The 250,065-nt window shown below is 35.8% G+C and overlaps 8 protein-coding genes across 23 annotated transcripts; 4 read left to right on the forward strand and 4 right to left on the reverse strand.

Annotated features, from left to right (window-relative positions):
- The first annotated feature begins 27,788 nt into the window (after window positions 1-27,788).
- On the forward strand, window positions 27,789-38,281 carry LOC128220478 (centrosomal protein of 19 kDa-like). Its single transcript, XM_052928887.1, has 2 exons — window positions 27,789-27,840; window positions 29,238-38,281. Exon 2 carries the CDS (start codon window positions 29,239-29,241, stop codon window positions 29,743-29,745), a length of 507 nt encoding a protein of 168 aa, XP_052784847.1. The 5' UTR covers window positions 27,789-27,840; window position 29,238; the 3' UTR covers window positions 29,746-38,281.
- Window positions 38,282-41,817: 3,536 nt separating this feature from the next.
- Window positions 41,818-53,536, reverse strand: LOC128220040 (homocysteine S-methyltransferase YbgG-like). Its single transcript, XM_052928285.1, has 8 exons — window positions 53,402-53,536; window positions 48,239-48,350; window positions 45,155-45,222; window positions 44,768-44,931; window positions 44,226-44,329; window positions 43,631-43,795; window positions 42,954-43,156; window positions 41,818-42,405 (listed from the first exon to the last, which is right to left on the reverse strand). Exons 2-8 carry the CDS (start codon window positions 48,305-48,307, stop codon window positions 42,255-42,257), a joined length of 924 nt encoding a protein of 307 aa, XP_052784245.1. The 5' UTR covers window positions 48,308-48,350; window positions 53,402-53,536; the 3' UTR covers window positions 41,818-42,254.
- On the forward strand, window positions 53,485-63,719 carry LOC128220041 (programmed cell death protein 10-like). Of its 2 annotated transcripts, none has more exons than XM_052928288.1 (8): window positions 53,485-53,595; window positions 55,298-55,416; window positions 55,849-55,902; window positions 57,347-57,473; window positions 57,916-58,042; window positions 58,719-58,806; window positions 60,455-60,540; window positions 60,936-63,719. In XM_052928288.1, exons 2-8 carry the CDS (start codon window positions 55,339-55,341, stop codon window positions 61,018-61,020), a joined length of 645 nt encoding a protein of 214 aa, XP_052784248.1. In that variant the 5' UTR covers window positions 53,485-53,595; window positions 55,298-55,338; the 3' UTR covers window positions 61,021-63,719. The 2 variants fall into 2 exon arrangements, with proteins under 2 accessions (XP_052784248.1, XP_052784247.1); XM_052928287.1 differs by having other exon boundaries at window positions 53,549-53,689.
- Window positions 63,720-64,819: 1,100 nt separating this feature from the next.
- LOC128220048 (arf-GAP domain and FG repeat-containing protein 1-like) lies at window positions 64,820-89,345 on the reverse strand. 4 transcript variants are annotated; one of them, XM_052928294.1, is made up of 11 exons: window positions 89,173-89,345; window positions 88,226-88,319; window positions 86,200-86,454; window positions 80,932-81,124; window positions 80,187-80,258; window positions 79,137-79,325; window positions 77,835-78,014; window positions 77,197-77,256; window positions 75,067-75,105; window positions 69,448-70,091; window positions 64,820-67,897 (listed from the first exon to the last, which is right to left on the reverse strand). In XM_052928294.1, the coding sequence occupies exons 1-11, from the start codon at window positions 89,334-89,336 to the stop codon at window positions 67,841-67,843; spliced, it is 1,947 nt and encodes a 648-aa protein (XP_052784254.1). In that variant the 5' UTR covers window positions 89,337-89,345; the 3' UTR covers window positions 64,820-67,840. The 4 variants fall into 4 exon arrangements, with proteins under 4 accessions (XP_052784254.1, XP_052784255.1, XP_052784258.1 ...); XM_052928296.1 differs by lacking the exon at window positions 64,820-67,897 and adding an exon at window positions 69,038-69,079; XM_052928295.1 differs by lacking the exon at window positions 75,067-75,105.
- A 2,797-nt stretch (window positions 89,346-92,142) lies between these two features.
- Window positions 92,143-106,065, reverse strand: LOC128219430 (homeobox protein ARX-like). The gene is made up of 5 exons (XM_052927239.1): window positions 106,002-106,065; window positions 95,854-96,145; window positions 93,635-93,799; window positions 92,885-92,930; window positions 92,143-92,613 (listed from the first exon to the last, which is right to left on the reverse strand). The coding sequence occupies exons 1-5, from the start codon at window positions 106,063-106,065 to the stop codon at window positions 92,143-92,145; spliced, it is 1,038 nt and encodes a 345-aa protein (XP_052783199.1).
- A 10,560-nt stretch (window positions 106,066-116,625) lies between these two features.
- LOC128218885 (dedicator of cytokinesis protein 9-like) lies at window positions 116,626-208,349 on the reverse strand. 10 transcript variants are annotated; one of them, XM_052926637.1, is made up of 55 exons: window positions 197,875-198,372; window positions 191,006-191,128; window positions 190,301-190,473; window positions 188,632-188,698; window positions 187,970-188,086; window positions 187,464-187,595; window positions 187,094-187,259; window positions 186,014-186,084; window positions 185,766-185,849; window positions 185,263-185,424; window positions 184,278-184,496; window positions 183,350-183,552; window positions 182,807-182,914; window positions 181,821-181,906; window positions 181,346-181,533; window positions 178,943-179,008; window positions 178,567-178,659; window positions 177,748-177,908; window positions 176,790-176,874; window positions 176,259-176,432; window positions 175,168-175,233; window positions 172,821-172,936; window positions 172,387-172,456; window positions 172,047-172,250; window positions 171,555-171,701; window positions 170,746-170,829; window positions 170,281-170,389; window positions 168,980-168,994; window positions 167,194-167,268; window positions 164,355-164,533; window positions 163,599-163,926; window positions 162,113-162,127; window positions 159,145-159,265; window positions 157,039-157,178; window positions 154,250-154,316; window positions 153,573-153,778; window positions 151,731-151,846; window positions 150,220-150,357; window positions 149,994-150,050; window positions 148,949-149,074; window positions 148,276-148,389; window positions 143,839-143,874; window positions 142,195-142,410; window positions 141,541-141,598; window positions 141,114-141,128; window positions 138,459-138,568; window positions 137,510-137,632; window positions 136,867-136,980; window positions 135,602-135,748; window positions 133,858-134,068; window positions 132,389-132,579; window positions 131,624-131,724; window positions 126,860-126,998; window positions 122,974-122,988; window positions 116,626-121,627 (listed from the first exon to the last, which is right to left on the reverse strand). In XM_052926637.1, the coding sequence occupies exons 1-55, from the start codon at window positions 198,166-198,168 to the stop codon at window positions 121,541-121,543; spliced, it is 6,828 nt and encodes a 2,275-aa protein (XP_052782597.1). In that variant the 5' UTR covers window positions 198,169-198,372; the 3' UTR covers window positions 116,626-121,540. The 10 variants fall into 10 exon arrangements, with proteins under 10 accessions (XP_052782597.1, XP_052782598.1, XP_052782600.1 ...); XM_052926638.1 differs by lacking the exon at window positions 168,980-168,994 and having other exon boundaries at window positions 162,098-162,127; XM_052926640.1 differs by lacking the exon at window positions 167,194-167,268.
- A 50-nt stretch (window positions 208,350-208,399) lies between these two features.
- Window positions 208,400-233,602, forward strand: LOC128220694 (integrator complex subunit 4-like). 2 transcript variants are annotated; one of them, XM_052929191.1, is made up of 21 exons: window positions 208,400-208,458; window positions 209,193-209,297; window positions 209,689-209,893; window positions 210,236-210,342; window positions 211,239-211,409; window positions 211,788-211,927; window positions 212,400-212,520; window positions 214,225-214,296; window positions 215,749-215,923; window positions 216,484-216,689; window positions 219,162-219,304; window positions 219,621-219,736; window positions 220,437-220,570; window positions 220,886-221,037; window positions 222,674-222,767; window positions 223,099-223,271; window positions 227,157-227,246; window positions 227,972-228,092; window positions 229,172-229,348; window positions 230,651-230,771; window positions 231,371-233,602. In XM_052929191.1, exons 1-21 carry the CDS (start codon window positions 208,405-208,407, stop codon window positions 231,529-231,531), a joined length of 2,838 nt encoding a protein of 945 aa, XP_052785151.1. In that variant the 5' UTR covers window positions 208,400-208,404; the 3' UTR covers window positions 231,532-233,602. The 2 variants fall into 2 exon arrangements, with proteins under 2 accessions (XP_052785151.1, XP_052785152.1); XM_052929192.1 differs by lacking the exon at window positions 227,157-227,246.
- A 2,189-nt stretch (window positions 233,603-235,791) lies between these two features.
- LOC128218799 (uncharacterized) lies at window positions 235,792-243,727 on the forward strand. 2 transcript variants are annotated; one of them, XM_052926495.1, is made up of 3 exons: window positions 235,792-235,963; window positions 236,496-236,553; window positions 241,844-243,727. In XM_052926495.1, the coding sequence occupies exons 1-3, from the start codon at window positions 235,940-235,942 to the stop codon at window positions 242,896-242,898; spliced, it is 1,137 nt and encodes a 378-aa protein (XP_052782455.1). In that variant the 5' UTR covers window positions 235,792-235,939; the 3' UTR covers window positions 242,899-243,727. The 2 variants fall into 2 exon arrangements, with proteins under 2 accessions (XP_052782455.1, XP_052782454.1); XM_052926494.1 differs by having other exon boundaries at window positions 235,793-235,963; window positions 241,841-243,727.
- The last annotated feature ends 6,338 nt before the right edge of the window (window positions 243,728-250,065 follow it).

Below are 250,065 nucleotides of genomic sequence, written 5' to 3' on the forward strand. Positions count from 1 at the left end.
TTTCAATACAAAAAGGGAATAAATAGTATTAGGTGATTTGATCAAGAGAAATTTTGCATGAGGATCCTGTCAATGAAGCAAAAAAACTTAAACATAAACTCAATAAATGGTCAATGCATTTTGTTGGATGCATTTGGTTTAGCGGTCAGACCCTGGTAGTAAATTAAATACGATTAATATAAGTCATGTTTGAAGTGTAGAGTAAATTTTACTAAAATTGCCTAAATGCTTAATCTGTGGCAATACAATTATCATGAAACCAAAGTTCTAGATAAGGTTTCATATTCAAGTAATTATTTGATCATTCCACATATTAAATGAATAAATCAACTGACTGATACCCCCATATGGTTTTGATTTAATTGATAATCAGCATAAAATTCTAAACATATTTGCAAAGAGATTTAGGAGCATGCTTATAATATTATGTTTTACAATTACATATCTATACCCACAAAACGAAGCAGGCCGAAAGCTTTTCAACGCTTTAAAGCTGCACTCTCACAGAGTTACCGTTTTTACAACTTTTTTTATTTTTTGTCTTGGAAAGAGGTTTTTTTTTCGTAAATATCGGCAAACCAATGATTAAAGATTGCTGACAAAAGATCAGATCGCAGATTTGCATATTTCCGTTCTAAAATCAATGTTTTATGACTTAAACCGTTGCTAACGGTTTAAGAAAAATGCATAAAACATTAAGTTTTGAACTTAGATATAAAAATCTGCGATCTAATTTTGTCAGCAGTCTTGTATCACTGGTTTCCATGGATTGTTTCGCAAAAATTGGCTTGTTCAAAGACAAAAAATAAAAAAGTTGTCAAAACGTTCAATCTGTGAGAGTGCAGCTTTAAGCCCATCGATTAAAATTTGTTTTAGCATGGGTATATTGCTCTTACCTGTATGACGATGGATAAATGTCTAAGTTGAAAGATAACTCTTCTACTCTCTTATAACTCTTACTAGAGTGGCAATGTACTTTTATGTATTGCATGTTGAATGTACTTTTATCCATAAATGAACAGTACATTGCTGAGACTGAAATAAATTATCAAATCTTAATATCGGCTATATTTCATCTTTGTTTGTATATACCATTCACTTATTCTGTATTTAATTAGCGATTTATTTTTCTGTCGTTAACTTAAATGCTAAAAATCTTTCATAATAGGCTCTCTGAGCGAATAAGTTGAGATTGGTTTTATTAAGTCGTAATAATACGTGTAAATGTTTTTCTTTATTCATTTTTGAAAAAGTGTTATGGAAATATGAGCTATAGGTAGTGCAGCGCCGTGGAGAGTTTATTAATCCAGCATGTAATCGGTGGTGGGAGGGGAAAAATCTGCTTAGAGCAGGTATTGTCTTTGAGGCTACCAAATCATATATTGTTGGGTTTATTTATCCGACGTATTTTTTTTTGCTTAAAATAAGACGTTTAACAGCAATTCAGTTGTTTTAACTAAGCTCGGAGTGACAAAATACTCGTTATTAAAAACAACGAATGCTTTATCAGTTCAAGTTGTTTTAATGGATATACATTAATATACTATGGTTGGATAAAGGAGACTTTGTATTATAGTTTTGTTTTATTTAACACAACTTCATTCACTATATTAGGTTATGGACATCGTAATTGGTTGAAAAAAAGAATTGAATTGAATTGAATCCTGAAGCGGTTACAATATAATATGGAATGGATAGTTATTGGAACCAAGTCGAAGATAAATGATAATTCGTATTTACTTCGAAAACCTTACCCGGGCCACTATGAAAACGTTCATTCGAACAAGTTTGTCACTGCAACAAGAAGCAGCACCAAAGACAGCAAATGAGACTCCCAACAGGGGAAGTTTAGATATACTCGCCTGGAGGTAGAAGCAGCAACACAGAGCAGCAACTGACAGGTAAAACTCTCGCAGGGAGGATTGAAGATAGAAGTATTTGCCTGGAAGAAGAAACAGCAACAGACAGGCTGCAAGTAAGACTGTGAGACGGTAATTGAGGGTGTAATTTACGTTATCGAAAACTATAATGTACACACAAACAAAATGGAACTGATAACAATGCACAATTTTCACAAATGCGTTCGTTTATTGAAATTTCAAGTTATCTTATGTTTACTTTTGAATTGTAATTGAAAAGATAAATAAAAAACAGGAATTAATTGAATAATTTCAGATAAAATCTGAATAAAATGTGTTAAGATTTTTAAACGAAAATGTATTTTTCAATTTTGTTTTTAGATATTTTTTTTCTTTTTGATAAGTTTATAGTATAAATAATGCAATTATAAATACAGGGACAAGCCCAGTAGTCGAAAATTCAAAAAATAATCCCAGTTAAGGGGCACAAGGCAATGGTCCAGACGACAATGAACTATAGACACAAGCATATAAACATCACATTCACAAATACACACACCAAAAACAAACTCATCACACAAGCAAATGCAAGCACCACAAACAAGCCATACCCTCAACACACAAAAAAATGGGATTACCGCCTTGGAAAGTCAGTAAAACAATGGAAGAATGAATGAGTAGCAGCAATAGCTAAGTAAGTTCAAAGATTGCTATATTAAGTCTAAATGGGTATCCAGTTAACCCCATATATATCGATGTGCACTAAGTTTCCAACATATCTAAGCATGTAATTAGTGTAATAGTCTTCGGATAGGATCCACTTAGCCTTCCAAGCCCAGACAGCGCCAAATGTACCACTGAATAGCTATACCCAGACCAATCAACATAGTGTGGTTACATTTTATGCCATCCAACGCTCATTTAACACTGTAGGGGTTCTATCAAGATTAACTAGTGCTAAACAACAACAACAAGAAGAACCACAAACAAAATTGACGTTGTTACAACGCAACATCATGACAAAGCACGCAGAAAAATAATTAAAATTATAAGAATATTAAATCTATCAAATATTTAATTATGGAAAATCTTGGCTTGGACAATGAAAATAAATTTATCATAATAGATTAACTTAGGATATTTAGAATACAACCTACATTTTCAGTTAATAAGATTGCAGACAGGCAACCATTAGGTAGTAGACTTAATCATTAAGAATTTCAACTTTCGCGCGTGTTTAAAGATCCGCCTTCTGCCAATCATCCGATACACACTCCCTGCGTCAGATTTTGCGTCGACAATGTATCAGCCAATGAGGTTGTATTCTAAGTCAGTAAAAAGACATAAAGTGAATTCTTACGCTCACTCCGCCCATTCTTAATCATTAAGAATTCACTTCATGTCATCTAACTTTTACATAGTGCAAATATTCAATAAATATATAGCAATATGCAACTTGGTTGTACTTGGATTCTAATTATGAAAGACAGTGCTAGCTGATGTACTAGTGAAAATATTTCGCATTTTCTATTCAACATACCATAGGCGTGCATGTATAACACTTGACATCTGTCATGAGACTGTTTTCACGATCACGCCCCAATTTATCGAAACTTTTTAAGCTTAAAAGGTTTTAGTCGCTTATTTCAATTAGCCAAAATACATACTAATAATGAATTTTGATAAATGAAAAATGGTTTCTTCTAATAAGCTTTCAGAATGTTCTTACATAATTCATAAAAACTCTAAAAGAAGTTAATATAACGCATTTTATAAAACAACAAAAATAGTGAGTTTAGCTTAATCCTGTTATAAAGGACTTAAGAAGTTTCGAGAAATTGGGGCCAGGGTCACAAGTATTGATCAACGATGCGTTGGAAAATGTGAATGGACGTGCTAAAATATATTGTATTGTGGCATTAAAAAGATCCATATTGCTGCAGACATGTCTGAGAATAGCTATTGAAAACCCCATTAAGTATGGAGATTTACTCATTAACAAGTAAGCCATTTCTGTGTCCAATATGTTCTCTAAAGAATCTCATTATGTCAAGGAGGTCTGTAACCATGGTTTGCTTCACTGTCATGATTTGATTAAAAGTAAAAGGGTATGTCACAATGAGTAGGCACTTCACAATTGCTTTTATTTATGGAAGGGATTATCCGCCAGTTAATGCATACTGCATTATGACATTACTCTTTTTAAATTGCTAGTGCATTTGTTTAAATCGTAAGTGCCTTCATGCAATTGCTTCGTTCGTGTTTGTAATGGACTACCGCATTTGTATATGTGTACAACTTTTAGTTTCCTTCATGTTATAGCTTAGTGTCTACGTCTAAACGATAAATGATATATGTCAAGTTTTTACTTTTAATTGACTATTGTGTACTAATTAAAATACAAGAGTACAATTAAACTTCTAATAGTATTATTAATACTATTTATATAATGTAATAAGACCATTAAAAGCTAACTAAATTATACATCAATCAAACATAGCAGTATGCAGGGGCGTAGCTTCCTTTAGGCACTGTAGGCACGTGCCTACACGTTTTTCTCAAAAATGAAAAAAATAAAAATTTCAAAAATGCAATAAAAATTGAAGGCTGAAGGGGGGGGGGGGTATAGTGTTAATCTGCAGCGTACCCATCGAATATGAAAATAAGTCCGTATTTAATTACACTATTTAAAAAAAATCGAAAATTGAAGGTTTTCATAACTGGTTCGAAGTAGTGTGGTAACGAAATTTCCAAGCGACCAAGAAAGTCAGATCAAAGTTTTTTGAGCGCTTGATTTGAAATTGTAACAACTTGACATGACCGACCAGGACCCTCCATATCCGGATATTGGCGGTTCTAGCTTCTGTGCCACTGATGAGGAAACGAAGCGACGTCTTCTGACTGAAACCTTCTTCTCTTGTTTGTCCTACCCATTCCCATTTCGGTATGCCTACTGCATTTCTGTATCATAGTTTTAAATTTAATGCGTCTGGCCTTGCAACGTGTGAACAGCGTATGACATAAAATAATTCAACAAATACTCAAAAATAAATATGTATCATCTGCTTTTATTTATGTGAATTTTAAATTAAATTTGCATTTGATCTAATTTATTTTTGAAAAATAAAATGTTTATTGTGTTACTTAATACGAAACAAATGTGTTAAATAAATGTGTACTAGTTTAACAACTCAAAAAATGGCTAATCGACTGTGGTGTAGTGGTATAATGTTTGACTGCCACACGAGCGACCTGGTTCGATTCCTCGATCAAGCATATATATATATATATATATATATATATATATATATATATATATATATATATATATATATATATATTAAAAGTATCCATCAGTGCGTCCGAAACCATTATTCTAAAATTATCTCTACAATGTTTAACATTTAAATATTTTGCTTTACAGGACATTTGGGGGCAAACAACGAAAACTGCAATATATTGCATCCTTTGACGTAGAATACCGCAACCATTTGTTCTTCAATAGCATTAATGGCCTCAGAAATTTCAAAACATGCCTGATATCCATCGAAAATTGGTCAAGATCTCACCGCCTAGCAGACAACACATTTCAATTTCAGGCCGAAACGCAGATTAGAATTTGGATATGTGTCGAGCTCAGTACCGAATAAAAACATCCAGGAAAAAAAATAATCAGCAGAAAATAGCATCAAGCATTATTGAATTTTTGGGGTCAGATAATGTTATACATTACATCTTCTGGAATAAGATATATTTTTGACAGCTCCTGCACGAAAATTGCGACTGCCAACGTAGCAAAAGTAGCGAGAGTGCTCTCCCGTGGATAAGAAGGGTACCACCATTTGGTTTCCATTCCCCATATTTTCTGCTCGCACTTATAAGCTAAAATATCTTGATATTTTGTGAACGGAATATTACAATATTTATATGGACGTGTTGCATTTGAAGTGCAGAATTGAACTGTGTGTTTTTCGTATGGATATAATTGTGATTTGGAAAGTTACGAGGTAACATTTGATAATTGCATTGTTCTTTGGTAATCAACGAAATCACCGACCCGTTGAACCCGGCGCTCGGTTAAAACTGTTCACGTTCAATCCAATTAACGGTAATAACTAAACATAGTATTGTGCGTTGGGCATCACTTATGTGATTGAGCTATGCCTAGCCAAAACGTCCATAAAGCAGTGATGGAAAGACAGATTATTAACTGCTTAAACTCAAGTCCGAGAGTCAACTGTCTGACAACGACGACGATGATGAACTTCAGCTGTCACAGATACCGCCTGGGCAGCAGTTCTTTCAAGAAACTAATGACGAATTTTATGCTTTACCGCGAGAGGACTATGTAAAAACGCTAGAGGCGCGCTGCAAAAGGGACCCTCAGCAGCTCAGCCAATACCGCCAATACCTATGGAACCGCGTTAGGTGATTTTTCTGGGTGCCCGTTCGGTCGCCTGAAGTCCAGAAAATCGACAAATAAGAGCTCGAAGTTCGCAAAGCTGGCATCTGACTGTTACGTGTTACAACACTTTATCGACGGCGAACGCACCTCAGAGATTCACGACATTGTATCGTCAAACGTATTACTAAATGACTCATTCTCAATCACACGAGATGTCAACACCGATGACGGTCACACCGCTTCCGGCTGCCTTAAAGAACCGGATGTCCTAGCCACACTGCTCAAGCTCCAGGCTGACGTTGATGACTTGAAGTTTCAGCAAAAGAAGTCTACAGACTTATTCTCCGGTGTGAAAGAGAGACTTACGAAAGTGTTTTCCTTTCAGGACATTCTAATAAGCTCAATTAATGGAATACGCGCACGCCTGCCTACGCAGGATGTAAGCCAACAAATGGTTGAATTACAGAAAACTTCTGTCGGTATTCAGGAATCATGTTGAGTTATTTATGCAAATGTTATTGATGTTAAATCACAATTGATTAGCCAAAAAGCCATTGTATCAGATACGCTAAGTAACAGCCCAATCGTACGTTCGGATAACACTTATGTTGCTGAAAAGCAAAACACTATTGACTTAGCCAATGATGTTCATACAAATATGTCTTATGGCGAAAGTCATAACGACCAGTCTGTTGTAAGCGCATACTTGCATGAACAAAACATCCCGTTAACGACAAATGGTGCTAGCACGGTTCACGTTTTACACGAGAAATCAATCTCTAGCGTAGATCGAGACGAAACGCAGTTATTAAAACCGCAAGCGAAAAGCCTCTCTGGTATAAACCAATCGAGGCATGATACTTCCAACACTGCAACGTATGCCGAGAAAACTAAATCTAGTTGTAATGCGACTTCGAACATTGATCACGACACTGCCGATACTAATGTTCACAAAGCGCAGCGATCACTTTCTGTGATAAACAACGTCGAAAAAGACAGTTCAGGATTCATAGCCCAGCGTAAGCGCCGTAAAATAGCCTACTATTTGGGCAATATCGACTCCTCAGTTACATACGGGGATGTTGTTGATTTCATGAAATTAAAAAAGCTTCAAGCGACAAACATTAGAATGTTTTATGGCAGCGAATTAGTATCTATAAGGTTTAATTTGCCTTCGGATAGTTCCGAAGACGTTTTTGGCCGGCTGACATGGTGTTTAGACGTTGGAAGACCAGATCAGATTGGGAGACAGACAGGCAATCTAGGATTAAGAATAATGCAAAACTTAGAACTAATAGGCGTGTTAAGCAACGCTCATACAATTTTGAAGCATCCCAGTCAAAAGGCATGACTCGATGCAATTACAATCACGACAGTCGTGACGAGAGGTACGATGACTATGGTGAGAATGAATACTCCGACGATTACTACAATCGTTACGATAGACAAAATGATGCCGATATATATCACCACGAACACGACAGGCATGACGATCGTTACTAATCAAACATGGATTATAAGTTATAATGTTGTCAGCTTTCTCGCTCTCATGCATGCTTGACGAGCACAATGTTGACATCGCTATAATATCTGAGCACAAGCTAAAGCCTGGTAACAAGCTGTTCTTTGACAGTATTCATGCTGATTTTAGTTATCTGTCTATGGAACATAATGATACATCTTGCGAAACTAATGCAGTATCCTGCGGGAGAGCTGGCGTCGCTTTCATGTTTCGTAAGAGATTGCTTGTTAATATATCGCAAGTACATGCGTGCCTCAATAACAGAGTAAATGGTATCGAGGTATGCAATGTTCTAGATATACCAACGTACATTTTTGGTGTATATTTACCGGCTGAAAACGACAAAACATTTTACTGTGAAGTTATTGGCGAATTAGAAGCGCTTATTTCACTTTACTGTACCCAGGGCCATGTAATAATTACTGGTGATTTTAATGCTAAATTATACGACTATAGCCCAAAATCTGTGGCATTGACAAGAATCGTAAAAAGCTATAACCTTATACCTGTTAACCATCGCCCATATAGCAACTCACACGACTATAGCTAAGTAACTAACCGAACAATGATAGATCATATGTTGGTATCCTCCGATTTATATATACGTGTTACATCGTTTGAAGTCATTGACGAAAGTAAAATACTTACGTCTGATCACTTGCCATTTGTCATGAACCTTACGGCAGATACTCAAAGTCGAAATGCCGTTAACGATACAAATGTAAGGCGAACTCATGTCGCTTGGGATAAACTTACACCTGACAACATTTGCATGTATCAAACAATGTTAGATAAAGCGTTTATAAACGAGGAGTTATCCATACTCCCAGACGTTAATACATTAAATGAGACCATTGTATCAGTACTAGTATCAACGTGTGACAAATATCTACCAACACACAACCCGGTACACAAACCAAAGACTTACTGGAATGATGAAATAAAACAATTATATCTAACTGCTAAACACGAACGATTACAATGGATGCGAAATGGTCGTCCGCGCAATCCAAGCGATGATTCATTTAAATGATTTAAGCGAGCAAAATCCCTTTTTAGAGCTACACAGCGGAGGCCCGCCGAAACATATGTGCATAATGTTTTCGATAAAATCGATAACGCGGCATGAACAGATGACAAGTTATTCTGGCGCCTTCTTAGAAAGTTAAAAAATAAAAACCCTAACAATGTTTCAAAACTTGAGGTTGATGGCGTAAAGTACGAGGGTGAGATGATAAAGGATGGTTTTGCTAGTTTTTACCGTTCCGTATTTGATGTTAGCTATAATGTGCCGCTTTCAGAATTTGAGCGCGAAGTTAAAGACAGAATTAATGAAAAGATTCGCGAATCTTTACCAGATAACACTACATTTAAAGAAATCTCAGAACATGAAATTAGGATCGCGTTAAAAGATTAAAACGTAAAAAGGCGCCCGATCAAGACTCGGTTTTAAATGAACACGTTTTATACGGTGGGCAACCAGTTATTATGGCCCTTAAGGTTCTGTTCAATGATATAGTACGCTACGAAGAGTATCCAGCGTCATGGAAACGTAGTTACATCATCCCTATTTACAAAGGAAATGGCAAGCCACGGTCAAGTCCTAGTAGCTACAGGCCGATTTCACTTATTTCTACGTTTTGCAAAATATTCGAGCGTGTCATCGTAAATAGATTTGATAAAATGTCATTTTCCAAATTTCCGAATAAACAACAACAAGGATTCCAAAAAGGACTGAGTTGTATAACTGCAGCCTTTAATCTACAGGAAGTAATTACGCATAATCTCGATAGTGGAAGTAATGTATATGTAGCTCAGTTAGATATGAAAGGCGCCTTGATGTTGTCTGGCACGACTCCCTATTTTTGAAATTGCACGATCTTGGCATTCAAGGGAAGCTATGGAAAACTCTAGGCTACTTAATGGTTACCAAAACCTTACAACATACGTGAGGTGGTCTGGTTCAACGTCTGACTCTATAAATGTACGTAGATCTGTCCGCCAAGGCGGCGTATTATCAGGTTTTATTATTTAGTGCACATTAACGACCTGCTGAATCGATTAGAAACATCCGGATATGGCGCCAAAGTTGGTACAATTGCTGCAGGGAATCCTACTCTCGCAGATGACATTACACTCGTTGCTTTAACGCTCTCCGGTCTTCAGCATATGCTTGATATCGTACAACACTATGCAGTTCTTCACAAATTTGAAATCAATACTACAAAATCTTGTTGCTTGTCGTTCTCCACAAAACGCTTGTCAGTTCCACTATTAGTAACATTTGCCGGACAACCGCTTAGTTACGTCGAATCGTCCACTCATTTAGGGATACTAGTTAACTCTAAGAATGGGATGTGGTCTACAACACGTATTGAAGAACGGTGCCAAAAGGGCAAAAACTCATTCCATGCTATGAAAGGTTATGGACTACATGGCGAAGGTCTTAGTCCATTAACTGCCACTAGCATATATAAAAAAAGTCATTATTCCAACTATTTTGTATGGAAGCGAATTGTGGAATAACCTCAAGTCATCGGATCTCGGTATCATCAATAGGACTCAACATTATGTTGTTAAAATGATTCAAGGCTTTAATAAATACACTCGTTCCGACATGTGTGAGTCAATGGTGGGACTTTATCGTCTTATAAGCTTAGTCGAGATCCGCAAATTATCTTTTCTGCAAAAGATAATGACGTTGCCTTCCGATAGTTTAACGCGACAACTTTTTATAAGGAAATATATAACATTTCTTAATCGCCGAACAAGTAATCCAATGCTTGGCTTTATACCTGACATATGCGCTTTGGTAAGCAAATACCGCTTACAAGATAGCCTTAACGATTTCATATTGCATAATGTCGCGCGTTCGAAGTCGAGCTGGAAAAGCTCTATTCATAAAACCGTGAAACAGACAGAACTTACTTTATGGCGCGAAAGACTAATTAGCGACAGGGATTTTTTACTATTCAAAATTCTCCATAAACAAATTGAGCCATGTGTTGTGTGGCAGTCCGCAAATAATCGCTCGGACTTAAAACTTGCGCATTTTATTGCTAACTTGTGGCTAGACAAGCCCTCTTTACTGCACTCCGTCTGCTTAATTTGCAAACGCGTGTTCTTTAACAAAACCGAGCATATCGTGTTTGCTTGTCCGTGTACAGCAGCTGTACGCGATAGTTTTTATTGTAATATAAACATGGTATTTGGTCAACATGTCGGATCCGACTTAGCTAAAAAAGATTCGACAATTTTCAGAGATTTTGTTTTAGGGAGCAAGTACATACAAAATGAAGACTATAATCAATTGCTGTTATGCAAGCTCAGTTTTCGTTATGTACAAGATGCGTTCAATGTATACAATACTTTCGACAGTGTTTAAATAGTACTAAAACAGTGGCATTTGTGCATATATTGCGTACTAAGATGAATATGTCTATATTGTATGATCATACAATTGCTGTTAGTTTGTCATAAATATTGTGTTTGACTTGAACCCATTGTATACATGTATGTATCTCATGCTACTTCTTGCATGAATTAACTTTTTCTACTGACATATTTAAGCATGCTTATATATATTACATTGTGTTCTAATCTCCCACGCGGAGGATATATTGAAATAAAATGAATGAACTGGTTCCCTTCTAATTCCATTCGTTTAGTTGCGTTCGTCTTTATGCATTCGTCTATCGTCTATACGCTTATTGACAAATGCATACTGCTATTGATGAATATTAATTTAGCTTTCAATGGTCTTATTACAGTATATAAATACTATTAGTTATTTAGTATTTATAGTTAAGTTGTAGTTTTGTACACAATTTAGTTATTTAGTTATTTAAATGTAAGAACTTGACACATGTCATATGTCGTTTAAACGTTAACACTAAGCAATTAAGTGAAGGCAAGTTAAAGTTGTATACAAAGACAAATGCGTTTGTCAATAACAAAAAGGTACGAAGCAATTGCACGAAGGCACCTGCCATTTAGACAAATGCAATTGCAATTTAAAATGAGAAATGTCATAAAGCAGCATGTATTAATTGGCGGATAATCCCTTCCATATTTATTATCCCTGAAACTTAGCAAATGACAGGCACATACTTGACGATTACAGCATAATTCTTGATCACGCGCGCATAGTCATTATACATCTGGAATTCAAATGTTTGATGAAACTAATCACCTTATCAAACTCCAGTAATAAAACGAAGGCTGGGCTCTTTAAACGGCATAGACTGTCCTTTGTTTCATTTAAAATGGTGTAGTAAAAGAAAAGTTATCTTTGATTTAAGTCTTCATTTTAAGCAAAATATTGCCTTCTGACGTAGCATATATGACGTAATTTATCAAGTGGTATAAACACACTGAAATATGTTGAATGTGCCTTACCTTACTTAATACAAATAAATACTTTGTACATTTTATTTTCAATCGTACTTAATTACATAACCAAATCGTATATTATTATTACATGAATATATAAAACATTCGATCGATGGCATTAAGAATCGCAGAGGTCAGTATCATATCGCAAATGAATTTCTATAAACGGGAAACACTATATTGACAGATTTGTTAGAAAGGCCAAACGTGTGAGAAACATTACTATGGCGCTCAAGATAGCAACTATTATTTGTATTTGCTACTGTACTATATTTATGCTGTTACATCATCATCTGTCTCGTCAACGATTGGTCAAAATTATATATTGGGTTTCGCATCTCACTCAGATAAAACAGGGTATTATAAGTGTTCTCCTCAGTCACAGATAAACAGGACAAAAATAATAATAATTATATTTGTTTATATTTATATGCTACAAAATGTGAATGCTATATATAACGCGGTAAGATATTTTAAGACGCATTCTGAAGTAAATGATTATTTTTATTGCGGATATAAAAAAAAACATCAAATAAATATCTGGCGCATTTACATTTTTTCTTAATGAATTTATAAAATGTTTGACTGTGTTAGACGGTGCCATAATAAAATGTCAGAATAAGCCATCATAAAATGTCAGAACGCGTCATGAGTTGTTTAACGTTTGTTTAATGAACTGGTGACTATTTACTTTACTTTTAACCATTTTCTTTGTCTTTTTATTGTTTGAAAGATGTACTCTTACTCCCACATAAGATTTACCACAATTTATAATATTGTTTTAATATTCCAAAAAGGATGAATAAATGTCGAAAACAAAAGTTCTAATGAAGGATACCGAGTTAAATTTGAAGGAAATGAGCATAAAACACAGTATTTCTACCTCATGATATTATAGTAGATCGCAGTAAATCTTTATAAGCATTCACCAATCATTAAATATTTGATACATAAATATTTGTGCATTATTTAGTAAGTCGTTAAAGGTTTATCAGTCAAACATTGATGTTTGTTATACATGTGTATGTACTGATTATGAATAAGAGTGTCACTTTGAAGGCTAATATTTTTGCCAAACAAATCTGATACTTTAGATAAATCACTTTTCTACTTTGCAGATGCATATTGTTGTTATGGGTATAAAGTCGTGCAAGTTTATTAAACAGTTATTGGCTGGTGTTGAGGTGTGTACCCCGATGTATGACTCATAGATTGTGATTATCACCAAGACGAAGTTTAATAAGTGTTTTTTCATGAATGGCAAAGCGTTGCTTCAATTGCAAGCTTTTCGGATGAACTTTGAATGCAGTCTTCTTTTTATGGCGAGTTTTACCATTTTACCCTGCGGGCATATTTCTCCCAGATTACGTGCATATAAATGCAGGTACTCACGGGATTATATTAACCTTCGGGGCCAGTTTGCTCCAAGTCTGGAGGTCGGGTAAATTTGCTCCGGTGGGTAGTTTAGTTTATATCATATAAACGCAAAAACTGCCCCCAGTATTTCTATTTGGCCAGATTTTTACTGTAAATAATAGACAAATAAAACAATACGAAGAAAAATGTTTTAATACAAACTATACACAAATTATATCAACCTTTCTTTTAAATTTCTTGTAAGTCAGGTTTGGTTATTAAGCCTGCCTTTGAAACACATGTCATAATTGTGTGCTTAACATTCTAAGTTCACTGAGTTAAATGTCAAAGAACTTTAAAATGATAAACAATACGCATATATTTGATTTTTTTAATTTAAAAATGAAATCGTGAAACTTGAACTCGTAAAGTTTAAATGTTTTCTGACACTCTTGCAATATTAGTTTTGTAAGATTCTTTATTATTTCCTTGAATGAATTGCAATATATTATTGCGTAAGTTTGTGAACAGTTAAACAAATATAAGCCTTTATAGAAAAATCAATTAAAATAAACTTTGCCAGTAAATTCTCAATTAAAAAGCGCCAATATTGTTATTACCTTTTAATCACATCATATACCCTTGCTTCCGGGTTTCCATAGCCATAACGAATTTATTTGTATTACACATGGGTTATAAAACATTGCTGTTTTCCTATTGGTCAAAAACATATTTCTCCGCATGCTTGTAAAAAATAATAATTGGCAAAGCAAATGCTTAATCGGCAATATTCTAGCAAGTCATACGTTTATTTCTCATTTTCTATTTATATTATAGTTTTACTTTAATAAGTAGTACACTTTCCATTTGGTAATTGATTCGTCTTGATTTCTTTCGATAACAATAATGTATTCAACATGTACTTTTGAGAGGAGCTAAAACAACTTGTTTAGAATTCATGAAAATGTCCATAATTTATGGTGAGATCGCATGATTTGTTTCCATTCAAAATAAGACGATACGAGATTGTGTTATGTACACAATGTCTGTGTATTGGTCTTAATCTAAATTTGGAGATTTTTATTATAGAAAGGACCCTAAAGGCCCCTAGCCAATAAGAAAATAAATAGGAAATTGGCCACTACTGTGACGTCAGTGCAATTAGCAGGAGATGCACAGCAGGGGAATATCATGCCAAACATTCCTTAAACTAGGCCTTTAAACTTTCCATCATTTGTACTTATGTATTTGTCTTCCGATTAACTTTTTGCTCATCCTTTGGGGTCGTTGGATACGTCTAATTTATTTTTTGAAGAACTCTTCAGTCTATGTTAGAGGGGCTTGACAGTCTTCTACTTATAATTGCTCCCAACGAAAAAAATTCAATCAAAAAACGGCAGGGGCCATATTCACTAACGCACATACATAAAAGGAAACCAGAAGTTTCGTAATTGCGCGTTGTCTTGCCCGGTTTGTGTCAGATGGAGTTTCTAGTACGGCTAAATTCACCGGTTTTCTTTCCAGATGACGTTTCCAATGTCAATCTTTGTGTTGAATATAACCACGGACACGCATGGAGTTCCATCAAATGATACCTTACCTCAGAAGTTTCAGTCTAAACTCTCCACATGGGAAGACAGTTTGGTCGCAGTGTATCTACTGCTTGTATGTAAGTACTTATGTGTAGTTGTGTTGTTTTTTTTGCTGGTGGTTGTCTGTATATATGCTGGTGGTTGCCTGTTTTTATTCTGGTGTTTGTCTGTATTAATTTATGCGAGTGCCTGTATTTATTCTGGTGGTTGTCGTTTGTTATCTACGTCATCCATGTAAGTGTGCGTTGTAGTTTGTATAAGTTTGCCAGTCGATGTCCAGGGCACATTAAAAGTGTGTGATATACGTCATCCATGTAAGTGTACGTTGTAGTTTGTATAAGTTTGCCAGTCGATGTCCAGGGCACATTAAAAGTGTGTGATATACGTCATTTAAGCAAGTGTACGTTGTAGTTTGTATAAGTTTGCCAGTCGATGTCCAGAGCACATTTAAAGTGTGTGATATACGTCATTTAAGTAAGTGTACGTTGTAGTTTGTATAAGTTTGCCAGTCGGTGTCCAGGGCACATTAAAAGTGTGTGATATACGTCATTTAAGCAAGTGTACGTTGTAGTTTGTATAAGTTTGCCAGTCGATGTCCAGGCACATTTAAACTGTGTGATATACGTCATTTAAGGAAGTGTACGTTGTAGTTTGTATAAGTTTGCCAGTCGATATCCAGGGCACATTTAAAGTGTGTGATATACGTCATTCAAGTAAATGTACGTTGTGGTTTGTATAAGTTTGCCAGTCGATGTCCAGGGCACATTTAAAGTGAGTGATATACGTCATTCAAGTAAGTGTACGTTGTAGTTTGTATAAGTTTGCCAGTCGATGTCCAGAGCACATTTAAAGTGTGTGATATACGTCATTCAAGTAAGTGTACGTTGTAGTTTGTATAAGTTTGCCAGTCGATGTCCAGGGCACATTAAAAGTGTGTGATATACGTCATTCATGTAAGTGTACGTTGTAGTTTGTATAAGTTTGCCAGTCGATTTCCAGGGCACATTAAAAGTGTGTGATATATGTCATCCATGTAAGTGTACGTTGTAGTTTGTATAAGTTTGCCAGTCGATTTCCAGGGCACATTAAAAGTGTGTGATATACGTCATTCATGTATGTGAACGTTGTAGAAGTTTGTATAAGACATTCGGTGTCCAGGACACATTTAAAGTGTGTGATATACGTCACTCATGTAAGTGAACGTTGTAGAAGTTTGTATAAGACATTCGATGTCCAGGACACATTTAAAGTATGTGATATACGTCACTCATGTAAGTGAAGGTTGTAGAAGTTTGTATAAGACAGTCGGTGTCCAGGACACATTTAAAGTATGTGATATACGTCACTCATGTATGTGAACGTTGTAGAAGTTTGTAAAAGACATTCGGTGTCCAGGACACATTTAAAGTGTGTGATATACGTCATCCATGTATACGGGCACGGTGGTTGACAATGGCATATACAGAATCACAATAAAAGCACGTTGTGCAACAGTCTTTTAGCCTACCCGAATTCAAAGTTTGGTAGCTTTACGTACACGTTCTACCTGTGGTTAGAAATGGATGTGTGTAATTATACCGTTTGAATATCTTTTGTGACGATGTATCTGCCTGTCAAAATGTTTCCAAAACAAATGCAACATGTTTTATTTGTTTATTTTTTATTACAGCAATACTAGCCGTCGTTCTAAACACGATGGTGCTATATACGTGTATATTGAACTGGTCTCGCCTTGCACTACACGACCTATACATAGTGAACCTGGCACTCTGCGATGTATTAGTTCCCGTCTTTGCCTTCCCTCTGACGACCATCTCCTCGTTCTGTCATCGATGGGTTTTCCTTGAAACAGGCAAGTCATTGTTTGCCACTTTTATTTTTGTGTTTGAGTGTTGGTTCGTTTTGGATTTTCTACGTTTTGGAAATGGGTATAATTTCCCAAATGCGCAAGTGTTTGAGACTAAGTATCTTTCGGTCAAGCCTCGAAAAATGATAGTGATAGTGATATTTAATTGAAAAAGAAACTTGTTCATGTTTCAAGTTACAAGTTCACCGTTTTCTTATTAATATGACAACAGTTTGTTCATAGCAAGTAGCAAAACAATTTTAAATCACAAATTATACTTCCGGGGACATTTTTCAGACCATAAAATCAAATTCAATATTTAGAAACTTTAATATTTATGCAACATGCTTACGTTGCTATGGAAACATAACTATAAGTGTGCACGCAATGTTTTTAAATATCTCTGTAAATGAATTGCGTATATTGAGGACGAAATTTAGGGATAAAGGACAGTTCATGCTTGGTTCAAAGATTTTCAAAGCACATTTCGCCTCGATTGAAAACTTGTGACAAGCATTCCAAGGAAACTACAGAACTGTATGACAACATGAAGGTACCAAATTACAGGGGGAAATTGGGCGCTGAAACATGGTCGATGTTTAATTATTTAATAAGGGAGATAAAAAACAGCAGAAATACATACCGTCTCACTAGGCGCTGACATTTTTAGTGCTTGGTATCAAAACAATGAACCACGTCATTACCGCCTCTGTATACTTTCCATGCTGAAATAAACACTTTTTAAACAGCAAGCGCATATATATTTTTTGTTCGAATACTTATTTTGGTTCGTATTCATATTTAGTTCAAATACATATTTTATTAGAATATATTTAGTTTCGAAAATATATTTTGGTTTCAATGCATATTTACGGTCTACATATTTTTAGCCTCGTTTTCACAGTATTGCATGTCCTTAATTGACTTTACTTTTATTTCTACACTATTTCATACAAAGGCACACATTTTCCTATTGATTCATAAAACGTTGAACTAAGGTTCAAGTAACCAAATGTGATGCGATTTGTTGTTATTCGAAACACGTATACTACGTGTGACAGCGTTACATATCCAGTTCGAAACACTTTATGTGTGACAGTGTTAAATCTATTCGAATTTAAATAGATCTCAGGGGGACAAGGTCGGTATAAAACAGACGTACATACGTGTAGTCTAAATAAAGGCTTTCCACTATTGTAAGGGTGACAGGGTGGTGTTATGCTAGGCTATTTGCGTTTTGATCAACGGCAATTTTGTTTCAGGGTGTGAAATATACGGGTTCCTGTGCTTCTTTTTCGGGGTAGTGAGCATCGTTACCCTAACTGAAATGGCACTTGTCAGATACACGATCATTTGCAGACCTGCTTTTGGTAATATTTAGTATATTACTAATGTATTAAATATCGACTTAGAACGCGACTGCAGCAAACAAACTGGTGCAGCTCTATCCCGCGTCTCCGTTTATGAGAGGCGGGCTTCTACTAGTATATGATAGGATTTAGCTTGAAATGCAAATCGCAGTACGGACCAATATATTTTTAGAACGAATGAATTAATATGAGTACTTTTTCTCAAAGGTTGCTATATATCTTATTGGATCGCACATTTAGATTAAATTCTGAAATATATTGTTTTTCTCCATAGCAATATAAGTGGAAACTAAAGTTGGAAGCACGAGCAAATTGTAGTTATAACCATTCTATATGATCGGCGAACATTTTATTCCTGAAATATTCTGCATGACACGTTTCCTTTTACAGATATGACTTGCAAAAGGAAAAGCCGCGCCCTGCTCATTCTTCCTTATATCTACGGCGCATTGTGGTCAGCGATTCCTTTCGTTGGGTATGGCTCTTACGAAGTTGAATCCTACGGAATATCTTGCTCGTTACACTGGGCTGATAATCGAGTGTTCACAACCTTGGTAGTGGTGTTTTTATACATACTTTTTTTATCGAGTTTTCACATCCTTGGTAGGTGGAGTCAGCTTGCGGTGAGTGAGATATAGTTGTCACAATGGCGGCTCGGCGTATGTTCGTGCGTCCGTGCGTCCGGACTAAACCTTGTCCGGGCTTTATCTTGACACTGCATTGTAGTATTTTCAAAGAACTTGCAATGAAGGTTCACCATGATGAGGTGCCATGTCGTGCACAAGACCCCCGTCTGTAACTCAGAGGTCAAGGCCACGCTTAGAGGTCAAAGGTTAATATGATCCTTGTCCGGGTTGAATCCATTATATGATTTTCAAATAACTTGCCATGCAGGTTTATGGTGATAAGGTGGCGTGTCGCCTCAAAGGTCAAGGTCACTCGTAGAGGTCAAGTTGAAATGATCATGAAATAGCTGTATCTTGACCATGAATTATAGGATTTTTAAACACTTGCCATGAAGGTTCACCATGATAAGGTGGCGTGTCGCGCAGAAGATACAGGTCTGTCCCTCAAAGGTCAAGGTCACTCGTAGAGGTCAAGTTGAAATGATCATGAAATAGCTGTATCTTGACCATGAATTATAGGATTTTTAAATACTTGCCATGACGATTCACCATGATGAGGTGGCGTGTCGCGCAGAAGATACAGGTCTTTACCTCAAAGGTCAAGGTCACTCGTAGAGGTCAAGTTGAAATGATCATGAAATAGCTGTATCTTGACCATGAATTATAGGATTTTTAAATACTTGCCATGACGATTCACCATGATGAGGTGGCGTGTCGCGCAGAAGATACAGGTCTTTACCTCAAAGGTCAAGGTCACTCGTAGAGGTCAAGTTGAAATGATCATGAAATAGCTGTATCTTGACCATGAATAATAGGATTTTTAAACACTTGCTATGACGGTTCAACATGATGAGCTAGCGTTTCGCATACAAGTCTCATGTCTGTACCTCAAATGTCAAGGTCACACTTAGTGGTTAAATGTTAAAATGAGTAATGTTGATAGAACTGGTTTTGACTGAACCTTGTCCGGGCTGGATCTTGATCATGCATTTTAGAGTTTTAAAAAAGCGGCGAAGTGTCATGTGTCAAAGGCTGATTCTACGCGCTCGACATGTCGCCATTTGACTTCTAGTTGATATCTATAATTCTTAACAGAGTTTTCAGAACCTGTATATATGTGTTGTCTCGTAAATAGTTTTGATAACTGAATTACCGCAAGTTTGGTAAGTGGTGTTTTGTATATAATCCATCGTCGGCAACCACAGTACATTTTCCGTTACACTTCATAATGATACACACATAATAAAGGGTAAAATGTACCGTGGTTGCCGACGATGTATATAATCAGAATATCCGATGGACAATGTTAGTTCAAAGTTTATTGGCAAAAGCGGCACGTAAATGCCTATGTCCATTTTAAATATAGTCCTAGAGACCTACATAATATTAACATATACAAATAACACACAGAGAAAAGTGTCATATTTTAAGAGTGAAAAACATATAAAGTAGGTATTTAAGAAACAGTTAATTTTTTATTAATTTCATTTCAGCTTTGATATGTCTAGCTTCATTTAGCATTTTTGTTGGAGGTGGATAATAAGTAAGGCCGTAATATGTTTGTAAGATCTTAAGTGTTCAATGCAAAATAAACAGCATTTAAACTTTCTATCAATACAAGTGTTTTCTGTACATCTGCCGGTTTCATTTTCTAATTAATATGCAGGTAATACTTAAAATGCCATATATTTTCTTGAACTATCGTCTTTGATCTGCACTTAATAATTTTTAAAAGAAAGTTTATCCTAAAGTATAGTGGCAATTATAGCATATCATTAAAAGGAGCATTCCACTTGTAACGATATAGGAAGATCAATCATATTCAAATCAAAGGTTCATCTGCTCACAAAGCAGAGAAAGCGGTTTGTTGTTTTACTCCTAAACTATTTTTCAAGAACCTTAGACGTAACACATCAACTTCTTTGAAATTATAGACACCCTAAACCCCAGAGTCATTACATAAACTAGGTACAGCCATATAATAGAGGCAGACAAAGATGATTTTGTTTAATTGTTATAAGGATACACAGCTATGGTAAACTTTTAGGTGCTGGTCATTTAACATTTTTCGCAGCATTTCCAGTGAAGTGAAAGTTAAGGTCAAGTTAATTGAAAATATTGACTAATTCGTTGTTAATATGAAAGGAATGTTGCTAGCTTCCTTATTTTTTTCAAACACATACACTTTGGATTTATTTATTGTATTGATTTTTCTTTATTAGTAATTATCAAGCACCATTCTTTCAAATGATGCCAATGTTATAGGAGTCATCAGGCAACAAATGAAATATGTATTTGTAAATCGGGTACATGTACATGTACTTAAAGTGACACTCGTATTCAAAATCAATATATACACATTTATAACAAACATAACTTGTGAGTGATAAACCTATTACTACATAGATAGATAGATACTTTTTATTCCTCCATAAGTGAAGAGATTATGTGCGTTATCCACATTTAAACTAAACTTCAGTCTAAAGTAGCATTATCAATCTTAAATATAGAGAGTGCATTCTGGACCACATAAGGGTACCTGGCATTTAGTTATATTGTACATTAATTATGCTTTGCAGCGCATTCGTGAAATACAATTTAAGATACAAGATTCTTTATCTAAATTCGGGTTTATGATAACAAGAACCATTAGCTCAATGGGCTATTTTCCCGCATGAATAACAAACATACTTTAAACGTCGGAATATAACAATGAACTGTCGTGTTAATCACGCTCAATCGTACTTACAAGTGTTGTAAGCGCGACGAAATAATCAAGTCGCCATGTTCGTATTTATTATATTTTATATCAATTTCATTATATGGTAATTGTTTCAGGTATCTGTATGCTGCATCGGTCTACCTGCAGGATGTATCGTTATGGCGTACGGCAGTATTCTGTCTGCATCAAAGCGGAGTCGTAGCAAAGTGAAAGAACATCAAAAGATACTTACAAACACACAAAGAAAACGAGAAGCATATCTTACAAAGGTATCATAATGTAGACCCATATGGTAAAAAATATTTGATTGTCGACCCAGGGACGAATGTTCGATCCTTCGCCTTATTGTTTAAACTACTAAGGCTTTTGAGATGACTTTGTGCCAGTCCCCTGCTACCTCTAACGATGCACGTCCCCTCTCTTACCTGGGTTACATCCTGTATGTGCCCTCCCACGTTTCCTGGGCTATACCCTGTCTGCGCACCCTGCCCCTCCACCATCTTGTCTGCTTACTTTACCCCAACCGGACTCTGCCCCCCCCCCTCCTCTCACACTGCCATTCGGTCTGTATAGTCTATCGCCACCCATCCTGTCTGCATCCTGTCTGCGCATTCTTCCCCCACCAACCCTGTCTGCACTCTCTGCCCACAACCATCCTGTCTGCACACATTGTCACTTACCGTCCTATCTGCCCACTCTGCCCCCATCTATCCTTCCTGCACACATTGCCCCCACCCATCATGTCTGCGCATTCTGCCCCCACCAATCCGGTCTGCGCATTCTGCCCAATCCAATCCTGTCTGTACACTTTGCCGACAACCATCCTGTCTGCATACTTTGCCCCCAACCGTTCTGTCTGTACGCTTTGCCCCCACAAATCCTGTCTGCACAGTCTGCCCCATTCCATCCTGTATGCACACTCTGTCCCCACCGACCCTGTCTGCGCAATCTTCTCCCCACCAACCCTGTCTGCGCACTCTGCTCCTCACCAACACTGTCTGCAAAGTCTGCCCCCCCACTAATCCTGTCTGGGCATTCTGCTCCTTACCAACCCTGTCTGCGTACCCCCCCCCCCCCCACACACACTAATTCTGTCTGTGCTTTCAGCTCCCCACCAACCCTGTCTGCGCACTCTGTCTCTCCACCAACCCTGTCTGCGCACTCTGTCTCCCCACCAACCCTGTCGACGCATTCTGCTCCCCACCAACCCTGTCTGCGCACTCTGTCTCCCCACCAACCCTGTCTGCGCACTCTGTCTCCCCACCAACCCTGTCTGCGCATTCTGCTCCCCACCAACCCTGTCTGCGCACTCTGTCTCCCCACCAGCCCTATCTGCGCACTCCGTCTCCCCACCAATCCTGTCTGCGCATTCTGCTCTCCACCAGCCCTGTCTGCGCATTCTGTCTCCCCAACAACCCTGTCTACACATTCTGCTCCCGTCCCACTCACAATCCTGGTCGTACTTTTTTACATCTGTACTCAAAAAACTGCACGTCATTTATTTGGGACATTTTAAAGTGAAAAGCATATTCTTTTGGTATTGCAGATCACGTTCGCGATGTGTCTGGCATTCCTTGGATGTTGGATGCCATACGCGGTGGTGTCTATGTGGGCCGCGTATGGAAACCCAGACCTCATTCCCCTCAAGTTTACCCTTGTTGCTGTTCTTATCGCCAAGTCATCAATCGTTATAAACCCTGTCATCTACTTCCTTCTCAGCAGGAAATTCCGTCCAATGCTTCGAGAAACTTTCCACACAGAACTGGTGAAATTAACTTCGTCCCTGGCTCGGTCAAAGTTAAGTTTCAGCTCTAACAATGCGGGGAAAGTGAATAATGTGATCAATTCGGAAGCAGAGGCAAGTGTTAAGAAGCATCTCAATGTTTCCGCATGTGACACGGATGGATCGTCAGTATCCTTATTGTAGTCATATGTTCATAATGTATTTAACTATATCAAAAGAATGTATTTACATGTTTGTTACATTTCAAATAAAAAATATGTTTGTACCCTAGAAGTTTAATTTGTTTGAAACGCTTGCTAGACGCTCACCTCATGGGGGCGTGCGTCTTCCAAGGGTTGTACCGATACATGGAGGTGCAGAGGCGGATCCAGGAATGAACGTTAGAGGGGGTGTAACTTAGGGGCGCAACCTTTTGACATGCACCCCTCCCTCTGAACCGAAAGTGTATGGCATAAACTGTTTGCATATGGATTGGGGGTTAAGCAATCAAGAAAAATTAACAATTTGTAGTTGGAAATGATGCATTATAGGCGTATTTTATTACAAAGGCAATAGCAAACCGTATAAAAAATGTGTTGCCTTCTATTATACATAAATCTCAAACTGGCTTTGTTAAAAGCAGATACATAGGTGAAAACATTAGGCTTCTCTATGAGACGATCGATAATTTAAACGAAAATAACAATCCAGGACTGCTATTCTTCGCAGACTTTGAAAAAGCTTTTGACAGTTTAAATCACACTTTTTTAATGAAGACACTTGATTCCTTCAATTTTGGCAGCTTTTGGATTTTTACGTTTTATAATGGAATTAAAAGTTGTGTTTCGAATTATGGTCACCTATCCGATTTCTTCGACATTGAAAGAGGTGTACGACAAGGCTGTCCACTATCCCCTTACTTGTTCATTATATCTATAGAAATGTTATCCATTGCCATACGATCAAACAACTCAATTAAAGGTATAACTGTAGCAAATGAAGATTTAAAAAATACTATGTTTGCCGATGATGCAACGTTTATCACTGACGGCACAAAACAGTCATTTGAAAAACTTGTAGAAACTATTGACAAATTTAGTAGTATATCTGGTCTAAAACTAAACATAATGAAATCTATTATTCTTAGAATTGGTTCTTTAAAAGACACAAATGTTGTTTATTGCAAACGCAACAATTTTACATGGACATTTGATAAAGCATGTACTCTCGGAATGATATTCACAAATAAAAAACACAAAACGTTTGATCTTAACTTTTCCCCCAAACTACGTGAATTATACTCCTGCTTAGATATATGGAGGAAACACAACCTTTCATTACTTGGCAAAGTGACTGTTATTAAGACATACGCGTTGCCAAAGATAATCTATCCATTGACTGTTCTTCAAAACCCACCAGATAATATCCTTAAAGTACTTAATCAAAAACTGTTTAATTTCATTTGGGATGGGAAACCTGATAAAATATCTAGACACACATTAATCAATAATTATGAAGAGGGGGGAATTAAAATGACTGATATTTTGCATATATACATTCGCTAAAAGCAGGGTGGTTAACACGTCTATTAGATGAAAACAATGAAGGCGACTGGAAAAAGTTTTATTTACAAGAATTTCAGGATCACGGAAGTAAAATATTGCTCGAATCAAATTTAAAAGAAAACGATGTCCCATGCATAATAAAGAATACTTTTCTGAGAGATATACTTTTAGGTTGGACATCGATAAATTTCGACCAAAATCCGAAATCTATTCCGAAACAAATACTTTGGAATAACTCGTTTATTAAACTAAATAGCAAGTCGACTTTTTTAAGACCTGGTTTATGCGAGGAATTAAGTATATTGAACACCTCTATGATTTTAGAAGACACAGATTTTATGATTTTGAGCAATTTAGAAATTTATATGATCTACACCCTTCAGAATTTTTAAACTACCATGCTTTAATTTCTTGCATTCCAACTAGCTGGAAAGACGAATTTAAAAATATTGATATGCATACCATTACACAACCGCTTACAAATAATCTACTGCTTGACAGAATTCTAAGAATAAAGAAACCGAACAGACTTTTATATGAAAACTACATAAACAAGCATAAAGGCCAAATAGTCAACAAACCAGAAGTAAAATGGGAAAATGAATTCATGCTTTTAGAATGGAAAAGTATATATCTGAACTGTTTTTTATTGCGCTATCGAAAACAGATTAAGGAGCTTTCAGTATAAATATATTAAGAGGATTTTGCCAGTAAACAAAATGTTGTTTAAATATAAACTCGCAAATTCAAACCTCTGCGGTTTCTGCAATATGCATATTGAGGATATCAATCAACTTTACTGGGAGTATTCCAAAGTACAACATTTCTGGTCAAAATTAAAAGTATTCCTTGACAGGAACAATATTCAAACTGAAATAACATTCAAAAATATCTCTTTTGGAGTTATAGAGAAACAGACTCCGAGAGTGATGCATATCAATTTTATTTTCCTATCATCAAAATTTTATATTCATAAATGTAAACTTATAAACGATATTCAAGCTTTTGAAAGCTTTGTCATATATCTCAAACAAAGAAAACAAATAGAGAGATGTTTGGCAGAATCTAAGGGCAAAATACAGTTACATGACCTAAAATGGAACCAAATCAATATAAATTAAAATTAATTTTAAAGGCAACCTTACATGTTTTATTACATGTTCTATTATTCTTCTTACTTCATTGGATTTTTATTTTCTTATTTGACTAAAAAAAAATGTTCGCCTTTTTTTACAAAACTTTATTTTTCCTTAGTTAACTAAACGAAAAACAAACATTTCCATCTCATGTGCAACATATACCAATATCAATATTGGAGTAATACAGACACCTCTAAACTTATTTTGTATTGATATCAAATATATGATATTGTAAAATGTATGTTATGCATGATACCGGAATAAAAGTTTATCACAAAAAAGGGAGGTAATTACAATGTGATGACCATTAAAAAGGAGTTATATACGAGCATTTTATCTTCGCCCGTGGGCAAGATAAGAATTTCTAGCATGGTTAAATTATTGGATCTACTTATCTTAGATGGGAGAATATAAGTATCTTCCATGGCCGAGAGTGTAGGATAGGTTCATCCCGACCCGAGCGTAGCATCATAGAAACCTTGTCTTGGTGCAATATTTAGAAAGCTTATTAATTATTTCTCGCTTCAAATGTCACCATAAAAAAGTTTTTCACACACCTTTCGAGAAATAATGCTTCACTCTCCTCAGAACTTTTTAAATATATATTTATATATTTATATAATCTGAATCACTGCGCGCATATCCATGACAACCACGAATTATCGCATATCCATACACATTTATTTTCACTACGCACAAAAGAGTTCTAACAAAAACAATACTGGTAAACCTCGTTTCCGCAAAACACCCTACGCTCGGGTCGGGATGAACCTATCTTACACTCTCGGCCATGGAAGATACTTATAATCTCATTCAACCCTTTTGACAAATTTAACGAAACAAGTGTTCGACATACAGACCGGTTTCCAAAATATACGCATGAGAGCAAACAGTACGTACTAAACACATTTGATGAGAATTACAAATCCGTGAGGAGAGGGTGGTGGACGTATATGTGGTGGCGGTGGGGAGGGGAGATGGGAGAGGGTGGTGGACGTATATGTGGTGGCGGTGGGGAGGGGAGATGGGAGAGGGTGGTGGACGTATATGTGGTGACGGTGGGGAGGGGAGATGAATCTAAATTATGACACTTATAATCATAGGTAGTTTTTATGCTTATAAAAATCGGGAAAAAAATAGACAGATAAACAAAACTCCACACACACATTAATAAGACATTCATGTTGCATAAGAAGGGCAGAGACTTATGATAATTGTCGAACCCGCAGATATTAACACCATTGTCAAACCCATATAGAGCAGAGAGTTAATACTTTCAGTTTAAGTGTAGATTAGTTCAGACTTGGAGGATACCTTATCAGAAATATACCGTTTGATGTTTGCATATAAATCAGTTGAGGATTCATTTTCTGATATAGCTATTTGACGTGACTGTCCATTTCATGTGAACTTTTTATCCCCATACAGTACGCTGACCTTTGTGTCTATCCATACTCGGAGATAGACTTTTTGATGTGTGTGTCTATCAATGTTCTGCGAAAACAGCATCTTATGTGTGTGTCTTACCATATTCTGCGATACGTTCTCGATAATGAAATGGTAATGGCAGGTAACCCAGGCTAATAAAAACGAATGTAAGTGGTGCGATACATGTACGAACGGGAATTATCAAGTTTGTATAGTACGGTAGCGTTTCGACAATACCGGAAGTTTACATTGACCAAAAATGGTTGACAAGTTGGAGCAAACTTTTCAGAATTAGGTATTTTACACGTAACTTTACTTTTCATCAATTATAATGGTTAATCAAATTTGCATTGGAACACTGCAAACTTTTAACAGCTATACGCTAGGCTTGTTTTGCTTCCATTTTCTCATCAATGGAAATAGTTTGCCCAGATTGATTGCAGTTATCTTCATTTATAATTTTGGAAATTAAATGTTATTATTGACGATATATGTGTTGTGACCATGCTCATATACATTGTTCATCATTTCATCCACAAACTTATCATAAATTATGCAATATAAATACTAGTAAATTTAAATTACTTTCTTAACTAGTCATTGAATTTTGAAAGCCCTGACCAGTAGAAAGGATTTTGTTTGAACACTGATTTCAGCCCAAAATAATCATATACAAACAACATACCGGTATCTACCAATCAAAAAATATTATTCCTCAAGGTAGCACAACAATTATTAATTTTAAAATGAAAAAATAGTATACCCTTAGGCTGCTGATGGCGATTTTAAAGGCGTTCCAAGCTGTTTGCCACTCAGTCAATATATCCCCAAAGTTTTAAGTAAATTGAAAGAAATTTAGAATAAACCAGACGATATTTTTGAGCAGACGACAATTTACCCAAAGGGTTAATTGGGGTTTGAACATAGCACCTCTCAAACTGCAGTCAACTATTCAACTGTGTCGACATAAAAACTTGCTCAACAGCGAGGCTGTTGGAAGTGCCACATACCACTGATACTACACTCCCCCACTGTTACCCTTTTGGGCCCCATAACATTCAGGCGATACCAAATTACTTCTAGCACCTTTAAAGTAAACCTGGGAGGAAAAGTGGGGCTCGAATCTATGACTGCTCGTACACTAGCAAGGCACTCTAACAAACTGAGCTAACCAGGTGGCTGGTTCTTATCCACACTTACCTCCTTGACTCATTAACCCTTAAGGCTGACAGAGGCACTCCTGCCGGAACAGCTTCCACCATCAAAGTGAAAGAAAGAGTATATGCTTTGAACCCAATACCTTTGGACCTGCAGTTGACACCACTGCCGCATCGCCATTTAAGCTAGCTCAATAGTGAGGCTATAGTACCCTATACAACCAATATTACAATTTCCATTAGTGTTTTAAATCCATTAATATGCGAATAAATGTCTTCACAATGCCTGCTAAAATAGCCCCACAGAAATGACTTTCACAACTCCTTTCCACTATTAACATTTTGTGCATGACCTGATGACAGGCTGATGTGACCGTGCATTTGCTATTTATTTAAGCACACACCCAGAACCAATTATTCAAAATGAATTGTCTGTGTGTAACTAAAGTACACAACCAGCTACTATCCTGTTTGCAGTGAGTTTTAAGAACAAGTTTTCTACTAGTTTGTCAGTATGTTGTCTCTATTTTTTCAGGATGGTCAGAATGGCTGAGATTGAGATAAAGAAATGTGGTGTCAAGTTTGATCCTCCAGCAATAGTTGTCATTTATGGTGACAAGGGGGCGTCTAAAACTAGAAGAAGGACAATGCCTCTTCATGACTTCGATAAAAAATCTAATATTGATAAGGCAGTTGAAAATTTACATTCAAATCCAAAGCATGGCAAGTATGTGTCACAAATCTCCAAAGCTCAACTGACAAGACTTGTTACAATAATCAGAGACAAGCTGAACGGCATGAGCTTGGAAGCAAGTCTAGCGCGCAACGATGATTTGGATAAAATCGATCCCGAACAGAATCTGAATGCTGTGGATGAGGAAACTTTACAACGCAAAAAGGTTGTGATGGATCAAACATTTGTGAAACATCAATTGAAACCTGGAGACCCTGGATTCGAGTATGATGTTCAGGTGGAGTTTGATGAAGAACAGGTTATAGAATCTGGCTGGGACTCAGGCGACGGCTCAGATTTTGAATTCTAGATGTGAATCAATATTGTGTTACTGGCTGTTGGGAGTTATAGATATATTAAGAGTTGAAGTGGATTTTTAATTATAGTTACGACCATGACATTGTTAGTGTTACTGACTTTGTCCGAAATGATGTTTCCCATTTTTTTATTGCAGTGATGAAATTTGTACAAGCCCTGCAAAATGTTAGTGGCAATGGGGTTTGTTAAAATACATAGTCAGCTTAGTTACAATTGCACCAAGCAGTAGCATTAAGAACTTTTGGCCGGTATTCATACAAAATCTTGAGTCATTTCCTAAGTTAAGTATCTCACTGGTCATTTACTATACTAATTAGAAATTTATAATATCTAGATACAGTTTTTATCAATTTATAAAGTATACATACTTTAGGAAATCACCTTTTAATTTTCAAAATGACTCAAGATGTTTATGATTACCCTGGCCCCAATTTCTCGAAACTTCTTAAGTCCCTTATTTATAACAGGATTAAGCTAAGCTCACTATTTTTGTTTTTCATTAATTTGCCTAACATTAATTTTTTAAAAAGTTTTTATACTTTTGATAGGAATTATCTTTATGATACGGTAATCACAGTTAACCATTTTTCATTCATCCAAATTTGATTTAAGTACGTATTTCCGCTTATAATTGAAATAAGCTACTTAAGCCTGTTAAGCTTAAGATGTTTCGAGATTTGGGGCCAGGTTTGTAAGTTGTTGATCCAAATGTCTAAGTTGGATAGATAGACATACAGAATCATGAATGTCTTTGATACATGTAGGTAAATGGTAGCATTGTATGCCGTGTTGCAATATCCCTGAGTGCTGATTCAATAAAGCTCTGAGTCGTAAACTGAAATAATCTTACTCTTAGGGGTGGGTCCAGGAATTGATGTTCGAGGGGGCATAACTTAGGGGGACAACCTAGTGACATTCACCCTCACTCAGAACCAAAAAAAATAAATGGCTTAAAATGCTGACAGGGAGGTCTTGGGGTATTCCTGAAGAAAATGTTAAAAATTTCTAGTCTGAAATGGTGCATAATTGAGGGTGGGCACCCCCCAGTCGCCCCCCCCCATTAATATCGCTTGTGGTCATAGTTACATTCTTTTTCTACATATTCGAGTGAAATCCACTAATAAAACTGAACACAAAGCTGTTGAAATAAAAAATCAATGTGTGGGCGTTTGTGACGTTTATACAGATTTAAGATAATTGTAATAGCAACTGAAACTCTTTATTGAAACAGGCCCCTGATTAGTGAGTAAAAGTTGTCCAGCCTCGGATGTCTATGTTGAAACACATTCTATTTATTTTTTTGTGAAATGAAATACATGTTGATAATGATATGCATGTTCATGTATGAGTTTCACACAAATCCAGGTATTCATAAACATAGCTGTACAAAATTTTATGTATCATATTATACATTTCATGAAGTTTAATTTATAAAAAATATTGCAATTCATGTTTTTATACCTGGTACGTTTGAAATTGTACCAAAAAAAGTGGTTGTGATTGAAGTGATTTTGTTTGGACTGTGAACATTTTGTTAATCAAACTATTTACAACTTTATTATAATAATTTACATAAAATAAGTTGTTATTCAGCATTTAAATGTCATGGGGTTTTATTGTCATTGTTTAATCAGATTCTGAGCCTGTGTGCCTAGCACCAACAAACAACTCTATAAATAGATTCTGCTCTTTCACCTTATAAAACATATATGATTGAGATAAATCCTTATATTAATTTTTAATACATCTAAATTTAAAGGTAGTATTTTGAAAATGATGTACATGTAGTATCTGATATCACACCCAACATGTTTTTCAAAAAATACTTAATATTTGATGGCTCACAATTAAGCGTAATATATACATGTATAATAATTGTTCAAAAATACACATGTATAATAATTGTTCAAAAATACACATGTATGATAATTTTTCAAATATACACATGTATAATAATTGTTCAAATATACACATGTATAATAATTTTTCAAATATACACATGTATAATAATTTTTCAATAAGTGTACAGCAGGGCACATACTTAATACATGTAGAGGGAAAAACATATGGAATAATCACATTTAAAATAAATTCTATAGAATACCCCTCCCCCACACACCTATGCTGTGATTATAAGCCTGTGAACAGCAGCTATTTTTTCTCACTTATTATGTGGGCCCGCTGGAGGTCTTACTTATTGGGATATATGTGGGATTTTGACTACAAATGAATAAGAACGCTTACATAAACTGAAAAAATAAAAGAATGTGATAAAGATGTTTTTAGCTCACCTGTCACATAGTGACAAGGTGAGCTTTTGTGATCACAATTTGTCCGGCGTCCGTCCGTCGTCTGTCCATAAACTTTTACTTTAAACGACATCTCCTCATAAACCGCTTAGCCAATTTCATCCAAACTTCACAGGAATGTTCCTTGGGTGGTCCCCTTTGAAAATTGTTCAAAGAATTGAATTCCATGCAGAACTCTGGTTGCCATGGCAATGGAAAGGAAAAAACTTTAAAAATCTTCTTCTCCCAAACCACAAGGCTTAGGCCGTTGATATATGGTAGGTAGGATCACCAAATGGTCCTCTACCAAGATTGTTCAAATTATGGCCCTTGGGTCAAAATTGGCCCCGCCCCGGGGGGTCATGGGTTTTCTCTATATGTTTATAGTGAAAACTTAAAAAATCTTCTCCTCTGAACTTACTTGGCCTAGAGCTTAGATATTTGTCATGATTCATCGTCTAGTGGACCTCTACAAAGTTTGTTCAAATTATGGCCCTGGGGTCAAAATTGGCCCCGCCCCGGGGTGTCATGGGTATGCTCTATATGTTTATAGTTAAAACTTCAAAAATCTTCTCCTCTGAACTTACTTGGACTAGAGCTTAGATATTTTGCATGATTCATCGTCTAGTGGACCTTTACAAAGATTGTTCAAATAATGGCCTTGGGGTCAAAATTGGCTCCGCCCCGGGGGGTCATGGGTTTTCTCTATATGTTTGTAGTGAAAACTTCAAAAATCTTCTCCTTTGAACTTACTTGGACTCGAGCTTAGATATTTGGCATGATTCATCGTCTAGTGGACCTCTACAAAGATTGTTCAAATTATGGCCTTGGGGTCAAAATTGGCCCCGCCCCGGGGGATCATGGGTATTCTCTATATGTTTATAGTGAAAACTTCAAAAATCTTCTCCTCTTAACTTACTTGGACTAGAGCTTAGATATTTGGCATGATTCATCGTCTAGTGGACCTCTACAAAGATTGTTCAAATTATGGCCCTGTGGTCAAAATTGGCCCCGCCCCTGGGTGGTCATGGGTTTTCTCTATATGTTTATATTAAAAAAAATCAAAAATCTCCTCTGAACTTACGTTGCTTAGAGCTTAGATATTTGGCTTGATTCATCGTCTAGTGGACCTCTACAAAGATTGTTCAAATTATGGCCTTGGGGTCAAAATTGGCCCCGCCCAGGGGGGTTAGGGTATTCTCTATATGTTTATAGTTAAAACTTCAAAAATCTTCTCCTCTGAACTTACTTGGACTAGAGCTTAGATATTTAGCATGATTCAACGTCAAGTGAACCTCTACAAAGATTGTTCAAATTATGGCCTTGGGGTCAAAATTGGCCCCACCCCCTTCGGGGGTCATGGGTTTTCTCTGTATGTTTTTAGTGAAAACTTCAAAAATCATCTCCTCTGAACTTACGTGGCTTAGAGCTTAGATATTTGGCATGATTCATCGTCAAGTGGACCTCTACAAAGTTTGTTCAAATTATGGCCCTGGGGTCAAAATTGGCCACACCCCGGGGCTGATGGGTTTTCTCTATATGTGTTATAGGGAAAACTTAAAAAATCTTCTCCGAACTCACAAAGACAAGTAACGTCTTAATTTAAACTGGATAACATATTTAGTACACATACCAATTTTCAATATGGGCCACATACAACAATTAATAACAAATATACATATATAGATACACACGTAAAATCAAGTAGTGACAAGAGCTTAGATATTTGGCATGATATATCATCTAGTTGACTTGTACCAATATTGTTCAATCTTTGGCCCTGGGGTCAAAAAATGGCCCCACCCGGGCGGTCATGGGTTTCCTTATATATGTATATGATGAAAACTTATAAAATCTTCTCCGAAACCAAAAGGCGAAGGCCTTAGATATTTGGTATGAAGCATTGTTTATCGGACCACTATTAAGATTGTTCAAACTTTAGCCCTGGGGTCAAAATTGGCCACGCCCCGTGTTCATAGGCTTAGGTTTTCAATATATTTATATAGTCTTATATAATAAAACTTTAAAAATCCTCTTCTCCAAAATATTAGACCTAGAGCTTTCATATTTGGTATATAGTGTTACCTAGTGGACCTACACCAAAGGTATTCAAATTATTGTCCCGGGGTCAAATTGGCCTTGCTCAGGGGTCATTTGTTTTTACATTGTCTTGTCACTTAAACATCTTTTCCTCTGAAAGTAAAGGTCAGAATGACTCCATACTTGATATGTAGCATCCTTACTTGGTCCTCTCTCAACTTTGTTCAAATGGTTTTGTTTGGCCCCTTTTAGGGGTCACCAGAGCAAAAAATAGAAAAACCTTTAAACAACTTGATCTTATTAACTGCTTGATGGATCTTCAAGTCTGAAGCATCCTAGCATGGGCCTCTGTCAGGTCTTTTCAAATAATTTTGTTTGGCCCCTTTTAAGGGCCACCAGAGCTAAAATTAGTAAAAAAAACTTAGCATTTTCTTCGCATGAACCCCTTGATAGATCTTCAGCAAATTTGGTTTGAAGTGTCCTTGCATGGACCTCTCTTAAATTTGTTCACATAATTTTGTTTGGCCCGGTTGCCATGGCAACCTAAAGGAAAATGTCAACAATTGGTTATAATCATCTTCTTCTCCTAAACCGCTTTGACAATTTTGATGAAACTTCATAGGAATGATCCTTGGTTGGTGCTTTTTCAAAATTGTTCAAAGAAATTAATTCCATGTAGAACTCTTGTTGACATGGCAACCTAAAGGAAAAGTGTCAACAATTGGTTACAATCATCTTCTTCTCCTAAACCGCTTGGACAATTTTGATGAAACTTCATAGGAATGATCCTTGGTTGGTGCTTTTTCAAAATTGTTCAAAAAAATTAATTCCATGCAGAACTCTGGTTGCCATGGCAACCTGAAGGAAAATATAGGCTGTCGTGTCCGTGCTGTGACTTACTCTTATATGGACAGATTTTAAAATGACTTGCCATATGTTTTCGACATACCAAGACAACGTGTCGTGTGCAAGACCCATGTCCCTACCTCTAAGGTGAAAGATACACTAAGTGTTTATTCACAATGGAATGCTGAATATGAGGACATAAAAAGTGTTGGCTGTCATTTAGTATGATTGGTTTTTTTCTATGCTCAGAGGCAATTTAATATAACTTCCAATATGTATTTGACACATAAAGGCAAGATCAACTTTTTATTTACTTGTTCATAGATCAATGTCACATTGGGGGGCATTTGTCACATACTTTGACAGCTCTTGTTCAATATTCTTTGAGAAACAAGCTATATTAATAACAAAGGTTAAACTCTTTTACTCAGGTGAGCGATTTAGGGCCATCATGGCCCTCTTGTTTTTAAAAAGATTCCTACTCTTTCATAAAAAACATTTGGGGTTCCATATTTTTATTATTTCATAATTCTTTTTTTATATTATATAAAATTGGGATTTTTTTTCACCTTTGGCAAAAATTAGTATATGTTTCAGCATAAGGAATACCGCTGAAAACATCAGGCAGAATTTCAACCCCTAATATGTCAGGAAAACAAACTGTGAACATGAATATCATAAGTCATCCTACAAATAATTGATATATAGGAATGCCATACCTACGTGTGATTGTGTTTCCATCCCATGCAGAGGTTCAAGGCTGTATTTTACAGTTTGCCTATCGAAACCACGTGGGAATTATACAACTATGAACATAGCAAAAAATTGTTTGTGATATCTGTTAAATGTTTGTACATATGTTTAATAACTATCTTCCCAATAGGAACCAGCAGGAAGCAACATTGACCTTCCTGTGTAAAAATAAATGGACTGGTTGAACCATTTTGATCTTATATAATTTTGTAATTTTTCTAACATTTAAAGTGAAATTTTCAGTTTACGCCTTCTTATTTTATCAAATCTGGTTAAGGTCTTCAAGCAATTTATAATGAGAACGTTAAAACTATGTACATCGACTCAGATGTTTAAGATAATTAACAAGATTTAAGATGTTCAGATGAATTACACAAGGCCATGCCAAGTACATTGTATTTCTATGTTTAGGATTATAAGGCTTGTTGGTATATGTATATGGTCGGTATATTATGTGCAGACATACAACAATAACTTTAATCCTATAATAAATTGTTTGGAAATTAAATAATAATGGGGTTTCATAGTCTTCCTGTTGGCGGTGAAGGCAAAGTGGATTTTGAAGAGAAAAAAGAATGCCCTTGTTCAAAATGGTCAAATGGAACTTAGTCCACAAGTTGCCAAAGGCAATACACATTTGTATAGCAAGACTGAGAACTCTGGCTGTAATGACTGCTGAGTTTTGCCCCTTTGTGGACAGTTGAATTATAAGAGAAAAAATGCATTTACAAAGCTAATATAATCAAGAACCATTAGAAGCATTTCACTAACCATAACACTATTAAGCATTATAACATTTAGAAACTGCAGGGATATCATAGCTTCTTATTTTAAACATTTACATTGCTGGACTGTTTTTTGAGCCTCTGTTGTATATATCCCAAAGCAGATCACTTTTCGAGCATTGACTTGTTTTTCCATTTACATTTTTTGCTTACTAGCGGCTAGTTCTTGTACTCATTAATAAACTACGGGCAAGGTGCTTAAAAAGTGTGAAGTCAGAGAGTGTTTATTAGACCATATGACAATTTTTATGAAGTAGATAATCTTTCTCAATCACTTTGAGGTCACCGTATCAATAAATATAGCATATGTGTTTGTTCTTTAAGCCAATTGAAAGAGCAAACTAACAGAAAATCACATAATAAAATTTTTGTTTGAGCCAAATTTTCTTTTTATTATTTTTATCAGGGTATACAGACAAAACAGGTCTTGGACGTCCCCCACACATTCCTGGCAAATACACTTTACACTAACACAAATCATCTCTTGTTTGGCTTTAGCAAAATATGTACAAAAATCACGTTATTTTATAAAAGCAATAGTCCACCTGAACTATTCTCTCAGAACCAGATGAGAATCGAAACATGATTTTTCTTCAGCCTTAATTTTCTAGCCGTTTGTTGCTAAAAACCTACATGTATTGTAGAAGATACCTTATCACTTTAAATTTTTAATAAACATGTTTATATGAATGTCCGCTATAAAGCACATTGGGGGCCAACTTTTATCACCGTGGACACCACAAAATGTGATAACATTAGGAAATTCAGTTGCGAGTGTCAGAAATTGAATTAAGGTTTTAATAACAATTCAAATAAACCCAGTCCACTTGTAGACTATGTGTTACATGTATATAACACACTGTATTTGTTCATGTATTATGTTGCTAGGTCATGTGTTCAGAATGTTCAAATCCGTCCATAGTTTGTTCTGTTTTTATGCTTTTGTTTATGGCAATATGTTTATAAAAAATTGTAGTTGATTAAAATAGGGTACATGTAACTGCCAGAGAACCTGGTCATTTACAGGACACAGAGCATGTAATGTATTAAATAAAAAGAACCACTTTTTTACATTACCCTTGTTTGTTAAGCAGTATAGTTGTACACATGTTTAGAAAATGAAACAAGTTTATAGAATACATACAAAAGTATATCTAGACACCAGACAATAAATATAAGATATACCATTTGCTGTATTCACAATCATTCTTATCCTTGTCCATAGAAACACATCAGTAGTTTGATTCAGTCAGCCAGTCCATTGGCCAGTTATTTTTACAGTTTTATCAAAACGCTTGGATTCTAATCTTAAAATAAAGTGAACTATAAGTTGGTTATGAATACAGCCCCACATTGTGATCATCATAGTGTACAGTGTAGATCCAACTGGCGTCTATGTGCATGGCCATCCTGTCAACGAATGTACAAAAATATTGTAAGGTCAAGAATTTCAGTTTCAGATTATGGTATTATCACAAATGATATTGATTTTTTTGGTCTTACTACTTCATTATTATAATTTGTTTTGAAATTTGTATAATTTCTACTCGGTTATAATTATCGTACATTATGATTATTGATAAAAGGGTCCTTACATGTATATACAAATCGAGGGCTCGACACTTAAATGTAATTACTACCCTAATTCATGTGAGAGGTTATGACACTGTTTCACTGTTTAAGCATAATAGTTAGAATTAGTTTATTTAATTGTATTTAGCTGTTTGTCATTTGCATTTTTTGCTCAGTGTTATTTTTATGCAACATTTGTGGATTGTATTTGATAGATAGAACCTCTAAAGAATTACATGTATTATCCGAAATGTATGTAATTAAATTATAAAAAAACAACATTAAACTTGTTATTGACTTATTCTGAAATAACGCACGAATTTATTATTTATATCTCTGTCTTTCCAAGAAAAACGTTTTCTTTCAATTGTTTTAGCCGCGGTGTGTTCGGCATGTTATTGTGCAAACACATTTGATGCAGAAAGCACTCTTGGATCAAATATGCTTCGAGATATTGCCTCAAATGGACAAAAACTCTCGACTCAAATTGGTTTTGAGAGATACCCAAAGTTCGACAAAAGCTCTTGGCTCAAATAGGTTTTCAGAGGTCTCCTTAGATTGATAAAAGTGACTCAATTATATTTTGAGAGATGCTTTTATGTGGACAAAAACTCTTGACGCAAACACAGAGACTTGAATGTATGATGCAGATCCCAACAGCTGCCCCTGGCTTACTTTTAATAGTTGCCTGTGGCCTCAGTTGGGTAAAATCAGTCTTGACCCTGAAAATAAAGAAAATACAACATTTTATAGACTGCTTAACACGTCATGGAACACAATTCAACTATTAAACATGATTTGTCGACGATATTTCAACTTTCTATAAAATCAAAAAAATCCACTGGGGTTATATTAACTCGATAAACTTTGGGATGCGTTCAAGTTCCTTGTTGATTGTTAACATTTTACAATGGCTATACATTGTTCATACATGTCTATACTTAGCTGCATCATACAGAAGGCCAATCAGACCTCATGTGGGCTAAAAAAATCATTACAAAGCTCACCAACCTATTTCGTGTATATTTATATAATCAATATATTAATATCATCAGTATTTAGGGAAATACTTTCATGTCAAAATGTAGAAACTTGAGTTTTGAATGTCTTGAACAAAATGTATAAACACTACTGGTACTATAATGTATCGGGCCTTCAAAAACTTACACAAATGGTGTCATGGTGGGACTTTTAAAAGTAAAAAAAGAGTCAAGTTTGTGCAAATAAAGCTGACATTTCACAAAAATGGTCAAAAGCACTCAACAATGTGTAGAAAGCAGAAGTGTTTTCACTATTTGCACCTCGGTAACCTTCGACTCTTGAATGAAACATGGCGAGCAATGATATCTTATTCAAAGATGGTAAAAAAGGCTATGTATGAGGGATCTTCGAGACGTCAGCGAAATTTTGACAAATCATGTTCAAAAAGTAAATGATTTTATATTAATAGGAAATTGGATGAAATTAGATTTTTAATTTGTGCAATCAGCGACTTGTGTCACACGGACCCGGAATGCAATCTGGATGTATGACGTTGCTATATATCAAGTTCCATCACTGTCTATCTATGCTTAATAAACTATTGATTTTCTGAGTGACCTTGACATTACTGACCCAAAAAGCAATTCTAGGGTTTGTCTTCACATAAGCTTCCTCCACAACAAGTTTCACCAATCAATGTAAAATATTTTTAACTCAAGTCATTGAGCAGATGTATCATTTTAATCTCGACTATTCAAAGAATAATGTGCTTTATTAAATACTCATCATAAATCGAAACACAATACATTTCGCAAAATACGGTAGTCGGTGTTCCACTCCCTGACAAAAACGGTCGTATTTCACGCTGCTGACGTCACTGCGTGTTTTAAAATGACGTCACCAAGCGAAATAGTGCGTCATTAAAATGACATTTATTATGAAAAATGTGTCTTTAACCTGATTTATCCAGTAATATATACACTAAAAGGTTTATTAGAACTGCGTTTTGTACCAGAATGTCGTATAAAACTCTCTGTGGAAATTGGCAGATTTGATTTAGAATCTGCTAACATACCCTTGAGTCGAATATAACCGCCCCCATCAAAACGCAGTAGTAATAACCCGATTATAATACTCACTTGGCGTTTTCGTCTGTGTCGGCGACACACCTTGGTTAAGGTTTTGGATGTAAGCACCTTTAAGTCATTATCTTAGCAAACTAGTCATGTATTGCATTGAAACTTTTACATGTTTGTTCCCTACTATCCAACCTACTTAATTAACCAAGTAAGATTACTCGATCTATTCCTACTTTATGAAGTTATTAACAATATTTTGAATAGAATGCAAATGTTAAGGTTTTGCACGTAAGCACACACAGGTAAATATCTCATCTACAACTTGATGTATTGCATTGAGGCTTTATACAATTAACTTCTTCATCCAAGCTACTTAAATCACCAATTTAGATAACTCTGTTTTGCGTATAACGCAAATTTTGGCCCTTTATTTTTTTATTAAAAAATTCTGGTTTTGGTTTTGCATGTAACCACATTTAAATCAATATTTCAACTTTAACATCATTCAGTTCATTAAACCTTTAGACATGTGTTCCAAACTACTCAACTTCCTTAACAATCCAAGTAAGATGGAAGTATCGTCTATGGCCGAGAGTGTAAGATAGGTTCATCCCGACCCGAGCGTAGTGTGTTTTGCGGAAACGAGGTTTACCACAAACCGCAAAACAATCCTAAGCTACGTCTTTACAGTAGCTACTACACTCGAATTTTCATCACTGACCATCAATGTTTAGTGTTTATTTTTATTTATAATGACTGAAGATGAAATGGCCAATATTACGACCAACGCACAATGTACATGACCGATACATGTATACACGAACTTGTCTTTACCGAAAACCAATTCAAGTTATCCGAGTAATCGAGTACCCGAGTACTCGATCGGAAGATTGGCCGAGTACTCGAGTATCAATTTTACTACTCGTTGCCATCCCTAATGTTTACTAATTTATTGAACGGAAAACACCTGTTTGGTGCACTTTCACTGGCATGGCCAATGACACACTCCCTTCTTAAAAAACAGGCCCCAATTTCTCGAAACTTCTTAAGCTTAACAGGCTTAAGTCGCGTATTTCAATTAGCTAAAATACATACTGAAAATGGATTTTGATAAATGAAAAATGGTTTATTCTGATAATCGTACAGATTTTTCCTACATAATTTCAAAAAAAAATTGAAGAAGTAAATATAACACATTTTATAGTACAACGAAAATAGTGAGATTAGCTTAATCCTGGTATAAGGGACTTAAGAAGTTTCGAGAAATTAGGGCCAGGGTTAAATTTTCACTCCATACCAATACTGCTACCTTTGTTAAATACTATAATACAACGGGTTATTGCGGATACTGCATTACTGCATTATAAAGCCTGATATTTTTACTAATGTCATTTTGAAGCAGGATGCATTTTTATAGGAAAAAGTAGCAGCTGCTGACCCATATTCGCACTGCTCAATTTAACTGCAACATGCAGAAATAGGTCGCATTATGAATTGTTAAAAATGTAAATATGTTTTTTTGCACCATGGGATTTTATTTTTTTATTTACTGATTGCAAAGAATTAATAACTTAATAATAGCTGTGAAAGTATCTGTGACCAAAAGGTGACTTTGTCGCAAATGACGACAATGGCGATTGCCAGCGTGAAGCCTGCAAAACATTTCACATCAATTGGCGCCACCATTGTTGTTTTTTTGCGGTCACATGAGACTATGACGCCATATTTATCATTTATGTCATATAAACTGTATTACCTATAAGTACTTTTTATTTCTCGTAATTCAAAAATTAACTTTAGCATCATTACAGTGTTTTCTAGGAAATGCATTACGTATTTCACAAATGTCTCCTGATACATTCACAAATTGGACAAGTAACTCGTTAGTAATCTAAACTATCATCAGCATCGACATTCCTTGAACACCAAAGGCAAAGCACTTTAACATTCAAGTGTTTTAAAGCTACGTCATTATGCATGTTATTTCACAAATGTCTCCCAAGTTATATAACACGACAATGACCGCACAAGTAAATAGTTCATGCTAAAATGATAAAACTGTCATCAGTTACAACTTCAACACCAAAACCTTAAACAATCGGATAATTTGCCGTGATTTCAGTATACATGACATATTGATTGTGTCCTCCCTAGCATTCAAATAGTTTGTAGTGATTTCAGGATGCATGCTATTTTTCTTATGTCCTCGGGATACACCCGACAACACCCTCCAATCCAGGTTGCCCCATGCTCCACCCACTCTGATACAAGACTGGAAAACTCTTGGACGGAGTCCCGTCCTGCCCACCTGAAATAATCAAATGCAGCCATTGAAAGTACATTTATGCCTTTTCACACAAAAACAGCAAAACATCACACATACCCAATTGACTGTATTCATTATATGGAGTGACCTTAACCAGCACAAATATATGTTGTATTACACACATCGCTATGGTTCTCTGCAGTCGTATACTAGTTTTAATTAAAATAACATAAATATAGTACATACCTAACAATATTATTTGATTGAGCCACTTAGCATTACTATATTTCCATATTGGACTGCATTTACCTTCAGGAGTGTCCGTGACCATTAAGTGCTTACGTAACGCATGTATTTTTCCATGGTGCTCTATTTTGTTTAACACTGAAGTAACAGTAACGGAAGCTATGACCGGAGCACACAGGATTGCTACGAAATACTTTTTGGACTGCACTGCCTTTTAAATGTGACTTAAGAAACCAATGAGTTGACACCTTCTGTTAAATATGACTGAACTTCCCAGTCATACATTTCTCAACAATCCCTTTGAGAGCATCGAAATGAATGTAACCATTAAATTACGACCTTACCCAGCATGATGCGTCCAACTCTCGCCACTGTTTGGTTTCACAATGATAGGCTTCTGCAGTTTCAGCCCCTGAATACTCTTCAGCAGTGGAGTCACATATTGTGGGGCAGTACAGTTTAAACCAACTGCTTCAACATTGGTTGATGATGAGACAGAGGCCACAGCATCACGGAACTGTTCACCATGGCAAACTTCAGTCTCATTCTGAAAAAAATAATCAGATAGAACTGTTTTATTTCTACACAATTCAATGAATAACCAATATGTATAAACATATCTTACTTATGTTTAAAAGTGTTCATAATATGTAGGGATAAATGTCTTAATTTTCGTTTTGAGAATAGTTTTATCATACACCCATCTGACGCACAATAATTATAATAATGACAAATACAGTAGGTCTCCCTTTCAGTCACTTAACTTTTATATTATATATATATTTTTCCCAACTCTAGTTAATAAATTGTGAATATTGAACAGCAATTGATCAAAGAATGACGAATAATTATATCGTTAAATCAAAGCATGAAGCAGCAAGCCAATTGTACTAATAAAATATTAACCAGTCTTGCTCATATATTGAAGTAAGTAATTATTAAGTCAATGCAAGGACACTGTTTAAACAAAAGTTTAACTTTGATCACTGATTCGATTTTATATTGATCAATGATGAGGTACCTTGCATGAGAAAGTAACATAGGCTTTGCTGTCAGGGAACTCTTGCTCTATCAGTCTGACCAAAAGTTCAGCTTCGCGTTGGGATGGGATGGTTTCTATGGCAACCAGGTCAACACCTGCCGACACCAGCGCTTGGAGACGCGGTTTATGCCATTCCAATATTTCCTGAAAAAAACGGTAAATATAATCCTGACTTATTTTGCATCACACTGACGAAAACCAAATATGTTCTGATGATCAAACAGCTTAAAATCACTTTGTGTTATTCCAGGTTTGTATGATGACACATTTTTGTCAGTAGTGGCCCATGGATATCTATAGGCCTGTTCTATTTTTGTCAGTAGTGGCCCATGGATATCTATAGGCCTGTTCTAACATTGAGTCTACATGTGAGGTGCCATTTGCAGTTGCCATTAACGTGATTCACACGAAATAAAGAGAATACAATTGTCACAAATAATAATGTATATTTCATATGTATATGGCTTCGAAATCTTGCCCATAATGGCCCCCCAACAGCTCAACAATCATCCATTGGGCTCTATCATTGAAACTATTGATATCGGGTGAGGTTGTTATACCCGCAAGACATTACCTCATCTGACAACGCGTCCATGTATGCACCAGTATATTCAGACCCATCAAGAAGACAGGCGCCATACGGACCTACCGATCCAGCTACCAACCCTGGAGCTGTACCTGTAACATGTATTGACCTACTCTGTAATATGCCACATATTTGTTTCACTCAACCACTAAAATACTGATATATTTTCCGGGAGGGAGGTTTAAAGGGGTTCCAGGGATGACATAGATTTAGACCGGCATATATTAAAAACAAGGATAGCTGTTATTACGGAATTATGTCTTCACAAGACTGATACATTTTACTGGGGTCAACGCCCATGACAAGACCAGTGACGTTGTTAAATACACGTACAAAAACGGCCGCACCCCAACTCAAAGAATGAACAAGATCTTCGTAGAAGCTCACTTCATGTTTATTGGCATGGTGCAAAGACTGTCACGTTTTAATTACCTCAATACGTTTTCATCTCCATTTCATTTGTACTGAAATACACGGAGCCAAACATATGTGGTCAAAATCTGGTCATTGAACATGGAATTCAGATATACCTTGAGACTGGGCAACTTCGTCGCAAGCGTTTCTTGCCAAATGAACACTGCGTTGAATTAACTCAATAGCCTCAGAGTTAGTAATATGAAGGTGCTCCATAAATCCACCGACAGATGCTTGATAACTGGTTGTCACAGCAAGGTTGCTTCCCGCCTCAAGAAAGCTTATGAAATTGAAATTGGAATTTCACTATAACTGAGTATTTGTAGCTACCAGTATCAGGTACGTATTTTTCTATTCCATAATTGATATTTTTTTGTAGCTGCACTTCTAAACAATGACTTCGAGCATGGTCACAACACATTTATTATCAATAATATTATTTAATTTCCAAAAATCAAGCCACTGTGGCAAAATTCACCAGCGAGGACAGAAATGTTACATACTTTTTGTGGACCTGCTTTACGACATCTGGGTGGGAATAGAGTAGTCTAGCAGACCATAAGGCGTCACCCTGTAAAGAAATACAAATTCAATTCAAATTAATTTTGAAATGGTGGTGAAATTGAACGAGTTGTAAAGCATAGGTTCATTTGACGGTGTACAAATTCTGATTCTATTTAAAGTTGTCGCAAAGGGTCTGTTTAAACAATATGGCTGATCTGAAATTGTAACACTAAAAACCAAGACGTTAATTTCTTCTAATCTTGAATAGCTGACACTTCCTCGCGTTAAAAGTCAACCCTCGTTCAATATAAAACTCAGTGAGCATTAATGGTCATTAATGTGTCAATAGAACACCCTTCATTTATCTGTGAAGAATTTTAACATTTTGAATGTTACAGAAAATGTAAGGAACATTGTATAATGTTTATTGAAGTACTATTAGGTTTCAAGTGCCAAATATGTAAAGCCTGTGTGTATTTATAATCATGTTAATATAAAGTTGTTATCAAAACAAAATCAATATTTGACTGTCAAGTATATAAGACAAAATTATTGGAAAAAATAAGAAAAAATTGTTTGTTAAAAGGTATAATGCATGTATGTAGACAAAAACAAAATGAATAATTACTTTGTGTTTGAATAAACTGTATAATAATTGTTTTCACTTCTTACACATGATATATACTCCAAAATGGCAATTTAGGATTTGACTCCAAAAGTTTTGCACACAGTATATATATATATATATATATATATATATATATATATCACAGGTTATTCACATCTACTGATCTCCAATAGTTCACATTTATTGTTCGCATATTGTTAACATGTACTGTTCGCAAATTGTTTACATTTAATATTCGCAAGTTGTTACCATTTAATATTCGCGAATTGTTAACATTTAATATTCGCAAGTTGTTACCATTTAATATTCGCAAATTGTTAACATTTGATATTCGCAAGTTGTTAACATTTAATGATCTCCATTTGTACAATTTGTTCACAATTTGTTCGCAATTTGAGTTCGCAGATAATCTAATTTGCATGTGAAAAGTGAACATTCTGTGAACATTGTGCGAATGAATTCTTAGAAGAAGATACATGTTCGCAGATAGTTCGCAAAATATTTACATATTATTCACAATAACTGTTCACATTTAATGCATTTTTTCTGTAAGGGTTCTTTCATGTCTTTATTCATTGTATATGTTGGTACTTGATATCATGCAATCAGACTCTTTAATCCAATTAGCACCGCTTCTGTACTATATATATACTGTATTTTCCGCAATATGGACTGCGGTTTATATACATATAGTTCCAAATTCAAATGAAGTTTAAAATATGCCAAAAACTATTCACAAATATAATTATATTCGGTTTTCAACATCCGAATACCACCATGTTTATATCGAGGCACAAGCTAAATTCAGAGCTAAAATTATCCCCGTTGATAATAATTTTGTACCACAAAATTTAACTAACCATGTTTTTAATGAAAACAAACAGTTATTCTGTGCTTTTATTGATTTTATGAAAGCATTTGACAATAAAGAACTAGAAAATCTGTGGTATGAACTTTATACAGGAGGACTCAGGGGCAACCTTTATCATTTATGAACTATATGTAAGAGTATGTGTATTCAAGAGTTAAAAAACAAAATGAGCTAGGTACAGTGTTTGAACGTAATTTAGGTGTATGTCAAGGCAGACTGTATATCGTCGTTATTATTCATGACGGTAAAGTTGGAAGGTAGTTGGTAGTTGGTAGTTGGGGATTCGAATATTCAACTACTTACCAGTTGCCAGTTGGGGATTCGAATATTCAACTACCTGCTAGTTGCCAGTTGGGGATTCGAAAAATCAGAGTTAGATTTTGATGATGATATTAAGCTTCTCGACTATTTCAAGTCGCCAGTCGGATATTCGACCATTTTCAGTCGATTATTCGCGAATGTTCAACTGCAAACCAGTCAGTAGTTGGGGATTCAGATTATGTCTATATATATAGTTTTAAAGGTCACATATGGGAAAATTTATCGCCAAATGTTTCTTTAAGCATGTACATATATGTATCTTTGCGACAAACACTGTTTTAATTCACTTTTATTCGTATATATTCGCCAGTCGGATATTCGTCCATTTCCAGTCTTATATGTGTACCATATATGTGATGGGTACTGAAACACTTTATGGTGATCATTTCACGAGGTGTGACAAGTTTACAGGACAACCCGTCCAAAAGTTTGGAAGCAGTTTGCTCCACGACATTTTGCAACCGACCAACCGACCAACTGCAACAGACGTGACTTCAAACTACTCCCTTCCAACATCGTTTGTGGGGTATAAACAGGCTTCTAAAATATCTGACATACATGTATATATAAATGACAATATCGATGGTATGTATTCTTAAAAGCAAGCAGATACGAAACAGAACTTATAGTATAACCTTTATGTGCAGCCAATGAGATCGCCCACCCATCGGCCTCCAGTAAGTGCCATGCTTATTCGTTAAAAATTACATTCCTACCATATAATAGACATATCCATATAATTTAGTATCCCTTTTGTGGAAAACACGTTTTAATTCAAGAAGGTGATGCTCAAGTCATAGTTTTACCTGTATTGCTAAATTGAAGAAAAAACTTGGTCGAAATTGAAAGTAGACTTTTGTATTATATTCGGTACACTACTCAAACACTCTATACCAAATATTTAATAAGAAAAAAATATTTGAAAGGGCCCCGTTCATGTTTTATAGGCTCAGACAGCGTAAAGAAAGTGATTCAGTCTGAAATCTGACATCTGACATTATCTGCCAACCAACGATACCAGCCGGAGCATCATTGACAAATCCTCACAGCTACGATACAGTCATACAAACAAAGCTAACCGACGAAGCAAATAACATACTGGCCCATTCCTACAAACTAATTAGTTAGAAACTGTTTAATATCAGAAAGGTCGTTGAATTTTTTTAATGATTTAAAAATCAGGTTTGCAGATTTTTTCAACTAACATAAGTAACAATAAAGAAAATCGAGCTAGTACTTGAAAATCTTAATTAACTGTTTTACATCAATACTGCTATGCCCCAGGCGGACGAGCTCCGTGGCCGTCCCTCCATCCAGTACTGTGAAAGGCATTGGTCTTCAGCAGAAAATTGTAGCCTCCTTTGAAGGTTTCAGTCTGCAGAAAAAAATATTGCGATTATAATCAGGATGTTTCCAAGCAATACGAGAATGGGTCCGGGGGCCTTCCAAATTAAAATTCGGCAGCTGAAAAGGAATTCTAAACAAACACAAATATACTTTGGGTTAAATAACGGCCCGATTCTCCGTCAGAAAAAAGAAAACATTTCCCCAAAAACGGTACAAAATATAATCTTCTTGAAATAATCTACTCCTCTTTTAGTTTCAGTTTGTTTTGCGGAAACGACACCCTGCGCGAGGGTTGGGATGAACCTATCTTACACGAGTGGCTATGGAAGATGCCTTTCCTCCCACTTCAGTTAAACAAAATTATGTAAAAACGTATTTTTTACTGGAACTCTTTTGTGCGTAGTGAAAATTAATGCGTATGGATATGTGATCGTTCGTGGTTGTTATGGATATGCACGCATTGATTCAGATTATGTTAACAGTCAAATCGGTCTTTAAGTAGGTCTGAGGAGATTGAACCATTATTTCTTGAAAGGTGCGTGAAAAAAATATTATGGTGGCATTTGAAGCGAGAAATTTAATTGGAATTCTAAATATTGCCATAAAACAAGTTTTCTATGATGCTACAGACGACATATTTCAACAAGGTAGATAATTACAATGTGATGACCATTAAAGAGGAGTTCCATACGGGTACTTGTTTTATCTTTGCCCGTGGGTAAGATTATAAGTATCTTCCATGGCCGAGAGTGTAAGATAGGTTCATTCCGACCCGAGCGTAGGGTTTTTTTTGCAGAAACGAGGTTTACCGAGTTTCCGCAAAACACCCTCCGCGAGGGTCGTGATGAACCTATCTTACACGAGCGGCTATGGTAGATGCTTTTTCTCCCACCTCGGTTAAACAAAATTAAGTAAAAATGTATTTTTTGCTGGAACTCTTATGTGCTTAGTGAAAATAATTGCGTATGGATATGCGATAATTCGTGGTTGCCTTGGGTATGCGCGCAGTGATTCAGATTATGTAAATAGTCAAATCGGTCTTTAAATAGTTCTAATGAGTGTGAAGCATTATTTCTTGAAGGTGCGTGAAAACTGTTTTATGGTGACATTTGAAGCGAGAAATAATTAATAAGCGTTCTAAATATTGCCACAAGACGAGGTTTCCATGATGCTACAGACGACAGTCTTCAACAAGGGAGGTAATTACAATGTAGCGACCATTAAAAAGGAGTTCCATACGGGCATTTTATCTTCGCCCGTGGGCAAGATAAGAATTTCTAGCATGGTTAAACTATTGGATCTACTTATCTGAGGTGGGAGAAAATAATTTCTAGCATGGTTAATTTTTTGGATTTACTTGTCTGACGTGGGAGAAAAACGCATCTACCTAGTCTGGAGATATAAATTATCATTTCAACTACAATCCATAAGTAAATTCTAATTACATTGGCCTCATGTTTGCAGTCTCTGGTGTTTCAGTCTGAATATATACAGTATCATTTCAACTACAACCCATTGGTAAATACATTGGCCTCTTGTTTGAAGTTTCTGGTGTTTATGTCTTGATATATAAATTGTCATTTCAACTACAACCCATTGGTAAATACATTGGCCTCTTGTTGGCAGTCTCTGGTGTTTTAGTCTGGATGTATCAATTGTCATTTCAACTACAGCCCGTTGGTAAATACATTGGCCACTTGTTGGCAGTCTCTGCATGGTGTTTTAGTCTGGATATATCAATTGTCATTTCAACTACAGCCCATTGGTAAATACATTGGCCTCTTGTTGGCAGTCTCTGCATGGTGTTTTAGTCTGGATATATCAATTGTCATTTCAACTACAGCCCATTGGTAAATACATTGGCCTCTTGTTGGCAGTCTCTGGTGTTTTAGTCTGGATGTATCAATTGTCATTTCAACTACAGCCCATTGGTAAATACATTGGCCTCTTGTTGGCAGTCTCTGCATGGTGTTTTAGTCTGGAGATATCAATTGTCATTTCAACTACAGCCCATTGGTAAATACATTGGCCTCTTGTTAGCAGTCTCTGCATGGTGTTTTTGTCTGGATATATCAATTGTCATTTCAACTACAGCCCATTGGTAAATACATTGGCCTCTTGTTGGCAGTCTCTGGTGTTTTAGTCTGGATATATCAATTGTCATTTCAACTACAGCCCATTGGTAAATTCATTGGCCTCCTGTTGGCTGTCTATGGTGTTTTGGGCTGGATATATCAAGTATCATTTTAAATATAACCCATTGGTAAATACATTGGCCACTTTGTTTGCAGTCTCTGGTGTTTTAGTCAGGATAAATAAATTGTCATTTCAACTACAGCCCATTGGTAAATACATTCGGGTTGGCCTCTTGTTGGCAGTCTCTGCATGGTGTTTTAGTCTGGAGATATAAATTATCATTTCAACTACAGCCCATTGGTAAATACATTAGCCTCTTGTTTGCAGTTTCTGGTGTTTCAGTCTGGATATATCAATTGTCATTTCAACTACAACCCATTGGTGAATACATTGGCCTCTTGTTGGCAGTCTCTGGTGTTTTAGTCTGGATATATCAATTGTCATTTCAACTACAGCACATTGGTAAATACATTAGCCTCTTGTTGGCAGTCTCTGCATGGTGTTTTAGTCTGGATATATCAATTGTCATTTCAACTACAACCCATTGGTGAATACATTGGCCTCTTGTTGGCAGTCTCTGGTGTTTTAGCTTAGATATATCAATTGTCATTTCAACTACAGCACATTGGTAAATACATTGGCCTCTTGTTGGTAGTCTCTGCATGGTGTTTTAGTCTGGAGATATCAATTGTCATTTCAACTACAGCACATTGGTAAATACATTAGCCTCTTGTTGGCAGTCTCTGCATGGTGTTTTAGTCTGGATATATCAATTGTCATTTCAACTACAGCACATTGGTAAATACATTAGCCTCTTGTTGGCAGTCTCTGCATGGTGTTTTAGTCTGGATATATCAATTGTCATTTCAACTACAGCACATTGGTAAATACATTAGCCTCTTGTTGGCAGTCTCTGCATGGTGTTTTAGTCTGGAGATATCAATTGTCATTTCAACTACAGCCCATTGGTAAATACATCGGCCTCGTGTTGGCAGTCTCTGCATGGTGTTTAAGTCTGGATATATCAATTGTTATTTCAACTTCAGCCCATTGGTTAATACATTGGCCACTTTGTTTGCAGTCTCTGGTGTTTTAGTCTGGATATATCAATTGTCATTTCAACTACAGCCCATTGGTAAATACATTGGCCTCTTGTTGGTAGTCTCTGCATGGTGTTTTAGTCTGGAGATATCAATTGTCATTTCAACTACTACCCATTGGTAAATACATTGGCCACTTTGTTTGCAGTCTCTGGTGTTTTAGTCTGGATATATCAATTGTCATTTCAACTACAGCCCATTGGTAAATACATTGGCCTCTTGTTGGCAGTCTCTGCATGGTGTTTTAGTCTGGATATATCAATTGTCATTTCAACTACTACCCATTGGTAAATACATTGGCCACTTTGTTTGCAGTCTCTGCATGGTGTTTTAGTCTGGATATATCAATTGTCATTTCAACTACAGCCCACTGGTAAATACATGAGCCTCTTGTTGGCAGTCTCTGGTGTTTTAGTCTGGATATATCAATTGTCATTTCAACTACAGTCCATTGGTAAATACATTGGCCTCTTGTTGGCAGTCTCTGGTGTTTTAGTCTGGATATATCAATTGTCATTTCAACTACAGCCCATTGGTAAATTCATTGGCCTCCTGTTGGCTGTCTATGGTGTTTTGGGCTGGATATATCAAGTATCATTTTAAATATAACCCATTGAGAAATACATTTGCATCCTGTGTGCAGTCCAGTTTATTAGTTCAGGTACAATCCATGAGGGAAACACATAAATTGGACTCCTGTTTACAGTCTCTGGTTTTTAACTCTGCATAACAAAGTTAACTGCAACTTATTGGGAAGATATTCAGAATTTAAAATTAAAATCTTTCAACAAAAAATAGAGCCAATTAAAATAATTAAAAAAATTGAAATATGATTCATAAAATAGTACATGCTTAAATAAATGCATACTCATTCTGATGCATGCAATTGAAATTGCCGTGTAATTTTGTTATCAGTTATCAAGTTCCGTACTTCAGCTGATTATTCATACCTTTCTCAAATGCAGTATGCAGTGTCAGTAGCAGTAATTGACCTAGGCTAGAACTATATCAGTTTGTAAATAATTCATGTGTTTGAATTAATAAGATAAAACATTTTTACCCTTTGGCCAAAATTGCCTCAGTATAGATAAATTCTTAACCATTTTTTTTAAAAACAGGTTATACCTAAGGAGCAGGCAGTTTACATTTTTTTTAAAGAACCAGAAAAACATTTTTTTTATCCCCTGGCTGTTACTTTTCCAGAAACAGGCCAAACTGTATTTGTGTGTTACTTCAAAGAAGGAAATATACTATTAAATATGTATCTATCAGAATAGTGCATAGACATTTTTTCAGCAATGTTTTGTCCCCATCAGTATCAGAAAAAAATACAACATTGTTGTGTGTGAGTGTAAGAACCAGCCGCCCGGCTCAGTTTTTTAGCGCACCGTGCAAGTGTTCCATTGTTTGTGGGTGCAAGCACCACACCAGGTGCCATGTTTGTGGGTGCAAGCACCACACCAGGTGCACTTTTCCAACAAGGTTTACTTTAATATTTATTTCAAATAATAAATTAAAAAATACAACGACAATCCCAGTAGTAAAAAATAATCCTGTTGAGGCGCACCAGGCAAGGTACCAACCTATAGACATAAACATATTAACATCACATACAAAAAAAAAAAAACACCAACAAAAATTACACCATATACACAAATACAACTTTTTATAAGCACCACAAAAAAATGTACCATCATCAAAAATTTGTTATCATTAAATGATTTTATTAAAGCATTTTTAAAATTTTGCTTATTTTTTAACCGATAAAAGTTCTTTTAAAGAAATAAGATCAAAGTAAATAAAAACTGATCGATATTATTGCAAAAATCAGCAAACCACTTACTTATTTAAGGAAACGTTTACCAACTTTTTAGTAGAGCGAAGCGAATTGTGGCAAATTTCGAATGATATTGAGTACGAATCGTTCAGAACTCTTCAACTTGGAGGTGATTAATCAGGAAGAAAACAAAGTACAAAAGTTGTTAATTTTCCGCAATAAAATGTCATAACGTGCAAAAGTCGACACGAGTTCAATTGGTAATATCTTCTTTATTGTGTTTAATTTTATGTTTGAACTATACGCGTGGAGAAAACGTCAAGACTGGGTTGTATTCGATAGAAAGAAATTCAGGTGTGGTCATTTTAGTTTTTTTATTTACAAATTTATTAATCACCTGATGAAAAGATACGGATTTGTATGGATATAACTTTAATGAAATCTAACATATATGAATAATAGATAATACAGCACATGGATCCCCGTAGTCGATAATAGATCTGGCTTACATAACACAGTTTTTATTTTTTGACAATTACTTTTTTTTTTACTTGACATAAAATAGGTCATAATCAACACTGTAAAATTTGTTTGGTGAAGTTCTTAAGTTAAAAACAAAACAGCCCTGATTAAAAGACACTCCCAGATACAGTGGTGGCACAAATTGGTTGACAGTATAGCCCTGAATGAAAGAGAATATGGCCTACACTCGCTGACCATACCAAACAGATCTACAGACCGTACCTCTTTTAAAATCTGTCAATGTTTACCATATCAAATGCCATTATGTTTGGTTAGTTTATTTTAATAAAAAAAGGTATACACTAAGTAGGAAATATAATATATCTTCTCTAAGTACAATAAAACCTGTTTTTCTGACCACCTTTTACAAGCGACTACCTGCCCTGTACCACAGTAACAAAGCCTCCGAAGCATTTTAAAAGTTGATTTAACTTAATTATGGCACTACCCATCAAATGTGACTAACAATCTATAATGTAAATTTAAGATGCTAAGTTGTTCAGTGAAAGCTAGTAGCTAGCAAGTTATAAATTCAGCCAACCGGAACGCTGAAATCTGTATGTTAATGTTTAAAGCACCTTTTGTGAAGCGGTGTACAGTGGATAATAACAATTTCTGCCAAATATAAAGTTTTCACTTAAGAAGAGAGAATGATATTAATAATTAATTTGGACAAAGGTGTTCCATATATATATCTAAAACAAAACGATTGTTTTTAACTTTTACTGTAGTATATTGATTTGTCAGTATGGATCATACCAGATTTCAATCACTCACATTGACATAACATAGCGGAACAGTCTGTGGAATCAAACTTTTATGAGTCTTAGCATTTGTATATTTTAACCAGTGAGTAAAGGTTTGTCTACCCAGTAAGTTTAAAAATAACATTGGTATATTTATCACCACTCATCACATCACTAAGTCTTCCACATGCTAAATATACATGCAACTGCTGCGAATCAATGAAGACAGTACTAGACACAGAACCTGACAGATTAACGTCGGTGATGAAAACTTTTGTAAGAGATTACCACTGTTTAAAGCGAAGGCCCTTTGGCTAAAGCTTATTGACATGTTTGTGTGTGAAACGATCATGTGATTAAGCAAGGAGCTTTGAAAAAACAATTTGTGCTATTTTTAACGGGTAAACTCAGGTGAAACAGCGTGTGAGAAGAAACGATTGTTTTGTTTATTTTTTCATCATTTAAATTGTGCATTATCGGCCACATACTAGCTCGTATTGACAATTCTAGTCTTGTTTAAAGGAAATACTGTATTATGCCGATTTTAGGACCATCTGGTGCAAGTCCCTTTAACCCTGCATTAGACCTGAATCCTTCATACTCAAACTCAGGATCGGGATTCATCATGTTATGGAGTTATCATTTTGCTATTACTAATAGTATTTGTTAATACCATGGAATGTTTTTTTTTCAGTATCCGACTGTGATAAAAGTTGGGAGGTGTAACAACTAAGGATGGCACACTCTGACAGCCACAAGGCTCTGTACGCCAAGATGATTGTTGATGTAGTTTTGTCTCCACTCTTTGAAAGGGTATGTCTTAACCTGCTGTCATTGTGTTACTAGGCTAAACTGAAAAAAATGTTTTTAAAGTTTTAAATGAATATTGTTTCCAATGTTGACAACTGTGAGTTATGAATTGAAATGGTTTCTTGCTTTTAATTGATGTCTAGTGCTTTTCTTGTGTGTTTGTTTGTTTGTTTAGTTCATAACTAAAACAAAATCAGCTTGATTGTATTACATGTATGTCAGGACAAATAACATTGTTTACAATAAAAAATGTCAATCTATCACTGTTTTCTTTGAAAGAAGGTTAGATGGGATATTATGGCATTGGTGTTAGTACGCTAGAATTTAAATGTCAGTCATTATTTCTAGAAATAGAGTTTATTAGGTTTAGTTTTATTATATGGACACAAACAGTTTTTCCACTTGCTGTATAATGTGTATGTTTGAAACTGACAGTTGGAGAAAAAGGATCTTGCAGCCTCACAGACTCTTCGGGCAGCTTTCACAAAGGTAACATTCATCATCATGAATAGCTAGGATAATGGATAAAAGAATTGAATACTGTATTATACTGTGTATTAAGGACGCTAGCATAGATAGGACTCCGGCAAAAAAATATGTGAAAAAATCAGGTAAAAAACAAATACATAGATACAATGTGATGAAAAATGTCAAAATCAGCAGCCAACATTAATTTTTATTTGATTTTTCAAGTTTTATTGAATCGTGAGAATGGCAGAGGTTGTTAAATAGTATAGCATATGTACATAAATGATAAAATAACAATAATAATAATCCCAACGTCGCTCTCTGTTGTTGCAAAATTGTAAAACAACAGCTGTATATTGTATGAAAATCATACCAATTGTTATCAACACATCAACACCTTCAGTTAAGTATTACAAACACGTGGTATAATGAGACGAACAAGACTGCCATTACAACAGTTTGTACTTTGTATCCGGGATGTTACTATAGCAAGGAAGAGGAAGTTTTTCATACCTTCACACATTTACAATGCACAATGATTCCACTTCACAATGTCCATGGTCATTAATATTTGAATACTGCAAAAAGTTCCATATGACAAAAATGAAAACAAACACATTTTCTTCCATTTATTTTTCTATTAAAGAAAATTCGGCCAGAACTGCACTAGGAAAAAATATTAAAAAAATGTATAATGTAATAGATTAGGCATTTTTTTAAATCAAATTTCAGGTAAAAAGTTTGTCCTATACACAGTAAAATAAAGTACTCCCCTAGCAAATGATGCAGATCTGATACAAATTTGCAAAATTTACTATTACACTATATAGTCCAAAATCTGAAACTATGGGAAATTAAATTTTAGTTAGGTATAGTTTTTGTTTATACTGACCTTATATTTCTATACGAATCATGTGTACCAAGCTATTCAAAACTAAGCATACCAAATTATTACAAATTTTATATAAAAACACTGTTACAGAAAGTTTGGAAGTATATTACTCCCTAGAAATGGGTTAATACTTCCAAATTTGATTCCTTGGAAGCACAAAAACTTCTATAATTTTAGAGAAAACTTTCAAAGTAGAAAGCTTAGAAGTTCAAAATATCAAAACCGGGTGTCAATATTACTTTTATTGTCGCAGTTTTGATCAGTCTTAAGTAAAATGAGTAATTATTATATAAATCTGTGAATTTGGCAAGTTATAGTTGCATTTCATTATTTTTAACACACTAGTTGAAAAATGGTGGGGAAAAAATTGAGGGACTTAAACTTCCAAATTTCAGTGAAAAACCTTCCAATATTCAGATGAACAGAAAGTTTAAACTTCCAGTTTCAAATTCTCTTAATGGAAGCCCTGACTGTAGATTTCTCGCATTTTCCTTAACCATGTAATTCACCAGCATGATAGACATTACTGATAATAGTTTTTCAATACATACTTAAACATGCCATGTTTTTAAGGTGGATTCTCAACTACCAGGCTTCACATATGACTTTGCCTTGGGCCTGCTGAGGAAGGCCGAGATACAGGACAAACTTGATATGAGTGAGACCCTACTCAGACTTGGCGGAACTCCTGAGTCTGAAGGTATGTAGATAAAAAGCTATTTTCTACCGCTTGTAACAAAACTACCAATGGTTGTTTTCAAGTTTTGAAAACATGGAATGATTGTGGCTTTAACTTCACCCCAATCCTCTTAGTGTATAATTTTATGAAGCTGTGTATTAACTTGATACCCTGTCTACCGATGGTATACCGGAAGTCAAAACAAACTAATTGCAGCTATCCGGAATTGGTGTATTCCCATCATGTGACATTAAGTATTGTAGAAGCCAATTATGTGGTCCTAATAGTTTGTATTGGTGTAGCATCAAATGTGTAGATATGTATTAGTCACATGTTAACCATGGACAAACAACTGCGTGTGGTGTTTGATTAAATACATTCTTTTGTTAAGCAAGTAAGATAATTATAAAGGGCAGTTGTAATCCGGTATATGCATCATATCGATCATCTGTTTACATTGAAGACCTGAGAATCACAAGGCCAGAAAATACATTCCAAGAACTCAATAGATGTGCTGTGGCGCTGAAAAAAATCCTCAGCAGAATTCCTGAACAGATTTACGACAGAAAACAGTTTCTAGAAACAATCAAGTAAGAAACACACATTACCCATGGTTGATCTTATTATAAATTACATGTATATTTCAAGTTCTACAAATTACTAAAAAATATCATGTATAAGAAATATTGTTGTTTATGGTGGTTGAAGTAGACATATATTTTATCATTTAGTGCAATAAAGTATTAAAAATTACCTGTTTATTAATGTATATTATGAAGACATATAATTCATTGTGAATAAAATATGGACTAAGCAATAAATAATCACAAGTGCCAGCTGGTAAATATGTCATATACAGTAACAATATTTTTTTGGCTTGTCAGAGGAAAAAAAGATTATTATGATAGCCTTTGTTTTGCAAAAAAATTGATATATATATATATATATATATATATATATGTGTACTCTACCTATAATTTAAAAATGTGAACGAAATTCACATGAAACTTACAATAGTACTTATGTTGCCTGAGACATTGCACACATGTTTAGCAGGGCTCATAAGTACATAATAACTGTCAAGAGATAGGTCTATGTTCATTATCTCCTGATAAACAACAGACAGGCACATACAGACATGCATTGGCTTTTGTATTGCTCTTGTTTCAAGGTGTGTTACAGATTTTTTTGAGATCAGAGCAAAGAATTTGCTTGCTTATTAGTGATTCACTTTTCCGAAGATCAAAGCAAAGATTTCTTTTCCAGAGAAATAGCGAGCGCAATCAAGTTGCTGTTGGACGCTGTTAACCGCGTTATTGGCGAGGTGCCGTCTTCCGAGAACGGAAGCAAACAGGTAGGTTACATTCCACTTATTTAAATGTGGATTCTTTTTTCTTTAGAGAGGTCTAGTATAGGTGTCCAACTCTGAGCCGCAAAGATGTTAAGGGTTTGATCCCCACCAGCGGGTACTTGATCCCCACCTGCGGGTACTTTGCCTCTAAAATTAGAGGGCAGTTCTCCGGCTTGTTTCCATTTGTAAGCTAGTAACTTTCATCTTAATCAAGCCAAGAGAAATATATATATACTAAACTTTAACTGAAAATGCAAGGTTTTTTTTAATTGGGGTGTTCAATATAGAACAGAGTCAGTATTCTGGTCTGGAATGTGTGATCATTGTAGAAATTAATATAAGGAAAGACGTAGGTTTAGATTTCATTTTTATGTTGTGAAAGTTGTGGCACATAAAAACAACAGATACAGAATGTTTTGAAGGGTAATAAATACTATTATACTGTATAAAATGATCATCACTCTCTAAAACCGCTAATAAATGAAGTAATGGAAGCTCCCAGCCATAAACAGCAAACATTTATGATGCACAGAAGTTATAAAATAGTTTGTGAAGACTTTTACTAAGTTTTGCTTGGCAAAACACCACAGTTACTAGCAACTCACAGAATTATTATAACTACTTGTAACTCTCATTATTTCTGTCTCTATTTAGATGTTTTAACTTCTTCGTTCGAATATAATAATAATACCGGGGTAAATGTTCCAGTTTTGCATAAATATTAGTCCATATAAACAGCCGCTTCAGAGTCTTTGAATTTTGGTTTGGCGACTCTGCGCATCTTTATCCCACTTGTTGTTTTCCTAACCAAGAATGACAGATCCCAGCGCTTAAGTATATTTAGTGTTAAGCTAACGGGCACCTGCTAGATAGTGCTAAAATGGCGATGCCTTATTTACAAAAGTTGATCTGAATTAGTGTTTCATGAAACACTTAAGTGTAATAAGAGAAAGGTAATGGCTTAATCAATTAATATATAACTTTTTTCTCTTTTTTTTGTTTATTATGAAGTGTTAAGTTTTGTGGAGTTACAGTTGAAGAATATATTTTACAATGAAATGAATCAGTCGACCTGTGACGTTTAGGAAACACAATGAATATCCAAATGTTAAACAAAGTTCCCTAAATGCGCATTATTGTGGCTACATACATATTATCTGTAATGTATGTATAATTCTGGCCATTCCCATCATTGGTGTTGTCAATAATTTTAACAAACTGTTTCCTGGAAAGTAATAAAGAATGTAAACACAAACCCATTTCTCTGGAAATATGCTGACATTTGACTCTTTTTGCAGTTTTCCAACTAAATGTCATTCATACTAAGACAAAAAATGTTTGTCTCTTGTAATAGCCTTGGCGTAGACGTTGTTATTGTGCACATGTGTAGAAAGGCACGTACTTACTCTGGTGTTAATCATTATTGTGATAAAGTATGTAAAGAATAGTGTCACACAATCCTAAGCCCAAAGTTGGAAGCCTCATTTTAAAAAACATCAGATGCAAGATTGCTTAGGCTCAAAAAAACTATTGAGCTATTCCTGAACCATTAGGCTCAATTGAACTAGAATCTTATGTTTATAACTCATTCTTACTAAACAAAATCAGTTTTGGGCCAAAAAATCCATTTAACAAAATTTATATGTTTCAGATCTTGGAAGACCGGAAGCGAGAGTTTGTCCGTTACTCGAAGAAGTTCAGCAACACATTGAAGGAATTCTTCAGGGAACCCAACCAGTATGTAACACATACAATTAAGAACTGAAACAATATGACCTTTTGCTCTGCAGTGGTCTTGTTCAGTTCTAGCCAGACATAATAGGCTTAACCACCTCGGTGTAAGGCACTTTGTGAGATTTTGAATACATATTAAGAATACTGCATCGCTAGTTTTCTTGAAATATATATTTGTGCTTAATCCCAGCCCAATAATATCTCAATGCCATAAATATCCAATCCTGTACTGTTATTCCATAAATATTAAGCGCTTATCTGCACCCTGTTTTGTTATTCCATAAATATTGAGTTCCACCTGCTGTACTTTTATTTTATGAATAGTGAGTGCTATACTGCACCCTATAATGTTATTTCAAAATTATTGTTTGCTAAAACCTGTGATGTTTTTACTTTAGGAACCACAATGTTTTCCTGAGTGCCAACTACCTGACATATCAAACCAACCTGATCCTGAGAACTGTGAAACAGGAGTGTGGATAATCGCCTCACAGCGCACCTACACAAGCAACGCTGGGGCCGAAACATGAGAGTTGTCATCCGGTTACAGTGATTCTTGACTCTTGATGTTTTTCAGTGACAAAATGTTTTTCTCCTTGAAAATTAATTTACTTCTGTAGCATAGAACTTAAGTTGTATTTAGTCATGCCAAACTGATTCCATGTGTAGCGTTTAGGGGCAATTGGTTTTTCAACATTTAAAATGAAAAACAAAAACGTTTTCAAAAATCAAATTTAGCAAAAGAATTAACCTTCTAACCCCAATTTCTCGAAACTTCTTAAGCTTAACAGACTTATTGCTTAATACAATTAGCCAAAATACATACTTAATTTTGATAAATGAAAAATGGTTTATTCTGATAATCGTTACAATAATTCCTATCTAAAGTATTAAAACTTTTAAAGGAGTATATAAAATGCAAAATATTGAAAAACTAAAATAGTGGGTTTAGCTTAATCCTGTTATAAGGGACTTTTGAGAAAAGTTTTGAGAAATTGGGGCCTGGCAATTAATGATGAAAATAATAATTATATGAGTCAAGAAATATATTTTTATGCCCCCTGAAGGTGGGCATATTAAAATCGCACCGTCCGTCCGACTCAATAACTCAGAATATTAAATTTAAATTTTAAAATAACTTGCCACATGTGTTCGGCATACCAAGACGACGTGTCGCATTCAAGAACCGTTTCCCTACCTCTAAGGTCAAGGTCACACTTAGGTGTTTATTCACAATAGAATGCTGCATATAAGGACATAGAGTATAGGTTGTCATGTCCGGGCTGTAACTTTCCCTTGTATGGACAGATTTTAAAATAACTTGCCACATGTGTTCGGCATACCAAGGCGACGTGTCGCGTGCAAGAACCGTGTCCCTACCTCTAAGGTCAAGGTCACACTTAGGTGTTTATTCACGATGGAATGCTGCATATAAGGACATAGAGTATAGGTTGTCGTGTCCGGGCTGTAACTTTCCCTTGTATGGACAGATTTTAAACTAACTTGCCACATGTGTTCGGCATACCAAGACGACGTGTCGCGTGCAAGAACCGTGTCCCTACCTCTAAGGTCAAGGTCACACTTAGGTGTTTATTCACAACGGAATGCTGCATATAAGGACATAGAGTATAGGTTGTCGTGTCTGGGCTGTAACTTTCCCTTGTATGGCCAGATTTTAAAATAACTTGCCACATGTGTTCGGCATACCAAGACCACGTGTCGCATGACAGACCCGTGTCCCTATCTCTAAGGTCAAGGTCACGCTTGGGTGTTTATTCACAATGGAATGCTGCATATATAAGGACATAACAGTGTCGGTTGTCAAGTATGGGTGGTATTTTTTTATGTTTAGAGGCAATTTAAAATAACTTGCCATATGTATTTGACATGTAAAGGCAAGATCAACTTTTCATGTACTGACCTTGTTCATAGGTCAATGTCACAATCGGGGGCATTCGTCTTGTTTAACATCTGTTTTTATTTTTAAGGTCCTGTATATTTGTATATGAGGTTTTCTTTTTGATTTTCATTAGAAAATCTGCCATAATTGGTATTTGTATGTACACATTTGTTGCAAAAAGAATAAGATCCATTTTTTCGGTGGCATTAGTAAAATATTGGCTGATAATCACATAAGAACCCTATTTCCATAAGGTACACCTGAATCAAATAACGACTGTCTAGTTGAAAAAAATTAAGGTAACCAATAGAAACAGGATGGGAAATGCTAAGCCCCGTTTTCACATGTTTTTTTACAGTTACTTTAAGATAAGCAATAACCTGTATCATAATTGTGCTATCTGTTGACAATTTTTAAGCCAAGTTGACCTAGATGGCACTCCATGCTAACGTACCTTTCGCTAGGATCAAGCCAAGGTGACCTAGATGGCACTCCATGCTAACGTACCTTTCGCTAGGATCAAGCCAAGGTGACCTAGATGGCACTCCATGCTAACGTACCTTTCGCTAGGATCAAGCCAAGGTGACCTAGATGGCACTCCATGCTAACGTACCTTTCGCTAGGATCAAGCCAAGGTGACCTAGATGGCACTCCATGCTAACATACATTTCGCTAGGATCAAGCCAAGGTGACCTAGATGGCACTCCATGCTAACATACCTTTCGCTAGGATCAAGCCAAGGTGACCTAGATGGCACTCCATGCTAACATACCTTTCGATAGGATTTTGGTTGTAATGCGCTAATAGATAGTTTCCCTGATCGCACCCCTGACGCTAAACATTGAATCAACATTGCTTGGCCTTGTTGTGATTTTGTATGTTATGAAACATAGAGTACATAACATAAGATTTATAAATTACTTGATAACTCTGCTTTGAGGAAGCCATGAAAGTAAATGCTATTTAGTATGGTTTCGTTTTTTGATCTGTTCATATCATATTGTTTGCATCTTTTTATTTAATTTTTCGATTGATTGTTTTGATTTTAAACACACAGCATTCCATGTGTAGGACTTTACAGTGTAACTACAAATATTCTCTTTGTAATGTCACAAGAATCAGTTTAACTTCTGTTGTATGTCTAGTATACTTTATATAATACATGTATATTATGTTGTTGCAAAAGGATTGGATATTTAAAACACTTAATGATTTGTAAAATGTAAATAAAAGACAAATATTTTCGTACACATGTATTTGGAGAAATACACGAGTAACATTCTTTTTTGATATTCTTTTATGGAAGAACTTACTTCCTCTTTGTCTATCAGCACAAAAGCTTGATTTGACCTCTCATGGTTTTCTGACACATTATTTCAGGCCCCAATTTCTTGATACTTCTTAAGCTTAAGTACCTCATTTCATTTACCCAAAATACATACTTAAATTGAATGGTTAATTGTGATCGTCATAAAGATAATTTTTATCTAAAGTATAAAAACTCTTAAAAGAAGTTAATATTAGGCAGTTTATTGAAAACCAAAAATGAGATTAGCTTAATCCTGTTATAAGGGCCTAAATAATTTTCAAGAAATTGGGGCCAGATGTCCAAGGGCCATAACTCACAATGCCATAGAGGTATCCTGATTGAGACTCCGGAGTTGTTTCTCATATACTTATCATGGACTTGATTGACTGAGGGCTGAAACCATTTCGGCAATGGGTTTTGAGGTCAGAGGGGGTGAAGTACCCTGCAGCAGAGTCAAAAGTGGCTTTTAGAAGCCCTATTGACGGTTGTCTGGAGTCCCCAATTTGAGGCAAACTGAAGTCTCAATACTTGAGGGCCTAGGCTGTACTGGGTTTTATTCGGAACTCTCTTTCAAATTAAAGCTATCAGTGAATATATCATGCATCATCTTTCATAAAAGCAAGGAGAAAAAACATCAACTATACACAAATCTGACGCACAGACGATGGACACCGGTTTCAATTTAGCTTTTACAGTAATGTCTGTCTTGGGACGACAAAAATAGCTCTGATTTGTGAATTCAAATCATGTTATTTCCTTTCCACAAAGTTGGGAGAGGAGTATGGGAATGCACTTCTTCGATGATAACAAATTCAAAGGTGCACATCACGAATGCAGGACTACATATTTCCAACAGCCCATAAAGGATTTTAAATTTAAATACTACTCATTTAAGTTTTGTGCAACAACAGTAATAGTTTAAACATTATATATTTTACGACTGTGAAGAAAGTTATGATAACTTATACTAAGTCACTTTGTAACAAAAGTATTGAATCCTCTCTGGGTAACAATTAAAAGTCAAAAGCTACAAGGGCAGGGTCATGGTAGCAGTAAAATATATCAGAAAAATGTACCAACATTTTCAATTTATTTCGACTTAAGAGGCTACAATATACATATCACAAAATAACATCAGCATAACAACCATATGCAAAAATGTACACCATATAACGTTACATGTATGAGAATAAATACAGAAGTAATGGCCTTTAAAATATTTCTGGCCAAAGATATGAAATCTATTTGTTCAAAAAAGTTCAGTGGATTCAAATTTCACACTTTCTTTACATGTTTTTGCAAAAACTAAGCATAAATTCACTATATAATAACAAGTCCTAAAAAATCGACACATTTTAAATAAATTATCATATGCTATTAATAAAATTCTGATTTAAATAATGGCACTAATAAAAACATCAGGCGGTTGGTTAATTCAACAAGAATCCTAGGAGTGATTTTACCAAAAATCCTAGGAGTAATTTCACCTACACTCTTAGGAGTAATTTCACCTAGAATCAAAGGAGATACTTCACCAATAATCTTAGGAGTTATTTCACCAAGAATTGTAGGAGTATTTTCACCTAGAATCCTATGAGTAATTTCACCTAAAATCTTAGAAGTGATTTCCACCAACAATCTTAGGAGTGATTTCACCTAGAATCTTAGGAGTAACTTCACCAAAAATCCTAGGAGTAACTTCATCAAGAATCTTTGGAGTAATTTCATACATATGAGATATTATCAACAGTTCTGCACAAGGCTGAAGAAACTCCTAGGACTCTTAATAAAACGGCCGTTTGTCAACACATTACAAAATTTTGAAATTACCTGCAACAACATAAAACATGAAACAATAAATTTGTTCATGGCAAGCATTATATAAATTAGTATTCACCAATAAATACTGAATTAAACATAACAATACACTGAAAGATCAAATTCAAGCAAAAATAGCCAATTGCAATTATAATGACATAGGCATATACCAATTCTATTGCAATATTTTTAATCAAGTTATTTTTTTGTATGTGCTGCATTCACATTATAAAAGATATTTAACATGTAGACAAATGGGATGTTTTCATGTTTTCAAAAATAATATTATGAAATAATGAGAAATAATTTTTATCTGTTCATACTGAAAATATGTCCAATTTATGCCCAATTGATGACAGATGCAGCGGAAAATAAGAACATTGTACACAAGTTACCAGTGACAATACAAATAAGTAGAGAATAGCAATAACCCAGGATATGGCAAAGCCCCTCAAACCCCAGGACATACTAGGTAAGGTTGATTCCGTGCTATTTTTGGCGCGAAAACAAAACAACCGCACTTACTTCAAGCTATGCCTCTTGTATAACTAAAAAACAGACAAGCGTTTGCCTTCGCTCCGTGGCACTTTTGTTAAGATTTAAAATGAAAATTATGAAGGTTATTTTTGCTTGAATCTGGTCTATTGGAAGCTGTTGAAGTGCTGATATTTTTCTCATGTGCCTGAAACATCGACCATACAATACAAGCACATATTAACAAAAGAGTGTTATTCATGAACTATATGTGGATGCATCACTAAAAATGCATAAAAATGAACTGCTTTTTATCATGTTATGAAATAGGAAATTATGTAATGTCTAATATCATAATACATCTGTTTGGATATCAAAAACTTAATAATGAGAAATTTCGAAAGAAAAATTGTAATATTTCAGTTAATATAAATGAAATAACTGTTACAAATTTTTGATAATTGATTTTATAGATTTTTTTGGCCATTTGGGTTAATAATTAGCACTTAGTGTGTAAATTTACACATGTTCTAGTTGTCTATAAGGACAAATATGGTATAAAGAAATATACCGGTAAATCAACTTTTCTGTAATTGTCAATCCTCGGAAATAATGCCTCAAGTGAAATTACATAATTAAGATATACTGTACATGCAATAATAATGAACATTTTGTGTGCATGTTTATATATTTGATATATAATACCCATGAATTAAATGTTCATGAATTGTTTCACAAATGAGACATGCATAATGTGTAATGTACTTAACAATGTGCTTCGTATTACAACTAAAATATCAAGATATCTGCAATATTTGTGTATGATTATGTTTTAATATAATACTTGTAATAATTTCTGATTGAAATATCTAACATATCATTGTCAATTTCAATGATAAAATAGCCCAACGCAGGGTAACGGGGCTTGGGGCTAAGACCACTATTGAAATTATTTTTGAAGTAATTGGTGTTAATTTCAAAATTCTCCATTTGTGATGCAAATGACCTGGCAAAAAGCTTAACTGTATAATGGCCCGGAGTCAGAAGCTCTCAATCCAGATTTCCGGATGAATCCTGAACTTCAGAACCCCTGTTATGATGTAGTAAGTTACCACCCTAGTGACCCTACCATTATGTTGCACTTGCAGGGAACCAAAGTCAATATTTAAAACTCAACACCATCATGTATCCATCATGCAATCTGATTTTTTGCTCACATTTAACTACTCTGTATAAAGCAAACAAAATATTTTTGTACTTTTTTAAAGAAAAATGTTTAACCTTAAACTTACAAAGGCAATAACAACATGTTAAAATGTTACGAACAAATGTATGGTATGATTATTCCTTTACATAACAATATTTCTAAGAAGTAATAGTATCTATTTTAAAAATAATAGTTGGATCCATCTGTTAAGTCAACAGTAAAATTTCTATTATATTTCTGACGTTGATTTAATAGTTCACAGTTTTGTTATTGTTTTATTTCACTCATGGATGATAGGGCTCCAAATATGGTTCCTGTATTGGCACAGTACCACCTTATTTCAATTATTTGTCACCTGGAACATTACAGGCTCTTTGTTCAATTCTCTCAATTTTTACCATCCTTATTACCTTATTCTTAGCCCGTTTCTCAAACCATGGCGAACGGTAAAAGACACTTGAAATGGCCTTTGTCCATATGTATCTATATCTATCACCAATGCTTACTTAATACAGTAACAGACAAGCAATAAGGTGATTCTCACACTTCCTTATATTTAATCAACAGGTATTCTAAATATTTAAGGTCACTAATATCATAAGAAAGGGTTTGTTGCTCCTGTCTTTGGTGCTGAGTATTGCTGGGCTGTTGACTGAAAATGGAGAAAACATCCATTAAAGACACAGGTAAATGCTTAATGATTTTACATAATGTTAACTGTTATGAAGAAACCCCAATTAAGTACGAAGTTGGGGATTACTTAGCCAAAATGCGCAAAACCAAAGGCACTTTGTTGCTTAATTTTTAACTGTATCAAGTGTTCTTGTTGCTAAAAGTACAAAGCACCATTGTTGGTGTGAGCACCAACAAAGCACTTTTATATTTGATACAGTTGAAAATAAGGCAACAAAGTGCCTTTGGTTTTGCGCATTTTGGCTATGTTATCCCCAACTTTGTTAAACAAAGTTTTGTGGAAGTGAACATCGCTTTTCTAGATTTAATGTGGTTTTCTAACTTCACATAAGACAGTGTTATATGCTTCAGGGGTGCTAACAGCTGATAAGCCCCAATCCTGTAAGACAGTCAGGGATCTGTTTTAGCACAAGGATTAAAACCTAAAGTAGTATAAACTATTAAAGGGGCTGATACCTCTTTTGAAATACTTTCAAGTCATTTATATTCATTTCAAGGTTCTTCCTACTGTTCATGATGCAGATGTCCGAGCAAGAACAATGTTTACCACTGTACATAGTCTGAAGTTCTGTATCCTGATGTCAGGGTGAGTCCCGAGCCCTGATGCTGACCGTACTCAAAGATACCATGAGTTGCAAAATAATTCTTAATTTAATTAATCAGCTTTAGTGTTATTGTCTTGATTTCTTTACTACAATAAAGTATAGTTCAACTATTGATATTTTTACATGGGTTTTATTGAGGACTGAAATGACCATATGATAACTGTGAGATAAAAACTATTTGACCTTAAAAAAATAAGCTGTTTTATATGTTAACTTTTAGTTCAAATATAGACAATTAGTATGCAAAAAACGTATTCGCATATTTTACTAGCAAACATAATACTGTATTACATGTGTGGTCATCAGGTATTTAGATTTACCGTTTGAAGCTAATGGCTACAATGTCACTTGCTTCATGAAGGGTGAAATACCTTAAACATGGGTAAGACTAACGCCTGAAAATGGCAACAATTAACTTGTAAGAGTGAGGATACTTTGTGTACAGAGGAAATGACTAAATGACTGCCAGTGCAATATCAATGTAAGGGATTTAAGGGGCCATCCATTACCGTAACTTTAGTTGTTCACCATTGGTTCTGAATAGACATTGAAACATAATAACATAAAAGCATATTTCAATACGTTTTTTTTTTTTGTTATAATTAGTTAGGCACATGGTTAACTGTTATTAATGTAACAGCCTGTTAGCACTGAGCTAATTAACTTTATCTCTCATAACACACCTTTTCAAGTAAGGCTTATTCACCTTGTAAGGAAAGTGCACTACTGAGTTTAAAAAAATACGTGGTTTAATTTAAATATTTTATTTTCAGAAAAATAATTAACTTTACACAAGTATGCATACATTTATCCTTGATATTACCTCATCTTCACCATTACCATTAACGAGTTTATAAACCTGTTTATTTATCTTCATATGAACATAAATTAACGCACAACCTACCATGAAAGGGTTAGCCTGTGAGGAAGCTGGTGCCTGGCCCCATCCTTGCGTAGCCCCATGTTGGGCCCCAAATCCTGCTCCTGCCATCTGGCTGAAACCCTGCTGCTGGGGTTGAGGAGCCCCAAATCCTTGCTGGGTGGTCCCAAATCCTTGCTGGTGTTGGGGAGCCCCAAAACCCTGGCCGCCAAAACCTCCCTGTCCCTGCGGTGTTTGTCCAAACCCTGCCTGGCCTTGTGGTATTTGTCCGAACCCTGCCTGGCCCTGAGGCTGCTGCCCAAACCCTGCCTGCCCTTGGGGAAAACCCTGACCCCCAAATGCGTGTGTTCCTTGACCTGCAGTGGGAAATCCCCCTGCCCCTGGATGACCTGTCTGAGCCCCAGGGAAACCCCCTGCTGAAGTTGTAGCACCAAATCCCCCATTTTGTGCACCAAACTGCCCAAAGCCTGCGTTGGTTGATGTAGCTGGGGCTCCGAATCCCCCAAATGTTCCTCCAGCCTGCTGAGGGGCTCCAGGGGTCCCAAAATTGCCAAATCCTCCCCCTGCACCTGTCGAAACAGGGCCGGTCACTCCGAATGGGTTGGCTGTTTGTTGTGCACCCTGGGTAGTAAGAGATGTACTGCTTCCTCCTCCAAATGGATTGGCAGCTGCAAATACAGTTACAAAAAATTAAAAATTACAATTAAATGTTCACTCTAGCTCAATGAAGTTGTCAAATTTCCTTCCATTTATTATAATATATGGTTGGGTGTGAATTGTTTTTAGCATAATTTTTCACATAAGCATAATTATAGGAGTTAAGGCGTGTGCTAGAAAATGTGCACTGGTTCAGCTAATTTCACCTTTCAAATAATTCTTTGTGCTAGAAATTTTCTGTTATCACATGAAAATTTGCTTTTTTACAACATATTAATGTTCTTATACAAGGTGTGAACTGTTAAACAGGTAACATCCTAGTTACTCTTTAAGTTAGTTAATTCTATAACATTCTCATACAGTTTCTGTACCATGCAGCTACATAGTACATGACTATTACATATGATTAGATACTGTGAAATCATTGATATTCATAGGCTTCCATTGAAAATTTGTGGTTTTTCAAAAAAGGAAAATTTCATGGGTTCTTAAACTGTTGGATTTCATTATATTTTTTAAAATATTAATCGAAACTGCCATCCTAAATTATTTGCAAATTCATCAAGCACCAATCCGAGCTATGTATCATCTATGTCACACACGTTATGACATGACAATGGGACAATATGTCAATCAGAGCAGATACCCATGTCAATTATCGCTTGACTGGTTTAAAGGTCATAAATAAAGATGCACACACATCAAGGATATAAAATAGTGTGGCCATTAATGTCAAAAAAAATTCAGACTTAGTATAAAGAGTGTTTAATTAAATAATTGATATTAAATATTTCATCAAATAAACAAAATTAAGTAGCGATGCTAAAAGTTTAATATTCAGCACGATTAACATGTGTTGTCAGGATTATTTGGACAATTGAATGAAATATGCATGGACCTCCAAGTCAAGTTTGAGGGCCATGGCTGCAGGCAGTGTAAAGTTATCACACAGACAACCTTCTGCATTAAAGGTCACTGTGACCTTGACCTTGGACCTGATGACCCCTAAAATCAATAGGGGTCATCCTGTGGTCAGGCCCAGCCTCCATGTCAAGTTTGATGACCATAGGTCTGGGCATTGTTGATAAATCACTCGGACAAGCTTTAAAATCCTTTTACCATTTAAGGTCACTGTGACCTTGAACTTTGACCCAATGGCCCCTAAAATCAATAGGGGTCATCCATTGGTCAGGCCCTAATTCCATGTGAAGATTGATGACCATACGTCCAGGAATTAGGAATTGTTGAGTTATCACTCAGACAAGCTTTGGTCTACTGACGGACCGACCGACCTACCGACCGACCGACATGTGCAAAGCAATATACCCCTCTTTTTTGAAGGAGGGCATAACATTGATTTAGGTACTGACAACTTGTATTCCGCTATCATGTATATTTTGTGAAAACATGTTTACCCTTTTACATAGACAGTATGATTTCAGAATTAAAAGTGAAATTTTCATTAGGATCTTGAATTCGTGGATAAGCCAACCCACGAACTCAACGAAAATTAATGTCCCATGAATATTTATGACTTCACAGTAATCGTAATCAGCATTACTTCAAGAAAACATTCAGAAAGATATTGTCAGGAGATCAGTGGTGTATTGTCACAGAGATGTACCCTCATAGAGGTGTATTGTCACAGAGATGTACCCTCACAGAGGTGTATTGTCACAGAGATGGTCACAGAGATGAACCCTCACAGAGGTGCATTGTCACAGAGATGTACCCTCACAGAGATGTACCCTCACAGAGGTGTATTGTCACAGAGATGTACCCTCACAGAGGTGGGTTGTCACAGATATGTACCCTCACAGAGGTGGGTTGTCACAGAGATGTATCCTCACAGAGGTGTATTGTCACAGAGATGTACCCTCATAGAGGTGTATTGTCACAGAGATGTACCCTCACAGAGGTGTATTGTCACAGAGATGAACCCTCACAGAGGTGTATTGTCACAAAGATGTACCCTCACAGAGGTGTATTGTCACAGAGATAAACCCTCACAGAGGTGTATTGTCACAAAGATGTACCCTCACAGAGGTGTATTGTCACAGAGATGAACCCTCACAGAGGTGTATTGTCACAAAGATGTACCCTCACAGAGGTGTATTGTCACAGAGATGAACCCTCACAGAGGTGTTTTGTCACAGAGATGAACCCTCACAGAGGTGTATTGTCACAGAGATGAACCCTCACAGAGGTGTATTGTCACAGAGATGAACCCTCACAGAGGTGTATTGTAACAGAGATGAACACTCACAGAGGTGTATTCTCACAGAGATGAGCCCTCACAGAGATGTATTGTCACAACTCTTATACTAGTGTTTCATCACAAAGGTTGTACCCTCACAAAGATGTGTTCTATCTGAGGTGTGCCCTAACTGAGATGTGACCTCACAGAAGTATGTCCTCACAGAGGTGTGCTTAACTGAGGTATCCTCACTGAGGTGTGCCCTCACAGAGGTGTGCACTATCTGAAGTGTATTGTCTAAGTAATGTGCCCTCACAGAGATGTGCCCTCACAGAGGTGTGTCTTCACCAAGATGTGCCCTTAGAAAGATATGCCCTCACAGAAGTGTGCCCTATCTGAGGTGTATTGTCTAAGTGATATGCCCTCACAGAGGTGCGAGATGTGCACTAACAGAAGTGTGCCCAAACTGAGGTTAGTATCTAAGTGATGTGCCCTCACAGAGTGCCCTAACTAAGGCGTATTGTTGAGGTGTGCCCTTACAGAGGTGTGCCCTCATAGAGGTGTGCTCTCACAGAGATGTGCCCTACAGAGTTGTGTCCTCATAAAGGTGTTCCCTTACTGAGGTCTATCATCTAAGTGATGTGCCCTCACAGAGATATGCCCTCAGAGGTGTGCCCTCACAGAGATATGCCCTCAGAGGTGTACCCTCACAGAGTTGTGTTCTAATAAAGGTGTTTCCTTACTGAGGTTTATTGTCTTAGTGATGTGCCCTCACAGAGATATGCCCTCATAGAGGTGTACCCTCACAGAGTTGTGTCCTCATAAAAGTGTGCCCTTCCTGAGGTGTATTGCGTAAGTGATGTGTCCTCACAGAGGTGTGCCCTAACTGAGGTGTTTTGTCTAACTGAGTATATTGCGTAAGTGATGTGTCTTCACAGAGTTGTGCGCGAACTGAAGTGTTTTGTCTAAATGATGTGCCCTCCCAGAGGTGTGCCCCAACTGAGGTGTGCCCTGACAAAGGTGTACATCACTTAGATAGTACACCTCTGTGAGGGCACACTTCTGTGAGGCAGCAATACTTTTCCCCAATGCTATCTTTGCACCTTACACCACTGATCAGAAGATTTTACAATTTGAATCAGCCAATGAAAAAGCAGATTTCATTATTCCAGATTCACCACTAGAATCAGCAAATCAAATAAAAAAGGCTGATTTCATTATCAGCCAATCAAATCAAAGCAAATATTTCAAAGTCAGCAAATAAACTTAATGATCATTAGTATGAGGCCAAAAATCCTTTCCAATAACAGCATGTATACAGCTGCTAAAACAAACCAAAATCAAAGCTGAAAATGGAAATCAAAATAACGAATAAGCTAACAGGGTATCTTCTAAAAAAATAAAAATAAATCTCCATTTTTTTCTTAATTTTAAACTTGAATATAACATGGTTTAGTATAGATCGTGCGAACAAGGGTCTGCTTTAATATTTCTTCACAAACTATTTGTAATGTGTTCAAACTTGGATACAGATTTCAACTAAAAATACTGTGTATACATTTTACATATATATTATCATAATATCTTAGTATTAACTAAAATGCTGTGCATTTCAACAGAAGTTTGCACATCTTTGACGCAAAATGATGCTTACCCCAGTATTTTTTTGTCATGGAAGAAAAAATAAAAACTTTTTCAAAAACTATATTTAAGAAAAAAAAATCATGGAAAATCACCATATATGTTTTTTAAACAGGTTTTAAGTCTGTTTTATTTTTCCAAATCATAATTACACAATTTATATCAAAACAGAACTACCGTATTAAGCTTAGCTTGATCCTGTTATAAGGGACTTGGTTAAGAAAGTTGGTTAAGAAATTTGAGCCTGCAATAAAATCTTCCTTAACCTAAAATGTTCATATTTTCCCCAAAGAAACCATTATGAGAGAATACTAAATTCATATTTATATTAAGCATCGCAAACATATTCCCGAAAACTAAACAGCATGCGCAGGCGTGACGTGACAGTAAGACAGGCTAGGACCAAATAATTCACTAGTTAAGATATCCACAGTAGAGATAACCTTCTATTTCATCAAGCCATCAGCAATAATGATAAACTTCTGAGCCTGGTTCACTTGTATAATTTTGGTATTATCTGTGTATTACAATTATGCAAAGCAATTGACTGAATTTACATTAGGATAGATAAAACCATTACAGTTTGTCTTAATTTCAACTGCAATTGGATGAGAAACGGTCTATTTTGCTATCTTCCAAGGCCCATAAATGCATGTCTGTACCCCAAAATAAAAAAAATAAAAAATATATAATTGTTTTACACATAAATCATTTATAATTAATACTGAAATGATACAGAGCCATCAGTCATCCCAATTGACACCTTTATACATAAGATACCTCAAATAAAGTCCTGTAAACATCCCCCCCCTCCCCACCCCCTTTTGCCCCCAATAAAAAACACAACTAAATAACAAACATGCGCATGAGATACTGAGTAAGATGAATGACCAATAAATAATTATTTGAAATACATCAACGTGCCATAACAACGTACTTAGTTGGACCTGCAGGAGTAAGGCTATGTTTCTGTTGGAGAATTCAGAATTTCAAATTTCGAAAATTGATTCCTACATTTTCATTCAAAAATCCAACAAAATGGCATAAAAATGAGATAATTATTATTTATCAAATTTTAGCCCCACCCCTTTAGGTAAAAACCAATACCCATCGTAACTATGGCAGTAACAAGTTTTGCGAATGTTTACCGCTGGAAGCGACGAATGGGTTTCCCGGAACTCCGAGTCCTGTCAATGTACAACAACTCTACTGCTACACACAGAACAATTACACACAAATACACTAGAGTATGTCTTTAATGCATCAGTCAATTGTAACGACGGCCCCCCCAGGTCCGGGGGTATACCGGGGATAGCCGGGGAAATGGGCTGTGTTTTATCCTTCCAGGTGGCCCCGCAGTGCCGGGTGACTGCGGTGGTTTTGTCTTCACGCCAAATATAGCGGGAAATTGGCCTTATCTAGGGTCCCTTGGGTGCGGGGGCATTTGGCGGGGTTTTACCAGCAGATCGTCCCCGCTATTCTCCGGACCTTGGGGGGCCGTGGTTACAAATGACTGGTGCATAACACACTTCATTAAACAATAAATTGTATTTTGGGCAAAGCCATAATTTTTCATATAACCTACATGTTGCTGAGCCACCCTGATAGACACTTAACCAATGAAAAGTTGTTAAAAAAGAGCTAAAAAAAACAAAAACAAATTCACATGGACCTTAATTCAAAAGAATTCATTAATTATAAAGGGTTGATTTAATTAAATATTAGCGCAATGTAAACTGATACTGGTCTTTAGACAATAACAATTTTGTCACTCAAAAGTCTCAATTATTACTTAGCACGGGCATATGTGAGGTTATTATATTTTTCAAATGATATGCTAATTTTCTTTACTTAATTGCTATAAAACATTTATGTACGGTTATTTACAATAATTTTACAATAATTTCACTTCTTTGCCCAGTGGGTTCATTTGTACAAACTCTCAATACTTTTTGTGTGTCTTCATTGCACTGAAGTCTGGGATGATAACAGACAGAAACTCACCAACTTTACACAATGTCATGTACGATAGTCTGACATTTACAGCTCTCAATCTTGATTCCAAGATTTACAATAAATCCTTATCTTACCATCAAGTGCATTTTAGTAAAACCACTTTTAATAAAACCTTATAACAACCTGTGCTAGTGAGTGATGTTATTTTGGTGCAGTGCATTTCAGGCCATCTTATCAAAACATGTATCATACGATTGTTTAAATAAAACAAACATTTTAGCATAATGCCAAATCCCCTGGTGGGGGGGAATAATCCCCCGGAATTCCGACCCATCCCCTGGTCCCCAGCCCGGGGATCCATATCCCCTGGAATTTAAAAAAAATCTTTTTTTTTTTTAGAAACTAGCTCCAGGTTGACAGTGGAAAGCATCCATAATATTATGAGTGTAAAATTCCATGAAGGACCATGATAACTTAGGCCAAAAATTATTGTTATTAAAGTGTGTTTCTGTATTTATTCTTATATCATAAATGTAGATATTGCGCTAAATTTCGCCAGTAAAAATCCCCCTGTGTCATATTAAAATCCCCTGGAATTCAGACCAAAATCCCCTGGGAAGCCTCTCAGAAATATGGCATGTATGCAGTAGTTTTAAAATCTTTCTCCAAACTAATGACTTTTTTGGTCACTTCAGGCAAAGTTTATTTGTTTTTGCAAGTAAGACTCATTATGATTTGTGACACTGAACATTTAACTGAATTTCCTGATCCTACAAGACTTTGTCTCACACACATTGATAAGGTGGCCATTTTATATTCACTTACACCATGTTTGGTACTAAAAGCTATCATGACTGACAAACTACAAATTCTGAGTAATACCACTCATTGTTATAGTTTGCATTATTTTCACAAGAATGCTTACAGCCTTTCCAGTAATATATTTAAAATAATGAATGTACTGAGGTGTATTAATGGGTTCACATGTGTATGATAGATACAAAGTTGTTGTTTTTTCCAACCACATAGTTTAAACTAATAATTGACATCGTGAAAGTGTTCTACGGAGTGAGGGACTACCTTACCAACAAGTGTATCATAAGATCCATTTTTAAAATCTAATATCTTCGTTTCAATGACATATATTTTGAAACAGATTGTGGCTTGTTATTACAAACATGATTGTGCAAAATAGTTTTTAATAAGATGAGTGACATTTTTTTAGAATTCAATTGAAATTCAGGATCTTACAATATAATGTCACAGACTTGTTGATAAGACAGCCCGGAGTGGAATTGAGTCAGGGGTGTGTTGTTACTAACCGCTTGTTTGTGCTGTAGATTGAGGCCCACCCCACGATGATGATGTTGTTGTCATACCACCTAAAACAGCGTTGTTGTAATTTAAACTTTTGTAGGGTAATATAGTTCAAATGTAGCTACTTAGATGAACCTACAGAAGAACCAAAACTCTACAGTGATGAAGTTTTGTACATACAGGCATTGAGTTCACAATGACTCAGTCGTTCAACAAAAGATCTGAAAGTTGGCCAAATAAGTCACTTTCTGACATTTGATTTGCTTGTTTAAATTGTCCAATCAAATATAAAACCAAATTTAAGCCCAAATACCATTAATAGGTCATAACATATCCAGAATATTGTCAATGCTAATCCAAATAGAAAACTATTATTGTACTAAACATGTGTGAATGAATGCTGTTGGTTCAGTAGTTGCTATTTCCGAGTTTATAAATAACATTATTATAGCACCCATTATGGCTTGATTCTGCCATGTGTCCCAGCAAGACTTAAAATCTATATAAATGCAAAAAGGAAAATGAGCTTTAAATGACTGCAATTCCCAGTCACATTGTGATTAACCCAAGCTAAATTTAGAAAAATTCCAGCTGGAATGAATTTAACTCAAAATAGTGTATCATGTGACATCAGTAAACCCACCTCCCCAACTCATGCCACTGCTGGAACTGGCTGCAGGCTGGCTGGGTTGGCTGTTCCAGCTCACTCCTCCACCTGTGCTGGTACTGCTGGTACTATCACCTCCCCAGTTTAAACCACCGGAACCACTAGCTGGGCTGCTCCAGTTTACTCCACCACCAGAGCTTAAAGATGAGCCCCAACCTGAAATGTTTCAGCTCAGGATTTATTCTTATTTTTTATGTGTTCATGCAATATAAAAACTTGGATGGGATTTTTCATATCCATGAAGCGGGCTACAATATTTGCAAAACTGTGGCCGAGCCTTACTGCATGTACACACAAAATCTGTATTTACATTTTTCCCTTTGATTACTTTTTTTTTACGGTTTTAAAGGTTTAAATATAATAATAATTTTCGGGTTTATCCACAAAAACATCTACATTTTTTATTCATGTTTTACATAAGCAGGACCCTGGTGAGTGAGTGTGCAACAGACGTCATGAAAAGTCGATTGGTTCATGCAAAATGAACACAATGTTTTATTGTACAGAAAATCAAGTGCGATGAAAATTTATCAATTAATAATTAATCCACCTAACAAAAGATTCAATCAAGTTTATTTATACCTTTTCTTTTGGTATTTACCAATCATTAAGAATTATAACCTTCTCAGAAATCACTGACTCATATTCTGTCAGTTGTTACAACATATGTTAATTTGTTCAGTACTACAGGTATGTTTTTACAGTTTAAAACCAGGAGCATCAATAGTGTACCCATTGAAGCTAGAAAGTAATTGACCAGAAACAAAAGTTGTTTTGTTTCAATCTTAAAATTATTGGTTTGTCTTTTATGCTTCAAGTTGACCCTGTGCCTACATAGCTTCACTGGCAACACAAAATGTGCTTAAAGGTTTAGAATTTCAAGTCAAATTATTGAAAATCACTTGTTTTCAGTGAAAGAGACGTATATACAAAAAGGACATGCCTTAAAATATAAAACAAAACATTTTAATTTATATTGTGAAGAAATTTCTGACAGATTTTGTCTCTTCTTCAAAAACATTCTAAAGAGGACCCAACCTCCGAAAGCCAAAATACATTCAAAGTAAGAAAATGTTTGTTTCAGTCTGATTATTCATTGACCGAAATGCTTCATGCTAAACTTTCAATGCCCCAAACACTGGCTTAAGCATTATTCCATTTTCAAAAATAACCAAGTCATTTCGAATCATGCTAGGAATGATGTTCCCTTTCAAAATTGTGTAGAAATTTCAGGACATAAATGCCCATTTAATTATTTGATTATTCATGAGAACCCACCGGAAGAACTTGTACTCTCCGCCGTGGAAGCCACGCTAAAGAGGTCTGAGAGATTTGAGTATTTGTCCCCACCCAGGGGCGCAGCTGGGGCAGGTTGACCAGCTGGCTGGGAGCTCGAGGCTGCTGGGGGAAACCCATTAAAGGCCGGCTGGGATGTCTGCGGGGTGTTGCCGAATGGCTGAAGGGGGGCTGAAATGCAAGAGGAAAATTTTGCTCCTAAAAATTGCAAAAAATAATATCATAACAGTTAAAAAAGATACTTGAGTCAGCATTAATATCCTTCCATCAAATAATAAAAACAACTTGCGTTATGACATTAAACCAAAGAGAATATGACTTGTTGTTGCCAATGCTCATTCCTTTTCTCCGTTGGCCAAGGGGCATGACTTGACTTACATGTACTACACATGTGTATTGTCATTGTTGAGCATGTGTAGCAAGTTTCATTTCATTATCTTGAACAGTTCATTTGGTATGACCAATAGAAAGTTCCTGTGAGCCAACAACAAGCTAAATGATTACATAATAATAACATAGTAATAAAAGACATTTTTCTCTGAAAAACGGACAAGACTAAAATACATATCAGCATAAATTTGCTTTTGAAACCAACCAATAATTTTGAGATGAGGATAACACTGTTCCAAATATCGACTCATTAACAAAAGATAAATCTAACCAAGGGACACCGACCATTATGAGACATTGTCGGACACCCCAGTTCTTGAATCAACATAAAAAGCATTATTAAGTACAGTGGGAAAATTAACTGACAATATTTAGTTTTCATAAATATGAATAAGATAGGGGAGAAAACTCTTCCAATAAAAATTACATATTACAATTTAATACTCTTCAAAAGATTAACCATGTCATTGTTACAAAATATAGCAAATGTTATTTCATTACCAGTAACCTAGATTTCAAACAGGATCCCATTCAGCACAAATGAAACTGCCAGATTATTTATACAGGATTACATGGTGTACCTAGAGAAACATCCCACGGTACTGGATGAAGTAGAAGGTATCTCACGATAGGAGTACTTACTGCTCTGTGAGAAAGCTGCTGGTTGGGAGCTACTGGTGTTGCCAAAGTTACCAAAGTCTGCAAACCCTCCACCTTAAAGGTAATGATACACGGTTAAATATTGCCTAATCATGGTGGGTCAAGAAAGTCTGCATTACAACCATTTAGGTGTGAGGTATATTGGCTTGTGTCACAACAATTATCACAACAACGAAAATGGTTTACTCCATACGCTTGAAAGCTTTTTTCCGGGGTTCTAACAGCTGTAAATTGTCATTCTTGAAGAAAAGTCAGAAGTCCATTTGAGTATGAGGGATTCATGAAACTCTTTCAAAGGTTCATATAAATTTCATTTCAAGGTACTGTTTGTACTGTTTATCATTCAAAGGTCCCAGTAAAATAATATATATTCTAACAGATGTTCAACAGTCTGCAGGTTAAAGCTTTCAATCCTGAACTTTAGAACCACTGTTTTCATTATTTTAGACAAAGTTTTTCATAAAAATCTAGTATAGACACTCTTTTCTCATAAACAATCTGTTACATTCTTACTCTATACCTTAAGAGGTATTGCTGTGCACACAGGTGTTCTCTTGTTCCATCCCTTACCTGCTGGTGTCTGTATCAGCATAATGGAGCTACTGAAGGAATCATTCCCCATTTCACCCAGTAGGCTGCCATCAATCAAGTTGAGGTTGATATTTCATAGCCAAAGAACCCACAGTTCACGACAACTACTTACTCTGGCCTGTGCTATCAAACTTACCTGCGGGAGTCTGTGAGGGTGTGCTAGAGCTACTGAATGGGTCACTCCCAATATCGCCCAATAAATCACCCATGGCTGAGGAGCCTGCAGATCGAGATGACTGGACACTCAGACCACCTGGGCTCTGGGGGGTGGAGCTAATTGGTGGGGGTGTGGCAGATATTGTAGCCCTGGGATGGACTGGTGCCTTTGCCTAGAAACAGAAACAGTTTCGCCAAATGAAGATATAAACTTAAACATATAGCTAAAATTACACTTGGGTCACATAATGTATAAAAGTGAGTCTTCGTTAAATACCATCGCAAATGTATACCTAAGTAGTCTTAGTGGTAAACATTTCTCATCTGCAATTGTTAATTCAACAAAACTTTTGTTAATTCAACAAAACTCTATTCCATATTGATTATTCCATTAGCCTTATGCTCATAATAATGTAACTATTCTAGTTTAATTCCAACAAAACAGATCAAATTTAATGAACTTTGAAGTAACTTACAACAATTAACATTATCACAACTGTGTAAATTCAAGAACAAATTATGTAAAACATTTATACCAAACTTCTTAACACACTTTACCGAATACTGGTACATGTTATAATGGTTTTGATTATTCCAGTTTTTCTGTAAAACAGACAAATGTGCATTGGTAGGGGAGTGCAAAACTTCCAACATGTTTGGTCAATTATGTGTAAGGGGCATTTTAGAAACATACGAGGGGTGATCCAAAATATAATACACTTTTAACATATTTTCTAAATTTTCCATCCAAATTATTTAAAAATTCATGAATATCTTATTTAAAGAGTTCTGCATAGAACATATGAATTTAAGGTCTGTATGTTGAATGCGTTCTGAAAAATTACAGGTATTAAAATATCAGGAACACATGGTCGGTGCTTCGACTAAAATTTATATTTACATACAGCTTGTGTATCTGTCGTAATATAATATTTATCTATGTGTATCGATGCCAGATTACGTCCCATATTACTTTGATGTCATATCAATCAAGGTTGATAGGGGAAAAATAGCTTATTCATGAATGGAGCTAAATTGCTGCACTTGCTAACTCTCAATGCTCCTCGAAATATAATGGTAAATTTATAACATAAAAATTCTTGACACCCAGATACAAATTTGTGTTCCCTTTTCAACATTATTAGCACCCCATCACTTTTAGCAGCACTCTTTCCATATCTAAAACCTAATACCTGTATATGAATATATCACTTAAGCTTACATTATAAACATCTGCCTGTCTTTTATTAAGGTATTGCATTAGTTCCACGGACATGGTGAACTGTTGAAGTGTCCATTCACAACATAAATTTGTAGAAAGTTAGAAGTTATTTGATGTTTTATATCACTTTAGAAAAGTTTTTTACTGATGTTTGATTTATTCCAATAATTGTCATCCAACCAGTTTTCTGATCACGGGCTCCATCAATTAATGTTACTGGCAACAACTGATTCTTATTCCCGTCTCTCAATAACACAATTACGCTGTCACACAAATGAAAATTATTTGTCACAATTGTAAATTTATTACACTATTGCTGTATGCTTTCAAGTATTGAAAATAATATGAACTTTAAACATTTAAATACAAATAGGAAATGAGTTATAAACCAGTGATGTTTAATCACAACATGGTACAGATATGCCGTACAATGCTCAGAAGGACCTGTGTTATCTCACAATCGACTCAATTAAAGTTACCTGATAATGCAACAATCACATTGAGATAACACTCAAATGGGGAAATGAACTCAATCACCTACAATATCACGTAAGGACTTGTTTTACATTAGCATTTCTTGGAACTATTTAGAGCTTGCATTGTTTACGTCTAGGTGATGGGGGGTGAGGGGGGGTGCTATTAGAAATGCTACATGTATTTCATGGTGTATTTCCAGTTGAAAGCTGCTGTAACTCAAACAGTTTTGAATGCTCTTGCATTACATTTGGATCAAATTTCTTTTGTGTCAAATTATTAAAGTATTTCTAATGTCTGTACATTTAACTTCTGTGCAAAAAAAATTGAATGCTCTTGCATTAAATTTGGATTAAATTTCTTTTTTGTCAAATTAATATATTATTTCTTATGCCTGTACAATTAACTTTTGTGCAAAGAAATGAAATATGACAACATTTCAGTAGGCATGTCAGTACATGGTCTCCAATTTAATTAGTACATCAAAGTCCAAAACCATTTCTAATAGCTCTTTAAGTACAGCATGTCTCGACCACATTGCAAAGATTATGTGTACATCCTGTCACATAAATTGACTTTTTTTTCTTAATGTAAACTGTTTGTTCATTATCAAATGTGGCACGTTGAACACTTCACGGCTCATACAATACTTAACCTATCATTCAATTACACAGTAAAGATAACCTCTATATTTCAGTATCAGCCACTGGCTGATACTAATGAGGATATAGGGGTGTTTATATGTTTACAATTTGAGGAGCTTGACAATGGTCACCACCATTTAACTATTTCAAATATGACAATCATCACACCAGTACACCAGTAAACTATTTCAAATATGACAATCATCACACCAGTAGCTGTACTTTTGTAAGAATGACCTACTAAAATTAATAATGTAATCATAAGACAAATGAATACATGTACAAGATTAACTTGTTGTGAAAATCATAGTCACTAGAAGTTGGCGTAAAGCTGTTGTTATCTCTCAAATTATCATAAGAAAAGGGAAACAATTCTAAGGAGATTATAAAGCAGAATTAAGCTTATATGGTTCATGTATTGACATTGGATACCCAGTAGGGTGTAGGGGGAATAATGCAAAATACTCATCCCCGCTTATTTGAGTAAAATTAAAAATTGTTTCATTGCTGTACTAATTCTATTAAATTTATGTAAGGCATAATTTATGAGTCCAGATGAGTATTTCAATCATGGGTAATATGTGAAATATCCTGTAATATTCTTTTCAAAGGTTATCATATGGAGTGTTCAAAGGTGTGCATGACTTATGAAAGGATCCTTATATAGTACATACAAGCCCATATAATACACTATGGGTCAGGTGATAAAATAGTGTGAATATGGCCTATATTTGTATGCAAGTGCAGAGAAGCTGCAGGGTTTCTGTAGGGTTGTTTATTCACCTCTTGGGCAATAGGTCTTCCGAACATATCACCGACCACTCCAGCTGGATTTGCACCTGCATTAGCATGCTGGTTTGTGGACTGACCAATTCCAAACAGGTCACCTGCTTTGTGAGTGGTGCTTATTGAACTTTTAGTGGTCAATGAGCTTCCAAATATGTCATCTGTCCCCTGATTGGCTGGCTGGCTTCCAATGTCTCCAGTGCTCAGATTGGCTGACTGACCACCAAAGATGTCACCAGCTGGATGGCTTGCAAATATATCTCCAGGATTCTTGATGGTTGACTGGTTTGCAAACATATCCGTGGTGCACCGATTGGCTGACTGACTTGCAAACAAGTCGCCTGTGCTCTGATTTGCTGACTGGATTCCAAACATGTCTCCTGTACTCTGATTGGCTACTTGGCTTCCAAACATGTCTCCTGTACTCTGACTGGCTACTTGGCTTCCAAACATGTCGCCTGTGCTTTGATTTGCTGCCTGGATTCCAAACATGTCTCCTGTACTCTGATTGGCTTCTTGGCTTCCAAACATGTCTCCTGTACTCTGACTGGCTGATTGGTCTCCAAATGGGTTAAATGAGGCCTGATTGGCTGGCAAGTCCTGTGTGCTATCCCCTGTTGGCTCATTACCAAAAAGCATCTCTCCTGTCACCTGACTATTCGCAGTTTGCAGTCCTTCCTTTAATTGCATTTCATAAAAAAGAACAATTTTTATTTTTTTCTTAAAAATATCATTTCTTTGTGTATTTAATTCATCCATGCTATGATTTTATTAGTCCAAATAAGTTTGTTGTTGTTTTTAGTGATATACCTTTTAAATACTTTGATGAATATAATAATACAGATTAACATTCCCCTCCTTAATCAACTAGTTTTTGGACATTTAATCCACAATAGTGTGTACACTACACACAGGAATATATGAACAAAAAATTGACATGCAAATTTCATCCAAGAAATCATACCACATGTTCATACTAATCTTTTAGTCATACATGTGTGTAACTCATCTATGTTGTTGTTTTACTAGGATTATCTTAATATGTCAGCTGGATATCATTAACAATTGAACATTTCTAAAAATTTTATGAATGTATCAGTTTTAACTTTTTTTTCTCAAAATATGATACACTGAATGTTTTTTATATCTCCCAGTTGGCCGTTTGTTTCTACTAGCATGAATAGATTAGTTAAGGAGAATTCTTTCTTTGAGTCAACAGTTTTAATATGCAATTATTACAAACAGCCATTTTCAACGTGATATGCATTCTTAATAGTTTCATGAAAGCAAAAACAACTTTAGAGCAACCACAGCAGTGATGACTACCCCCATATGCCGCCTTGACACTAGATATTATAACTTGCTTATCATTTATGGTAAAATATATGAAAATAGTTATTGTAAAATCTACATCTTTTAAACACAATGAATGCCATCAATTTTTAACAGTGGGTCAAGGAGCATAGCCTAAACAATTGATCTTGCCATACATTATGCCTATTGTTAAACTTAAAACTATTTCAACTTCAATATCAGCAGGGCTTTTTCTGCCCATTTTGGGAAAAAGACTTTTGACATTTTGGGAAAACTTGCATCAAGAAATATGCCGAAATTGGGAATTTTACAGATAAAAGAACAAGCTTTCCAGTCTCCTGCGAATGAGAAAATTATCAGATATTAGTTTCTTTTCTCTTTTAAAAGTCTTGAAAAGGCTGAAATATCAATTGCAATAAATCATGACAGATAATATTTCATACTGATCTCTGAATGTGATGAAAATCAATGATTTCTTAATTCAATTACCCCCAAAACTTTACATCACATAATTTATTATGATGTTGAATGAACCAGTACAGGTAAAAGTAATTCCTAAAAAATATTTATTTATTTTTTACTTTTAATTGGGATTTTTTTCTGAATATTGGGAAAAATATCATATAATTTGCTTTGGGAATGGGTTTGATAGTCGGACCCGTTGGCACTTAAGAAAAAGCCCTGTATCAACAACATGAAGTTTTTTTCACAATGACAAAAACATCACCGAATCAATGCCAATACCTCAATCTTTTTCCTTAGAAAAAACAGACATGGACAAAAATTTTTATCTCCAATCCATACACACCTGTTGAGTCCCGACTACTAATTTTGGTGCTCCATTGCCTAGAAGAGACTTCAATGGCCTTGTACCAGGGGTTTTAGGTATGGCAGACTCGTTCATTTGCCTAGCCTCTTCCTTCATGCTCTCCGTAGGAGCGACATAGTAACGCTTCCGCTCGTATTTCTGTGACATGAAGTCCTTGACTTTTGATTCATCTCTGGATTCTGACTGGCTTCCTAGTCTATTGTCATACAGTCCTAGCCATACCTTTCTGCAGTACTGAAAAATAATAAGAAATTTATTATAATAAATTATGTCCATGCTGCCATTGAACCAGACTCACTGACTGTGGGCAGTGGACATCAATTTATTTAGCTACTCTGCTTGTTCTTTTAGTATACGCCTTCAATTACGATAAAATAGCCACAACAAAACTTGCTGTGTCAGTAGACAAAAATAATTTCCACCCATATATGTACATATTGTATTATTTATTAGGAGGTCTTTCAGGGTTGTAGAAATGGCCCGGGAGCCGGTAAAATCACCCGGTAACTTAAGCATCTTCACCCGGCTAATTTTCTCGCATCAATGAAAATAAAATCTGTTAAATTTTGTCATTTTAATATGTTTACATCTGTTTAAAACCCCAATTGTTTGAGTTGTTAATATCGGTTTCCCTGTGTTCCGCATACAATACAGCATTAGCTTGATACGTGAGGTCATATGTCGCATCCCCCTCTGGGATGTTTTGAAGTTCATGATTTGCGATGCAATGGAGGGTGAAAAAACAAAAACAGAAAAATCTTGACAGTGTTTTTGCAGCCACAGAAAAGGCGTAGTAAGTATGCAACAAGGACATGTCTGGCCTTCTGCTAGTCCTATGAACATTTACCCTACAGTCCTGTTACCTGGGTTTACACAAAATGAAAGAAGATTGTGGTGAAGTCAATGCTAAAAATAATCCATTCTTTTGATGAATTTTACGTTGGGTGAAAATTTGTACGCTTTAGAGGTCACAAAGTGTCCAGATCTTTTCTTTTGGTTGTCGAAGAAAAAACTGGAATCAGTTAGCTACACGTAAAATATTGTATAAAGTTTTTTCAAAGGCAGTAGTTCAGAATGAATCAGTGGCTGAAAGTATCATTGGTAGAGAAGAAATTAAAAGTATTATTAGGAGAGAATTGCTAGCAAATGACATGTGGTCTGGAATACAATACTGCACCTGAATATATGACAGTGATTAGGTTCAGAGGTTAGCCCTCACTGGAGGGTATTACTCAGATTCAATATTATATTCAAGTACATTTTTGTTAAAGATGCACTATTTCTCAAAAATAAGATTTAACACATTTTATACAATTGTTTTAATATACCAAAAAGATGAACAAATGTCGAAAACAATAGATCTTATGGAGGATACCGAGTTTAATTTGTAAGAAATGCGCAGAAAACACGGTATTGCTACCTTATGAGACCATAGTAGATCGCAGTAAATCTTTTAGCATCTTTTAGCATTTACCAATCATTTAATTTTATTTTTTTTGCGTTTTCAGCTATTAAATACACGGTTATAATATTGTTATTAGTAATTAATATTTTCCATAAGAGCATTATTAAGTCAGTATTTGACGGTGTATCACTCAAAATTTATGTTTGTTTTACATGTGTATGTATTAATTTTGAATAAGAGTGTCACTTGAAGGTTCACTTGCACAAACTTTATCATTATAATTAATGTACATGACTAATGTGTTTCTGAATGAAAATAAACCTGAAAACATGCATCAGAAGACTACATTTTTGTGTTTGAAAGAGGCTTCAATTTATCCCACAAGGGGCGTTACCCCCTTGACCCTAGCTGGGGGAGGACACACATACCCCCCCCCACCAGCCTACTTACGGGATTTGCCCTGCTACTCAAATTAATTTCTACACCCCTGGTCTTTATGAAAATTAATGTATACGTAGCTGTGATGAGCTCAAACATTTAATTTCAATAAAGACCAGGTCACCTCCAAATAGTTCCCAATATTGTTCATATAAATCTTACTTCATTTCCATGTGTTTTAAGAAACTCCATTTCGTCTGGTGTAAAACTGGCCATTGAAATTGACTTGACCCTGTGTGGGGGGTTTAAGCCTCGTCTGAAATGTCACATTCACACAGACATATTTATACATAATCGTTACATGCTGGTTATAGAATTCAGATACTGCTGCCTCATCTGAAATGCAAAATTAACATATTTAAATGCTCATTAGTGGCTATTTGATGTAATCAAAGGTTTAATCAACCATGATTGACCATCAGGCTTTTTGGACCGTGGCATATTCAGTTGAAACCTCTATTTTAACTGTGGACTGTCATTTTGAAATCTATTAATGAAAACTTGTCAACAAATTTTAAAAAACATACTATATACTAACAGTAACCCACAACAAGCTGTGCAAACTTATGCTCCTATTGTCATATCAATATATGTGGGTCCACGCAAGTGCCATTCAAAGAACTGCTTGTTATGTGAAGAGTCTTTTAAGTTTATTAGGTGTATCAAGGTCTGCCCTAATATTGGCTTTACCCCGCTGTGACGACATCGTGTTTTAGATTGTGACAGCAATACAGTCAAATCCAGACATTGAAAGATTTGAAGAAACAGAGTGAGATACAAGTGATCTGGGTGCGATACCCTAGCTCTTTGAGAAGAGATGTATTTGTTCTTTAGTGTACTGGTTGTAAAATGCCAATACATGGGATACAACTTTCCTGGGTTGAACCAGTATTGAGTGCACCATGTACTACCCTTTAAATGCCGAGCGCTAGACAGATGTACCATGTACCTTGTTTTAACATATGTTTTGGTTTGACGCGGGCGGGTTTTCAACCCTACACCTCCACGCCCGAAGCGAACGCTTTTCCACTAAGCAATCGTAGACTGTCATTGCGAATAGATATAAATCAAAACTTGTCAACAAATTTTGAACGACAGACTATACTCACAGTAGCCCACTACAAGCTGTGCAAACATATGCTCCTATTGTCATATTAATATATGTAGGTCCACGTTGGTGGCAGTCAAAGCACTGCTTGTTATGTGGAAGAGCCACCATTTCTCTGAGGTTTTTAAGGTGTTTTTCATCTTGTTTTTTCTTATTGGACGCCATTTTGGTACACCGCCGGAAATTACGTAAATGAAGCAAAAGAAAATGTGAACCCAAGAACATATATCTGAAAGAAGCCATGGGGCTAATGTCCAATGACCACATGACTGGAAATTAAAAAAATAAAAATATTTTTATGTCCCTTTATCAGAGACACAGCTAAGAAAAATCGTTTTTAATTCCATTGCAAATTATTTCACTAAGTTTTTATAGAAAATAGGCACGATTCGGCACTTCTGAAAATGTGAGTAATAGTAACTACCCAAGTCCTACAACACGAGATATTGAAATTATACACCAGCGCTTCAGCGCAAATGAATACCTTTCATCACGATGATAGTGGGTGAGTAAATGTGTTGTAACATGCTGTCAAGGACAATGTGCAATACATAGCGTGCGTAAATATGAATACAGAAGCCAGGTGGTAATAGCACGGCTAACCCTCGCCTATTTATTACCGTTCTGAAATGGGAGTTAGTGTACAGATGAAAACATAGAAAACCCTCTTCAGCATGTCACCCTGAAGTCCCAAAAAACTAAATGTTATCCACTTAGCAACTCCAGCTTTACACATTTCGCCGATAGAGCATGTGTTCAAACATAGTCGGTTCAAACGCTAACATGAGCTTGTGTTGTATATTGCTGCTATATTTCCCCCGCAAAATAAATCCCATCTGATTCTTTTTGTCTTGCAGGCGTCGATATATGGTAAACGTAAGTTCTCGATTAAGAGTGAATCGAGGGTTGAAAGGTAGAACTGACACGGATATGGGCCATGTGTAGCAATTATTCACCAATCGATACTTTAGTATTTTGCATCTAAATGTATGTGACTGGAATGTGCTTCTTACCTTTATCACTAATGGCGTTAACAAACATTTGAGGTCGTCATGGCACACGGCGGAGTCATACCATGATTTAGTTTAATCGTATTTTATTGTAAATAATATACACACGTGATATAAATAAATTCGACAAACATTATTATTATACAATAATACCATGATGCCAGCCACTGTGCGAGGGTAGACCTTTATAAACTGTAAAATAATCATGTTTTACTATTAGTCACAAGCGGGCCAACATTTTTACAACAACTGAGGTAATTTTTCATGATGTTGAAAAAGTTCACATTTCACATAAAATATATTTTGAAGTATTATCTTACAAAACGTGATTGGGCCCCTTTGTGGCTCAGCGTGGGATAAACACAGACTCTTCTGTCAGCTTCCGTACAAGAATGCGATATTTCTGAACACAATAAATGAGCAAGGAGCATAAACAGTGTGTATATTCCACGTGATTAATAACGTCATATAAATGCTACGTCGGAAGGCAACATTTTTCTTTAAATGTAGCCTTAAATCGAAGATAACTTTTTTTACTACACCATTCTTAATGAAACAAAGGGTAGTCTTTGCCGCTTAAAGAGCCAAGCCTTCGTTTTATTACCGAAGTTTGATAAGGTGATCTGTTTCAACAAACCTGTTTCGAAAATAATGATTTGACAGTGCTCCGTCAGACGGCCGTATATTGTGAAAAGGTCTGTCGAAGTGTTTTAAAAAAACTACACTCTCAATCAAACTCTGGTATAAGACCGACGGCGGGGCTCCGTAAGCGGCGTAGACTGCGCTGTGTTTCATTTAAAATGATGAATAAATAATGAGGTTATCTTTGTTTTGAAGTCTTCATTCGAAGTAAAATATTGCCTTCCGACGAAGCATTTATGACGCAATTTACCACGTGGTATACATACACCGTTTGAAATATGCTTGCAGATTGTACATGTATTTAAAAAAGACCTATGACTTTTAATGAGTGGGTTGTCACAGGATTTTATTAAATTGTATAAAATATTCCTTTGTGTTTGGGCACGTTTGTTCATGTCATTAACCTTTGAACGCCGCCTTTAAAGCTGCACTCTCACAGATTTGACGTTTTTCCAACTTTTTTATCTTTTGTCTTGGAATGAGCAAATTTTGCGTAAATATCTGCAAACCAATGACGAAAGACCTTTGACATATCTGATCGCAAATTTTCATATTTCCATTCCAAATTTAATGGTTTATGGCTTAAACATTTACTAACGGTTAAAGAAAAATGCATAAAACATCAATTTTGTAAAGGAAATATGAAAATCTGTGATCAGTCTTTAATAACTAGTTTTCAGAAATTTAGCCAAAAAACTGCTCGTTCCAAGACAAAAAAAAGTTGTCAAAACGTTCAATCTGTGAGAGTGCAGCTTTTAAATAATCACTAAGAGTTTAAAACAAAACACTTACGAAAAAGAGATTTTCAATCAAGAAATAAATCACACATTTTTTCATTCCACTAAGATTAGCTTAATTAAGTAACATACATTCAAACCAGTCTGTAAAGTTGTAGTTCATGATATTTTCCCTTCACATGCACAGAGGGATGTTTCGACAATTTCAAATGTTATTCGTACTTTGGTGCTGATATATTTTATTAATAACACAACGTACAACAAAGGCAAACATTACTATCTGGTCATAAGATTTACAGAACAGTATGTATTTTTCCGATTACTCAACATAATATATGTATGTATTCAATGGAGTCACAATTAATATTGTGTTATAAATAGACTGAGTACCGAGTAAAGTACATTTTAGAGCATCGAGGTATGCATATCTTTCTTATGAGCACTGAACAGTGAACTCACATTTATTATATAATAAATTATATAAAAAACTATGTACATGTATAAACATAACCAAATATGAAATGTTAAGTAGTATAAATATTTAATCAATATGGCACTCGAAACATTTGTCTTACAGACAATTTAGTCAAATTCCGGACGAACATCATATTCTTGTGCCCGCCTTCTTAAAACATCGATACTTGACACGTGCATAGTTTGTCGCTCAGGGCTTCCACTATCCTTCGCCTTGCTCTCAAAACTAGGTTTCGAAGATCTGGATTGATACAGGCTTGTATCGAATGAGTGAGGCATGCTCGGAATGATGACGTCATTTCCGAAACCCATAGGCGCCATGCTGTTTCTCAGAATGGGTGGAAAAGATGCGAACACCGGGTGTCTTGACTGAAACGGGGACAGTTGGCCGGGTAAAGCATATTTCTGCAGGAAATGGGTCTCGTAGGCTTTAAAAAGTAAGTCTGAGAGTGTCTGAGCTTGTGGGGTCACGTGACGAGGCGAGAGGGGCGGAGGAAATGACCCGCCGGTGAAAGGATGGCCTGCTGGTCCTACTTTCTCCTTCTTTCGCCACTTTGCTCGTCTGTTTTGAAACCAGACCTGCCAAAAACAGACATGACGATGTAAAATGATGTATGCAGTTCATAAAATGAAAATGAGAAGTTTGTCGTTTAATTGTTACATATAGCTTTTTAAACAGTAATTTTAGTATAAGTATCCTATACTTGTAATAATCCATATCAACCTTCTATTTATATCTTTTTAATATTGGACTAATGTTACTTAAACGGTTTTTTAGTCGTAATGGTACGAATATTTTAGTTCAAAATGTCTATCTATAGTTTCATTTCACGTGTCTTGGGAGTCTAACCTGCACTCTGGCCTCGGTCAGGTCGATTCTCATCGCAAGCTCCTCCCTGAATGTAAAACACACGATACAGTAAAGATATTTGTTTGTTTGATATTGACACGTATGCCTTTAACTAGAGTCTTGGTTCCAGTACAGTACAATTTCATGATATATATTTTTTTAGAAATATTTGCGCTGGTCGACTTGAACATTTGGAGGTTAATATTTGACATTTCCCACTGCTGACGAACATTACCATTATATAGAGGGAAATCGTTTGTTTCAGTGTAAGATCGTAATATATTTCATACGCGCCAAATTGTATGCGAGCGTAACGTTATTTTGGAAAATATGTCGTTAAAACTGTGTCCAAGCCTTGTGCGTGCTGTCGTCTAATTCAGAAATGATAGCGGACATATATTTCATAATGTCAATGAACAATATAAAAATGATATTTACTCAAAAATATATTCCATGCCAAAAATATTATGGTAGATTAATATAAACCGAAACATAGACATAGTCTAGATTTCTAAAAAATATGCACTATTAGTATTAGTATTAGTATTATTATACAATTGAGAAAAAAAAATCATGAAAATGGCATGACACAATAAATTATGAATAGTGACGGAGGCATTACAATTCGGTACAAATATTCTTTTATTGTCGTAGGACTTTTCGATTCAAACGGATTTTCAACAAAACTCGTTCAAATTTGGTCAACTCCTTTACACACATACCATTCAGCTTTTCGTGTTAATAAAGTACCTGGTAAACACATCAGGATAATGGGTTTTCTGGAAGGCACGCTCCAGTTCCTCCAGCTGCATACTCGTGAAAGTAGTTCGGTAACGTCGCTGCTTCCGCTTGCTGTACTCATCCTCGGAACAAGATGGCCGCTCAAAGTCGACGGGACTTCTGCTTCTTCTTTGCCTAAATGAAATGATAATTCGTTTAAATTGATTAAGTTCTTATCTCATGTTCATGGTTTTTATAAAATATTTATTTAAGGCCTTTTTTTAATAAGTTGGTTAACGGATCCGCCGCCCAATATTTTCGAAAACTCCAAAAAAAAAAAAAAAAAAAATATGAATTGTTTTTTTTAGTATTTTTTTTTAAATATTGAAAAAAGTAAATCAGTTCGTTTTTTTTTTTGCGCACATGAATAATGTAAAACCTGTTGCCAGTTCCTTTGCAAAATAAGGATACAGTTTTAAAACTTGTTTTCAAAATGGCGACCTCAATTGAGCTGAGATCATCCAAAAAAAAATCTCATTTTCAACATACCATCTGCATTTAAACTATTTTTTTTTGGAATAACTGATATCAAGGCTGATGTCTGTATCAATGGTAACAAATCACATATAAACCAGAGGAATTGATAAAATATATTGTCCTGTGTTTGTCCCAGGGAGCATAAATTGTTAAACAAATTATATGGAAACTACTATTCAAGTAATCAAAATCTGTGGTAACTTAAATTTTGTTAAAGCTGCAGAGAAATATCTTAACTTCAAAGAATTCATTACTGAACAGAAAGTCATTTTTATTATTTACATTTCATATTCCATTTAATAAATAATTGAGTCAGTGAAATTTGTTACATTGTGTTTTTTCTGTTGAGAAGAAGTAGTACCCAGCAATGAGGAGACACAGGCATATTCATTGTTAGGTTGATATGTGGAAATAGTGTTGCAAATAAGAAAACTCTTGCAGTCAGGATGTGCTTCAAAAACATCAACAAAAAGTGACAGTAAAACTGAAAGTTTTAATAATATTGTCTTAAAATGTGACACCATTATAAGGTGGAAGTGTATAAAATGCTTATATAATGATTACATTAATTTGAATTTGAAATTGGTAGGAGAGAAAATTGGACTATAAAGCCAAACATATGTGTATGACAAAGTGAGCATTTGAACATATCAATATTCATTCTATGAACATGTCTTCCCTTTTTGTTGTTATTTTGATCTTTTGGTTTTGGGTTTGACCACAAACGCTATGAAAAATACATGTACATGTATTGTAAAAAAAATAGTATGAGTATGAAATCCTTTTTTCTGTTCTTTTTTTCGCCCCACCCGTCCAACATTTTTTCAAAAAAATCCGTTAGCCAATTAATAAAAAATGGCCTAACGAGTTTATAAATACATTGATATCAGGATATTTTGTTTTTATTTTATAATACCATATTATATTTTAAACTGATTTATTAATTGCTACCCGGTAGGTTGAAGTATAGGAGTTCTAGGCATATAGTAAACATGCACACATATGTTTGTTTCAGTGCAAGATCGGAAAGTATGACCTCGTGAACATCAAAAGTAAATAGTTAACTGTTGCTCACTCGTGGACAGAAAAGAACTTAGAGATCAAAGACTCATTTGGCTGCATATCATACAAAATGGCGCCAACTACAAAACAGCAGCGCGTTCAGTAAAGATGTTTGCGGCGAACGTTCGCTGTTTGGTTTCCCGCTTAACGTGTATGCGCTGCGTTGCAACAGGGATACAAAACAAAACGTTTGCGAGCGTTTTGTAAACGCTCGCCTGACTGAACACACTGCATGTGTGGATGTTCGTACCTATATATGCCATTTCATACACTACATACACACAGCATATAACATACCAATGATTTTTTTTTAATTGCATATTTCAACTTTATTATGTTTTCGAAAGTTAATTTCCATTTTATATGCTCCATGGAAATCGTTGTCTCCATTTACATATCTTGATTACTGAGATAAATGGTTCAAATATTAAAAAGGTATACTATTTGTATACATGTTTTTAGTTCAAACTTCCAATCATTTTTTGAAATATGCCAAGTACCTGCTACCAAGTATTCATACTAGCACAATAAAGCCTGTACTCGAAAATTGGACACCTTGGCGAACAGCAAGTGGTCTATTTAAACGGACAACTCAAAAGACACTGTATAATAAATTGGGTGTACATTGGATGTCGATTTAAGTGTCATACCGCAAGTCTCGCTCTCGTATGAGATTATGTTGTGGAGAAGCGTCCTCGTTAGTTACGCCTTCCCTTTCATTTGCCTGTTCCGAAACTCCATCAAACCCCCTCGTCGGGACCACAGCACTGCCGTGCAATCCGCTGTGTTTTCCAGTCTGTGCATGTGCGAGCCATTGGAGATGTGTGTCGCCGTGGCTACTTGGAATTTCTGGCGGCGAAGAGGTCCGCAGAAAGATGGGAATTTTCAGGCCATGACTTTGCATATCTTTTGATGATTCCCATGTTCCGGGAAGGCAACTTTCTGAAACGATAACATTATGTTGTTTATCGGCAAAGAAAAGCCACTGTCGTTTGTTCTTGATATGTTTAAGTGTTTTGACATTTTATTTCGCTCTCATTTCAAACCGCCCATTTGTTGGGACACAATTTAGTTTAAACTTATTGATTTAACAACGATTGTAAAACAAGTTATTACAATATTATATTGATCACTCGTTGGCACAAATTTACGTGAATGTGTGGTCTTATGTTGTGAGGGAAACCGGAGTACCCGGGGGAAACCGGCTTGGTGACAACAAACCAAACACACATGCGCCCAGGCCGGGAATCGAACCAGGGTCGCCTAGGTGAGAAGCGAGTGCGCTAACCACTGCGCTAACATCTTACCAAATTCAACGACGTCATTTCCAAATTAACGTTTGGTTAGCGCTTTTTTGAACAACTACAATTACCTGTCATTATGTATCTTTTTTAAAAAATGTATTTTTTTTTCAACTCTAAAACACCAACTGTAAATATTTAACTCGTTGCTGTGCCACTTGTGAAAATAGCTTTTAGTGCTCACATGGTAAATACATCACGATCTTACAATGAAACACTTATTCTATATGGTTTTTTTTGTAAACTTGTGCGGACTATCTCCTCTTTCTTGACACACAGGGCTCTATAATATGCAACAGCACGGTATAGAATCAACTGATATCCAAAATTGTTGTACGCTCCTGAAAACAAACAATTATGCTGACCAATTCCCGATCGAAAAGTCTTTTTTACAGGGAAGAAGCAGTGTCATTTCAAAGTAATGGTGCGGCGAACGCCAACGCTATGGGGGGGGGGGGGGGGGGGAGAAAGCGACTTGTGTCTCTGACAACAAGGGGACAACAATGGCTGTCGAAACATTTTGGGAGATGGGGAGGCTGATTTACCCTCGCCATCGGGTAATACCCATTCGGCGCGCACATGTCGACCTATCTAATACTTATATGTTGCCCCTAGTTTGTTTTTCCAATCAGGTGGCTGATTTTCAATATATCATGTGAGTGTTCTCATGTAGTCTGTATTGTTTATATTTTCATTTTCTCTGCCTGCTTGTATATAAAATCAGGAATCCTGGGCAACATCTAAATCGGTTAGAACTAACATATAAATTTATAATAATGTTTTTAATGACTTTGAATATGTATCCAGATATAATTTCATTGACTTAATTGGAAGTTTTATGAAGAAAACTAAATATAGTGTTTGAAATTAAATACATTTTTGTTGGTTTTAAAATACATCTAAATCATGGGCAGTATTATTACATCTAATTGCACGAGTCTAATTTAATTTACCCGGGCTGCTGTTATTCGTATTTTAGTATCAAGCCTGTAATAAAAATGTCAGAAAGACAGCCAAGAGGTTTTCTCACTTGGATTTATTTGTTAAATAAAGTCTTAGTAATTTGTGGACTAACGCTAACCATTAAATATGCATAAGGATTATAATTGAATTAGCTGGAAGAGACACTTAATCCAAGATGTTTATGGAATAATTTTACACTTTTCCCTCGAGCGAAGAACTTCCAGACGCTCTCCAGTGACCAAACTTCTCCCAATACCGGAGTGATACAACTATATTGTTTAATTACGGCTAGTTGGCTCAACTGACTTTCATGTACATGTATATTACGAAACGAAATCTTTATTATAAGAATATCTTCAATTTATAAATATTATTTTTTATACAATATGTATGAAATATTACCTAAAATGAAGTGAACTACTACATGTATATAAGTTCGCAGATGTTTTCTGTTTCAATGTGCTGGCCTGTACAGTGGGTATACCACGTGATACATTACGTCATAAATATTACGTCGGATGTCAACATTTTGCTTAAAATGAAGACTTAAAACAAAGATAACTTTTCTTTTTCTTCGCCATTTTGAAGAAACAAAGGGCAGTCAATGTCGCGTAAAGAACCCCGCTTTCGTTTTATTACTGGAGTTTAATTAGATGATTAGTTTCCTCAAACAATTCGACAAACCTGTTTCCTTACTAATGTTAGGACAATGTTTTTCAGGCGGCGGTTTTGTACAAGGGTTTGTCGAAGTGTTTTCAGAAACTAAACTCTCAATCAAACTCTGGTAAACAACCGAAGACGGGGCCCTGTAAGCGGCGTAGATTGCGCTATGTTTCATTTAAAATGGTGAATAAATAGTAAAGTTATCTTTCTTTAAAGTCTTCATTCAAAGCAAAATATTGCATTCCGACGTAGCATTCATGACGCAATTTAGCAAGTGGTAAATTATACACACACTACTGTATCCTTTTTGCAGGATGACATGAATGGTTGTTGTTTATGCTTGATATAAAGGTGATGGCCCGTATGCTTTTTGCACGATGGAATGAATAGTTGTTATTCATGCTAGATATAAATGAGATGGTCTGTATGCTTTTGATGGATAGAATTAATGGTTGTTGTTTATGCTGGATATAAACGTAATGACCTGGGTCAGTGTGTGTGTACCACGTGATAAATTACGTATATGCTACGTCGGAAGGCAACATTTTGCTTAAATTGAAGACTTCAAACAAAGATAACTTTTCTTTTTCTACACCATTGTTAATGAAACAACTGGCAGTCTATACCGCTTAAAGAGCCCCGCCTTTCTTTTATTACCAGAGTTTGAAAAGGTAATTTGTTTCTTCAAACACTGTTTCCAAAATAATGTTTAAACAGTACTCCACCAGCCAGCGGGTTTGCGAAAAGGTTTGTCGAAGTGTTTTAAGAAACGAAAACGCTCAATCAAACTCTTTCGTCCGAAGGCGGGGCTCTGTGTACAAGCGACGTAGACTGCGCTATGTTTCATTTAAAAGGGTGAAAACATAGTTAAGTTATCTTTGTTTAATGTCTTCATTCGAAACAAAATATTGCCTTCCGACGTAGCATTTATGACGTAATTTATCACGTGATATACACACACCGTGTATGCTTTTGTTGGATGAAATGAATGGTTGTTGTTTATGCTTGCTATAAAGGGTAAGACCTATATGATTGAAGCTGCATGTAATTTATTTATGTTTTGTGTTTTTATGTTTACTATGAACTTATAAAGGTGATGCCCTGTTCATTTTTGCTTGTTTAAAGTAATGGCCTTTAAGTCATTTTTCTTGGTTTATCAACCGATGTTCTCGCCCTGCCTTCGCTAAATAGTTTAGCACCAACATTATGTTTTATTGATTCACTGATACTTACAGTATATATTTTTCACAACGTACCTATATCACCTATTTCTATTCCGATTCAATGTTTTTTTTTTTTTTTTTTTTACAAAATATGCTGTATTCCTATCAACCATTTATTTGTGTAAGAGCGTAAAATATTTCACCATTAACAAATACATACTTATATCCTTTAAGGAATGATAAAGAATGTTAGTTTGTACTTTTAAGAAAATGGTTTAATGCGACAAATATTGTGTAAACTACCCACTAACTGGGCCAGCCACTGTTTCGCATCTACCGCTTCCCTTGATTAAAATTAAAAATGGCTAATTGCTTATATACTGAAATAAATGTATCGCAAAACTGCCTTCTCATTGGACCAAATATATTGTTGACCACGAACAATTATAATATTTTAAAAGTATTGCGTCGCATTTTAAAACCATTTATTATGGTAAATAAGATATAATAACCTTTAACCAATACTTGTACTTTTATTTGTTTATGCACTCTGAAACGCATACTTTTCTGTAGAAACAGACATGTAGAATAAAATAAATGCGTGCACTTTTGAGGAGGTTTAGAACATAGTTCATTTGACTTGAACCAATACGGTTTCTCATAATAGAGATATACAAATAGAAAAGATACAATTGTTCAACAATACGCAATACGCGAGTGTGAGTTGCTAAATATGACATATATCAACAAAATAAAACTTAAATTTTAAAATGACACTCTTATTCTAAATCAATACATATGCATGTATAACAAACATAAATTAAGAGTGATAAACCTTTAACTACTTACTGAATAGTGCATTTATGGAAAATATTAATTACAGATAGCAAGTTTACAACCCTGTATTTGATAGCTGGAAACGCAAAAAAAGGTTTGGTGAGTGCTAAAAGATTTAGTGTGATCTACTCTTGTATCATAAGGTAAAAGTACCGTGTTTTCTGCACTTTTCTTTCGAATTTACCTCGGTATTCCTCATAAAAACCATTGTTTTTGACATTTATTGATCCTTTTTGGTACATTTAAACAATCGTATTATTTGTGGTAAGTCTGATTTGGGAGAAAGAGTGCATAAATACGAAAATAACATTACTAATATTTCATCACGCCATATATTTATTACGCGAAGAGAAACAAAAACTCACTGTTAAAACTGTTCGCATCAATATTTAAACGCCCATAACCGATGAAGGCCGGAAATGAATTTAACAAAATAATTGCAATCGGAAATATCTTAATTATTGGATTAAACAAGTTTTCTAATGCTCGTCATTTACCTACGTTTTCAAATGAAATTCAGGAAATGAATTAAAAGCGAATTCTAAAGACCAATTATAAAAATATACATGTACATAAAAATATGTAAACAGAGGTAACGTTCCCTGCTAAGTGATCGGAATATATTTATATGGCGAATGAACAATTCATGTACTTGATCCAGGGTGTGCTTATTTTAATCATAAATAGCGCTTTAAAGCTGCACTCTCACAGATTGAACGTTTTGACAACTTTTTTTTTTGTCTTGGAACGAGCCAATTTTAGAGACAACAAAATAGAAGGCCGATTTTTATTTACAAGTTCAAAAATTGATGTTTTATGCCTATTTCTTAAACCGCTAGTAACGGTTTAAGCCATAAAACATTAATTTTCGAACAGAAATATGAAAATCGGCGATCTGATCTTTTGTCAGCAATATTATATCATTGGTTTGCAGATATTTACGCAAAAAAATTGCTCTTTCCAAGACAAGAAATAAAAAAAGTTGTAAAAATGGTAAATCTGTGAGAGTGCAGCTTTAAGTTATGGGTAAAGACTGTTGGTATGTACTTACAAATTAAATGGAAATATGTGACGCAGTCGCCTAACCCTTTATTTTGTGTCAGACTTAATACTGCACTCCCACAGATTTACCGATTTGACAACTTTTTTTATATTTTTAGCTCGTCTGTTTTTCGAAGAAAAAAAGTCGAGTTATTGTGATAGCCTTGGCGTCGTCGGCGTCGTCTGCGTCTGCGTCTGCGTCTGCGTCGTCGTCGTCGTCCAAAAACTTTAACCTTACCTCATAACTCAGACGAGCGTTGGCACCCACTCCGCGGTGCTCTTGTTTTTGTCTTGGAATGAGCCAATTTTTGCGTAAATATCAGCAACCCAGTGATATAAGACTGCTGACAAAAGACCAAATCGCTCATATTCATATTTCCGTTCAAAAAATATGTTTTATGGCTAAAAAAATGCATAAAACATCATTTTTTGAACTTGAAATATGAAAATATGCAATCTAATATCACTGGTTTCCATGCATTTTCGCATAAATTGGCTCGTTCCAAGACACAAAATAAAAAGTTGTCAAAACGTTCAACTATGAGAGTACAGCTTTAAGGATACATTGTTACGATCTAGTGTCTTAGTGGTCCACATTATATTGTGTAAACTACCCACTAACTGGGCCAGTCACTTTTTATATCAACTGCTTAAACTGATTAACATCAGTAACGGCTGACTGCACCTGAGAAATACTGCCTTCTCATTGGACAAAAACAATGGTGATCACTTACAAAATATTTGTTTGCATCTATTTAAATAAAAAGTGAGTTGAAATGTTTTCATTAGAAAATAAACATCGGTTTTGATTGATCTAATAGGTTCACAGTCTTTTATATTCGTGTCTTTACTGCCATGTGCTACAAAGGCTACTCCTAAACACAATTAAACGTTATTCGCAAAGGAATATGTCCTCACGACTTTCTTTATACGTTTATAGTTAACTTATTGAAGTTTTAAAGGGACTATACGTACACCGTGTGATGAAACAGCGAAAAAAAGAGAAAATTGTAGAAAACTGACATAAACTTGGTATCGATGTGTAAAATGCATTAAAACTTAGTAAGTGAAGTACATGTACCACACAGTTTAGAATTAATTTTTTTCGCTGTTTTTTCTATTAAAAAAGATTACTAGGTATGTATAACTAGTAGAACATAGTCGATGTTATCACTCGATATTACCAAGTAAGGAATAAATCTTAAATATTCCGAGGATTTAGAGTAAGCCTTCGTAGCACAGTGGTTACAACACTAAATAGCAATTTTGGCGACATCGGTTCGAACCCGGTCTCCGACTCGATTGTTTTTCATTTTTTTTTTACAATTATGATCTCAAAGAGTAAAACATTTTATTAATTAATTGTCCTTAGATTTGTTACAGATAAAAAATGATGCCAGTCTGGTGTATAGTCCCTTTGAAAAAAGAAAGCGATCGATGATCGAACAGAAATATGAAAATCGGCGATCTGATCTTTTGTCAGCAATATTATATCATTGGGTTGCAGATATTTATGCAAAAAAATTGCTCTTTCCAAGACAAGAAATAAAAAATGTTGTAAAAATGGTAAATCTGTGAGAGTGCAGCTTTAAGTTATGGTTAAAGACTGTTGGTATGTACTTACAAATTAAATGGAAATATGTGACGCAGTCGCCTAACCCTTTATTTTGTGTCAGACTTAATGCTGCACTCGCACAGATTTACCGATTTGACAACTTTTTTATATTTTTTTTGTCTTGGAATGAGCCAATTTTTGCGTAAATATCAGCAACCAAGTGATATAAGACTGCTGACAAAAGACCAAATCGCTCATATTCATATTTCCGTTCATAAAATAATGTTTTATGGCTAAAAAAATGCATAAAACATCATTTTTTGAACTTGAAATATGAAAATATGCATTCTAATATCACTGGTTTCCATGCATTTTCGCATAAATTGGCTCGTTCCAAGACACAAAATAAAAAAGTTGTCAAAACGTTCAACTATGAAAGTACAGCTTTAAGGATACATTGTTACGATTTAGTGTCTTAGTGGTCCACATTATATTGTGAAAACTACCCACTAACTGGGCCAGTCACTTTTTTATATCAACTGCTTCAACTGATTAACATCAGTAACGGCTGACTGCACCTGAGAAATACTGCCTTCTCATTGGACAAAAACAATGGTGATCACTTACAAAATATTTGTTTGCATCTATTTAAATGAAAAGTGAGTTGAAATGTTTTCATTAGAAAATAAACATCGCTTTTGATTGATCTAATAGGTTCACAGTCTTTTATATTCGTGTCTTTACTGCCATGTGCTACAAAGGCTACTCCTAAACACAATTTATAGTTAACTTATTGAAGTTTTAAAGGGACTATACGTACACCGTGTGATGAAACAGCGAAGAAAAGAGAATATTGTCGAAAACTGACATAAACTTGGTATCGATGTGTAAAATGCATTGAAACTAACTAAGTGAAGCACCACACAGTTTAGAATTAATTTTTTTAGCTGTTTTTTTCCATTAAAAAAGATTACTAGGTATGAATAACTAGTAGAACTTAGTCGATGTTATCACTCGATATTACCAAGTAAGGAATAAATCTTAAATATTCCGAGGATTTAGAGTTAGCCTTCGTAGCACAGTGGTTACAACACTAAACAGCAATTTTGGCGACACCGGTTCGAACCCGGTCTCCGACTCGATTTTTTTGCATTTTTTTTACAATTATGATATCAAAGAGTTTTTAAATGTTTTTATTAAGTAATTGTCCTTAGATTTGTTACAAATAAAAAATGATGCCATTCTGGTGTATAGTCCCTTTGAAAAAAGAAAGCGATCGATGATCTCACTTCCATTTTCACCCCTTGCATATAGATCCTTCCTCGCTTAGATTATAACGTGTTTTATTCAGTAGGCGGGGAACCAAATTACGACGTCGTGTCTGAAAAGTTGAACAACCGCATTTCTTCATGATTAAGCGTGGTACTTTTTGAATGTTGATACACGAATTCAATGTCCGGACTTATAGCAGTGTGTGTATATACCACGTGATAAATTACGTCATATATGTTACATCAGGAGGCAACATTTTGCTTAAAATGAAGACTTAAATCAAAGATAACTTTTCTTTTACAACACCATTTTAAATGAAACAAAGGGCAGTCTATGCCGCTTAAAGAACCGCGCCTTCGTTTTATTACAGGAATTTGATAAGGTGATTGTTTTCATCAAACACTGTTTCCAAAACAATAGTGCTCCGTCAGATGGCCGTATTGTGAAAAGTTTTGTCGAAGTGTTTTAAGAAACTACACTCTCAATCAAACTGTGGTAAAAGACCGAAGGCGGGGCTCCGTAAGCGGCGTAGACTGCGCTATGATTCTTTGAAAATGGTGACGAAATAGGAAAGCATTGCAAGCAAAATACATGTATTGCCTTCCAACGTAGCATTTGTGACGCAATTTATCACGTGGTATACACACGCTGTATAGGTAACAATTAGATTTATATAACCGGTATTTATTGTTCACTCCATCCTCTTTTGACGTCTTTGTATTTTTGAATATTGGACAGCTCTCACATATAAACACGAACTTGTAAAACTATACAACGAGGTTTTTGTGGCTTTCGAAATGATACGATCTGCCCGCGTGCCGAAGTAAGGCCAGCGCAACACCGAATCCCGCCGTGCGGAGTTAAAGGGATGCGAATGACATGTTGTGACGAAACTTGGTAAGTAGCAAGCTCATAATTATGGACACGTATCTTTTGTTTGTAGTTTGAGTTCATAGAAACAAGGTCAAGGTCAAGGTCGCTGATTGTATTTTAGATAGCCAAACCTTACACAAAGAACGTCGATTTTTTACCGCTGCCCAGAACAAAATCATGATATATAGTCATGTATGCCAGTCCGGGGTATTTTTTGTTGATCTTTACAGTTCGAGGGGTGAAAGCGAAAAGGTTCTATCTGTTTCTTTATTTTATGTCAGTTAGAACCTTTTCGCATTCACCCCTCGAGTTGTACACACTACTTCTAGCTCAATTTGAATTGTTTACTTATAATTATCGGTCTATTTCTTAATTCTTGTAAAAGGACCTTAATCATTAACATGTTTAAGAGTTTACAAGTGGACCATGCTGTATCCTTCTCATAACGCGAAATGTCCCAACTCAGTGGACACCACTATACATGATCTGCAAAATTAACTCTGACCGAATTCAATGGAATCGCAGCCCCTACCCCTGGGGGGCACACTGAATCCGCTAGTGATGATTCAGATACTACGGATTCAATTACCTAAGTTACGCCTCGTTTTCTGTGGTCGTCACGTGTCCTCTTTGAATTAATCGTACCTTTTTGTCATTTAGATTAAGTGAAGTGAGGTTTTGTGAGCTGTGGAACAAGTGCAGATTTGTCCGAACCTCTAGTTCGAAAATTGATGTTTTTTGGTTTAAACCTTTACTAACGGTTTAAGAAAAATGCATAAAACATCAATTTTTTTAGCTTAAATATAAAAATCTGTGATCTAGCAGTCATATATAATTGTTTTCCATGGATTTTTTTTGAAAAAATGGCTCGCTCCAAGACAAAAAAAGAAAAAAAGTTGTCAAAACGTTCAATCTGTGAGAGTGCAACTTTAAAGTAATACAAATTCTACATAGCGTTGATATAAAAATGAAAAACGTAGACGACCTAAAAATTATGTTTGAAAATTTATAACACTTGTCCACCTCATTTATTTTATCTCAAATTAACTTGCAAAACTTTTTGAGTAAAAAAATCAAAAGACGTTACATTATAAGTAATATCCGCAAAAATAACTATGGAACGCACGTACCTGGGTCACGGTGAAGTCCGATCAATGTTTCAATATCATAACTACCCTTCTTCGAATTCGCCATCCTTATCTGTTATCAAAGTTTAAAAATAAACGTATTAAATTCAACAATTCCTCGTCAGAAATAGATACAATATTTTAAGGCAGACACTTTTAATGGTGGCAAAAATTCGAAAAACTACAAGTTATTCAATCACGAGATATATCTATCTATATGGCAACGAAATTGAATTATCTCCCAGACGATCTCTTGAATTACTAATTGGATAATTGTAATCCGGTTATCATCATTTGCGTCTATCAAATAGCATTGAAAAATGTTTCCAAGAATTGGACTTGACGGAGGGCGCATTGCTGATGTTCAATTTATTACAACCAATTAGACAGAGCTACTGCAGACCCTCCGATTGGTGAGAAACGCCTCCTTCAATTGATTGAATTGAATCCAATTTCTAGTTATATTCTGTTATAATAAGGTTTCAATTCCGTAGCTTTATTTCCTCGTTATTGCAATTAGTAATTTAATATCATAAAGTAAGGATCATTGGGGAAATCTGGATATGTTAAAGAATAATAAAATGATGTCTTTACTTGTTAATGTGATTGTATTTGAAACGTTATATTCACCGAATATTGCCTTAAATCAAAGGTGAAAGAAATAAGAACATTATTTCTTCCGAAGGGACGAAAACGCATTTAGTTTCTTAAGTAAATGATCAGTTTTATTGTTTAAGTGAAATAAATCCGCAGGAAAACAATTACGTGTTTTCTTACCCACGAATGACTAGTTCGACGCCTTTGAAATATTTCCGATGATAAGGGCTTTTTAGTAATTTTATCGCTTGCCCTATCGCGTTCATGCAGTATAAACGCAAGAAGAAATGCAATTAATACTTTTATTAACATTAAAGAAAATCATTACGAAAAAATAGCATCTTCTGTAATTGAGTATTTGTTGTAAATGTATTTGAATAAAGAATTGCTGATTTTGTAACGTCGTATGTCATTGGTGAAATGACGTCTCGCTTATCCAATTGGAGCGCAATATTGAAATAAACAATGATGCCATAACCTCTTGCGTGTATAAACGTCAGGGTTTATCTATTCAAAGGTCTAGGCGAATGTAAATATTTAAAACATGTGATAAATCCTTAATGTTTCAACTTTAAAGCGACCCGCTAATTTTTCTTTGAAATTTCACTTTTTAAGGTATGACGAAATAAAGTCTTGCAAATCATAAGGAGATACCAAAAGCTCGAACCATACAGTATATGTTGATATTTAAGGATTGATAGCATTTTTTCTTGCGATTGTTCTGTATGAACGCAGTAGGGCATTCGAGCAAATGCCGTGAATAGTATATGTTCATGTAAGTCATTTTTATACAAGTTAATACAATGTATTACGAAATGTAAATAAACACGGTCAATATTTTTACATTTGACTCATTCAATCTAATTAGTAAAACAATACGTTGGAGATGCTTCTCAATGCTATTTAAAATGGTTTCCATAGTTTGATTCTCAATGAAATAAATACTAAAAAAATAAGTTTTAATATCAGCCTGACATTTTTACGTTAAATCATAGCAATTCAAAGACTAAATCGTCTTTCCTATTAAATTAAACATGACTTTGTTGATAGTTCGCGTTGATAGTTGTTGATTGAAAAAAACATTTATTCAAATAGTAGCGGAGAGGTACTCGTTTATTTTCTATGCACTTTGAAGAGGCTGATATATTGTCAATAAATGGTCTAAAATCCCACCGTTTGTGTTGGAAATAGGACATGCATACATGACTCTAGTTTACATAAGGCAAATACTTTTTATAAAACATATTTGAAATGGAAAACCGGCGACATTCCGGAAACTTGAAATATTTTTTTCGCTTGTTAGCCTGTATTTAACCAGGCCAATGCATAGAATATATCATACAAATGCAAGGCTGTTTCGGCTTTATTTTTGTTTCCTTTACGTAAGCGCTTTCGATTATGGAATGAAATGAACTTATTATTAAAGGTATATGAAACATCCGAAACTTCCAAGTACTCTTTCAGATGTTCAGCTATATGAAATTGTTGAGAAAAGAAACAGGAAACAGATTTTGAGAATTATTTATTCAGTCTAGAAAATTCTAATAGACGATTAGTGTGGGAGTTTTTTTTGCGCGGAAATGCTCGATTTGTAAACGTGCTAATTCAACAAGAGTTTAGATCATTACTAAATTGACTTTTCCTTTAATAATGAGCACGAGTTCATTGTCGTATCTTTTGCAAATGGAAGCTTTAAGAAATTGGATGGTACTTGAGTGCGAATTGAAAATTGATTAAAATATGACAGCGAAATTAAACGGAAGTGCCTATGATGAGAAACTAAAATAGTATTGATTGCATGGTGTATCTGTTTAACAAAGATGCCTTGGTTTCAACGAGGTGCTCTTGTTCATTTCTATAATAGCTTTTGATGTAATTGGTAATTGCAAAATGACAAAGGAATCAGAACGTTCTGAACTACCATGAGTAAGCCAAACTGATTCTTCTTTTTTTAAATTGATTAACTTATGGCACACCAACCAAACTTTTGTTATGACGTCTATGTTATTATTATTTATTTTTTTTGATTATTTTTTTTTTTTTTTTTTGGGGGGGGGGGGTATTTTTATTTAAATGCACCAGTCAATTGTAACCACGCCCCGGGGATAGCCGGGGAAATAGGCCGTGTTTTTACCTTCCAGGTGGCCCCGCAGTGGCGGGTCAATGCGGTGGTTTTGTGTTCGCAAAAATATAGCGGGGAATGGGCCTTACCTAGGGTCCCTGGGGTGCAGGGGCAATAGGCGGGGATTTTACAATCTGTACGTCTCCACAGGGCGGGGATTTGACCCGGGGTGGGGTGGACCGAAAGTCAAAGTCCCCGCTATTCCTCGGACCTGGGGGGGGGGGGGGCGGGCGTGACTTTTTTGCCATGAGCTAGTGTTATGATTTTGGATCGTCAGACGGATTCGAATTTAATCATCTAGAATCCTCGACGAAACAATCGCCAAATTTCCATTTTGGTCGTTAATTGGTTATTATTTAGCGATGGCCCGTGCATGCGCGGTGGCTAGAATAGACAGGGGCTTAGCTAGCCCTCTATTCATGTGGATTCATAATTGTGCTAAGGGGCATGCTCCCTCTGAAAAAACCATGGTGCAATCTGGGCCTTCTCGGGTGCTTTATTTAGTACCGGAAAATGGACAGTTTTATGATTATGTAGTCAAGTACGTATACTGCAACTTTGGCGGATTTCTTTCAATTGTTTCTCAGAAGCATGCGGATTCAGCCGCGTACTCACGTATAGGCAGCTACGCGCATGAATAGAGGGCTTTCGCGCCAACACTAACTAATTGCTTAGTCAGTGAACCATTACTGTCCAATAAATTCAGCAAACTCGCTGTGACCGACTGTTGGTATGGATCAAGTCCGAGACTGTTGGTATGGACCAAGCCCCCGACTGTCTGTATGGACCAAGTCCGCGACTGTTGGTATGGACCAAGTCCGCGACTGTCTGTATGGACCAAGTCCGCGACTGTCTGTATGGACCAAGTCCGCGACTGTTGGTATGGACCAAGTCCGCGACTGTCTGTATGGACCAAGTCCGCGACTGTTAGTATGGACCAAGTCCGCGACTGCTGGTATTGACTAAGTCCGCGACTGTTGGTATGGACCAAGTCCGCGACTGTTGGTATGGACCAAGTCCGCGACTGTTGGTAAGGACCAAGTCCGCGACTGTTGGTATGGACCAAGTCCGCGACTGTTGGTATGAACCAAGTCCGCGACTGTTGGTATGGACCAAGTCCGCGACTGTTGGTATGGACCAAGTCCGCGACTGTCTGTATGGACCAAGTCCGCGACTGTCTGTATGGACCAAGTCCGCGACTGTTGGTATGGACCAAGTCCGCGACTGTTGGTATTGACTAAGCCCGCGACTGTTGGTATGGACCAAGTCCGCGACTGTTGGTATGGACCAAGTCCGCGACTGTTGGTATGGACCAAGTCCGCGACTGTCTGTATGGACCAAGTCCGCGACTGTCTGTATGGACCAAGTCCGCGACTGTCTGTATGGACCAAGTCCGCGACTGTCTGTATGGACCAAGTCCGCGACTGTTGGTATGGACCAAGTCCGCGACTGTCTGTATGGACCAAGTCCGTGACTGTCTGTATGGACCAAGTCCGCGACTGTTGGTATGGACCAAGTCCGTGACTGTCTGTATGGACCAAGTCCGCGACTGTCTGTATGGACCAAGTCCGTGACTGTCTGTATGGACCAAGTCCGCGACTGTCTGTATGGACCAAGTCCGCGACTGTTGGTATGGACCAAGTCCGCGACTGTTGGTATGGACCAAGTCCGCGACTGTTGGTATAAACCAAGCCCTCGGCTGTTGGTATGGACTAAGTCCGAGACTGTCTGTATGGACCAAGTCCGTGACTGTCTGTATGGACCAAGTCCGAGACTGTCTGTATGGACCAAGTCCGTGACTGTCTGTATGGACCAAGTCCGCGACTGTCTGTATGGACCAAGTCCGTGACTGTCTGTATGGACCAAGTCCGAGACTGTCTGTATGGACCAAGTCCGTGACTGTCTGTATGGACCAAATCCGAGACTGTCTGTATGGACCAAGTCCGTGACTGTTGGTATGGACCAAGTCCGCGACTGTCTGTATGGACCAAGTCCGCGACTGTCTGTATGGACCAAGTCCGCGACTGTCTGTATGGACCAAGTCCGTGACTGTTGGTATGGACCAAGTCCGCGACTGTTGGTATGGACTGAGTCCACCACTGTTGGTAAGGACCCAGCCCGCGCCTGTTGATATGGACCAAGTCCGCGACTGTTGGTATTGACTAAGTCCGCGACTGTTGGTACGAACCAAGTCCGCGACTGTTGGTATGAACCAAGTCCGCGACTGTTGGTTTTGACTAAGTTCGCGACTGTTAGTATGGACCAAGTCCGCGACTGTTGGTATGGACTAAGCCCGCGACTGTTGGTATGGACCAAGTCCGCGACTGTTGGTATGGACTGAGCCCGCGACAGTTGGTATGGACTTAGCCCGCGACTGTTGGTATGGACCAAGCCCGCGACTGTTGGTAAGGACCAAGCCCGCGACTGTTGGTATGGTCTAAGTCCGCGACTGTTGGTATGGACCAAGTCCGCGACTGTTGGTATGGACCAAGTCCGCGACTGTTGGTAAGGACCAAGTCCGCGACTGTTGGTATGGACCAAGTCCGCGACTGTTGGTATGGACCAAGTCCGCGACTGTTGGTTTTGACTAAGTCCGCGACTGTTGGTTTTGACTAAGTCCGCGACTGTTGGTATGGACCAAGTCCGCGACTGTTGGTATGGACCAAGCCCGCGACTGTTGGTATGGACTTAGCCCGCAACTGTTTGTATGCACTAAGCCCGCGACTGTTGGTATGGACTTAGCCCGCGACTGTTGGAATGGACTATGCCCGCGACTGTTGGTATGGACTAAGCCCGCGACTGTTGGTATGGACTAAGCCCGCGACTGTTGGTATGATCTTAGCCCGCGACTGTTGGTATGAACTAAGTCCGCGACTGTTGGTATGGACTAAGCCCGCGACTGTTGGTATGGACTTAGCCCGCGACTGTTGGTAAGGACCAAGCCCGCGACTGTTGGTATGGTCTAAGGCCCCGACTGTTGGTATGGACCAAGCCCGCGACTGTTGGTATGGACTAAGCCCGCGACTGTTGGTAAGGACCAAGTCCGCGACTGTTGGTATGGACTTAGCCCGCGACTGTTGGTAAGGACCAAGCCCGTGACTGTTGGTAAGGACCAAGTCCGCGACTGTTGGTATGGTCTAAGCCCGCGACTGTTGGTATGGACTTAGCCCGCGACTGTTGGTATGGACTAAGCCCGCGACTGTTGGTAAGGACCAAGTCCGCGACTGTTGGTATTGACTTAGACCGCGACTGTTGGTATGGACTAAGCCCGTGACTGTTGGTAAGGACCAAGTCCGCGACTGTTGGTATGGACTTAGCCCGCGACTGTTGGTATGGACCAAGCCCGCGACTGTTGGTAAGGACCAAGCCCGCGACTGTTGGTATGGTCTAAGTCCGCGACTGTTGGTATGGACTTAGCCCGCGACTGTTGGTATGGACTAAGCCCGCGACTGTTGGTAAGGACCAAGTCCGCGACTGTTGGTATGGACTTAGCCCGCGACTGTTGGTAAGGACCAAGCCCGCGACTGTTGGTAAGGACCAAGTCCGCGACTGTTGGTATGGTCTAAGCCCGCGACTGTTGGTATGGACCATGTCCGCGACTGTTGGTATGGACTATGTCCGCGACTGTTGGTATGGACTAAGTCTGCAACTGTTGGTATGGACCATGTCCGCGACTGTTGGTATGGTCTAAGTCTGCAACTGTTGGTATGGACCATGTCCGCGACTGTTGGTATGGACTAAGTCCGCGACTGTTGTTATGGACCATGTCCGCGACTGTTGGTATGGTCTAAGTCCGCGACTGTTGGTATGGACCATGTCCGCGACTGTTGGTATGGTCTAAGTCTGCAACTGTTGGTATGGACCATGTCCGCGACTGTTGGTATGGACTAAGTCCGCGACTGTTGTTATGGACTAAGCCCGCGACTGTTGGTATGGACTTAGCCCGCGACTGTTGGTATGGACTAAGCCCGCGACTGTTGTTATGGACTAAGCCCGCGACTGTTGGTATGGACTAAGTCCGCGACTGTTGTTATGGACTAAGCCCGCGACTGTTGGTATGGACTAAGCCCCCGACTGTTGGTATGGACCAAGCCCGCGACTGTTGATATGGTCTAAGTCCGCGACTGTTGGTATGGACTAAGCCTGCGACTGTTGGTATGGACTAAGCCCGCGACTGTTGGTATGGTCTAAGCCCGCGACTGTTGGTAAGGACCAAGTCCGCGACTGTTGTTATGGACTAAGCCCGCGACTGTTGGTATGGACTAAGCCCCCGACTGTTGGTATGGACCAAGCCCGCGACTGTTGATATGGTCTAAGTCCGCGACTGTTGGTATGGACTAAGCCCGCGACTGTTGTTATGGTCTAAGTCCGCGACTGTTGGTATGGACTAAGCCTGCGACTGTTGGTATGGACTAAGCCCGCGACTGTTGGTATGGTCTAAGCCCGCGACTGTTGGTAAGGACCAAGCCCGCGACTGTTGTTATGGACTAAGCCCGCGACTGTTGGTATGGACTAAGCCCCCGACTGTTGGTATGGACCAAGCCCGCGACTGTTGATATGGTCTAAGTCCGCGACTGTTGGTATGGACTAAGCCCGCGACTGTTGGTATGGACTAAGCCCGCGACTGTTGGTATGGACTAAGCCCGCGACTGTTGGTATGGTCTAAGGCCGCGACTGTTGGTATGGACTAAGCCCGCGACTGTTGGTATTGACTAAGCCCGCGACTGTTGGTATGGACTTAGCCCGCGACTGTTGGTAAGGACCAAGTCCGCGACTGTTGGTAAGGACCAAGTCCGCGACTGTTGGTATGGACCAAGTCCGCGACTGTTGGTATGGACCAAGTCCGCGACTGTTGGTATGGACTAAGCCCGCGACTGTTGGTATGGACTAAGCCCGCGACTGTTGGTATGGACTAAGCCCGCGACTGTTGGTATGGACCAAGTCCGCGACTGTTGGTATGGACTCAGTCTGCGACTGTTGGTATGGACTAAGCCCGCGACTGTTGGTATGGACTAAGCCCGCGACTGTTGGTATGGACTTAGCCCGCGACTGTTGGTATGGACTCAGTCTGCGACTGTTGGTATGGACTAAGCCCGCGACTGTTGGTATGGACCATGTCCAAGACTGTTGGTTTTGACTAAGTCCTACAAAGCTTTAACGTATAAGATGTACAATTAACATACACGATGCACAATTAAACTCGTCAGAAAGCTTTAACGTATACGATGCACAATTAAACTCGTCAGAAAGCTTTAACGTACACGATGCACAATTAAACTCGTCAGAAAGCTTTAACGTACACGATGCACAATTAAACTCGTCAGAAAGCTTTAACGTACACGATGCACAATTAAACTCTTCAGAAAGCTTTAACGTACACGATTTAAAATTAAACTCGTCAGAAAGCTTTAACGTACACGATTTAAAATTAAACTCGTCAGAAAGCTTTAACGTATACGATTTACAATTAAACTCGTCAGAAAGCTTTAACGTACAAGATTTACAATTAAACTCGTCATAAAGCTTTAACGTACACGATTTACAATTAAACTCGTCAGAAAGCTTTAACGTATACGATGCACAATTAAACTCGTCAGAAAGCTTTAACGTACACGATGCACAATTAAACTCGTCAGAAAGCTTTAACGTACACGATTTAAAATTAAACTCGTCAGAAAGCTTTATCGTACACGATTTACAATTAAACTCGTCAGATAGCTTGTATACGACTTACAATAAAACTCGTCAGAAAGCTTTAATGTATACGATTTACAATTAAACTCGTCATTAAGCTTTAACGTACACGATTTACAATTAAACTCGTCAGACAGCTTGTATACGATTTACAATCAAACTCGCTAGAAAGCTTTAATGTATACGATTTACAATCGAGCTCGTCATTCATAAAACCGTTGTTTAGATGCTCGGTTACCAAATATAATTTTGGTATTTTTAAAGGGAATTGCTTGCTGATTGGTAATTCAATTTTGCAGTTTGTGTGTTTATGCCTCCAAGTATTTCAGGCCCTTGTCCGACCGTCGTCGCAAAATATTTTGTCGCGTGTATCTCCATAAGTGTATTAGCCAGATTGAAATGTGACTCCCAGGAAGATCAGTTATGGCACTATATAACTAAATATTTTGATTGTCTGATGCTGTTGTGAACTGGCGCGTGGCGACGGGCCTGATCTTCGATTTAATGCCGCGGTTACAATAGGTGTATTCTCGCGTATGTTGTGGCTGGGATCACGACACATATCATGTAAAAAAATATTTATTATTTTATAGTAAAAGTGACCATGACCCCAGTTGCATCCTATGGACAAAACCTCCTGTCATTTTTGACAAGATGTACAAAACAGCTCACATTAGTTTGACACTTAAAAACCATTAACAGTTTAATAGGGAACACTCATTTACATTTATAAATAATTAAATATTTTGTGAAAAACCACTTCTGATGATAAATGTGTGTCCATACTGACAAACATTTATGGGATCTAATATCAAGGATGGGATGTTTAAAAACAGTTTTGACATTCCACAATTTGTCCAGCAAAGTTATATACATGTATAATTCTTGACATAATTAACACAATGCAAAGGAAGCATGAAATCTAGTCATACACACACATGTATCTTTAAAAGTATTTGTGTTAGTCATAACTTTTACAATAATGTAAAGTCTGTATGTTAGGTTGTATACCTAGGTCAAGGCCACTGTTACTAAAACTGATAGTGGTCAAGGCCACTGTTACTTAAACTGATAGTGGTCTAGGCCATTGTTACTTAAACTAATAGTGGTCAAGGCTGCTGTTACTTAAACTGATAGTGGTCAAGGCCACTGTTACTTAAACTGATAGTGGTCAAGGCCGTTGTTACTTAAACTGATAGTGGCCAAGGCTGCTGTTACTTAAACTGATAGTGGTCAAGGCCACTGTTACTTAAACTGATAGTGGTCAAGGCCGTTGTTACTAATACTAATAGTGGTCAAGGCTGCTGTTACTTAAACTGATAGTGGTCTAGGCCACTGTTACTTAAACTGATAGTGGTCAAGGCCACTGTTACTTAAACTGATAGTGGTCAAGGCCACTGTTACTTAAACTGATAGTGGTCAAGGCCGTTGTTACTTAAACTAATAGTGGTCAAGGCTGCTGTTACTTAAACTGATAGTGGCCAAGGCCACTGTTACTTAAACTGATAGTGGTCAAGGCCACTGTAACTTAATCTTGTAGTGATCAAGGCCACCGTTACTTAATCTGATAGTGGTCAAGGCCACTGTAACTTAATCTTATAGTGGTCAAGGCCACCGTTACTTAATCTGATAGTAGTCAAGGCCAACATTACTTAAACTGATAGTGGTCAAGGCCACCGTCACTTAATCTGATAGTGGTCAAGGCCACTGTTACTTAAACTGTCAAGGCCACTGATACTTGAACTGATAGTGGTCAAGGCCACTGTAACTTAAACTGATAGTGGTCAAGGCCACTGTTACTTAAACTGATAGTTCTTGGTTACCATTTTTAGTCCAAATTAAACTATGGAGATAAAATAAAAGTATTTAGGTATATTTCCAGGTTAAACATGTAAGTTAGGTATGGCCTCTTTATGCCCCAACTCATTCCTTGTACAACTGGTAACTATGATGCACATTCATTGACTATGAATTGAATCTTGGCCCTTGCTTTAGTGACAAAGGCAGGGAAAGAGGGTTATTACCCCGTGTCCTAGACAAATTTCAAGTTTTGTACCCAGCTAAAATCGGACATGAACATGATATTTTCTGAACATTTTCAAGGGCTCAAAAGCGTGTTTATAATATATCTCAATCTTCAGAATTTCAATAAACATGCAGTTGTGACTGACAATATAAGCTGATTGATCTATGATATAAGATATAACTCAACTATTATATGTTGGCATTTATTATATGTTAAGTAATAAACAAATACATACATCATAAAGCACTGTGTCTTAATAATCCTACATATAGATACAATAATTTCCTCTCTAACTAAACATATATAACAAATCTACAGGCAACCATAGTATATATAGTTAACACAATGATTAACAGAATGAGAATGGTCTCAAATATACATTATGAAAGAGATGATATAGTGACCATGGTTAAATAAATATTGCTAAAGGAAACTAACACATAACAATGAATATAATACATTATGTTATAAACAGCAAACATATTATTATAATTATTACATTTAATCAGTGTATATCTGCCAAACAACCCTTTATAAAGAGAATTATGAAGGCTTTTTACTCTCATTTAAAGCTGCACTCTCACATATATACCATTTTTACATCTCTTTTATTTTTTGTCTTGGAGCGAGCCAATTTTTGCGAAAAACCATGTAAACCAGTTATATAAGATTGCTGACAAAAAATCAGAGCGTAGATTTTCATTTTCTGAACATAAATATAAAAATCTGCAATCTAACTTTTTGTCAGCAGTCTTATATCACTGGTTTCTATGGATTTTTTGTCAGCAGTCTTATATCACTGCGGTTTCTATGGATTTTTTGTCAGCAGTCTTATATCACTGGTTTCTATGGATTTTTTGTCAGCAGTCTTATATCACTGCGGTTTCTATGGATTTTTTGTCAGCAGTCTTATATCACTGGTTTCTATGGATTTTTTGCAAAAACTGGCTTGTGCCAAGTCAAAAAATAAAAAAGTCGTCAAAATGTTTAATCTGTGAGAGAGCAGCTTTAAGGGAGTAAAAATTCAATTTTAATAAAATATGGAGTTAAAAAAATAAACGAAAGAATAGTTGCCACATTCATGTTTGCTTTGGTAATTATGTTTTTTTCTGCAATTTAAGCTTATAATTTTTTTATGAAATTTAATCCATTAATCTTTGAACAAAATGGAAAAAGGCTTACATTTTCAATACAAAAATTAATACCCATCTTGCATAAATGTTTAAAAATTTTACATATTGGATCCAACTAATAAATTAATCTCAATTTTTAATCATGACAAAAAAAGACAAGACCTCGCTTGTATTTCAACAATTTCAACAATTCACTTGCACCTACAATGAAACCTCAAATGGACAACAACATATACAAGCTATCACAGATTGTTGATAAACGAAAACTATTTTGGAGCAAAGGGAAAAATAACATAGTTATATGCATACATAGTTATATGCATAAAGTACAATAAAAAGAAAAGTAACATTTTATGATGTATATACAATTAAACTTCACATATGGCAGATTTCACAAAAAAGGCAATTATTTGGCCCATTTGCTTTCATTTATTGTTATTGCATGTCAACGTCATATATACAGCAATTGCCTTTCCCAACCAAATAAGAACACCTAATAGAAGTGATTTGTATTAAAATAATGAAAATATTGTGTTAAATAAGGTAAAAAAATGTAAAAATATGCCGATATTTAGGACAAAAAAGACAGAAAATCTTCCCGGTACCAATATACCACTTTTTTGAGGATGCTTTTCAGTAACATCTGGTAAGTATTTTATTCTTGTCTGTTGAATAATGTTTGCAAGAAATGTTAATTAAAACAATAATATATCTAAAATGATTGCATTTCGTTCGTAATATACTTAAATTTTCGGTAATTGCGCATGGTGATAACGTTACGGTAATCTGTCCTCGAATTGTTGTGTAACATTAGCAGACATGATCCACTGCTAACTGTTTTAAGCCTAAACACACCTTTATTAAATCACTGAAAACAAAGACTACATGTCGGATAAAAACAGTATTGCATGTAACAAGAAATTGGTCATTCCCGATCATAAAGTTTTTTAGGTCTAAAAATGTGTTAATGTTACTCAAAATCGATTCTGTCCCATTTTAGCATGACGATAGCACCTTTTCTATTCGTGAATAATTTACACCGACTGAGGGTTAACATCCGGGTAGCGATTACTTTTATATTGGACTGGTTCACAGTTGACATTGAAATGATAAAAATAGTGGTGAATACCGTTGATAAAAACTTAATCCAAGTTTGGCTCATTCTGTCCTTCGATGTAACGTTAACATTATGTCACGCTAGCATTAAGACAAGCGCTTAATAAAGCAAGAAAATCGTTGAAATTTGATGACTTTCCCATAGTCAATTATTCGAACATAACAATGTCGTCTGTAAACTATCGTTTGTAAGTATTCATTCATTAGGTACGTAGTTTATATTGAATTCATACCGCTTTTGTGTTTGATATCGTTATTTATTGGACAGAATTAAGAATTTTTGTGATTATCAATTGACCGTGTTTATCAATCATTTATATAGTTTGTTTTATACTGTATCAAGCTCAAACAGTCTGTGGTAGGTCTGTATTTTAATTTGTTGTGAAACATTCTGTCCAACTGCTAATGTGACATACTGCTAATGTTACTCATTCTGTTTTGTGGTAACACTAGCACATACTGCAATTAGCAATTTATAATATATATGTTTAATATCAAAGGTAATGATAATTGCACCATACTAGAGACATTTATATTACCACAACAAAACATTTATGTTTATAGCTTATCTGATCTGATATAAAAAGAAAACCTATGTTTGCAGAAAGCATTTTCTGTCTTGTTGTCCAATTAGGGTTTGTTTCAATAAATTTATTTGAGAAAAACGAAACAATCTTTATTTTTTGTCTGTATAATCTGTTTTATAGATAAATGAACCATTTAGTGCAAGACAAAATACTTCTTTGGATCAAAATATTAAAAAAAAACAAGTTTTTACCGGCAATATTGTAACACTAGCACAAATGGTATGGTGATACAAAATTCTTTTTTTTATAAAAATGCATGAATAAATCATTGCAAATGTTCTAAAATATGATAGATAAGAAATTGCTGTAAAAGATTATGTTGAAATCACAAATCTGCAATAAATTTTAAAAATCAATATTCGCCGGGAACTTTTTGGTCACCAAAACGTGAAATCTGCCATATGTATACAAGATCTTTCTAAATTATGTTCATTGTAAAATGTATAACCAATTTTTTATACAAGAATGCTGCAGAGCAAAAGCCAATGTACATCTGTTTTTTGTCAGATAAACTGTTACTCAGCAATTATTAAATCCAGAGTTATGGTCCTTGCGCTACATCAGTGTATTGTCTCTGGCCACCTACATACCAAGTTTATAACAAGGGGCGTTACTCAGCAATCATTAAATCCAGAGTTATGGTCCTTGCGTTACATCATTGTATTGTCTCTGGCCACCTGTATACCAAGTTTATAACATGGGGCGTTACTCAGCAATCATTAAATCCAGAGTTATAGTCCTTGCTTTTCATCAGTGTATTGTCTCTGGCCACCCGTATACCAAGTTAATAACAAGGGGAATTACTCAGCAATTATTAAATCCAGAGTCATGGTCCTTGCTTTACATTATTGTATTGTCTCAGGCCACATGTATACCAAGTTTCATTGAAAGATAATGATGAGGTATGGCTAAGGTCAAACAACGCAGACATAGACACCAAGGCTATCACAATCCCTCAAGTTTTTATCTATAAAAACACACACAAAAAGCTAACAATATATGATGGCTGATAATCCTAGCCCTCAATGGAATAAATACTATAGAACAGATCTAGGTTATGTCTAATTGTTTCTTGATTACCAAAATCAATTCACTCTATACAAATTTTCAGCTACATGTATGTTTTGGATAATGTACAAGTATTTATAATTATGTACAAATACAATGGTACACTGCCATGATAATGACTCTATACATGTTCAAAGAATCTACTTTCATCAAGCCAGATTTCAACTTGTTTTGTCAACTTTAGATATAACATTGCCCTAGTCTTTTGTACAGAGAAAAATCTGACATAAATTTTGGCTTGAATCGGTCAGTTATGACATCAGTGTTTATTTCAATGCTGCACTCTGATTGGACAAACACATTTGACCAATGGTAAACAAGTTTGAAATATTGACCATTCCTTTGATAAAGCATTAATGCTGATAATAGAGTTTTTCTTTAAATTTATCCAAACAAACAAATTAAAAAGAATAAAACATAAACAGAAAACCGATAAAATATGTCAGCATTCTCACTCAATGAACAGAAGACATGAACAAGACAACATACACAATCTTTATAAATAAATGATCACCGGCCTTCTGAAATGCTTGTCACTGATGGCCATTCATGAAGCTACCAAATGCTAACATTTATTGGACAGGGTTTTAATAATGAGAACAAATTAATCTGAAAAGCATAAATAAAAGTCAGCTGGCTTGCAGAATGTAAGTGGATGGAATACAAGTTTGAAGTAATGCACTTATGAAAACTATGATAGTTAAAACTCAAAGCCAAAGGTATATTTTTGAAAAGAAACATGGACCATGTTTCTATGAAAACATAATTTCAGACTGGTTGCATGACAGTCCAGACTCTATTTTAAAACACTTCCAGAATCAAATGAGCAAATTACAGACTGTTATCTTGTCCAAATTTATCCAGTTGCATGTTTAGAATTAAAATCTAGACTGGAATCCTGTTCATGTGTAAACACAGCTCCAGACTGGTTGCATGTTCAAAGTTCAAGTTTAGACTGTTATCTTGTTCATGATTGTATAACACAATTCTGGACTGTTTCCATACTCAGATTCAATGTCTAGACTAATATCTAGTTCATGTGTTAACACAATTTCAGACTAGTTGCAACATTAGATTCAAAGTCTGGACTGGTACCTAGTTCATGAGTTAACACAATTCCAGACTGGTTGCATGTAGGCAACATAGTACTTGTTATATATTGTTCATAATGTAAGCACAATTCCAGACTGGACTCCTCCTTAGGCTGTGCTGGACCCCTGCGGTGCTACTATGTTGAACACAGACATAGACCCGCGCTGGGAACCTTCACTTTCCTTTGTTAACACCTGTTCAGAAAAAATACAGACAAATATTTATTGCTGTTGTTACATTGTATTTTCTTCAAAAAGCATTTGAATAATGATTGCTTAGTTTTGTTGTATTCGTTCGTGCAAACAATTTTCAAAGTATATACATGTAATTATAAATTCATGCTGCAATGATTAGATAAGCCAATTAGTAACACATTTAAAATTTAGTGTTCTATGTTTAGAGATCATACATCTTTGAAATACAATGAAATGGTAACATCAAGTTTAGTTGTGTTATATGTTAACATTAGTAACAACAACCACAATGGATCAGCAATGTTTTAAAAATGTAAACAATTTTTTTTTTAATAATCTTGGGCCCATGCTTATGGTCAGAAAAGCTAAATTTTAAAATGAGAGAAAAGTCAATAATATTAAATTATATTTCCAGACTCTGAAACACACAAGTATTATATACAACAAAGATCACCACCAATGGTGTATTTTATACAACAAAGATCACCACCAATGGTCTGCTAGATTGAAATTTAGAACAGAATCAAGATTATAAGCATCTTCCATGGCCTAGAGTGCAAGATAGGTTCATCCCGACCAGAGCGTAGTGTGAACCTCGTTTCCACTAAACACCCTGCGCGATGGTTGGGATGAACCTATTTTACACGAGTGGCTATGGCAGATGGTTTTTCTCCCACCTCAGTTAAACAAAATTAAGTAAAAATGTATTTATTGCTGGAACTCTTTTGTGCGTAGTGAAAATAAATGGGTATGGATATGTGATAATTTGTGGTTGTCATGGATTTGTGCGCAGTGATTCAGATTATGTTAATTGTCAAATCGGTCTTTAAATAGTTCTGAGGAAAGTGAAGCATTATTTCTTGAAATGAGCATTAAAACTTTTTTATGGTGACATTTGTAGCAAGAAATAATTAATTAGCATTCTTAATATTGCCACAAGACACGGTTTCTATGATGCTCCAGACAACAGTCTTCAACAAGGGAGGTAATTATAATGTGATGACCATTAAAAACAAGTTCCATACGGGTACTTGTTTTATCTTTGCCCGTGGGGTTTTCTAGCATGGTTAAATTTTTGGATAAACCTTATTGAGGTGGGAGAAATTAAATTTTGCGTCTTGAGTCAGAACTCAGGTTTCAGAGACCAATCATAAATATGGGCCCGGAAATTGTGAATGATTAAAGGAATGTAACACTTTGGCGAAAGAATGTGAGGTTAAAAAAAGGACATTTACTGGAATACTTCTGATGCATTATGGGCGTTTAACTAGCTACAAATGTACATGGTCATTATCCTTTATTTTGGAGAGGGAATTATTAATTTATGGAAATATTGTTTGACTTACTATGTAGACAGCATTCTAAAAATAGGTGTGCATATATGTTTTTAACAAAATAATGGTGCACTATTATTAAGTATACATGAAATAATGAGGATATGCATATAAGAGTTTGTTTTTTTACTATTGTTCTAAATGCTCAATACAAAAAGAGAGGCCTTAAAGCTGCACTCTCACAGATTGACCATTTTAACAACTTTTTTATTTTTTGTCTTGGAAAGTGCAAATTTTTGCGTAAATATCTGCAAACCAATGATAGAAGATTGCTGACAAAAAATCAGATCGAAGATTTTCATATTTCCGTTCGAAAATAAATGTTAATGACTTAAACCGTTACTAACGGTTTAAGAAAAAGGCATAAAACATCATTTTTTGTACATAAATATAAAAATCTGCGATCTAATTTTTTGTCAGCAGTCTTATATAACTGGTTTCTATGGATTTTTGTAAAAATACGCTCGTTCCAAGACAAACAATAAAAAAGTTGTCAAAACGTTCAATCTGTGAGAGTGCAGCTTTAATTGAATTAAAAAAAAAAAAATTACAGGTGGGTGTTTTGAATTTGTTTTTAAGAGACATTACACTTTACAAATTAGTCGTCAATAGAAAATAAAGATGTTAATCCAAAAACAAGAGTTAGAGAATACTGTACATTAGAAATTACAAGCAAATAATGTTTCTATTCATTAAGGACACCATCATCGGCAACCACGGAACTTTCTCCCACTACTCTTCATACATACCCTGGGAAAATTGACTGACAAAATCTCATTTAAATGAACATGCATGTCAGGCAGGAGAGACAATTCTTCTTAATATAAAATCGCATGTTATTAGTAAAGTGGTAAAAAAAGTTGTCTCATCTGTTTTAAAATTTGTAAAGACAAGGCAGACCAATTTTAATTCGAGCTTATGCCACAGTACTTTTTCTACATGAAAAAATTGATATAAGTGTCTGTGCGTAATTCTGCATTGGTAGCTTGCAGAACCAATGAAACTGTTTTATAAATTATACATGATTACAAGATTATTCTTGCCAAACTGCCCACGGTACACAACGAAGCATAGCGCAAAAGTGTATTGTGTGTATTCGATGATGAAACAACATGGAAATATCCTCAAACTATTGAGTGGAATACATCTCCAATATAACCATCACATTTATTTGCCATTCCAAAGCTGTTGAAATGACTGTAAGATTCATTTACGATCAAGATGGCTTATCAGAACTTCTTATAATTGTATATAATATACAACCCCTCTGGTTCATATACTTAAGAAATATTACACACCACTGAGGGTCATTTGACATTATAAGGACCTGCCAGTCAGCCACCAAAGGTGTATATGGACCGAAGCGTTAGCCGAGGTCCATTCACCTTTGGGGGCTGACTGACCGGTCCTTATAATGCCATATGGCCTGAAGTGGTGTGTTATATTTCTTATATTATACCGAACACTTTTCATTACAAGACGATATTTTTAAAGCAATTTAAATGTGTTTTATTTAACAAACCTGATAATGTTTACTTGTGACAAGTTTTCGCCATTGTGAAAATAGCAAGCCGCATTTACCAATCGTATGACGTCAGCGGTCCATATTGCATTTTTGGTGAGGTCCGGACCGGCCAAAAATATAATATGGACCGCTGACATCATAAAACTGGATTTTCATCAAAATACAGTGATATACAGACCGATCGAGATTATATATATAAGAAGGGACAAATTTATGTGAGGTATAATATAATGTAATAGTATGGTAACTGGAAACTAACAGTTTTAAATGTTAATTAATCAAGACATCTAACACACGCACGCACACACATACTCACACCAACTCACACTTATGCAAAAGGGCTGCGTAGTGAATGTCAACGTGTGTTTGTTGTTCTCTCAATCAATCAAGGGGCTGCGTAGTGAATGTCAACGTGTGTCTGTTGTTCTCTCAATCAATCAAGGGGCTGCGTAGTGAATGTCAACGTGTGTCTGTTGTTCTCTCAATCAATCAAGGGGCTGCGTAGTGAATGTCAACGTGTCTGTTGTTCTCTCAATCAATCAAGGGGCTGCGTAGTGAATGTCAACGTGTGTCTGTTGTTCTCTCAATCAATCAAGGGGCAGTGGAGTGAATGTCAATGTGTGTCTGTTGTTCTCTCAATCACTCAAGGGGCCGCGTAGTGAATGTCAACGTGTGTCTGTTGTTCTCTCAATCAATCAAGGGGTCGCGTAGTGAATGTCAACGTGTGTTTGTTGTTCTCTCAATCAATCAAGGGGTCGCGTAGTGAATGTCAACGTGTGTCTGTTGTTCTCTCAATCAATCAAGGGGCCGCGTAGTGAATGTCAACGTGTGTCTGTTGTTCTCTCAATCAATATAGGGGCCGCGTAGTGAATGTCAACGTGTGTCTGTTGTTCTCTCGATCAATCAAGGGGCCGCGGAGTGAATGTCAACGTGTGTCTGTTGTTCTCTCAATCAATATAGGGGCCGCGGAGTGAATGTCAACGTGTGTCTGTTGTTCTCTCAATCAATCAAGGGGCCGCGTAGTGAATGTCAATGTGTGTCTGTTGTTCTCTCAATCAATCAAGGGGCCGCGTAGTGAATGTCAATATGTGTCTGTTGTTCTCTCAATCAATATAGGGGCCGCGGAGTGAATGTCAATGTGTGTCTGTTGTTCTCTCAATCAATCAAGGGGCCGCGTAGTGAATGTCAATATGTGTCTGTTGTTCTCTCAATCAATCAAGGGGCCGCGGAGTGAATGTTAATATGTGTCTGTTGTTCACTCAATCAATCAAGGGGCATAACTCAACATTTATCTAAGCCAGCATTAACGCCTTGCTATACATTAGTTTACATGTACCAAGTTTCATTTGGCTATAACAATACCTCCAATTTTTTTTTTTTTAAAAACAGACAACCTAAAAACTGGCACTGGTAACATATAACATTTCAAACAAGGGTTAATATGTTAAACAGCTAAATCTGTTACTGGTATTATATCAAATATCAATCAGATAGGTTAATGTTAAGTGAACTATTAACATCTATAATAAGGAAAGATTATGTATCTCACACTGTTTCATTCTTTGCAATAGTTTTTCCAATGCCATTGGTCTGCAACAGTAAATACCACACTTTCACTGATATCGCACTTTAACTGATATCAAATATCAACTGATATCACACTTTAACTGATATCAAATACCTACTGATATCACGGTTTAACTGATATCAAATACCAACTGATATCACACTTTAACTGATATCAAAAATCAACTGATGTCACACTTCAACTGATATCACACTTCAAATATCACACTTCAACTGATATCACACTTCAACTGATATCAAATATGATCTGGCATCACATTTCAACTGTTCTGTGTCAAAATGTAGCTTATTTGGACTAAGTCTAATACGCCATGTAAAGAAAACATATATCAATTCTTAGAACTTGGCACATAAGTTTTACAAACCTAGCGTTTGAGAAGCTGAAATGAATTGATTAAAATGCAGATATATCAAGACATTCTGCATGCATGAAACATCCAACAAAATAGAAAGACGTTAAATTTGGAGAAGCATCTTAAAAACACCTTTTTTTCTATAAAAAAGCCAAAATCAAGAATAATGTAAGGCAAAACAGTTCATAATATACAACATTAAGCCATCAAACATAATCTTTCAAAAATTAAGGGCTCAGTGTCACAAAAAAAAACTTACATGTAAGACATAACAGTCTACTAAGCATGAAGTTCCTGGGTATCTCTTTCTGTAAAAGTATTATTGTATAGAAGTATGAATTCTCAACAGAAAATAACATTCTTGGGAACCCTGAGCCCTAGTTCTGTGTTATATTCCAAATATAGCCTTGAAAATTGAGTAACTAAAACTTACAGTTTCTCCGAACATTTTGGAAAGTTGGCTAACGATGTCTTCGAAGCCATCCTTGAGAGATTCATGGTACTCCTTTTGCTCTGTAGTAATCAGCTTGGCATTAAGGTCTAGGGAGTCATTGCATACCCGCACAAAGTCCCTGGAATAAATGTACATTATATGAGTTAAGGTCTAGGGAGTCATTGCATACCCGCACAAAGTCCCTGGAATAAATGTACATTATATGAGTTAAGGTCTAGGGAGTCATTGCATACCCGCACAAAGTCCCTGGAATTTATGTACATTGTATGAGTTAAGGTCTAGGGAGTCATTGCATACCCGCACAAAGTCCCTGGAATTTATGTACATTGTATGAGTTAGGGCCTATGGAATCGTTGTATACCCGCACAAAGTCCCTGGAATAAATGTACATTATATGAGTTAAGGTCTAGGGAGTCATTGCATACCCACACAAAGTCCCTGGAATAAATGTACATTATATGAGTTAAGGTCTAGGGAGTCATTGCATACCCACACAAAGTCCCTGGAATAAATGTACATTGTATGAGTTAAGGTCTAGGGAGTCATTGCATACCCGCACAAAGTCCCTGGAATTTATGTACATTGTATGAGTTAAGGTCTAGGGAGTCGTTGCATACCCACACAAAGTCCCTGGAATAAATGTACATTGTATGAGTTATGGTCTAGGGAGTCATTGCATACTCACACAAAGTCCCTGGAATAAATGTACATTATATGAGTTAAGGTCTAGGGAGTCATTGCATACCCACACAAAGTCCCTGGAATAAATGTACATTGTATGAGTTATGGTCTAGGGAGTCATTACATACCCACACAAAGTCCCTGGAATTTATGTACATTGTATGAGTTAAGGTCTAGGGAGTCATTGCATACCCGCACAAAGTCCCTGGAATTTATGTACATTGTATGAGTTAAGGTCTAGGGAGTCATTGCATACCCGCACAAAGTCCCTGGAATTTATGTACATTGTATGAGTTAGGGCCTATGGAATCGTTGTATACCCGCACAAAGTCCCTGGAATAAATGTACATTATATGAGTTAAGGTCTAGGGAGTCATTGCATACCCACACAAAGTCCCTGGAATAAATGTACATTATATGAGTTAAGGTCTAGGGAGTCATTGCATACCCACACAAAGTCCCTGGAATAAATGTACATTGTATGAGTTATGGTCTAGGGAGTCATTGCATACCCACACAAAGTCCCTGGAATAAATGTACATTGTATGAGTTAAGGTCTAGGGAGTCGTTGCATACCCACACAAAGTCCCTGGAATAAATGTACATTGTATGAGTTATGGTCTAGGGAGTCATTGCATACCCACACAAAGTCCCTGGAATTTATGTACATTGTATGAGTTAAGGTCTAGGGAGTCGTTGCATACCCACACAAAGTCCCTGGAATAAATGTACATTGTATGAGTTATGGTCTAGGGAGTCATTGCATACTCACACAAAGTCCCTGGAATAAATGTACATTATATGAGTTAAGGTCTAGGGAGTCATTGCATACTCACACAAAGTCCCTGGAATAAATGTACATTGTATGAGTTAAGGTCTAGGGAGTCATTGCATACCCACACAAAGTCCCTGGAATAAATGTACATTGTATGAGTTATGATCTAGGGAGTCATTGCATACCCACACAAAGTCCCTGGATTAATGTACATTATATGAGTTATGATCTAGGGAGTCATTGCATACCCACACAAAGTCCCTGGATTAATGTACATTGTATGAGTTATGATCTAGGGAGTCATTGCATACCCACACAAAGTCCCTGGAATAAATGTACATTGTATGAGTTATGATCTAGGGAGTCATTGCATACTCACACAAAGTCCCTGGAATAAATGTACATTATATGAGTTAAGGTCTAGGGAATCGTTGTATAACCGCACAAAGTCCCTGGAATAAATGTACATTGTATGAGTTATGGTCTAGGGAGTCATTGCATACCCACACAAAGTCCCTGGATTAAATGTACATTGTATGAGTTATGGTCTAGGGAGTCATTGCATACCCACACAAAGTCCCTGGATTAAATGTACATTGTATGAGTTAAGGTCTATGGAATCGTTGTATAACCGCACAAAGTCCCTGGAATAAATGTACATTATATGAGTTAAGGTCTAGGGAGTCATTGCATACCCGCACAAAGTCCCTGGAATATTAATGTACATTATATGAGTTAGGGCCTATGGAATCGTTGTATAACCGCACAAAGTCCCTGAAATATATGTTCATTATATGAGTTAGGGCCTATGGAATCGTTGTATACCCTCACAAAGTCCCTGGAATAAATGTACATTATATGACTTAAGGTCTATGGAATCGTTGTATAACCGCACAAAGTCCCTGGAATATATGTACATTATATGAGTTAGGGCCTATGGAATCGTTGTATACCCTCACAAAGTCCCTGGAATATATGTACATTATATGAATTAAGGTCTATGGAATCGTTGTATAACCGCACAAAGTCCCTGGAATAAATGTACATTGTATGAGTTAAGGTCTAGGGAGTCATTGCATACCCGCACAAAGTCCCTGGAATATATATGTACATTATATGAGTTATGGTCAAGAGACATAGTAAACCATTAACGTTTTCCGGGGCCCTTCTATTAAAGGATTTAAGTGGTATGTCAACTAGAGGAACCCTGCCCGTGGACTGTCTGTTCAGTAGGGAAAACTAGTTGATGTTATCATTGTTAACAGTGCTCTAATCTAAACTACTTTTTGTTATTGTTTGCATGAATATATTTAGAATGTAATAAGAAATGGCCTATATAAATACTTTTGCAATATATGACCTTTTTAAAAATACAGGATTTTATTTCAAGGTCACCAGTTAATTGTTAATTTTTGTTGTTACGGATTTTGGCTTTTCATGTCGGAAAACAGCTCATCGAGCTAATGTTTCTTGTTATCATATAACCGACTTCAAATGAAGATCCCTTTTTCTTTCATGCTTTTTGATACAATATGGGTTCTTAACAGTGAAAAAACGAACAACAACAGTGAAAATATCGATTTGATATTTTCACTGCAAAATAAGGAGTGAAAATATCAACTTTCAGAACTACTTTTAACTTCCTTCGTAGTTACTTGCCTTGATCAAAACAGAACACTTCACTTTGAACCAGTAAATGTTGGCAAAAAAATTGTTTAAAAATTAAAGAAAATTTTATAAATTTAAATAAATATAATATTATATTTGGAAATTAACAACTTTATTACCGGTTATTCCGTTTTTCAAACATTTTCTTGATCTTGAAGCTGATGTTCGAACATTTGCTTTCATACCAAACAAATTACAGACGAAAACAACTGTTCGAACATAAATAGAATATTATATCATCGTTCAAATGTTTTTTGAACTTTTTGCCGTTGTAATGTGTATCATATCGATATATTCACTGCACAATAAGGAGTGAAAATATCAACTTTCAGAACTACTTTTAAATTCCTTCGTAGTTACTTGCCTTGATCAAAACAGAACACTTCACTTTGAACCAGTAAATGTTGGCAAAAAAAATGTTTAAAAATTAAAGAAAATTTTATAAATTTAAATAAATATATAATTGGAAATTAACAACTTTATTACCGGTTATTCCGTTTTTCAAACATTTTCTTGATCTTGAAGCTGATGTTCGAACATTTGCTTTCATACCAAACAATTTACAGACGAAAACAACTGTTCGAACATAAATAGAATATTATATCATCGTTCAAATGTATTTTGAACTTTTTGCCGTTGTAATACGTAAAATGAGCTTCCTGGAAAATTCACACAGCAATTTACAGATAATCCGATATTTTTTACACCACCCACGCCTCAAAATTTGTCAACAAACTAGCGTGGCATACACTCTTTACCTGGAAAACAAACCTGTTTTCAAAGAAAACAGACTGGTTCTGACAGTAAGATGACTGAATATTCATTTCACATGCAGTCTTAAACTAAGAAGAATGTTTAAAATCCAAAAAGTATCCGCATTTGTTTTGCTAAAACATTTGACCTTCCAAATTTTCATTCATTAAATAGCGGCGTAGTAATTTGGTTATGTATTCATGCCCCACTTAAAATAAAAGTGTTTTCTTTGTTTTTTGGAACATATGTGCACTTATGAAACTTCATTGATTACTGTTCATAAAAGCTTTGCACTAAAAAACGAACAAATAATAAACTATAAGAATGAATATCAGAGAACTATTTCTGAACAAACCGGAAATAGAAAAGTTGACAGCTATAATTTTGCGTGAGGGGCGCCTCACAGGTAGCGGCGTAAATAACACCCTTTTCAAAAAAGGGGGTAATTAAGAAATAAATTAAAAAACTAATAAAACTCCGAAAATAAGCATAAAAGAAATAGAAAATTTGTTTATATCAGTGTAAGATTGTATTTAATTTCCCTCATGATCATAGAAAACTACATAAAATACGATCTAACACTGAAATAAACAAATATCCTCTATATCTTGTAACTTCAATGATTTTTAATCTGTTCAAACGTCAAAAAAGTTTAATTTCTCATTTGATGTACATTTTTAATACTGGCTAATGTAGCAAAATAATAAAAAATATGACTCTTATTAATTAAGAACCAAAATCAAGATTTTGATTGAAATGGGCCCACATCAACAAAGCAATGAAAAGGATGAAACCAGAGTCACTCTGGAACAAAGTCAGACTCAGCCTTAAAAATAAATTTAACATCAGAATCCACATGTAGTCACCTGAAGATGTTTTTGAGAGCCTCAACTCTATCTGGTGGATAGCTGGCCACATGGTCCTCTGACAGGAATGCTTCAGCGTATGCCAGCGGGCCTGCATTCACCTGGGTGACAAAATAGGATTGCATTTGACAATTCTGTTCATTCATAAAATATCCGAGAAATATCAACAAGGTCATTTCCATGTAGACTCGGTGGAAATTTGCTGATATACCATGCCAGGCTTGGTCTCAAATGGAAACACTGATCAATCAACAAAGCACAATGCAACTGCCTGTACATGCATTGTCTGTTAACAGCCTTGCTCTCACCAGAGTGTCCTGGGTTCAATTCCCGGCCAGGGCGTACATCAGTTTTGCTGGTGGTAACCCCCACAGAATAAGACAACACACTCCCAAAACAAGTCAGCCTAGGGTGAAGCTCCTAGCTAAAGAGTTATGGAATTGTGTTGCACCCTGCCCCTTGTTAGGTAGTACACTAATGGAGACAGACATGGGGACCCCCATTCCTTGATAGAATGAAATGCTTAAGACTGTCAATCAATAAATTATAAATGCATACAACTTCACATATTAGGCATATGAAACCTATTATTACATCAATGAAACACAATTCCCAATATCAAGTTCTTCACAGCTAAATACAATGTGCGCTCTCCATTTTCTAAAGCCTGTCCTTTTCAAAACCTGGCTTAGACTCTAAAGCCATCGTAATAACTTGTTTAATAATTGATGTAAACTAAACAAGTTGATAATACGCTGATCCTACCTGAGCGCTAACGCTGCCCTGCAGTTTCAGCTGCAGTTTTTTCATGTCAGGAAGGGCAAGGTCAACAACCTCTCGGAGGTCGGCCACCTTCGCGTTCATTGCGTCGATTGCCACCTCGATTGGTGACAGGATGCATTCCTTCTTATCGACGACCTCAATACGCTTTTTAACGAATGGCAAGGAATGTGAAGCTGAAAAAGAATTAAGTGTACTTTTAACCAAACTGTATTTCAACATTATCATAAAAAACACAACAGCCATTTAATTAATTCATGTAAATAATTACCAGTGGTTGTCCATTTTTTTCTCTCAATTGACAAGTAAATATGTGTAACTCAAATGAACATTCAGCCAGAGTGACTAATACTGTGAAATCATTAATGTTCGTGGGCATGAAATTTCGTGGTTTGCCGAAAAAAAAAACAATTTCGTGGGTGCGAAGATGCGATCGTCCTAGATCGTCTGCATAATATCCACGTGCTGTCCCGTGATTTCCGTCTTCTACGTCACTCGGTTTATGACACTCGCTAATGTGGTACGACATGCCAATTAGTGCATATACCCATGTCACTTATCAATTTAATAGGGAATAAAGGTAATAAAAGAAGATGTACCCTGATCATAAATACAGATAGGGGAAGCCATTGAATGCCAATTAAGAATTTTGCAAACTGTGAAAACACCGAAAAGGTGCGTATATTGTCACGTTCGGTGCTTAGTAACCTTCAATATACTAGTAATCGATTAATTATTTTATTAAATAAAAAAATCGAGTATGGACACTCATCACGCAGATCTTGTAAACTTGGTGATTTTCATTAACAACACACGTTTAAACACGTGCTTATAACTGTCATTTGCTGCATAAACACATTTAATTGATTTGGTTCATTATTTGTCAAAGGCAGTTATAATATATTAACAGAATAATGATCGTAAGTTATACAATGAGACAGGTTTTAACACTGTATACTGCGACCTTTGTAAAGAATATACTAGAGTATGTACGTAACAAGGCAATTGAAAAAGTGAATAAATGGTTTATATTTCGTGGGATCTTGAATTCGTGGATCACCCAACCCACGAAAACCACGAACATTAATGCCCCACGAACATTAATGATTTCACAGTATCTTAAATCCTTGAATTAGTTTGATGGTTACAAATATTCAACTAAAGACCTTCTTGCATACACCCAATTTGTAGGTGTATAATAAGAGCACTGCGGAGCGAACACCAATGCTAATTTTCTTTTAAAACGTTATCACCCTTAGCTTTTAAAATACCCCATTTTTTTCTTCAAAAGCAGACAGGCTAAAATGTTTGATAGTTTATGAATTGTTTGCCAAATCCTACCTCCAACTCCAGATTTTCACCCCCCACTTGCCTTTTCCTCGATTTCACTCCCTATTTCATCCCACCCCCCTCCCCCCATAGCGAACTCTCACTGTGACCCCACCACAACTCACTGTGTAGCACTGTCCTTCTCTTATACTGGTCTTGAATGTCGCCGTGGGCCTTGCCAGACTTTGTGAAGGGAGTCTCAAACATGAACTGATTTATGTTGTTGTTTTTCTCGAAGTCCGTGAGACGACGTTGAAGCTCCTTCTCCTTAAAGAACGGTGTCACATGTGTCACCTGGATGTAGGCGTAACGGTTGTCAATATCGGCACTTGATACCTGAATAAAAAAACGGCCACATAGTTGTTACATAAGAAAGTAAATTAATTGCTAATTGTGAAATTTCATAGTTTCTTCCAAGGTAAACAATTAGAACGTTTTTGACTTTAATTAAGTCTACCTACTGTTTTTGAAATCATGAGGAGTAAAACAAAGTCTACCTACATTTTATGAGTACGTAAGAAGTTTAACAAAGTCTATATACGGTTTTTGAATCCAAAAGGAGTTTAACAAATTCTACCTACAGTAATGAAGTCCATTAGGAGTTTGACAAAGTCTACCTACTGTTTTTGAGTTTGTAAGCAGTTTAACAAAGTCTACCTTACTGTTTTTGAGTTTGTAAGCAGTTTAACAAAGTCTACCTTACTGTTTTTGAGTTTACTAGGAGTTTAACATAGTCTACCTACTGTTTTTGAGTTTGTAAGCAGTTTAACAAAGTCTACCTTACTGTTTTTGAGTTTGTAAGCAGTTTAACAAAGTCTACCTTACTGTTTTTGAGTTTACTAGGAGTTTAACATAGTCTACCTACTGTTTTTGAGTTTGTAAGCAGTTTAACAAAATCTACCTACTGTTTATAAGTTTGTAAGCAGTTTAACAAAGTCTACCTTACTGTTTTTGAGTTTGTAAGCAGTTTAACAAAGTCTACCTTACTGTTTTTGAGTTTGTAAGCAGTTTAACAAAGTCTACCTTACTGTTTTTGAGTTTGTTAGGAGTTTAACATAGTCTACCTACTGTTTTTGAGTTTGTAAGGTGTTTGTTTAACAAAGTCTCCCTACTGTTTTTGAGTTTGTTAGGAGTTTAACATAGTCTACCTACTGTTTTTGAGTTTGTAAGCAGTTTAACAAAGTCTACCTTACTGTTTTTGAGTTTGTTAGGAGTTTAACATAGTCTACCTACTGTTTTTGAGTTTGTTAGGTGTTTAACAAAGTCTCCCTACTGTTTTTGAGTTTGTAAGGAGTTTAACATAGTCTCCCTACTGTTTTTGAGTTTGTAAGTTTATGAGTCCGTAATGAATTTAACAAAGTCTACCTACTGTTTTTGAGTTTGTAAGGAGTTTGACAAAGTCTACCTACTGTTTTTGAGTTTGTAAGGAGTTTAGCAAAGTCTACCTACTGTTTTTTGAGTCTGTAAGGAGTTTGACAAAGTCTACCTACTATTTTTGAGTCCGTAAGGAGTTTGACAAAGTCTACCTACTGTTTTTGAGTTTGTAAGTTTATGAGTCCGTAATGAGTTTAACAAAGTCTACCAACTGTTTTTGAGTTTGTAAGGAGTTTGACAAAGTCTACCTACTGTTTTTGAGTCCGTAAGGAGTTTGACAAAGTCTACCTACTGTTTTTGAGTCCGTAATGAGTTTAGCAAAGTTTACCTACTGTTTTTGAGTTTGTAAGGAGTTTAGCAAAGCCTACTTACTGTTTTTGAGTCTGTAAGGAGTTTAACAAAGTCAACCTTCCTGTTTTTGAGTCTGTTAGGAGTTTAAGAAAGTCTACCTTACTGTAATGTGAGGAAGTAAGGAGTTTAACAAAGTCTACCTACCGTTTTTGAGTCCATGATGAGTCTAACATTATCACGTCCAAACTTTCCCTCGTACAGGGCCTTGAGTCGATCACACAGCTCAGCCAGACTCGTCACTTTCGGCTCTTTGTAGATGTACTGTTTACCATCTTCTTCATCAAAGTAGGACTGGAGATATTGACACATAATTATACAATGTAGATTAACCATTTAGTTACTGGAATACTTTTTTGTTATAGCATTGCAACACAGCAGATACCCACCCACTTACCCTTCACTCGCATTACAAAGGTCATAATACTTAACCTGTATTCAAGTCTTGAATTCAGACAGCTGTTGAGATAAAGGCAACATTCAAAACTAAGTTTATTTCAACTATAACAAATACAGAAAAGTCAATTGGGAAAAAGAAGTCTCATATTAATTATTTTGCAAATGAAAAGCAACACAATTTTGCAGTTCTGGAAAATGGTCATGGACAGAAATGTAGTGTACTGTTATACCAAGTTGCAACATTTATCAAGGAATGTACAGTGACAACCATATCCATTGCAAGTCGTCAAATCTACAATTATCAATTACAGTTATAAAAATATACCCGATCATTTTGACATGGTTAAACATGGAGGAGCAAGTCTTAAAATGTAACTGCAGAATTCACAAAAACAAAAAAAACCCAGTAAAATTGAAATTATGATATTCGTAATATATAATATTAACAGCAAACAAAAGAACTGACATGAACAGACCTACATGTAAGTACCTTATCAACAATATCTGTTACAGCATTAATGTCTTGTATCTAGAAATATATGTTGCATATAATCCATTACAGAGTCGAGGAAATGATTCAATTTAAATCATTTATAAAACCTTAACAATGCATGATCTTCTCTGAACATTTAACTGGTTATTGAATACAGCCAAATTCCAAGATCATTTATATCCAGGTCACCAGCTCTTTGTTGAGTTATGATATGTTATGTATGTTTGTTTGTTTTTTATGTCAGAAAATAGCTCATTGAGCTAATGTTTCTTGTTAGCATACACCTGACTTTAAATAAAGATTCTTGCATCTTGCATCTTGTATCATGGAATCCATTATCAGTTACCGCAGTTGTAAATGATTGACTTTAACCATATTTTGATCATCATTTTATCCCTAGGTTAGTAGTTTGTGCTTTAAGTAATTCTGTAATTAGATTCATAAGAAAAACATGTACACACAAAATAAATTAAAATAGCAGTCTTGGTTTGATTGAGACTGATAAAAAAAATGTAAATACCTGTCCGAAGAAAGCGACCCTGAAGTATTTGCCGAGTAATCGTTTCCCAGACTGCATCACTTCCACTACCTTGGTGTAGGAGTTGGCAAGGATCTGGTAACACTGCGCTAGTTTCTGAAACAACAAAACATAACACATGTTTCTTTTAAGGCAGTTGTTTATTGATTTGTTTCACTGATTACAAACTATTCCTTACTGTGCAAAACTAGAAGAAAAGTATTCTGAAAATCATCCCAAAAAATTTGTTCAAACCATTTTTCTAGCAACAATGCAAGTAAAATCATACTACATTTAGATTGTATTAGCTTGTTGTTCTGTTGGGGTACAAGTAAGTTTTGGGAACATTCTTTATTACTATCTACAATTCCGCAGACTTGCTGTGTCTGCAGTCATAAGCGCCCATAATTGTTCTAGTAACATTCACAATGACTTTGACCTATGTCCTATTATACCCGAAGTCAATAGAGGCCATCTAGGTACTGACCATGACAAAGGTACATACCAAGTTTGAACACTCTAAACAAAGTCCAAGGTTATTTGTTTTAGCACAACATCACAGTGAATGCCAATCACACCAAGACTAATAGTTTCTAAAAAAAATCTTTAAAAAACCCAGACAAGCTAGAGACTATATTTCCTCTACCTCGAACTCCCTGGCACGCTCGTACATGGGTATGATGAGTTTATACACTTCCCCTAGCACCTCAAATCTCTCTGCACTCTCTAAACAGGTGGCTGCTTCCTCCATAAATGTTACAAGCGTCTCCTGAAATATGTTGGAAAGAGCACAATACAACATGTCCCTCTGGGTTCAAACCTTTATGGAACAAAAACTTACCCCTACTCAGTTTTTTTCCTGACATTTATATAGCTTAGATCTGGCTATGTTCCTAATGCCAACAATTATGTTGTGTTTTTCATTCAATAAATGAAGTTCTGGTTAAAAAATCTGTAGTTTATTGTTATTTAAGTTATAAAAGCCCAAACATGAATGGTCAAAAAATATAATTTAAGGGTATTCAACTTGGATTTATAAAAAATCTAAATAATTTGAAAAACATCCAGAAAAATCCAATCCAATCTATGTCATTTCAACAAAATACTGGAAAACCCCCAGCCCCTAGTCCCTAGTGTTTATAATGTTACAATCAAATCTACAGAGATAAGTCCAGCAGCCAAAAAAAACACACAATGTTTTTTTACAATTTTTTTTCTTCAGGTTAATGTAGTGAAAAATCCAAGGCGAATCAAACTCAATGCCTGGTAAGCATCATTTAAATATGTAGATATTCAATTTTGCATTACAGAGCTTTCAATGCAACAAAAGCAACATATTTTACAACCCTTCAGTTCATGTTACACAATCCAAACACAGCAAATAGCATTGATGGCTCGAAGATTTAATGCTATAAGGTGCGCATTACTGTAACATTTGTTTTGCTTTTCATAAAAATAATGGGTTAAAAATTAGATGACTTTTCTAGAACTTTGAATGCCCTTATATTCTAATATAGTTTAGAGTTGAAACTGTCAAAGGGTTCTTGTGGCAGATGTTTCCCCTTCTGAATCTGCTTGTGTTCATTCTCCCTTACCTCTGTATATTGCACATCCTGCATTCCGGAGTCATCCTTGATCCCGGACTCTTCCTTCTCAACGTTCGGAGAGATTGGCTTAAAGGCTGCACAGCCCTGGGGGAATGAACCTGTTATGAAATGGACAAGAATAATGCACTAAATATACAGAGAAAACTGCCGCGAAACAAACACAGCGATCGTCTGTTGTTTTGCTTTTAGTAAAAATGGGGCATACCCAACAATTATTGAAGCCATAGTTATTGGCCTTGATGCATGTATTGTCTCTTAAAAAATGTCAATTAAGTTCCATTTGAATATATGGAATGGTTCTTGGGTTATGGCCAAGGTTAAAATTGTGTACGAAGACATTGAAGTTGACAACTTCATCATTTATCAGCTAATTATTTATGTTGTATTTAAAAATCAAGAATTACAATGAACGTGATTGGTTAAGTTAGTTCTTTGGCAGTTTAAGCAGCCAGCTGTAAATCATCAGTAACTGTACCATCATACTTATAATCAGGACAAAAACTGACAATTTGCCAGTCTGGACCAATTTTGACTTTGTCAGTCCGATTTCAGTTACAGAAAATATAAAAAAAATGGTCCTAAAATTGTTCTTTTTTTTTCAATTTCGGTCAAAAATGGCTCAGTCAGTCAAAAAAAAGAAATTGTAAAACACAGACATTGTTTGTCATAAGACATCCACAAATACCTCGGACATTCCTTGAGGGCGATAACATCAGAGTTAATTCACTGTTTTTATTACATCAAAGAGATGTCAGATTCACCGTCTTTTTATCATGTAAACAATTATAACACTTTTGCTATGATGACCTATTACCATTATATCATAAATCCAATTGCCATTTGCTATTAATCTGCAAAAGCAATAAAATTCTGCATTAACTAACCTACTTGTGCCCTAATTATAAGTGACATGCTTGATTAACTGCAGAGTCTGACCACAGAGTGTGCCACTTACATCATTTTAAGAAAATATAATGAAAAATTGTTTTCAAAATTGATTTTAAACTTTTATAAGCCCAAATCATGAATATAGATATATCTGTTTATTAAAGATTATCAGTTGAATGTTGTTCCACTGTGAAAGCATTAAGCAAATAAAGCATGCTACTGTGACACTCTTTGTTGTTAGACCGCTTTCCGCTGACCGCAATTAATTACAATCGCAGTGTTCCTTATAAGAAACACTGTAGAATTTGATGACAATCTCATTTAAAATTATGCTCTAAAGCACCGCTTACAAATTGCCAGATTGCAAAATATTATTGACAGAATACACATCGCGAAAATGTGTGACATTTCTATAATCTGACTTTGGAACCTGAGTCTGTGCCGGGTCCGGACCGATTGAGATTCCAAACTTTTACAAGCCCTGCTTAACAGATCTTTCAATCATAACGTAATGATGATTGAATTAAGTAACAAAATAACTTTAGGATAACATCAACTGTCACTCACATAATTCTAAATCAAATTATGACTGCCCTTGATATTAAAATACTTTTTTAAAAGAAGAGTACCGTGAATGACTGGTTATAAGACACACTTTTTTCCCTCAGATTTCGTTGTAAAAAAACAGTAACAAGCTTTTGACATTTTTTGATTTCAGGCCGAAATTGGCTCACTAGAGAAATTAGCTAAAGAACTTCAGCGAACACGTTATAAATTATCTTTTGGGACGTGTAAATGTGTACTAAATATCAACAAAAATATATACATTTAAGTTATAAAAGCCAGAACTACAGAGAAATAAATGGTGAAAGAACTAGTTTGTTTAGATTTATGTAGAAAGGGATATTACTCGCGTCATCTCGATGAAGTTTATACGGGTTAAAACGGCAGTTGAAGATCGGGATACGGTGTATCATAAAAAGTTTATTTTTAATTTTCATTATTGTACAATTAAAATTATTCGATATTTTTGTATAAAACAATAATTAAACATGCATATAAAGAAGCATAGCTGTGCACTGTCAAAATGTTTTTTGTCAGTGTAATGATAAGGTGCCAAAAACTCGCACTGCATTTAAGCAGTTTAACATACCAATAGTAAAAACTGTTGCGATAAAAGTCTTGTTTTTTTACACTTTGCCACGTTCTTTATACTTTCCTGCAGGTGTTGACATTTTTAGAACAAACATGTACAATATAAGGTTTTTGCTTTACAAAACTTTTCATTCTCAACAGGTCTTATAACCAGTCATTTACGGTATATTGAATCCAAGTCCATTTCAGTTTGTTTGTCCTGGGTTATCATGTCTCTCCATCATTGAACAGTTATAACTATTTATATATGGGAGGTTCATGACAATGCAAAGTACTATAATTCAAAGTATTGTTTCTCAATCATATTTCCAACGATATTTTACAATACAGACATACAAACAACACCGAGTGAATTATAAACAAACAAAAAAGAATCTTAAAATGGGATAGCAAATCCCTGGAAAGTTTCCAAAATTTCAGTCAGATTTTGACTGTTATCAACAGTCAACACTAAACATGCTTTAAAGGTGGAAACTTGAACACGCACATAATCAAACAACTGATGACACAAACATATTAAGGACACTTAAAAAACACCATTAATTGAAAATGAAAAATACCGCTAAAAAGCAAATAGCTGTACAACAGTGCAGGACTTACTTGATTTTATTTTTCCTGTTGACGTAGTATGAGAGAATATATAAAAAATGTTTAATCACCTTTGCTATAAGAATTTCTTTCATTACTTCAAAAAACATGGCTTGGCAATTTCAGCAAAAATAAAACATCACTAGATAAAAGTAAACCTTGTATCATTCAAAAGGGATTCTTTTTGATTCTTTACTCTTGCAAAATGAGTTTTAGTTTGTGAGTTAAATGATTAATTCAAAAACACTCTATTTCCCCAATTTTTCTTCCTATAGAGTTTTAATTTCTGCAAAAGATTAATTTTCCCTTTTGAATTTGCTATACAAGGTTAATTTTCCAATCAGATTTGAATTCATATGTAATTATGTAATTTTGTATGTAAATTTTCTCATTTGAATAACAAATGACCAAGGAAATGCTACAATAACTGAATTCTGACCTCGTTTCTTGAGGTATTCTGCCACAAGTGCTGCCATATGAATGTAACAATGCGCTGCCTGAAACATAAAATTGTCAATTTAAGTGCAAAAGTAGTCACATTTGATTTTTAATTCTTTGTACAAATCTTATAAATCAGCAAAATACTCTCTATGAAAATAAATGTTTATATCAAGCCTCCAACATTAATGACGCAACGCTATTGGTCCAGGACAGGTGACGGATGACCACATATTATTCCATATTGGGTCACCGTATTTATATCATACTGAAATGGCGTCTATTTTCCGATTCCGATGAATATTTCGTTAAATAAATGAAGCATTTAAACATGTAAACAGGTTTTCAATGTGATATATATATGTTATGGGGTTAGTAGGTGATATGGGATATACGGGCACAGGTAAAAATATTGGGTTGAGAGCGATATGGTTTCCTTTGCCCCATATTGGGTCACCTACTTATCTCGTAACTTATAATATCTGCTCTACAAGATAAATGGCTGCAGTAAATAGGGTAAATCCTTGAATGTCATTGGTCCACAAATATGTGTGAACACCAAATAATGTGTAATGATTTGAATGGTTCCAATTTTGTTTGCAATCAATGTGAGTCATTTAATATTTACAGTCTACTTGCCAGCTCTACAATGTACCTCAGAATGGTTGCCCTGTTTGCTATGTATGCGGGCCATGGACTCTAGCCAGGTTTTCCTCAGTTCCGGCGTACTAGCGTATGAGATTGCAAGACTGTACTGAAGGTCAATCAACATTTCAGGGTCATTCTGGTGTTCTTTCATCTGTGCAGTAGCCATTAGCACAGTCTTGATCCGCTTCGTGAGATCCTTCACTTCTGAGGAGAACCTTGTTTTCTGTTAAAGAAATCATATATTCTGGATCAATTTTTAGAAGATTTCATGCTTGCTTTGAAATTTTTACTGTCCTATGCAAATTAAGATGTTTGTTGTATAATAGTTAGAACAAATATGTACAATGTTATATCTTTAATGGTTAAGGCAGAGCAAGTGCACCTTAGAAAATACCATATTTTTGCCAAACAATTTTTTCATGTATGTTAAAGCACTCTTACAGATTGAACGTTTTGGCTTCTTTGTTTATTTTTTGTCTTGGAACAAGCCGATGTTTCGGAAAATGCATGGAAACCAGTTATATAAGACTAATGACAAAAAATGATATTGCAGAATTTTAGTTAGTAACGGTTTAAGCCATAAAACATTAATTTACAAACGGAACTATGAAAATCTGTGATCTGATCTTTTGTCAGCAGTCTTTATTCACTGGTTAGCAGATATTTACGCTAAATTTTGCTCTTTCCAAGACAGAAAATATGAAAGTTGTAAAAACAGTATATCTGTGAGAAGCAGCTTTAAGCTGTTAAACTGTAACACTTTATTTTTTATGCTGGAAATTTAGATTATTCTAAGGATTTTTAGAATCAGTATTTTCGCTTACTAACACATAAAGAAATAATATTCTTTTAGATATTTTTTCTGAATTATATGTAATGAAATTCATGCTTTTTTAATCAGGTTTTTGCCTTCTTATTTAAAAAAAGTTATAAAAAATTGATCAAACTTATCCTGACTTCTGAATCCAAATAAGGGTCAGGGGAGACTATGGATACTCTGTCTAATATGGTGTACATCAATGATAACGTTAAATACAATATATAATGTTTTTTCTAAGACTAAAGATGGATGATTAAAGCAAATTCATATTTCAAATTGGTGATTTGTCTTTGACATTTATCAATATTGTAGGCTCCACTAAATTGTTCAAAATACCAAGATCAAGGACACATAAGTTTTTAGACTAAACAATAACTTTACTATTTATCAAGAATTACAACAATATTCATTAGAACAGCAAAACATATAGATCCATAACCCATCATGACAAATTGTTCAGTTCCATTACATGATGAAGGCCTAGAAAATACAAAAATAGCATCAGCAAATATGGAGGTAAGAGACATGCATGAAACATATTCATGAAGCAACATGGCCTGTAGTGTATGCCACATGTACGCCCTTTAGAGTTATGATTGAAGCTGCTATAACTGGAAACTCAGAACTTGAGGAGATATATTTTCTTGAAACATAAAAGGCTTGCAATTTCTTCAGATGTTACATTCACATGCTAGAATTGTTACACATTAAACTGAACAGCATACAATAGCGCTGTTTTCTGCTCTATTATAGAGACTGAAACTGGTAAATCCCAAAAGTATGGCAAATTTTGCAATTTGCCAAGAAGATGGTTACTATGGAAACCATTACCTGTCCCCCATCAATAAAGGCCCAGACACTGGACACCTGTGAGTCAGTACAGCCATGAAGTTATAAACAGTTTCCAAACAATAACATTTCACTGTACTTGTTGCCTACAACATTAAGTACCCCAACAACATAATGGAGTCCCATCCCAGATGTGAGTTTACCAAACACTTAAATAAGTCTGTAATATCCTTGAAGCATTATTATTATGACTTGTGTACTTTTCCGATAGTATCACTATGCAACATTTCTTATGTTATATCAAACACACTGTGCCTCTTAGTCCATGTTTCTGCAAGTTTACATGATAATAATAATTATATTCAATGGTCAATCCAAACAACAAACAATATTCCCATGATATCCAACAAAGCTTCCATGATATCAACAATCCAACCATTGTATTTTACAATTCTTTCATAATATTTCATAATACTTAGTACAATGATATCCCAAATCCTCTCATTATATCAACAATCTACTTTATATATGACACATAACAATCCTCGCATCCTCAACAGTCTTCTCTTTATATCCCACAAACCTCACATGATATCCCACAGTCTTCCCTTTATAGCCCACAATCTACACATGATATCCCAGTATTCCCTTTATATCCCACATATCCTCACATGATATCCCACAGTCTTCCCTTTATAGCTCACAATCTACACATGGTATCCCAGTATTCCCTTTATAGCCCACAATCCCTACATGATATCCCAGAGCCTTCCCTTCATATCCCTATATCCTCACATGATAACCCACAGTCTTCCCTTTAAAGCCCACAATCCTCACATGATATCCCACAGTCTTCCCTTTATATCCCACAATCCTCACATGATATCCCACAGTCTTCCCTTTATAGCCCACAATCCTCACATGATATCCCACAGTCTTCCCTTTATAGCCCACAATATTCACATGATATCCCACAGTCCACCCTTTATAGCCCACAATCTTCACATGATATCCCACAGTCCACCCTTTATAGCCCTATATCCTCACATGATATCCCACAGTCTTCCCTAAATAGCCCACAATCCTCACATGATATCCCACAGTTTTCCCTTTATATCCCACAATCCTCACATGATATCCCACAGTCTTCCCTTTATAGCCCACAATCCTCACATGATATCCCACAGTCTTCCCTTTATAGCTTCCCTTTATAGCCCACAATCCTCACATGATATCCCACAGTCTTCCCTTTATATCCCACAATCCTCACATGATATCCCACAGTCTTCCCTAAATAGCCCACAATCCTCACATGATATCCCACAGTCTTCCCTAAATAGCCCACAATCCTCACATGATATCCCACAGTCTTCCCTTTATAGCCCACAATCCTCACATGATATCCCACAGTCTTCCCTTTATATACCACAATCCTCACATGATAACCCACAGTCTTCCCTAAATAGCCCACAATCCTCACATGATATCCCACAGTCTTCCCTTTATATCCCACAATCCTCACATGATATCCCACAGTTTTCTCTTTATATCATACAATCCTCACATGATATCACACAGTCTTCCCTTTAAATCCCACAATCCTCACATGATATCCCACAGTTTTCCATTTATATCCCACAATCTTCACATGATATCCCAGTCTTCCCTTTATATCCCACAATCCTCACATGATATCCCACAGTTTTCCCTTTATATCCCACAATCCTCACATGATATCCCACAGTTTTCCCTTTATATCCCACAATCCTCACATGATATCCCAGTCTTCCCTTTTTTATCCCACAATCCTCACATGATATCCCACAGTTTTCCGTTTATAGCCCACAATCTTCACGTGATATCCCACAGTCTTCCCTTTAAATCCCACAATCTTGCATGAAATTAGTGTTGGGAATCAGACCGAAAAAATACTATTGATAATTGGTTTATGAAACCAATCAATGATCGATTATTAATCGCTTTAATCATCATTTAATTATCTTTAGTCTTCATATTAAGGCATACATGTACATATATATACATGCACACGTTTTAAGCATCAATGTTCTCTTACAATATTGTTTGTACATTTCTGACTTTGTATAAATTACATAATTTATTCAGAACATGACTATCTTTTAGTTTTTACAAGATACTATTACAGAAAATGTGACCACAGGCTCTATTTTTTGTCTTACGTTTAGTATTGTATACATGTGTAAAATACACACAAAGAAAGATATCAATTTCTTTTTAATAATCAGTCAGTTACAAGTACAACAAGCAGTTGAATACAAGTTTTACAAGAATATTTTCTCTTAGAAAACTGAGAAAACTAAATTCTTACATGGTAAGAAGAAACATGTTTTAAAAATCACTTTTAAACCGCAATCATGAGAAGTTGAGAACCAATCCTTTAGCAGTTAAATTACAAAAAAATGTAATAAGGTACTGTAACAACTCACTGACTTGATAAGAATTTGACTAAATAACTTAACATAGTAACACCTTAACATTAACTAGCATTAACCTGAAAATGAAAATTAGTCGAAAGCGGTTATGTCCCTTGTTTCTATAATCGATTGTTCAAATTTCACTATCGATTGTCGCCGACGGAGGCCTTTCCGATCAATTGTCGATTATAATCGATCATCGGCACAACACTACATGAAATCCCAAAGTTTTCCATTTATAGCCCACAATCTTCACATGATATCCCACAGTCCACCCTTTATAGCCCACAATCTTCACATGATATCCCACAGTCCACCCTTTATAGCCCACAATATTCACATGATATCCCACAGTCCACACTTTATAGCCCACAATATTCACATGATATCCCACAGTCCACACTTTATAGCCCACAATATTCACATGATATCCCACAGTCCACCCTTTATAGCCCACAATCTTCACATGATACCCCACAGTCCACACTTTATAGCCCACAATATTCACATGATATCCCACAGTCCACCCTTTATAGCCCACAATCCTCACATGATATCCCATGGCTGTCCACTTGTATCCCACAATCCTCACATGATATCCAACAAAAATTATTCTTAACATGTCAACACCTTCAGATAATATTACACATAAGAAGAAACAATCTCTTTTTTCCAATTATTTCTCTGAAGAGGCAAATTCTGCCTGAAGTTAGTTGAATTTTTTTTTGTTAGAATCCTAATACTTTAGGAAAGACGCAGTCTTTTTATGGGAATTCTAAGGGGAAAAGTGCATCCTATACACAGTGATTTACAGTCTGATTCTCTGCTTAATCATTTTACAACTAAAAAAATGCTTATACAACTACACCTACAACCTATTCTCACGAATGTCAAATGCATCTGCCTATTGTTAGTTTAACTAAAATACAGCATCAAATGGCTACTGTTATAATGTCATTAATTTGGTATGAATGAGAATCGATTAACTGTTTCTAATCAGATACAAGTCCAAAGCTGACAGCCAAAAGCCGTGTAAGCATAAGTGCCGGGTACAAAAAATAATTTTATGAAGATTCCATTGCAGTTTGTTATCTTATGAGTGCTGTATCTAAACCTTGAACTCAATTTTTATAAGTGAAATAACAATTGAAATCTAAAAGGTTAAATTTGTTCAAGTTTTTCTTATATGAATGTTTTCTTGCATTTCAAACCAACATTAGAAATTTAAATGTTTGTACCATATTGTGTGTGTTAGATTTAGGAGAAAACTCGGAATAGACAAGACCTGAATGAAACATATTGTGCAGCTATATTTATTTGTTCCAAACGTTTTTGTGCTGTTGGACATGTCCCAGAAAGGATGTCTTTTTTTTACCTTTTTTTCTTTACGAGACTGAAATATATTAAATATTCAAAACATGACCTTTAAAACACTGTACATGGATATTGTTAGCATTTTGAATGGTCATTTATTCAGGTTGTGCACTTTGGGGCCAGCTTATTAATGCATGTATTCAATTGTAAGATTGATCTTTCAATCCTAAGTTTTTGGTTGTAATGCCATGTGTCGAAATGAGTATTTAGACTGGAAACTTAAGACAAGTACTTTTTAACGTACTACCTACTTGATAATTTAAATTTTCATTCAATTTCAGACACTCACTTAGTATTCAACTGAATTTTCTGGGCCCCTAGTGACTAACATCTTGAGTCTGAGATTGAAATTAAAATATTTTAAACAAAAGATGTTTAAATAATTGTAAAACAATTGAAACAATTACCATTACTGCTCTCCTAATAGTCAATTTTACAATCAAATTCCAATTTTTGAGTCTTAAGTCTCGAACTCAGACTTGAGGCTGTAAGTGTTATTCAGTCAGAGCTATTACAATATGTAAATGTACACTCCTGCTAATATGGACCCTTTGTTCTTTTTTAGGGAGCACTTTCAATTGGCGATCACGGTATTTATAGTTTCAAGTACATGTACAAATAAAAATCTGAGCACGATAAAAAGCAAACTAACGTTCATGGTCTTGTCCGAGTGTGCGTAGCTGTTGATAAGGGCAAGAGATTCCTGAAATCGATTGTTCGACAATGTGACCACATTCCCGATCAGCTGGGCCACAGAAATTATAACCTGCAACGGAAAATTTACATTATTATACATCGACTTACAGGATATGTTTTATCAACAATCTTCTGGCCCCAGTTTCTCAAAAAAAGTCCCTAATAATGGGATTAAGCTAATCTCAATATTTTTCTTTGTCTTTAATTCACGTAATATTAACTTCATTTAGAGTTATAAGGCTTTAAATAGGAATTACTTTCATGGTTATCACAATTAACCATATCTTATTTACCCAAATTTAGGCGTTCAATGTTATTTCTTTGATGTTGCTTTTTAAGGGGTTATATTTTCTTACACAATAACACATCACATTATAATTTGAAAAACAATTAATTAACTGATTTTCCATATAAACTTTATTTCAACTCACAAAATATACTATCATCATTGAATATTATCCAGATGGTTTAACTATGATTGTTAAGACGCTAACTTACTGCCACTGAAAAAATCTCTGTTTTGGAATTATGACCCAACTATTCTTTTCTCCAATTTTACAGAGTTTTCTTTTTTTCTTCCCTCTTAAATAATATTGTTTTTTAAAAAAAGGATAATCAAAGAGTATTACCTGCAGATGTACACGAGTGAATGACTTTTTCTTCGTAAACTCAAAGTTTGCTTTCATCAGGTTATAGATCAGTATGCAGGCTTCCTTTCTAGTGGACTTTAACCTCGAGTTACAACACCTCAACAGCTGCAACATAAATGCATTTACTCCTTAACCCTTTGCATGCTGGGTAAATTGTCGTCTGCTCTAAAATGTCGTCTGGTTTATTCTAAATTTTTTTCAATTTACTTAAAACTTTGGGGATATATTGACTGAGTGGCAAACAGCTTGAAACCTGACCAGACGCCGAGCTACTCAGCGTCTGGTCTGGTTCCAAGTTGTTTGTAAAGCCTTTAAAATCGCCATCAGCAGCCTAAGGGCTAAATCAACATTTCACTTAAATTATAAACAAAACATTTACAATAATACAAAACCTTGTAACTGGTTTTACAAAGGCTATGAAAATATCTCAACTTTTTTGTCTGCAACAAAAATCGAATAGCAAAAGTTATTGGGAGGACTAAATAAGAGTAATCAAAGACTTCTAGCCCAATGACACCATAATGATTGAGTTGGAGGTATAAACTCCTAACTGTCTATTTTTGAAGTTTTTGTCTGAAATTAAGGTGTTTAAATTTTATGAACAATATAATTTTTCCATCATTGAGTAGCTATTTTAATTCTAGACTTATTATAAAAAATAGCCATACCAGTAACATTGATATATGGTTTTGATATGTTGAACTTCCAATAATACAATGAAAACTAGAGGGACAAGCCCAGTGGTTGAACTTTCAAAAATAAACCCTGCTATAAGACACAAGGCAAGGGTCCAAACCACAGAACAAACTAGAGACACAAACATATATACACCACATACACAAATACTTAAAAAAAACACACACAAATATATCACCCACACATCAGAATAACTTTACCAATAAATGTTGAAATTACAGCCTTGGACTATGAAAGTTTTATACCAAATTATGGAAGTGAAAAAGACACCAAGGCTATAAAAACATTTCCAACTTTTTCTTGAGCAGGGAGAAAATTCTCTATTTACCTCATAACATAACTTTGAACACAAGGTAGCATCTCCCTTAAATAGCACATTGGAGAACTGAAATGCATGAAAAAAAGAATATATTACATATTTTTTTGCTCTGTAATAATGAATAGTTTATTACAAATCGCTGTGTGTTAACTGCATTTATTGTATCATATAAGTATGTGACGATAATAGATCTAAAACAGTTATTTTGAGTAAGTAAGACCATTTCAACCCTTACCTTTCTGACAAAGTTTCTCCACACAGCGAACACGTGCGTCTGCAGTGTTTCTGACTGGCTGGTACGCAGGAAGTAGAGGTAGAGGTCAAACACGGTCTCCATCAATGTGTTGTCACCATCACGGGATGACAGGTCCGTCTTAAATAACCAAGAAAAGAGAATTATCTAAACAGCTCATCAGAAATTTGTATAAGACTTACAAGATGAGCTCGGTCTCAACAATATGTTATCCCCATCTTTGGACATTTCATTGATACCTTTGCACCTGAAGGGGAATGTGTGGAAATTTCATTATGAAGTATTGTAAATTTAACACTATCTGTTCACTTTGATGTCCCCATCTTGAATTGACAGATTAGTCTTAACATTTTGAAAAATCAGAATCCATTAAACTGCTTGTCTGAATCAAACTAAAAATTAAATGTAAGATTTTCAACATCTTGTTTGCACTTTTAATTAGCCATTAAGTTGTCAGCTGTCAACATCCAGTATCTTTCATTCCCATCCACTGATGAGAGGTCATGTGACTTCTGCAGGCATTACAAGTCGTGTGACTTCTTCAGGCATTACAAGTCATGTGACTTCTTCAGGCATTACAAGTCATGTGACTTCTGCAGGCATTACAAGTCGTGTGACTTCTGCAGGCATTACAAGTCATGTGACTTCTTCAGGCATTACAAGTCATGTGACTTCTGCAGGCATTACAAGTCATGTGACTTCTTCAGGCATTACAAGTCATGTGACTTCTTCAGGCATTACAAGTCGTGTGACTTCTTCAGGCATTACAAGTCGTGCGACTTCTTCAGGCATTACAAGTCGTGTGACTTCTTCAGGCATTACAAGTCATGTGACTTCTGCAGGCATTACAAGTCATGTGACTTCTTCAGGCATTACAAGTCATGTGACTTAAGGAAGATATTACTTGTCATGTGACTTCTGCAGGCATTACAAGTCATGTGACTTAAGGAAGATATTACTTGTCATGTGACTTCTGCAGGCATTACAAGTCGTGTGACTTAAGGAAGATATTACTTGTCATGTGACTTCTGCAGGCATTACAAGTCGTGTGACTTCTGCAGGCATTACAAGTTGTGTGACTTCTGCAGGCATTACAAGTCGTGTGACTTCTGCAGGCATTACAAGTCATGTGACTTCTGCAGGCATTACAAGTCATGTGATTTCTGCAGGCATTACAAGTCATGTGACTTCTGCAGGCATTACAAGTCATGTGACATCTGCAGGAATAACAAGTCATGTGACTTCTGCAGTCATTACCAGTCATGTGACTTCTGCAGGCATTAAAAGTCATATGATTTTCAAAGGCATAACCAGTCATGTAACTTCTACCGGCATTAAAAGTCATATGACTTTCAAAGGCATAACAAGTCAATAGACTTTCATAGGAATTACCAGAAATGTGACTTCTGCAGGCATTTTAGGTCACGTGACTTCCACAGGCATTACAAACTAAATTCTCGGTTACTAGCAAATTCATCAGCAAAGCAATGTACCTTGAACTTGTCCGTGTAAACCCCGAGCACATCAAGGACAATAATCCCCATCTCAGTTGACATGTTCGCCTCTGACCGCGCTCGACTCAGACCGTCAGCCTCGGATGATGTTGTCACTAGAAAAGATCATGAACAGGAAGGTGATACATTGAATCTGTATTAAATTTATCAGAATTTTGAGGTTTATACTTTTCTTTATTTTTTTTTTTAATTTCAAACTGAGGTGATTTCCAGCTAACCTTAAAATTAAGCAAACAATCTTTTAGATTATAGTATTTCTTTTTGTTTGATATTAATGTAAGTTTTATGCCCATGTCCATTTACAGTCTTAAACCAGTACTCATATTTTCTCGATATGTAATGGGAAAGAACCCTATTGGGACTGTTACCCACATCTTTAAGGGTGGACACCATTATCACCACACCACATCTGACATGCTACAACCCCAAAAAAAGACGGGCTTTCAAAGTATGTGAAAAACCTTTACATTACAGAAAACACTGCATGAGAAAAATAATACATGGAAGTGGAACATTTCAGAGCTGCAGTTTTAACAAACATTTGACATTACACTAAACAATCAAGTTTGAACAAAATTCAAAACATTAAATTCTTGTATGGTACACTATGAAAACAAACAAATTTAGTAAAATCAATTTGCTAAACACACAATACAAATGTGAATGCTACATTTACAAAACATTTCTCTTTAAATCAGGGGTTCTAAAAGACGATAGTTGTCAATTCTAAGAAATAGCATGGATTTGTTTGCGTATAAGGGCAGGGTAAAGGGGCTAAGACAACTTTCAAAATTGTTCCCAAAGTAATTTATATTCATAGCAAGGTACTTCCATTAACATTTTATGCAAATGTCCACGCAAAAAACAACTTTACAACTGTACATGATAGTCTGAAGTTAAAAGGTCGCAATCCTGATTTCAGGAACCCCAGGTAAATATCGTACTACCATTTTGTTTCATTGAATCATAAGAAATAGTAAATGAAACAAACATATTCCACAACAACATAACATGCCTATAGAAAATAGAGGAGACTTAACATCTGCATTAAATAAAAAACACCTATTGAATGTCTTATGATTAATAAACCGAGTTTTGTTATAAATAGAAATTGTTGAATACCACTTTTACCACTTGCTATTAAAATCTACTGAAGTTTGTCTTTCAAATTGTGTGAAAATTGTTAGATAACAGCAAAAATTATCCAACTGACTAAAAGTGCATGACTGTAGATTGTTCATTTTTATTTTATTTGTTGCCAATCAATTAGGAAGAGAAATTTACAACCCAGTAAAATATAAATTTTTGACTGTTTATTACTGTTTGAAATAATGTTTTTGCCAGTTTTAAACCTCGCAAAATAGGCCAAAACCAAAATACATAAAAAAAGGAGCGCGCAAAAATTTAAGAACAATCTACAGCGAAATGTCCGAAACCCCATAACACAAACTGTCAACTCTACAACACTACATGTATATAACATCTTACCCTCTGGCACTCTATTGGCTAATACAGATTAGGAAGACTTCAATGACATAGTTATATAAATTGACTTTTAAAATGTAATGTTACCATGGGTTATGAGTACTCTTATAAAGGGGCTTGGTCAAACTCTGTTAATGATCAATCAACTTCATAGTTGGGATGTTCTTATGAAATGTATATGTGAAATGCTAAGAATATTTGAGCCTAAGGATCTAAAGGATAACCTTGGATTTAATTATAGCTTGAAATTTAGAGAAAACATTGAAAGGGAGGAAATATCATATAATATTAAGCATTGGTAATTCAGCTTTCCTAAAATTTGTAACCAGCACTTACTATGGTAGCTTGGAACATCTGGTACAAAGTCTCCATACTGGCTAACACTACGGAATGTCGGTGGAAGACTCCCATTGGCCGTTGGGATTGCTGACTGCCGTTTGACGGGCATGGTGTTGGTTTTACGCCCCATGCTGCTCTCTCCAATAATGGCCAGGGTGACAATCTTTTTCTTCCCTTGATATTTAAAGTGCTCTAGACATAGTCTGAAATTAGATAGTGAATTTTATTTAATAGGAATAAAAAGACGATTGAGATGATATTTTTCCCGATTGACAGAGGGATATAAAACTTTAGCCAGAGCTACAGAACTTGCAGTGTATTGTAGATGTGAACTAGAGCAATAATTTGCATGATGATATCTTTAACTCTTGTAAAATATATCCTAAGTTTGTACAATGACAATTATGTAGACGACATCAAGGTCAATATAACGATACTAAAAGGTTGTGTTTTAGCTAGTTCCAGATTTAAAAGATTTGATTGCCTTTACTAATAATTGGATAAAAATTGACCAATCTATTAACATTTTGGCTATTCACAATGACCAAACCAAAGAACTTACCAGTTTTAAACGATTATCTACAGAGAAACTCTAAATCCTAATCTCGGCCAGCTAGAACTCACACTATCTCAACCTAACCATACTTCTACCATTATAATGTCCTTGCGCTTACTCAAGCAATGAAAAGAAGTCCACGATGTCATACTCGGATGAGTTGTTGAACCAACCCAGTAGGATATCTGAAATGATAGGCAACAACAGAATAATGACCATGTGAAGTTAGTTATTCTAAGATAACATAGACTCAAATTTTCGGTTGCTTGAAGATTTTATCAACGGTCCTGAAGAGTTCAAGTGAACTGGTTTCCAATGTACTCAATTGTAATTTTAATTAAAACTGAAGCATGGTTTTACCGATAGTCAGCACTCACAGAACATTTTAATGTCACCGAATTAACTCATTTGAATACACTTTAATGTAACTGAATTAACTCATAATACACTTTAATGTCACTGAATTAACTCATAATACACTTTAATGCCACTGAATTAACTCATAATACACTTTAATGTCACTGAATTAACTCATAATACACTTTAATGTCACTTAATTAACTCATAATACACTTTAATGTCACTGAATTAACTCATAATACACTTTAATGTCACTGAATTAACTCATAATACACTGTAATGTCACTGAATTAACTTATAATACACTTTAATGTCACTGAATTCAGTCTTGATAAACTGTTCTTTTGCACTCTATACAGTTTCAAATCACTGTTTGCCTCTAAATTTACACTTAATAGTTCTTCACTTGCTATCCAGCCAATATTAGTTGCAACAAGAGCTGTCGTAAGACAGCGCGCTCGACTTCGCCGCTTCGACTTAGAAGTGAATACAATAACAATGTAATATTACCACGTTTGGTCTATTTATGTAAAACCTAACTAAAATTTATTCAATACATAAGGTGACTTTGATGCTGCCCTCCCACCACCCGAAAAATGAAGCAAGTCATTCAAATAACTTGATTTCCCAAAATGTGGTCAAGAATATATAAATATGCCTTTCAAAAGAAATTATAAAAAAAAAATTCAAGGGCAATATAGTATAGCCCTCCTAGTTTTCCCTTGGTAAAAGTATGGTTAAGAATGTAAAAATGTCAAAAGAAATTAAATTAAAAAAATATACATATATTCAAGGGACATAATTTGTATTTAGGGTTAAAATGGAGTTATGTTTCTTGTTGTAAGATGGTCGTAAATAATTTTAAATTTTATTAAATGTATTAAATGAAAGGTATAGAAGTTTTTTTTATTAAAATCCCAACTTGCCCTTAACTTTTACTTGCCTAAAACTTTAACCTAAGTCAATCAGGGGCCATATGGAGTTATGTAACCTCATTGGGTGATGGTCCTGAACACTTGTGTGAAGTATTAAGTCAATTGAATGAAGGGTAAAGAAGTTGTTAAATAAATATCCCAACCTGCCCTAAAACTTTAACCTAAGTTCCATAGTCAATCAGGGGCCATAATTTGTATAAAAGATAATATGGAGTTATCTAACCTCATTATGTGATGGCTCTGAACAACTGTGTGAAGTATTAAGTCAATTGAATGAATGGTATTGGAGTTTTAAGTGAAAATCCCAACTTGCCCTAAAACTTTAACCTGCCCTAAAACTTTAACCGAAGTCCATCAGGGGCCATAACTTGTATTAAAATAATATGGAGTTATGTAACCTTATTGTGTGATGGTCCTGAACAACTGTATGAAGTATTAAGTCAATTGAACAAAGGGTATAGAAGTTATTAATAAAACCTAACCTGCCCTTAAACTTTAACCTAAGTTCAATAGTCAATCAGGGGCCATAATCTGTGTAAAGAATAATATGGAGTTATCTAACCTCATCATGTGATTGCCCTGAACAACTGCGTGAAGTATTAAGTCAATTGAATGAAGGGTATTGGACTTATAAGTGAAAATCCCAACTTGCCCTAAAACTTTAACCTGCCCTAAAACTTTAACCTAAGTCCATCAGGGGCCATAACTTGTATTAAGGATAATATGGAGTTATGTAACCTTATTGTGTGATGGTCCTGAACAACTGTGTGAAGTATTAAGTCTTTTGAACAAAGGGTATAGAAGTTATTAATAAATATCCCAACCTGCCCTAAAACTTTAACCTAAGTTCAATAGTCAATCAGGGGCATAATCTGTGTGAAGAATATTATGGAGTCATCTAACCTCATCATGTGATGGCCCTGAACAACTGTGTGAAGTATTAAGTCAATTGAATGAAGGGTATTGGACTTATAAGTGAAAATCCCAACTTGCCCTAAAACTTGTATGTATTTATATGAATGTATAAGTGTGATGCAGATGTTTTATGATTTAACAATTGCATTTTGTTTTTGTTTGTTTGTGTTTCTCCATAGAAGGCCACATTGTAAATATGATATTGTTATGGTTGAACCTGTAATTATGTCATAATGTGTATATACCTTCTCTAAATAAAGATATTATTATTATTATTATTATTATTATTATTATTATTATTATTATTATTATTATTATTGTAATACGCACCCAAAATAACATGTCCACTATTTTGTTTATAAGCTAATATGACTTAGTTGATTCATTTATTGAGCCAAGACATACTAAATAATCCACTTAGCTGAGTCTGTACTGAGCGCTAAGTTAATTTATAGTTCATGTTTTACAAATAAAACTATTTTTCCTGAGGTCGCTGTAACTCCCTTGGAATTTTTTTATTTACTTAGTAATACATTTATAGCCAATACATGATGCACAATGGTGTCAAAGGGAAAACCCTATATAAAAGCTTTTGAGTATCTTCGACAATGAAAACAAGGCTGCAACAATAAACGGACATTTTTCTTCAAGAACAGGCGAGCTAAAACAAGTTGTGAGTATCTCAACGAGCTATTACCATCAGGCAGGTACTTGAGAATGTGCAGCAAGCAGACGAGAAGATCACGTATCTCCGTGTTGTCTAGACGCTGGTATTGGTACACTTTGGATGTGGCTGATGATGTCACACCAGGTATCACGGTAGACACTGACCCTTGTCTGTGAAGAAAGACAATCCTCTAACATAATTATGCTGATTTTCTGGTGTCAGTTCAATGAATGACAATGATCTGTGACCCATTGTGTTTATGGGTCATATACAGAACAATCCATATAACTAGATAAAACCGACCTTAAATAAACTTTATCCCTGCTTCGACCCCAACTGACTACCACCTATACATATAGAGTACTGACAACTGACCTTGAATGACCTTTGTCCCTGCTTCGACCCCCACTGACTACCCCCCTTTACATATAGAGTACTGACTACTGACCTTGAATGACCTTTGTCCCTGCTTCCACTGTCTGTCTTGGTGTTTGTTGAGGAGTTGGAACCAGATGACCTAGAGATGTTTGACCCCGACTGACTACCCCCCTTACATATAGAGTACTGAATACTGACCTTGAATGACCTTTGTCCCTGCTTCCACTGTCTGTCTTGGTGTTTGTTGAGGAGTTGGAACCAGATGACCTAGAGATGTTTGACCCCCACTGACTACCCCCCTTACATATAGAGTACTGACTACTGACCTTGAATGACCTTTGTCCCTGCCTACACTGTATGTCTTGGTGTTTGTTGAGGAGCTGGAACCAGATGACCTAGAGATGTTTGACCCACAATGACTACCCCCTATACATATAGAGTACTGACTACTGACCTTGAATGACCTTTGTCCCTGCTTCCACTGTCTGACTTTGACTTGGTGTCTGTTGAGGAATTAGAGCTTGCTATGGAACCAGATGACCTAGAGATGTTTGACCACACTGACTACCCCCCTACACACATAGAGTACTGACTACTGACCTTGAGTGACCTTTATCCCTGCTTCCACTGTCTGTCTTGGTGTCTGTTGAGGAGTTGGTACCAGATGAACCTAGAGATGTTTGACCACACTGACTACCCCCATATACACATAGAGTACTGACTACTGACCTCGAGTGACCTTTATCCCTGCTTCCACTGTCTGTCTTGGTGTCTGTTGAGGAGTTGGTACCAGATGAACCTAGAGATGTTTGACCACACTGACTACCCCCTATACACATAGAGTACTGACTACTGACCTTGAATGACCTTTGTCCCTGCTTCCACTGTCTGTCTTGGTGTCTGTTGAGGAGTTGGTACCAGATGACCTAGAGATGTTTGACCACACTGACTACCCCCATACACACATAGAGTACTGACTACTGACCTTGAATGACCTTTGTCCCTGCTTCCACTGTCTGTCTTGGTGTCTGTTGAGGAGTTGGTACCAGATGAACCTAGAGATGTTTGACCACACTGACTACCCCCATACACACATAGAGTACTGACTACTGACCTTGAGTGACCTTTATCCCTGCTTCCACTGTCTGTCTTGGTGTCTGTTGAGGAGTTGGTACCAGATGAACCTAGAGATGTTTGACCACACTGACTACCCCCATATACACATAGAGTACTGACTACTGACCTTGAGTGACCTTTATCCCTGCTTCCACTGTCTGTCTTGGTGTCTGTTGAGGAGTTGGTACCAGATGACCTAGAGATGTTTGACCACACTGACTACCCCCATACACACATAGAGTACTGACTACTGACCTTGAATGACCTTTGTCCCTGCTTCCACTGTCTGTCTTGGTGTCTGTTGAGGAGTTGGTACCAGATGAACCTAGAGATGTTTGACCACACTGACTACCCCCATATACACATAGAGTACTGACTACTGACCTCGAATGACCTTTATCCCTGCTTCCACTGTCTGTCTTGGTGTCTGTTGAGGAGTTGGTACCAGATGAACCTAGAGATGTTTGACCACACTGACTACCCCCATATACACATAGAGTACTGACTACTGACCTCGAATGACCTTTATCCCTGCTTCCACTGTCTGTCTTGGTGTCTGTTGAGGAGTTGGTACCAGATGAACCTAGAGATGTTTGACCACACTGACTACCCCCATATACACATAGAGTACTGACTACTGACCTTGAGTGACCTTTATCCCTGCTTCCACTGTCTGTTTTGGTGTCTGTTGAGGAGTTTGAACTAGCTATTGAACTAGAGGACCCACTGATATGTGATTTCAGATCTTCCACGTTCAGGTGACCTGTAATGGCAAAGGAGTTATAAACTTTTTTTTATTAATACATGTAATAATAAATTTGAGTCAATGTTGTCAGGTACTGTTTTAAAATGTTACAGTTAAGGTACGGCTTTAATTCATACAACAAAGTTAAAATACAGTAATTGTAATAACTTATAATGCTTACATCATTCTATATTTATGTCCTCTTGATCAAAATGTTCTAATAGTAAGCCAAAATGTACCTTACTAAGCCCAAAGCTACCTATCTACTTTAACTTTATTAAACTTTCTGCAAACAAAACCATATAAAAAGTCTTCCACTGCAACCATTTATGCCTTTAAATAGTTTACTTTTGTTAATTATATTTGTTAATATTTTTAGATATTCACCTAAACCAATTATGAACTTATACTTTTCAGAAAACAGAGTTTTTTCCAGAAACAATACAAAACATTCATGAATAATGTAGCTAACAGGGCATGCTAGTAAAAGATGTTAAATTTGAGAATGATTTGAAAAGTTTTGTTTCCAGTAAAAATGTCTGCTACATGATGAGTATTAAAACTAGGGTGCATGTTAGGTATTACATTATTAATCTGTATGACATATTTATTACATATTAAGATCAGTGAAGGCTATTTATCATATTTCACAACACCAGAACAAAAGCGCCGCAAACGGGACACCATTTTCATCCACTTTACTTAATTTGTATAATTTAGCCAGAGTTAATGGCCATATGTCCATTTTAATTCATTATAAAAATGTGAATCAAGTTTCATGTTAATATTATAACTGTATTCTAGTCAAGGCCAAAGGCTAGCGATTTTGAATGCCCAACACCAATGCCTAAGTAATGATAACACCAACACTATGATAATGCCTCATATTGTTTTTTGTGCAACAGGCAAGCATAAATTCTCAACCCAGTAGCTCTCAACCCAGTAACTCTCAACCTGGTAACCCTTAACCCGGTAACTCTCAACCTGGTAACCCCCAACCCAGTTACTCTCAAGCTGGTAACCCTCAGGCCGGTAACCCTCAACCCGGTAACCCTTAACTCAGTAACACTCAACCCAGTAACCCTCAATCTGGTAACCCTTAACCTGGTAACTCTCAACCCAGGAACCCTGAACCCAGTAACCCTCAATCTGGGAACCCTTAACCTCGTAACTCTCAACCTGGTAACCCGGTAACCCTTAACCTGGTAACCCTCAACCCAGTAACCCTCAACCTGGTAACCCTTAACATGGTAACTCTCAACCCGGTAACCCTTAACTCAGTAACTCTCAACCCAGTAACCCTTAACCTGGTAACCCTTAACATGGTAACTCTCAACCCGGTAACCCTTAACTCAGTAACCCTCAACCCAGTAACCCTCAACCTGGTAACCCTTAACATGGTAACTCTCAACCCGGTAACCCTTAACTCAGTTACCCTCAACCCAGTAACCCTAAACCTTGTAACCCTTAACATGGTAACTCTCAACCCAGTAACCCTTAACATGGTAACTCTCAACCTGGTAACCCTTAACTCAGTTATGCTCAACCCAGTAACCCTAAACCTTGTAACCCCTTACATGGTAACTCTCAACCCGGTAACCCTTAACTCAGTAACCCTCAACCCAGTAACCCTCAACCTGGTAACCCTTAACATGGTAACTCTCAACCCGGTAACCCTTAACTCAGTTACCCTCAACCCAGTAACCCTAAACCTTGTAACCCTTAACATGGTAACTCTCAACCCAGTAACCCTTAACTCAGTTACCCTCAACCCAGTAACCCTTAACATGGTAACTCTCAACCCGGTAACCCTTAACTCAGTTACCCTCAACCCAGTAACCCTAAACCTTGTAACCCTTTACATGGTAACTCTCAACCCAGTAACCCTTAACTCAGTAACCCTCAACCCAGTAACCCTTAACTCAGTAACCCTCAACCCAGTAACCCTTAACTCAGTTACCCTCAACCCAGTAACCCTAAACCTTGTAACCCTTAACATGGTAACTCTCAACCCAGTAACCCTTAACTCAGTCACCCTCAACCCAGTAACCCTAAACCTTGTAACCCTTTACATGGTAACTCTCAACCCTTAACTCAGTAACCCTCAACCCAGTAACCCTTAACTCAGTAACCCTCAACCCAGTAACCCTCAACCCAGTAACCCTTAACTCAGTTACCCTCAACCCAGTAACCCTCAACCCAGTAACCCTTAACATGGTAACTCTCAACCCGGTAACCCTTAACTCAGTTACCCTCAACCCAGTAACCCTAAACCTTGTAACCCTTAACTTTTGGTTTAGTTTATACATTAGCTCAATTGCTAAGACAGCTTTAAGCTGGTTATGAATCAGTCTTGAGTCAGTTTACAGGCAGAGAACAGTACTGTGTCCTTTTTATGAGACTATGAGTACCCCTGGTGGGGGATATTAACCCACAACTTCTTCCGGGAGAAGCGGACACCTTTACTTCTAGACAACACCCACTACTATTTTGATTTGAAATGGTAAGAGACTGAGATGTGCCCTAATACATAAATGATCTGCACTTCAAATGGAATCTAAAAGCAATAAAGCTATTCACTAGAAAATATTGGTACCTCTTTACCATCATGATATTAAACTAGCTTTATATGTGTGACAAATAAACGAACAAGTAAAGGTAAAAAGTAAGCTTAGCATTTTGTAAAATGTGCAAATGGTAAGGCCAAATGAAAAATTCTAAACTGTAAATTGAAAAAAATAAAACAAAGGGAATTTACAATACATATCTGCCAATATAGGGGTAATGCATAAGGTTGAATCCCGGTTATAGAGTAACATACAACATGTAGAAAGTAAAGAAAATACTGACGGGCGGCCACTCTACCTTTTCCATAAGGTACTGTAAAATCAACAATTAAAGCTACTTTAAAACATATTGCCCCTTTTAAAACAAACACACAAACAAAGGTTGAAACATTTTTGTACGTAAAATACTCCAAAAGACTGGTTTTTCTCCCACCTCAGATAAATAGATCCATTAATTTAACCATGCTAGAAGTTCTTATCTTGCCCACGGGCGAAGATAAAATGCCCGTATGGAACCTCTTTTAATGGTCACCACATTGTAATTACCTCCCTTGTTGAAGACTGTCGTCTGTAGCGTCTGTTTGAAGCGCATTATGGAAACCTTGTCTTGTGGCAATATTTGGAATGCTAGTTAATTATTTTTTGCTTCAAATCTCACCAGAAAACAGTTTTCACGCACCTTTCAAGAAATAAGGCTTCACTCTTCTTAGAACTATTTAAAGACCGATCAGACAATTTACATACTCTGAATCACTGCGCGAATATCCATGACAACCACGAATTATCGCATATCCATACGCAATTATTTTCACTAAGCACAAAAGAGTTCCAGCAAAAAAATAAATTTTTACTTAATTTTGTTTAACTGAGGTGGGAGAAAAAGCATCTACTATAGCCGCTTGTGTAAGATAGGTTCATCCCGACCCTCGCGCAGGGTGTTTTGCGGAAACTCAGTAAACCTCGTTTCCGCAAAACACCCTACGCTCGGGTCGGAATGAACCTATCTTACACTCTCGGCCATGGAAGATACTTAAAATCACTATCCATGCAATTTTACCATATAAGACTCATGCCAAATCAAAAAGTATTGTTTGAAAGAAATACTGGTAAATAAATCATAGAATTTGTTTTAAACTACAATTAAATGTTTGGAAAGAGTGTTTGATTTGATGAATATATATATAATTTTCAATATTCTGTCAATCTATCCAGTTATAGCCAGCAACCCCTAATCATCTAATTCCGTCAGAAAAACATACCCATATATTTCATAATTGACACTGAAAAAAGTACATAATTATAAAACTTTCATACAAAATAACTCTACTTCAAACCAAAACACAATAAAATATATTGACCTAATATTGGTCCTATTACCATGCCTTAAAGCTGCACTCTCACAGATTTAATGTTTTGAAAACTTTTTTATTTTTTGTCTTGGAACAAGCCAATTTTTGCAAAAATCCATGGAAACCAGTTATATAAGAGTGCTGACAAAATTCAGATCGCAGATTTTTATATATAAGTTAAAAATTGATGTTTTATGCATTTTTCTCAAACCGTTTTAGTAATGGTTTAAGCCATAAAATATCATTTTCCAACGGAAATATGAAAATCTATGATCTGATTTCATGTCATCAATCTTATATAATTGGTTTGCAGATATTTACCCAAAAATTGCTCTTTCCAAGACAAAAAATTGTTAAAATGGTATATCTGTGAGAGTGCAGCTTTAATCAGGAAAACTCAAATTCATTAAACAAACAAAAAGAAATATAACTTACTTTTTGTTCCGGCAATCATATCAAACACCGAAGAGTCTCTCTTCGACGGGTCAACAGGCTGTGGCAGAGAAATCATGCTGCGATGTTTCTGCTGAGGTGTATGACCAGACGATGTCGATTTGGCCTCGCTCTTTGCCGATACACTACCCGGCCCGCCCTGCCCGACCAAACTGCTATCTAGGCCATTCATGGATGGCTGACTGGCTGAGTGATTGGGAGACTGGTTTTTCTGTTGGTTTTTATCGTCTGATTTAACCAGTCTGTGCTTGTTGTCTAGCAGCACTTGGATCAGCGGCAAGTACAGGGCTGCTATGCGTCCCTGATGGCTCTGAAACAAAAAAAAACACCTTAAGGATCGAGGTAAAGAGATAATATTATCTTAACTATGCTCATCCTAATCTTTCACTGTCTATAATCTGTTCTTTTTATTATGTAATTCAATAAAGCCAAACATCACAGTCAAAACATTAAAATGTAAATAATTCTTAATGCAAAGTTGTCTCATGTATTCTTACGAAGAGACAGGCTCATCATGATGTCCTATACTCATTGTTAAATTGCTTACCGAGTTTCATGTCACTATCTTAAGCAGTTTCCAATTCATGTCAATCAATATTTTTAAAGATTTTGCTAAACTAACAACAACAAAAACAACAATATTTAATTCTACATATAAAATTCCTCAACTATGATCTCTTGAAAAAAATTCTTGGCACTTAAGATTTCATTTCATATACAAAGTGTAACATAAATCACCTTCTGTGAATATCTGTCATCGAAGGCATGTTTGGCAAACTGGTCACGGAGAACGTTGATGGCACATCGCCTCGTCTCCTTGCTCTCGTTGAGCGCAAGTTTCAGTTCCTGCAGCAGTAGGCCGGGAAGGTAGTGGGTCTTCCGGTACTCTTCTGATAGTGTGTAATCACACTTCAGGTCTGTGGGTGTAAGAAGAGATTATGGCGGGTGTCATAACATTTGTTGATGAGTTGTACAGTAATTAATTTGTCTGTTATATTCTGCATTTATTTCATCAACCTGGAGATTACTAGTACAAAAATAGAAATAAATTGTAACAGTTTTTTGTTATAGCATGTATAAAGCATGCATTATACAGAGGTTACAGTCATATACATATATATTTGAATTAATAGTCAGTTTAGAATAGTTCAAATATGAAAAGTTGCAATATTAAAGTGATAGATCTTTAAGTATCGATTGTTAAATATAATCCCAAACATGTTCTTCACTATGACACTGATGCATTTTAAAAGGACTCGTTAATTTGAAATAGGGTCAAACAACAACAAAAATAATTGAATGTGAACAAAATGTTTCTAACAATGATAAAATATAAACAAAAAATAAATTAAGTGTTCTTTAATAATATCATGTTAACAATTATTTATAAATGTGATGGAAATTGCACTATTTTGCCAAAAAGCGTTAGTATCGCTATTAAAAGTTGACTGAGTTCAGGCTTGGTGTTACAGTATCTCATGTATTCTGTGGTTTTTTATGAAAGTCAAAGTAAAATAAATGAGTGAGAACAAAGTTCGAAAAAAAATAATGGCCAAAAAAGACCTGTGGAGTCCCTTTAAAGATCAAGATTAGTAAATTTTGAGACTATTTTTACTACAAGAGTTTAATATTCTCACATTGGCAATAAATCTATATAAAAGGCTGGTATTATTCGAATTATAATGCAACTCATTTCTGCTTATGTTATAGTAAAACAGCAACATTTGTGAGCAAACATCCTACCATGTGCATCACAGCATAAACCCATAATGAAGCATGATGATCACAGCGTTTTAACCTATATTCAAGAATAAACATCACAAGAAATGGCGATGATTGTCCGTTTTCTTTTTTTAAACTGCACTTACTGCTAACCTGCCATGGCATTTGGCTAAGAATTATGTAATTTACATAAAAAAACATTTTCATCTGTTTTTCATCATGTTCCATTCTTGAATGCCTAGTTTAGGCATAATTGTGGCAGCCTTTATCTTTGAACAAAGCCCTAAATGGCAATTAGCCTGAATAGGTAACTTGGAGCCCTTCTGCGCAACCAGGGCAATAAACAGGGGATGCACAGGTAGGGGTTGCCACAAATTTTGCCGCATTACCTAACAAGCTTTTAAATGCCACATGTGCCAGCATTTTGTTACAGAACCACACTTTTTTCCTTTTTTAGTTGATGGCAAATTTACAGAAGGGAATTACCTTTATAGTAATTTGAAATGAAATTATTATATAACCTCAAGGTTATGCTTTTTCATTAAAAATTGTTCATATAAAGATTCATGAATAAGACTGAATACCCTTTGAATCCAAATATATTAACCAATCAATAATTAGACAAAAACACATCCCAGGGTAGCAATTCTACTGGTGGTGAGTCGAAACTCTAAAAGCAACAATATCCAATATCCAGCAAACTTAAATTGCAAAGAGATGTTTGTTAATGCCCCCCTGAAAGCCATGTTGTCACAAATATTTGGACAATTGAATAAAATATGCATGGACCAAAATGCCAGCTGATTTGTCAATTCACATTGGATACCTATGAGGCTGTATTAAGATTATGACCAATTTTCATTCAAAAGTCGAGGATAGTTCAGATACTAGGTTAAATATATATATATTATAGAGGCTCTGTCTCTTCTTTCTATACCATTGTGGTAAGAATGTAGAGTGAGAGACATTCTTGACTTATCAACCAGACAGAACTTCGCATTCAATGTCACTGTGACCTTTGAACTGATGACCTCAAAATCAAAAGGGGTCACCAACACCCATAACCTTTGTGACAAGTTTGAGAACCATCAGTGCAGGCATTGGTAAGTTCACTCGAACAAGTTTTTCACATTAAAGGTCATTGTGACCTTTGGACATGATAATCCCAAAATCAATACGGTTCATTTACTGGTCACGCCCCACCTCCAAATCAAGATTGAGGTCCGTAGGTCCAAGCATTATTCACTCAGACAAGCTTTGGTCTACCAACAGACCAGCTACCAACCGATCGACTGACTGACTGACATGTGCAAAGCAATGTACTCCCTCTTCTTCGAAGGGGAGCATAATAACAAGCAAACAGTACCAGCTCTGACATATGCCTTCTTGTTTGGAATATTCCTGTTTTTAGTAAACAGTTATTGTAAACTGAATATGATACAAATTATTGATTGTGTACTATACATGTAATTAAGTGTTTGACAATTTCAGACTGATTTCATAATTTTTTTCATCCTTGACATGATTTTACTAAAAAAAGATTCAGCATTAATCAATGCTTATTATCTATTGTAAATTTGATAGTTTAAACAGTGCAAACAAATTTGAATTGGATCTAAAAACATAAAAAGAACAATAAACACATTAATAAATTGGATTGCATCCTAAAAGTAAAATTCTGCTCCAAACATTTTCTGAAAATTCATGAAATACGAAAATTCACTTTTAGCTAGAATTTTTCTGAAACTTCCATTTTTCTATAAAATCCAAACATGATGATTTAGCTGTATCTCAGAGCTGGTAGTCTGGTGCAACTGTTTAATATCCAACTATATATCATTGTAGCAACTTTCACCATAATCAGTGTACAATACATCCAAATCATGCTCTGTGGGGTAAGGGAGGCATTCTTCGGATACACATGTATCCCCTGAAAATGGTACTACTTTATTAAGCTCTAAACATGCATATGCTGATAAGCCTTTACCAGAAAAAAATATGTTTGCTTCCAGTTAAAAAGATAATTGCCATCTGACCATTCTTTCTGACCGTTATTATTTTCTCCTTTTGGGTACATCTTTTCAGGAGTATGTTGATTCAGTAAGGCGCCTAAATGTTTTGTTCTTATAAAGCGCTCTAATGTTAATCTGGACCAGACGGCACTCAATTGTTTTCAAGTGTGACAAATTAATCAGACTTATCTTCACTTAAACTTTATTTTTTAAATCCAGACTACCAACCAAAACATTTTGGGGCAGTGAAATTGAAAACAAACACATTTCTTTTTGGCCTAATGAATATAACAGACATTATACTTAGTTGAAAAATATAAATAATAGTTAGTACATCATCGTGTAAGTATCCATTGAAAAATGCTTAAAAGGTGACAAAGTTGAACATATTTGATAACAGAAAATCAGGGTTGCAGTACCAAACTTGAAAATACAACTACAAAATAATTCAAATGTAAAACATTGAAAAGTAAACAGCAACCTTATAGCTAACAACATAAGAAATGTACAACAAATAAACAACAAAATATTAATATGATAGAGAGGGGACTTGACCATTTTGTATGTACTAGTTTTCGTTAAATAAAGATTTCAACGATGAAATAAGATTACTCCAACTTCCGATTGATGTTAGTGTTTGCGCTTGCATCTCCACTAATTGGATCACATGATTTGATCATTTAGAAACACCTTCACGAAAAACAACTATCAAATTTCCATTAAGTCATAAATTGGTTTTATTAAGTGGGTTATTAAATGGACTAGACACCCCGCAAAAACAGCAAAAGACACTTTTGTCCTAAGTAAAGTGATGATACGTCAGTAGGTAAGATTCAATGTGTTGTATAATATCAATTATATGTATGTTTTTGAATTTACTTTTTTCTTTCTTGCAATGGGATCATCTATTGTCTAATCCCTTTAAAATGCTAGCATTAGCTTGCTGGCTAATTTGGGGACATTTGTGCCAAACACTAAGATAATTATATATATTTTTTGCTCAATCAAATGGCCATGTCCTCTCCAACAACAATGAACTGGTTATTTCCCTACATTACACTGATTTACTTGATGTGTGCCACCGCTGACCACAAGCCTTTGTTCACAATATAAAGTGGGAACAGAAAAAAAGTGTGGCTACATTCTGTTTGAAATGAAAAGTCCAACAAGGCTTAATCAAATATTTTTCTTTTTGGGGCTCATATACCCGCAAAGAACCCAAACATGTACAATTTGCATTGGTTTCACATTTAACAATCAATATTAAATCGAAGACTTAAATTACACTTGTTGAATTGCAGAAAACTTGTTACGGTATTCAAAATCTCTTTCGGGTTGTTCAAATTAACTGTGTCTCTGTTGCAAAAAGACATTATGATCCTGCCTTTTTTAGGTGATTGAAGAATATGTTTTTCTATATTTATTCACAAACTGTAGTAAAACATCAAGTTTGAATTGACTATTAAATATGTTGGCTATTTTTTTTAAATGGACACCGTTTATGCAAAATACAGGAATGAAACAGAATAGTATTAAAATGAGTAAACCTTGTTTGGATTGAACTAACAAAGCATTTCCATGGGAACTGAAAGAGAACGGCACTAAATGCAGAAATTGAAGTAGTGTTACCTTCCAGTTTGATGTCTGTGAATTCAGGGGCAGGTAAACATTAGTACATCATGCTTCTTTTTATCATTTTGTAAAAGGTCTAATGGTAAAGAAGGCTTACAGTATTTTGCAAGGTTTAATAGTAAAGAAGGCTAACAAAATGTTGTAAAGTTTATTGGTAAAGTAGGCTAACAAAATCTTTCAAGGTTTAATTGTAAAATAGACAAATGGTTCTTGTAAGGTTCATTGGTAAAGTAGGCTAACAAAAATGTGTCACGTTTAATGTTTATTGGTAAAGTAGGCTAACAATATTGACAAAATGCTTTGACTTATCTGTTATTCTAAGTCACTCAATGGGCATAATAAATATAACAATTATTGAAGCTCAAACTGCTGGCTTGCTTCACATCAGCTTATTGCCAGTTGTAACGTTTGTACTAGGTGAAAATCTAACCTTTTTTAATTACCGGTAACTTTGCATGATGATGATGCCAATGTCAACACCAACATAACCAAGGCTATGACAATACCTCAACTTCTTTTCTTTTTGTTTAATACGTAAATAATGATTTTACTCACTACCAGAAATAATGGAATAAATAACATTTTAAATAGTAATGTTTAAAAAATTAAAAACACAATTCTCTACACAACAAAGCTATAGTAAGCTCTTTTACTTTTATATTTTTGTTTAAGCTACATGTGTATTTGAAAAGAGACTATAATTGTGGTCTTGAAACATTTAAACGGAATACAAGAATAAGAAAAACATAAAATGCGTGTTAAAATGATATATTTTGCAGACATGCACAGCTTATTGTTGAAAAATCATTTATATAATTGCAAAATAGCGCAAATGAGATGTAAGGTCCAAGAGGTGCCATATTCACTCTAGTCAAAGCATTATGAGATTTCCAAAAGAAAAACAATTGTGGTACAAAAGCTTTGTGTTTGAATGGACGATATCGACCTGAGTTATAGAGAATACCTTTGAAATCCCCTCTAACAACAACTTAATAAGAACATAATATAATGTCAACAAAACATCAAAATACCAAGAGCCAAGATTAATCAACAGTTAAAATCTTGGTTACAATGCCTTTTGGAGTATGTAAACTATCCAACACCAGATTTAATCCTTTAGATCAAATTTCTTTTTCATCGGGTGAGTCAAACTTCTATCCTTAACAATTTGAACACTATTCATGTATTCCATAAAAAAATAATATAAATATATCACACATCACATACATAGTGTAAATCTATAGAAATATCACACATTGTAGGAGTATTGAGTAAAGTTTGAATATGCTTAATCGTACCTTTGTATGTTTTGATCAGCCCTCGCCTCATGAGAGGCAGGGACAGCGGGATGTAGTGCTCGTGGCTACACACAATCCTCAGGAACTCAAACTTGTACTCATGGAGGGTCTGAAAAATAGAGGTCATTTGTCAGTTGACAGTAGCCAAATAACTTGATCATCCTTGGTAAATATCAGCATATTATCATTATGAATATATGAACCAAGTTTCATGTTAATATAGCTTAAATGGTTTTGGGTGAAATTAAGTACAGTCGAACCCAGTTGACTCAAACTCCTACAAACCGGCGAAAATAACTTGACCCTTGGAAAATTCGAGCCAAGCGGGAAAATTTATTTTCAGTATACAGTTACACTTAAACATCACAATACCCAGATTTACAATGCATTTACTGTTTTTTATTTTACAGCATATTTAACAGCAATTTTTAGATGCAAAGTCACTTTAACAAATTGTTTACTGACTCTATGTTCCACGACAGCGAAGGTGTTTATGTGCTGTGCTATGAGCTGGAATACCACGCCTCGGTCCATCAACGTGAAACACATCTGGAAAGGAACAGAACATGTACTTATTTATTTGTAAAAGGTTAATGAGTCACACATCTGTTGCCATGGTTAGAACCATTTCTATTCCAAAACTCTACAGAAGCAAAGTGGCAAAAAGGCTACAAAAACTTTGTAATGCATGATTATTGATGAGTATTGCCTGAGAAACACCTCAGGCAATCAAGCTTCTCTATTTCACCTTATTAATTATTCATAGTTATATAATAGTTATAAAGTATAAATACTTGTCACTTTTTCCAGGGTATTTCATGGAGTTCCAGGGTATTTCATGGAGTTATAGGATATTAATAGACTGGGTACCGAATATGTTTTGTTGCATGCAGATGGAGAAGCTCAAATTTTGTTGCAATTTCATTGCTTTGTTGCATCAGCCAGAGCATCATGCAGCCTTTGTTTAGTTTTACATTATTTCAAGGAACACCTTAAGCATTCACAACTAATTCCATTGAACAGTATGTTTATTCTGACCTGAAATACTGACATACTATGTACAACTCAGCCTAACTGTATAACCCTTCCCTACCTTTACGAAGTAGGCCAGACTGAAGCTGCGATCTCTATTGGCACCTCCTTTTACTTTATTGGTATGTATGGCGTTACTGTCTTTATTAGGGTCTGGAACTTGTACTGGTATCAACCACATATGAAAAGCCCTTCCTCTTACAAGCCTTACTTATATAATATTATATAAAGCCCTTTCCTACCTTTACAAAGTATGCCAGACTGAAGTTAGCATTGCGTGTCTCTCTTGGCGCCTCCTTATACTTGCTGGTAATGTACGGAGTGATGGTCTGTATCAGGGTCTGTAGCTTGTACTGGTAGTCGCTCGAGAATCTCTCATTACGGGGCATCTGAAATATACAAAATACAATTATTGTTGTACGCTTTTCGCATAAATATTAATTTATATACTATAAGCAGAGGCATGTAAAAGGTGCATTTTGCATTTTTAAAAATTAAATCTGGAAATTAAGGGCATTCATCATACAACTGTTTTTTTTCTTATGAAAAGTACTGTGCAATGTCAATATAAATACAGACAGTAAGGTTAAAACCGTTACGCTTTGACATATATCATATCATTGTTCTTAACCAGAAGTAAGAGTAAAAAAAACAAAACTTCATGCATCATGGATTTGCAAAATTGCTTTTAAACTCATAAAATATCAATCCTCAAATGACCTTGACCTACTAACCTTGACCCTTTCCCCATCCACTAGAAACTGGGTCATGCTTTTAATGAGCACTTGAAAGAAGAACCAGGCATTGTTGAGGAACTTGACCACCACAACCTGGTCAGCATTGGCTGGACGTAGGATCATGGTCAAGCTCTTGGCAAGTTCTTCATGTACAGTCTTCTGTTTGCTACCCTTTGGAATGGGCTCGGCACGGAATATGTACTGAAACAATAGTTCAAGATTTAAACATAGTTGTATTTTGTTTTTTTCAAAGCAATTAAATCATTTATTACATTTCAAGCTGTCTTCACAATCAAGGTAATTATATAGGAATAATTTTGGCAATTTATCAGCTGACCTTGACATATTTCTCGAGGAGTTCTTGTTTATCCACGTCCTGTACCTCTGATACAATGTGGATAACCACCCTGTAATGAACAACTCAATGGTAAACATCTTTGTATCTATAATTTTAAAACTCAAACATTCCTTTGTAACTGTAGCATTAAACTTCAAAATTCATCACTTTTATTGTCAGATATAGCATAGCCTACAATATGATACATCCACAAATTTACAGTATCAACTAATAGATAATTGTTGGCACTGAGACTCTTCAAATTCAAGTATCATTTTTTTAGGTTTCAAATTGTTGGTCATAAGATATGAATAATTCAGTCTTTCACGAAAAATCCATGTGTCTAAAGAGTTGCTATCTTATTTTTCAGGAGCCCATAGAAGCCAACAAACCTACATTTTGTAATTCTCACAACACAAGAATATTTCACGCACCTGACAGCATTCATCCCAATATCCTCACTCTGGGTGTTCGCCACCAGTTTAAACAGGATGTTGAGAATTGTGGGTAGAAACTGGATATACGTGCTCACGTCCACTGCGTGCAGGGACTGAAAAATGGTCATTCATTTTTATAAACTTTTATGCAACTTTGACTGCGTGCAGGGACTGAAATATATTCATTTCTTTTTATTAACTTTTATGCAATTTTGACAAGACATTTCAAACCATGATTTCTGTTTGCAAATATAAACAAAGCCATCGACCAGTTTCAGCCACAGGTAAATTAAAAGAATATTTGACAAATAATGTGCAATTTTTTTTTATAAACCATTTCAAATTGGCATAAAATTCCAACTAATTGAAAAAATTAACATTTTTTAGAGTTGTGTGAAATATGGTTTGATACAAAAAGGCATGTCTTTTGGTAAAACATACTAGCCAGATGGCAGGTTCAATATATATATTAACTTAAAAACTCATATCAAAATCAGAAAAAAAGCTTTTAACTGCGTCAGGTTTTATATCTCATTAATGGCTACAGGCAGTAAAAGCTATTTAGAAAAATAATTAAAATCTGCTCCCATGAATAAATATACCGGACGGGTATATATATGGGGGATAAATATCCATGTGTTTATTGTGTTAGATATTGGTGTTATTGGTTATGAAGTACAGGAACATTACTTTAATATCATATTTGTATCACAAGTGCATGTCTGACAGATACTGATACCAATCAAAGTAATAGGTAGGCCAAAATGGCCCTTTATTGCTAACCTGTAAATGAGTTTTATAACTTTCACAATGAATTTGGTAAAGATTATTTCAATGAATAATCTTGTAAAGTAAAACAGTGGCCAACCAATTTCAGAGAAGATGTTAGAGCTTTTATCTTCAAACTCAAAATAACAAAAAGTATGTTTATTTAAATTGCTAAATGCATATAATGCAAATCATAAGCTATGAAACAAGAAAAAAATCAGTCTCACTGCATCAACTAGCTGTGTCCAACAGTAAACTTTAAATCCTAAGCAGTCTAAAATACCAAGCCTTCAAAAGCCAACCATTCCATGCGATCAATAAAACCAAACACCATTTTCTGCATGATGATGATGATGATGATGATGATGACGATGACGATGACGACAACGACGATGATGATGATGATGATGATGATGATGATGATGATGATGACGATGATGATGACGATGATAATGATGATGGACGATTATGATGACGATGATGACGATGATGACTGATGAAGCTGATGATGATGGTGATGATAATAATGATGATGATGACGACGACGATGATGTTGAATATTGAGACATTCCGTTTCAATGGTAAATATGATGAATCAATGGCGATCTAATGGCAAAATACAAGTTAGATATTATTCTGTTTGCTATATTTAATATTTCTGAATATAAATTGTTATGCATACTTTTGTCACATCATTGATTATTAAGTATTAATTTATCATATATGCAAGATTTATCATGAACCATTATGATAAATGAACTGTTTTCAGCTTTAAAGTATTGTGGAACCAGTGACTTGGCAATTCCTGATACTGATGTGCACCTAACCCTGCAGGCACATAGCTAGGGCCAATATGGAATTACGCAGATTGATGACGGCCAGCATATTAACCCCTTCACCCCCTTCGGTTTTTATTTCACCTTCGGGATTTTAGGTATGACAAAAACTTCGACCTGTCAAAATTTCATTACGCAACTGCCTATTTGCGTACAGTCAGCTATGGCCTAACATGGTACATGTATATAGGTCCAAGTGTCAATGAAATAAATAATACAAAAGATACAAATTCTTTCACTTATTTTCACTGAAAACTATGCTTATATGTAAATGATGAACGACATGATATGTGATACATTACAGAATTTCAGGCCCAAGGATAATATCTTGGCATTTCTGGTTTTTGTTTTCTTAAGGGTATTCCTGGTAATAAAGGGAGGTAACTTTATTTAAACTTCCTATTCATATGTTCCAGGAGTAATACCATAACTAAAGGAAACAACTTAAAATTAATGTCAACAAAAATATGACTCATTTCCCTTTGATAAAATATGCAGTACTTAACTAAATTTGGCTTACTTAGTTAGAGGAGTGCAATAAAAGCTGTATTATTGACATAACAATTATTATTATCATAGTTTCAGTTTTATCATTATTTCCTTTCAATATTACAGAGTCTCTCATCATTGGGCAAAAAATCTTGTAATGTAGCACATTTATATATAGTCCAGGTTAGATAACTCCCCTTGCATAAAAGGCTACAGTATATCTAGCAGTGATTTCCCCTAGTACAATATACCTTTACAGAATTCATCAGGTACTGTTGCTCTACGGCGTCAGCAACATTTGATACTTTCTCTAAAACCTGGGGTGCACAACACACAATACATGAAATTAATAAAATCAGTAGTTATATAGGATAATTGTTCTGCCACTGGCATATATATCATTACAGAGCTTCCATTAATGCATGTGTCCATATTTTGCCAAATTGGAATTTCAAAGAGAATGGGATTTAGATCACAAAATTTAGAAATTTGCAATTTGTCTTATTATCGTGCATATGACTGCTACACGCTTACCAAATCATTCCCTTGTGCGGAAAACCAAGGTCTTCCAAATATTTGTTCAAAAACTTTTAAAAAACACTGTATAAGTGTATTATATACGTCATGTATCTTAACACATTTGTGAGGGTGAACATGATAAAATATATCTGAATATTCCAAAATTTCCCAGCTGGAAATGGAAGCCTGTAAACAAACATCTTTTCAAACAAATAAGGAATTGGCATAATATCAGTGTTAAGTATCAGTCAAATAAACTATTCATTGCTATTGTCACAACCTGAGAAAATTATATCATGTAACAGAAAAGAGTTAGAATACACATAGCAAACAAAGTAGATAATGCACACAGTGAGGAGGTGGCTTAACTGGATAAGAGGGTAGTAACTTGGCTTAAGAACAAAGAAAGAAAAGCTCACTATACAGCAAACATAGATATTTGATTTACTTGTGACAGGAATTTTAAGGTTTCAGCCAGCCTTTAATTAACAGTTTAAGATATAAACAATCTTCGACCGTAAAAGTTAGAGAATAAAACTAATGAAATGTTATTCTTAAACTCTTTTAGGGATTTGAATTAACTTGTATGATGAAGTACACAAGACAAATGCAACCTTACAAATTCCATTTGATACCAAGGAAATATCATACATTCAGTGTGTAGAAATTTAATTCACCCAAACATGTCATAAAATAATTACAATACAAAGGTCAACACCAAAGTTCAAGGACTGACCTTGAATATTGGAAAATGACCATGTGTCATGTACAAAGAACACAATAACATATGACATAGAAGAAATACACCATGACCTTGACCTACCTTGAGCTTGTTGAGGCTGTCCGGGCCAGGGGACGGGGAGGTCATCATCTTCTGGCAGTGGAAGAAGAATGTATGGAGATGTGGATCGCGGGTGTACACGGTCGACATGAGGTGTAGTTTCAGTTTGAACAAGGGCTTACCCCCATCCACCCACTTCACATCTGAGGCAGTGGACTGAAGTAGACAGCAACTTATGTAAGAGTAAAATTAGAGCATTTCATGGGACTGTTGAATACACTTTCAGAATTAAATCATTGGCATCAGTCTATTGATAACAGGGCCATGTTATCATCAAGTGTATGGTTTGACCAATGTTTTGAATCATTATTTTCTTGGTTATAATGGAGCAAATTATTCCTAAGGTTTATCTGAATTTGCAAGTTAAATTTCTAATTTGAGTTCTGACACTCTCTTAAATTTCAATACAATTTCTTGTTGTTACAATGTTTAGTCATACTGTCATTGATATCATTGCCCCAATGTTCATGTTCTTTTTACTGAATACTGCTCTAGGTTTGAGTGTTATCATACATTTCTGCTTGAAAGAGATTCTGAGCCGAGATATCGAGCAGGCAAGTTGGTTGCCACTTGGACTGTCCTCTCTCCTACTTCCACCCTGAAAATACAAACATGCTCCATTAAGAGATTTTACATTCGAAAAAGATCTGCTTAAATGAGTTTATACTTTTTACACATAACACTCATTTTTCATAATTCCAGGACATGTGATTTTGGAGATTTGGGCTGCACAGATAGATGGAGACATACAGCAACATAATAACTGACATTTGTGAATTTTAAGGATACTTCTCAGAAGAGACATTATAATTGACGACTTTACTGCTTTTCACCAAGACATCCCAGGCTGATTCCTGGCCTGGGTGCATGTGAAATTGGTTTGTGGTTACCAAGCCAAGTTGGTTTCCCAAAAAACACAAGCCCACCCTCTCAGTCAACATCGAGAGATAACTTTAAGATTGTAATAAATTGTTTCACAATCATTGTAAAATAAATAAATAAGTTTAAACAGAAGAAAATGGTAGGAGCACACAAGCATAAGCTTTACCAAATTGGGGAATTTTAATTCTATTGTTCCTATTGCTTGATATCTTTTTACCACTCACAACTCAACACGAGTACAAACAGCATTAATACAATTGAATTAGCTACAATCTGTACATTATGAACCCCCAAATTCAACAGCACCATGCAAGTATATTCCACAAGTCCCCTCAATATTAATTTTCTTCGTGGACTATTCCAGCTTGATACCAGTACAATAAGCACAAAACAACTGAATAGCTACAATATGGTACATGAACTCCTAAACCTTCTAAAAGAATATAAAAGGGTCATCCAAGCATATCCCACATGGACCTAGATCCAATCATTCCTCTAAGTGGACCATTCCAGCTCAAATTGAGTAAAAAAAGCACAAATATAATTTGTTCAAAATAAATAGACATCAGTTTTCTATCAACCTTCTTACCTGCCCGTGGAATGCAGCAGGGGCACCCAAGCGTACCCCACAGGGACCTCGATCCCATCTCTCTTCTTTGTGGAGCCCTTTGATCCCTCACAGCTCACATGGTAGAACCGGAACAACAGGTGGTGCTTCTCATGTAGTATTGTCGGTAGCAACACCTTCACCTAGGATTGGGAGTAAATGCTTAGTTTGAAAGTCATAAAATGAATCTTACCATTTCATTGCATATTGATAATCCTTATTTAAAAGGCTTGAAGAACTAGATTGATATACAAGAGATCTTGGTGCGATACCCTAGCTCTTTGTGAAAAAACCTCTTGGTTTTATTACATGCTCAATGTTAAGCACCGATACACAGGATATAACATTCCTGGGTTTAACCAGTACTGTGTTCACCATTTCTCTACTACATCCTTTTGACGCCGAGCACTAGCGAAAGGAGCAACTGGTTTGTATTTAATCACCTTTTAGTGTGACACGGCTGAAGTTTGAGTACACAACCTTTGACACCGAAGCAAGCTCTCTACACTAAGCTATCAGGGCGGTGTAAAACTTAAGATAAGTTGCCCACAGATTATCTTTTGGATAATTTGCACATTATAATTATTTGATTGGTCGATAGTAATTATTGGATATATATTGACCAATCAATAAATATATTCTGCAAACTTTGACCAAACCAGAATTTTATACAATTGGCTGCTGAAGACCATGCTGTTTTATAGATCATGCTGAAGTACACATGTGGCACCCCTCTGGTAAACATGTATGGGCCATAAACAGCTGGATTTAGTTAACAAACCAGTCAAAGATGAGACCTACCTCTTCTGTGTATTCTGGAGTCTGGCTATGGTGGAGTACACATGAACTGGCTACGCTTGTGAACACTGATGGGCCCAGCCTACCATACACACACTGAAATGTTTAAAAAAATTATATCAAATTTTCCCAATTTTAATAATAAATCAATAAAACACCATTGTTCAGCTCATTTATGATATATTCAGATAATTGATTTTGAATCATACCAAACAGAATTCCAATAGTTATAATGTTAATTTTATATTTTATTTGTAAACTTTTAAGACTACTCAATATTTTTGAGATGGCATACTGCTCTCTGTATTTATACTTAACATCTACATTGAAAGGAGCAGAACTAGAATGGAGAAGATCCACACAAATATAATACACAAACCTTTAACGGTACAGCATGCTCTTCATCGGAGTCACGTATCTCCACGCAACATGATATGTTACGAGCCTGAAAATGTCAATACTCTTTCATTCAAACTGTCAACTAGAAATGGGTCTTATGATAAGTTTTGTATCGGAATAAGACAGAATATGACAAGTGTTTAGTATATTTGCATTTCGGCAGTAAAAGGTATGGTCTTATTATCTTTGTGAGTCCATTTTTGTCAAACATTTCTAGACCAGGGGTTTCAATAAGACCCAAAATCAGGAATTTTTTTAAATTCCATGTCTGATTTTCAGGAATTTTCATAGAATTTGTAGGTAAAGAAGCGAATTTGATGCACAACTCAAAATGTTTGTTTTCATGTTTATTGTTTATATTCAACCATAACAAGAGTCTAGTATAGGGGCGCATGGGGATGCGAGTGGGAGGGGTCCACCCCTGTCAAAAGGGGGGGGGGGTCTTATAGAATGTTTTGTTTTTATACTCAATTTAAACCATTTTCCATGATTTTCAGATTGTACAAAATGTTGTTGCTTTTTCACAAATTTTAGAAGGGTGTGTTTAAATATCAAAATTAAAATTCGTCTTTTTGTCTGTGGTAATATGACTGTACTTGTCTGGATTCTTCTTTAGTGCAATGTCTCATTTTTCTCCTAAAATTCATGTAAAATAAAACAAAAACAGACAGTTAAGCATTTGAAACAATATACTGGCCAAAATACACAAAAAAATTATGTAGGGGATTAATTTTATTTGGTACGAACGGGATTGGGTACGAATGTTACATTCAGCCTAGCTTTTATTCAATTGTCTTTGGTAAAGTTATGCTTAATATGTTGATGTTTTAGAATAAAATGACAATAAAAATCACTGCCCTTGCTTAAAGAAACACTTAAACAGCATAGAACATTAATAAAATAACTCCGAAAATAGTTCCGACAAAATGATGGTTTCGGCAAATTTTGACAAGATCGTAGACGTGATAGATAAACGCGACATAAGCATCAAAATATTTTTTGGGGGTTACAAAGAAATGTTCATCATGAATATTTTACAAATACACTTTCAAAACATTCAGTGATAAATTGATGATGTATTTGATTGTGTTAGCCCCAGCTTTCCTATGTCTACAAATCGGCAGTGACCGTCTGCTTCAAGTCAACAATATTTAAAATAGCAACTCTCGTCTGTACAATACAATTATTTTACAAGGTTTAATAGTGTTTGACAACATTTTTCAACATTCCTTCGCATTTTCTATAGCATTTTACGAACTTTCATCTTTGAATGAACGAGTTCTCATTCTATATTCTGATTGGCTGACATTCAATAGCTCCGCCTCCTGGCGATGTTTCACTAATTGGCTCTTCCTAATAATCGGATTAGAAGATGGCCATTTATGAATACACAAAGTCATGTCGTCTGCTCATTACAAACAATAAGCTGTCATAAATTATGACACATACAAGGCATATGGGAAGATGAAAGGGCAGTACGGCATATTTTAAGCAGTCAATGGTGCACAGCTTATGAAAAAGTCTGGTCTCATTAAAAGAGGCGTACAAGGCTATTAAAAGGAATTTTCAAAACTCCCGGGGTCAAATTCTGGGACGTTTTTGGCGATTTTCCGGACGTATAAAACGTCTACGTCCGCTTACACTTTTACAGATAAATGTACCATGTTTGGAGGTAATTTCTTTTGTTTTTTCCACACATGAACGCCCATATTGAACAGTACCAAGTAAAATGGGTGTAAAATGAACTGTTGTCTGTTTATACTTTGAACACCAATTACGTATATAAATGCTGTACAAATATAACTTCATTTATATACTATGCATTGAACTATGTATGTAATAAATTGTGTGCTAATATTCATGATTTTTTCATTGATTACAGGTTATTTAATTCTTGTGTCTGTATTGCTGTATTGCTTTTATTATCTTATACTTCATTATTGTACAACGCCATTGAATATGTATTTATATGTAGAAATAGGCGTTGAACCAAATAAACAAGTTTCAACAAGTTTTTAACAGTTCTATAACTACTGTGTGGATAAATAACAAATGAAACACTTGTGTATAACCTCAATAACTTGGGTTGTGGGTGACATGACTTATACTTAATGGACTATGCCGCACGGATCCAATAAACCAGACATGATTTGCTCATGAAAGAGAAGCATTTCATATTTAAACTATATGTGAGCTCCGATACATGCAGTAATTTTAATGTTTTTGTTGTTGTTTTTTACTTCTTGAGCACTTCTTTGTTGTTATAAACATGACCAAAGTTTAGCAGTGGCACACCTGTACCTCATGTCCATGGTTTTTTTGCATTAACATAAGGAAACAGTATCACAAAAAGTTTGAAAACATCAGGACCCTGGCCACTTACCTTGGTAAATGATTTCTGGCTATCGTATTTCAGACTGAGCGGGTAAACATACAGGTTGTTAACATAGGAGTCAAAGGGGCTGTTGAACTGGCCCTTCGCGGGGACAAATTCCTCTATCTCTATGGCAATGGGGTCGGCTGGAGGGGTGGGGAACGGCTTTACAGGAACAAAAGAAGATGTCACTGTGTCTGAAGATGAAACGTGTAAATTGCTTAATAGAAAACATACACAAGTTTTTCAACAGTCAGTCATATAGGTGCTTCAATAAGCATAAATGTTCATAAATGATGGACATTAACATTTTATAACATACAAAATATTTAAGGTAAAAATAATAATTGGAACACAGAAAGTATAGTTAGATGTTTTGCTTTGTAAATGTTAAAATGCAGACATAGCATTCAGAATGATGTTTTACTTTGTAAGGGAGGAATACCGGGGTAATTTAAAAAGAAGTTTCAGAAGGATATCTTACTTGGTAATGGAGGGTCAGGCTTGATGGGGTGAAGGCTGATTTTGAATGTTCCTGGAATGCTGGTCCACTTGCTTTGCTTTTCTGGCCTGGAATTTGAAGAAAGACAAAACATAGGTCTATATACAATTAGTTCTCTGTTCTGGGGCCGTATTCATTATTATTATACCCCTATTGACTTTGCTATTGTGAACTTATGCTCTTACCATTGACAAAATGCAGATATATACATAATGGGATGATTTTTCAGAACTTTCAGATAAAGTTAACAATGAAATAAATAACATCGTTGTTAACTTAAACGTGAAATATTTGATGATGGGTTCAAAGATTTCAATGAAACAAGTACAGCTAAAATGGTTGTCTCAAATATTGTAAGAAATACTGCAGATCACAAGTGTATCCATTGAATTTCTAGACAAGTAGAGATTTGAAAGTTAACAACGATGTTAACAACTTTGTTAACTTTAACAAAGTTCTGAACAATCGGCAATTTATTACTCATCCTTATCCTTAAACCCAGTTCCTCCATTCAGTGACATGGTCAATAGATTTTACTGCCCATCAAAACATCCAGATATATTGTCTAATTAAAACATACCGATTTTACTGCCCATCAAAACATCCAGATATATTGCCTAATTAAAACATACCGATTTTACTGCCCATCAAAACATCCAGATATATTGTCTAATTAAAACATACCGATTTTACTGCCCATCAAAACATCCAGATATATTGTCTAATTAAAACATACCGATTTTACTGCTCATCAAAACATCCAGATATATTGTCTAATTAAAACATACCGTTTTTACTCTAGAGATTGAGATCACTTAAGATTTCTATACAACCCCAGGTAAATCAACACTTTAACAAACCTACATTTACAAATAACAAGCATGATGACATACCAGTACAGTCTGTGTTTAATATTAAAGTATGCTTTATATCATTTGTTAATAGAATGTATGAAAGTGACCAATTACCTTTTCAGATCTTGTAGATGTTTGATAACTTCATCCTCCGACATTTTGGAGCTGTCTTGTTTATACAAAGGCATTTCATAGGGGCCTACGTTGCTCGTGGCAAGAGGTCTACAAGGAATCACAGAAAAGAGAAATATTTACTATGATATTAGAGGAATGAACAAAGTGAGCCATAATAGGCAGCTAGTGACTCCGTCAGGAATGGACGGTGAAAAAATGGTTGGATAGAACTACAGGTTTATACATAATATTTATATATTTAAAAAACAACACATTTCTGGATGATACTGCAACATAGGATGTAGACATCAACTTGTAAAAACAAAAGATTCTGAACATTCAATTTGAAACATTTTTTGTCCAATAGCAAGAATATGTAAATGCAAGCTAAATGAATGAACATATTCTTTAATAACCAGAAGGAATCACAAATATATTTTATTTTTATTTAAGGAGAAAGCAAAATTACAATTACAGTACTATATATAATAGGCTTCAGCCATGCAGCAAACTGTGATTTGATAAAATAAGTCCCTATTATACCTGGCAGACCAAGCGAAAGGCATCCTATGGTGTCCTATATGAGAGCAGAACTGTTTCATCTGTCGGTAGACTTTGGAGCCAGTCTTGCTGTCGGCTCCCCGAAGGTACGGCTCGATTGATTGTGATATGGGGCCCTGGAGGACCTTCTCTATACGCACGTAGAGGTAGATCTCGCTGTGACGGCGTATAACTGAGTACAGGCCCTGTAATAAGGATGAAACTATAAAATTATCCCCATTCCCATCAGCATAATATGATTATTAGTACTGCGTTTTGATCCGGGAGGTTGTTTTCGACTCAAGTGGATTTTTGCAGATTGAAATCAAAATCTACAAAAATCCACAAGAGTCGTATACAACATTCCTGATCAAAGCACAGTACAAATAACCCTTTTATTATATACATTACTGGTTAGATCACTTAAAAGCCACATGTTTTCATAATAAATGTCATTTTAACGACGCACTATTTTGTTTTATGACATAATTTTAACATCGCCAAACGATACTTGTTATCACGTGATGCACTAGAGTGGAATACGGACTAGCGTTTTTTGCGATATGTATTGTGTGTGGATTTATGATGGGTATATAATAAAAAGTAATACTGTAGACTCATAATATATTTCATCTTTACTAGTTTGTCTGAAGGTTTCTGAGCATAGGCATACTTACATGTAATTGCACACTAATGTTGCCAAGAGTGTAAAAGATGTCAACGCTTGTCTGATATTACCATAAATAATAGGGCATAACTAAACAAAGTAATGGGATTGTTGTACAAGTACTATGGTCAAAGTTTTATTTTAATATCTTTGAAAGTTTCTGGAGCTAAGGCTGAAGTTTTGGGATGTCAATTTTCTGTGAAAAACAGACAAGCAAAGCTATAATAAAAAACAAAACAAGATGAATGTTGAGGTCTTCCCTACCTGCTTATTTTTGGCCAGCAGCCAGTTTTCCTCAAGGCCTTTCAATTCCGGAGCGGTTGATTTTCCATCGACCTTGTTGAGCTTGTCTGAAGCAGCCACGAGGTCTGCCGGTATCATTGCCTCTATTTCCTGCTCATTTGCATTCATGTGGAAATCCTCGGATATCTTCCTGCCTTCCCTCGCATCATACAGGGCAAAGGTCAGGAAAAATGGCTCAGGCTGAAATATTGTGTGTAAATTATATTGTAAGTATCTTCCATGGCCGAGATTGAGGTTCATTCCGATCTTAGCGTAGGGTGTTTTGCGGAAACAATGTTTTGCGAGTTTCTGCAAAACACTCTGCACTAGATGCTTTTTCTCCCACCTCAGTTAAACAAAATTAAGTAAAAATGTATTTTTTGCTGGAACGCTTTTGTGCATGGGGAAAAAAATGTGTAGGGATATGTGATAATTCGTGGTTGTCAATGATATGCGCGCTGTGATTCAGATTATGTTAATAGTCAAATCAGTCTTTAAATAGTTCTGAGGAGAGTGAAGCACTATTACTTGAAAGGTGCATGAAAACTTTTTTATGGTGACATTTGAAGCGAGAAATAATTAATTAGCATTCTAAATATTGCCACAAGACAAGGTTTCTATGATGCTACAGACGACAGTCTTCAACAAGGGAGGTAATAACAATGTTATGACCATTAAAAAGGAGTTCCATACGGGTACTTGTTTTATCTTATGTCAGTAGTCTGGAAAAATTCACGGATGACACTCCCATATTTAATGAATCTCATATTTTGTTGACACGGTTTTTTGTTCTAGTTGCACATACATATTATTTAATGTCAAATTTGGCTATATTTGAAACAACTTATAAACCAAACTTATTGGCAACAGAATCGTCTGCACATCAATCAATTGTCTTCGCTCAGTGTCTGTGAAAGTTTCAATCCTTACACAACAAACTCATATTACCCTACCCGCCCATACTTACATTGCATTGTTTCTTGCCGTTACCCTCTTCAGCCATGTTGACCTGTAATTTGAGTTTAAACTCAAGCAAACGCAACATGAACCTCTCCCCAAACTGCTGGGGGAAGACGTCTACTTCTGATGCTACATCTTCATCGTCCTCGGGATCATGATGGAAATTACGCTGAAAAACCAAGGGAACTGAATGAGAATGCCTATTGCACTCTATCCATCAGGTGGTAAAGTTCAGTAATCCTTCACAAGGAATAAGAAACATGAATACCGTCTTTGTTAACATAATTGGATATTTTGGTTTAAAAAATAACAGAAAAACATTACATTAATTTTACTGACAATGACACTAAGCCTGTTGAAAAAAACAAAAACATTTTTCCTTCAAATATTTAATTAGAGTGTTTTGGCACATCAATATCTTGGCTATAGTTGAATTTCTTGCCTTTTAACTGCAGGATCTGACCATCCAACCATGGTGAATGAGCTCACTAATATGAAGCGGCTACTTACAACTATACTGCCGTAAACATTGAAGAGGTTCTGTCTGTTGTCCTGCCTGGCTTTCAACATCATCGACTCAGACTCTTTGGCATACTGAAATTTATATATTTCCTCATTTTTACACGAAGAAGTAGTGCCTTATAAATAATTGAGTATGTTTTATTTCTTTACAAGTTTCTATTGCAAATACTTATAAGGCATTGAAACAAATAAACATGATTTTTCTAAGATGTTGGAGGTTAAAACTAAACACAAACCTTCTGTAGTTCAGGATGGACCATATTTTCGAAGGCTTTGTCATCCACCTTACTTGGGGAAAAGGGTTCATCTGAAAATGAAGGATTATTTGTTAATTAAGTGTAATAGGATACGCCAAGTAGTTGATACTGATAGGCTAACAAATTCTTCACATGAGTTAATGATTTTAATCAAAAGGTGTTTTATATTTCCATCTTTTCACACAAAATCATCATATTTCAAACTTACGGATCTGAATATTGTTGGTTACCTCCCCCAAAATTGTTGCAGCCATTTTTGGTGGTAATATTTTTTTCCCCAACTAACATGAAATGTGATTGTGCAGCTAACAACTTACTTTAAGCATTATATATTTTACAATGATTGTGAAGGAAGCTATGATAGCTTATACTAAGTCACTCTCGTTGGCACGATGTTACACAAGAATGTGGTCTTGTGTTGTGGGGGAAAACCGGAGTACCCGGAGATAACCCACTTGTCCGGCTAGGTGATCTATAACCAAACTCACATGCGCCCAGACTGGGAATCGAACCCGGGTCGCCTTGGTGAGAAGCGAATGCGCTAACCACTGGGCTAACGGGACAACCTTAGTTTGTCTCTGTTTAATAGAAATATCTAAACTGAATCCATTTCTTACATCACCTGTTCCTATCCAGGGAAATGTTGAACAAAGTCTCCACATCATTGTAGACATATTGAAGTAAGGGTAATAATGAATTTTTAATTTGTTAAATTAAACAACCAACAACTTAATGTGATTCCCTTTATTAGATTTATTTATTTTATTATCTTACCTCTCCTGATTCTGTCCAGGCAAATATTGGACAATTATCTCCACAGCATTTCAGATATATTTAAGTGAGTGTGAGAATCCATTTCTATTTATTTAATTTAATCTATTATATTTATTTCTAATTTGCGAGCAACCAACAATTTAATTTATCTCCTCTAAATAGATGAATCTACCTTGAAATTATTCTTACCTCCCCTGATGAAATTATTCTTACCTCCCCTGATGAAATTATTCTTACCTCCCCTGATGAAATTATTCTTACCTCCCCTGATGAAATTATTCTTACCTCCCCTGAGCCTATCTAGTGAAATATTAGAGAGCGTCTCAGCAGCATTGCGGACCTTGTTCAGGGTCATAATCCAGTCCTCCATTTCCACTTCACTCTCTGCAGCAAACAGATAAGCCTTCTCCTGTGTCCGTAATTCAAAACCGTGCTTCCCTTTTTTTGAGTTCTGAAAATTAAGGAGAAAATAACATTGTTCATACTCTTCAATGTGGCCGACATTGTTGCCTTTATCGTAGCTTATAAACATAGGAACCAATGGCTAGCTATGTATGTTATACATGTATTTCACTGATAATATCAAAAAAACTAGAAGCGCCGCAATGCGACGAAACCAGGTTTTTGTTATGGGCAATCCTTTCCATTGTATTACCTTGACAACCTCCTGTACACATTCAAGAAAGATAACTCCTTTTGCTTCTGACCTCCTGTCATCTTTGAAGAACTCGAGGCTGTATGTTTGGTCTGATTGCTGCTTGATGACAAAGTAGCGGCGCTTGAATTGCTAAAATAGACGAAGTCTTTGGTAGTGTTGTAAAAGAATATTATTAAACTTTTTTGTATGAGGTGATATCAGAAAGAAATTAGCATCGTTATGTCGTTAAAGACTTTTCTACAAAAACAATGTTAAAAGTTGAGCCAAAAGTGCTAATGTGTAAAACCTATTCAATTTCAATAAAAAGCTCAATGCTTGAGATTGTTATCCTCTTGCTGCTGACAAGCCCTTTAGACAACTTAGTAAGAGGGTTGACTTAACTCAGAATTGAGCCCACGCCCGATATCTCCAAAAGCTGACGAGCTAGCCCAGCAGGAAGGCTATTTAAAGTGCATATACTGCTGGCACTACAGTATAATTGTCAGTGTTATGCGCTGTCTTACCCGTGTAAAGCTCATGATGGTATCTTTGCTGCTATCAGGCCCTTTGTACAGCCAACCAGCCTTGGTTATCACCGGTTGTGTCATTGACGCGCTGGAGTAGGTGCGACTTATTGTGTCCTGGAACATGGCAATCATGTTAAATAAAACAATCAATAGGCAAACATCTTTTGACTACGCAAATAATCATACAGATTTAAAACTAAGAATGAGCTATTTTCCACAATAATTATTCAGGACTCAAGCAGAAATACAAATGCACAAAGCATTCTGCAAATACTTTTCATATGGAATGAACCCCAAGAGGGTTACAGTGTCTATATTTATAAAAGTAATACACTCAGATTTGATACGTGTTACCTCAATTAAAAATGGAATATGATTTAACAATTATCCATTATTCTTTAAAAAAATCTTTATTGTCGATAACCATTCATTAACAATATGTATTAGTGGAATATTTTACTTATTTTCTATCCTAATATAGAATCATTACCAACATCGCTGAAAAAGTGGCACAACTTACCATTTAATACATCCTGTAAATACCTTTAATGTTTTTTTTGAGCAATTTCTATGGTTAAAGTTGTTGTGCCACTGACAACACCACAGCTATCTATGACAATAACATGTCTTTTTGGAGTTAAATTACCCCACCCACCTACCTCACGGTCGTCTGCCTCCTGGTCCACTTCATACACCTGCTCCTGTAACTCTTCACGTTTCTTCACACTGTAAAAAAATGGCTAATCTGATTGGTTGAGATCGAGGTCAACATTCCTATATCCCACCCCCTTGAAATATACACAATATCTTGTACAGGAGACAGTTTACTATTTCCTGTAAGATTTTTTTTCTCTTTTTTTTTAGACCTCGTCAGGAAAAACGAGACAAATTGGACTTTTTGTTTCTATTACTGAGTTTTTGAAAAACCAATGGGGGAGGAGAGATAAGGTGATTACAATTATTATCCTTCCAAATATTTGTCACAACATACTTTCACTAAATCAACATACAACAGAATCAATGCCTAACAGTGACACAATTATTTATAAACACTTGGCCATATGTACAGGAACCATAAAAAAAACAGGGTCAGTAACACCAGACCAGACTTCCAGATGACCAAGCCACTTCAAAACAGACACAAAATTCTGAATATAAAACAATTCCTAACTACCTTCAGGTTTTCTGCTCTACCTTTCTCTATTTATAAATGGACCGAATTGACTACAAATACTCAGTCTGGTATTGAAAGGCCGGAAAGCCTTCGATATTATATTCATAGGTTAAACAATAAAAGTATTCATTATATACCCATCATAAATCCACACGCAATACAAATCGGAAATACGGTAGTCCGTATTCCACTCCAATGCAATACGGCTGTATTCTATCTTGTGAAGCCATGTCACAACAAGTATCGTTGCGCGATGTTAAAATGATGTCATAAAACAAAATAGTGTGTCGTTAAAATGACATTTACTATGAAAACATGTGGCTTTTATGTGATCTAACCAGTAATATATATAATAAAAGGGTTAATAGTACTGCGTTTTGATCCAGAATGTCGTATTCGACTCCCGTGGATTTTTGCAGATTTTGAATCTGCAAAAATCCACTTGAGTCGAATACAACCTCCTGGATCAAAATGCAGTACTAATAACCCTATTTTATCTAAACATCAGACAAACATTTTTTTCTAGTAACATTATCATGTTTCTCATGGTACATTTTCTTATGCTGCAATTACATTTCGTACAATTCAATTAAAGGCAGTTGACTCAAACATATTTAGATATGGCATGTTCATCAAAAGCATGAAAGTGGTTGCCAATTAAACTCGAACTTAAATCCAAGGACATTGTTCATCGTGAACATGTATACCAAGTGACATGATATCATCTTAAACTGTTTTTGAAAAATAACAAAGACATAAACAATGGCATCCAAACACCAAAACTTTTGACAAAACCCGAAAAAATTGCCAACCACATTATAAGCAAGATAAAATCAATGACACTGGTTGTCTGGTTATGGAAGTGTTTAGCACAATCGCTTCTCACAAAGGCATTCTGGGCTTGAAACCCAGCCTGGGCATATGTGAGTTTGGTCACCAAGCGGGATGAGTAGGTTTTCTCCGTACACTCCAACTTCACGCACAACACAAGACCACACTCTTGCGTAACTTCATGCCAAAAAAGTCGCTTACGCTTAAATAAATTTCTTAACAATCATTGTCAAACAAATATCATTTAAACTTAAAGTATGATAAAACGGCAACTTATTTATAAACAGCAACAGTGAAGCTAAAAATCATCATGTTTTCCATACCTTGGCAGCTGCTGGTAGCCTCCGGAGTATTTGCTGTACCTGAAGCGGACCATGTGACAGGTGTCAGTGTACGTTTGTAGACACTCTTCCACCAGGAGGTTCCCCGATTTCTCCCCGCCCAGGGTTGGCACCGTTGAGTGCACCGTGCGCATCTTCTTTGCCGGGGTCGGGGCCTTGCAAACACAAGATAAATGTGTCAGCAGCTAATTTAAAATTTTTATATGTCAAACCAAAGCAAATTTCACTTAAAACCCCTCAAAAAACTCCTACTTTCAAAATAGGTATAATAAATACTCAAAAATATTAATTGAAAAGTGATCATAGTATACATACGTAGATAATAATGGGCCATGTAGTTCTTGTTATGTAATCACAAAAATGTATAGCAGAGTTGGAGCCCGGGTAGGCAAACTCTTGACTTAGACTCAAGAAGTAAGTCTCCTAGGTTCGAGTCTGCCACTTAGACTCAAGAAGTAAGTCTCCTAGGTTCGAGTCTGCCACTTAGACTCAAGAAGTAAGTCTCCTAGGTTCGAGTCTGCCAAAAGTCCTTTGATGTGATCATTTTTCACTTAGTCAATTATCCCACAATAGGTCATCTGAGAATGTGTACCAAGGATATTCGATGAAGGTTTCAGACATATAGTACGTAAAACACATAATCACATCTGAAACCTAAGTAACACAACCGCCTGGCCCCATACTTACAGGTGTGAGTATGTCATCATATGGAAAATTGAGCAGGTCCCTGTGAGGGTCATTGTGGAGCAGAACCTTGTTCTTCAGGACGTACGTCTCATAATCTATGGGCTCCACCGGCTTTGGACGGTTCTGAAAATATACAATTTTATACACACATTACTTTTAGGGCAAGTATAGTAAAGTTACATGCCGTATATCCACAGATGCATTAAGTGCAGAAAAACTATAGCTTAAAATGAAAATATACTTACAATCAGAATGGAAATATCTGACTCAAGAAGGTGATTTTTAAAACTATTCATTTTGTTCAGTTTAATTTTATTACATTAAAAAAATCACAATTCAACTATTAACACTTAGTTAAAGTTACTGAGTTACTTATACCCAGTCATTTACGGTATGTTCCTTCAAGTAACAATGTAATTTTGTGTGTTTTTATAATCTGCACTACACATGATAATGACCCTAAAAAGCTAAAACAAGCAAAATAAATTACCATAATACGTTCCTTAAATTATTCACAATGAATGAAATGATTAACCACGCAGCATTTTTGGCGTTAAATCAGAGTACAGATTTCTAAACTTTTAAGAGATGCCATATTTCCAGGAAATACTAGACATGATAATGACTGCTGACCACATCATCATGACTAATGTTTTTAAATGTTTGTTTTCATATGACTGACTGACTCATTAAATTAAGTCCAACTCAAATAACACTTTGGCCATTGGCAGTGTCAATGTTTTGTGCCATCTTGTTTTTACAGAGCACAGTAGTCAGAAGGTGCAAACAACAAACAGCAAACAAACATTTTTTTCAAATGTGGCCTAATATATTTATCTATTCAACTTTAAAGTTGCGCTCTCAAAGTTTGACAGTTTTGACTTCTTTTATGCCTCAGAATCAGCTGATTTTAGTACCGATGCCTTCAATAAAGTTGTATTAGACTGCCATAATAAAGCAGATAGCAACTGTTTGAAAAATTGCTGAAAATTTCATTTTGCTTTAAGCTTTAGTAATGCTTTTAGCCATGAAAAAATATTTTTTGAATGTTAATATGAAACCATCTGCTCTTTTGTCAGGAGTCTGGTTTCTGGAACTAAAATTACACAAAAATTGGCTCATTCAAAGACAAAAAATAAAATAATGTCTAAACAATCTGTGAGAGTGCAGCTATAAATTACATCAAAAAATATTTTGCCATATGAAGCAATGTAAAGTTTGACACATTTCAGACAATTTTGTTATATGAAACATGCAATATTATAGTGTGAATATTATATTTTGGAACAACTCCCCTTGATAAAAACTTGATCAATATATAGTGCTGATAAAATACTAAGAGCCACTTTTTTGTGAACAGTTTGGCAGTCAAACAATAATTAATGTAGTGTAAAATATGTGCAAGGTATTTTATGATAAATGATTAAACTTCTCAGTTCCTTCTAGGCATTTTATAAAACAAAATAAATGCCGTATTTGTCCTAATAGACACATGTGTATTCAACAACCTGTGTGCTAATTAAAAACAAAAAATTTGTATATCAGTAATATTAGTTTAATGTAACCTACAGACACAAGAACAATATGCTGTATAATAGTTTGTTTTATAAAAGACAAATTTGTGGTCTATATGATTTTTACAGCAACATAAGCTGCATTTTCATAAGTTTTTTTAGTCAGATTAAACAATGTTAAAGCCGCACTCTCACAGATATACCATTTTTACAATTTTTTTATTTTTTGTCTTGGAAAGAGCAAATTTTCGCATACAATTATCTGCAAACCAATGATATAAGATTGCTGACAAAAAATCAGATCGTAGATTTTCATATATCCGTTCAAAAATTAATGTTTTATGGCTTAAACCATTAAAAAAAAATGCATAAAACATCATTTTGTTAACTTAAATATAAAAATCTGTGATTTAAATTTTTGTCATTTTTATAACTTGTTTCCATGGATTCTCGCAAAAACTGCTCGTTCCAAGACAAAAAATAAAAAAAGTAATCAAAACGTTCAATCTGTGAGAGTGCAGCTTTAAAATCCCAGTATCACACTGTAAAAAAGTTACCAAAAAAGACCCATGGTATCTGCACAAGTTTATAAGGGCAAGAATGGTTATTATAAGGTACATGCCATAATTATACAGATGATCGATGCATTAAATACAGAAAAACTATAGCTTAAAATGAAAATATACTTACAAACAGAATGAAAATATCTGACTCAAGAAGGTGATTTTCAAAACTATTCATTTTGTTCAGTTTATTAGGTTCCAAGAAGAAGTCTTCAGTTGAAAAAATGAAGATCTAGTCAAACTATGTTACTCTTTTACTCATACATTTTAATAAGTGGTCTTCAATAAATAACTTCCAAAAATGTTATTACATTAAAAAAATCACAATTCAACTATTAACACTTGGTGAAAGTTACTGAGTATGTTCCTTCAAATAACATTATGTAAATGTATGTGTTTTTATAATCTGCACTACACATGATAATGACCACAAGAAGCTAAGACAAGCAAAATAAATTACCATAATTCTTTCCTTAAATTGTTCACAATGTATGAAATGATTATCCCCCCAGCATTTTTGTCATTTTTGGCATTAAATCAGAGTACAGATTCCTAAACTACCTCAGTATGACAGCAAACTTTATCACAACGACAACTTATCATATTGGAAGCAATCATTGTTATGTGGACATAGACTTCTTCAATTTCTATCTTGGACATAGACTACAAAATTAATGTACTTCAATTTCTATCTTGGACATAGGCTACTTTAATTTCTATCGATCTTTGCTGATATTTTTTGTGCATTTTGCATGATTTGTATAATTCATGAGTAACAAATAGACACGTAACTTGTATAACCCATTAAACATAATATAATAGTTATAGCTTGATGTGGGGCCACTTTTTTTTGGTAATTTCATGAGAAAAATCAATGTTAACTCAATAACAAACAATAATAATAAAGTAAAAGAAATATTTCACCTTACCATAAGGTAAAAATGATGATTGATTTAGAGAATACTCATTTAATATAATACTGTAATATTATTCTGTATTGAACTGATTATTGTGATAGTGATCGCACAAATGTTGCCATTATTTCTGAATGTTAACTTTGACATAATGGAAACATGTGTCTTCATTTGCATAACTATATTTATAACAATTTATACATCATAAAAATAATTGTGTATTTTTCCACCTATAGTATATTTATATTTTTTTGGCATCATAACCTGTATTGTGCACCTTTACCTGGGTTTGAAGATTATTAAGAGACATAGATTGCATTTAAATGTATGTGTACTAGTTGACTTTTAAGTTTTAATTTGTTTATCTATAATTATAGAATTGTAAATTATTTTTTAGGATTGTGAAATTAGGGTCAAATTTTAGTTAAAAAGAATACTTTTTGTGATTGTGAAGAAGGGCTGAAATGCAGCCCCATTTTTAGCAAATTAAAAGCACTGATAATGTACAAAGATCACTTTAAATATTATTTTCAATGGTGTACGGTAACATAGCATTTATCAAATATCTGAGCAAGGTTAATGATCCTTAATATTAAATCATGAGATTGAAAGTATATGGGAACATTTAAAATGTAACACATTTGGGGTTGGATTTTTGAGGATATTTGATATAAATGAAACCCAAACAATCTCATTTATTGTGAGCTGTACACCATGTAATGCTATATGACCAGTAACAAATGAGGTCAGGATCAAATTAATTTTCGACACTGTACTTGGATCACATTTATTGTACACGAAAATGTTACAAAAATTGAGCTGAATAACTTGTGAACCTCCAAAATAAAGTTTGAATACTTAAAGTAGCACTGCCATCTTTTTGTGAACGTTGTTTACAACTTAATATTTTATATTATGGCTGAAACAAGTTGACCCATTCCATACATGAGCTTTAAGATCAGTTTTTTCAGGCGTCTAAGTTAATTTGAAAAATATTTTAAAGTCAACTAACTGTCACGACAATCAAGATCAAATGAAAAAACGCGTAACTATTTTCCCCAGCAATTTCATTAGCGTGCCAGCCCAAGAACAGCTTAAAAAAGGTCATGGGCAACTCAGTGTCTAAAATAAGCCAGTGGCAATTCAGTGTCTTGAATGTTTAGTCATGGGCAACTCAGTGTCTTAAATAAGGTCATGGGCAACTTAATATCAAAAATTAAATCAGTCATGGGCAACTCAGTGTCTTAAATCAGTCATGGGCAACTCAGTGTCTTTATTCAGCCATGGGCAACTCAGTGTCTTAAATCAGTCATGGGCAACTCAGTGTCTTAAATCAGTCATGGGCAACTCAGTGTCTTAAATCAGTCATGGGTAACTCAGTGTCTATATTCAGCCATTGGCAACTCAGTGTCTTAAATCAGCCATGGGCAACTCAGTGTCTTAAATCAGTCATGGGCAACTCAGTGTCTTAAATCAGTCATGGGCAACTCAGTGTCTTAAATCAGTCATGGGCAACTCAGTGTCTTAAATCAGTCATGGGCAACTCAATGTCTAAAATCAGTCATGGGCAACTCAGTGTCTTAAATCAGTCATGGGCAACTCAGTGTCTTAAATCAGTCATGGGCAACTCAATGTCTAAAATCAGTCATGGGCAACTCAGTGTCTTAAATCAGTCATGGGTAACTCAATGTCTTAAATCAGTCATGGGCAACTCAATGTCTTAAATCAGTCATGGGTAACTCAATGTCTAAAATCAGTCATGGGCAACTCAATGTCTTAAATCAGTCATGGGCAACTCAGTGTCTTAAATCAGTCATGGGTAACTCAATGTCTTAAATCAGTCATGGCAACTCAATGTCTTAAATCAGTCATGGGCAACTCAATGTCTTAAATCAGTCATGGGCAACTCAGTGTCTAAAATCAGTCATGGGCAACTCAGTGTCTTAAATCAGTCATGGGCAACTCAATGTCTTAAATCAGTCATGGGTAACTCAATGTCTAAAATCAGTCATGGGCAACTCAATGTCTTAAATCAGTCATGGGTAACTCAATGTCTTAAATCAGTCATGGGCAACTCAATGTCTTAAATCAGTCATGGGTAACTCAATGTCTAAAATCAGTCATGGGCAACTCAATGTCTTAAATCAGTCATGGGCAACTCAATGTCTTAAATCAGTCATGGGTAACTCAATGTCTTAAATCAGTCATGGGCAACTCAATGTCTTAAATCAGTCATGGGCAACTCAGTGTCTTAAATCAGTCATGGGCAACTCAGTGTCTTAAATCAGTCATGGGCAACTCAGTGTCTTTATTCAGCCATGGGCAACTCAGTGTCTTAAATCAGTCATGGGCAACTCAGTGTCTTAAATCAGTCATGGGCAACTCAGTGTCTAAAATCCGTCATGGGCAACTCAGTGTCTTTATTCAGCCATGGGCAACTCAGAATCTTAAGTCAGTCATGGGCAACTCAGTGTCTTAAATCAGCCATCAGCAACTCAGTGTCTTAAATCAGTCATGGGCAACTCAGTGTCTTAAATCAGTCATGGGCAACTCAGTGTCTTTATTCAGTCATGGGCAACTCAGTGTCTTAAATCAGTCATGGGCAACTCAGTGTCTTAAATCAGTCATGGGCAACTCAGTGTCTTAAATCAGTCATGGGCAACTCAGTGTCTTAAATCAGTCATTGGCAACTCAGTGTCTTAAATCAGTCATGGGTAACTCAGTGTCTAAAATCAGTCATGGCCAACTCAGTGTCTTTATTCAGCCATGGGCAACTCAGTGTCTTAAATCAGTCATGGGTAACTCAGTGTCTTAAATCAGCCATGGGAAACTCAGTGTCAGAAAATCAGACATGGGCAACTCAGTGTCTTAAATCAGTCATGGGCAACTCAGTGTCTTTATTCAGCCATGGGCAACTCAGTGTCTTAAATCAGTCATGGGCAACTCAGTGTCTTAAATCAGTCATGGGCAACTCAGTGTCTAAGATCAGTCATGGGCAACTCAGTGTCTTAAATCAGTCATGGGCAACTCAGTGTCTTAAATCAGTCATGGGCAACTCAGTGTCTAAATTCAGCCATGGGCAACTCAGTGTCTTAAATCAGTCATGGGCAACTCAGTGTCTAAAATCAGTCATGGGCAACTCAGTGTCTTAAATCAGTCATGGGCAACTCAGTGTCTAAAATCAGTCATGGGCAACTCAGTGTCTAAAATCAGCCATGGGCAACTCAGTGTCTTAAATCAGTCATGGGCAACTCAGTGTCTTAAATCAGTCATGGGCAACTCAGTGTCTTTATTCAGCCATGGGCAACTCAGTGTCTTAAATCAGTCATGGGTAACTCAGTGTCTTTATTCATTCATGGGCAACTCAGTGTCATTATTCAGTCATGGGCAACTCAGTGTCTTAAATCAGTCATGGGCAACTCAGTGTCTTAAATCAGTCATGGGCAACTCAGTGTCTTAAATCAGTCATGGGCAACTCAGTGTCTTTATTCAGCCATGGGCAACTCAGTGTCTTAAATCAGTCATGGACAACTCAGTGTCTTTATTCAGCCATGGGCAACTCAGTGTCTTAAATCAGTCATGGGCAACTCAGTGTCTTTATTCAGTCATGGGGAACTCAGAATCTTAAGTCAGCCATGGGCAACTCAGTGTCTTAAAACATCCATTGGCAACTCTTAAAAAAGCCATGAATTTTGGCATCATTGATTTTAGAAATTAAAACTGGTTCCTTTAAAAACAATAAGATGGCAGCATACATTCGGAAGCATCACACTATAGCCAATTAAATAAATATGTAGATTATTCAATATTAACCTCATTCAAAAAAAATGCCTAAACACATCCACATCAAATTAATGCAATCTTAAAGCAACAATTACCTGACGATAGAGTTCCAACAAAGATTTATCAACAATATCCGAACTATTTGTTGCCATTTCCATAATGGCCGAAACCATCCCGTTAAAACCATTTCCAGACTTGGCCTGTTCTTTCAACATTCGCTTCAAATTGCGTTCACGTCTTACACGTTTCCTGTCGTAGCTATTTAGAGGTGTTTGTTGAAAATGAGCAAGACGTAGTGGAACTAAATCTGACCCATTTACGCCCGTTACCACAATTTTTGTTTGACAAATGTCACCAAAATCTGAAATATCTCTTGAAAGGTCCTTCATTGTGACTAGGTGCTTATACAGTATTATAATTATATTACTATTCCTATGGCTGAAGAGATTTAGAAAACAATGATACAGCACAACACTTTTTTATTCCAGTTGTTAAAAGCTTCCAATGGTCCAAACGAAATAAGACCCATTCTAAAGGCCCAAAAATCAAAGGTGTACTGTGTCAGCATCCATATTATTGACAACATCAATTCTACAAGGCATCAGGTATATTTCAATATAAACAACAACATCCTCTGGGGAGAAGCCAATTATATATCACTTGTTGCACAACAAATTCCCAATAAATAATTCATTTTCCAGAGGTATCTATCATGAAACATGTTGCCAAATATTCTTCAGTCAGTTTCCTCTTCTTCAGCATCCAGTAACTAGCTCTTCAAATGAAAATAACAAAAAGGCATGCAGCTCTTCATTAAAGGAGTTAAAAAAAGTCCATTAGTGGGTGGTAACCTGGAAAATTCCTGAATAAATATTACTTTCTTCATTGTCTACAGGAGAAGTCATGAAAATCATCAATTTTCTTGCCCCAACAATAAATGTTGATATTTTATACAGGCCATATCAGATAATGAGACATATGTCTGGTGTTAGATTGTATACAACAGAGGGTCTGTTACATATATTACTGGAAAATTAGACTCCCACTTGTCAGATGGGGACTATAGTGTAAATGATTCAGAATTTATTTTCAATATTCTGATAACAATACAATAAGCTTGCTTGAGTTTCAAACTTACTCCATGGATAAAATTCACAATTTGTATCTTCTGCATGTCCAGCCTTCAAAAACCTAATATTGTATTTTCATGTAAAAAAAAAAGAGCGCAGCAGGCAGCTAGATGCCAATCCTCACCTACTTTTCTCTGTTGACCAAGACGTTCTTTCTTAGTAATAGGAATTTCTATAAATAATAAAGTAAAGTTACAAAGTATTGTCTTGTGAATATATATGTGTACTAATTTAAGTTTCATATCAATACCTTAAAGGTTTTCAAGTACTGTCCAACATTAAAGTAATAATGCACCATGGTGACCCTAATAAATGATTGCTTCAATTTAATTCATGAAAGGCAGCTTATGAAATAATTTGCAGTTCATCAAAACAACTACACACTTAATGAACGCATGATTAGTTATTTTGAGTTTATGAAGTTCTTTAACTAGTTCATGAATAAATCAGCCATTTTTTTTCATCAACTTTTTATCTAAATGTTCATGAACTATTTTACGAACAATTCATGAACTTCATGAACCTTTTTCACATGGGTTAAATAATGCCATCTAAGATAATGACACTAAAGCTTGTGCCAAAGTTTGTCTGTTGTTGTAGTTGGTTGATTGTTGAAGTCAAACAAGGGACATCACTTGACAATTACTGACGCCTCAGTTAATTATCTTGCTTAACAAGTGAATATTGTCTCTGACAACATGTGTACAAAGTTGTATTTAAATATCTTACATGATCATAGATTTCTACCAGGTTAAAGCTTTCACATGATGACGATGATGCAGATGATAACAAAGACAAATGCCTAGCTATGACAACTATAACCCTTTCATTCATGAGCAACCATCACCTTTATGAGCAAGCATACATTCATATACAAAGTTTTACTTCTTTGATATAATCTTATATACTGGCCCTATCAGCATTTCACAGGAGGGAAACAAAAGCAATACTCTCATTTTAGAGGAGAAAATTAGGCCTGGCACCTTGTGATTATGTGTGAACATTACAAAGGAGAATAATAACCTCTATTTTACAATATTAAGCTAATAAAGATAGGGTATCTTGTGACGACTATGAAGCAGGAAAATAAACCCGGTGTTACAACTGGTCATGACAGGAACAAATCTTAACTAATCTGTAGAATATATGATGCAGTGGTTTTCACTATCTTGGGAATGGGGCAAGGACGTTAGAATTGTGAAGATGAATAGGTTGATTGTTCAGAACTTTATTAACAGTCATCATTGTTAACTTTGAAACCTTTACTTCTCAATTGTATAAAACTTGGCTTAGTTATCCACAGGTTATCTTTTGGTAAGTTTGAACATTTAAATGATTTGATTGGTTGATATTAATTCCTGGATAAGTATTGACCTATCAATTATTTTTTTGGGCTAACTTTGACTAAACCAATTTAGACTTAACCACCTTTTATACAATTGCCTGCTGAAAGTTAAATGGAGGTGCATGTGATCAGTAAGTAACTTTCTAACAAGATTTGAGATAACTGTAATCGCTGTATCTGTTTTATTTAAATATATAAGCACATCATCAAATACTTTAACATTTTAAAGTTAACAACGATATCGTTAACAACGTTAATTAACTTAAACAAAGGTCTGAACAATCGGCCAATTATATGTGCCTAAAATTGTGAATTTGCGATAGTATATTTCAAAGAAACAAAGCCAAGCCCCATTTAATGTCCTGGCCCCATTTTCTCGATACTTCTTAAGCTTAACAGGCTTAAGTCGCTTATTTCAATTAGCCAAAATACATACTGAAAATGGATTTTTATAAATGAAAAATGTTTTTTTTCTGATAATCATACAAATTATTCCTACATAATTTCTAAAAATTCTTGAAGAAGTTAATATAACTCATTTAATAGAACAACAAAAATAGTGAGATTAGCTTAATCTTGTTATAAGGGACTTAATAAGTTTCGAGAAATTGGGGCCTGGGTTTGAAGAATTTTAAGAGAATAAGACTGCATTAAATTTAAACATACTTGTTTTTAAAGAGTTGATTTATTTGTTTTAATTTTCTTTAGGAATGTGAATTTTAATTCCAGTTCTTGAGAAAAAAGAATACATTTTGGGATTGTGAATGCACGGGCTCAATTTAAAAAAAACCCACTGCTTAAAAATGTACCTTAAATTCGTGAAATTAATTTCTTTTGACAAAGACACAAAAACGGCCTATCTATATTTCTTAGATATTTCTAAAACAAACAAATGGCATAAAGTTCATCAAAATCAGAGTATTAATCAATATAAAGCCAATAAATTCTAGAAACCCACTTTTCACCAGCAGTGCACATTAAAAGGTTATGACAATTTCAACTTTAACCATGCTAGCCAAATTGGCTTGCTCATTTTAGAAGGATCATGATTTATTATGGAACAAAACTGACAGTTTAATGCTGCTTGCCATACTCTAAGCTGTTAGTAGAATAAATTGCTTTTCTGGTAAATGTATATATTAATTCATTTATAATTTGGTATACTGGACATATTTAAAAAAAAAGAAAGTCAGGCTTTCAAGTGACCAATATCAAAAAAGTAGGGATAAAAGTAGGAGGATTTTTTTGCAAAAAGTAAGGTAAAATAGGGATATTAAGAGCAAAATATAGGGAAAGTAGGGCTCTTCACTAATCTTTTTGGATGCAAATAAATGAAAATTAAACCTATTCATCATAGTAATGTATAGGTAGTTATCTTTGCTCAGAAACCAGTGCTTCAAGAGGGATTCTGCCACAGGGTGAGAAGATGATTACCTTTTTATGTAATACAGTATTTGATACATAATATGCCAAGTGTCTGTATTTCAACTGAATAAAACTAACATATACCCTACCAGAGTTTATCTAAGATCCATAACTGTTCCGGGTGATATGACAAGTTGATCCAAATTATCTCCCTTGGACAATCTATTTTCTACAGAATCAGGCAGAAATATTGGCATTCTTTCATCTGCCTGATGGGAGATAGGTAAACACTTGATCAGACAAATCATTAAGCAAATTAGTTGCTAAAACAAAATAAAGCTCCAGAAATTATTGCTAATTCATGGTTACTGACCCTGCCAAGAGTCTTGAAATATCAGAGAATCAAGTTAAAAAAAGATCAGAGCATGTCAACTGTTCATTGGTAAAAAAAAATCTTGATGCAAATTAAAATTTGTTATTATAAATATTTTTATTAATTGAAATTCATTCCATTAAAATCAAGATGACATATTTATCAATTAAATTTATAAATAAAAAAAGATATCAATCATAGAGTCAGTTAACAATTGAAATATCAATTAATAGTACAAGATATCAATCATAAGGTCACTAACACAACTGCCATATGTTCTATTTTCTACAGGCGTTGGCAGTTGGCGGAATTCCCAGTCCTAAGCTCGACAGACTCGATCAATGGCATTTCCCGAGACTAAAATACACAACAATACTGAGTGCTGTATGTACTGTATTATACTTCCGCGACTGCAGAAAATGAATGATACTGTCAGCACTGTGGAATTTCTGTTGCTCAATGGCTGGGTTGTTGCAACATAATGATCTCTTGTTGTTTTAATTGACAAATGGTGTAATTAATGTTGTGATATGCACATATACTGCAACTGTGCACCACATCTGTACACTATAATCACACTCCCTGTTCTTTTGAATTGCTTCGCTGCAATTTATGTTGTGTTAAATGTTAATGTAGCAACATTTTCTGTCCCTCAATAAAACCACCTGTTCAAAATGAACATGAAATTGCACTTAAAAACCATGTGTTTACTTTTTTTTATTGTTCTATCTTGTGTCAATCTTATTTTGAAATTTAGATTGAAGACCAAGAAAGATTTTGTACATTATTATTTGGGAATGTTATAAAAACACATATATCAAGTAAAATTTCTGTCATACAATTTTAAATCAGTAACTGTACAACCCAAATTAATGAATTTATACATGAGCACAAGTGTACAATTTCTATCACTTAAGGGTAGTGGGGGATTTTTAAACAATAATATTTTTATTCATTTAGTTCACAACAGTTTTATTTATTGGTTATTGTTTACTTGGAGGTGAATTTGTCTATATGAAAATAAATCATTTGAGTGTTGCATAGCCATGCAATCGATTAATTTTCATACACTCCCCTGTAATAAAATAAACTATAAAGTTTAGATTATATAATGGTTGTAATTATTTTGTTACAGACAAACCCCACCTTATTGACCACAAGTCATTTTAATCTTTCACTTAAGCTGCCTTTTATCTCTAAACCTTAGTTAGGGAACAAAATTGAAAATATAAATGTAGGTACTTGTATAATTCTATATTTTGTCAATTTCGCATCTTTCATGGTCTTTTACATGATTAGTTATCCACTTATAAAAATTACTCATCTACTTCCTACAGTACTTGGAAATTCTATTTAAAGTGTCTAGTAGAATATGAAATACTCATCACTCTCATGAAATAGTTAGTCTAGCTGAACTAATGTGTTACACTTTCTTTATGAATGACCAATATGATTCAACATTATTAAAGTTTGGACAATAAACATAAAACAAATTGAAAAATACTGTCAATTCATTGGTTCAAAAATTATGTCAATTATTATATTTACTTTATTGGGACCAACTACTTTTCCCTCTTGTTTTAAACGAGATAAATACAGATTGTAAACCTTGATATTACTTTTTTATAATAATTTCCGAATTGTCGACATATTTCATTGCCAGAGCTCCACTGAGCATACTATCATTTACCAGTTTCCAAATCATCAATATTTTAAGATCTGATGAATATTTTAAAAAGGACAGACAGACGAACAGAGGGATGAATGGACGGGACTGATGGTTTATTTTGACTTGCACATAGTACATCGTCAATATAATAATTTTATCCTTATTAAAGCAGACTCTAATATAACAATAACTTGATGGAATTTATATGTGCTAAAATTTCCTCAACCTAGACAGATGGCCCTAGGGGAGGATCAGACCTTCTTCATGACTGAAATATGTACTAACCACATAACCATAGAGAAACATATATTAACTCTCGTTTCTGTACTACCACTTTTCTATGTATCAATTGTTCAATCATTCATTGGTTTGGCTGCAGGCAGTTAAGCTGAATCAAGGAATCCTAAGGACAACCATCAATAAGCCGATACTTGCAACTGCATGTAATACCAATGTACATGTCACAGCAATACTGCCAATAAAAGACTCACAGACATTGCTGTCTGAAGGTCATTAATCAAAGATGAATTTAAGGAAGACACCATCATTTGAAGCATCTAAATACATGTTTTAAGATTTTAAGTATATACATAATTTATCATGACACTGTGACTTACGGTAAGTGCTTCAATATAATACATGCATATCGCCTCATATGAATCATAGGTCAAAGGATAGTGTCTAAGTGTTTTGTCTGCAAGTCTAGAATAAGTGTCTCGCACATGTGCAATAACACCCATGTGCTATAATTATGTTACGCTGTCTGACTTCGAATGCAAATGAAGACTATCAGTATTTGATCATTCACACAACCTGCCTTAGTCTCACTGTGGTAAATATATATATATGTATGCAAAATCTCACCCTCGATGGAGAACAAGCCTCTCGTATCCTGCTTTTCTCCTTCTGGCGCCGAATTGTATCCATTGACAAAACTATGCAGTATTTTGTTTAACAACTAATTGTTATTCTAACAGTTACAGTTCTGACTCATTGTCATTCACGATAGTTGATTACAGTTCATTAGTGCAATTGTATAATTCACATATATAGAAAGAAACCTGAAAAGACTATTACAAACACATTCAGGTTTTCTAGCAGACTTCTGAAATGATTATCTCCTTTTTGTATTTGAATCAATCGATTGGCAACAGGCGAATATGCCTCTGCACAATTTCAAGATCACATTTCGATCACTAGAAAGAACCATTTCAATTCCACTTACATGAAGATCATCAATTTTTCTATCAAGGATTAAAAGAATATCACTGAAAATTGTTGTTAATAATGTATAATATGTTTAGTATAATTGTATAGGAAATAGATTTTTAACAAAGAAATTGATGACTCAATAATCAATATGTATGGTAACTGAAACCACAAGTGTCGATAACCCACACGCCTGTCACATTAAAACTATCGAATAGTAATTAAATGCCTAATTGATATTGTGTATCTAGATAAGAATGTATAAAGATATAAAAAGACGAAAAAATATTATATTCTAAAAAATACCAGATTTGTTCTATGTGATTGCAATTGTCACTTTAACATCAAAAGAAATATTAAATGTGTAAAATTAGATCCGAAGATTCCACTTTGTTATAAACCAAGGTTTCCTGGAAAATAATCCACATTCTTCAAACTTTCCAAATGAACAAAAAGCTACACAAAACACATAATTTTATATCCGTCTCGAAAAATCTCTGTTTCTCGTCTGTAGAAATGAAGCTGCAGATTCCAATGGCCTTTTCTGGAAGTCTGTGATATAGATGAGATATGGATTGATTTCTAGAGTTATGACATTTGGAGGGAAACTCAACAATTGCTCCATCATAATAAATGTTGCATTTTTCATACCGTATATATGCCAATCTGACTGCCTGATATCTAGGGGTATTGATTGCGCAAACAATTACAATATCAGCACCAATCTGGCTAATAATGAGGATAAAAATAAGAACCAGTCCATAGATGCTACATCATTTGATAATTTTATCGCATACCATATTTAGACCCATTTATATGTTTTCCTTATTCCAAATTTGAAAATTCTTCAAATTTAAGCAGAATTCATGCTCCTTTATTCTCTAGTCCCCTATATATACCTTGCTTTCATCATGACTTTTGGTACATTAGTGTCCAGAGCTGCTATCCCTTAAAAAACGTTCAGTATTCCCTGTAAGTCAAATCATATCGAATCAGAAACCTAGAACTTCCCAAAACAGGCAATTGTATGCTATTACTGTCTTTATATGAACTTAATAAAGCATTCTCATCATTCAGTTAATAAAATCAATCAAGACATTTTTTACCTCACCAAAAGCGGTTTCGGTCAGTAAGTTTTAGGCACTAAGAGATTTGTTTGTAACAGCTTGAGTGCCATTCTTGTGAGTGTAGTTTAAAGCTACAATTTAATTGGTCGGTTGATGTAAATCCAAATGATGCAGACTGTCTGTTTATGGATGCTTTATACTGGGGCATACAGTAACGAGCCAACTCTTTAGTTGTTAGTTCGGAGGTGATACGTCAAGGTATATGCCAAATCGCTGATGACCACAGTCAGTTTCCGTTCATGTGGGAAATATATTAACGGGCTAAATAATGTTGCACTTGATTTGAAATTTATTGGATGGATTTGGGAGGAATCAAAGCCATGATAATGCAATACAATGAAGACATGAAGTTCATTTGAAACAGTAGAAATATAAAGTAGGCGTAATATCACCAAACAATGCTGCGGAGAATGCTTGAATTTTAAGGTGTTTAGTTTGTGTTTTTTTTCAATTTTGATACATGCAGAATTTCTCATACATTTTGGTATGTCTTCTTCTAATGTACCTTCATTCAATTGAATGCTGTATTACAATGATGAAAGAAGAGTGAAGGCTCCATTGCATTTGTGGTTTAATTTGATCAGAATATGATCAAAACTATATAAAATGCTTTAAATCAGACAAAAAAATGGTATTTTTAAGCATAGTATTTGGATATAAAGCTGATAAAAAAATACTATTGATTGTCCGAGGGTTAAAAATGGATATTGATTGATTTAAATCAAAAATTGTTATTATTAAACACTTGTAATTGGCATATTAGCTAATTGTTTCAATATTTTATAACTACTGGTATGTCTAAATCTCATTCATTCTTTTCCTTGTCTTTATTCATAAGTGATAAGTATTATGTTCATTCATCTATCCATAATAATTACATTATTGACAAGGTTAAGTTATAAGGGAAATATGTTGAGGCCGTAATTTTCTTAAAGGTGAAACATATTATTCATAAGGATATATCTTAAATCATCAATTATCAGGAAATCTATATCGCCAGTCATCAATGTTGTCCTTTAAGAAGAATTATAATCAATCATTGAAACAACAATAGAAAGAAAAAAGCATTTCCCCAGCCGATGGCGAGATATTTTTTCTATATTTGTAGTGAAAATGTTGCGTTTTCCTGCATTCTAAGCTAAACTAACTTGCTATATAGTCAAACTTTAAAAATGTTGTTTTTTATACGTTTTTGTATTCCTCAAAGTTTTTTTTTTAATAAACAATCTCACATAGTCGTGACATATTAGTAGTGGGTAATAATGTTTATATTGATACCGGTGACGTTACCAGTAAAAAGTGTAAAACGCAGACTCTTTGGAATATGCTGTCCTTATACAAAAAAGCGGGTATCACATAAATCATGTGATCATACTCAATTAATTATTATATGGAATAAGGGAATATATCAAACATTCACTCATTTGGATAGGAGACTATCAAGTAGGAAAAAAACCTGTAGATTCAAATATATCAATTTATTTACTTAATATAAATGAAGAGTTTACGTTTAGACATGTTGAAATTCTAAGACGGAGTGATTTATTTCATGTAAATTTAAAAACAAAACTTTAATTTGAATACTAGGCATTCTTGATTTCTGATATATGCAATTGCAATGTTCGAATTGGTAAATAAAAGAAATATACGTAGGGGATCCTTAATCAATTTACAAAATAAGACCGCACAAAATAGTGTACCGCCATCAATTTACACATCATGGTTTAATTTTAAATAGAACGCTTATAATGTAACAAGACAGTCCATTATATTTCACACTGTATGCCAATCTAATTTGGGAGGAGTTCCAGAGAGACACAAAATCATCGCTCCCAGGTTTTAATAGCATGCTGGTAATGAGCCTCTCCATAGGAAGGCACATCAGGCCCGATATGCTATAATGGCCTGCTGGAATCACTGCTTACCACTCTGCCATCATCAGCAATGATATATTTTGTCATAAACAAAATAAATTGAAAAACAAATATGTCTAACACTACTGTATCATAATTAGACAAAATGATACCCTCTTTATAAATATAAAACATAAATACACCTTATACAATTAATATTACATATTTCAGTAATATTTTTTGACAAATTCTTAAACACTAACAATCAGCAGGTGGTTTGAACAGAGTTTACAGCAAGAAGAGTGGGTGGGGTTGGTAAATACTCACTTGTAGGGAGGTTTCTCTCATTTTCTGAGCCACTGATTCCCTAATTTTGGCTGCATCACCTCTTCGGTGAAGCGCCTGTGTAAATTTCCTGTCTCCCATTTCACTGTCTTCCCATAAATCTGCGATTTAAAGTTATCACTACTACAAGGAAGTTACAAAATTCACCATGTTGTTTTTCTAATCAAGGGAAGTAACTCTAGCTTACTTCAGAGGTAAACAAGACCGAAATGGCAGCTCTTTTAAAGAAAAGAGCTTTGGCGGAGTATAGTCAAGTTATTCAGGTAATGTTTGAGTTTTTAAACAACAGAGGAAAAGAATTTAAAACTTAACGTCATGTTCAACTGGTAATACTTATTTGGCTTTGCAAATCAAAACCTTTTTCCTACTCTGGTACGACTTTTTTGATGATACGTACACAAAGCATTTCGTACCAGTTTTACTTGAATACAGTATCAATGACCTTTTTACAATCTGACGAAGAATGTTTGTGTGTGTGGGGGGGGGGTGTGCGTGCGTGCGTGCGTGTGTGTTTTCATTGGAATTTAATGGAACTTTTTTAACATAAATTTGGACGTTCATTATTCCTGTTGCTTAGAGTCGCAAAGAAAAAATCATTAAAGACTCTGAAGCGGCTGCTTATAATGCACCAGTCAGTTGTAACCACGCCCTCCCCCAGGTCCGGGGGTATACCGGGGATAGCCGGGGAAATGGGCTGTTTTTTTACCTTTCAGGTGGCACCGCAGTGCCGGGTGAATGCGGTGGTTTTGTCTATGCGCCAAAAATGGCCGGGAATGGGCCTTAATTAGAGTCCCTGGGATGCACTGGGCATATGGCTGGGATTTTACCAGCAGTTTGTCCCCGCAAGACGGGATCTTATCCAGGCTTGGCTGGACCGTAAGTCAAAGTTCCCGCTATTCCCCGGACCGGGGGGGGAGGGGGGGGGGGGCGTGGTTACAATTGACTGTTGCATAAGGACTACTTTAAGTCTTTATTTCTCATTTAATACAACTTCCAGGAAGAAGCACCTAAGCCTATAAAGAAGCTACGACTGACCCAGAGGGCGGCAGAACCAGAGATACAACTTAACCTCCATGGCTTGTCCTCTAATGATGTTTTCCAGGTACTGAAACAGTTAAATTACCTTAATGTTAGAAACAGGTCAGTAGGTTGGCATTTCAGTGGCTTGAACCCCAACTAGGTGTTTTGTCAATAATAAGTACTGGTAATCACCTGGGAATAAAAAAAAACACATAGCTGATATTTCAGTGTAGGTATAGAAATGGAGGAGATACATAAGGATTGGGTTAAAAGCTGTTTTAATAATTAAGCAATTAATTGGGTGCGGGATCGAATATCAGGACTAAATCTGCTTAAAATCTAAAATCCTACAGAGATGAAGAACATTGTATGTGGATAGCTGTAGGTGAGGGAGAAGAGGAGAGGGATAATATAGAATATGAGAATTTGAGAAAAGAGACAATTATGGATAAGTTTTGGATTCTTTTGTTTAGGCCCTGATCAAGTTTGAGCACAGCTTGCCCGTGAACAGTGCCTACCTGACCCAGATTGTGCGCACCTTGCTGGACCATTATGGAAGAGAGAAGGAGCCCTTTGTAAGGTCTAAGGTTGCAACCTTGCTGGCCAAACTGTCTATAGTTCCTGGTATCTCTGCCGAAAGCCTGGCAGAAGAGCTTATTTCCTTGCTGACCACAGAAGGTTTAAACTTTTCTATAGCCTAGTTATTTCTCAAGTTGTTCATGACAATTCATAATGGTTAATAATCCTGACATTTATTAAAAAATGCAGTTATATAATATTAAGTAGTTTTTAGTTTTCTTAATTTACAATTTTTGTTTTTAAGTCTTTGCCTTGTGGCCATATTAATGGTTTTCATTATGGTCTTTGCGCCATTACTCTTAGCCTATCGTAATTCACCTAAGAGTTCTGACACTCATGTGTATAATGTCAGCTTTTTACTGAAGTTTCATTTTAATATTAAATTAAATTTAAAATATTAAAATATGCAAGACTTTAACTACAGAACAATGTGTATTTCAGACTCCCAGAAGGCTCAAAGTCATCTGATCTCAGCATTATGTGTGATTGGTCAGTCGGCCGCACTTAACAGACATTTGCACAGACAGCTAGTGGAACAGGCTCAAAAGGTTTGTATTTGCAGAGTTGACTGTGGGTGTTCTCTTCGAATTAACAAAAATGGAAATAAATCAGGCATTTTTATGTAAAATAGTGTTTCTGAAAGCTGCACTCTCACAGATATACCATTTTTACATTTTTTTTATTTTTTGTCTTGGAAAGATCATCTTTTTGTGTAAATGTCTGCAAACCAATGATATATATATATATATGACTGCTGACAAAAAAACAGATCGTAGATTTTCATATTTCTGTTCGAAAATTAATGTTTTATGGCTTAAACCTTTACTTACGGTTTAAGAAAAATGCATAAAACATAATTTTTTTAACTTTAAATATAAAAATCTGCGACCTTATTTTTTGTCAGCTGTCTTATATGACTGGTTTCCATGGATTTTCGCAAAAATTGGCTCGTTCCAAGACAAAAAATAAAAAAGTTGTCTAAAAGTTCAATATGTTAGAGTGCAGCTTTAATGTCTTGCAAATTTATCAGTTTAATCATAATGAACAGCTTTGAATGATTGATATTACATGAAACATCCTTTTTTCATTTATTCAATGGTCAAAATAAGCAGAAGCCTGCAAGCTCTGCTAGGATAATGTTGGGCGGGGTTGTTCATAATCTGAATTTCATATGGCCAGGGTTATTGCAATTTTGACAGTAGTGTATTATATTCAGCAGCCTAATTTTGATGCCTTCTGTTTTGTTTCGCTATTGTCTTAGCTATTATTGAGCAAGCTATTATAGAGAAGCAGTAAAGTAAAACAGTAAAGCACCTTTCGTTCAAGGAGCCTTTGTTCGGTACCATCTTGGTACATATCATAATTTATGCAATCTCATATTTGTTTAAATAAATTTTATCATGTTTCATGTAAATGTTTGTCAATAATTCAACTTTTTTCACAGCATCTGACGAGTGGCAGTCACACTGTCAGAAGGAGTTGCTTGCACCTGATTGGCTGTCTAGAGTCACCTGACCAGTCAAACAAGGTGGATCACTCTAGTGTGCAGAAACTCATTGAGAGTTTTGTTGGTGATCAGGACCCTAGAGTTAGGTCCAGCGCATTTGAAGCCTTGGTAAGTAGGACATGCTATGGTATGAATTTTTCTTTATTGTTCTGATGTTGTTGTTTTTCGCCAAAAGTTGTCATGGTTTTGACATATCCTTGGTTTTGATGTAGCCCTGTTGGCAATCATTATTGATTAATTGAGAGCATTTACCTGTATATGATGTAATGATCACAATTGTATCAAGTCCCACAACTCTAAATAAAGTATTTATTGAATTATTTCCAAATCTACTTAAATAATCAAACAAGCTTTGGCACCAATGTGAGGGGCTCTTGTTTTTTTTACTAACTCCTTACAAACACTATTGTGCATGATATCAAATCTGAGTCTAAGTTTATGCCGACCATTGGTTGATGTGTTATAAATTTTATGTATTGATTGCAGTTGAAGCTACATGACCGAGGCCTGGTTTTAGAGGAGAGTTTATACAAGACAGCATGCGAAGCCCTTACAGATGATTATGAGGGGGTCAGGACAGTTGCTGTACATTTGGTCTGGGTGTTGTCTCATCTATACCCGGAAAGGTACTGATACATTGTGAAAGATAAAGATAGAGTGTTAGGCCCTAATAGATGATTATGAGGGAGTCAGGGCGGTGGCTGTACACTTGGTCTGGGCGTTGTCTCATCTTTACCCAGAAAGGTACTGATACATTGTGAAAGATAAAGACAGGGTGTTAGGCCTTTACAGATGGTTATGAAGGGGTCAGGACAGTGGTTGTGCACTTGATCTGCGTGCTGGCTACTGTTACATTGAGCCCACTTGATGTGGGCTGCTTGACAGTTATTTCAATGGCAGTTGAGTGGTGAAGTGTCCTGTCCATAACATTATGTTCTGGTCCAGACTATGAATTGACTATGCATTGGAGGGTTTTGAATATCTTCGCACATATGTTCTTCATGAGAGTGCGTATTGCATGTAAGGACCAGGTTTATTAGTCAACAGTCAAGGTCAATCTGAACCCTATCTCCTTGTAAACCTTCCTGTGGTTTTCAGTTGTGTACCAGTCCAGGGATCAGACGAGGTCCTCAGACTGGTTGATGATGGATTTGTCAGAATTTGTATCATGATCAACGACATCTCTGTCAACGTGCGGACCAAAGCTGCAAGTCTCCTGGTCAGTGATTTATTATGCCCCCTTTTGAAAAAAGTGGGGTATATTGTTTTGCACATGTCGGTCGGTCGGTCGGTCGGTCTGTCTGTCTGTCGGTCGGTCGGAATACCAAATGGTTTCCGATCAATAACTTGAGAACGCTTTGACCGAGGGACCTCATACTTGGTATGTGTATTGGTCATCACCAGCAGATGAACCCTATTGATTTTGAGGTCAGTGGGTCAAAGGTCAAGGTCAGTGTGACCTTTACATGAAAAACGGTTTCCGATCAATAACTTGAGAACGCTTTGACCCAGGAACCTCATACTTGGTAGGTGTATTGGTCATGACCAGCAGATGAACCCTATTGATTTTGAGGTCAGTGGGTCAAAGGTCAAGGTCAGTGTGACCTTAACATGAAAAACGGTTTCCGATCAATAACTTGAGAACGCTTTGACCCAGGGACCTCATACTAGGTAGGCTTATTGGTCATGACCAGCAGATGAACCCTATTGATTTTGAGGTCAGTGGGTCAAAGGTCAAGGTCAGTGTGACTGTAAGCTGAAAAAAGGTTTTCTGATTGTCCATATTTTATTTAAGTGTCCAAATCCTACTAACAATTTGGCTCCCAAGGGGGCATAAATGTTTCACTAACATCTCTTGTTTGAAAGAAAGTTTTTAAGATTTTGTAGCATAACTTTGAAGGATTGTAGATAAAATGTCAATACCCAATTCTAACTTGACTGTCTTACCATTCTTGGCTGGCACTTTGTTACAGCCTTAGATTCTCCTAAAAATAACTATTTACACCATCTAATTTTCAGAAATTGAAAAAAAACACAATAACATTAAATGACTGTTCATCAAAAACATAAGATAAAAGAAAATGTTAGTTTAAAAGAATTGGTATATTTCTAAACTCTTAAAAGAAAAAAAAACGCTTTCTTGCAAAGCAATGGTGCTCCAAAATATGTCTCCAAAAAAATATTAACATAAAATATACTGTCTCTGATGATTTCGGGTATATTTCAAAAGTTATATTGAATGAGAAGTTTATCAAATGTTTTTCCTTTAGAGAGAATAATGCCTCAAATTTTTAACATTTTCATTTTGATATAACAGCCAACAGCTCCTGTTTTTTCGCTAGTTGAATTTTACTCTATTTATCGTTTTGTTTCACACGCCATCACTCCATTTTTTACAGCCACATAATACTACCAAAACTGTCCACCACATTATTATACCACATAAAAAACAACCTGAACCGTCTACCACATAATAATACAGGGATGTGATTTGTCCGTGGATTCGCGGAATTCCGCGTATCTAATGGCCCCAGGCCATTTTAGCTGATTGAAAAAGATACTAGTGTGCTTTTGGTTGTTAGAGTTGATATCCCAGTTTGCTTCAAATTTAAAGTCAGAAGAACCCTCAAAAGAGCTTCTAAAAAGCCAGTTTTTCTTCTACGGCAGTGTGCTTTTGACCCAAAAAGTACCCCAAGAACCCATGGCCGAAATGGTTTCAGCCCTCCAGCTGCCAGGTCAATCACATCCCTGTAATACCGCATAATATTACTACATAATACTACCAAAACCACATAATATTTCCGAAACTGGCCACCACATAATACTACCAAAACTCTCTACCACATAATTCTGCCAATACTCTCTACTACATAGCATTACCAAAATGGACAGATTCGAATGTCCATCCTTTTCTATATTTCAGGGCTCCCTTCACCTGGTCAGTGTCAAGTTCCTGGAGCAGACTCTCGACAAACAGCTCATGTCCAATATGAGGGTAGGGCAATGTGTGATTATAGTAAAGTGTTTTCCTCTACCTAAAATAGGATGAGATTGCTCTAATGGCTAAGGTGTCCACCTCTCACCCAAGAGGTTGTGGGTACAACATACAAGAACCTTCATTTATGGTTGGTTATTATGATAACAAGAAACATTAGCTCAATGAGCTGTTTTCCATCATGAATAACAAATATGCATACCAAACTTACCCCAGCAATGAAGAGCTGACTTGGAAATCCAAGCCCCACTATGGGTACTTTCTCATGGCCTTTCAATATGAACACCAGGCCCCAATTTCTCGAAACTTCTTAAGTCTCTTATAACAGGATTAAGCTAAACCCACTATTTTTGTCTTTCAATATTGTGCGTTTTATATACTCCTTTAAATGTATTTAATACTTAAGATAGGAATTGTCATTACGATTATCACAATAAACCATTTTTCATTTATGAAAATTCACTGTAAGTATGTATTTTGGCTAATAGAAATAAGCAACTTAAACCTGTTAAGCTTAAGAAGTTTCGAGAAATTGGAGCCTGTACTGGTATTTCCTCAGGAAACAGACCCAAGAGTGATTCTATGAAGGTTGATTCTAATCAGCTTTCATCACAAATGAGCTAAAAGAAATCAATAAAAACTTATTCTGAAAGGACTTCTTTTTGCACAAGGTCACAAGTCTTTAATCTTTATTATTTTTATATAATGACCCCAATCATTTTCGTAATAGATTAATAATATATGTGAACTGGTAATTGAACAAAGAAATCACAGAAAGCCAAGAGTTATGCCCTGTTTGTAGCAGATTTTAATTAATATCATTGTTTAAAAATCTGGCTTTTTTACAATTTGGTGTCACTATTTTCACAATTCAAAGAGTCTGGCATCATTCATTAAACAGTTACAAAAAACACTGAAAGTTGATAATTTGTGCATTGTTTTAATGTATGAGTGGATATGAATACAATATTACCCAGTAACATGACGACTTTCTGTGTAACATTTGTATATTTATGTTAAAATCTATTTATCTTTTATTATATACCTGTTCAACTTCATAGAACAGGACATATTATATTTTCACTTGTGAAATACGGGCTGGCTGATGGGTGGGCAATGTCTTTTTTCTAATCATCACCCAACTTTGACAGAATGTGTATGGGCAGATAATCACGGTCAGGTTCGATTTCTAGCAATAACACCACTGTCATCTCCAGAGTTATGACCCTTGAACTGGCAAAAACTGTATTAACAGTGTCCGCTCTCTGAATTTGGCTTAATGTCAAACCACTTGTCACCATCTTGGTGTCCTTAATAGAGGACGGGTGTAATTTGTAATAGTTAGCTCTTATTGTTGATAGTTTAACATTATTGTGAAAGTTTAAAACAAAATTCATGCAACAGTTGAAATACAACATATATATATATTGTCTGTGTGTTTAAAATGACCAGCGTAAGCGTACTGCAGCTGAGCGGGCCAAGGAACACTACACATCAGGGGTGTGGTCCTCCGGGAAAAAATGGGCAGACGACGCTCCAAAAGAAGAACTTGACCCGGAGAGTGTTAACGTTATCAACATCGGGGCATGTGGAGCCTTTGTGCATGGGCTGGAGGATGAATATTCAGGTGGGAAATACCTAGCTTCACTGTTTAATGTAGGAAACAGGTCATGGAATTGTCATAGCATTGTGTCATCTTACAAGAAGTTTAATCTCTGCTTAAACTCAAGATATTCACATGAAACTTGAAACACATGCTATACCAGTTGCAATAGTAGTGTGGGTTCCAAGGCAGAAAAATGTGAAAAATAAGGAAATTTACAGCACCCCTCTGCTATACAAATATTATTTTGAACACCATCTTGAATGTAGCAAATTCGCAAGAGCCGTCATGTGGCCAAAGGCACTTTTCATAAACAATGGACATTCTCCTAACACAACGTATACAAATAATTTGTATAACATGCAGGACACTTTATTCTCAAAATGAAGGTCTTGGAACCCTGACTATAGACACATTTTAGGAAAGCCCTTAATTCTGGCTTTATTGATGGTCAAGTTTTGCTTATTGTGTTCAGATTTTGCCTAACAGGACTTTAATCCTTAGGAAAATCTTAAGCGTATCTCACAATTATACATTCATGTATGTACCGAATTTCTGCTAATCTTTCTTCTCCTTAACTCCAGAGGTACGTAACTGCACCCTCGACTCTATCTGTGAGCTGGCCAGCCAGAATCCCCAGTTTGCGATCCTCAGTCAGGACAGTATAGCGGACATGTTTAATGACGAAATCGAGAGCGTAAGACATAACGCCATCAACTCTCTGAAGAAACTGAGCCAGCACTTGGAGATCAGGGAGGATCAGCTGGAGATTATGGTTGGTGTTTTGCAGGTAAGAACAATTTCCATATAAAGTTTGTGTAAGGAATATTAAACAAGGGCGAATTTGAGAATGAGAGACAGTTGTGTTAAGAAAACTCACCATGTTTTTGCACCAAGAATAGAAAAATAAGCTAAAAAGTTTCCATATACAGTCGAAACTCGTTATGTCGACTTTGTCGGGACCTAGGGAAAAAAGTCGAGATAACGAACAAATTTATATCACCAATCCCAACACATTTGAGTTCAATTAATGTCCGATGTACGATTTCTGCAATTGAACGATCTTGTTACATATCACCATCGTGAAAACTGCAAAGGGATTTTTGAAAAATGAAGTGAGAAACAAAAATTATTTGTGTCAAATTTATTTAATTTACATATATGGATTACATAAAACAGATCTAAAACCATAATCACGTACACTTGCACATTGTTAGAAAACGGTAAAGCACAAGTGACAACTTTGATAAAATAGCATTTTGACCAATGATGTCATTAACGTCCCTGTGCGTTTTGATAAATAGGTTTAGCAATAAATGTCTCTTAAATCAAAAACATAAACAAACAACTTTAAATATTCACACTTACCAATTAACCTCTAACCTTTACAGTTTGTTATTTTGACATGCACGGTAATTTAGCGACATACCGCAAACGATCATTAATACTTTTGCACCTACAACTTGATCTACAGTTCGACATAAGGGACAAGGAAAAAGTGTGAAATTCGACCACTGAGGTCGACATAGCGAAAAAATCGAGAAAGTAAAATCGACACAAGCAGATTCATTTCATAAAGAATAAGAAGGATTAAATTCCGGACCGGGGAAAAAGTCGAAACAACCGGAAAGTCGAGATATCCGACGTCGACATAGCGAGTTTGGACTGTAATAGATAGATTATGAATAAATTTGATGAAAAAAGAGAGCATTTAGAATACCATGCTAAAAAAATTAAAAAATCCCGTAGTTGAGAATCTTCACTAAGAAGCTTAAAATTGGTCCCAGGCCCTAATATCTCAAAATTTCTGTAGCATTATAAGTTTAAGTCCCTTAGTTCATTCAGCCATCATGAATGTCTCCAAAATAAAAATAATAAATGAGATAATTAAAGAAATCATATCAAAACAAAAATAATTTATATATCTTAATTTAATCCTTTTATAAGGGACTTGGATTATGTTTCCAGAACTTTTCTCCTTCCATAAAATTCAGATAAAGAATATTTCATTAATTAAATAATAGATGGATATCATTTCATTATATATGTTGAGGGGTATTTTGTCTGCAGAGGGTCTTTTCATGGGTATTTTGGGGTATTTTGTCTGCAGGATAACTTTTTATGCGTATCTTGTCTGCAGGGGAACTTTTCATGGGTATCTTGTCTGCAGTTGAACTTTTCATGGGTATCTTGTCTGCATGAGAACTTTTCATGGGTATCTTGACTGCAGGAGAACTTTTTATGGGTATCTTGTCTACAGGGGAACTTTTCATGGGTATTTTGTCTGCAGGAGAACTTTTCATGGGTATCTTGTCTACGGGGGAACTTTTCATGGGTATCTTGTCTGCAGGAGAACTTTTCATGGGTATCTTGTCTACAGGGGAACTTTTCATGGGTATCTTGTCTACAGGGGAACTTTTCATGGGTATCTTGTCTACAGGGGAACTTTTCATGGGTATTTTGTCTGCAGGGGAACTTTCAATGTTTTTTTATCTGTTGGGGATCTTTTCAAAGGTATTTTGTCTGCAGGGGGTCTTTTCAAGGGTATTTTGTCTGCAGAGGGTCTTTTCAAGTCTATTTTGTCTTCATGGGATCTTTTCAAGGGTATTTTGTCTGCAGAGGGTCTTTTCAAGTCTATTTTGTCTTCATGGGATCTTTTCAAGGGTATTTTTTTCTGCAGGGGGTCTTTTCAAGCGTATTTTGTCTTCATGGGATCTTTTCAAGCATATTTTGTCTTCATGGGGTCTTTTCAAAGGTATTGCAGGGGATCTTTTCAAGCGTATTTTGTCTTCATGGGGTCTTTTCAAAAGTATTGCAGGGGATCTTTTCAAGCATATTTTGTTTTCATGGGGTCTTTTCAAAGGTATTGCAGGGGATCTTTTCAAGCGTATTTTGTCTTCATGGGGTCTTTTCAAAGGTATTGCAGGGGATCTTTTCAAGCGTATTTTGTTTTCATGGGGTCTTTTCAAAGGTATTGCAAGTGATCTTTTCAAGTGTTTAATGTCTGAAGGGGATCTTTTCAAGGGTATCTTTCCTATGGTTTTAATAGTTGTAACCAAAAGCCTCATTCAAAAGCTTTTATTAAAAAATGCTGTTTATTTATGCACAGTCGATGTTTGAAATTGGCCACACCATTAGATATCATTTATATCATAAAACCATTATAAAAATTATATACTATTGGTAACATGGCAAGTTCATCTACATAAATTGCAATGGCAATTATCCTGACAATTGTAAATAATTTCCTTAATCCTTCAAGGACTTTTCATACGTATCACGTGAGTCACTGCGGGACATGTTATGTGAGATGAAATTCGCCACCAAAGAATGTCTCAACACATGTGTGGTCGCCCTACTGGACAACCTACGAAGATACCCCCAGGACAGGACCTCCATATGGAAGTATGTGGCCAGTATTAATATGTTGTGTTTTTAAAAACAATCCACAATTATGAATTTTGACAATTTAGTATAAAATTGTTATGAAGTTGCATGATTGATTAAATACTGATTTCCTACCCTGCCTTTTTTACCAGACCTTTTGTGTCTTTATCCATACCTTGACATCCTTTGGCTAGAAATGGATGAGTCCTGGGCTGGAACTGCTGTAGCCTAGCCCTGCTTTTGTTACTCGACCTCTTGTGTCTTCATCCATACTTTGATACACCCTGAACCAGAAATGGATGAGTGTGAATAATGTCTCATCTGTTGTTTACAGGTGTATGCATCACTTGGGGAAGAACTGCAGTAGCCTAGCCCTGCCTTTGTTACCAGACCTTTTATGTCTTCATCCATACTTTGACACCCCTGAGCCTGAAATGGATGACCCAGCTTGTATCCTTTATAATTAACTGTGGGATGGTATGTTACAGGTGCTAACAATAAACTATGGGATGGTATGTTGCAGGTGTTTACAATTAAATATGGGATGGTATGTTGCAGGTGCTTAAAAATATCTATGGGATGGTATGTTGCAGGTATTAACAATAAACTATGGGATGGTATGTTGCAGGTGTTTACATTTAAATATGGGATGGTATGTTACAGGTGCTTACAATAAACTATGGGGTGGTATGTTGCAGGTGTTTACAATTAAATATGGGATGGTAGGTTGCAGGTGCTTACAATTAATTATGGGATGGTATGTTGCAGGTGTTTATAATTAATTATCAGATGGTATTTTACAGGTGTTTACAAGTAAATATGGAATGGTTTATTACATGTGTTTACAGTTTAATATGGAATGGTATGTTACAGGGTTTTTTACTATTACCTATAATATGGTATGTTACAGGTTGCAGCAAATATTTTTACCATATCTTCACAAGGTCTGTCTCTCGCTTTCTGCAATTTAGGCCTATAATTTTTGTGGACTTGATTAACTCATGCTTAAGTCACATACCGAAATTTGCAATCACATGTTACATTTATAGCTGTAAAAGATTTGTCACAGATTATATCGTTCTTTTAGATTAAAAATATCGTTCTTCTAGATTAAAAATGCTTAACATATTGTTTCCCTTAACCTGTGAAGACATCAGTATCCTGGTCCTTGTGTTCAATGCTGCAGCTGGGAACCACACGGCTCTGCCCATGTTCCAGGAACACACATGGAGGCACTACACGTACCTACGGGACAGTCTGCCTGACCTTGTACCTCAACTTCAGGTTGTCATAACAACACAGGCATTTTCAAACCACATGGAGAATGATATGTTTAACTTGATATAAACCATATGTGGCAGAGACAGGTTCAAATTCTGATCTTTTGTCAGGGGATAGGTTTAAATTAAAACGTATGTAATGGAATAATATTCATTTTGCCCTCACAAGTAGAAGTCAGATTCAAATTTTACCTTCTTCTATGTACACATGGAAAATAATATCTCTATGACTATTCCATATAGCTTTAATTGTTGCTTACACTCAGTGGAATATATGTTGTATTGCGAACAATTATCCTCTATTTCTCTGTCTTTAAAGTGTGAAGAATTGGAGAAAACTGATGGTGAATCATCCAAGGAGGAGAATTCTGAAATGGCTGTGGAGTTTGTGAAGTCAACAGTGGAGAAACTGTCTGACCTTGGCTCCTTGGATACGGAAACAGCCACACGGCTTCTCAACACAGCAGTCAGGTATGGTACAATAAATAGCATTTAATTTATATCTGGAAATGTATGATAACATAGTTATATATCTCCATTGTTGAGAACTCAACTAAAAAAAGCTTGGCTCCCTGGATACAGACACGGCAACACAGCAATGCTATTATATCAGTATTTTGAAATTTACTATGGAAACACTCTGAATCTGACCTGATCTCTATGGACATGGATCCATCCACATGGCAGCTCAACACAACCCACTGATAATGGATGGTCATAAATGGATTATATGTGATTAGAAAGCCCAAGGCGTCATTGTTGTTACAAACATAACCTGCATTGTATTTAAGATGCAAGAAAAATAAACATTTTTCGGCTGAGACTTGGTGAACACTTGAGCTGAGACTTGGTAAACATTTTTGGGCTGAGACTTGGTAAACACTTTTGGGCTGAAACTTGGTAAACACTTTTGGGCTGAGACTTGGTAAACACTTTTGGGCTGAGACTTGGTAAACACTTTTGGGCTGAGACTTGGTAAACACTTTTGGGATGAAACTTGGTAAACACTTTTGGGCTGAGACTTGGTAAACATTTTTGGGATGAGACTTGGTAAACATTTTTGGGATGAGACTTGGTAAACACTTTTGGGATGAGACTTGGTAAACACTTTTGGGCTGAGACTTGGTAAACACTTTTGGGCTGAGACTTGGTAAACACTTTTGGGATGAGACTTGGTAAACAGTTTTGGGATGAGACTTGGTAAACACTTTTTGGGCTGAGACTTGGTAAACACTTTTGGGATGAGACTTGGTAAACACTTTTGGGATGAGACTTGGTAAACACTTTTGGGCTGAGACTTGGTAAACACTTTTGGGATGAGACTTGGTAAACACTTTTGGGATGAGACTTGGTAAACACTTTTGGGCTGAGACTTGGTAAACACTTTTGGGCTGAGACTTGGTAAACACTTTTGGGCTGAGACTTGGTAAACACTTTTGGGCTGAGACTTGGTAAACACTTTTGGGATGAGACTTGGTAAACACTTTTGGGCTGAGACTTGGTAAACATTTTTGGGCTGAGACTTGGTAAACACTTTTGGGCTGAGACTTGGTGAACACTTGAGCTGAGACTTGGTAAACACTTTTGGGCTGAGACTTGGTAAACACTTTTGGGATGAGACTTGGTAAACACTTTTGGGATGAGACTTGGTAAACACTTTTGGGCTGAGACTTGGTGAACACTTGAGCTGAGACTTGGTAAACAGTTTTGGGATGAGACTTGGTAAACACTTTTTGGGCTGAGACTTGGTAAACATTTTTGGGCTGAGACTTGGTAAACACTTTTGGGCTGAGACTTGGTAAACATTTTTGGGCTGAGACTTGGTAAACATTTTTGGGCTGAGACTTGGCTTTATTGAGACTTAAAGATGCTTCTGATGCCATCCATATAGTAAACGACCAACCTTCTCAACATGAGCATAAAAAGGGCAATCACTCAGGTCTCAACCTAGGACCGCTGACTATAAGTTCGCAATTGAATTGTATGAGCTTCAGTTGTTTTCTCCCAATGGAGTTGTTAAAGAATTTTATTTGGACTATTTTTACCTGGCTGTGAATTGTATAATCTGATTATGAAGGTGTATATTATTTTCCTTTTTCACTTTCAGTGACTTACAGCAGGTAGCTAAGATAGACTCGTCCACGTCCGCTTCCGCTGAGTGCCTCTCCCTCTTCCTCAAGGCACAGATTCTCATTACTCAGGTAACTAACTTGTTGTTTATACTTGTCGTTTTGTGTAAATCTGATCTTTTCTTCAAGGTCTATCTATTCAAGTTCACTTACTGTTTGAATTTAATAACAAAAATGAAGTATTCTTTATACAATTTCTATATAACTCAAACAGATTAGATTCATGTATGAGTTGGTAAAAACTACTGTAGTTTTTTTCTTATATTGTTACTTACCAAAAATTAAATTGAACTTAATTCAGTATTCCGCAAATATAAATTTTAATACGAGACACCTTGATGATTATATCATGAAGAGCAACCAATTGCACAATGTTCTTATATATCGTTAACCTCGTTCCTAGTTGATGTCTCAGCATGCCTATATCCTGACCGGAAGTGTTACCGTTGGAAACCTGAGTGTTGTTGTGGAAAAGCTTCTTTCCCTGACCGGACAACTACAAACACTCTTTCTTGGGCTTGGCACTAATGAACTAGCCCTTATCAGGCAGACAGAGCTTAAGGCTCTAACTTTCAGGTGATACATGCGTTTTATGTAAAAGTGAAAATATTCATCAAATAAGATCCTTAAAAACAGGATCTCATTAGAATATAGATTTGAATATAATATGGGTGAGGGAATCTGTTTGAAATCTCTTTCTTAAACAAGAATTTACAATTACTCTGTTATAGTCTATTAAATTGTATTATCCTGTATCAGCTATACTTTTGCATTCAATTTACCTATGATGAATTTTAAAATTACATTTAAACATCGTTTATCCCAAATTCTCAGGACCCAGTTAAAAATTTGGAAATAATGGTATTTCGGATAAACAAGTTTTAGAAAAATGACAGCGTTTGTGTATTAACGATGACTTTAAATATTTAGTCGTGAATATTGCAATGTCCGTTAAACGTTACCAACATGTTATATTTGGTTTGACTGATCGTTCAGTATACATGTTTGATGAATTATTGTTATCCCCGCCGAATCGAAGATTTCGGGAGAGGTATATTGTTTTGGCGTTGTCCTTCCGTCCGTCCGTCCATCCGTCCGTCCGGTACCATATCTTGGTAGGCATTGATCAGAAAATGTTCAAACTTGGTCAGAATGTTCCCCTTGATCATACCTCGACCACTTTTAAAAGTGTCACTAGGTCAAATCTTAGAAAAATCTTTGGAATATACTAGAGGCATTATATATACATGGTCAAATATTCCTGAAACTTTATCAGAATGTTTTCCTTGATGAACTCTTGGTCGTAAATAAAACTGGGTCACATATGATCGAAAATTAGGTCACTAGGTCAAATCTTAGAAAAATATTGTCCAGAACCATATCATGGTAATGATTGGTCAAGTTATGTTCAAAATTGGTCATGATGTAAACCTTGAATTTCAATATGGACCACTTAAAAAGTGGGTCACATGGGGTCAAAAAACTAGGTCAGTAGGTCAAATCTTAGAACAATCTTTGGAACATACTAGAGGCATTATACATGGTCAAATATTCATGAAACTTAATCAGAATGTTTTCCTTGATGAACTCTTGGTCGTAAATAAAACTGGGTCACATATGATCGAAAATTAGGTCACTAGGTCAAATCTTAGAAAAATATTGTCCAGAACCATATCATGGTAATGATTGGTCAAGTTATGTTCAAAATTGGTCATGATGTAAACCTTGAATTTCAATATGGACCACTTAAAAAGTGGGTCACATGGGGTCAAAAAACTAGGTCAGTAGGTCAAATCTTAGAAAAATCTTTGGAACATACTAGATGCATTATACATGGTCAAATATTCATAAACTTAATCAGAATGTTTTCCTTGATGAAATCTTGGGACTTCTTTAAAACTGGGTCACATATGATCGAAAATTAGGTCACAAGGTCAAATCTTAGAATTGTTTTGTCCGGAGTGGAAATTATTGGTCGGATTATGCTCAAACTTGGTCATGATGTACCCCTTGATGAAATATGGACCACTTGTAAAAGTGGGTCATATGGGTCAAAAACTAGGTCACTAGGTCATATCTTACAGAAATCTTGGGAACACTAGAGGCAATACATCTGCTCTCATTTCCATGAAACTTAATCAGAATGCCTCGATGAAATCTTGGAATAGTTTGAAACTAGTAGGTCATGTGGGGTCAAAAATGAGGTCACTGAGTCAAATCTTAAAAAAACCTTGTGGACACTAGAGGCTATATTTTTTGCATATATCTGGACCAATCTTCATGAAACTTGATCAGCATGTTCGCCTTGATGAAATCTTAGATTAGTATGGAACTGGGTAACATGGAGTCATAAACTAGTTTTTTTGGTCAATTCTAAATCGTACATTATATACAATATTTTTTTTTATTTCAAACAGTTGCAATCAAACTCAAACTCATACATATATATATTTCATCAACAATTGATTTCCATTCCTTGACTTAGCCCAATCAGTCGGGGGATATCAATTCAACGAATTTGCTTGTTTAATTATTGACAAATAAATTGTTATTATACTTTTTTAATACTTTTTTTTTCATTTAATCAACATTATACATTTCACTTAAACATTTCTAAGACCAACAGAAAATGTCTTTGATTTCAGTGTTTTGGTCGATTTCTGTTGTCGTTTTTTTAACTATTAGAGTATTTGTTTTTTTCACACTTATTGCTCATGTCATTCTTTAACAAGCACTTCATTATCACCACAAGCTGATGCCTGTGTGCTATCACATTACTGTGTGAAAAACTATGAAATGATCGATTTCGAAATACGGATTTATAAATACCGGTAATCGTGAGATACCAAATTGGTAGAGAGTTATAAATTACTGTACATTTAAACCAAAAGGCCTTTCAATATAATACTTTCCTTTAAAAATCAAATTTCAATATCGACATTCATCAACCAACATACTGGGTTTGGTTTATAGTAACAAGCCAGACAAGTGTTTTTAGCTCCACTGGCCGAAGGCCATGGAGCTTATGTCGTCACAGATTGTCTGTCGTGAGTGCGTGCGTGCGTGCGTGCGTGCGTGCGTGCGTGCGTGCGTAAACTTTTACTTTAAACGACATCTCCTCTGAAACTGATAAGTGGATTTTGACAAAACTTCACAGGAATGTTCCTTTGGTGGTCCTTTACCAAAATTGCTCAAATGGTTCCGGTCCATTGCACAATATGGCCGCCAGAGCTAAAAATAGCAAAATCTTTAAACGACATCTCCTCTGAAACGGTTCGGCAGATTTTGATGAAACTTGACAGTAATGTTCCTTGGGTGGTCCTTTATTAAAATTGCTCAAATGGTTCTGGTCCATTGCACAATATGGCCGCCACAGCTAAAAATAGCAAAATCTTTAAACGACATCTCCTCTGAAACGGATAGGCAGATTTTGATGAAACTTGACAGAATTGTTCCTTGGGTGGTCCTTAACCAAAATTGCTCAAATGGTTCCGGTCCGCTGCACAACATGGCTGCCAGGGCAAAAAAATAGAAAAACCTTTAAAGAACATCTTCTCAGAAACCGATGATCAGATTTTGATGAAACTTAACAGAAATGTTCCTTGGATGGTCCTTTACCAAAATTGCTCAAATGGTTCTGGTCCATTGCACAATATGGCCACCACAGCTAAAAATAGCAAAATCTTTAAACGACATCTCCTCTGAAACGGATAGGCAGATTTTGATGAAACTTGAGACAGAATTGTTCCTTGGGTGGTCCTTAACCAAAATTGCTCAAATGGTTCCGGTCCGCTTCACAACATGGCTGCCAGGGCAAAAAAATAGAAAAACCTTTAAAGAACATCTTCTCAGAAACCGATGATCAGATTTTGATGAAACTTAACAGAAATGTTCCTTGGATGGTCCTTAACCAAAATTTGTTAAATGGTTCCAGTCCACTGCACACCATGGCTGCCAGAGCTAAAAAATAAAAAAAACTTTATACGACTTGTCGTCGAAACCGATGACCTTTTTTCGATAAAACTTGACAGAAATGTTTGTTTGGTGCTCCTTTACTCAAATTGCCCAAATCATTTCGGTCCACTGCACAACATGGCAGCCAGAGCTATTAAAGTAAAAAATTTTTTTCAATAACTTCTCCTCAAAAATTGATGATTGTATTTCTATGAAACTTGACAAAAATGTTCGTTAGGTGGTCTTTGCTTGAACCTTTTGGCCAGTGGAGCACAGGCACTGATGTGCCTCTTGTTTCTCTAAGCTTACCGTTTTCCCAGTTAACACTAGATCACACTATGGCACAACATCTTGGCAATCTCAGTGATTTAGCATAAGTTAACATCGCTTTCATCAAAAACTCACAGAAAATGGCCACCAAAACAAAGGCCTAGAGTCCTTATTAATGTTCTTTAAAAACAACTCTGAGGCTATTAAGGATTACACAATTAATTTCATTACCTGCAGATTGTGTTCTACACTGGCCAACTCCCAGGAGCTGGCGACCCAAATGAAGGCCCAGGGCGTCTACACTAACTACCTGTCCTCTCTACAAGGGTAACGCCCCCTTTAATACACATTGGTGCCTTCTTTTCAACCATTGTACAGAACCGTACCTTTTCCTAATATTTTTGTTTGTTTTGAAACATGCTGTTCTATGTTAATTAAGCCACAGCTTGTTTTTTCAAATTTGCCAAATTCGCAAATTACATTATCATTTCCATCCTTAACTAAACTGCTTGATCATCACATTTATTTATTCACTGATAAGACAACTTCCTTGGGAGTGATTTGTTTTTGAATCCCCATATGAAGTGGCCTTTCACAGCCTACATTATGAACTGATAAAATGAATAAAACATACAATGTACCTGATATGGCCAAATTTAAGTGTCAGCATTTTCATTTTCAAGATATACATGTTTTTTTAAGATCAAATAAGAAATGGTGGCTCTGTTGTGTTCATAAGCTGTATGTTTGATCGCAATTAGGGCCGTAATCCAGCTACCTTTAATATATAATAATATTGTGTTTGTTAATTCAAGAACACAAGCACAATATCTGTAAAAACCTTGTTTAGTGTTACTGTAGGGCTTTTGTTAAATATGTTGTTTTTTTCACAACCATGTAAATGGATTCACATTCAGTACTGGTAATGTTATTTCACCATAGATTTAATTTACAAATGAACAGTTATAAACATTATACATATCTAAGACCAAATTTCCATTCAACATCTGATATTTGTTACTGTAGGTGAACTCTGACAGAATATTTTTCAGAATGTTATCGGGAGAGGATGCCCCCACCGACCAGTGTACGTCCTTCCTACTCTCCAAACTTACGGCATTAAAAGGATCTCAACTCTCTAATGTGCAAAATATCCTTCTCTCTGCATTAAAGGTAAACTTGGTTGATGTTCCATTATTTGGAGGTTACTTTGTACTGTATTCAGCAAATCATTTCATTATCTTGTCAGAAAAGCGGTGCAAAAATTGAAGGTAAACATATGAACTTTCTAGCTCTATTTTTATCAGTTGAATGTATTGATTCTTTGTTAAGGTCACATGGGGCATGATATACTCTGGGTGACTAAGTACAAATTTCTGACACAAATGATAAATTATAGACGAACGTCTTATGCTTTTGATTCTCACCGAATTTTCTATCAATTATCTGAGATTGGAAGCTGATCAATGATAAATCAATTATAATAAATCCAATATTTCCATTAGTAGACTCTATTTTGCATTTTTGCTTCATCTTTTGTGTCACCTGCAAAACATTGCAGACACATCTATGGATTACTCTGTCAGTTTTCATTGATGGCATCATACTTCCTTTCTGATCATTTACTTTTGAACAACTTGCTGAAGGGTCTTCAAACTTGCTGTGTGCATTGTTCATGGTCAGAAGATGACTCTTTTTGATTTTGGGGTCAATAGGTCAAATATCAAGGTCATCATGAAGACCTTTACTATTAAAATTATAGGCACATTTGTTTTCAGCTGATCACTTTTTAGCAGCTTTGTGTTGAGTCTCCAAATAAGTTGTGCACATTGATGAAGGTAAATAGATGACCACAACTGATTTTGGGATCAAAGGTTTACATCATGGTAACCCTACTACAAAAAATATTGTCAGTTTTGTTTCCAATCATTGACTTCGGAATGGCCAACTATCTATAAAAGTAGAAAGACTGTGAACTTTTTTAAAAATAAATTAAATATCATCAATAGTCGCTGTGGTTGGGGTGTTCGATCAATTTTACATACTACTTAATCAACAAAACTGCATTCAGTTACACTACTTATGTCACATGAACTTTTAGAAATAAATGAGATATTTTGCTGTGCTGTGCACATGCAGTAATTTTTGTTAAAGCATTCATTCATCATTTTAGTACATGATGTAAAGTATCAAGAGAATACCCTATGCAACTGAATATTGTGAATAAATTTCTTGTGTTAATTTGCTTCCAGTTAGTACAGCCAGTCACATGTCCGCTAACGAGGAAGGTGCGTAAAGCATTTGCAGTTATCCACGAGCCAGCCCGCGTATCAGACAACCCCGTCAAGTTTACTGCAGGCCTTACTGCTGCCGTTCCGCTGATCGCTGATGTGGAAAATGTCGCTAGGCTGGACAATGTCAGGATCCGGGTAGGAAGGATTGAATGTATAGTTTGCCTGATTTTAAGAGAAAAGAGAGTTAGGCATTTTGATACCTCTGGTGTCACTGTCCACTAACACTTTGATAATTATCCGAATATTTTAATTTGGGAAAATTCATTTGCAGTTTTGTTATCTATTTAGCAGGCATCTTCATATTAGAACAACCCAGTCCAGCATTAAAAACTGTATCAGTTTATAAAGTAATTCTTTTATTTAATACCATTCATAAAAAAATTGGGTAGATATTGTAAAATGCTTTGTAACAGAGTATATAGATGTTGTTTTTTAAACATTGCATAAAAGCTAAATATATGTAGCCAAAGCTTGTGTTTTTAGCTTGTCTGATTTTTGAAAAAAATGACGAGCTATTGTCGTTACTTTATTGTTGACGGAGGCATCGGAGGCATTTGTTAAGTTTTGCGTTTCGGCCATTTACATTGACACTATCAAAGCTATCACTTTGAAACTTGGGCAACGTATTCATATAATACCTTTCTTCACATTATACCCTAAAAATGCTGAGTCTCACCTGGTTTTTTGGGGTAAAAAACTTAAATTTTGATGGATTTTGGTTGATTTTGAGAATTGGAATTAGCTTAAATTTTTTGTTGGATTGATTTCAATAATTTTTTAACAATATCATATGGATGATGTCTTCAGTATATCAAATGGTTTTTTGAGTCACACATTTGGAAGGGTAGGGGGAGGGTGGGGGATATTTTAGTATTTTTGGACTTCGTAATTTTTAGCTAGTCTGATTTTTTAAGTTAAGTTTTGTGTTTCGGTCACTAACATGGAAACTATCAAAGCTATCACTTTAAAACTTGGGGCACTTGTTCATCTTATACTCTTCTTCACATTGTACCCTAAAAATGTTGAGTCTCACCTGTTTAAATTTTGATGGATTTGAGAATTGGACATAGGTTCTGAAATTTTCGTTGGATTGATTTCAAATTTTTTCACAGACAATAAATGGATAATGCCTTCATATATATCACGGGTTTTCGAGTCACACATTTGGAAGGGTAGAGGGAGGGTGGGGGATATTTTGTTAATTTTGGACTTTGTAATTTTTAGCTAGTCTGATTTTTTAAGTTTTGTGCTTGGGTCACTAACAAGCAAACTATCAGAGCTATCACTTTCAAACTTTGGAATACCTGTTCACATTCAAATGTACAATATGAACAAACAAACCGTGAAAGGATAAAATCAGACAAGGGTTAAGAACCCGCAGGGCGATGCTCTTGTCCATTTACATATTAATGAACTATTATCTGTCTCTGATACCAGGTTCAGTACCCAGACACAACTACAACACTGACAAAACCATCACCTAGTGACCTGAAGAGACACAGCAGTCTTTCACACAGACTAGTTTCACAGGTTCTCATATCACACGGACATTGGTCAGGTAATGGTTGTATGTAACCTTACAGTATAATGTAACCTTGCATATAAAGTAACCTAGAGAGAGTCTCTTCACAGATTCTCATATCACAAGGACTTTGGTAGGTAATAGTAGCATGTAACCTTGCAAAGGTTATACAGGAGCTTTTAATATTCTGATAAGTCAAAACCTCCATCATCAAATACTATTTTGTCCCAGATTTTTATGTTTAGGGTCCTGAGGATAGATCTGATCTGGGATATTGGGCTTACGGAAATACTCTAAATTACCGAAATACGCTGATAATTACTGAAATACGCAAGAAAGTTACCAAAATACCCTTTTTAATAAAAAAAAAATGAAATATTAATATAAACACAATAAATTTGTTTGTATAAAAGGGGTATTTCGGTAACTTTCATTCATATTTTGGTAATTATCTTCGTATTTCGGTAAGTCCAGTATCTGACCTGAGTCATGTGTAGTCACAAGGGTTCTGATGGCAATTTTATTTTACTGATCTATATATTACTCTTTATAAATGTCCTGTTATACATGTATATCTGAGGTCAGCTATAGTTTTGTTCTCAAGCAATTATAACAGTATAACTCTTTTGTTTCAGAGTCGAGTACAATTGAAGTAAGCCTTGTGTTGATAAATGACTGTGAACGCCTCACCAAGTTCAAGTCCCAGTCTGCTCATAGTTCAGAAGAAAACCAGTCTGTCATAGAACTCTGTATACCAGTCAAAGTGCTTGTGTCTCCAAAACCTCATAAACGCTGAAGTCTTCCTTCAGTTTGAACAGAAGAAGACCTTTCTGTTATAGAACTGCATAAAATTGCGTCCAGCTTAACAATCTGTTAAATTGTATGCAAAATGGATATGCAGTCAGTTTTTACAACTAGTTAATGCTGAATTCAGCATTTGAGCATACAGATACGATTATATGTGTATTTCTACCAAATACTTTATGGCTCAAATTATTCATACATGGATTGAATGTATAAACTCAAATAATCTGGCACAGAGACATTCCCACATGATATGCTGGATATATCACATCCTTGAATGCTGTTAGTATTCAGTGATTATTATTTTTTTTGGTGCAATTTACTGCCTTCTTAAGGCTGTTTCCCCTTGCGAAAAATGTCCATTTTAATCCAAAAAAAAATATAAAAAAAAATCCCAATTTGATAAATGCAGATTATGTTGATGATTGAAAAAAAAATGAATTTCTTTAAAAATAAAGAAAATTTTGACAAGCCTAAACCTTCCACAGCATAATATATGCATAAGAAGGTGAAAACACGCATATTTGCAATTTCATTTGCTATTTTGTTCCGTTTTTATGTTTTTCCCAATCTGACCATTTTTTCCCGATTTCCAAGGCACAGGCAGTACAAATATGTCCGAAATGACATCACTGGTATTAATTTAATATAATATTATAAATTGCTCTACTTAAGTATTCACATGTGTAGTGGAAATAAAAAATGTGTGAATTTGGTGCTGAACCAGGCTTTCTAATGAGTCTGTTACTTTAAAGCTGCACTCTCACAGATTTAGCGTTTTTACAATTTTTATACGCCCATCTTACGATGGCCGTATTATGGGAACACCCATGGCGGGCGGGCGGCGGCGGGCGGGCGGCTCCACAATGTTGTCCGCTCTCTAACTTGAACATTTCTCATCCAATTTCCACCAAATTTCATGAAAGTGTTTGTTGGTGAAATATCTAGGTCAAGTTCGATAACCAGCCAAATCGCTTTAGGCCCTCCAGAGTTATGGCCCCCTGAATTTGTCAAAATTGGCCATTTTAGCTTTGTCCGCTCTCTAACTTGATCATTTCTCATCCAATTTCCACCAAACGTCATGAAAGTGTTTGTTGGTGAAATATCTCGGTCAAGTTCAATAACCAGCCAAATCGCTTTAGGCACTCCAGAGTATTGGCCCCCTGAATTTGTCAAAATTGTCCATTTTAGCTTTATCCGCTCTCTAACTTGAACATTTCTCATCCAATTTCCACCAAACTTCATGAAAGTGTTTGTTGGTGAAATATCTCGGTCAAGTTCGATAACCAGCCTAAACGCTTTAGGCACTCCAGAGTTATGGCCCCCTGAATTTATCAAAATTGGCCATTTTAGCTTTGTCTACTCTCAAACTTGAACAGTTTTTATCTGAATTTCACCAAACTTGCTACTATAAATGTTTGTTGGTATATATTCTTGGCAAAGTTCTATAACCAGCCAGGCTCTTCAGGATTATGGCCCATGAATTGGTCAAAATTCTTCTTGAAAAGCTTGCTTCTCAAAGGGCCAATGTGACAGTAAGTTGTCTTAGAATCCAAGAAATTATTGATGGGCGTATTTTGTGAGTGTCACTCTTGTTTTATTTTTTTTTGTCTTGGAATAAGCAAAATTTTGCTTAAATATCTGCAAACCAGTGTTAAAAGACTGCTGACAAAAGATCAGATCTCAAATTTCATATTTCCATTCAAAAAATAATGTTTTATGGCTAAAAGTGTTACTAACGGTTTAAGAAAAAGGCTTAAACATAAATTTTTGAACTTAAATATGAAAATCTGCGATCAAATTTTTTGTCAGCAGTCTTATGACTGGTTTTCATGCATTTTCGCATAAATTGGCTCGTTCCAAGACAAAAAAAATAAAAAAGCTGTCAAAACGTTCACTACATGAGAGTGCAGCTTTAACAGATAATATAGAAACAAACAGACAGAAATTAGATTGATACATGTATCATACAAGATATCGATGTTTTAATGTAAACACTCCTGATTGTAAAATGGGCAAAATATAGTAACATGCTATGGCTGAATTAAACATTTCATACATGAGTGAGTTAACTGTTTTGTTACAAGACAGATGGGATGATGCTTGTTAATGTGTCTTTTGAAGTTGTGAACTGGTTACAGTTATTACAGTAAATCCGCCATTGAACATGCCGAATATCTACCTCATCGAATATCTACCTCATCGAATATCTACCTCATCGAATATCTACCTCATCGAAGTGTGATATTTGGTCATGTTGGGTAAAAAAATAAGTCACTATGTCAAATTTCAATTCTAAAAAACCTTGTCACCCCTATTAAGATGACATTACTTCTACCAAATGTTCATGCAAATTTGCAAGAATTTAGGAATTTCATTTAATGTAAGTCCCCAATATGAAGATTGTTTTAGTCCGGTCACGAGGGCACTAGGTCAAACTGTTCAAATGTGAACACAAGAGACTACAATTTCTATTGGATCTTTATGAAGCTTGTTTAAATGTATGTGTATATGTAATATATGATGGTGTCCCGACCAAATTTAGGTCCAGTTAGATTATGGTTAATGTCAGGTCAATGAGTTTATCACCACGCATATTTGTCTTGTGAACACTACAGGTTACAGTTTATACCCAATTTGTTTAAACTTGATCAGTCTGTGTCTAAAAAGGTCAAGTTTGTTTATAGGTCATGTACGGTTAAATAGTATGCAGGTCTCCAAGTCAGATGCTGAGCCTATTGACACCATTTGTTCTACCTAATATTTATGAAATTGGTGTGTATGTAATCTAGGTCAAGCTTATATTTGGTTCTGTTGATTCAAAAATTGGTCACTTTGTACAAATTATACACACCAATATAAGTTTCTACTGGACTTAAAGGCCTAGTTTAATTCTTCTTGATAAGTGACCCCCCCCCCCCCAAATCTGTGTATAGTACACAACCTCTGTGTATTGATCTTAATCTAATTGCCTAGTACTGCTGTGCAGTTTTGGAGGTTTCATTTGATATTGGACCCTATATGGCCCTAAGCTAATAAACCAATATACAGGAAATTGGCCCCTACTGTGATACCATTGCAATTAGCAGAATATGCACAGCAGGGGATTATCATGCCAAACATTCCTAACACTATGCCTTTCAGGTTAAAATAAAGAATATAAACAGCCGCTCTTGACTGTTGTCCTGATCATTTCTCATATTTTTTTTAACAAAAGTACAGTCCAAACTGGCTTTGTCGAACTCTGTTATCTCGACGTCCCGGTTATGTCGAACTTCTTTCGAATGTTTAAGGTTTAGTTTGAATTATTTTGTATTTTGATTATATCGAATGCTCGTTATATCGAAGTATTTCCCGAGGTCACAACGATTTCGACATAACGGGAGTTTACTGTATAGACAATTTAGGAATATGACAATTGTTTACGGTATTGAAAGAAAACAAGTTCACGTGGCTACAGTAGCGCATTGTTGCAATATAAAAATTAGACCTGAATAAAACATTAATAACGATGTGCTTAAATAAAGCTACTGTCTGATATTTAAAGTAATCATACTTACGAGTAAGTGGAGTATTTGTTTAACCTAATGTATGTATAAATAAATGATTATGAATGATACCGACTTTTATCTTTACGGCATTGATAACAGCTACATATGTTAGCCGATTGTAATTGTGCGCCACATTATGAATTTCCTACATATGTCTGGCGCGTAGCTGCCTATACGCGAGTACGCGGCTGAATCCACATGATTCTGACAAAATTGCAGTATGCGTACTTGACTGCATGATCCTAAAACTGGTCATTTTCCAGTACTAATTAAAGCACCCAGAATGCACCAGATTGCTCCATGGCTTTCAAAATTTTCCGAATTTTTTGAATTATGAATCCACATGAATATAGGGCTAGCTACGCCCCTGTACGTTCAGTAAATAACCAGATATTATATGACCAAACCCATGTTGTCACTGATAAAATACGTCTATTGGTCGAACTTGGTAGAATCGGTCACCATGCCACTGGTCAAAACCGCTACACTAACAGTGTTGTCATATTTGATGTCATCTTTGGCCATACAGACATCATTGAAAACAATCATAATGAAGCTCATTTGCTTAATATGCACATTTTAACGAGTGTTTATTTATATGTGTACAATTTGTTTTCAAATTAGAACGTCTGATTGTTCCGCTTGCTTACCTCAGTGACGTCATTCACGTGATCTGCGAATCACTCTTCTGTTTTGTGAACCACTAAACTACTGACACTAAATCAACGCAAGACAAACGGAGGATGTGTTTTGCATGGCTGAATTTTGCGATAACAAAACTTCAAGTATAAATTATAACCGTCCGGATTAAACTTGTTAAAACAAGAAATTAGACACTATCTCACGGGCATGCTAGTTAGGAATAACTTCAAGGTATGTGCTCTATTCTTAATGTAAGCGACACCGTATTTTAATTTTCGGTTTACTAATACTAAAAACTAATACTACTTAATTAAAGAAATACCAAAAACGTTTGTAGTATAAATTGAACGGCTTTATATTGATTTTTGTTCATCATCGATCGAACACATCGGCATACATGTACCATAGGTTTATAAACATCTTCTTAAAATGTCGTTCCATGAAAGGGGAGTTTACGTGACTGGCAAATACAGCGTGTCTAGAATCACCGGCTGCCTATAGGCCATTCCCTATCTGCCTATAGGTCAGACCCTATTTGCCTATAGGTCAGCCCCTATCAGCCTATAGGTCAGTCCCTATTTGCCTATAGGTCAGCCCCTATCTACCCGATACACATACCCACCCTTTCAAACCAGTGATAAATACATAAATTCTTCAAGTAAACAGTTAGGAAACGCACGATGGCATAACCCAGCGTTTTTTGTTGACATAACAATTAACCCAGTCTGTATTTTTAATGCAAAACTTCTTTGTTTTGTTTCAGATGTGGTTGTGGCTGCTGCTAATTCTTCCAACCTGCCTGGCAGACACGCCCAGCAAATGTGAGTTACTGTTTTATTGTTTCATACAGCTCGCTTGTTTATCGAATAAACTTTCGTCTTATTTTCATGCACATAGTGTGTCGTCTTATTTCCATGCACCTGGTGTGTCGTCTTATTACCATGCACCTGGTGAGTCGTCTTATTTCCGTGCACATAGTGTGTCGTCTTATTACCATGCACCTGGTGAGTCGTCTTATTTTCATGCACCTAGTGTGTCGTCTTATTACCATGCACCTGGTGTGTCGTCTTATTTCCATGCACCTGGTGAGTCGTCTTATTACCATGCACCTGGTGTGTCGTCTTATTACCATGCACCTGGTGAGTCGTCTTATTTCCATGCACCTGGTGTGTCGTCTTATTACTATAAACCTGGTCTGTCGTCTTATTACCATGCACCTGGTGTGTCGTCTTATTTCCATGCACCTGGTCTGCCGTCTTAATACCATGCACCTGGTCTGTCGTCTTATTTTCATGCACCTGGTGTGTCGTCATATTTCCATGCACCTAGTGTGTCGTCATATTTGCATGCACCTGGTATGTCGTCTTATTTTCAATGCACCTGATGTGTCGTCTTATTTCCATGCACCTGGTGTGTCGTCTTATTTCCGTGCACCTAGTGTGTCGTCTTATTTCCATGCACCTGGTATGTCGTCTTATTTCCGTGTACCTGGTGTGTCACTGTATTTCCATTCACCTGGTGTTATCTTATCTCAATGCACCTGGTGTGTCGTCTTATTTTCAATGCACCTGATGTGTCGTCTTATTTTCATGCACCTGGTGTGTCGTCTTATTTCCATGCACCTAGTGTGTCGTCTTATTTCCATTCACCTGGTGTGTCGTCTTATTTCCATGCACCTGATGTGTCGTCTTATTTCCATTCACCTGGTGTGTCGTCATATTTCCATGCACCTGATGTGTCACTGTATTTCCATTCACATGGTGTGTAACCTTATTTCCATGCACCTGGTGTGTCATCTTATTTCCATTCACATGGTGTGTAACCTTATTACCATGCACCTAGTGTGTCGTCTTATTTTCATGCACCTGGTGTGTCGTCTTATTTCCATGCACCTGATGTTTCGTCTTATTTCCATTCACCTGGTGTGTCGTCATATTTCCATGCACCTGATGTGTCACTGTATTTCCATTCACATGGTGTGTAACCTTATTTCCATGCACCTGGTGTGTCATCTTATTTCCATTCACCTGATGTGTCGTCTTATTTCCATTCACCTGGTGTGTCGTCATATTTCCATGCACCTGGTGTGTCACTGTATTTCCATTCACATGGTGTGTAACCTTTTTACCATGCACCTAGTGTGTCGTCTTATTTTCATGCACCTGGTGTGTCGTCTTATTTCCATGCACCTGATGTGTCGTCTTATTTCCATTCACCTGGTGTGTCGTCATATTTCCATGCACCTGATGTGTCACTGTATTTCCATTCACATGGTGTGTAACCTTATTTCCATGCACCTGGTGTGTCATCTTATTTCCATTCACCTGATGTGTCGTCTTATTTCCATTCACCTGGTGTGTCGTCATATTTCCATGCACCTGGTGTGTCACTGTATTTCCATTCACATGGTGTGTAACCTTATTTCCATGCACCTGGTGTGTCATCTTATTTTCATTCACCTGATGTGTCGTCTTATTTCCATTCACCTGGTGTGTCGTCATATTTCCATGCACCTGGTGTGTCACTGTATTTCCATTCACATGGTGTGTCGTCTTATTTCCATTCACCTGGTGTGTCGTCATATTTCCATGCACCTGATGTGTCACTGTATTTCCATTCACATGGTGTGTAACCTTATTTCCATGCACCTGGTGTGTCACTGTATTTCCATTCACTTGATGTGTCGTCTTATTTCCATTCACCTGGTGTGTCGTCATATTTCCATGCACCTGGTGTGTCACTGTATTTCCATTCACATGGTGTGTAACCTTATTTCCATGCACCTGATGTGTCATCTTACTTCCATGCAGCTGATGTGTCATCTTATTTTCATTAACCTAGTGTGTTATCTTATTTCAATGCTCCTGGTGTGTCGTCTGATTTCCATTTCTTGGTGTGACATCTTATTTCCATTCATCTGGTGTGTCGTCTTATTTCCATTTACCTGGTGTGTCGTCTTATTACCATGCACCTGGTGTGTCGTCTTATTTCCATGCACCTGGTGTGTCGTCTTATTTCCATTCACCTGGTGTGTCGTCTTATTTCCATTCACCTGGTGTGTCGTCTTATTTCCATTCACCTGGTGTGTCGTCTAATTTCCATGCACCTGGTGTGTCGTCTTATTTCCATGCACCTGGTGTGTCGTCTTATTTCCATGCGTCTGGTGTGTCGTCTTATTTCCATTCACCTGGTGTGTCGTCTTATAACCATGCACCTGGTGTGTCATTTTATTTCCATTCACCTGGTGTGTCGTCTTATTTCCATTCATCTGGTGTGTCGTCTTATTTCCATTCACCTGGTGTGTCGTCTTATTACCATGCACCTGGTGTGTCGTCTTATTACCATGAACCTGGTCTGTCGTCTTATTACCATGCACCTGGTGTGTCGTCTTATTTCCATGCACCTGGTCTGTCGTCTTAATACCATGCACCTGGTCTGTCGTCTTATTTTCATGCACCTGGTGTGTCGTCTTATTTCCATGCACCTAGTGTGTCGTCATATTTCCATGCACCTGGTGTGTCGTCTTATTTCCATGCACCTGGTGTGTCGTCTTATTTTCATGCACCTGGTATGTCGTCTTATTTTCAATGCACCTGATGTGTCGTCTTATTTCCATGCACCTGGTTTGTCGTCTTATTTCCATGCACCTAGTGTGTCGTCTTATTTCCATGCACCTGGTATGTCGTCTTATTTCCGTGCACCTGGTGTGTCGTCTTATTTTCAATGCACCTGGTGTGTCGTCTTATTTTCAATGCACCTGGTGTGTCGTCTTATTTTCATGCACCTGGTGTGTCGTCTTATTTTCAATGCACCTGGTGTGTCGTCTTATTTTCAATGCACCTGGTGTGTCGTCTTATTTCCATTCATTTGGTATGTCGTCTTATTTTCAATGCACCTGGTGTGTCGTCTTATTTTCAATGCACCTGGTGTGTCGTCTTATTTTCATGCACCTGGTGTGTCGTCTTATTTTCAATGCACCTGGTGTGTCGTCTTATTTCCATGCACCTGATGTGTCGTCTTATTTCCATTCATTTGGTATGTCGTCTTATTTTCAATGCACCTGGTGTGTCGTCTTATTTTCAATGCACCTGGTGTGTCGTCTTATCTCAATGCACCTGGTGTGTCGTCTTATTTTCAATGCACCTGGTGTGTCGTCTTATTTTCAATGCACCTGGTGTGTCGTCTTATTTTCAATGCACCTGGTGTGTCGTCTTATTTTCATGCACCTGGTGTGTCGTCTTATTTCCATGCACCTGGTGTGTCGTCTTATTTCCATGCACCTGATGTGTCGTCTTATTTCCATTCATTTGGTGTGTCGTCTTATTTCCATGCACCTGATGTGTCGTCTTATTTCCATTCATTTGGTGTGTCGTCATATTTCCATGTACCTGATGTGTCACTGTATTTCCATTCACATGGTGTGTTGCCTTATTTCCATGCACCTGGTGTGTCATCTTATCTCCATTCACCTTATGTGTCATCTTACTTTCATGCAGCTGATGTGTCATCTTATTTTCATTCACCTGATGTGTCATCTTATTTCCATGCACCTGGTGTGTCGTCATATTTCCATGCACCTGGTGTGTCGTCTTATTTCCATTCATTTGGTGTGTCGTCTTATTTCCATTCATCTGGTGTGTCGTCTTATTTCAGTGCACCTGGTGTGTCGTCTGATTTCCATTTCTTGGTGTGACATCTTATTTCCATTCATCTGGTGTGTCGTCTTATTTCATTCACCTGGTGTGTCGTCTTATTACCATGCACCTGGTGTGTCGTCTTATTTCCATGCACCTGGTGTGTCATCTTATTTCCATTCACCTGGTGTGTCGTCTTATTTCCATTCACCTGGTGTGTCGTCTTATTTCCATTCACATGGTGTGTCGTCTTATTTCCATGCACCTGGTGTGTCGTCTTATTTCCATGCACCTGGTGTGTCGTCTTATTTCCATGCGTCTGGTGTGTCGTCTTATTTCCATTCACCTGGTGTGTCGTCTTATTACCATGCACCTGGTGTGTCATTTTATTTCCATTCACCTGGTGTGTCGTCTTATTTCCATTCACCTGGTGTGTCGTCTTATTTCTATTCACCTGGTTTGTCGTCTTATTTCCATGCGTCTGGTGTGTCGTCTTATTTCCATTCACCTGGTGTGTCGTCTTGTTTCCATTCACCTGGTGTGTCGTCTTATTTCCATGCACCTGGTTTGTCGTCTTATTTCCATTCACCTGGTGTGTCGTCTTATTTCCATGCGTCTGGTGTGTCGTCTCATTTCCATTCATTTGGTGTGTCGTCTTATTTCCATGCACCTGGTGTGTCATCTTATTTCCATTCACATGGTGTGTCGTCTTATTTCCATGCACCTAGTGTGTCGTCTTATTTCCATGCACCTGGTGTGTCATCTTATTTCCATTCACATGGTGTGTCGTCTTATTTCCATTCACCTGGTGTGTCGTCTTATTTCCATTCACCTGGTGTGTCGTCTTATTTCCATTCATCTGGTGTGTCGTCTTATTTCAGTGCACCTGGTGTGTCGCCTTATTTTCATGCGTCTGGTGGGTCGTCTTATTTCAAATAATCTGGTTCGTCGTGGTCGTCGTCGTACAAAATATTAATAATGGGTAAAACAAAATAGTTTTCACACATGTTTCAAATGACAATACGTATATGTGTAACAATACGAATTACTTTTTTTGTCGATTGAGTTGTGTCCTAATTGATCGACTTAAAAAAGAGCGTTTGCGTCCGGGTTAGATTCTGTCTTATGCTATTGTTACGTCATACACTGACTTTATGTTGACAAGTTCTTTCAGGGGTTACATATGCCACCAGACTTTAAGGGAAGTTATAGCAGTGTAACGTTAGTCACGTAGAAATTCTACGTGACTTTGTTCAAGCTTTAGGGATTTAATTTGCGCGGGAGTAGTAATAAGTGGAATTGGAAGAAAGTAGCCTTTCGCATCACAAAAAGGCCGATAGTTCAATAACGACTCTTTAAATAGCCGGTCGTACTATGACCAATAATCATTGCGTGTTTCAGCAGACTTAGCAATAACTACTGTCAACTTATTTCTACAATGACAATGTTGTAAAGTGATTAATGCATCTTTCAGCAGCACACAGCCTTGAGACACATCCTCACGTGGATATCAAGCCTCTGGAAACCACCCACAATGTCAACCCTCTGGTGAAAGGGGTTCATCTTGGGCACGAAACGGACGAAAAGCACCCACAAAGGCACCTACTTCCGGTCATCCACAAGGGCGACTTCGGGGGTCATGGATCCAATGTTCTTCAGCCGAAGAAAGGAAAAAGTAAACTGGCGAAACTTGACAAGTTGAAACTGAAAAGGAAACGTAAGCAGTGGAGATTAAAGAAAAGGCTGGAGAAAAAGAGACGACAGCAGCCGGTGCCGGTAAGTAAAGCAATCAGGGATGCGGCGAAGGAGGTGAAGAAACAACCAAAAGCGCTGACCAAGAGCATCAACAGTTTAAAGAAGAAACCGCGAATGTTGAAAAGTAAAGCGCTTCGGAGAAAACATGCAAGGGCCCGGAAAATCAAAGGGAAGAAGGTGAAGAAGGCTATGCGTGATCTGAAGGCGAAGGCTACAAAGAAACAACCAAAAGCGATGACCAAGAGCATCAACAGTTTAAAGAAGAAACCGAGAATGTTGAAAAGTAAAGCGCTTCGGCGAAAACATGCAAGGGCCCGGAAAATCAAAGGGAAAAAGGTGAAGAAGGCTATGCGTGATCTGAAGGCGAAGGCTACAAAGAAACAACCGAAAGCGCTGACCAAGAGCATGAAGAAACCGCGAAAGTTGAAAAGTAAAGCGCTTCGGAGAAAACTTGCAAGAGCACTGAAAATCAAAAGGAAGAAGGGGAAGAAAGTAAAGGGAGGTCTCAAAAAACTAAAAAGTAAAACAACAGATCTTAAAAAGAAGCAGCTACGTAGCGGAGGCGTACGGTTCCGTGGCCGTCAGAGAATCACCGTGAATCGGGGGCGACCGGTTCAACACGAGGTGAACGACAACCTGGCCGCGGACGGCCGGACGCATACGTACAGAACGGAGGGACGCAATGGAAGGGTGCGATCTAAGATGCACGTGACTGTCAGCCGGAACAGGGGCGGTCGCCGTAGAGGGCGTAAATCGCGGACGAAGGAAACGCATTAGAAATATAGAAATATAGAAATACGTTTAGATTTATGGAATAGCGTGCATATTGAAAATATATTTTTCGAAACATAATTATATAAAATATAAAGTGTTTCAAATATATGGTTAAACCAAAGACATTCTTGCTGGTTTTCCTTAAACCAACGTGCGGACTTGACTTGACACCGCTGCTGATGCATAATATTTTACAAGTCAACAATTTACTTTTTAGAATGTCTTGAAAGTGATTATCATAATGCGTGTAGTGTGTCTATATGAATGTTTCAGATACAGGATTTTTCTATCAATCATTTTATAAACTACCATCCCAACTTGCAACGATAATTAGCTTCATTTGCATACACTGTGTTAGGTAAAAACTCAAGTAGTATTTATTAATGTGTCTACAGCCTTAAGGCAAACAGTCAGACTCTTAAAGCTTCACTCTCACAAATATACCGTTTAAACAACTTTTTTTATTGTTTGTCTTGGAAAGAGCAAATGTTAGCGTAACTATCTGCAAACCAATCATAAAATATTGCTGTAAAAATCCGATCGCAGATTTTCATATTTCCGTTCGAAAATTAATGTTTTATAACTTAAACCGTCACTAACGGTTTAAGAAAAATGCATAAAACATTATTTTTGAACTTAGAACATAAACAAGTTGTCAAAACGTTCAATCTGTGAGAGTGCAGTTTTAAGGTGAACGAAATAATTCAGACGCTTAGGCGTAGTTCATTACAATAATTGCTTGTTAATAACTATGAAAAATGTTAATGGTATTTTTGTGTATGTTTATAAGTAATCTGTTTTTTGTTTTATAATAAATGAATGACATACATGTTTTAAAATGTTGTTATTTGTAGTCAGATTCATTGACCAAGTGCTCATAGTAATTGGATACCATAAATCTCTTGAAATATCAAAACAAGGAAATGGCATACATAATGTTTAACATTATCTAGGCGTTGGGAATGTAGCCTCGCAGATAGTTTGACAAGGTGGGGCCAGTCGGCTGTATGGTTATCGTTGTCGCGGCCTAAATATTGGTGAATCCACGTTTTTTTTCATCAGTATTGTATGTGACAAATGGCATAGATAGCACATGCGAACGTGTTTTCACCCTTCACCCAATCATGCTAAGAAGCGTTTTGACCCATAAATGAGAATATATATTACGGGTAGGGATATGGGTTTGGGGACGGGCTTACTTACCCTCGTCATCAAGTTAGACCAATTTGACGAGTAAAATGAATATCTTAAAGGAATTTGTTTACGTTTGAAAGGGTCAGAAATAGAAAAAAAGAAGTTTTAATTATAAAGCATCATCAAAAAGCTACTAAATGCTGTTTTCAATGATAAAGTATCATCAAAACGCTACTAAAATGCTGATTTCAATGATAAAACATCATCAAAACGCTACTGAAATGCTGTTTTCAATGACAAGACATCATCAAAACGCTACTAAACTTTGAATGCTGTTTTCAATGAGAAAGCATCAGCAAAATGCTACTAAACTTTGAATGCTGTTTTCAATGAGAAAGCATCAGCAAAATACTACTAAACTTTGAATGCTGTTTTCAATGAGAAAGCATCAGCAAAATGCTACTAAAATGCTGATTTCAATGATAAAACATCATCAAAACGCTACTGAAATGCTGTTTTCAATGAGAAAGCATCAGCAAAATGCTACTAAACTTTGAATGCTGTTTTCAATGAGAAAGCATCAGCAAAATGCTACTAAACTTTGAATGCTGTTTTCAATGAGAAAGCATCAGCAAAATGCTACTAAACTTTGAATGCTGTTTTCAATAAGAAAGCATCAGCAAAATGCTACTAAACTTTGAATGCTGTTTTCAATGAGAAAGCATCAGCAAAATGCTACTAAACTTTGAATGCTGTTTTCAATAAGAAAGCATCAGCAAAATGCTACTAAACTTTGAATGCTGTTTTCAATAAGAAAGCATCAGCAAAATGCTACTAAACTTTGAATGCTGTTTTCAATGAGAAAGCATCAGCAAAATGCTACTAAACTTTGAATGCTGTTTTCAATGAGAAAGCATCAGCAAAATGCTACTAAACTTTGAATGCTGTTTTCAATGGTAAAGCATCATCAAAAAGCTACTAAAATGCTGATTTCAATGATAAAACATCATCAAAACGCTACTGAAATGCTGTTTTCAATGACAAGACATCATCAAAACGCTACTAAACTTTGAATGCTGTTTTCAATGAGAAAGCATCAGCAAAATGCTACTAAACTTTGAATGCTGTTTTCAATGAGAAAGCATCAGCAAAATGCTACTAAACTTTGAATGCTGTTTTCAATGAGAAAGCATCAGCAAAATGCTACTAAACTTTGAATGCTGTTTTCAATGAGAAAGAATCAGCAAAATGCTACTAAACTTTGAATGCTGATTTCAATGAGAAAGCATCAGCAAAATGCTACTAAACTTTAAATGCTGTTTTCAATGAGAAAGCATCAACAACATGCTACTAAACTTTGAATGCTGTTTTCAATGAGAAAGCATCAGCAAAATGCTACTAAACTTTGAATGCTGTTTTCAATGGTAAAGCATCATCAAAATGCTACTAAAATGCTGATTTCAATGATAAAACATCATCAAAACGCTACTGAAATGCTGTTTTCAATGACAAGACATCATCAAAACGCTACTAAACTTTGAATGCTGTTTTCAATGAGAAAGCATAAGCAAAATGCTACTAAACTTTGAATGCTGTTTTCAATGAGAAAGCATCAGCAAAATGCTACTTAACTTTGAATGTTGTTTTCAATGGTAAAGCATCATCAAAACGCTACTAAACTTTGAATGCTGTTTTCAATGAGAAAGCATCAGCAAAATGCTACTAAACTTTGAATGCTGTTTTCAATGAGAAAGCATCAGCAAAATGCTACTAAACTTTGAATGCTGTTTTCAATGAGAAAGCATCAGCAAAATGCTACTAAACTTTGAATGCTGTTTTCAATGAGAAAGCATCAGCAAAATGCTACTAAACTTTGAATGCTGTTTTCAATGAGAAAGCATCAGCAAAACGCTACTAAACTTTGAATGCTGTTTTCAATGAGAAAGCATCAGCAAAATGCTACTAAACTTTGAATGCTGTTTTCAATGAGAAAACATCAGCAAAACGCTACTAAACTTTGAATGCTGTTTTCAATGAGAAAGCATCAGCAAAATGCTACTAAACTTTGAATGATGTTTTCAATGGTAAAGCATCATCAAAATGCTACTAAAATGCTGATTTCAATGATAAAACATCATCAAAACGCTACTGAAATGCTGTTTTCAATGACAAGACATCATCAAAACGCTACTAAACTTTGAATGCTGTTTTCAATGAGAAAGCATCAGCAAAATGCTACTAAACTTTGAATGCTGTTTTCAATGAGAAAGCATCAGCAAAATGCTACTAAACTTTGAATGTTGTTTTCAATGGTAAAGCATTATCAAAAAGCTACTAAAATGCTGATTTAAATGATAAAACATCATCAAAACGCTACTGAAATGCTGTTTTCAATGATAAGACATCATCAAAACGCTACTAAACTTTGAATGCTGTTTTCAATGAGAAAGCATCAGCAAAATGCTACTAAACTTTGAATGCTGTTTTCAATGAGAAAGCATCAGCAAAATGCTACTAAACTTTGAATGCTGTTTTCAATGAGAAAGCATCAGCAAAATGCTACTAAACTTTGAATGCTGTTTTCAATGAGAAAGCATCAGCAAAATGCTACTAAACTTTGAATGCTGTTTTCAATGAGAAAGCATCAGCAAAACGCTACTAAACTTTGAATGCTGTTTTCAATGAGAAAGCATCAGCAAAGCGCTACTAAACTTTGAATGCTGTTTTCAATGAGAAAGCATCAGCAAAGCGCTACTAAACTTTGAATGCTGTTTTCAATAAGAAAGCATCAGCAAAATGCTACTAAACTTTGAATGCTGTTTTCAATGGTAAAGCATCATCAAAATGCTACTAAAATGCTGATTTCAATGATAAAACATCATCAAAACGCTACTGAAATGCTGTTTTCAATGACAATACATCATCAAAACGCTACTAAACTTTGAATGCTGTTTTCAATGAGAAAGCATCAGCAAAATGCTACTAAACTTTGAATGCCGTTTTCAATGAGAAAGCATCAGCAAAATGCTACTAAACTTTGAATGCTGTTTCAATGGTAAAGCATCATCAAAAAGCTACTAAAATGCTGATTTCAATGATAAAACATCATCAAAACGCTACTGAAATGCTGTTTTCAATGACAAGACATCAGCAAAATGCTACTAAACTTTGAATGCTGTTTTCAATGATAAAGCATCAGCAAAATGCTACTAAACTTTGAATGCTGTTTTCAATGAGAAAGCATCAGCAAAATGCTACTAAACTTTGAATGCTGTTTTCAATAACAAAGCATCATCAAAACGCTACTAAATTTTTATTGCTGTTTTTAATGATAAAACATCAGAAAAAGCTCCCTTAGCTTTCTTCCCAACTTCCCTGATAAAGACCACTTAGAGCTTCTAAGAACAATAAAGAACTTTTCAGACTTACTTTAAAGTATGAATATATACTATACATAATTAAAGATTTATAGATACATGAAAAAGATGTTAAAATATGTTTAGCTAAAGGAGAAATTAAATACGGTCTGTGTTTTAGAATGTGACAGAATACGCCCAAAAAGCGTTAAAAACGCCATTGAAAATTTAATGCATTTGATTTAATAATGTTGGGTCTCGAGTAGCTAAATTCATTTCAAATTAGTATCTGCCTTTTCCTTTCTGGGTATGTAAATGAAAAAGTAAAAATAAAATGCTTTAGCAATGTTTAAAGAAATCGTAGCCAGCACACAATCTGTAAGCGAGTCATTTTAAGAAACAAACACAAACAAACATGACAACAACCATCCTCGTCACGTTTCGCTAACATTGGGCAGAACATGTTGCATAGTGTGTTTTTTTCGGAATTTGAACATCGGCCCGACATCGGCATTTTCATCGGGCCGATATCAGATGTGCAACACTGCCCAATAGCGGACCGATGTCGTCATGGTGATAAAAGGCCGACGTATGGCCAGCATCATGCCAAGATCCAGTTCCGTCCTTATTTTCCATACACTTGACTAATAAACTAGTAAACCTATTTAGTCAAAAGCATTTCGGAAATATAAAAAATAAACATATCGCTTAAAAATACAATTAAATGAAACTTGAGTATGTGGCATTTTTTGTACATTCAAGAACAACTTCAACAGATTTTAATTAACAATGATTGTTAATGAATATAAAAGTGTGTATGGGTAAAAGCAATGGAAGTCGGTGTTTAGTGTTTTTCACAGTGTATATCTATCTATTCACTGTCGCTCACAGACTCTGGGTCTTAGGGTATTTTTTTTTCGGGGTAAATTCATGCTCAGTGCAGCCGAAGGATGTTTTGTAATTTGTTGTTGAGACAGCGACTTAGTTTCATATCTATTAAAGTTGAAAGTCAGGTTTCCGTTAAATTTTGGGTTTACGAAAACCCCAGAGGAAATGTCGAGGATGTGCCCAAAGATGCTTTTGAGAAGGATGGAGCGCAGACTTTAAAAATTTTCTCGACAAGATGTCGGAAAACACCAAGGCCTAGTAAGGCTAGTTGGTTTTCAATCTGCTTTAAATGTTCAGGTTTTTATGGCCGATGATCTGACCTATTTGATAAGGCGGGTCTCCTTTATTGTTCAGCTTTTGGACAAGCGTTTTTTGAGCATTATTTAAAAAAAAATTAAAAAATTGTTGAACTGATTAAGGTTGATATAATTGAAGGTAATTGGTCAAATCCAAAATGCTTGTGCATACTTGTACGCGGTTAAAGTTTTACTAGGTAGAAATGATCTATCAACTATATTACTAGCACATGTGGCCAAGTAAATATTCAATCTTTACCTACCAAGCGGGTTGATTGTAACAGTACTTGTATGCTCCATGAAATAGTTCATACATCAATTGGTAAGTTTGCTCTTTATAGTTATAATCAATCGCAAAAATGTTTGATTTATTAAAACTATTTGCATAATTTGATTTTGACAATTCTATACGATTCGGCCAATGTGTCTATTTCTGCACTACAGACGACAACAAACATGTATTACTCTACTTGTAACATACATGTACATTTTCAAGGCAAGGGAAGCAAATCTTATAAAAGGTGAAAAAAAAATAGTCCCGAGTTGTCTGTACAGAGTGAAATGATCAATGGTTATCACTTCACTCGAGCCAGAGTGAAATGATCAAGTTATCATTCACCAATAATTTTCATTCTTTCACCGATATGCATGAACTAGAAATCCCTATTGTGTTTGTTTTTAAAATTAATACAAATGAATATCAACAACTAAGGGAGTCAATCGTGAGACGTTCACATTACACTAATTATATCGAAACCTAAATTCATCTCACAGAAATAAGTTGTTTTTTTGCACAGGATTGGGTTCCTTTTTTATATAAAACATTTACACACTAAAAAAAGGACTCATGGCTATGATTTTTAAATAAAACTTTATCTGGCAATGTTATTCGTGAGAAATTATCAATGATAAAGACCAGTTAAGGATTACTCAAAATGTCCCCAAAACGGGCTCCGACACTGTTTGTAATGGGGTGTTAATGTCGAAGATATCTCCGGAACCACGAATGCAAGGAGGTCGGGACAGGTCTTGTATTTTTAGTCTCTCGATTTCCTACGTTACGCGACCTTCCGTGCATCTCTAGCTGTAATTGCGTCACCGTTTCAATTCGCAAACGAGGCTCTCCTATACGCTAAAATAAAGCCAAAAATACCTTAAAATTGGGTGCCTAGTGTCGAAGATATCTCAGCATCCCTGCACGAGCGAATGTTGGGACCAGTTTTGTCCTTTAGGGGACCCTATTCCCTACTAGATGCATCCGTCAGGGTGCCTGGGACGTTATTCGGTCAACGGTTTCTAACGCCTTATGTGTCCCCAAAATGCCACTTTTAATAATTGCCAAAGGGCTCCGACAGAGCTTGTAATATGAAGATAATGTCGAAGATATCTCCGGAACCACGAATGCTGGGAGATCGGGACCGGTCTTGTTTTGTAGGTCACTCGATTTTCTACGCAACGCGACCGTTCGTGCACCTCTGACGTCATTGCGTCACCGT

Source organism: Mya arenaria, chromosome 15, assembly GCF_026914265.1.
Source record: "Mya arenaria isolate MELC-2E11 chromosome 15, ASM2691426v1".
Lineage (NCBI taxonomy): Eukaryota > Metazoa > Mollusca > Bivalvia > Myida > Myidae > Mya > Mya arenaria.

Excerpts from the sequence above, each read along its gene's own strand:
- LOC128218799 (XM_052926494.1), top strand. The coding sequence starts at position 235,940 with ATGCTAGTTAGGAATAACTTCAAG. Across the intron at positions 235,964-236,495 it reads TAGTTAGGAATAACTTCAAG|ATGTGGTTGTGGCTGCTGCT; the intron begins GTATGTGCTCTA and ends GTTTTGTTTCAG. Across the intron at positions 236,554-241,840 it reads GGCAGACACGCCCAGCAAAT|CAGCACACAGCCTTGAGACA; the intron begins GTGAGTTACTGT and ends TGCATCTTTCAG.
- LOC128220694 (XM_052929191.1), top strand. The coding sequence starts at position 208,405 with ATGGCAGCTCTTTTAAAGAAAAGAGCTTTGGCGGAGTATAGTCAAGTT. Across the intron at positions 211,410-211,787 it reads CCAGCGCATTTGAAGCCTTG|TTGAAGCTACATGACCGAGG; the intron begins GTAAGTAGGACA and ends TATTGATTGCAG. Across the intron at positions 220,571-220,885 it reads ACCTTGTACCTCAACTTCAG|TGTGAAGAATTGGAGAAAAC; the intron begins GTTGTCATAACA and ends CTGTCTTTAAAG.
- LOC128219430 (XM_052927239.1), bottom strand. The coding sequence starts at position 106,065 with ATGGCGAATTCGAAGAAGGGTAGTTATGATATTGAAACATTGATCGGA. Across the intron at positions 93,800-95,853 it reads ATACGAGAGCGAGACTTGCG|GCAAAGAAGAAGCAGAAGTC; the intron begins GTATGACACTTA and ends CATTTCATTTAG. Across the intron at positions 92,931-93,634 it reads TATCCTGATGTGTTTACCAG|GGAGGAGCTTGCGATGAGAA; the intron begins GTACTTTATTAA and ends TTTTACATTCAG.
- LOC128220478 (XM_052928887.1), top strand. The coding sequence starts at position 29,239 with ATGGTCAGAATGGCTGAGATTGAGATAAAGAAATGTGGTGTCAAGTTT.
- LOC128220041 (XM_052928288.1), top strand. The coding sequence starts at position 55,339 with ATGGCACACTCTGACAGCCACAAGGCTCTGTACGCCAAGATGATTGTT. Across the intron at positions 58,043-58,718 it reads CAGTTTCTAGAAACAATCAA|AGAAATAGCGAGCGCAATCA; the intron begins GTAAGAAACACA and ends TTTCTTTTCCAG. Across the intron at positions 58,807-60,454 it reads CCGAGAACGGAAGCAAACAG|ATCTTGGAAGACCGGAAGCG; the intron begins GTAGGTTACATT and ends TATATGTTTCAG.
- LOC128218885 (XM_052926638.1), bottom strand. The coding sequence starts at position 198,168 with ATGAAGGACCTTTCAAGAGATATTTCAGATTTTGGTGACATTTGTCAA. Across the intron at positions 172,937-175,167 it reads ACCTGATGAATTCTGTAAAG|TCCCTGCACGCAGTGGACGT; the intron begins GTATATTGTACT and ends ACCATTTTTCAG. Across the intron at positions 150,358-151,730 it reads TTTACACGGACAAGTTCAAG|ACGGACCTGTCATCCCGTGA; the intron begins GTACATTGCTTT and ends TGGTTATTTAAG.
- LOC128220048 (XM_052928294.1), bottom strand. The coding sequence starts at position 89,336 with ATGGCGTCCAATAAGAAAAAACAAGATGAAAAACACCTTAAAAACCTC. Across the intron at positions 86,455-88,225 it reads TTAAAACACATGGAAATGAA|TACTGCAGAAAGGTATGGCT; the intron begins GTAAGATTTATA and ends ATTATTTTTCAG. Across the intron at positions 70,092-75,066 it reads CCCATTCGTCGCTTCCAGCG|CTGCCAATCCATTTGGAGGA; the intron begins GTAAACATTCGC and ends CTGTATTTGCAG.
- LOC128220040 (XM_052928285.1), bottom strand. The coding sequence starts at position 48,307 with ATGCCTTTCACAGTACTGGATGGAGGGACGGCCACGGAGCTCGTCCGC. Across the intron at positions 43,796-44,225 it reads TGGACGCGTTGTCAGATGAG|GAAATATTGGAATGGCATAA; the intron begins GTAATGTCTTGC and ends CGTTTTTTTCAG. Across the intron at positions 43,157-43,630 it reads ATGTTACTTTCTCATGCAAG|AATGAGACTGAAGTTTGCCA; the intron begins GTACCTCATCAT and ends TATTTTTTTCAG.